At 41.2% G+C, this 273,991-nt stretch overlaps 5 protein-coding genes across 6 annotated transcripts; all 5 read left to right on the forward strand.

Moving 5' to 3' along the window:
* Positions 1-11,463: 11,463 nt before the first annotated feature.
* LOC139449895 (cyclic nucleotide-gated channel alpha-3-like) lies at positions 11,464-218,471 on the forward strand. 2 transcript variants are annotated; one of them, XM_071231484.1, is made up of 5 exons: positions 11,464-11,537; positions 180,069-180,325; positions 201,677-201,810; positions 212,475-212,686; positions 215,369-218,471. In XM_071231484.1, exons 2-5 carry the CDS (start codon positions 180,101-180,103, stop codon positions 216,763-216,765), a joined length of 1,968 nt encoding a protein of 655 aa, XP_071087585.1. In that variant the 5' UTR covers positions 11,464-11,537; positions 180,069-180,100; the 3' UTR covers positions 216,766-218,471. The 2 variants fall into 2 exon arrangements, with proteins under 2 accessions (XP_071087585.1, XP_071087586.1); XM_071231485.1 differs by lacking the exon at positions 11,464-11,537 and adding an exon at positions 146,063-146,276.
* Positions 218,472-236,322: 17,851 nt separating this feature from the next.
* On the forward strand, positions 236,323-239,850 carry LOC139450158 (uncharacterized). Its single transcript, XM_071231827.1, has 3 exons — positions 236,323-236,380; positions 238,080-238,208; positions 239,651-239,850. Exons 1-3 carry the CDS (start codon positions 236,323-236,325, stop codon positions 239,848-239,850), a joined length of 387 nt encoding a protein of 128 aa, XP_071087928.1.
* Positions 239,851-243,881: 4,031 nt separating this feature from the next.
* LOC139450210 (uncharacterized) lies at positions 243,882-247,285 on the forward strand. The gene is made up of 2 exons (XM_071231883.1): positions 243,882-243,946; positions 245,301-247,285. The coding sequence occupies exon 2, from the start codon at positions 245,326-245,328 to the stop codon at positions 246,349-246,351; it is 1,026 nt and encodes a 341-aa protein (XP_071087984.1). The 5' UTR covers positions 243,882-243,946; positions 245,301-245,325; the 3' UTR covers positions 246,352-247,285.
* A 12,191-nt stretch (positions 247,286-259,476) lies between these two features.
* LOC139450367 (zinc finger protein 121-like) lies at positions 259,477-261,031 on the forward strand. The gene has a single exon (XM_071232048.1). The coding sequence runs from the start codon at positions 259,477-259,479 to the stop codon at positions 260,488-260,490; it is 1,014 nt and encodes a 337-aa protein (XP_071088149.1). The 3' UTR covers positions 260,491-261,031.
* Positions 261,032-265,051: 4,020 nt separating this feature from the next.
* On the forward strand, positions 265,052-268,163 carry LOC139450951 (uncharacterized). The gene is made up of 4 exons (XM_071232774.1): positions 265,052-265,247; positions 265,421-265,623; positions 266,140-266,221; positions 268,003-268,163. Exons 1-4 carry the CDS (start codon positions 265,052-265,054, stop codon positions 268,161-268,163), a joined length of 642 nt encoding a protein of 213 aa, XP_071088875.1.
* Positions 268,164-273,991: the final 5,828 nt, after the last annotated feature.

The following is a 273,991-nucleotide window of genomic DNA, read 5'->3' on the forward strand; positions in this document are numbered from 1 at the left end:
TGGCAGCTGTTGTCGGAATGATGAATATACCCATGTTATGAATATGCCCATGGTTTCCATGTATAGTCGTGTATATGTTGTTACATAATTTACGGATCCGTCGACACAATCTTGCAATCTTGCAACGATCCACGTAATAGGGATATCATGCCATGCATCAATCAAGTCAGCGGGCCTGACCACCCGATCCCGTTAGTCGCCTCTTACGACAAGCATAGTCACCTTTTATGGAAAGCATGGGTTGCTGAAGACCTATTCTAACCCGGATCTTCACGGGTCAATAAACGACTAAGACACGCATCACTTCCGGCTTTCCACCAACACCAAGTCAACACGACGTAGAAATAACTGACATAATGTTGAAAGCGGCGTTAAGCCAACCTCTCTTTCTGACCAGTGGCCACTAAACTGGCTCTACTCCCGGCACATGATGAAATCCACAAGTTCTGATATTGATTGAACGTATCACATCGTGACATAAGCAAGCTTTCGGAGAGCCAAAAATAACCTCAAATATCAGAAGCCGAAAAGACAAACTACAATAAAATAAATGATTAAATTAGTCCACTCACGGAAATTAGATACTGAAAATACGAATCGAATTAATTCCCAGTCCATCAAAATGAAATTGTAGAAAATCAAATTGGACCTTGTGTTCGTGTCCAATCGGATAATTTAACGGTTAGCGGAAGTTGACTTGTCAAATTTTCAAGGCTGAAACGTATCACAGATGATTACTCAATATGAAAGGGAGAACGACTTGCGATGATGTCATTTATCACGACTGAGGACATTACTCATGTCAGAATAGCACAGAACACTTTAATCTTAATACATCCTCAAGCGGCTTCGTTTTCTGTGATAGACGAGTAACGGTACATTATCTAGAGTAGAAGGTACCACGAAATACATGGCGATAATGTTGTCAGTAGGTTTTAGCTGTCAGCATGGTATTCACGTGCAGCAGTCACGTGTAATGTACGCGCAGCGCATGAAGTACCGATGGTACATTTCACCCAATCAAATGAACTCTCATTGGTAAAACTTTGATATATACTACTCAATTTTGATGTCATAATATTTACATTATACACTTGACATATCCAAAAATTGAAAAAACAACCTGTCAAAAGTGAAATACTGTAATATGATCAAGATGACACACGGGACAGTTATGAACGAAGTTTGCGAGTGATTGTTAATTTATGTGTTTGTTATTTAACGCCGCACTCAAAAATATTCCAGCTATATGGCGGCGGTCTGTAAATAATTGAGTCTGGACCAGACAATCCAGTGATTGACGATGACATGCATCAATCAAGTCAGCGAGCCTGACCACCCGATCCTGTTACGACAAGCATATAGTCGCATGGGTTGCTGAAGACCTATTCTACCCCGGATCCTCACGGGTCATTTTGAACACAATAATCTAAAACCCAACGCACTCTCTCACTCACTTTTTTAAAACTCATGTACGAATCATTCTGAATAATGGTTGACTGAAATATAAAAAAGCATTCAATTATTCCCTTCCCTCTAAAATCGTTAATGGAAATGAAGGTATAAAAGACATATTGAACCAGGGCTGAGATAACTACCTTTTCAGATTTACCACACGCTCCGGTCTAGAAACTAAAACACTTATTCGGTCGTTGAAGATGTTTTACATTCTCGATGACTTCATCGGCGCCGCGAGGATTGTGTATTTCAAATTAATGTCAAAGTTTTTTCCAATAAATCACACAGTACCCAGGAAACACGTCCACGAAGAAACTACGCGAGCCTTGTTTGTGTAATGACACATTGATCTAAGCAGGAAGTTAATCTACAGTTGGAGAGTTTTTTCAGCAATATGCGTTTCGTAATATAATGTCCTTGAAATATACAGATGCAACACAATTAATCTGTATGCCTATTTCAACTGGTGTAAAGAACACAATGGAAACGTTGAGAAATCATAAAAAACAATATCTTCTTGGTTGTTAATATACTGCTCAACATTCGATATGGGTATTGAGAAATGGAACCTTTCTGGGACAATGGCTTCTAGATGAGTAATCGGTTTGTCTATCATAGGATTTTGTTTGTTTGTTTGTTTAATCTCGCACTCAGCAATATTCCATCTATATGACGGCGCCCATTTCACCTCACATCCATGTCTTGGTTGATTGTGTGTCATGGTACTCCAACGGCGTTCCTTAAATTACTTATTACTTATATTGACATATGCATGAATAACAATTACTAGGATGTATGGCATGTAAGCAATAGCAAGATGATATCTCATTTTATATGTTTTCAATACAAACATTATTTGAAATTCCAAATGAACAGTTTGCCAAAATCACAAGTGAATCGTGACTGATAGTAATTACAGGAATCGCACATAAAATCACTGCGGCGATAACACGTATACTTGTGTACCAAGTTCGCGTATGAAGGTTGTTTAAAATGGACACGTTTTTTGTCGGCTTCACATGTAACACATCATCTAAATGTTGACTTTTCACTTTATTTTGTCAATCCAAAAAATCTCAAAATCTTCTTAAAACACTAGAGGCTGAAAACCTTTCAACTTAAGTAACACGCCGTGCTCAGATGTCAAAACTAATCCACCGACTGACTCCACAGCGCCAATCAGCATCTGACCTGTGTGGCAAGTTGACAGAGATCAAGGGCAGATAATTGAAAATATGTACATTTGTCAATATTGACAGACCGCTAAAACCAAAATGACAAACTATGATTGGTAGTTTTTAAACGTCAATGACGGTGACTTCACAGCTACGGTAATTTCGATTTGGTTCGATGTAATTTTGACAAAAGTGAAAATTGGACTTCCAGTCAGCTGTCAAAACGGAAGAAGAATCGATTTAATGCATTAAGCCAATCACATGTCCACTCATTCAAAACAGCGTCTAAGAATGTCTAGCATTTTCTGAGAAAGTGAATTTAAATTCCACACGGCCACTATGCTATCGATTTAAGAACGCATTTTTTCTCTAGAAACATTTGTGGATAGGGAAGTATGCGCTTCGTTTGAGTCTGTCATAACTGTCCGAGGTATTGGAAAAGCCGAAATTAGAATACGACCTCAAATCCAAGTTGTCCCGAATGGCCCTTTCCGGCGCATAATGGCTGTATATACGAACATAATGGCTGTATATACGAACATGATGGCTGTAACCTTTGAACCGCGTGAGGAATATCTCGACAACAATATATTGATTTCATTGTTACAGATCAAATACTACTGCTAATGATTTGAAGTACGCAAGCCATTAATCACCTTAAATCTTATCACCATTCATTATGGTGATGAAGATGATGATCATGCTGATACTACTACTACTACTACTACTACTACTACTACTACTACTACTACTACTACTACTACTTCTACTACTAGGGACAAACTCCAGAATGTCCATATCAAGGAAACACTTTGGACAGAGTACAAATGTAGGCTTAAGAAAATCTGGAGTTCAGAGCTGAACACTCGCAATATAGTTAAAGCCACAAATACTTCTGCTGTACCCGTCCTTTCATATTCTTTTGGTGTTGTTGATTGGACGAAACAAGAGATTCAGGGTATTGACACCCTCACACGAAGAATCATGTCAGATGATAGATCCCACAACCCGCTCTCTTCCCTCAATCGCTAATATCTACCAATGGAAATGAGTTTGAATGATGAACAACGGACAATGAGTAACAATGTAGGACAACGAACAATGAGTATCAATGTAGGACAACGAACAATGAGTTTCAATGTAGGACAACAGACAATGAGTATCAATGTAGGACAACGGACAATGAGTATCAATGTAGGACAACGAAAAATGAGTATCAATGTGGGACAACAGACAATGAGTATCAATGTTGGACAACGAACAATAACTATCAATGTAGGACAACGAACAATGAGTATCAATGTGGGACAACGAACAATGAGTATCAATGTAGGACAACGAACAATGAGTATCAATGTAGGACAACAGACAATGAGTTTCAATGTAGGACAACAGACAATGAGTATCAATGTATGACAACGAACAATGAGTATCAATGTAGGACAACGAACAATGAGTATCAATGTAGGACAACGGACAATGAGTATCAATGTAGGACAACGAACAATGAGTATGAATGTGGGACAACGAACAATGAGTATCAATGTGGGACAACGAACAATGAGTTTCAATGTAGGACAACGAACAATGAGTATCAATGTGGGACAACGAACAATGAGTATCAATGTAGGACAACGGACAATGAGTATCAATGTAGGACAACAGACAATGAGTATCAATGTAGGACAGCGAACAATAACTATCAATGTAGGACAACGGACAATGAGTATCAATGTAGGACAACAGACAATGAGTTTCAATGTAGGACAACAGACAATGAGTATCAATGTATGACAACGAACAATGAGTATCAATGTAGGACAACAGACAATGAGTATCAATGTAGGACAACGGACAATGAGTATCAATGTAGGACAACGGACAATGAGTATCAATGTAGGACAACGAACAATGAGTTTCAATGTAGGACAACAGACAATGAGTATCAATGTAGGACAACGAACAATGAGTATCAATGTAGGACAACGAAAAATGAGTATCAATGTGGGACAACAGACAATGAGTATCAATGTAGGACAACGAACAATAACTATCAATGTAGGACAACGAACAATGAGTATCAATGTGGGACAACGAACAATGAGTATCAATGTAGGACAACGAACAATGAGTATCAGTGTAGGACAACAAACAATGAGTTTCAATGTAGGACAACGAACAATGAGTATCAATGTATGACAACGAACAATGAGTATCAATGTAGGACAACGGACAATGAGTATCAATGTAGGACAACGGACAATGAGTATCAATGTAGGACAACGAACAATGAGTATCAATGTGGGACAACGAACAATGAGTATCAATGTAGGACAACGGACAATGAGTATCAATGTAGGACAACAGACAATGAGTATCAATGTAGGACAGCGAACAATAACTATCAATGTAGGACAACGGACAATGAGTATCAATGTAGGACAACGGACAATGAGCTTTAATGTAGGACAACGGACAATGAGTATCAATGTAGGACAACGAACAATGAGTATCAATGTAGGACAACGGACAATGAGTATCAATGTAGGACAACAGACAATGAGTATCAAAGTAGGACAAGGAACAATTAGTATCAATGTAGGACAAAGGACAATGAGTATCAATGAAGGACAGATGACATAATGTATTGATAAAGGAACACGGAAAATAAGTGCAACAGAGTGGCTACAGAGCTCAAACTGATGCACAGAAGGCTGCCAAAAGGACTCCGACGCAGATCACTCTTTTTCCTGAACGTTCCAAGAAATGGCCCTCTTGAAGAACTCGTAAAAGCTATATAAACTTACCGCGCAGCTCTTGTAATCGATCATGATATTACCCTTTTTCATAAACTCATGTAAACCATGTCGGAAAAGCGCGAGGCGGTCAATGCAGAAGACAATTAGCAGCGGAGGTTTCTACTTTAAAGCAATCAGAGTTGTGTCCCCTGACAGTGATGAGAGCGCAGTATGGCGTAACGCCGTTCTTGTGACATTTACGCCATACTCCATACAACGTCATACTGAGGAAAACGTTTCGATTCATTTTTACGAAGCACATGTGCATTTCTGACACACCCATGTTTGAGAAACCCATTTAAGATAACTGGTACCAAACATATGTGTGAGATTGAATTCTATGTCCTCCATTGGCTTCTGGTAATGACCTAAGGTCAGAATAAGACGGACTACTTCCTGATGATAGTCAACTTTAACTTTCTCGTTCCTCGTTCGAATTTACCAACGTCTGTGTCAAAACTTGTGTTTAATAAATGTTCTTTGATAATATCTACTTTGCATTATAATCACCGCCTTGACAATTCACAGATATGGCTGAAACCTATTTTTTGTGGAGGGTCACACTTGATATGAGTAGTAAGCAGAAAGCCCAATGTCACTCATGACTGTTGTGTTATGTATTAATGCGCCACTGCGATCAGGATAATTGGCAAACTATGCATCGATTCGATGCTCAAATAGTCTGATTTATGGATGAGTAAGAAAAAGATTGCTGATGTTGTGATTGTCATTTAGCTTTTTACTTTATCTCGTGATATTCGTTTTGAAACAACTTAGTGAAAGATAAACTATATTAGTTGACAGTCTCTCGTGTAGTTTCCAAATTATCATCCGAAACTTGGAGCGATTAAACGATATATCCTTCGACATATGGTTACAACGAAAGTACATAACACTGTTTTGTGGTGTAGTCGTCATAAGGGCAGAATCAATGGGTGGTTCAACTGAGTTATAAACCTGTTTATGCACCAATATTATAAAGTGTATTAATAGATTCATCTTGCATCTTGCAGTATAGTCACATACGTTTTGGTATCAGCGTCTCTTGAATGATGTTCCCCGTATAAGCCGTGTACAGAGATTGAATATGTAGTATTAAACGCCATTCTAAATATGTAGCATTCGTCCGGTCACGCGGCGCGTGTGTTCGAGTCCGAAATTGGTTTGCCTGTACCCGTGACATCTAACGTTCCGAGAGATGTGTTTCGCTGATGTTTTTTAAAGTTATCGATAAGGTCGTTTTATGAATTTATAAGATAAGACTATTTTTATGTTTGGTTTAATTACATGGACAGCAAAGAATCCTATCTGCCATGTTTTATTTTGTTTTATCGAGACATCCCTTGCGATTCCATCTTGCATTTCGTTATAATTTCAAATCGCCTAAGAATCTAGCGCAAAAACAGCACGTCACCAAATTACATTTTCCTTCGCAGATTGCAATCGACTTGAAGAGTTTCTCTGGAAATTGCCATTTCGTTCACATTCTCTATAATTACCTGAAAACATCCCTCTCCGTTCTGATAATTCCCCCAACCCCAAGCTGTGATGTTTTGAATATCATCAAGTTTTATTTCTCTAATAATTGGCAAAGCACGCACCGCATCGGGCAAAAGTTCACGCTGAAAGACGTATCCAATATTTGAATTTTCTTTCAATTTCCTGAATTTTAAGGAAATTGCAAGGCCTATCGATTTTTCAACATTCGTAATCACCTTATGAAATTTAAACTACTAACCTAAGCTCGGGCCACAAGAAAAAAACGCGGTTTCTCGCGAGATAATGAGGTGATTGTGAAACTGAACTAGGTTTACTAAAACGAACCTTTGTATGAACACAGTTGTGACTGTCACCACTACCACTCCATTACATCTGTCAGATTTTTTTATTGATAAAAATCACATTTAACAATCACGAATCACGAAATCTATATCAAATCTGTAAAAAATAATCAGATTTCATTCTATTTCTTGCATAATCGGATGCTTAGGGCAAATGGTGTCTTGGCCGATCGTTATCAGCGCTTCGAATACTGCAATTCATTATTAATGTGTAATAATGTATTACAACTCAAGTATTAAATGATCGATTACTAGAGACACTGTCACTTGCTTTAAGCAACCTTTTCAACCAAACGGTATTATTGATACGAAGTGAGCAATTCTCTGATAATGAATAACCCCATGCCAAAAAATTTACGCTTGAATGAGTGAGTGAGTGAATGAAGGGTGGTTTAGTGAGTGAGTGAGTGAGTTGTGTTTAACGCCTCTTTTAACAGTATTCCAGTTATATCAAGGCGTGTCAGCTTAATGTGGGAGGAAAGCCCGCAGTGATGCAGGTCTCAGACGTTTACCACTTCGGTGAAACCCACGAGCACGGGTATGATGCTGACAAACCTAGAAACATAATCGGGGCGAACCGGGATTCGAACCCACAATCATAGGTTTCTGGCGTGCCCAAGGGATGCAACTCTGCGCCTTTGACGACTGGGCCACCCGTGCCCCCAGGGTGGTTTAGTGTTACGCTACAATTAAGATCTTACGACAATCTTAGTGCAGGGAAGGAGTGAGTAAGTATGACTTTTCGACGTTTTTTTTCAATATTACAGCAACATCACCGGAATTATTTTCACACATTGTACCTACGTAAGGAATCAAACCCGAGCCTTTGGCGGGACTGGCGAACGCCTTCACCACTGGGCTACGTCCCCTGTCCGCTTCGTGAAGGAAAGTGAACAACCATGACAATATGAACACCGATACCTGCGCGGATACGATGAGACACTACACCAGCCAGGAATCATGGTGTGAGTCAGTCAGTCAGTCAGTCAGTCACACAAAAATATTATTGTGGGAATAAAACCGGGGACTTCGATGTGCTAAACAAACCCATTAACCGCCACCCTTCCCGAAGAACATTGAGTTTTATATGATTTCACTACCACTGACTTATCTCAAGGGCGTTCGGGTAGCCTGGTGGTTAAAGCGTTTGCTCGTCACGCTGAAGACCCGGGTTCGATTCCCGACATGGGTACAACGTGTGAAGCCCATTTCTGGTGTCCCCCCGCCGTTATATTGCTGGAATATTGCTAAAAGCGGCGTAAAACCATACTCACTCACTTATTTCAAAGACACTTTAAATAATTACATATGTTAAGTGGGAATCGTTTCTTTAAGGTGTGCACAATTTTATAATTACTGTTTAAACACAGATTTTCTCAACTTGTAGTTTAACAACGTTTTTCATTGACTGTCCATCACATCCCAATGAAGGAGTTTTCTGTGGGTTACAAAAATATACTCCCCTAACCGTCCCCATACCCATCCACAGCCATCCTCTTCCTTAGTTTGGTAAGAATGTCATCTCAGATATAATTCCAAGTATTCTTTAGACAACCAGAGTCTTATGGAATATGGTGAGGTGAGGTGAAATGGGGTTTAACGTCTCGTCCAAGATTATTTATTGCACTTATATAGCGACTTATGGAGTATGAGGTGAGGTGAGGTGAAATGGGGTTTAACGTCGCGTCCAAGATTATTGCACTTACATAGCGACGTGCATGTACGTGTGTGTGTGTGTTTGTGTGGCTGCTTGTACTAGTCCGGACTGGTGCCGATTTATAGTGCATGCCGCAGTTTAACATGAATACCCCACTCAGACATAGTATACTGACTCCGAGCCGACCAGTCCTTGTTTTAGCCCCTTAATGCCAAGCGTTAGACAGGATAACAACACGTACCATCTTTTAACGTCTTTTGGTATGACGCGCCCGGGGATCGAACCCTGGACCTTCCGCTCTCAGGGCGGACGCTCTACCACCAGACCACGGAGGCGGTTCTTATGACGATAATTGAATAGTAGTGAGCAGCCACTTCATACAAATAAACAAAATATTTCCTAATAAGGGGGGCAGGAGGGGTAGTCGTCTAAGGAGTTGCGTGCCTTCTGGGTTTGAATCCAGGTTCGTCACATGTATGTTTCCGGGTTCGTCAGCACCATGCCGTGCGATGTGAGAGGAGAGTCCGACGCGATGAAAGTCTTAGTCGTTTTCCACTTTGATGAAACCCACGAACATGGATGCAATGTCGACTGATCAAGAAACACAATCAGCGCGAACCGGGATTCGAACCCATAATCATAGGTTTCTGGCACACCCAAGGGACGCAACTCTGCACAGCGGCCCGTGCCCCCACATGCAGTGCAGCACCTTCCAACATCTACACACACCTCTACATCGCCTAGCACAACATCCCAAGGCTCAATGTGTTAATTGAGGGAGTGTCTTATCTGATCATGAAAAGTGATTTCCCTTCTCAACACAGAATGCGACGGGGCTGCGCCAACCCAGCTCTCATGCAACTGGAGATCCCTCATTGGAGAGATAATATCCGTAACACATTACCTTGGAGCCAATATTTGTTCACCACCTCTCCTCTCCGTCCACGAGATGGGGTGATAGTTCCGCGAGGAGGGGAGGCTTGACGAAGTGACAAGGAGTCGATTTTGATGATGCAGCGTTGATGATGAAAGAGCAAGGCGAATTATTGAGGTATTAAGCAGCCAGGGTGATCCTTGTTCAAGGCTGTAGGGCCTTCTTACACCAAACATCTTCTCTGACGGTTGACTTCTTACACGTTGTAATGATTTCTTCAAACATTCCAGCATTAGGGAAAAGGTTGCATAAATTAACCCATCAACTAAAGAAGGAAACATATATTCAAATATATATATTCAAATTTTAAATTTATATCAAAGTACGCAATATGCCAATAGGCAATCTGCTGTTCTTTTATGAAAAACTATCCATCAAGCTACATATACATTAGTGACCGACCATTTTATACTCAGTGGGAAGAGGGGGAGGGGGGTTGGCAATGGATTTTATCGAAAAAACATAATTATGCTTCCGACTGCCCACACCATTGTCTGCCAACTTGTTGCAAGGCGTTTTCAAAATGGTTTTATTTAGGCTTACAGATTTATTTTTAAAATATCCGGTTTCGCAGCAATAGCTGAAAAATATCTTGTGTTTATACAAAATCACACCACCCTAGAATGTCAAATGGTAGGTCCCTTAGTGACTATTTACCTGTCGCCCTATCCACTTTTGGGGATGAACATAGATCACACCAATTTCCATTACCGTTATATGTATACCTCTTGACGCCCACCATCAGTTTATAGCCTTGAATTTGCATCGGTCTTGTCGATGGGCCACGCATGCGCAACAATGTGACTGAACTCCCTTTATATTGACAATTAAACCAACGCCAATATATCGATTCCTGACAGTGACAGTGACATCCGACAGCAATAACCGTGCCAGTGACACAGCTTAGCAGACGAAGTGATGAACGGCCTCCATGATACCACTACTCATGTACACCGATTGAAAATTGTTGCTACGAGTGCGAGCAATGTTGCCCCTAGCCGGTATCGTCCTTGTGATAATAAAAGAGTTCCAAAACCCGTCGTCCTACCACTGATCTCAAACATGAATTTGTATTAGTTTAACCATTCCTCGCCTTGCCAAAGTCGTTTGGGAGATAACTAACCGACCCTCCTGCTCCGTGATCTATCATCAGCTGCAGCCATGTATCTACTGCTAGCGACTGTCTTCACGCGCAGCGATTCTTTCCATTGGCTGAATGTGTCGTCTGCTTCGTAACAAGCTGGCAGGCCACGTGACCCGCTGTTGACGACCAGCAGACGACAGATTCTGTCAATCACGTTTTGATTCTGTGGTGTAATCACATTTCGTCTGAAGAACATCTTCACATGTTACCTATGGATTAACAGTGGATAGGCAATTCTCGCCTGTTTTCATAACATATCACCAGCTTGTTGGCTTTACTTATGAAAAATGGAATTGTGATATTTTTGGGGGATCACCATCCATCTGTTTTGTCTGGGATAAAACGGTTTCTTGCTTCCCAAAAGAGAGGAATTAACTTTATTCTGGCGCTGGAGTTTTGTGATCGATATCAGTTTTATCCACGTTTGTCCTGCCTGCATCAATTTAGTAATATTGTGGAATTTAACTAAACCTGGACAAAGGGACGAGAACGTTGAACTGCGATCCATATGACGCGATGGCAGTCTTTGGGTAAGTACCATATCATTGATTCCCATTGATTGACGTTATAATAATCGATAAACTAAACACAATCACACATAAACAATGTTCATCTTTCTCTCATTACAAAACAATATACATCTACTGCCTTATGGTGCCAGAAAATCAATAAAAGCATAATCACATTTTTTTCTAAAGCCTCCCCTTTTCGACAATATATCGTTATTACTCGATCTACATATTCGTAGATTATAACTAATCGTTGATTGACTGGACTTACACCATTCACTAATCAATATCCGCTACAAAACGACCTCGTATACGTTACATGACGTCATTTATCGAAATAAGTAATATATATCAAGCAACGTTCGCATATGCTGGGCATAAGCATGTCTTATAACTGTTTCAAATAAGTAAACAGAGCGCTGTTTGATTTGTTCTTCAGCTAGATGTTTTGCGTATGTTGTCTTCCGTGTGACCTTCTAAATCAATTGAATGCTGATACATCTACTGTGTCATTTGTTTGCTTTTCAATATATTCTGGCATCAAAGGGGATTTCACAATCACGAGCATTATAGAACAAAATAGATTAATGCTTGCCGATTTTCCTTTGTCTTTAATGCAAAAGGGTCGATCAAATAGTCTTTAGGTTGAGCTTAGTCTGATATATGTGTCTTTCAGCCATGCTGCTGAATATGTAAATGACGATGTATTATCACACACAGGGCCTGTGACAGTATGATATGTATACATATTCTTTTTCATAATGCCCTAAATAATCCTTTGTCAAATCCACTGGAGACTGCCGTTTGAGACAATGGGTAATAATACCAGATGGTTATTTAAAAGACATTTATTAATTTTTCCAACATCATACCAAGGAGAAAGATCTTCATTTCCAGACAGGTCACACAGACGCATATTGGCATATGTGATGTACGGTTTCATTATAACGTATTGATGTGAAGCATATGAAGATGCACCATTTTTCTGTATTCTGTGAATATTTATGGCATATACACTCGTACGTGTGAAGTTTCTGACGTTGCCAGGTGCTCGTTCTCACACTGTTTTGTGTAAGATGAAGACTGTTGCAACGATTTTGTGAAATGAAGTACTTTTGTGCAGCAGGCATACATTATGAAAAATGACTTAGTGTTAAATTCAAACTAGGTAGCTGTCTGTAGGAGGCTCCCATCGACATATGACATGCTAGTAAAGCACTGACACATTTAAGGTCACAGAGCACACTCGCTTGTCCAATCTATCTAGTTTAGATCAAACTTGTTTTAAAATGATGTATAGTTTTTGGATTAACGAAACATTGCGTTTTTAAGGGTGAATAAATCACTTTAAATTTATAGTTCACATCACCCGGGTGTTGAGTTTGTTGAACTTGTTTGAGGTCATTGCAATGGGCGTGAAGGGCCTGTGATATTCTTTTCTTACTTTCGATAGCATCTTTACTTCGTGAAGTTTTCAATCGACTTTGGTGCAGATAAACCACTGGTTTACAGAGCAACAATGAAACAACAGCTGGGTTTGATAAATTATTAAATAAATATGGTTACATTAAAAACAGCTGGGTTCACTTGCACACAGCGATGTTAGTGCTTCGACTAATGTCACCCTATATTTCTTTACATACGCTTACATACATAAACCGTTAAAGGCGACTATGCTTGTCGTAAAAGGCGACTAACGGGATCGGTGTTCAGGCTCGTTGACTTGGTTGATGCATGTCATCGTGTCCCAATTGCGTGGGTCGATGCTCATAAGGTCAATCACTGGATTGTCTGGTCCAAACACGATTATTTACAGACCGCCGCCATATAGCTGTAATATTGCTGAGTGCGGCAAACATACATACACCGCAGCTCCACGACTGGTGTAATTCCCATTCAGGGCGCATAAGAACTGTAGTTCCACGACTGGTGTAATTCCCATTCAGGGCGCACAAGAACTGTAGCACCACGACTGGTGTAATTCCCATTCAGGGCGCATAAGAACTGTAGTTCCACGACTGGTGTAATTCCCATTCAGGGCGCACAAGAACTGTAGTTCCACGACTGGTGTAATTCCCATTCAGGGCGCACAAGAACTGTAGCTCCACGACTGGTGTAATTCCTATTCAGGGCGCACAAGAACTGTAGCTCCACGACTGGTGTAATTCCCATTCAGGGCGCATAAGAACTGTAGCTCCACGACTGGTGTAATTCCCATTCAGGGCGCACAAGAACTGTAGCTCCACGACTGGTGTAATTCCCATTCAGGGCGCACAAGAACTGTAGCTCCACGACAGGTGTAATTCCCATTCAGGGCGCACAAGAACTGTAGCTCCACGACTGGTGCAATTCCCATTCAGGGCGCACAAGAACTGTAGCTCCACGACTGGTGTAATTCCTATTCAGGGCGCACAAGAACTGTAGCTCCACGACTGGTGTAATTCCCATTCAGGGCGCACAAGAACTGTAGCTCCACGACTGGTGTAATTCCCATTCAGGGCGCACAAGAACCCTAGCTCCACGACTGGTGTTATTCCCATTTAGGGCGTTGCTCAACGACGACTTTGTGTTTTATGGACTATAGTCTTTAAACACGTCATATATCCACAGACAGGGGGCATTGTGACTACACGATACACACTTTAGCCACCACTTTAACCTTCCAACAAGAACTCACATAAAAATGATAAATTGTTTACATGTATTCAAAGAAGAACCTGTGAAACAGGTGGCGGCCAAATGTAACGATATACCCCAAGGTCGCACACCAAAACATCTATTCTGAACCGCAAAAAAACGTCACCCCAAGTAATATTGCATGAAAAGTTGTCATTTAGATATCTGGGTAATTTTTGTCAAAGTTTCTAAAATTTAACATCAACTTGTCCGGAAAAATGACATCAGGTGATAAAAAAACAAAGCAGATGACAATAAAATCGATCTCCCAAATGCATCACGGCAACGGCCATGGTAACCCGATGCACGTGAGTACCGTGCAAATTGAAATGCACATGCTTCACCCATTTCTTGCCCTAAAAAATCCCCCCTGATCGGATAACATTCATTCGTTATTGAATTGCTACCACATGCCAAGATTGACAAGAAATCAGCGACACCAAGCCCTTGGGCGATTGCAAGCTAGACAAACCGCCCGACAAGTAGCCAATGCATTTCAAGTCCACGTAAGGACCATATGCAGGCTCTAGCCACGGTACCAGACCACCAACACTACAGATGACCGACCACGTAGTGGAAGACCAAGGGTCACCACCCGACGTCACGATCGTCAGATTGTGCGACAGCATCTTCAAAATCATTTTGTTACTGCTGCGGAAACTGCTCGATAGACCATTGGGACACGCCAGATACACATAAGTGCGGACACCGTGCGTCGACGATTGACACCTCCACTGTCACCGGCCACACCGAGGACCAATTCTGACACCACGTCATCGCCGGGACGGTCTTCAGTGGGCAACACAACACCAAAATTGGCTCCACCAGCAGTGGAGAAGAGTCCTCTTCTCAGACGAGAGCCGTTACTTTATCTCAACAACAGATGTCAGAGAGAGACAGAGAGAGTCTGGCGACGCCGTGGGGAACGTTATTCGGATGCTTGTGTTGTTAAGAGTGGGGTGGTCCGAGCATCATGGTATTGGATGGAATTGGTATTTCCCTGTGTTTTTCCAGTACATCGGTCCAGGGAGAGGCAATGGTGTCACAGCAGCTCGGTACATTAATCAAGACTTGAGACCACACGCCATACCTCATTTGGCACGTTGCCGCAACCACGAGTTTCAGCATGATAACTCCCGTGCCCACACTGCGAGAGCAACAAGAGACTCCCTTCAGCAGAATGGCATCAGAACCATGCAGTGGCCTGACTTCAGTCTCGATTTAAATCCCATTGAGCACCTGTGCGACGGGATTCAAAGACGGCAGAATGACGTCCGACCAAGGCCGACAACTGCAGCTGAACTGCGTCAGGCGTTCCTCAGAGTGTGGGCTCAAGTGCCTATGGCTTTCATCAACCGCCTTATTCATTCCATGTGTCGACGTTGCACGGCAGTCATCACTGCACATGGCGGACACACGAGATACTGACTTGTGATGCCATTTTCTCAGAGACTAGTGTTGTGTTTAAGAACATTTGACATTTTAATTTCAACCTTGATGATCAGTTTTGCCACGTTTCATCTTTTTAATATGTCTCAAAGTATGTTTACAGAGTTTGGACAATTAAGGTTTCTCATATATCTATCCATAGTGACGTTTCATTTTCGGTTCAGTATGTTTGTTTGTGCAGTTCTGGTGCTGGCAGCAATTATGATAATGGCGGGACACCGAGATCGATATGGGGCCATCCTAGGCCTTGTATATCTCGTAGTCGCATATGCTTATTGCTCGTGAAAACTAATAAATACTTACGCGCTATGCCAACACTATGCAGTGTCATTACTGCGGTATCACATGTGGTCAATACTTTACCATTACCATCTTTTGATTCGTGCTATACTTGTGATGGCAGCGTTTGTATCATCATCATCATCATCATATGATTCTGTGGATACATCGCAGAAATGACACATATGTTATAGGCCACCCAGAGCTTAACAAGAATTTATTGAAGGATTTTATTTCTATATCCGTATAAAAAGATCAGTATTCTTGAAGAGAAAAAATTATTCCGTATTTCCGTATATTATTTCATTTTTGTAAAAGATAAATATATACTCTGCAAAAATGAAACGGAAAAGTAGTAAAATAGACAGTGTGTAGCCAGGTTTTTCCACGTAGCACCAATCTCCATTACAGGACGGTGGGACCGTTATCAGACAAACGGGACAACACGTGACCTTCCAAGAACCGGTCGCAGAGGACAGATTCATACGGCTACGTAACTTACGTGAAAGAAGCACCACGGCCACCTCTATGACTACGGCAAAACCTTGAGGCCAGACAATGAGGAACCGTTTACGCGCTGAAGGTATTCGAGCTAGACGACCAGTTTGAGGTGTCTTTTTGACGGACCGGCATCGTCTATGTCAAGGTCACGGAGCATGGCCACAACTGCGATGGAGACAAGTTTGGATAAGTGTCACGTTATATGCTTTGCCGTGCGTATGGTAGACGTCGTGTTACGGGGAACGTTATGCATGAAACTGCCAACAGGAAGTGGACAGATTAAGTGTGATGATGAGAGCTGCCAGCCCCTACATTGGTAGAACAGACTTAGTGCAGACAAGGGAATTTAACGGCGCAACGTTACATGAATGAGATTCTTCGGCTACACGTCCTTCTCAATATGCAACAATATGCAACAGCCTTATTCTGGAAACACAACATCCAGGTCCTGTCAAGATTTAAACCCAATTTATGGGATGCACTGGAACAACGACTGCGAATACGTGAGCAACCATCACAGAACCTCCGACAGTTGGCGGGCGGTGGGTTAGCCTAATGGTTAAAGCGTTCGCTTGTCATGCTGAAGACCCTGGTTCGATTCTCAACATGAGTACATGGTGTGAAGACCATTTCTGGTGTCCCTCGCCGTGATATTACTGGAGTATTGGTGCAAAACCATACTCACTCACTCCGACATTTGGCACACGCACTGCAGGCAGAGTGGGTGATCATTCCCCAACCACAATTCGGCGATCTGTTTGATTCCATCGGACGACGATGCCAGTCAGTTTTGGACTCTAATGGTGGCCATACAAGATATTGAGAACAGATGACCTTCACCTTGAAAATTTACTGTTCCATGTATGCAATGTCGAACGGGGGTCCATGACAACGATGTGTGCCAATTTTGAACAATGGATTACCATCAGTTGATTATTTATATAATGCATAAAATATACGTACAAAAAAAAAATCACCTTTGCGTTTCTTTTTTTGCAGAGTATATATATTGTGTTCAGTTTAAATAAGCGGCCGGGCAAAAGAAAATATCCACTTGAAACGAACACTGCTACCGTAAAACGTCCAATAGCGCCTATGATATATAAAAATATCAAATACATGATCATCAAAATTAATTAATAAATAAATAAAAATAGATAAAACACATGACGATCGAAAACCATTTCTTGTTTGTTTCATTTATAGCCACTTTCTTTTGCCCGGCAGTTTAATTGCATTTGCGGGTCTCTAGAATAACAAGATTTATCGAATTATGAAACACACGTAAATCCAATATTACCTCTCTCGACAAAGATCTCTCCTAATTAAAGATGACACCCATTATACTACTAGTTGACCCCTCGACACCATGTGTCCCGTTGAAGCTACTACAACACAATAATGACCTTTCGACCTCAGTCACGTTCTGATTAAACCACCCACGACACAGTATGATTGTAAAGTGTGCCTCTACCCAATGCAAGGTCGACCCTTCGTTTTCCCATAAAACCGCCACGGTACGCTTATAAGATATACCCTTTTCTCGAATGTAACGCTACATCGAACTAATCAACGTCAATCAATCAATAAGTATACGTCGCACTAGGCCTAGGCCCCATGTACAAAACAGTTTGGGACATTTTGTATATATTTTATATAAAGAGCGTAATGACGATGCATCTCTAACATGGTTTGAACAAATTGTTTTGAATAGCATATTTTTTGCAAAGCTGTGTATTAATATAATAATGTCTGTCGATGTATAAAGGTAAGGTTTTGAAATATTTCTGGCGCAAGTAGTTCTACTACTACCACTACTACTACGACGACGACAACTATCACTAGGCCAACTACTATTATGACGACGACTTCTAATACTTCGACGACGATGACGGCGACTACCACTACGACCACTACTGCTACTACTACTACTTCTACTACTAAATTCACTAATATAGCGCCAACATTCACACAGTAAAGTATGGAGAGGACATTCAAACAGAAGGTGAAATTCAACATCCATATATTTTTTATCAGTTCTGTGCATAATCGACATTGAACACTCCATCACGTCGACCAGTATTTCTATGCAAGGGTAATGCACCAACCCTTAACAATGTTATTCTGCGCCTTGCATTTTTACATTTACTATTGATTAACAGTGTTTATACAAAGGGTATGCTCTATGACTGAATATACATCTGAAGAATTGTGAATATCTGAAAATATTGATTGTTTAAGGCAGTCCCTAAACCTGAGATTAAATTCATTTAAAAACATTTCTTTTGTGACCAACTCCTTGGGTTTCGTCGGAGAATCATTACTGGTTATTCTCTAGCGTTGTGGTTTTATATTCTCGTACAAAACCAAAGTGAACAAAATATTTTTCACCGAGTTCATCCATGTCTTTGAGCAACAAGGTATAGATTATTCAACATAATGTTTAATAACATAATTAACATCTCTCTCTTTTGGCATATACACACTTTTGAACATAACTATAGTTTCTACCACATTGTGCCAGCACAGCTACATTTGTATATCAGTACCTTATACCCAGGGGGCGCTGGTAGCCCTGTTGTTCGCTGTGCAGAGTTGCGTCCCTTGATCACGCCCGATACCTATGATTGTGGGTTTGAATCCTTGTTCAACCCGATAATGCTTTTAGGTTTGTTAGCACTATACCCAGTAAACGTCTAAGACCTGCATCACTTTCCTGCATCGATTTCTCCAACATCAAGCTGACACGCCGTGATATAACTGGAATACTGTTTAAAGAGGCGTTGAACCCAACTCACTCACTCACTCACTCTTTCTGTCCAAAACATATTTTCAGAATTTTGAATGAAATTGCTGTAACATAAATTGTCTCGAATATACTGACAAGTCGAAGTTACTTCATAGCAGTTCGAGACAAAGGTTAATTTTAACCTTGTCCGGGAATCTTATCCCCAAATCCTTAGAGTATTGGTAAAACAAGTGCCCACGTCCTGCTCTGGCGCTGTCTGCGTCTTGTACAGACAGAGAAAGCTAAAAAACCCTCTCAAGTATCGATCAGTACTCCCGGTAATTCAATTGTGGGTATTGGAGACTTGGCCTCCTCGATTTCATTTAATATATATCAACACTCCCAATAGCTATACCTACAGAGTGCTTTACCGCGAGACTTCAAATCATCGCGAGATTTAACCTCACCGCGAGATTTCGCTTCATCACGAGAATTCACTTCATCTCGAGATTTCACATTTTATCTTTGCATTCAACTTTTTGCACACCACGTGCGTCTAATCGAGATCCGAGGTCCAAAGTGGATAAACATTTCCATTTAGTAATAATGCATTACGAACAAGAGACACGTGTGTAAAATAATTGTATTACATCCCGAAAACACACGAGCTACTCTTCTGCTAACTTGCTAGGGGAAGTGGTACTTTAGAGCGATTTAGGGCTTGTCCTTTATCCATCTACAGTTTGTATCACCGACGCGATGAGATAAAACTAACCCCACTTTCTAGCTTTTGCTGAATGAAATCCATTTCGATGATTGCAAGTTTGTTTGGCCTTTCTTTGAAGTTCTGCTATCACTGGCCATTTTTGCATATCGCTCGTGATGTTATCATATATATTTGCATAAATAAAATTATGTTTCGGCAAATCATTTTTTTCATTATATATATATTTATATCCCAAACATAGCTCCCCGAAGAGTTTACGTGAGATAGTGCGGCCTTTAAACAAACGCATCATGCTGAATACCAGCCTCCAGGGATAAAATATTTTGGACATTTATAATAAAAAAAACCTTCATATCAGCAATTTGGTGCTCCTGAAGGGTATCCTATTTTTCACTTTTACCAAGATAAAACTGTCGACCCGAGCCAATATGTGATACGACTAATCACTGTCCCAAGAGACGGCCATTTAACTGAATTGATGCGAACTATATGAACTAAGGGAGGGAAAAGCCATTTGATTTTCAGGATGGGTTGGGGTGGTGTGAGGGGTTTGATTTTGGTTTGAGAACAACATTTGTTTTAATGTTAAATAGCTCAATTATGCTTTCAAACGTAAAATCTGCCCTCTTTCTCTAAAATAAATCAAAACAACGAACTATTTTCTTTGGACACCTCGGCAAGGAGAAGACATTACTTTGTCAGTAAAACAGGGAGTCTTTGAAAGGCATTTAGAAATTATGCACATAAGGAAGAGAATTTATGGATATATACTACGAAACGTTGTGTTATTCAAAATAAAGAAGTTGACATCCATAAATCTTCTTCCTCAGTAAAACAGGGGTTTTATTATTTTTTTAGAACCTGCAACAACTGTATAAGTGATCTCCAGATTAAACGTACTTACTCAATAACCTTGGATTATCTGAAATATTTCCGAACTGTGTATGTTTAAACCATGGTTAGTTTCTAAAAAGAGGGGCGGCAGGGTAGCCTAGTGGTTAAAGCGTTCGCTAGTCACACTCATGACGCGAGTGCGATTCCCACATGGGTACAATGTGTGAAGCCCATTTGTTGTGTCCCTCACCGTGATATTGCTGGAATATTGCTAAAAGCGGCGTAAAACTACATATTCACTCTATATGCTCAGAGAAATATTAGTTCAAAGGGTAAGTATTATCAAAACTATAAGATAAAATGATTTTTTGAAGAATACTTACATTCCAAAAAGTACTTATCTACTTATCTTTAAATTTAGACCATCAAATAACTTACCGATTGAAACTGGCAAATCAAGGTGAGGTGAGGTGAGGTGAGGTGAGGTGAAAATGGAGTTTATTACACTTATATAGCGACGTGTGTGTGTGTGTGTGTGTGTGTGTGTGTGTGTGCCTGTATTAGACCGGCCTGAGGGCGATTTTAAGTGCTAGCGATATATATATATATATATATATATATATATATATATATATATATATATATATATATATATATATATATATGCTAGTGATATAAGTTTAACATGACACAGTATACTGACAAGTCCTTGTTTGAGCCCCTTAATGCCGAGCGCCAGACAGGGTAACAACAAGTACAATCTTTTAACGTCTTTTGGTATGACGAGGCCGGGGATCGAACAGAAGATCTTCATCTCTCCGGGCGGACGGTCTACCACTAGACCACGGAGGCGGTCGAATATAACAAGGGAATATAGATCGTGTAAATTGTGCAGCTCAAATGCAGTTGGCGATGTGTATCTTTATTCTCAGGTTTGAAGTACCAACATCGACTTCTAACATCCCATAAATTCCATTCATGGTCACATTTATGACATTAATATAAACAAATATTAACAAAAAAAATTAATGTTTGAAACACTTATTACGATGTATTATACATATATTTGCCTTTACTGTCCGTGCTCCATAGTAGCCGCGGTCGGGTAGCCAAGTGGTTAAAGCGTTCGCTCGTCACGCCGAAGACCCGGGTTCCATTCTCAACATGGCTACAATGTGTGAAGCCCATTTCTGGTATCCCCCCGTCGTGATATTGCTGGAATATTGCTAAAAGCGGCGTAAAACCATACTCACTCACTCACTTCTTCAAAGTAATTGACCATCTTCCATTTTCAGGTACATTATTTTAAATAAATGTATAGTTTGTAATATGATGTTCTTGTACCGCCGTTGTGAATCCGACAGACACTGATGCGGCTGCTGAAGGTGACTCTGAGGCAGCAGTATCACATTGATTTAGTTTTCTGAAGGCGATGAGGCTAACCAGGTCACTTACCAGCTAAAATAATCGTTTTGTTTCTTTGTGTGGACTTTGAAAAACGCTTTGCACTCAGGGGTACTTAATGCCAAGGGAGAGAACTGTTACCCATAGTGCATCTAGTCAAGCTTCTTTAACTCGAAGTAGGAAAGTCGAGCTATCCGTGGTTTGAGTGGAGGTTTGTTTATGTACTGTGGGCAAAAGACAGTATACACTTGAAAATTTGATTTGGCAAAAAATTAAAAACGTTATCGAAACGCTACTAAACTGAAAACAGTCGCCACAACATTGCAGACTTAAGGTCCAAAACACAACGATTCGTGTATAATACATCACCATCTGATAACCATTTCTTGTTTGTTTCAATTCTAATCACCATCAAACATGGATGTGTACTTCGTGGCGGAACCGTGAAGACCCGGGCTAGAACAGGCCCTCAGCAACCCATGCTTGCCGTAAAAGGCGACTATGCTTGTCGTAAAAGGCGAAAAACGGGATCGTGTGCACGGCAGTTTAGTTGGAAAGTATGGTTACAGGACTAAAAAAACAAGTTTTCAGGGTAACAATAAGTACCACCTTTTAACGTATTTTGGTAGGACGCAGCTGGAGAGCGAATCCCCGACCTCCCGCTCTCTGTTCAGACGCTCTACCACTAGACCACGGAAGCAGAGGAAGTAAAGAGCATAAGCGTTAACTCAACGCTACGGGGACGGTAGGTTAGCCATGTGGTTAAAGCGTTCGCTGGTCAAGCCGAAGGCCCGGGTTCGATTGCCCACATGACTACAATGTGTGAAGCCTATTTCTGGTGTCCCCCGCCGTGATATTATTGGAATATTGCTAAAAGCGGCGTAAAACCATACTCACTCACTCAACGTTAAGGATTCCGGACACGTGCATCTGAATCAGTCCTCGTCCTCCATGTTGGTTTTCTCATTTCCAGATTTGCTACTACTTCCATACAACTGTTAATACTAACTCGAGCGTACCTCAAGGGGTCATTTTTATTGCAGATAAACGGATGTATTTACCCTGACGATGGAGAAGCTTCAAAGTCAAAATCCATGTAATTATTTCATTTCCATGGGATCTGGAGAACTAGCATGAAAATAATCTGTTTGACATTTGAACTTCTAAGACATTTCTTAAGCCGAGACATATGTGTTTGATAACTAGGGTTCCTAACGCTGAGGCTGCACGAGGCTTTTATCAAAGATTAGACATTTTCAACCATCAAAGAAGTTCTTGCTGCTAAAAGCACATGATTTCCTTAATAAAGGAGACAAAATTCGATCTAATTTCATCGATATTAGTTTGTGCGATACACCAAAGACGGCCCCAAGCCCAGCGACCATTGTGCTAAAACTGGTCACATCAGCACGAGACGGAGAATTTCATTTTCTCGTGCTGAGAGGTTGTGACCTGGCACAACTCCAGGTTAGTGATCATAGTTTTGGGTCTATATTGACAAATAGGTTACGGCTGAGTATACCTCGCCATGATAATCTCAAGGGTTATAATAAGTTTGAGGAAGATATGGAATTTTGAACACACGGAAATAAAATATCGTGAAATGTTCTTGTGTGATTTGGAGAACATGTTTTTATATATTTTTAATTATGCAGATAGACCAAGAAAAACTCTTTAAATAGGTTTATGTCAGTTTTAGAACTTGTGCTTTTGAACTAAGCACATGGCATTAGCGGTTGTGTCGTAAGATTACCAACGTAATAACAGTATTATATGGGTTTCACCGAAATTATCTGACAGTAAACGACCCGTGAAGATCCGGGGTAGAATAGGTCTTCAGCAACCCATGTTTGCCGTAAAAGACGACTATGCTTGTCGTAGGAGGCGGCTAACACAATCGGGTGGTCAGGCTCGCTGACTTGGTTGGTGCATGTCATCGTATCCCAAATGAGTTGATCGATGCTCATGATGTCAACCACTAGATTGTCTGGTCTAGACTCGATTATTTACAGACCGCCGTCATATAGCTGGAATATTGCTGAGTGCGGCGTTAAAGAACAAACAAGCACACAAACAAACACGCGCACAAACAAACTAACAGTTGTGAAAGCTTGTCGGTCAATATGGGAAAACGTTTTACGTATTTCACTCAATTTATTAGAAACATTGTTCGACCACCTCTGTGTTCCCGGGGAGCGGAAGGTCGGTGGTACGGTACCCTGGCGGCGTCACACCAAAGGACGTCACAAAATGGTACTTGTTGTTGCACTGCCTGGATCTCGGTTGGCTCGGAGTCAGTATGTGTCCGATTGGGGCATCCACTGCGGCATGGTATCTCAGTGGGCTAGCACAATAAACCGGCATTATTCTAGAGCAAGCACGCACGTTGCTGTATGTGTGCAATTATCTTGAAAGCAACATAAAACCGCATTTCCGCTTACCTCTCCGAGAGACAGTGTTGTATAATAGGATTAAGGAGGAATTTGAGAGGAGAGCGTATGTTTGTTGTGTGGCGCAGATACGTCTCTTGGGTGTGCCAAAAACCTATGATAGTGGGTCCGAATTCCAGATTTGCCACGATTATGTTTCATCGTGTCAGTACCATACCCGTGTTCGGCCTTCGAGATTTCAACCCACAAGTGGACGCCATGATATACTGTAAAAATCGCCGTCAACCCATAACTCGCTCAGTCTTTGCATAAAATATGGAGCAAGGGGGAGACAACCGTTGGTAGTCTGTATGCTGCAAGTTGATAGCGCGTGAGTGAATGGTGTGTTATCATGCCTGACGCAATAATATGGACCAGACAAACCAGTGTTTGAAAGTCTGCTCAGAAAAAGACATATATGTATATTGCTGATTTTCTGAAACAGATTTATTAAAGTGCAAGGTTTTAAAAGAAGCAGGGCTCTGAACTCTATTAAGTGATTCATAACAAGTTGCACAGCAAGCAGCACTTGCCCTCGGCTCCCCTTAGGGTCGACTCCTAATCCTTGTGTTTTGGACCTTAAGTTTGCAGATGATATATAACAGAGGATAGTGGATCTTGATATATACTGTTCAGATGTGTTCATGCGACTTTAGTTAATATTTCATGCCAAGCCAATATCGGGTGGTCTTTAACTTCTTTTGAGTAGCATATTATTGAAATTGGTTTACGGATTTTCATAGTGAAATATATACGGTCGGTAGGTCGAATAAAGAATGTTACAAAAACTATTTGTACATGCTTTTTCAAATCACCTTAAAGCGTAATTTGGATTTGGGAAACGGATTTCAGCGATATGGATAGTTTGGTTTGCCGCTGACTGGGGTTTAACAAGACAAGCATACAGTTTGCACTGAGGGGGAAAGGCGACAGCACCAGTAATGATATTTATCATTGGAAAAGAATTATGTTTTCGTCATATAATAAGCCCTTGAAGTATTTTTGTTTTCAAAGCGACCTTTACGGTCCATGGTATAAAATAACCTGTTATTCTCATTTTTTCTGATTTTTTATATTTTTAAGTTTGGCGGATCGTAAACCATGCATAACCGATGTAAGGCCTGTATTCGGTCCGGCTCAGGCCGTTGGAGAACACAGACATGGGCAGATGTTGAATTTGATTTTATCATATGATGGGGTTGGCTGCTGCTGCTGAAATAACCTGAAGAAAAGAACACATCCTTCTTCCTCAACAGCAGCACATAAAGTCATTAAAATATATATTTTGCAGAATTACAGGTATCTATGTTAACATAGCAGTATTAATCCATCTAATAACCATACTCAAAACTTAAAGTTATATAATTAAAATGTTAAAAATAATATGTTAAAAAGCACATGGGCCAAAATGGAGGTTAATTATTTTACAAGTTTTATAATATTAACATTTCATTTATTAATTTAATAATACTTTAAAAGATATTATATATATTATTAAATTTATTAAGCATCTTTATATAGATATTAATTACTGACTGAGACAAATGAAAACAGATTGAAAAGTGGCCATTCCATACCTGAAGAAACGAACACATCCTTCCTCCTCAACAGCAGCACATGAAGTGAGGAGGAAGTCAGGTTTGGGAGGAAGCTACCTGTAGAGGACTAGGGTGACCAATTAGAGGATAGATTGCATTAAGCATCAAAGGAAGTGCAAGATATAGATAGACGGAGGGAAGCCCTGCAGGTGTGAAAAAATGTCAAAAAAAGATAGAAAGAAGGTTGAAGATCTGGTGAGAGATTCCCAGAGACTGAAAATAAGGGTGTTGAGAACTTTAAAGAGTTATTTACTGATATGCAATTGTAGACAAGACAAACAATGAACACATAGATGATGATGATGATGATGATGATGATGATGAGGAGGAGGAGGAGGAGGAGGAGGAGGAGGATGGCTTCATACAGAACGTCTTCATATCTGAATTGCTTAGCGCCGGGTATTTTCGCTACTGACATTAAATCTTAGGAGCAGGCGACATATGTTTACGTCATTCTAACGCACGAAGGAAATAAGTTATACCTTACAATCCATCATTCATAACCTTCACTCTCAAGTCCTTGCTTGGAAGTTCGTTTAACCAGACGCTGCGTAGGACACTTGTGAGTCTACCTTCATCGTGACGTTGTTGCTTACCGTGGGAGGAGCATTCTAGTCTCGAGTTCCCGACTATGGTATTTCATCACGTGATTTTGACTAGGCGAGTCAAATGAAACATTGTCGTAGGCGTAATTAAATAGCACAATAACGCTCAGTTAATCTATAAAACGTTTACAATCTGGATATTGGTGATTACCACATAAGATGGTGATGTATTTGATACGGGTATCATTGTTGTATTGTGGACCATAGTTTTGCAGTGTTCCGGCGACTGTTTGTAATTTTCAATCAAATTTTCAAGTTTATACTTTCTGTTGTCCGGCAATTATAAATGTATACACGTATTGGCAATACTCGTATATGTTCGACATACTACGACTGTTTTGATATTATATCTTGAAACTACTGAATTAAATTTGAGAAGTATATAAGTAAGTGAGTATGGCTTTGCGCCATCTTCAATATATTTCGGCACTTGTCACAAGATAACGCTTTTTCCACTGAGATCCCCGTCCCCCATTCAGGAAAAGATCAAAATTACATACATTGTATTTAACAGACTTGGTTGATGCATGTCATCGTATCCCAATTGCATAGATCGATGGTCATGATGTCAATCACTGGATTGTCTGGTGCAGACTCGATTATCAACAGATCGCCGTCATACGGCTGAAATATTGCGGAGTAGGCCGTTAAACAACAAACAAACAAAAAACAAACAATATGATTCTTTGTTAGTGATCAAAATCGATTATACGAAATAATCGATGATCATATCTACTGACAACCGCTGATTATCCCGCCAACCAGTGATTTTAAAAGTCGTGTGTTCATGGTGAATTACCCATCTCAAAGATGAATTCCAGCGTGTATGATTGCATTAGGTACTTGCTTTGAGGCAGAAGGGAATTCGATTTTAATAAGTAAGAAAAACGCTGATGTGACAGAAGTGATAGAACCTGACACCGCGACCAGAGGGTACTGCAGCCAATGCAAGCACATTACCCCTATGAACAACCTTGTGATACTCAAGGAACATCAGATAAGATTGAATTACACACCTGACAGAATTTATTAAAGCGGTAAAAGTGTAACTGTAAGCTGAGGCCTCTTGTTGTGAGTCAGTAGTTCGACGTCGCCAACAGCAGCACAGTCTCAGATATATTTTCCCCGGCGTGTCAATTCAATGTAGGCGGAAGGCCCATGAGGTGAGGTGACGCGAAATTGGGTTTAGCGTCGCGTTCAAGATTATTGAATTTATGAAGGCAAGTGCAAGCTCGCGCGTGCGTGCGTGCGTGCGTGTGTGTGTGTCTGTGTGTGTATGTGTGTGTGTCTGTGTGTGTCTGTGCGCGAGTGTGTCTGTGTGTGTGCCTTTATTAGTCCTGTTTTATAGTACCTGCACACTGAGATACCAGGCCGCAGTTTAACATGAGTACCCCATTCAGACACAATATAAGGACTCCGAGCCGACCAGTCCTTGTTGATCCCATTCATGCCGAGCGCCAGGCGGGGTAACAACAAGTACCATCTTTGAACATCTATTGGCATGACGGAGCCGGGGATCGACGCTAAATCTGCTCTCCGAGCAGACGCTCTATCCACTACACCATGGAGACGATCGGAAAGCCCAGTCAAAGCTATGGCGACGAATGACAAAGAATCATTATTTAATATCGGAAGTACGACCAATGGATCCTTGTAAGGTAAAAGGACGTAACTCTACACAGTGAGTTTCAGCTGTTAGACCAACCGTGCATCTATAAACCTTTTGCATTTTAGACTGTGCTAATGAATCGGGAGTAGCATTGCACATCAAGCCAGTATTCCTTTCTCCCCGTGACCTTGTCTTTTCAATCAGTATGCATGTCACCGCCTCTGAAGTGACCTTGTCCATCAAGTCAATGTCACCGTCTCTGAAGTGACCTTGTCCATCAAGTCAGTGTCACCGTCTCTGAAGTGACCTTGTCCATCAAGTCAGTGTCACCGTCTCTGAAGTGACCTTGTCCATCAAGTCAGTGTCACCGTCTCTGAAGTGACCTTGTCCATCAAGTCAATGTCACCGTCTCTGAAGTGACCTTGTCCATCAAGTCAATGTCACCGTCTCTGAAGTGACCTTGTCCATCAAGTCAATGTCACCGTCTCTGAAGTGACCTTGTCCATCAAGTCAATGTCACCGTCTCTGAAGTGACCTTGTTCATCAAGTCAATGTCACCGTCTCTGAAGTGACCTTGTCCATCAAGTCAATGTCACCGTCTCTGAAGTGACCTGGTCTATTCAGCCTGAAATCACCTTGCTCTTTCAACCATTATAACTGTCTCCGAAGTGATCTTGTCCGTCCAGCCAGTTTAACTGCCTCTGAACTGATTCATTGTCCATTCAACCAACGCCACTCTCTGAAGTGAATGCGCCCTTTCAACCATCATACATGTCTCTGAAGTGACCATATCTATTCTCTGGTTAAACCATACCCGTCGTAAACTTTCACCTTTTCTCCCGCACTAAGCTGACACGCCGAGATACAACCGAAATAATTTTTTTTCAAATCGGCGCTAATCTCACCCACTCACTCCTTACAACCAAATAAGCACGGCAGCCTAATACCGGCCACGAGCCCCAATTCACACATCACTCTACACGGGTATTCACTAAACGCCTTGCATAATATTCAGCTGAAAAAGCGTTATAGCTAGGCAATCCAGATAAAGGCCTTTTAGCAAGGTCTTTACAGTGGGTAAAATGGTCGATACGAACTAAATGAAATATGGATAAAACGTTCCAGCCTTCTCTGTCGGTCGGTCGATTACGTTCCATATGGTGTGTTTAAGCTGGCACAGGTACGACCAAGGGACATACAGAACAAACAAGTCTTTAATACAGAACCTTTATCTTTGAGTGGATCTGAATTAGATACAGACGAGTGTGCACCTGAATAATGCACTCACATAAATGAGGATAAATCATACAAAGGGACGCAACCGCTACGGAAATGTCATTGCAACGCTATTCTTTAACGTTTATAATGATGATCTGGATGAATATTAGTAACCATGGTGACCAAACAACGTGGATGTCAATTGGCTAATTGTAGCCAGTATGCGAACGTTTTTAACGAACAAAACATATGTTATGTCCTTTAGTTGAAGCTGTTCGTGCATCATTAATTAGGGATTTGACATTGATAGATCAAACTCAGTCAAATCAGGGATGAAAGTGATTAGTGGTGATATGAACATTTATCAAGAAGAAATATAGACGATTCGAGATATTTATATTTCGAGTCGTGATAACGATCACAACTAATCTATTTTACAGCTTGCAACGCAGTACCAAGGGAAATGATTTTTTTTTAAATTTCACATTCCGCCTTTTTACACCTGTCATCGCGATCTGCTATTAATCTCACATCAAGATTTGTTCAACAAATAACACACCATGTCCAAACATTGACAGACAGAAATAGATCAACCGCCTCTGGCTGTTGAGATCTCCCCGAGCTTTCAAGTTAAAAGTTGTGCTGTCTCAACGTTAAACCGGCAGATGAATCAGCAAATCTCTTAGAATAGCTTTCAGAAAGTGTTATGGTACACATGAGGACGACATTACGAAATTTGACACATCAGTGACACAAATGATGTCCGATGCAATTCCCTATATAACTTGTACCATATGTTCCTGTGTATTATCAGGTGAACAATTGACCTGCCTCTGCATGTGTTTTGGCGCGTGCCACTGTTGGGGCAGGATACGCTCACCTTTTCGGGAACACATGGTAACATCCCTTTTTGATAGTGATTCAGAAACATTCTCGTCATATAGTCGGAATCGTAATGGCTTTCAGCAAATATCCCCAATGGTTATGGAAAGGGTTTTATCTCTTATATTTGATTCGATAATGTGCCAGTCAAAGAGGTTCCAAAAGCATTCGTCACCACTCGCCCCTTTCCGTAACCTGCAAGAAGACTCGTCCCCCTATCGATGAATGTTATGTGCGAAAATACGACAAACCAATCAGAATGCGCGTATGATTTCAAGTTCTTCGTCAAAGAATCCCTCAGCAATAATTTTTTATTTTACATATGTCTTGCATCTAAAAATATACCCAAGACACAGTTAATTGTGTTCAATCATACTGTATAAATCTGCATGTCCCGATGTGATTTAAATTGCATCTGAAATATATATAATATATGGGGAATTAAATGTGAACCATTACGCAACGAGTTGACAATTGTTTTAGGTATGCCCGTTTGCGCAAAGACGGAACCCGGTCGCAAAAATGGCCATGATAGGGCACGAGTCGCTATTCGGCTTGTCGCGGAATAACACGAGTTGGTCACGAATGGTTCCAAAAGGTGTTGCAGGGGGATATTTGTGCCAAAATAATCGACGAAATCACACCGACACTCTGGTTACTTACATATACATTGTATTCCGTGTCACAGACGTGAAAGCTGCTGGTTTCATTTAAATAACAGATACGTGTTTCACCATGTTGTTTGTTTGCTGTTTAGCGCTGCACTACATTCAGCCTATATGACAGCGGTCTGTAAATAATCGAGGACCAGTATGGATCATGAGCATCGATCTACGCAACTGGGACACGATGACATGCATCGACCATGTCAGCAAGCATGACCACCCGATCCCGTTAGTCGCATCTTACAACAAGCATGGTGGACGAAGAACAATGATAACCCGGATCTTCGCGAGGTTTTACCGCGTCACTGTGCAGAGTTGCCTCCCTTGGGCACGCCAGAAACCTATGATTGTAGGTTCGATTCCCGGTTCGCCCTATTTATGTTTCTAGGTTTGTCTGCACCATACCCGTGCTCGTAGGTTTCAGCGAAGTGGTAAAGGTCTGAAACCTGCTTTATGTCGGTCTTTCCTCCAACATTTAGCTGACACGCCGCGATATGACTCACTGACTCACTCACTGACTTTTACCATGTCAACGTGTTTCGTTGTCATGAACATGATCTTGTCTCGATTCTTAACACGGATACAAGATCTGAACCCCATTATCAAGTATTCTCGTTAGTTAAGTGAATAATAATCTCATTTATGCTTACGACGAGAGAAGACTTTAACTGGGTTACGGATCCGGCCCTCGGGCCTGCAGTACATGGTCACCTTGTGAGATGCTGCCATTCTGAGAGGTGCTCAGATGCACGAGGCGACACTGACATTAACGTGTTTTTACAGCCGGCCACGCAGTATAGATATGCATGGTATGTGCACACACAGATATGTTTATGATGTCCGTATAGTCATTTATAGTATTAATCGTTTTATTACTATTAATGTATTTAGATTGGAAAGAAAAAATATTTGGTTGGGGAATTTAAGAATTTGGAATTCTTCGAGAGGGGCACACGTCCTCATCGGCGCGAGTTAGCTACGCATTATATAGAACTAGAATATGACCACTGATAATAGTGTGGCATAACGGTGAGTGAATGAGTGAGTTAGTTAGTGAGAGACTGAGTGAGTGCTTTCAACACTATTTCAGTTATATCACGGCATGTCGGCTTAATGTGGGAGGAAAGCAGGTCTCAGACATTTACCACTTTGGTGAAAACCACGAACACGGGTATTGTGCTGACGAACCAAGAAACATGATCAAAGCAGGGATTTCGATCCCATAATCATAGGTTTCTGGTACACTTAAGGGACGAAACTCTGCATAGCGAATTGTGGTATCTTAGTACGACTGGGCCACCCGTGCCCCCCGGTCCAGTCACTCTCTACTAATCGTAGCCGATCTGTTTTACCTTAAGCAGAAGACGGTTTCACCCCAGTAGAAATGTCAATGATATAATTCATCTGAAGACGTCCGCCTACAGGCGCTTCACACCTGGGACACAATGGCAGCTCGCTACTGCGTCTTTCAATGGAAATGCCAATGCTTCACCGACACATACCGCCATACAATGCAATTTGAATTCATTCTGGGAAGGCCTCCCACAGCCATTCTCCAATAATACCAACACTTGACGCTCTCGGTGTAGGCGAAGCTCTCCTTCGGAAACATACGCGTGTTCTATTATGTAAATGTTTTGTTTTGTAAATGTTACATCTCAGCGCGTAGCATTTTTCCGAGGTGTCCTATTTAGCGCACGTAGGACTTGCATTACAGAAGCGTGAGTGAGAAGCATGCTGAACACTTTAGCAAGTGTTATCTAACAATCAATTACCATCATCTATACGTTTATAAAGACCCGTCTTGTCAACAGAAGATTTAGTTACCTGTCTCGTATTGCCTTGCACGGGAACAAGATACTGATTGATTTTAGTAGGCTTAACGTCGCTTCTAACTCTCAGCAATAATAAGGCTGGGGCCGCAAGGCCTGAGCTTCACATGTGGGAAATAAACCCAGTCATATGACGAGTTAATGCTTAAACCACGAAGCTACTCACCAAGGCATATATTGGACGCGTGAAGATTCGGTTAGAGAATAGGCCTTCAGCAACCCATGCTTGCCGTGAAGATTCGGGTAGAGAATATCTCTCCAGCAACCCATGCTCACCGTGAAGATCCGGGTAGAGAATAGGTCTCCAGCAACCCATGCTCACCGTGAAGATCCGGGTAGAGAATAGGTCTCCAGCAACCCATGCTTACCGTGAAGATCCGGGCAGGGAATAGGTCTTCAACAACCCATGCTTACCGTGAAGATCAGGGTAGAGAATAGGTCTTCAGCAACCCATGCTTACCGTTAGGATCCGGGTAGAGAATATGCCTTTAGCAACCCATGCTTACCGTGAAGATCCGGGTAGAGTATAGGTCTCCAGCAACCCATGCTTACCGTGAAGACCCGTGTAGAGAATAGGCCTTCAGCAACCCATGCTTACCGTGAAGATCCGGGTAGAGAATAGGCCTTCAGCAACCCATGCTTACCGTGAAGATCCGGGTAGAGATGCTTGTCGCAAGAGGCCACTGACAGGATCGAGTGGTCAGGCTCTAAATTGCGTAGATTGATGCTCATGATGTCTATCACTGGATTATCTGGTCCAGACGTTATTATTTACAGTCGCTGTGCAGAGTCGCGTCCCTTGGTCGCGCCAGAAACCTATGATTGTGGGTTCGAATCCAGGCCCCGATTATGTTTCTAGTTTTGGCAGCACCATACCCGTGCTCGTGGGTTTCACCGAAGTGGTAAACGTCTGAGACCTGAATCGCTTCGGGCTTTCCTCCCACATTAAGCTGACACGCCGTGATATAACTGGATTACTGTTAAAAGTGGCGTTAAACCCAACTCACTCACTCACTCACTCACTTCCCGCGAAAACCTGTTGTCATCACTGTTTTTCAATGATCCATTCATATCCATTCCATCCCTGGAATCTGTTTTGGCATTGATCGAGACGTTTGAATTTTCCAAATGATGCGCTTCATTTCTCCCCGCCTAGTAACGCTGGTAACACGAGTTAACGTCATCGGTTCAAAGGACCCTTGTTTATCAAAACAGATACTTAATGAGCAATGTTTTTTTGCAACTCGAGTTGGAATGGAACAACATGAAAAACACATATCATAATGATAACACTGTTCGGGGGAACATTTACAACGCCCCAACTAATAACATTGACGGGTAATGCGACCGACAATTCGCATTTTGCAACAGTTTTCACAACAACCGCAGTGTACAATTTTTATGTCCGGATATAGCTTCACGGGCAATAAATGAGCTTGCTTGCAAATGGCCTGATTATTGTGTACCTGGTGGTTGCATAAGGGCTTTCCCTGGTTGAGTGATTCCACCTCCTATTTTTGACAGTATTCTATGGATGTTGATAATGTCCTATATTTCACAGCGTCTGTTTATCTGACTATTCTATGGATGTTGATAATGTCCTATATTTCACAGCGTCTGTTTATCTGACAGCATTGTATTGATGTTGATAATGTCCTATATTTCACAGCGTCTGTTTATCTGACAGTATTCTATTGTTGTTGATAATGTCCTATATTTCACAGCGCCTGTTTATCTGACAGTATTCTATTGATGTTGATAATGTCCTATCTTTGAAAGCGCCTGTTTATCTGACAGTATTCTATTGATGTTGATAATGTCCTATCTTTGAAAGCGTCAGTTTATCTGACAGTATTCTATTGATGTTGATAATGTCCTATATTTCCCAGCGCTTTAACCACTTGGCCACCCCACCGTCCCCAACATGTTTATTTTGAAAGAATGTTAGCACTTTTAATCAATATTGTTGACCATATTATATTGATTGTAACGTCTATATATAGATATTGTTGACAATATTCAGTTTGTGACATCGAATCTACACGATTGATGGTATTATATATACGACATCGTTTATTCTTCTGGCAGGAATATATAGCTTGATGTTTTTGACAATATTTTTTTCTAAACATCAAAGGATGAAGCCAGTAATCTACATGATTGGTGACGTCCTATATACGACATCTTTGAATGTTCCGGTAGGAATTTATTGCTTGAAATGGGGGCACGGGTGGCCCAGTCGTCTAAGGCGCCGCGATTCGTTGTGCCAGAAACCTATGATTGTGGGTTCGAATCCCGGTTCGCCCCGATTATGTTTTTAGGTTTGTCAGCACCATACCCATGCTCGTGGGTTTCACCGAAGTGGTAAACGTCTGAGACCTGCATCACTTCGGGCTTTCCTCCCACATTAAGCTGACAGGCCGTAATTTAACTGGAATAATGTTAAAAGCGGCGTTAAACCCAACTCACTCACTCACTTTTGCTTGAAATAGTTGACACAATTCTGTTGACAATATATGTACCTAGGTATGATGTATTTTGCATTTTGGAAATGATCTACAGTTTTTACAGTCTGGTAGTTATGCTAATCAATAATGTCGGTATTCAATTGGATGACACCGTTATTATTCTGCTCGAGTTCAATGTTACCAAAGCTTCTATCATTCTGACATATTGATGACTATCCTACAATATCATCCTGGCAGTTGATGGTAAACATTTACAGGTGACAGCCGTTTATCAACCTGTCACGACTCTACTGATGAAGACTACATCCCTCAGGTGTCTAACCCCGTTATATTCTTGCAGTATTGTGATGTCGACATGCCCCTGTCTATTGCGTTCTAAGTTCCACTTCAATGCACATAGCGGCGGGTGCCGTTATTTCAGCCGAGGGAACTAATGCTATTTGAAGCGTTTAATGCCTTGTTGGGGTTTCTGCTCTTGAGTTACCAGTCCGCGTGGCTCGCCATTCGTCTCGCGATGATTCCCACACCCAGCGTACGTTGTGGCAGGGGATGTTTGTAGTGTAAACACGAGTTTAATAGGAGGATGGAACTATTCCACACAGCGTCCTGCTGACATAAACTGATCATTGTCTGTTATAACGGCGGGGTAGCCCAGTGGTGACAGCGTTCGCTCACCATGCCGAACACAGGGATTCTGGTGTTTATTGCGAACCCTATATAAATAAATAAATGAATAAGGGGCGATGGGGTAGCCTAGTGGTTAAAGCGTCCGCTAGTGACGACTCCCAACGAGTGCGACTCCCAACATGGGGACCAACTGTGAAGCCCATGTCTGCGTCCCTCACCGTGATATTGCTGCAATTACTAAAATCGGCGTAAAACCATACTTCCATTCAATGTTATGAACGATTCCATAACAGCGACTGATTTTTAAAACAGACAAATAGCCCGCATTATGAACATTCGTATCGCTGTTACATAAAATGAATGATATTATAAACCAAATGGAAACAAGAACTGAAAATCCGTTTTCGAAGTTATGCCACATGTTGACACCGGGTGTCTGGAAGGTGAGCATGGTGTCTCTGTTACCCCCTCTCTGTCCCCTCTCCTCTCCCTCTCTCACCTGCCTCTCTCCCTCTCTCTCGCAACCCATCTCTCTCACCCAGAGCCCCCCCCCCCCCCCCCCCCCCCCCCCCCCCCCCCCCCCCACCCTTCCACTTCGTCCTACACACCACATACCACCTCTGACACAATGAACACGTCAGTACAATATCCAACAATGGCAGACCGCATACAACAAACACGGGCCTTGGTTTGTGTTGGCCCAACTGTTTAAATCAATACGCCGCCCTTGCCCCACTCTTCTACTTATATGATAAACGATGGACCGCCGATCTGCGTGAAACCAGGACCAATGCGCCTTCTATACAGACTCTACGCAAATCACGCCAGGCACAATGCATTTAATCGATTAGATATGAACATGAGTTTTGTTAGGGATTGATTTGTCATATAGTATTAGTAAATTCAAAATTAATGATGACATTCGTTTTCAGAATGGTGGCATGGTGCCAGTTCGATTCAACCACTGCAGTCACAATAAACAATGTGCATATTTATAGTGCTCAAAATCTACACTTGGAATTAGGCTCAAAGCGCTATATTATTTTAACGGTGAATGGATCAGTGTGCTGATTTCGATTTTCATTCTCAGCTCCTTTGGGAGTATACAGCCCAAGCTACCCGTGAGACAGTCTACCTACTGGGTACCCATTTGAGCATTAACGAGACACCACATATGCAACATGTGCTTCAGTGTGGGGCAGGACCGAAGCCCTATAAATTCTCAGGAGTCAACATGCCGGAAACTGTCACCCATGCAACTACTCTCCGCGATCAACACTGCTTAAATTCACCTGATTTATGACGGTGCGCTGTACACAGGGTCATGTGCCACCACGGCTGAAAGTACTTCATCCCAGCCTCCCTGCCGTACTCAGGACTCCTGTGTGACTTCCGGTACTGTCCCGATCTATTCTGGAGTCCCGTAGCTTATTTTCAAAATAAATAGACTGATTGATATGAAAAACACTAGTCAAATGCACGTCGCGAAATTTCCACAAATGTTTACACTATGTCAGCATTTACAAACCACATGTAGTTTGGACACTCCAACAAGTGCACACAGTGTCAAGGCAAAGTGTTATAATTATTCCACACTTTATTACACGTGCGTACAGTATTTCATCAATACCCACTCAAAATTCTTCCGGCTTCAATATTTCAACAATACCCACTTCATATTTTCCAGACATACTACAAGTACGTACGCTATTTCAGCAATACCCACTGCATATACTCCAGACATGCAAGAACGTGTATTTCAGCAATAGCCACCAAACATTCTTCCGGCTTCAATATTTCAACAATACCCACTACATATAATCCAGACATTCCACAAATACGTACATTATTTAAGCAATACACACTACATATATTCCAGACATACTACAAAAACGTACATTATTTAAGCAATACACACTACATATATTCCAGACATACTACAAATACGTACATTATTTAAGCAATACACACTTCATATATTCAAAACATACTGCAAATACGTGCATTATTTAAACAATACACACTACATATATTCAAAACATACTGCAAATACGTACATTATTTAAACAATACACACTACATATATTCCAGACATACCACAAATACGTACATTATTTAAGCAATACACACTACATATATTCCAGACATATTACAAATACGTACACATTTAAGCAATACCCACTACATATATTCCAGACATACTACGAATACGTACACATTTAAGCAATACCCGCTACATATACCCCAATACCTATTTTACCTATTCCAGACACCCTGCAAATACATAATCTATTTTCCAATACTTATTGTACCTATTCCAGACACCTTGCGAATACACAATCTATTTCCCAATACTTATTGTACCTATTCCAGACACCCTGCGAATACACAATCTATTTCCCAATACCTATTGTAGCTATACCAGACACCCTGCGAATACACAATCAATACCTATTGTAGCTATTCCAGAAACCCTGCGAATACACAATCTATTTCCCAATACCTATTGTAGCTATACCAGACACCCTGCGAATACACAATCAATACCTATTGTACCTATTCCAGACACCCTATAAGTCCACACATATTTTGGGTGTATCTATTTTAGTAACATTATTCATCAAAATTTATTTTCACCAACAAACGTCAATAGAACCTTTTAGCAAATGAAAATTTGCTTTCTTTACCATCTTACCCAAAACCCTTGGCACCAAGGAAACAGAATCACGTCAGTTGAGATAACCAATCTGTCCAGTCGAGGCACCGCCACTTTCGTAATAACGTACCTTTATATCACTCTGGTGGAAAGCCACGACAGTGTGTGTCTGTGACTTATTTGCACAAGACGGACGTGTCTACACGATAATGTTCCCGAGCGATTCTGGCTCCGGCCCAGAAGCACATAGACCGATTCCAACATAGGTAGACATCTCTATTACAGTATTTGGTTATAAGAAACAAAAGATCGCGTTCCGTTGATTACATTTTGCACGTTAAGCTTCATGTAGTATGCGTGTCTAATCGCAGAACCCAGTCTTCCATGTGTTTCATGATCGGGTTAGGAAGACGTCCATTTCATGTTTTCATGAGAAATACTGCTGAGCAGAAACTAATTTTAGTCACGACTTTAGGAATTGGACATGACCGACCAACACGCAACAATCACGCTTCGACGAGATGTAGCTTTTGTCCCGGTCATAAGCGATCCGGACATTTGCTTTGCGGTAAGCGACAGTGACAATGATTGGGACGGCGGATCGAACGTTGCTAATACGTTTTGACGTTTTGTGGAGGCGGGGGTAATGTGATGGATGCATCTTTTTTCGAACAGATCACGCTCTTTCACAAAGGTCAGTTTTAAGGTTACGTCGACATAAAACTTAGAGGCAATTTAAAACCTCCTGAAAGTGCCTCTGTCTGAGATAAGCAAAGGTCAAACTTGGCGGTTGGAGTTAGAACAGATCCGCGGCCAATTGTAAATTAAAAGCGCATTAGAAATGTCCACTTTTTCAGATCATCAAATGGGGTTTCAGGGTGTGAGCTCAATATAACTATCACAACGTAAAAGAAAATCCAAAGATCTCTTTAAAGAATAATGAATCGCGACACAGTTGCAGGATGTCCTTTCGATGTCTCGTATCTTAAATGGAACTTCAATACCTGCTGCAATTATGGTTCAAATGATAAAAAACATGTACATCAATAACTTTTTAGCATATCGTATAATATGGTCAGGGAAAGCTTGTTAAATTCATAATTTAATTTAATATTGATTGCATTATACCACTGGTTGTCATTAAAACATGACAAACGTCTTCTGGTATAGGAGGGAATCGGGTGGCCAAGTCGCGTAAGGTGCGGCAATTCGCTGTACAGAGTTGCGTCCCTTAGGCACACCGATCGTGAGTTCGAATCCAGGTTCGATCCAGTTAGGTTTCTATGTTTGTCAGCACTATACACGATCTCGTGGTTTTCACCAAAGTGGTAAGGCCTGCACCATTTCGTATTTTCCAACACTGACATCATGACAGGTCGTTATATAACTGGAATAGTGTTCCAGGCGGCGTTAAACCAAACTCACTCACTTACTTCCGGTATATCACGGCGGGGGACACCCGAAATGGGCTTCACATATTGCTCCTGGTATAGAATGAGGAAGAGGGTTCGGTTTTACCCAATTTTGAGTAATATCCCAGCAACGTCAGGGCGTAACACTACGAGCGACGCTCTACCATCGCCGCTCTGACAACACCGCTCTACCAACGCCGCTCTACCAACGACCCTCTATCAACACCGCTCTACCAACGACCCTCTATCAAAGCCGCTCTACCAACGGCCATCTTCCAGCCCTACCCTACTAGCGCCCCTCTACCAAACGCCGCTGAACCAACGCCGCTCTACCAACCCCCCTCTTCTAGCGACCCTCTACCAACGTCACTGACAACGCCGCTCTTCCAACGCCGCTCTACCAGCCCCCCTCTTCTAGCGACCGTCTACCAACGTCACTGACAACGCCGCTCTTCCAACGCCGCTCTGCCAATGCCACTCTGCCAGCCCCAGTCCACAAGCGACCCCTACCTGTCAGAACTGTTCACAAAATACAAACCACTCAGGCCTCCACGAGCTGCAAAAATAAATAAATTTAAGCACGTTTAATCGAACCAGCTACAGCTGACGTCATCACTTGCAACTTTTCCATTCTCCTCCCGTTCTGTATCATGTGTAATTAGTCACTGACGAACAGCTTTCATCACACTGCACCAGCTTCTTCTGTCACGTCGTGTCATGTGCAGCTAGCCGGTGAACGATACCTGGTGCAGTACTAATGGCCTTTTTATCGTGCATATTATTTTCTAAAACAGCGACATGGAAGTGTGTGACACAGCTGGATCAAATGTAATTCGCATTTAATGTTTAAATAACGGGAAAATGGGGCGATCCATTACCATATCAACTTCAGGTTGAACAAGGCAGCGACAGAAACAAAAACATTTTCACTAAAATTTGCGTTTTTCATCGGTACTCGGGGTCGTCACAATGCTCATCCAAACCACTGACGAACGTTGTGGACTTCGAAGCATCATAATTAAGGTAAAGTTATGCATTATGAAGAAGCTGACACCCCGAGATGTAATATCCAAAATTACGAAACTCGTTTTGGAATTTAATATCTGATCATTCGTTCCGAGCAAATAGTGTGATATAGTGTGCTATACAGACACTTGTCAGTCAGACAGACAGACAGGCAGGCAGGCAGACGGAGAGACGGACGGACAGACATTTTATTCAATATAGACGCCACCGGCCCAAAATACAGACACATACATCTATAAGTTATATTTCTACGCGCTACAATTTATGGATACTAGGAGAAAGTACATAAGGGTGTATCGTCTTGTGTATCTCCAAGTAAATTTCTTGGAATGAGGTAGGCAAATACATGCACAGACATATACTCTCGTACAGAACAGGGGCGGCCGGGTAGCCTAGTGGTTAAAGCGTTCGCTCGTCACGCCGAAGAATCCCGAAATGGGTACATTGTGTGAAGCCCATTCCTGGTGTCCCCCGCCGTGAAGTTGCTGGATTATTGCAAAAGCGGCGTAAAACCATACTCACTCACTCATACAGAACAGATACGCGCCTTATTGCTCCATTTTCTTGAAAATTCAGCATATTAAGTTGTATTAAACTTATGACATATTTTTGGCTCATTAGATAGCTTCAAACATAGATAATCTATTCATAGTGTATCTTCAGCATTCATTATATTCTGCAATTTGTGAAGCCCATTTCTGGTGTCCCTAGCCGTGATATTGCCGGAATATTCCGAAAGCGGCTTAAAACCATACTCACTCACTCACTCACTCACTCACTCACTCACTCATTATATTCTGAATGTGGTCACTGCAATTTCTTTTCTGATATATTCACTAATATACTTTTTTTCTACTAGAGGTAATGATACAATATGAAATACAGTAAACTACGGTTATAACGAACTCAAAGGGACAACTTATTTTAGTTCGTAATAACCGTAGTTCGTTATAAGCATATTTACAGCATATATACAACAAATGGGCGGGACTAAAAAATAAGTTCGTCATATCCGTCAGTTCGTTATAAGCGTGTTCGTTATAAACGTAGTATACTGTACGCTCTCTCTGTATCTATATGCACCTGGCTAAACAACTAACGCTCACTTTGTAATACAAAAAACATTAAGAACATTCATTTAAATATCAGAATATGTACTGAGCTGAACCTGTGTTATAAAAAAACAAATCAAAGGGCTAGGAATAACGTACACACTAAAATATCTCTGTGGTCTTCTCTTTGGCTAATGTGTCCATGATAAGATCTCAATAACGCGGATAGACGTCTATCAATGCGATGGGATCTTTATTGCTGAATCTCACAGATTTATAGAGTCCGCTGTTCTGTTGTTGCTCTATAGTTTGCACCTGAGGCCGTCACCATTGTTTTTTCATCGACTGCAGCGGGCTAATGACGGGATCTTATTGATAGAAACACAAACTGGCTTCGCGCGAATGGGTTGCACGCTGTGCAGTTGTGATAAGGCGAGAGGCGTTACGGCGTCGTGATTTCTATCAATCTCGGCTGAGATGATGAGGGTTGGGAAATTACTGTTTTATCTGTTTAGGAGCATCAGCTTGGCGTTATTCTGGTGTCAATAATATGTGTTGATTACTCGCAGCATAGTTTATGTGCTTTACTGTAAACAACCTGTTCGGGACCAAATTGGATTCTTCCTGAAGTGACTGTTTTCATATATTTCCGGTTCTCGTATATTGTATCCGCTGTATTGTCACGAAGCGTTAAAGCGTAGATTCACGCATTGATTTTCTATCTCAGAGTAAACATTGCCTTATAGTATCCTTCCTCGGGGATGATAGCTATTTATCTATTGCCTTATAGTAGGCTTTTTGGAGATGATAGCTACTTATCTATAACCTTATAGTGGCCTTTTTCGTGGATGATAGCTACTTATCTATTGCATTATAGAATCTTTTTCGGAGATGATAGCTATTTATCTATTGCATTATAGAATCTTTTTCGGAGATGATAGCTATTTATCTGTTGCCTTATAGTAGCCTTTTTCGGCGATGATAGCTACCTATCTGTTGCCTTATAGTAGCCTTTTTCGGCGATGATAGCTACTTATCTGTTGCCTTTCAGTAGCCTTTTTCGGCGATGATAGCTACTTATCTATTGCATTATAGAATCTTTTTCGGAGATGATATCTACTTATCTATAGACTTACAGTATCCTTTCTCGGGGATGATAGCTACTTATCTATTGCATTATAGTAGTCTTTTTCAGATAATAATAGCTACCTATCTTCATACAGTAGCCGTTGTCGGAGTTTATAGTTTACTGTCTACATACAGATACCGAATGCCAGATATTCAAGTACAGTAGATAGTAGCTAGCGAACTTTGTGGTGATTATCGGATTGTCGGTATTGGTGTACCTGCGAAACTGGAGTCACGGGTAGTCACGGGTAGTCACGGGTAGCCACGTCTGGAGCGGTGAAAATCGTGGTTTCAATCCCTCATCGCCCTGATTATATTTCTTGATTTATCAGCAAATATGTTCAAAGCAACGGAAAAACTCACTCACTCATGTATGAAAGCCCTGACCTTCGACCCCATTGCACCATAGAACATCGCAGCAATAGTACATAACACCAATTATCACTCATTATGATGAAAAATGTTTGTTATCACGGAAGCCATGGTCCGATTTAACCCCTGTCTCTTACAAATTCTGCCTAAATGCTATAAAATCCGCAGAATAAATATTGACGTAACGTTTCCAGGGTATAAATCATCTAGGAGGCGCAAACAACTTTCGTCAAGTAGTCTCTGCACATACATCGCCTGACGGACGGGCATCGATTCTTTGTTTATTGAATCGTCCCTCATTACGTCATCTCCTTCTTGCCAGTTTATACCCTTCGATCTCCTCAGGAGCAAATATATATCGATTAAGCAATCTGGGAAACTTTCAAGGTGTAATTAAGGACCTGGTACGTTGCGAGATCCATTATTGGATAGTAATTCAACGAAATCAAAGCGTTTTCAGAAGCGACTGTCTATTTTATGGGTTATGTGTACTCAAAGACAGGAACTCCAAAGCGATAGATCACGTGATCGGAAATATCTATGCCGCACAAAACGGATAACTTCCGGCACAGAATGTGCAGTTGGTATATTGATTTGACGTAAGGTTGGGCCAGAATAGAAGCATAAAGAAATGGGATCGCAGTCACTATGTCAAGAAGTGCATGTGTCATGTAACTCAAGCAAGTGCTGTTTTTATTTTTTCCCCCGACATTTACGACATTCTACAAGCTCGCCAGCCATTTGGGATTCAGATTAATGCGCAGATTGTAAGAAACATGTCGATATCAATACACAAGTCATGAAACACGGATCATAGTGGTCGAAGAGGCAGAATAGCTAGCTTAGTTGCTTAGTTGTGCCAGGATTCGGTAGTCTTTGGTTCGAATCCCTGATTAACACCGACTATGATCTTTGCTCTGTCTCCACCATAACGCTATCCCTTGGACACGCCGGAAACTTATGATCGTTGGTTTGAATCCCGGTTAGACCCTTTTATGTTTTTGGTTTGTCAGCGCCATACCCGTGGGTTTCACCGAAGTGGTAAACGTCTGAGACCTGCATCACCTAAGGCTTACCTCCCACATTTAGCTGACACGCCGTGATATAACTGGAATACTGTCCAAAGCGGCCTTAAACCCAAATCACTCACTCACTCACAACATCATTCACTCATGTCAGCAGAGCGACAAGAGCATGCAGTTTCATTAGGTTTATTCATTGTTTGAAGAAAACATGCCACTCCACTTTGATAGGGATATTTTGAGTGTCCAGGCTGAATATGACTTATTAAAGGGGGAAGTTGTCAAACTAATAGCATGCAATATCGTCTTGGGACTGACCCGAAATAGACTCAAAATAGAAAGTAAACATTCACTTAAGCTGCTGTTTACAGATTTGTGACAGATGAAATATATAGAGAATCTCACCGAGTGTCTTTTGATATCAAATATATCAACACGAGTTGATAAAAGTGGAAACAACTCAGAGGCTTGCCGAGTCAACGAGTGTGGACATATGTGATATCAAAAGACACTCGGATGAGATTTTATTTATCATCAAACATCATCCTGCCAAATTTTTCAGTTTGTGGACAGTATTAAGCAGTGTCTTTAGTGTAAAATATACTGCTAACAGCTTCAGTAGCAGAACCATTAGTGATGTCATATGACTGTGACGTCATTGTAACCGAAGACACACGACACAATGGTCAGCAAAGCATTGTGATGCAATTTCATTGCAGCGATATCTACAAAATAGATATCGCTTGTTATTACCCACGTGGAGAAGATACAGGTGGTAAGATACTAAATCCGTACGTCACACGTGTGTCGTACAAGGTTGACCTTGTTTTATTCGTTTTGATTGGATAACCGTGACCTCTGTCACACCGGGACTACTTTTTTCATTCATAAAAAATCGCGAGACGTCATTCATTTTGCGATTACATGGCAGAACTGAAGAAATTCATGAGAACGAGAGATATTTACAAACACTTTATTAAACCAAACAAGATAGTCACACGCATCAAATTCGGTTTGCATTCTATATAAGTTATGCATAGAGCTCCTACAGACATATAATCGAGCTAGATCTATAAATCGATTTACAATGTACGACTGCCGATCGAGCGCGTCCCTTGAGCGTGACGCACCCGACCATTTTCGCAACTTTCAATTTGATTTAACGTAAAAGGATAAGCGTGGTGAAATGAAGTCTGTTTAAACTATCTGGACAGATATCTAGACTTACTTGGGATGATCCGGTTGTGCCATCGGTGTCCCCTTTGAAGCGTATTTTGTGGCGCTGTTTCAGTAGGTGTTGTTTATGAATGAACGAACACAACAGCACGACCAGATCACTTAAACTTCACAGTTCCGATAAAAATCATTCGAAAACTCCGTGGAAGTGTGCCTGACTTCTGATTTTGTGGCCCCAAACATCCCAAATGTGAACAGTAACATTCCCTATCTCTAGCGTAAAACGCTGTGAGTGGATCGCGGTTGTCTTTTCTTATTCCGGTGGCGACCTTGCCCTTCGAAGCTGTCACTACCATGCAAGCAGACTTGAGTTTGTTGATTTTCACGTCTTCAGTGAAGGGTGGTACAGTTAACATGAATGTCTTTGGCGAACAGTCTGATTTCCCTCTTCCAAAATGGTACGAACATGATATAAATTCACCTGATAGATCAAGGAAACCGAACCATTTTGATTGCACAGACAGCACCCCGGCAGTGTGACCGACTGTTGGTCCGATATTCAAAGCGCGGCGCTAATGTGACATTTCAAATTTTCTTATCGGTGTCCTGCGTACTTACAACATGGCGCTTGAATTACCATAAGTTGAAGACTTTCTTCCAAAAGGATCTTGAGCGTCGGTGCTGGTTTGTTTGCAAACAGAACAGCAGGCGCATGTTGTCAATGCGTATGCATAAACATGTCAACAATGCCCATATTTGGTCATATATCAATATTCATGCGCAACCAGATTTTGCAAACGGTTTCAGTTTGGTCTGTCAACGAACGAAAGTTGTTATGTATTTACACTTAAATATATATTTAACGTGGGTAATAAATAAAATACCACACTCATTCTCGTTAGATACCATTTTTACGAAACTCGTGAACTTTCTATGGTATCTGACCTCGCTTTCGCTCGGTCAGATACCATAGAAAGTCCACTCGTTTCGTAAAAATGGTATCTAACGAGAATGAGTGTAGTATTCTCTATATCTCACCCAAGCGATATCTCCTGTTGGAGCCAGTTTTGGATGATAAATCAATATCCCTGTCAAACGTTGTGTAGTATATTGTACATAGGCTTATCACGAGGGGAATACATCTCTGTGTCCCCGACCAGACAGAGGCTCCATCAAAGCGTATTCCCCGAGGGACAAGCCTGCTACGAATTTACCTAACCGCCCTGTTTATCATTTACTACCATTTCATAACAAACCCATGCGAAGCATCGTTCATCAATCAGAAATCAGTGTTAATGTACATTACGCGACGCCGCATTGCTGTAAAGAGCGTATAGACGGTGGAGTATATTTCCCAAGTTGTACGCGGTTTCAGCGGGGTACATGGAATGTTATCAAAGAAACACAACGATTTAAAAAGAGAATTACATCAACGTACCGTGGTTACTGATAAACGTGAAACGTTAACGCCAGAGAATAATCAGTCTCGATCAATAAAAATAAAAAGGAAAACAAATCAATCCATCATTAACACTTCAAAGCGTTTAAGAGTCTTTTAATGAAGGGTGATAAAGTTCCTGAATCTGAACATTCTTTAGTTTTTTGCTTATCTCGGAGCCCGTGAGCATGTAGACTAGATTCGTTTCCATTTAGTTATAATGAAAACTGTAACAAATGTCTGACGTAGCAGCGGTAACCGTGTCCCCTAATACGTTCTTCGTTCAAAAAAATATTTTTTTTTTTTAAATTTCATTTTCAGTCAGGAAGGTCTGCGGATGTGCGCTGTGGGATTTACAGCGCAATTTTACATCTTCGTTTGGCTACTGATCATAAAATATTTTTAACATTAATACTTTTTTTTATCGAAAGTGAAAGTAAAATGTGGATTTCAGATCGAAAAGAAAAATAACAGTAATGGCTTTAAAAACAAATTGGAGGCCTCCACCCAACCGCAACTAACGCCTGGTACAACTAAAAAATACAACTTCAAACATTGTATCTTAAATAAAAAAAATATCAATTCTAAGATTCACACAGTTCCCGAATGTTTGAATTCTTTCGGAATAACCAACTACGAGAACAAAATATGCCTCGAAAGCGTTTGTCGTATCGAAGTGGTGGGGTGGGGTACGCTGGGGAATGGAGTGTATTTTTGGAAACAGAAACTGATCACAGACACGTAGATCGCAATTTATCAGTCCATCTGTTCAATTTCAAGAGGCAATCCTTGTCGCTTCTATCAGTGGGATCAATATCAGCGTCTCTGATGCGAGGAAAGCAATGTTCAGGTTGTATAGGTGAACTGCGTTTTGTCTATATCACTCTATGACGGCTACAGGTTGTGTCTATATCTGTGGCAGCTACAGGTGGTGTCTATATCACACTGTGACAGCTACAGGTTGTGTCTATATCTGTGACAGCTACAGGTTGTGTCTATATTACTCTATGACAGCTACAGGTTGTGTCTATATCTGTGACAACTACAGGTTGTGTCTCTATCACTCTGTGGCAGCTACGGGTTGTGTCTATATCACTCTAGGACAGCTACAGGCTGTGTCTATATCTATGACAGCTACAGGTTGTGTCTATATTACTCTATGACAGCTACAGGTTGTGTTTATATCACTCTGTGCCAGCTACAGATGATGTCTATATCACTCTATGACAGCTACAGGTTGTGTCTATATCACTCTGTGGCAGCTACGGGTTGTGTCTATATCACTTTAGGACAGCTACAGATTGTTTCTATATCACTTTGTGACAGCTACAGGTTGTTTCTATATCTGTGACAGCTACAGGTTGTGTCTATATTACTCCAGGACAGCTACAGATTGTGTCTATATCACTCTAGGACAGCTACAGGTTGTGTCTATATCTGTGACAGCTACAGGTTGTTTCTATATTACTCTAGGACAGCTACAGGTTGTTTCTATATCACTCTGTGACAGCTACAGGTTGTGTTTATATCTGTGGCAGCTACAGGTTGTGTCTCTATCACTCGGTGACAGCTACAGGTGGTGTCTATATCACTCTGTCACAGCTACAGGTGGTGTCTATATCTGTGACAGCTACAGGTTGTGTCTCTATCACTCTATGACAGCTACAGGTTGTGTCTCTATCACTCCATGACAGCTACAGGTGGTGTCTATATCTGTGGCAGCTACAGATGATGTCTATATCACTCTATGGCAGCTACAGGTTGTGTCTCTATCACTCTATGGCAGCTACAGGTGGTGTCTATATCACTCTATGGCAGCTACAGGTGGTGTCTATATCACTCAATGACAGCTACAGGTTGTGTCTCTATCACTCTAACACAGCTACAGGTTGTGTCTCTATCAATCTTGGACAGCTACAGGTTGTGTCTATATTACTCTATGGCAGCTACAGGTTGTGTCTATATCTGTGACAGCTACAGGTGGTGTCTATATCAGTCTGTGACAGCTACAGGTGGTGTCTATATCTGTGACAGCTACAGGTGGTGTCTATATTACTCTGTGACAGCTACAGGTTGTGTCTATATCTGTGACAGCTAGAGGTGGTGTCTCTATCACTCCATGACAGCTACAGGTGGTGTTTATATCTGTGACAGCTACAGGTAGTGTCTATATTACTCTGTGGCAGCTACAGGTTGTGTCTCTATCACTCTATGACAGCTACAGGTTGTGTCTCTATCACTCTATGGCAGCTACAGGTGGTGTCTATATCACACTGTGACAGCTACAGGTGGTGTCTATATCACTCTACGGCAGCTACAGGTTGTGCCTATATCTGTAACATCTACAGGTTGTGTCTCTATCACTCTAGGACAGCTACAGGTTGTGTCTCTATCACTCTAGGACAACTACAGGTGGTGTCTATATCACTCTAGGGCAGCTTCAGGTTGTGTCTATATCACTCTATGACAGCTACAGGTTGTGTCTCTATCACTCTATGACAGCTACAGGTTGTGTCTATATCACTCTAGGACAGGTAAAGGTTGTGTCTTTTTCTGTGACAGCTACAGGTAGTGTTTCTATCACTCTATGACAGCTACAGGCTGTGTCTATATCACTCGAGGACAGCTACAGGTTGTGTCTATATCACTCGAGGACAGCTACAGGTTGTGTCTCTATCACTCTACGGCAGCTAGAGGTTGTGTCTATATTACTCTGTGGCAGCTACAGGTTGTGTCTATATTACTCTGTGGCAGCTACAGGTGGTGTTTATATCTGTGACAGCTAGAGGTTGTGTCTATATCACTCTATGACAGCTAGAGGTTGTGTCTATATCACTCTGTGACAGCTACAGGTTGTGTCTCTATCACACTAGCACAGCTACAGGTGGTGTCTATATTACTATGTGGCAGCTACAGGTGGTGTCTATATTACTCTGAGGCAGCTACAGGTTGTGTCTATATCACTCTATGACAGCTACAGGTTGTGTCTATATCTATGACAGCTACAGGTGGTGTCTATATTACTCTGAGGCAGCTACAGGTGGTGTCTATATCACTCTAGGACAGCAACAGGTTGTGTCTATATCTATGACAGCTACAGGTTGTGTCTCTATCACTCTATGACAGCTACAGGTTGTGTCTCTATCACTCCATGACAACAACGGGTGGTGCATAACCCTTGGCAACACTCGTTCATCACGTCAGAGGCTGTGTCGATAGCTGTCAATAAAACCTGCATGTCATATACCGTCTTAATTAATTAGGCGCTTGTCAAGTTGTCTTATTAACCTTGTGTTGATGAAATCTAATTGTCAAATATCTTGCTATGTGCTACAGCAATCAATCATCCTGCGCACACGAACTAAACACCACATCTGATGTCATTCGAGTAGTACACGTCCTACAATATTTATTGGTGTTTACTGTTTTCACGCCATTGTAAATTGGAATCCGTAAAGTAAAAGAAGTCCTACAAATTAGCCATGTTTGGCGAGAATGTTTATATTTGGACATTGACTTCTTTTTCGACGAAGATTCGTTGACAAACACATAATCAACTTTTATAAAGTGGAATTGTGTCCTGAACTTTTAACAAAGGCTTTTCACCAATGACTCAATGATACACAATTCAAATATGTTTAAAATGTCTATAATTACCCCAAATTACTTGATACAGAAGTATTTCTCAAGATAAAACATATTTAGATAATGTTCAAAAGCCAACTTTGAAATGAACAAGGCCGGTTGTTCAGAACACTGGGTCCGCCTGCACGAAGTGATTTTAGCGCTGAGCCCATCGTAACAGCCTAACCAGAATGTAAGCTTGTAATACTGTAAGTGCTTTGATTGCTTTGTGGAAGTGGACGCTGGTTTCATATAGTGTTACAGTCATTCGTGAGTTTAGTTGTTTGATCAAGGTTACAACATTCAAAGCCTCCGTAAAAATTTTTTATTGTAGACATGTGGAAGTCGTTTACACATTTGGCGCATCGGGGACTAAAATGATGTCAGATGCAATTCCTTATTTTGACTTGGACCATATTCCCGTTTTATTAAGGTGATCATTTGACTTGTTTTTGCATGTGTTTTTGGCGGATGCCACAGTTGTGGCAGGATACGGTCACTATTTCGCGAACACCTCGTATCACCGCTATCTGATAGTCATTCATAAACACATGCTCATGATATAGTCGGAATTGAACAATCGACTCATTTCGTATGAAACTGAAAGGGTTTTGTCGCGTGTGTTTAGGTTCTTGAAATTATTGCGTCATTTGTGTTTGGTATTTTTCTTGTGACAGAAATGTATATATGAACACCTCAAGACATTGACATTATTTTGTAAATTATATTAACCTCTGCTCCTGATGTAGCCATGACGTACTATCATTGTAGGTGAAAACAAAGACGGAACCTAACTGGTTCTGAGGCACTTGGTTCTACCCCTCAGACTTGATTTTATCGCCAGGGCGCACCCAATCGGTAAAAGGTCTGCAAGCAAATATTTATTCGAATTAATACATCGTAAAATCTCAAATTGACCCCATGTTGACCCCATGCTTTATAAGGAAGAGAATTTATGGATGTCAACTTCTTGATTATGAGGAACACAAAGTTTCGGAGTAATGCTTACACCTGATGATTTCACCTGATGAAGGAGTAAGTATATACAGTAAACTAAGTTTATAACGAACACGCTTATAACGAATTGACAGATAGAACGAACTCATTTTGAAGCCCCGGCTATTTGTTGTACATTGCCTTTCAAAGACTTGATGTGGTTAATGGCCGACACATTCGCTAACTATTAAATTACGGTATGTAAAATAGTACAATAGTCGAACCGACGAACATGAAATCATATTGTGGAGAATCTCAGATGACATATAAAGAATGTGTCTTCATTTAAAGCGCCTTTGTCTTGATAATGACCCTTGGCTTATCTGTACGATACCACGTGACCTCGATTATTTAAATTTAAGTGACCTGTGTCAACCGAAACAAGGATATCTTCGGGCACTACCCAAAATAAAACGCGAATATATACAATAATTTTTGAATATATTTGCCACCAGGAGACGGAGATAGACTACAGCAGTATGAGCGTTTAACAAGTACTTCATTGCTTGACAAAGGTGTCATTGTACCTTTTCTATTTTTGCATGTAAAACGACAAGAAAGTTCAAAATATCGCGTAGAACATCAAACTGAGATAAAAAAAAATCATCATCAACGTTGCATTATTTATTCTGAAGTATTTTACCAACAATCAAAACTTAAATTCTCTTACGCATATCTTAATACATCGTATGCTATCAATACCTAGTTATAGTCGCTCATATGATGTTACTCATGATTAAATCAATGACGAAACTAATTTTCCTTAACGCTGACTTTGAGCACCGCACCCCAGGCGTTCACTAGACATTGGCAATCAGGTTCACCGAAGTATATGGTAAACGAGTTAACATGTGACACTGGTAAACAAAGGTCATCATGGGCTATACTTGGTCAACGCGTGTTTACCTGGGTCGTCCACAGTTTGGAAATCGAACGCAAGCACTGGATTAAAAGTGTCAGCCTCATTCGCCTGTGAGGCTGGTTTACCAAACTGTGGGTTCATCTTTTCGCCTCAGACCAAATATTTAATTTGAAAATGGAGTTGGTTTTGCATTATTAGACATTGGTAGATAGAGTATACAAAACTACGTCACTCCCACCTGTCTGTAATAGTCAGTACAAAGATGTTGCTTTGGGGAGATGTATGCGTGTGTGTGTGTGTGTGTGTGTGTGTGTGTGTACACTTGCGTACGTGCGCGCGCGTGTGTCTGTGTGTTTATGCCTCTCTCGCTCTGCGTGTGTGTGCGTGTACTTTTGCGTACGTGTGTGCGCGTGTGTGTGTATGTCTGTGTGTTTGTGTCTCTCTCTCGCTCTGCATGTATGTGTGTGTATGTGCGTGGGCGTGTGTGTGTGTGTGGGCGTGCGTGTGTGTGTGTCTACCTGTGTCTTAGTCTCTGTGTGTGCGCGGAGTGGGTGGGGGTGTCTGTCTGTCTTTCTGTCTGTCTGTCTGTTTGTCTGTGTGTGTGCGTGTATGTGTGCGTGCGTGCTATATATCTCTGTGTGTGGAAGTCGTTCGATTGAAATATCGTTGCGCTAAGCAGTTCTCGCCTACTGTGTTATCATCAGTAACAAACAATTGAAATGTACTTAACAGGAAACATGAGCAGGCAGACAAAGGCCACATGTGACACATCGAACAAGGCGTATGTGAATAATAGAACTGTGAAAAACAATTGTAGCACGGCGTTGGAAAGTAATAGCTACAAACATTTCTACCTACACTTATTAGCCATCACGTCCATTTGTTGCTATGGAAACATTTAGTTATGGTTTATTTCGCTTCCCTCGGTCCAGTTGTCATTGAATGATTTTCAAATTAGCATTGTTTGTGCATTCGTGAGAAATCAGTCTCCATGTGTTATGCAGTTGTCGAGTGTATATGCCACTCCCAATCAACATTACAAAACTATCGTACAACACCTGTTGCACAGACCATATTTCACGATTCGGTCAGCGAGGGACAATCAGTGAGATCAGTCCATACAAAGCTATAACAAAAGAATACATAATATTCAATACGGAAAGGGACGCGTTGCGCTTTGCGAGGGATTATTGATATTGGTGAAATTTAGTGAAACAGGTACTGTTGGATTACCTTTGCCTTTTCCTATTGAGGAGTTATCCGTCATTGACAATACGCAGTTTCCATCTGGTGAAATGAGGACTGATACAAAGGAATATCATGATTGCGCGTTCAGTTGGACATAGCTGAATGTGGAACAGCAACAGGGAACAGGCGTAAACTGGTAAGTAATTGTGATTAGGTGTTTCAGCAGGGGGGGCCCAGTGGTTAAAGCGTTCGCTCGTCACGCCGAAGACCCGGGTTCGATTCCCGACATGGGTACAATGTGTGAAGCCCATTTCTGGTGTCCCCCCCCCCCCCCCCCCCCCCCCCCCGTGATATTGGTGAAATATTGCTAAAAGCGGCGTAAAACCATACTCACTCACTCACTTCAGCAGGGAGAGTTTGAATCCTGAACCGTCCTGATGATGGTGCATGGTTTGTCAGCACCATACCGAGCTTGTGGCTTTCGTCAAAGTGGTAAACGTGTAAGGCCTGTGTCACGTTTCTCCCACATTAAACTGACTCACCGTGATATAAATGTTTTACAAAGTCGTGTAAAACCCAATAGTCAGCAGTTATTGGATTATAGGAAAGTGTCCAAGACAAGTGTCCTGAATTGTATATTATTAGTTGTGGTGTCTTTAGTTGACGTATCTGCTGTCATATTAGGTAAGCAGAATATTATTGGGCGCCCAATATTTTTTCTGCTAACCTAACATGACATCGTATACGACAACTAAAGACACCATAACGACCTTATTATGCCGAAAAGAGAAAACAATTTGGCATCTTTATTCACATGTAATGTCAAAATGAAAACTTGACAGTTACAACCGGTATAAATGACTGGGCCTGTACATGTGTTTCCGATACAACACAAACGTTAACAATGGAATCTATAATGCACTAAATGCATTTAAATGAACGTTTAAATAAGTATTATAGCTGTAATGGATAAAATTATCATACAAATGCCCGCATGTTATCTGAAATCTCAGGGCCACTGCAACTTGATGGCAGTTCGCTTTGCCCTAGCGACGGGCTGCTGTTTATTATATACTTCAGTGTGAAAGTCTGAGTTTTCTGAAGGTGAGAAAAGTGATATTTTCATTGCAGTGAACATAACACCTGATAATTTACTGCTGTTAACATAACACTTTGATGGAACTATTGTCATACAAGAGTTAGCTCAATTGTATTTCACAGTATTAAAGAAGTTGTTATCCATAAAATTGTGTCTATCTTGTCAAGAGTTAGCTCCCCTTAAATTGTCTCCCTTTATCGTAAGTGCCTGTTGACGTCCTTTTTACGCTAGTTCCACATTGATAAGGCAAAATAATGCCATGGTCATTTATGGAGTTAATATCACTTCTTACCGTTTGTTATTCCTTCTCAAATATTTCGTTATAAACTGTAATTTCTCATTTAACTCGTCAATCGAGACTGTTCGTTTCGCAAAGCGCCATTTTTTTTACTTGAACAGCGTGTATTCTTTCGCTTCAAACAGCGGTCTCTTAGTTTTGAAGAATATATTTTGTTAAAGTTGATTTTGTATATAATCATACCTTAATGTATAATAACGAATTTTAGTGACTCTTCATATTTTTTCATACATTTGTTCATATTGTTTAGGATTATGCAAACACGAAACTACTTTTTATATCGCAAACACAATGGGTGGTGAACCGTCCCTGTGTGTTAGGTAGCGAGAATTTACGTATCAAGGTTTTACTTTTTAAATGAAATAATTTAATTTTCCGGTAGACACCTACACATAAAGTGTATAATAAATAGACCATGCCATGTGTCTCGGGAAATATCATGTTTACTGTCGACGCATTAAATATCCTCGATACATGCTATTGCCGTGTGACGTCATTGGCGTTACGTTTCTTGTTTGTGACATCATCCTATATTATGTTCTATGACGTTGCTATATGTAAATCAGTGACCACCGCTGTGAGCTTTTTTCTCCATAGATGTTATCAATAAAGTCAAAAACGTGGTTTCTTTAAAAAATAATGACTTTGCAAATCAAAATTAATTATATTAAAACACAAAACAGAGTCGAATAACGAATTTCTGTACAGAATTTCCATGTGATATATGTGGAGTGGGTGTTGGAAAGTCCAAAATGGCTGTTACAAACGGCTTACTGTCTCATATCAGGTCAGTAACAACCATCTTGGATTTTTACTGACGGTAAAGGGTTCATATGGTATTAGTAGTAGTGCTTTCTGATTGGTCGATCTCACTTTGAGGCGTAATAATGGCCTATATTTCTACCCCATGTCACATGACCCACGAGGGAATGTCGGGTTAGAATAGCAACACTCGCAACCTATGCTGTACCTAAAGGGCAACCAAGGATCGGGTGTCAGACTCCGTCACTTGGGTGATGGCGGTGTCAACGTTCCCCAACGGCGTGGATCATTGCTTACAACGTCTGGTCCAGCCTCGATTACATACAGGCCGCCGCCATGTACCTGGAATATTGATGCAAAACAACAACAAAACAACAACAGCAACCATGTCATACGAAACGAGTTACATTGACATGAACGTCCAATTACGAGAGCGATCAATTTTCATTTTATGTGGACCTCAGTCTGGAACAGTTTAGTTCTTGAAGTTTTTCTGAAGATCAATGGCAAGTTCCATCTCAAGAGCGCAACGCTCAGGAGACAAAATAAATTTGGGATCATCAAAGGCACTTTTTCATCGGCTTGATGTCACGTTCATTGCACAGAAAACAAAATTTACATAATACGTAATCAATAACAATATTACACAAATGCGAGCTGTGGGGCTTTTCGTAATGGTTTAAGCGCGGGCCTACTGCTTGTTATAAAATAATTAATTTCATGGATATCATCCTTTTTTTTACGTTATTTTGAAACGGCTCTGCCTAGAAATAGTGCACATCACGGATTAATATACTGAACAACAAAAGTTCCTGTGACATTGAATAAGATTTAATGCAAAGTTATGTTTTTACCAAATCTGAAACAATTTCGGTTTGCAACAGATAAAAGACTCCTGTAAGTGTTCAAATGGTTTAATTTGCCATACTGACTTCAGAAAATGCGTGATTTCATAAAAAAAAAACATGAACATGCCAAAATGTCAATTTACAAATTAATAGCGTGGGTGTCCACCCCTGGTTGCAATGCAAGCAACACATCTTGGAATGGAATGGACCAGGCGTCGCACAAAGTCCTGTGGGATATCTGTCCATATCTGCTGGAGCATGTTTCGAAGTTCCTGGAGTGTCTGTGGAACACGTGGTTGACGTCAAAGGGGCCGATCCATCTCATCCCACATGTACTCGATTGGTGAGAGATCAGGGGAGTGACCCAGCCACGGGATGACATTCACGTTGTTTTGTTGAAGAGAACCCTGAACAAGTCGAGCAATATGAGGCCGGGCGTTGTCATGTTGAAAGGTAATGCCTGGGCCATGACGACGCAAAAACGGTAGAACAACAGGGACGATGATCTCGTCGCGGTAGCGCTGTCCATTTCCCTCTACCACTATCAAACGGGTGCTCTGTCTTGCTGTAATCCAACCCTATACCATAACGCTGCCGCCCCCGAAACGATCTTCTTCCATGACACAATGATTGACGTAACGTTCAAATTGACGTCGGTACACTCGAATCCTACCATCGCTGTGGCTGAGGTAAAAACGAGACTCGTCAGTGAATAGAACTTGTCCCCACTGCATGGCCGTCCAGCGTAGACTGTAGACGTGCTTGACCGGTCTTCTGTCGACAATCCCTGCACATCGAAAGCCAGGGATGCTTCTTGCAGTTAGTTTTGCTGGCTGGAATCGATTTCGTAGGTGTGTTGTTCGAATCCAGTTGTCTTGTCGATTATTGGTTACGCGTGGCCCGCCACTCCGAGCATGGTCTCTGACTGCATTCGTCTGTTGCCAACGTTGCCATAAACACCTGTGGACGTTAAATTGTCTTGCAACATCACGTTGATTCGATCCTGCTTCAAGCATACCAATGGCTCGCAGACGTTCATTTTCGGACAGGCGTGGCACTACGTAATGTTGAATAGTTGCGTAATTTTATTGTTTTTCTGAGTGGTTGTTGTCAGCACGATGCTAAACCATGTATATGGAAACCCCGTTAACGCACATGTTTTTATACCCATTCTTGGGTAGTGAAATGCATGGGGCTTGCATAAAAGTCAACTTTTGCATGTAGCAGTTGCGTTTTTGTGACTTTATTCTATATATGTACTACAATATTGAAAACCAAATTTTACTTGTTTGAAAAATACGCTAAAATATTGGTGTCACAGGAACTTTTGTTGTGGAGTATGTATACTTTAGCGATACACATGTTCGGGGCCTGACGATTAACCTCACTTGTTAACGCAGATAAATCACGTGACCCGATAATTTAAAAGAAATACTATAACCCCAAACACTTGCCTCATGTGAATAATCTATCTAATAAATAATAGGATAAATCAAATGCTGTAACGAATGGCGATGATTGTTGTGGTGTTTTTAACGATGCCAGGTGAGATATCGGAGTTAGTGAGTATTTATGGGCAAATATAATAAAAAGATGATTGCAACAATGAATTTGATTTGTTTCTGATATAAGGAAACAAATTCAAAATATTGCACTTTTTCCTATAATTGTGTAGATATTGGTCACTCGTAAACATGCGACGTCAACACCAGAGTTCAATCAGTCTCGACCATCTGCCGTCAGACTCCATTGGGGGCAAAAGGAACATCAGTGATGACACCAGGCGTAGCAAGGGCAACATTGACAAAAGTTCAGAAATATCATTAATAAAAAATATCTTTGGTCATATTAAAACTTGTGAATATGACCCCACGCCTTAAAAGGGAAACATATAACGATTACAGCAGAAGCAATAATTTGTTTCTGTTTTATTTTTTAGTAAAACCGCTGCAGTGACAAAATACGAGTTTTATTCTTCAGAGGAAGAGGGGAAATGAGTAAGCTCACCCTTGCAATTATATTAAGTTCATGAAAACTGTGTGTTGGGATACTGGTTCGTAAGTTGCAGCGTAAGTCACATAATGACGCAATGCGTTTATCAGAAACCCTGCCTTGTCAGCGTCTGCCAATAACATATTCCCTGTGTCAGTGATGCGAGTGTTTATCGGTGCTTAAATATTGCATAGGTTTATAAATCACGTATACCTAAGTATTGTCATAGAATGCTGCAAGGGTTTATGGCCACTTGTACCAAATCGTGTCCTTTATACGATGACATGGGGATCAATGCAAGTAGTGCCATACCCCCTGCTGCTGTTTGATACCAGTCCCGTTAAGCTGATGGGATGACATCTGGACCTGCATCAGGTACTCAAACAGGCATAACCTCACACTGTCCACTTCAAATGCAGAACAAGTAGGCACCCCACGCAGCATCGTAATAACGGCAACCACCCCTTAGGCGTGACAGATGGCTGTATTGGGCATTGATTTGTTACTTAATCTCAGACGTAGTTTTTCCGTAACAGCTTTACCCATTAGCTTTACTTTATAACTACCAATAAAACCATCGCCATCAGTTTAACTTCCAGTACCCGTAAAACCATCATGTGTACTTTATCTGTGCCCGTGAAACCGTTGTCGACTTAATACCTACCAATTAAATACAAACTACGAAGTCATTTCCACCATTATAAGAAATATATGATATGCCATAAACTTGAATTTACCCATTAAACCATGGTCATTGTCTTCACTTTATATCTACCATTAAACCAACACATCATCTTCACTTTATATCTAGCATTAAACCATCGCTATCGTCTGCACTCTATATCTAGCATTAAACCATCGCCATCGTCTACACTCTATATCTAGCATTAAACCATAGCCTTTATCTTCACTAAATGTCTACCTTTAAACCATCACCACCATCGTAACTTTATAGCTACCATTAAACCATCACATCGTCTTCCCTTTATATTAAACCATCGCGTTCGTCTTTCGTTGATATCTACCATTAAACCATCACATCGTATTCCCTTTATTTCTACTATTAAACCATCACATCGTCTTCCCTTTATATCTACCTTTAAACCATCACATCGTCTTCCCTTTATATCTACCTTTAAACCATCACATCGTCTTCCCTTTATATCTACCATTAAACCATCACATCGTCTTCTCTTTATATTAAACCATCGCGTTCGTCTTTTATATCTACCATTAAACCATCACATCGTCTTCCCTTTATTTCTACCATTAAACCATCACATCGTCTTCCCTTTATATCTACCATTAAACCATCACATCGTCTTCCCTATTTATCTACCATTAAACTGCAATATTGACATTATTGGTCTCTATGTTGATTGCTGTAGAGTGGGCGGCTGTACCGTTAACCTTTTTCAATACGATCGATTTAGTTACTACACTTGTCATGTTTGGGATTAGAAAGCACATATACCGTTTGTGTACGTATTGATCATCACCGCTACATACACCACACATCAGCTGATTGGGACATGTCGATATCAGGGTAAGTAGTCATGCGACAGGTTGTAAGTCTGTCAATAGAACAACTGTACGTCAAGCAAATGGCAGGTAATAGATTAGTCTTGTACAGTTGGAGTCCGTTTGTGTGAACGGGACAACTTCGGATCCTCTTTCACAAAAATTCAGTTGTTTGTTAATTTCCAATACACCATTTGTATACACCATTCTCTTTGAATATTGTGGTTTTAATTGTTATCACATTTAAAATAAAGATGGTATATATCCATGTTGGGAAAAATCATTTAAAAAGTTGTATAGTTATTTTCCAAATCTTCTTTTGTGTCCATTCCCATAAGAGAGTTCAATAAAATATTCCTGTATTTAATGTTCCATATTATTTAGTTTTGTTGTTTTGTGTTGTGAAATGTCTGCTTACCTAACAAAATTCGCTTGGTTTTATTTAGCACGAAACCATTAGATACTTAAAACTGATCATTATCAATCTGATCACTGTAAGTTAATGCCTTGTTGACGATTCAAAACTGGCGCCGAAGTCGCCAAGGATGACGAGCAGCCAATTGATACTGATCCTTAATATCAATGTACACATCATATATGGGTATTAGGTTTCTCGGCAGGATAAAGGCAATGGATAAAACGGTATCCGTTTGGTTTATTTTGGGATAAATATGCAAATATGAAAGGTCTTGTACTTTCACTGTTTACAAACTAAAATGGTGTCGCCCTTGTCTATCGGAGATCGATTCAGAATTGACCACCGGGGATCTGGACAAACGAATAGGAGGCGGATACTTCTCGGTGTCTAGCAGGGGCGTACAAGTGTAGGTAAACAGATATACTAGCAATTTAGCGAGGACGCTAGCGGGATCAGTTTCCTCCGTCTGTGAAGGGAGACCTCTGCGACACGGTCCCATCTCCCCCTCCCCCCCGAATGTACAAAGTAGGATTTGGCCGAAATTTAACCTGTTACATTTTGTCGCTGTGTGGGACATTTGACTGCATTGATTTTCGCAACGTTATTATACGCCAGACAGACTCTGGCGACGCGTGACGACGCATATACAAGAGTTGCTTCCCTTTAAACAAGGGCAGTTACTCTAGCGGTCTGACTGAGGGATTGCCGCTAAAGGAGACAATTTTTAAAGTTCAAAAAATATGTAGTTGTTACGCCTCTGTCAAAAACGCTAATTGCAGTTGAAACTATTTTTAATTTTGTCAATGTCTGACTGACTTTATCACTGGCCTTGTGACGTAATACATTAATGCGCACGTTCCATGAAAACGTACAATGTTTAGGTACTGTTTGAGATGAGAATATAAAATCGAAGACAGAATTTAAGAATGACGATAATATTATATTATAAAGAAGTTTTCACGCTTGTGTGTTTTTACTGTGACACGCCTCAACCAAGTCAGCGTGTTACCAGAATCCGTCATTCGCCTCTTACGATAATCCTGGATTGCTGAAGATCAATTCTAAACCGGATCTTCACGAGTAACAAGATACAAATAACGGGTATTGTACCTTTCGCTGAAAAGTTGACTGGTCTGGAAATAACTTTGCAAATCAAATAACGGTCGCCAATAAGGCCTAATATAACCCAAGTCGTCATACAACAGCTGCTACTATTAATAATATCATTATTAATATGATATTACTAATGCGACATAAATAATTGATCCATAAATGCCCCCTGACCTGAAAAGGATTCTTTTACAACGCCCAAACAACAAACTTGGTTAAACACTACGCCCAAACCAAATTAAACAACACCGATCCCTCTGGTGCCTCCTTATACCACCAAACTAGTTACACTAGACAAGCAATGGCAGTATAATGAGGTGGTCATGTAGTTCCGTAAAGGTTATATTGAAACAATGGAAAACGCCTAACGATTTACTGTCCAATCAGAATTTCGCTTCACGAACTGTAGCCAATATCCAAAGAGATTTCAAACAATTGTTCAACGATTCGCCAGAGCAGGCCTATAGTGTAATTGGCGGTCGTGTGACAAATATCACACAACTGTAATCCTCTCAGTAGCGGGAACAACATATTTGAGAGACGCCCCGATTTATTTCGCCCCTGTTGCATTTAAACGCCGCTGTGTGGTAGGAATTGCGTTATTAATCTGTAACAAGTTTTCTACATGTTATCGATTACCACCTTCTTGAATCCCCTCGTTTATCTCACAGACATGTTTTACAGAGTTTCTTGCTTATTGCGGTTCGGTTTTCAATTAAAAGGAACGGGGTTTATTCTGCGAAATGGATAAATCTGCCATGAGTGCCGAGGTAATGTTACTAGGCAATCAAACCCGCCTTACGGGCTTTTGCTTAAGGTTGTCAAAGTTCCTACTGGCGATTTTATTTTTTTTTAAACCTGATGTATCTGAAATCATTACTTAGCGTGCTGTGGCTTAATTCTTTGTTAAAGTAGATGTACTTCCGTTTTTGCGTATTCCTTTCTCAACCAATTGTTACATGGACATCACGTTCATCTGGCGTACTGGTGGTAGCCGAGTGGTTAAAGCGTTCGCTCGTAACGTCATAGAGCCGGGGTCGATTCTACACATGGGTACATTGTGTGAAGGCAATTCTGATGTCCACCGCCATGGTGTTGCTGGAATATGGTTGAAGGGGTAAAAGATTACTCACTTATTCAGTAGTAGAAGTAGTAGTCGTAGTATTAATAGTAGTAGCAGCAGCACAAAGAAGCACCAGAAGTAGTAGTAGTAGCGGCAGCAGCACTAAGGAGCAGTAGTAGTAGTAGTAGTAGTAGTAGCAGCAGCAGTGGTAGCAGCAGCACTAAGGAGCAGTAGTAGCAGTAGTAGTAGTAGTAGCAGCAGCAGTGGTAGCAGCAGCACTAAGCAGCTGTAGTAGCAGTAGTAGTAGTAGCAACAGTGGTAATAGCAGCAGCAGTGATAGTAGTAGCAGTTGTAGTAACAGCAGCACTAGAAGTAGCAGCAGTAGTAGCAGCAACAATAGTAGCAGCAGTAGTAGTAGCTGTAGCAGCAGCAGTAGTACCAACAGTAGTAATAGCAGTAGCAGTGATAGTAGTAGCAGTAGTAGTAGCAGCAGCAGTAGTAGTAGTAGTAGTAGTAGTAGTAGTAGTAGCAGCAGCAGTTGTAGCAGCAGCAGTAGCAGTAGTAGCAACAGTAGTAATAGCAGCAGCAGTGATAGTATTAGCATTAGCAGCAGTAGCAGCAGTAGCAGTAGCAGTAGTAGTAGTAGTAGTAGTAGTTGTAGTAGTAGTAGTACTGGTAGTAGATATAAGCACGACTAGGGCCTTTTTTGCGCCAATTTGTGCGTTGTACCCAGCTGTTCAGATTTGCCCCCCTTAGCTGTCCAGAATACGCTACAGTTCTGACCCCAAATTCGTCTTATGGCCCTCAGCCTGTTAGCACCATATCGAAAATGAAACCGTCAACATCCTGCGTCATTGATTCTGAGTTTTGGTCTATCGGTACCGCTCACGTGATATAACTAAAGTACTGTTCATGGTGGCGTTAAACCCAACTCACCCACCCACTCATAATCACTCACATCTTGATCCCACATTCGTCTCGCATGATTTGAAGGCTCTTATGAAGTCTGTTGTCCTGATTACCAGTTGAGTATATCTCGTTATTCCTGAGCACAGAGGCTTCCTTAGTTTTACATCAATTTCCCTGTCCGTTGCCTGTATAAACACTTGGTGAATTTCAATGACCTCAAGTTGCCCTGACAAGTGTTCTGCCTATTTGCCCTACACTCTCTCAACCCACGAGGCCCCCGAAACCTCCACTCCATGAATTTGCTTAATTGATTATCTAGATATCATTGGCTTGTTACAAAGCCCGAGGTTCTTTTCCATTGTATCATTCAATCTGGCACACTCTTTCCGTTCGTGGAAGGGTCAGATGTCCTTGCTGTCCTACTTTAGCAAAAGTCTGGAATTTTAAAGGAGAGAATTGGAACGTAGGGCTTGTTGTTAAGCCCTAGTTGTTTAACAGGAGGTCGGGTGATCGTAGCGGCTGTTTGGACACAATGGAAAAGGTCCAATGAGTTCCTTCGTAAACCGACATCTTAGGTCTTTAATCACACCATTGGTATCCTGTCTGGCACACACAGATTGTTTGACCAGGCCGGATCCAAACAGGTCTGTGACAGGCACTGTAACATTCACTCAGTCACTGTAAATAAATTGGAAATGAAATACATCTAAACTAAACCTTGACATTTCACATTTCAGACATAAGTATTTTGACTATACGGTATAAAGTCTCTTTCCTGCATGTCAGCTTAACGTTCGAGGAAAGCCCAGAGTGATTTGACGTGTCGTCAAACAAGAGAACAGGTATGGTACTGACAAAACAAGGATCGTAGCAAGGGATTCGAACCCTCGATTTTCAGATCTAGTCACAACTAAGGTGCGCAACTCTGCATATGAAATGCGGTGCCCTTAACGATGAGTCACCTCCAAATATTACCTGGGTCATATTCCTTGACAACAACCAATGCAATCTCATAGTTACACAGGCCCCGTCATTACTCTCCCGTGTCTTAGTTAGGTGGTACTGTTATGTACCACGTACAGATAGTTTATGTAGGTGACAGGCCCTATTGTTTTCACACAAGCCATCTTGGAATTGTGTGCAAGGCATAACCTACCCGTGAAGATCCGGGTTAGAATAGGTCTTCATCAACCAATGCTTGTCGTAAAAGGCGACTAACGGAATCGGGTGGTCATGGTTGATACATGTCATCGTATCCCAATTGCATAGATCGATGCTTATGATGTCAATCACTGGATTGTCTGGCCCAGACTGGATTATTTACAGACCGCCGTCAAATGGCTGGAAAATTGCTGAGTGCGGCGTTAAACAACAAAGAAACAAACAAGGCATTATCATTTTAGGCTCGGATTCTCCGTATTTGAGATGAAGCTATCCAGTTGCAAGGACGTACGGGTCTTGTCTGGACATGGGCACGGCCTGAAGCTGTACCTAGAATCTTTTTTCTATATTAATTAGAATTGATATTACAACAATAAACTTAAAGTTTATGAAGCGCAATTTCTCCAGTGGCACCAAGGGTGTTCTGCATTTTCAAAAAATATGGTCTTGACGAATATTGCCATGATTACAAACCACTCCCCAGGGATTTCGGAGTTCAGACATAATTGCTGTTAAGGGTTAAAGTAGACCCTTTGCTGTGAACCACTCACGAAACCTTGAGGTGTTTTTGGAAGAGTGCCTTCATGTGTTTGTAAAAGTAGGTGAGGTCCCTGATGGTTCAATGGTCTTTGACACTACAGCTAGAGTTGCGTCCCTTGGCTGCGGGCTAGTGAAGATCCGTGTTCCCTGTTCCGCACACATCAGTTGTGTGGTAAGGTTCCAGTAGGGTATATGTCTCTACTGGTTTATCCGCCCTTCATTTTAAAATAGAGAGTCAACAAATGATTCATAATTAAAATGTTATTATACCTAACATGTTTAAAATTGATTTGCTTTTTAATCACCCCAGATAAGGAACATTAAGAAAACCATAAGATGGTTAAAACAATCGTGATAAAGTTCCAATTAGAAAAAAATATTCTTAAATGTACAAATATTCAGAGTTTCTGATTTTTACATTATCCGACAGGTCGGAAAAGGTGTTTATGAGATTGCAATATTGTTTTCATGTGTTGTTTTCATTTTTGTATAGTCAATACTTTATTGTATTTCTTATGTCGCTGCCAGCGACCGGAGTGAAAATATAGGTCAGTTCAGTAAATATAGGTGACCCTGTGTCTGGAGGTGACTCCCGTCCGGCGGAGAGCGTGGATACATCATGAAACAGCCTCAGTCTGTGACTCCTATAATAATCTTCCGAACAAGACTCAACATTTATTACAAAGCAATAAGGGGCGGTCGGGTAGCCTAGTGGTTAAAGCGTTCGCTCGTCACGCCGAAGACCCGGGTTCGATTCCCGACATGGGTACAATGTATGAAGCCCATTTCTGGTGTCCCCCGCCGTGATATTGCTGGAAAATAATCCCAAAAGCGGCGTTAAACCATACTTACTCACTGCTAAACAATACGACTCGAGAGTCTCTATGTTCCTGTGTATACTGTTTTCTTGATGTTGCGATTCAGGTGCGTGTTTCCTTGCTATAAGGAGCGGTGATATAGCCCAGTGGATAAAGCATTCACTCGCTTCGATTCCTCACACGGGTATGACGATGCCTAATTAAGGTTTTACCCTGACTGGAACATTGCTAAAAGCGTCATAAAACAATACGCACTCGCACAATTGCTCGTTATTAGATCGCTAGCTTAACATTGATATGTTTACATAGCTACATCAACAAATATTTTTGTCGAGTTCTGTATTGTTCATAATGATGACATCTCGCAGTGTGGACACTTCTATATCCTCAAAACTTCGTCGTTAAAAAAAAATCAACACAGGCGGACACAGTCTTAAGTAAGTCGCTATTTGCCCCATCGGCACCTCTCATGATCACGGAAGTATATTATCAATAGCATTGTCACCCCGTGAAGATCCGGGTTACAACTGGTCTTATGCAACCCATTCTCGTCGCACCAGGCGACTAACGGGATCTAGGTGGTCAGGCTCGCAGTGTTGTTTGATGCATGGCATTGCAATCCAGACTCGATTATTTACAGACCGCCGTCATAAAGCTAGAATATTATGAAGTGCGGCGTTAAACAACAAACAAATAAAACATGAAGGCAACTCGAACAATGAAATTATCTTTTTACTTTCACCTACATATAGATACGATCTAATGGATCCGGTGCGTTTTTTTAAGTTTTCGTCTTAGGCACCGCTATTCGATGTTCGGAGTGGTGCCCCTTTGGCGTGACAGAAACCTATGTTCGTTCGTTTGAATCCGGACCGCCTCCGTGATCTAATGGTAGAGCGTCCGCCTTGAGAGCGGAAGGTCCGGGGTTCGATCCCCAGCCGCGTCATAAGAAAAGACGTTAAAGGATGGTACTTGTTGTTACCCTGTCTGGCGCTCGGCATTAAGGGGCTAAAACAAGGACTGGTCGGCTCGGAGTCAGTATACTGTGTCTGAGTGGGGTATTCGTGTTACACTGCGGCATGGTATCTCGGTGTGCTAGCACTATAAATCGGCATCAGTCCGGACTAGTACAAGCAGCCACACACACACATACACGTCGCTATAAAAATGCAATAAACTTGGACGCGACGTTAAACCCCATTTCACCTCACCTCACCTCACCTCGTTTGAATCCAAGATTCGCCTAGATCATGTTTTAAGTCAACACCCGTGCTCGTGGTAATCTTCTGAGCCATAACTGAAAATACTGTTAAGAGCTCACTCACTCTGAACCCTATAATATGTATTGTGTACCAATCCTATGACAACGACTTGTTTGTAACTGTTTCGCAATCCCGTACTCGTGCGTTGATATTTCAGTCATACCAGTTAATGTAACAACAGACTTACAAATCGACAGGCAAATATTTGTAGAACGTACGATCGACCTTAAGAACATTTGCCTCAAAGACGAAATGCCAGAGGTGGCCTCAGGTACACTGTTATAGATTACCTACATCACGTCTCACTGTGCGCATGTGGATGGACGTCATTGTTGCATGCTGAAACAACGTTCGTGACGACTCGTTTCAATCCAAGACAACCCGAATGACACCTCTCGTCCTTCTCATGTCACGGTTGCATGACATTAGTTCCTCCATTGTGAATGTGTTAACCACCTCCGCCGTTCCTGTGTACATTTGGGGGCACGGGGCGTAGTCGTGTATGGCGCCGAAATGTGACGAGTTGAATCCGTTGCACACGCCAGAAACCAATCGATGGTAGGTTCGAAACTTCGAATCCCGGTTCGCCCCGATTATGTAGCTAGGTCTGTCCGCACCATACCCGTATCCCTTGGTTGTACCACATAAGGCTGTGATATAACTGGACTACTGTACTAAGCGGCATTAAACCCAACTCACTCACTCACTCATTTATGTAAGTTTATATGGATATTTTATTAATTAATTTTATTAATAAAGACGGTCTACATTTATTACCGCTTGGGACTTTAATTTGTATATTTGTGAATTATAATAATAATTTGTACATTATACCTATAAACAGCAATTAAAAAAAGTAATTATGTTACCAAAGTATACATAGCGTGTCTGTGAATATAACATTGACCGATATCGTGAGTCCTTTTCCAGTCGAAGGAGCGCGTATTGGCGGATGGTCAATATAAATGTACCAGTTCTATAATTATTATACTAAGGAGTCACGAATACCGTTGTCAGTCTTTATTAATTTACTTATTTAGTTGTAGGAAGTTCATTATCGTTGCTTGATTTTGGATTTTGATAACACGCCCCGTGTCAGTTTCATATGCATGTATCGATGTAGGATTTTGAGTAATAATTGTAATGTAAAAACGTAATGTGTCCCTAGAGGTAGTTCAATAGTGGAAACACTCTGTCAAGGAGACTCTTCAATTTATTGAATTGGAAGGAAAGAAGATTACCCTTTGGTGCATCATCTTGTGTTTTCTGACATGATGTGTTTTCAAGGTCATACACTGACAGGTGTTATTAATATTCATATCACATATTGTCTCTGACAGATCCCCTGAGTGATATGGGCGTATAAACAACCGACGTCTCGAATTTAAACAGATTAACCAATTTAGAAAATAACCATATTGATTTCGAAATTGAATTCGGCTTCAGGGCAGGCTCTTCCAGTGGTACACGAATTAAGATCAACAGCTCCTATTGAATGTACGCTTGAGTCTTTAAACTGTTTACGGTATTTCAACTTCTAACCTATCAAAGCATATATGTTAAGTTTTTTAGGTTATTGCCAGCAACACTCGCAACTAACGCAACCGGAAGTTAGTGCGAAAGGAACCGGAAGTAGTATTAGGATGTCTTTAGAATCACCAGGAAAATATGCCGGAAGGTCTTCATTGATTGACTTTCAAATAAAGTCCGTTTAACTTTATTACACAGTCCCAACGGAATTTTATAATTATCCAAATCAACAAAGGAAATACCATCGGATATACCGTGACCTGTTATCATAAATCGCTCGTACAATTGGGTGCTGACTTCTGGAACCATATTCGCTGTGCAGAGTTGTGTCCCCTTAACAAGCCAGACACCTATGATGGCGGTATCCAATCCGGTTCGCCGCGATTATATGTTTCTAGGTTTGGCAGCACCAGACTCGTGCTCGTTGGTTTCCCCGAAGGAGTAAACATCTGAAACATGCCTCATTTCAGGCTTTCCTCCCACATTAAGCTGACAGGCTTTAAGGTGAAACCATACCAAACGTTACAGACAGTTATCGAAGCCATTTCACATATAGCATTACGCTGAAGGTTGTTGATGATCATGATGATGATGATGATGATGATGATGATGATGTTAGAGATTTAACGAGTGCCAATTTCGCACTCGGGCCATACCAAGAAACAAATGAAGGAATGATTAAAAATTGTTAATTTGCAAATGTATGCCCAAATTCCCACGACGGAAGTAAGTGATTACACAAGAGTAAAGGCGTTATTTTGGAACAGGGTCCTGAAAAATAGCTGACGGAATTTATGTGTGTTATTTTGGGTTGCTTTTTGTTTGTTTTATGGGTCGGGCTTTTAGATCCTACCGTTTAAACTGGTTTTGATTCGGTAATTGCCGAGGTGGTAATAGGTGGAAGAATTAGAGAGGAGTTGTTTTTATTTTGTGCTTATGGCTGCTTAGGTTTGTGTGAACAGTGTGGAGTCTTGTTGAAGCAGAGAGTTCATCTTCTTTTTTTAAAAAAAGAGCACTTTATGCCTCAAATTAACATTAACAAAACAAGAAAATATATAATTTGAAAAATGTCAATAATAATGCTTAACGGTATTCCTATTGTTCTTTAAAGCCTCTTTCAATATGAAAAGTCGAATTGATACATTTATTTGAAGAAGCACGTTCAAGTGTCATTCAATGTCATACTGGACAACTTTCAGAAAAAGCACACATCACTACAACCGTATTGTGTCTATATGAACGTATTGGGGTGACATTAGTCTTACCGCTAAAATTGCTTTGTGCAGACAGCGATTGGCGTTATATATTTATTAAATGCAAGCTGGCACTTACAATACAACCAACGTGGTTATAACTGATCACGTTTCTGTTTAAACAGTTCGTACTCAGTGGGAACGTTTAATCAACAATGAAATCGTATACACAAAGCCACAGTGAAGAACATATTAGAATACGTCAAAGTCCGATCAATACTTTGAATAAAACACTCTGTCGTTGTTTGCAACACAGCAGATTTTAAATAATATCATGAATGTCTGTCATTTCGTGAGAACACAATCATAGAGGACATGCACCATCGCTCCGCGTGCGTAACCAGCCCAGCTAGCGCGGTCAGGTTCACAACGTACGAGGCATTTACTGAAACCGTCCTCGTGTAGTCCTGCTGCTATGTGTTAATCCGATAGCATGTTCCCCTCTACCCACCACAGTGTAAAGTAAAGCATGGACCAATAATTACACCTCATAACCATCTCGTTTGCATGTAAACAGCTCTTTGTCACGCCTTCGGAGCCATTTGTAAGAGTTCGTACTACTTCGTGAAAAGCCGTTTACTTAATTACGGAGACTGACGAAGTGATTGATTTTTAAAGTTCAATGTTATTGTGTTTCTATAATTTTACAGCTGTAAGGCTACGATGTCGGGCACAAAACATCTTGTTCGTAAAAAAAAAACTTGCGTTAATACTTAGCAGCCATACATTTTCTTGGTCTGGTGATGGGATTCGAACCAGTGACAGTCCGATCTGAGGTTTGGCGCCTTGTCCACATGACTGGATAAGGGTTGTCATCTGTGGGATGACCGACTCCACGGCCTGCTACACTTGCACTGACAAACCCGCAAGTGTCAGCGTTTATTACTAACCAGTATTGACGAACAGCTGTTTACGTGAAGTAGCTTAATTTCAAAGCAGTTCCCAATTACAAAAAAACCTGTATCAGATTTCAAACACAATACTAAGCTAAAATGCCATTTTCATTCTTGGTTTAAAATGTCAACATTTTCCTTTTTGAATGCACATTGCCGAGAGTTGGATTACATTGAAAGAGCATGGTTCTGATTCTCATGCTGAGGAGCTTGCCTCTGGCTGTTATTCAAATTCAATTTCTGGAACCTGCTGCTTCAATGTCATTCCTTCGATCGCTGACTAAGCAGTATTGGTGGCGGTGTTCGCGGGCCCTCCAGCTTATGGTCTTAAGGCCAGGATAAAGCAGGTGACGCATAATAACTCACTTTGAATAGGAAATAGTACAAAAAACACCCTAAACTAACAATTTTCCGTGTCTGTGAAAGAGGCTCTCATGAAATGGGTATTACTGCTTGCAATCATTCTTGAACTCCTTGGAATGTCAATTGGGAGTTTCTGTGTACCTAGACAGCGGGTAACACGTTCCGGATATTTCACTCTACTGTACACAGTGACGCTTGTATTTATTGTATTGATATACAGTTCTTTCATCTATGTTTCAGGTTCGTTTCAGCAGTTGTGATAACTTAAAATCAGGTGTAACCACATGGCCTTTATTGACCTGTAAGGACGGGTTGGTCCCTTCTCGGTTGTATGGCAGGTTGTCCCTTCTCGGTTGTATGAGCAGGTTTGTACCGTCTCGGTTGGAAGGACAGAATGGTCCCTTCTCGGTTGTATTGGCAGGTTGTCCCTTCTCGGTTGTATGGGCAGGTTGTCCCTTCTCGGTTGTATGAGCAGGTTGTCCCTTCTCGGTATAATGGGCAGGTTTGTACCTTCTCGGTTGTATGAGCAGGTTGGTACCTTCTCGGTTGTATGGACAGGTTGGCCCCTTTTTGGTTGTATGGGCAGAATGGTCCTTTCTCAGTTGTATGGGCAGGTTTGTACCTCCTCGGTTGTATGGACAGGTTGTCCCTTCTCGGTTGTATGAGCAGGTTTGTACCTTCTCGGTTGTATTAGCAGGTTTGTACTTTCTCGGTTTTCTGAGCAGGTTTGTACTTTCTCGGTTGTATGAGCAGGTTGGAACCTTCCAGGTTGTATGAGCAGGTTGGTCCCTTCTCGGTTGTATGGGCAGATTGGTACTTTCTCGGTTGTACGGGCAGACTGGCACCTTCTCGGTTGTATGGCCAGATTGGTACTTTCTCGGTTGTCTGAGCAGGTTGGCACCTTCTCGGTTGTATGAGCAGGTTTGTACCTTCTTGGTTGTATGAGCAGGTTTGTACTTTCTCGGTTGTATGAACAGGTTTGTACCTTCTTGGTTGTATGGGCAGGTTTGTACTTTCTCGGTTGTCTGAGCAGGTTGGTACATGTACCTTCTCGGTTGTATGAGCAGGTTTGTACCTTCTCGGTTGTATGAGCAGGTTTGTACCTTCTCGGTTGTATGAGCAGGTTTGTACTTTCTCGGTTGTCTGAGCAGGTTGGTACATGTACCTTCTCGGTTGTATGAGCAGGTTTGTACCTTCTCGGTTGTATGAGCAGGTTGGTACCTTCTCGGTTGTATGAGCAGGTTGGTACATGTACCTTCTCGGTTGTATGAGCAGGTTTGTACCTTCTCGGTTGTATGGACAGAAAGGTTCCTACTAGACTGTATGAACGGGTTCTGATTTCTCTACTGTATATCAAAGAGTCGGCCAATAAACAGATTAATGCACCACAAACATGACTGTCATTTTACAAATATCTTTTATTTACAGTCTTAAATATAATTGACAACCATTTCCTCACATTTCTAATTTATGTGACGACAGATTATTGACGTTTGATATAATTGTACCACAAATTTGTCTCAACACTGACAATCAAGCGCATTTGTCAGTATTCAATAAATGTGACTGTTTACCGACAGACCAGACAATCATGCTTGGATGTATTTATCGGGAGAACGACCACCTTTCGAGAGACAATTTCGAAATTACTGAGGAAAATCGTTCCAATCTTTCTACTTTTTTCCAAAATCACGTGTCTCACTTTAACCTTAATAGAAAATACAGATATATGGGAATCGATTTTCTTTCGTAAACATCCCTGCTAAAAATTAGGTCATACGAGTCGATTACGTATTGACAAGTAGTCAGTCGGATGAAATAGCTTATTCGCCGCCAATGGAATTGGAGAGAAAGATATTTCTAAAGACTCTTAGAGTGTCACGTTAGTTGCAGACGGTGCCACGATCGGTCAGCCTGCATTTCATGAAAAAGTTTGATAAATTGATTGGATTTTCGTGTGAATAGTACGCGAGCAAGCAAACGCGACTTTATGTCGTTGAGGCGCCTTCGGTTTGGTGAAGGCGTTGGATACTTTCTATAACATCTGCCCCAAAGGTGGTATGAGATTGTCAAAGCTGAGAATAGTGACGGTTTATCGAGTACAGGTCGAACTATGCTATGCCGTCATATCGTTTCATATATATTGAATTATATTAAACGTTCGTAATCCAAATGCAAAATGCTCTCAGATGATTAAATGTAATTTTCGGTATGACTTTAAATGTCGATAGATTGTATCCAGCCTCAACAATAAACGTCGTTTTCTTGACAGCAATTATTAATTTTGATCGCCAGTGTCTAATCGATACTGTAACCAATTAAACCCGACTGTTTATTGTTGTGAGTTCAGGTATAAATTGAATTAGCATTTCGCTTGGTGATTCACCTCTGAGAAGATTAATGCATTGATGTTTTTTCAATGGCTCTCGGAATACGTGATGCTGCAAAACAGTCATGTCACGATGGAAATTCAACACTCTTAAGAGTGTGTGTGTGTGATAGAGAGGGAGGGAGAGAGAGAGAGAGAGAGAGAGAGAGAGAGAGAGAGAGAGAGAGAGGGTATAAATATAGAGAGACAGGGAAGGTGGAGAGAGTGAGATAGGACGAGAGAAAGAGGGAAGGAGAGAGAGGGAGGGTGCAGAGAGGGGGAGAGAGAGGGAAGGTGGAGAGAGATAGGGCGAGAGAAGGAGTTAGAGGGAGAGATGGCGGAGAGAGGGAGAGAAAAGTTGGAGAGAGAGTGAGATAGGGCGAGAGAAAGAGTTAGAGAGGGAGAGAGAGAAGGTGAGAGAGCGTGAGATAAGGAGAGAGAGATGTGGAGAGAGAGAGAGAGAAAGAGGGAGGGAGAGAGGGTGGTGGAGAGAGAGAGGGGAGATATATATAGAGAGACGGGGAAGGTGGAGAGAGTGAGATAGGGCGAGAGAAAGAATTAGAGAGGGAGAGAGAGAGAAGGTGAGAGAGCGTCAGATAAGGAGAGAGAGACGTGGAGAGAAAGAGGGAGAGAGAGATGGTTGTGGAGAGAGAGAGAGAGAGAGAGAGATGGTTGATGATGATGCACCCCTCCCCATCCATGGTTGATGATAACGCACCGCACCCCCTCCATGGTTGATGATAACGCACCCCTACCCCTCCATGGTTGATGATAACGCACCCGTCCCCCTCCATGGTTGATGATAAGGCACCCCTCCTCCCTCCATGGTTGATGATAACGCACCCCTCCTCCTCCATCGTTGATGATAACGCACCCCTCCCCCTCCATGGTTGATGATAACGCACCCGTCCCCCTCCATGGTTGATGATAACGCACCCCTCCTCCTCCATCGTTGATGATAACGCACCCCTCCCCCTCGATGTTGATGATAACTCACCCCTCCCCCTCCATGGTTGATGATAACGCACCCCTCCTCCTCCATCGTTGATGATAACGCACCCCTCCCCCTCGATGTTGATGATAACGCACCCCTCCCCCTCCATGGTTGATGATAACGCACCCCTCCTCCTCCACCGTTGATGATAACGCACCCCTCCCCCCTCCATGGTTGATGATAACGCACCCCTCCTCCTCCACCGTTGATGATAACGCACCCCTCCCCCTCCATCGTTGATGATAACGCACCCCTCCCCATCCATGCTACCTGAACCCATGCCCATACACGCTTTAACCATTAAGGCAAGCCTCCATATTCCCCATCACATGTTATGATCAAGAGTTATTAAGATACGAACGCATAAAAACTGCAACCATGAACCCTGGACTAACATACAATTTGATTGTCGGTATCAATCAGGGAACGAAGCTTACGATTACGTTCATATGATATCGGGTTTCCACTTCATAAAGCTTCCTTCGACTTTCCTATCTCGGCGGTGATACCCCCGTCTCCACTGCTGTAGATTAATATTTCTCCGCATGATAACCGGTGGCCATCAGTCGCCCGAATCAATGCCATATAGTGGTCAAAGCCACGTGATTACAACAGATCGCTGGCTGCCGTGATAGTTTCCTCCAGCATTCCTGTTAAACGAATTGGATAGCGAAATTGATCCATATCTACTAACCACAAGGGCTGACCGGTGTCAATTAATGTCAAAAGTCACCTTGTTGCCTCGTGATAAACTGACCTCTGAACAGAAGACGCTCTCAAGGGAGACAACTCAACCACAATAAATGAAAGGGTGACAACTCGCCGATATTGTTTGCGTGGGCCTTTTGTTGGGTGAGAGCATCAGCCCTCAATACCACGTGTCATTACCGTGAATATTGCCCAGGAAGTGTTTTCCCGCCATAGTGTTGCCCGACAAGTATAGCCTCTGATTCCTTAGAGGCAAGCAACCATCAATTCCCACCACTAGAGGTTCAGCAGCGTCATTTGATATGATGCGAGGTATAACGTTACAATAATGATGGTGTCGTCTTTACAGGGAAGCTGAGTGTCATCACGTTTGAACCTCATCACTGTATACCTGCTGCCCTTCAACCTCCGGCGGGGCGGTCGGGTAGCCTAGTGGTTAAAGCGTTCGCTCGTCACGACGAAGACCCGGGTTCGATTCCCGACATGGGTACAATGTGTGAAGCCCATTCCTGGTATCCCCCGCCTTGATATTGCTGGAATATTGCTAAAAGCGGCGTAAAACCATACTCACTCACTTCAACCTCCGGCGTAGAAAAGCTCCTCAGCAACCCATACTTGTAAGAGGCGATTAACGGGATCGGGTGGTCGCTGACTTAGTTGATGCATGCCATCGTATCCCAATTGCGTGGATCGATGCTCATGATGTCAATCACTGGCTGGTGCAGACGCGTTTATATACAGACCGGAATAGCTGGAATACTTCTGAGTTCGTCATTTAACAACAGGCATAGTTCAGAAAGGAATCTATTTCAGATTTATTTTAAATGCGTTTCAGAAAATGATGAAGGAAACGATTGACCAAAGGTTTAACAAAACATCTATGCGCCGGATATGCTGGAGTTGTCATAAAAGGTTTTTGAGAAGAAGCAGTAACCGAAGACATATTTGACAGTCTGTCCCCAATATAGACATCTCTTATTGTCGAAGACAAGATTCTTCTGGTCCTATTGGTATCTGCTAAAGCGTTAATCTTATTTTGAAGTCCAAAATTAGTGGATGCTGAACCATGGGTTGTTGTTAAACATGTATGAACTATAGTATATAATATATAAAACGCCAACTTCAGAGAATAATCAGTCACAGTCATCTCTCCATTGGATTTCATTGGGCGTAAAAAGCAAAATAGTGGTGAAAATTATATGAATGGATCACTGAAAATCAGTGATGACACCAGGTGTTCGCGAAAAGGGTAAGCACTGTCCTGCCCTACATGTCCTGCGCCTAGTTACCATGTTGCCAATGAAAGCACAATGTGATGTAGACGATAACACTTTTAGGGAAATCCACGATGTCGAGTAAGGTGCTGTAAATATAAAACGTCAACGACAGAGAATAACCAGTCTCGATTATCCGACGAAACAGATTCCAGTTGGCGTAAAAGGCAAAATAGCGGTGAAAAATATATTAAAACATCACGAATGTTGGAGTCTAGATCTATGGAACGACCATTCGCACGGATCTGTGTCATATAATCTTCTGAGCCATACCATCAGATCTGTGTGGCTTAATTTTAATCAGACAAAGGTCCCTAGTGTCAGGCTGTGAAGTGGAATCTATCAAATGTTCCCGGCGCATCATATGTTCCCGACGCACAATGTCCCACCGGGACATGAGACACGAATCTGAACAAATATATTAGCCAACAAACTCTAGATCACCAGACTCATCTGAATCAGGGGAAAAAATGGGACAAAATACCAATCCTTCAGTATCACTAACATCAGCAATTACAGCTTCTCTCTCTCTCTCTCTCTCTCTCTCTCTCTCTCTCTCTCTCTCTCTCTCTCTCTCTCTCTCTCCCTCTCTCTCTCTCCCTCTCCCTCTCTCTCTCTCTCTCTCTCTCTCAAGCTGTGTACAGGCCAGAAGGCAAGAGAGAGACATCCAGATTTTCTGATTATGTTCGTTCCAACAAATGGAGGTGAAGGATTGATCGCTGGCCCAGGGTTTCAAATCTCAAAGGGAAGCGGTCCGTCAGTATTAAATTGTTACGCTACATTTGACTCATTACTTACGACAGCGTCAACTAGACTCACAGGCACTGCACTGTTAATGTAGGACCCGCACTGCTCTGTAATGACTTTGGTGCAGAAATTATCGATCTCATTTCACAGAAGAGTGGCGTTACCCTCTGTCCATACTTCTGGCCCTGTTGGTCAGTGGCCCTCTTTATTGCAGCACGTAATGGAGTTTCTAGCTTTCAATCTTTTCATTATGAGGCCTGTGCCAAATCCTGTATTAAGATTCAGACGGTTCCTGGTGCCAACGTGGCCGTGCTGATGTTGCAGTTCGGGGAATGATGACGAGTATACGATAGCCTCCTAGGGACATATCGCTAATTAAACAGGTAACATATTCCTTCCAACTGGCGACTGTGTGTATCAAATGTTCGGTCAAAGCTTACAGAAAGTAGTTCCTGTCACAGAATCACTTTCAAGGTCAGTGGTAACAATACAATCTGTATTCAAGGTCGTGCCCATCAAGCGTGCATGTCCCTCAGCCCAGCGGGATGCACTTTTCGGTTGGTGTGTCTCCTCCTGATCATCCGCTGCGATCAGTCTACAGCACAAGTTCCTGGGTTTTGATACTCCTTATTAACACCAAAGGGCCAATGATTCAATTGCTACCTCCGAGTCGGTTGTACTGTGTGAACAAGCTGATGACACGCCCCTTTTACCAAGCATTCAGAAATAAAATGGTGGGGAACACCAGAAATGAGTTTTATTCTATTCATTATGTGAAGGACATTTCCAAATTTGACGAATCAGTGACACAAAAATTGTCCTTTGCAGTTCCCTATTTTGACTAGCACCATATGTTCACGTGTTTTTTAAGTGAAATATTGACTTGACCTGCATGTGTTTGTGACGGGCAAGATACGCTAGACTTCCTGCGAACATCTGGTATCATCACTTTTTGACAGTGATACTTGTGATATAGTCGGAATCGTACGTACTATGGACTCTTTAAGAAAAAATATTATTTTGGTTCTTAGTTTTCATTTAGAAAACATCCGGTATTGCATATCAAATGGTCGCTCCCTTATCGACAACTTAGCACAGAACTCTTCTCGTCATAAGCTTGAAATCAACAACCAACCAGTGAGTCTTCTGAACGCCAGTTCGGCATTGCTCTATTCTCAAAATAGGGATCTGTTACGAGGAAACTATCGATATATTGAATCAAATCAGAATATAATTGTGACTAAATTATGAATTGCAAGACATGTTTCCTGGGGATTAATTCGGAAGGTGGGGGGAGTCTATAAGCTGCAAGACGTTTCCAGCTGTATTTGAGAAAACAAAGCGAGTCGAGAACTGGTAGCATCGTATCGCCCCGTGAATTAATCGTGAAAGAACCACGTCATTTGATTGGACGGCTATTTTTAGTTTCATGTAAATCGGATGTATGGGTCTATGGTATAATATGTTTATCAGAACAGAATGGAGATATTATGATCGAGGATGGACATCTGCAAAAGACTTTCAAAAATGTACAAGTCTTCAAGCAATTGTTTATCAAATTTGTTCACCAGATGTACAGACACAGCAAACCAACTGTAGTCAAGTCCCTACGAGCTCGCCCTCATCTGAGAAACGTCAAGCAAAATTGGTTCCATAAATGTTCCTCAACCAAGTTTATTATTATTCATGTCGACCTCTCGATGATGTCGTAGATGTTCATTACAACTCTTGGTCCTGTTGAGCCCCGGTTGTCGATAAAGAATACCACAGCTTTTGTCCTAACAACGCGTTGACCCACTTGAGGACGCTCGTTATGAAGGAACTTTGTTAAGGGTTCCACAACGACATTTGTATTTGGTATTAGCGTGACCAGGAAGCACTGGCAGAAGGACGATGTCCATTGATCCTCTGGGGTCACTGAGATTCATCCACAACATCTCATGATGAATCTTAATACCGCAGCATCTAACATATCTTTGAATATTGGGTTTTCAAATTACTGGCATAAGTGCATCTTTCCCTGCAATGTAAATTAGTTCTCGGGAGAATACAATGTAGTAAAGATTATCAAGATACATGCCCTCTGGGAACAGACCTTGTATTAGCTATATTGATTTCCCTTTGTGCGTTTTAAGGGAAACCAAATCGTGAGAACTTGTTTTCAAATTTGGTTAGTTTAATCCCACCGTACTGGATACTGTTTAAGAAACTATTTAAAACTAGTTTCCAGTTGCCACTAATGCCTTCTGACTGGCATCTTTAGGTAACCTTCAGCGAAAAATGTAATTTTTATACCAATAATGTAGGTTGCAGTCCCGATAAGCATTCGTTGCATGACTAGTTCCTATTTTGTCCAATCAACTTCAACTATTATTGTCTTACAACTACAAGTGTGCCTGGACACGCATGTCAAGCAGCACTAAGCCTAAGCCGGGCAAGAGGATGACCTAGTACTAAAACATGCATTAAGTTAGAAATCCAATAAATCAGCTGTATGATAGTTTGACTTGAAACATAATTTTATCATTTTACATGAAAGTATTGATTTTACAGTTTTATCTAAGACCGTAATCCAGATTTATGGCACGTGTCAGTGTCTGACCCTGATGTATTTGTTAGAAGCATGGCCACAGTAATTGCTGGAAGTATGAACAACGATAGCTAGTGTGAGTGAGTGAGTTGGGTTTAACGCCGCTTTGAACATTACTCTAATTATATCACGGCGTGTCAGCTTAATGTCGGAAGAAAGCCTGAAGTGATGCAGGCCCCAGACGTTTACCACTTTGGTGAAACCCACGAGCACTGCTAGCTGGAGGTATGACTGTATAATGTACATACTGTACTGGAAATATGCTCACTCAGTACTCGCTAGATGTATTCACAACAAATGGTAAATGCACGACACATTCCGATGTAAAATGTAGTATTTGGATGACTACAGTCTGCACACAAACTTTTACATTTCAAAGTAGGCCATTCACATCCCACGATCGTCAACTCAGTCAGAAAGGAAACACACTCAGTCTTTCCGTACTACATAATGCTGGAATGGTACTTGACATTTATCTAACACCATATTTCCCGGAGCACAGTTGTCAAACAATTGTAGCAAGCATATACGCTCTCGAGCCTTGTCCTCGGAGAGACATTGAATGGTGATTCCAACATGACATCTCATTTAATCACCCCATACTCTTGAGAGAAGCTATCTCTTATATACATATATTCATACTGGACCATCCTTCCCTTTGATGCTTAAATCCTTCAAAGGCGCGCAAGACGATTCTAGTGGAAAATAACAAGTTTGCGGAACCATATTGACCACTGTGACGTCACGGAGACAGACATTTCGCTCCAGGACAGATCTCTGCAGGAAATGTAAAGGCGCGGCAATTGATCAGCGAAGCCTTCTCATTAGTGCGTGATGTGGAGTTCTTATCTTGTATATAGCAATGTGGTGGCTGTTTGTTGTCCGCTAAACACTGGAACTACTTATCATTGATTTTACATGAACAAAGAGTACATCCTTGCATTAGGCCAATTTCATGGCTTTCTCCGACAAATGTACAACGATGTTCGTCGCGTGTGCTCTCCCAACATATACAATTACCCCAACGATCTCGCTGTTCAGCTACCTTAGATCAAATCTATGTTGAATTAGCCCCCAGTGTTTCATGTGCCGATGTATTGGTAACACGAGATTACTCACAACTTCACATGTTTTGTTTTTTCACCATCGGTAAATAGGTCACAGGAAAGGAAAAACATCTTGGGCACTTAACGTTTTTGTTTCTTTGTTTGTTGTTTAACGCTGCACTCAGCAATATTCCAGCTGTATGACGGCGGTCTTCAATAATGGTACAGACAATCCAGTGATTGACATCATGAGCATCGATACATCAGCGAACCTGAGCACCCGATCCCGTTTGTTGCCTCTTACGACAAGCATAGTCACCTTTTACAGCAAGCATGGGTTGCTGAAGACCTAGTCTACACCGGATCTTTACGGGTCGGGCACATAACGGTACATAATGATGGTTCTGATTTCAATACATATGTCATACAATCCCTAAAATGTGTTAAACAGTAAATACATAGTGTTATGATTTTTGTTTGTTTTATTTTGTTGTTAACCACCACACTCATCAATATTCTAGATATATGATGACGTTTTTTTAATAATCTAGGTTTTTAAACAACCTAGGCAATCCAGTGATTTATATCATGAGCAATGATCCACGCATTTGGGATACGACAACATGCATCAACCAAGTCAGCAAGCCAGACCACCCGATCCCAATAGTCCATTGATTACGAAGTAAATTAAATATGTCATTCGGTACATAGAATATAAACAACTATATAAGTATAAGAGTATTTACGGGCATTTAGAAGACGGATGAAATCAGTCTGTTAGTCCATATTTCTTAACACGGAGAATGTCATAGGCTTATAGTGTATGTTTACAGAGAAGATCAGGGTACATATATACAGTAGAACATTCATCGATAACCATGACAACCGGTGATTTAAATCAAGTCGGTGAGTAAGTGAATGTTTTCTAAGATTCTTAGCATGGGACATGAACATTGACATTTTTTTAATTGCGGCAGTAATTATAGTCTTCATTTGTAAGTAAAATGTATACTAGTGAAGATGCTTTACAAATAATCATTAATAATTGTTGTCTTGACGTAAAATGGACAAACAAGTATATTTATCATATAATTAGAAGAAGGAGTATGGTGGATAAGAACTTCTTTATTACCTTGTAATCCGCCCCATCAACACCAGAATCAAAGAGCACAAAACTCCAACCATCAAATCAGTCAGTAAATCTCGTACCATAGCAGCGACTGCCCTAATCATAATATCAACTGGGAAAAAGTCCAAATCCTCTCCAACAACCTCTTTCACTAAACAAAAACTAAGAGCAGTCCACATTCCCCGCCACAAGCCATCAATCTACACAGATCAAGGCTATTTCATCCCATCTGCAGGGGCACGGGTGGCCCAGTGTAAGGCGCCGCGATTCGCTGTGCAGAGTTGCGTCCCTTGGGCACGCCAGAAACCTATGATTGTGGGTTCGAATCCCGGTTCGCCCCGATTATGTTCCTAGGTTTGTCAGCACCATACCCGTGCTCGTGGGTTTCACCGAAGTGGTAACCGTCTGAGACCTGCATCACTTCGGGCTTTCCTCCCAAATTAAGCTGAGACGCCGTGATATAACTGGAATACTGTTAAACCCAACTCCCTCACTCACTCACTCACTCATCCCATCAGCCTGCTATGAACACATTCACTTCATTGCTTCATCATCATGTGTTCTCTGTCTATCATGTAGTTACAGTATTGTCCTTCTGTTGTGATTATTTTACCTACCCATGTTTATCTTTCTGATGTATGCAATTGTTGTTGCTAATCCTCCACCTACTATTTATATTCTGTAGCATGTTCATCAATCAGCCTTGCTTCACAACGGTATAAGGACCTATACCGAAACGTCGCTTTCACAGTAATTAAAGAAGTTGTTATCCATAAAGTGTGTCTACTTTGTCATCGATAATACTGGGCGGTCGGGTAGCCTTCTGGTTTAAGCTTTGCTCGTCACGCCGAAGACAAGGGTTCGATTCCGATATGGGTACAATTTGTGAAGCCCATTTCTGGTGTCCCCCGCCGTGATATTGCTGGAATATTGCTAAAAGTGGCGTAACACCATACTTACTCTCATCCATAATACTCCTTGTCATAATTATAAAAGTATAAAACATGTGTTATACTGTACATGAAATAGGTTATACAGAAAATGCAATGTCTAATTTGCTAAATAAAATGAATATCACATTAGAGTTGTATAACGTTAAATAAAATGTGTATAAGTATAACACATGGGTCACACAGGAGGTAAAATGGGTTACCCGATAAATGAAATGTATTGCTGAGAAAATACAGTACGAGTTAAACTAAATATTTTCATAACAAAGGATGAAATTATTAGGCAGATAGCTATAGGTTTACTGGTCACGGTTCATGGCTGGCTGGTGTCTCCTGATGTCAATGGCTTCTTGTAGTTTCCTTTGTTGCAAGTTGTTGTTGTTGGTAGACAGGACTTTGGTGGCTTCCCGCATGATGTTATGGTTTACGTTCTTCAGGATGTGTTCGGAAATAGCGGATTTCTGGTCGAGTTTGTTAACAGTGGTCCAATGTTCTTTGAGTCTTGTGTTGAGGGGTCTAAGGGTTTCTCCAATGTATTGGTGGCCACAGTTGCAGGGTATCTGGTATATACACCCTCGGGGGTTGGGACTCGCGCTGCTTGAGCCTCTGCTTGTAGATGGGTCTTGATAGACTTGCCCCTAAAGAAGGTCCATGCAATGTCCATTCTTTCACCTATCAGTGCTAATAAGTGTTATCCCAAATATAACATTTGTTATAAATAGTCATGAGGTTTACAAACTTTACTTCAACCTCATCCTAAAAAAACATATATATGTTTTATCGTGGCTTCCACAGAACACACCTGAGTTGTTTATTATCTCGTTACGCTAACAACAGCTCATTTGCGAGATGAACTGAATGTCATCGAATTGTGGATAAGGGATTTACAGGGTACTTGTGTCGAGTGAAGATTAACACTTTCAATCGTTTGGTAATGATTCAATTGAGAAGGGGCGGCTTAGTCAGTAGTGTGTTTACAACCACACCGACTGCTATTCTACTGTATCTGGATAACAGGTTTTCTGACTTAAAGGGTTCGGCATATCAGATGTATATACTAGGTGGGTTTAACGTCGCGTCCAAGATTATTGCACTTATATAGCGACGTGCATGTACGTGTGTGTGTGTGTGGCTTCTTGTACTAGTCCGGACTGAGGCCGATTTATAGTGCTAGCCCACTGAGATACCATGGCGCAGTTTAACATGAATACCCTACTCGGACACGTATACCGACTCCGAGCCGACCAGTCCTTGTTTTAGCCCCTTAATGCCGAGCGCCAGACAGGGTAACAACAAGTACCAACTATTAACGTCGTAGAGGGGAATGTCCAAGTAACTCTCCATTCCTGAAAAATAATGGAGCGTTCAAACAATAGAATGACGTCACAGATGTGTTTTAATTTTTGGTAAGTCGCCCCCCGGACCTTCGAACCCCGGACCCTTGACCTTCCGCTCTCTGGGCGGACGCTCTACCACAAGACCACGGAGGAGATCCAGACATATGATAATGATAATCATATAGTGAGCCTCGCCGGGACCAAAGTAAAATATCTTTATACTTTTTTCCTATGAAAAGGTTTCTACGCAGCGACAATTCACTACTCTGTTTAATACGTGTGCAATAAATGTATTCAACCATAAGTTTGCAGTGTTCGGCAACTGTGTTCAGCCTCGTAACGTTCGGATAACGTTTGTAAATACTGTCAAATCCAGTTTTCTAGAGTATACATTCTCTTGTCAGGAAGTTTATAAATCAAATTCTTCTCTTTGATTATTACAGTGAGTGTGAGTGAGTGAGTATGGTTTTACGCCGCTTTTAGCAATATTCCAGCAATGTCACGGCGGGGGACACCAGAAATGGGCTTCACACATTGTGCCCATGTCGGTAATAGAACCCGGGTCTTTGGCGTGACGAACTAACGCTTTAACCACTAGGCTACCCGACCGCCCCTTTTGATTATTACAAATAATTTACAACATGAAATGGTGTTTCCCCTCCCAGCTATGGCTTCTTAGGTTCTAGATACCCTAAGCTTCAGATGGATGACAAAGGTGAAAAACTTCACACTCCAATTTGCCACTGTAGCCTCTTAATACACCAAGACACCACACCGGAGCAGTAACAACCTTCCATAAATCATTATCAACCTCATTTATGGCGGAGATTACCTAGGCTCTGAGAATCCCACTGCAAGGTCAAACTAATAAGTGAGCTGAACTTTTAAGAATGGTTTTTCGGTTGTGATGTTTTTTTCTTCTTTTAATGGGCATTCCTGGAGCCGGGGCTGTGTAACATGGTTATATAGAACCCAGAAACTGTTACTTTAATAGATTCATTTACTCGGGAAGCTGCGGGAGTAAGATTGGAGTAGATCTATTGTCATCCATACTGATTTGTAGTTTACTGGAGTCTGAAATCCAGTGGAATTACGGATCTGGTCAATTACACTGCCTACTCTACATTCTGTGCTCCAGTTGCACGATGTCGTCTCTCTCTCTCTCTCTCTCTCTCTCTCTCTCTCTCTCTCTCTCTCTCTCTCTCTCTCTCTCTCTCTCTCCCACACACTTACACTCTCTCTATCGCTCTCACACTCTCACTCGCTCTCTCTCTCTCTCTCTCTCTCTCTCTCTCTCTCTCTCTCTCTCTCTCTCTCTCTCTCTCTCTCTCTATCTCTCTCCCTCCCTCCCTCTCTCTCACAGACAAAGCTACGTGGCACTTCTCCCCGAGGCCACAGTTTAACATGGATACCACCAACAAAATAAGTGTTTTGGTATTAGATAATGTATGAAAGGTTTTAATACTGACCCTATTTTTTTAAAACGACATTTCCAAAGTACACATGCAGCATCTGTAACAATGTTGTGATGCAAAAAACTGCGTCTAAAATATATAAAGACATAACGTCAACGCCAAAGAATAACCAGTCTCGATTATCCGCCGAAACAGATTGATTACGCGTAAAAAGTAGCAGTGAAAAGTTCATGAATGATCACTGAGTGTTGGTTCTCAATGTCAGTATGACATATAAATATATTATTGAATATATATTACTATAATCCTTTACGGGATCATTCTTTGAGGCAAATCGTCGATTCACATTGAATTCAGACATTGATGTGCTTAAAAGCATATCTACAAAGTATTGATTTGTGTGCAACACATATATACCCTCCAGGCTGATAAGATCCTTTGCGAACACAACATCTGGTGCAACCCATCCTCCACATTTCGACTATGACTGTAGCTGTATTTAGCATGATACATCAATGTAGGTGGTTTCAATGGTCGGCCATTATTGGCCGCCAGACGACGCTCGTGGCCCTTGTTCATTCTGGAAATTGGACAAGGTCTTTTGAATATAGTCTCTTCTCATTTATTTCTGTTATTCTTCAGTTAATATGGCAATGACGTTTTGTCTTTATATATAATCTGCTATAATTACGCGGATTTATACTGCCGATAAGTTCCGACAATTGCTTGCGCTATGAGCTCCTCACAGCGATACCGATAACGCTTTAATGGTTGTGAGTGTGCGGAGTTTGTGTGCGTAGTCAAATACTTGGAGTTTGTGAGTGAGTGTTAATTTATGCCGTTTTAGCAGTGTATCACGGCGGGGGATACCAGAAATGGGCTTCACACATTCTAACCATCTGGGGAATCGAACCCAGACCTTCAGCGTGACGCGTGAACACTTCAGAAACTAGAATACAAACCCATCCACCCCGTCCCGTCATGCGCCGGGATAAAGAAGAAATGCGTTGAAGTATGCAATGCTTTAAAGGATATGTACCCACAAACTGTCTATAATTTATGGAAACGTGTCCTTGTAATCAACTAGGTTTTCATTAAGTTGCAATATGTACACTGATTTGTGAATTACGTATATAGAAAAATGGAACTTGAGCGTATACCCCCCAGGAGACCTAGGTTTTGCAGAAACAGTAAGTAGTTGCTTCGTTTTGCGACTTTTATCTGTTTACCCCTTGAAATCTGTGACCCTATATGTGTATGGAAGGTGGGTGGGGCAATAACGAAATTGCCATCGTTGAACCAGATATGCACATCATCAAGTGGTTGCTTACCCATGGAAGTTGCCAATTTTATGTTGCTCCAGAGAAGAAAATCTTTTTATTGCCTTATCCGAAAATATGATTACTTGGAAGTTGCATATAAATCAAACTATCTTTCCATCACTTAACTCTCCTCTCCAATCGATCTTCTCAGTCAACATTAACTCGTTTACTGCAGCACATTCGCCAGAGCAAAGGATGCTGCCCAATTCGATTTGCCAGTAGACATCTCATGAGCTCCTCCAAGAAATGAAATCTTTTATTCAAATGCGTCTACCCCAAGCATGACGCTATTACAAGTTCAAAGAATACGAAACCACAAATAATTCCAAACACTCGACCTTTAAGTTGTCATATGACCCAAATGATATTTTCTCTATAACATTTGCTCCAGACATCTTCATTTCGCCTACGACCTTTACGCAATGACGCCAATATATTTCAACGTGCCTCTCTTTTGAAAACCGTCCGTTGAAACCTCTAGTCTACATAACAACCTAAATCGGGTTTCGTCTGACCCTGGACCTCCTCATCCTGGTCGACTGAAAGGGCAGGTTGTCCATCTTGACCCACTCCCTCCGTACAACCTTGTCTGTTCTACAGTCGATAGTGTTCAAGTGTAGTTGGTCCTGATCGCCGAGCCAGGCTATCGGGAACTCTGCTTCTCAGAAGCATCCTTGTCTAAACTGACTGTGACAGCTGATGAAGCTTGGGAAATTTTTAGGCGGATTTGTGCTCCAGTCGAAATAGGGGATGTGCTGTAAAATGCATCTGAAAATGTGTCTTGTACTTCAGTGTTATTTAGTGAATATGATGATGTAGTATCTCACGGAATGTTTATGCCTTTCTTGAGATAATTGTATTTTCTTTTTCTGATTAATGCTATTTCTGAAGTTGATGTAGAGTGTGTCAAGTTTTCTTTAAATTGTAACGTCGCTTATGGAAGCTAAGATGGATGTAGTTTTAAACTGTAACGGTTTGTGTCCATACCAGGAAATATTGGTTACATAAAGCAACTGCACTGAAATACGTTAGTACGGCCCCAGTAAGTCCGAAATCTCGCTTTACCGATCAGTATGGTTGAGAGCAGCTATGTGTGTCTGTCTCTGTGTATGTGTGTATGTGTGTGTCTGTCTGTGTCTGCGTGGGTGTCTATCATATACACAGATAGTCAGACACACACACATACATACACACACAAACAAACAAACAAACAAACAAACACACACACACACACACACACACACACACACACACACACACACACACACACACACACATAGATACACGAATACACACATCGAAGGAACTTTGATTCATTTATCCCCGTGAAACTGCAGCTCAAAATTTGTAAATCCATGTTAGGTGTCAGCAAAACAACACACAACTGGGCAAGCCGAGCAGAACTTGGACTCTGCCCTCTTATCTACACAGTATTATAGCAATAGAAATTTTTTATTACCATGTTTGTTCTTCCAAAATCATAATACCTCAGAACGTTTTTACAGAAAGTACATATTTGGTGAATAAACGATTAGGATGGGTTTACCAGCTCAATCTAATCTTAGGAAAACACAATTTGAGCACTTCAGCTTTCCTATCACCAATATTCAAAGAGACAATCAAATCTAAATTCAACTCCCTCTTCAAGGAATCTCTTCAAGATGTAAATGCAACTAGAGGCACAGGAAACAAACTTAGGACATGCATGATAGTTTAAAATGAAATAAAATTAGAACCCTATGTCAGTCACAGTAAAGTAAGAAAATATCGAGTGCATTTTTCTAACCTAAGATTTAGAAACCATAAATTCAATGTTGAACTTGGAAGACATACAAAGCCACCAACCCCACTACATCAGAGGCTATGCTCTACATGTTCAACCATTGATGACGAAAAACACTACTTACTTCACTGTATCAAATACACCCAAGAAAGAAATATGCTATTTGGAAAATTTTCCAAACAAAATGTAAATGTAAATATCCACAGTCACTACATCATGTCAAATAATGAAGCCGTCAATATCAACTGCATAAAATTATGTTTCCATGTCTATCATTTCAAACAATAAATACACCGTCATCCTAGTCAACCGTTGACATTTTATGTGTAATAATATCATCAAATTTGTAATGTTGATTTTTTTTTTGGTCTACAGGAATATAAATTATGTATGTCTGTATATATGTATATATGAATCATAATGTTTTGTCTTTTAAAATTGTACCTGTCCCGTAATGGAACGTTTCGGCAATAAATATTATCTTACCTTACACACACATATACACAGACACTCACATACACCGATACAGACACACAGAGTTACATGCCCCCCCCCCCCCCCCCCCCCCCCCACACACACACACACATTGACACCTTAACACAGATACACACATACAGAAACACACACGCACGCACAGAAGACACACACATGCAGACACACACATACAGGAGACACACACACACACACATACATACAGACACGCGCACAGACATATACACATACAGACAAACACAGAGAGAGACGCACACAAATACACACACATACACACACACACGCAATGTGACCTTGACGTTAGCCTTCGGGGAGCCATCAATAACGTGAAGTCCGTCCAAAATCTAGGACATCACATACCAGATAGAACGATCTAATCAGGCAGTGAGGAAGGAGCGCAAATTACTCCACACTGTCATTTTCCAAGTAGGTATGATTAATCGGGCTACGCTACTGGTGTTGTGATTAGTCGAACTAAACCACCACCAGTGTGCACACTACGTCTACTGCATACATCGTTAGTGACTTCATTCTAATTTGACATGTTTTACGTAAGAATAAAATCAGGTATGACACTTTCGTATGTGTTCATCTTGATTCATCGTGTGGTACCCTGCCGTGTAATTCTCGGCTGACATTTGATGCGATAAGCGTTAAAAGTGCTCATTATAAAGAGTATGTGCTTGGGGGGTTGTCAGAAATTGTTCCCCGTTGGGATCTGGGTCCAAAGTCTAGTTCATGGAAAAGTCATTGAGGGCAAAAGTATATATACCTGATATTGACTGTAACACGTCAACGCTAGAGAATAACCAGTCTCGATGTTCCAACGAAATAGATTCAGCTGGGCATGAAAGACAAAATAACGGTGAAAATGACATGAATGGACCTCTAAAAATCAATGATGACGCCATGTTTGGAAAAGGCTATATTATTTTTGCGTGTTATAATTTAATGTGATATGACTGTTTTCATTTTGTACGTTGTGCATTTATGTCTAATTGCAAGCATTATATTTGTCTTTTATCAATACAAAAATCACATGATGATCATAATCAGCATCGACCCTTAAACAAGAGGGCACGAGCTAAACCGTTTTACTTACAATAACCTCGTTAATGCAAACTTGAGACATTGTTTAAGAATAGAAGAGCGCAAGGGTTTGATGTGGACTACCTATCGGATGACTCCACATATCGATTGCCCCAGGAAGTCGTGTTGGTCATGTCATTGGTAACACCGCGTATTTCACTGTAACGCTGTATGGCATAACGCCTCTTATAACAATGGAGCTCAGAAATCTGTACTAAAAGCAGAGTCCATTGTAAGTGTCCTACTATATCATGAGCATGTATTTATACACCACTACCAAATAAGTCTTTGAAAGGCATTTAAAAGGATACACATAAGGAAGAGAATTTATGGATGTCAGCTTCTTTATTATGAGGAACACAACGTTTCGGAGTATATACTTACTCCTTCCTCCGGTGATCAACTTCTTTATTATGAGGAACACAACTTTTCGGAGTATATACTTACTCCTTCCTCCGGTGATCAACTTCTTTATTATGAGGAACACAACGTTTCGGAGTATATACTTACTACTTCCTCAGGTGATCAACTTCTTTATTATGAGGAACACAACGTTTCGGAGTATATACTTACTCCTTCCTCCGGTGATCAACTTCTTTATTATGAGGAACACAACGTTTTGGAGTATATACTTACTCCTTCCTCCGGTGATCAACTTCTTTATTATGAGGAACACAACTTTTCGGAGTATATACTTACTCCTTCCTCCGGTGATCAACTTCTTTATTATGAGGAACACAACGTTTCGGAGTATATGCTTACTACTTCCTCAGGTGATCAACTTCTTTATTATGAGGAACGCAACGTTTCGGAGTATATACTTACTCCTTCCTCCGGTGATCAACTCCTTTATTATGAGGAACATAACGTTTCGGAGTATATACTCCTTCCTCAGGTAAGTATAAACTCCGTAACGTTGTGTTCCTAATAATAAAGAGGTTGATATCCATAAATTCTCTTCCTCACTATCAAAGTGGTGATACTAGGCGTTCGCGAATAGGATGAATAAAACAACATCACGTGACCGAAGCTGCTGAATTTGTATGATAAGTAACCTCTCAACTTCGACCGCTTCTAACAATTGTGACGTGGTAGACATGACGTCACCGTACGCGAAAGAGTACGCCGCGTTGATGTTACTTAATTTTACAGTGCACTCCAAGTATTATGAATTTTGAAAAATGTACATTTTATTATAATATTATGAATTTTGAATAATATCGTAATCGTAATTAAATGTTTATCTCAATCTATTCGTGTTTATTGGGTTGTTCCATTGTATGAAATAGGTAACAGACTAGGGATTAGCAGTGCCATGGACCGTGAACTTTGTTGTCTTAAGCTGTAGGGGAAATGGGATGTAGGGGTTTTGGGAGGTTACCTGTTCGCCAGGTTTTCGCCTGAAATATATTGCCACCTTGGCGTAAACAATGTAGGAACCACAACACGTTATTCATCAACGTTGATGAAGCAAGATCAGTATTGGAAATTGCTAAAGGAGCAGGTATGCGAAAATAGTGCTTCTGATTATACATTTTTCTTCTCGGTAATGCGGTCACCAGCAAATCCATGACTCGATACCCCTTGCGGACCAATCACAATGCATGATTCCAAAATGTCACAGCAGAATGAACTTTCACTTGTATAAGACAAGCGCAAAGAGACACATTGTCATTTGCAAGATTACTGTCTCCGACGTGATATAAACGTTGGCAATAGCTGATGTATATTTATTATATCACTGCATCCTACGTCAAGGTTACATTTCTTCATAGAGGACAGGAAATATTTACCATTTAATCCCTTAAGTAGACGGCGGGGTGGTCATTAAATGAAAGTATTGAGACGTGACAATAACTGGGCTCTTTAAGAATATTTATGCAAAACATCAATTATCAAAGAGGTCTGAAAGTCGATGGAAGCACATGAAGAGGCTAGGCACCCATTAGTTCACGTCCTTAACTCGTTCCATAACCTTTAATAAGTTCATGCGGACAATCTAGTAGCTGACCACTATTGAAGAAGCCCCCTATCTCCCTGTGAACATCTTTCAGTATGGCCGTAAGCCCTATCTATAATTTGTCCGCTGGCAGCGTGGTCAAGCAGATCCTTGAGGTCAGTCCCAGCGGTCCTGCCTCCAGTATCCCTGACCATCAACTGGTTGCTCATTTTGGGGATGTTCTTCCACAATAATGGCGCTGAACCCCCACGGGACGCTGATCAATACAGCCCGGTGATGAACTGACCCCTCTCTTTTACAGCTGATGGGGCGGTCATCGCTGTCATTTTATCAAGTGCGGAATTAGTTGAGTTATCGCCATACAACACGAGTGTCCGGTTACAGGGTGTTTTCAGTCGGAACTTGAGTTCAAGATGGAGTCCTATGTTGAAATTTTGGAGAGTTATTTCTTCTCTCAAATAAGTTTGTAGTGAAACTAGGACAACGTACCTCGTGATATTAAACATAAAACGCAACATGCGTTCATTTATTTTTCTGGAGCTGTAGAGCTGATATTGTGTGGTGGCACCAATGCCAAAACAAGATTTGTTTCCAGATTGGGAACTTGAACCAAGTCCAGATTAAATGTAAGATACGAAAAACAGACGAAGATCCAGTATAGGATAAAAAAGACTAACCCTGTGGTAGACTAAGTAATAAATCATCAAACAAGATGAGGATTTATAAAGATTTATTTAGAGAACAACCAACGAGCTACGTGGACTACGGATTATCTGCCCTAAGCGAATCAATGGTGTTAATCCCGAGCCTTTTGCGAGGCACTTACAGCATTCGTTGACAAGGGAAGTTAATCCGTAATTTCGAGTTTCGAGTGGGCTATTATGTATATTACTAACAGAGAAATTGAAGACAAAATGTTTGGAATGTCAACTCGACAGAAAAACTTCACTGTTGGCAGTCTATTGTTCAGAGGAAGTAATGTGATCAATTTGTGACGTCATTAACAATGAATGACGTCGTGTCGTGTTTTCTCAAAAATGAAGCACTGTGACGTCACATGACTTCAACTGACCAATCATCACTGAGAATTACTAGAATGCACATGTGCAAATATTGACAGCTAACATAACACTCAATCATTCTTCACTTATAAGGTGTGAACCGTTAAAAAATTAGATCATAGCTACCTTTATAAGAAAGTTCACAATATATCCAGTTTTAATATAATAACCACCTGGGATACTGAATGTGATTTTCCTTGTCTACGAGCGTACATTGACAACAATTAAAAAAGATTTCTGGTATACCTCATTTGTGATTCTCCATTTCTAATCTGAATAAAGTGTTGAAAAGGTCAACTAACCAAATATACTGCCTCATCACGACCTTACAGAATACTGAACAAAAACAGCTAGGGAGCATGCATAGTTTTGGAGATGTATTTATGATTGTGTGCTCAGGCTTAACTACAAAAAATATCCTTCAAAATATTCATGAACCCTATTACAATTTGTCTAGTACAGGTCATTCATTTATCTTAAAATGACTTCCCATTATATATATACATGTAGTTCTAAAAAGCTAATAGATTAAGTTTTCCTTAACTTTAAACACGCCTCATTACATTGATATGACATCATACTTATTAACGTTGTGACGTAACCTTCCCTTTGATCAATATGAGGTATGTCGTAAAATGACGTCATAACCCACCACTGCTCGAGCACAGACAAAGTGCTATTAAATATTTCTAGCATGGAGGTCAGGAAATTGAGATTTATACTGAGTTTGTTAAGTCGTTCCAGTGTGCTGGTACACATATGTTTGATTAATCCAATTGTCGAAGTCTAACACTGTCGCCCTTGATCTAGAATTCATTCTCGTTGTCCCGTCCATGTCTTCAGCGAGCTTCATGACCTGCGTGATGTATTCTAAAATGCACAGAACTATTTGGGTAGAGACCAAGATCTCATTGAAAAGTCCCTCGAGATTTGGGTGTTTTTCTTACTATTGAGGGAGTCATCCTCTGGCTTATGGCCAAGTGATTCTTGCAATAAAAGACGTTTCTATGCCTATGGATCCGAGGTCAACTTTAATTGACTGAAGTGTGAATCTTTTGGGGACTGTTTCCATTATTTCTGTAAATGAGATGGGGTGCTTACTTGCCCCGTAGACAGTTATGTATTGTACACCAGGGTCGCCTTAAGATGTTTGTGAGGCAGAGCACTCTAACAGATATCAAGGAAACAAACTATGTCTTCATCTGCAATGTACTTCTTATCTAGATGGGAGGTTATTACTTGGCCATTTGTATAACAACTGATAACAGTTTCGCTAAGTTGTTACAATATCTTAGAAATTGTGAGGAAAATCTAATTGCTCTTTTTTTCGCAAAGATTTCTCATTTGTCTGAGACACATCTCGTGATTTCAGACAAATAAAAATCCCATTTGCATTGAAATAACGTTTTAGCCGTATCGTCGGTCACAGCGGCACCTTTTAACGTCATGGGCATTGAGGTCAAGGACACCCTGACCCCCGTTCATAAACACAGGATCTGTCTTTGTAAACTCTTTTTTGAAATGATGAAACGTTGACGTTTATGTAAAAAAATGGAAAGTTCCAAACTTCTGTCTTACGTGGTATGATCCCTTGGGTTAAAGAACTTCAAGGGGCCGTGAATCATTTTAACATATCTGAAAAATCAAGTTGAATAACAATTGACAGAAGAGATTTATTGATATACAATATTGTGGGAGCTGCGATATATACTGTCTCCATTTACCACGGAAAAGATTAACTTTATGTTTGTGGGGGTATCGGTGAACAGTGAGAAGGGATGTCATTCATGTATAATAGAATACATACCATGTCCTTGTGAGAGTCACTGACAACAGACATAACACTGGGTGTACATATCATGTGCTTGTGTGAGTCACCGACGAAACCGACATGACACTGCGTGTACATATCACGTCCTTGTAAGAGTCACTGACGAAACCGACGTGACACTGGGTGTACATATCATGTGCTTGTGAGAGTTACTGACGAAACAGACACGTAACTGGGTGTACATATCATGTGCTTGTGTGAGTCACCGACGAAACAGACATGACACTGGGTGTACATAGCATGTGCTTGTGAGAGTCACCGACGAAACAGACATGACACTGGGTGTACAAATCATGAGCTTGTGTGAGTCACCGACGAAACAGACATGACACTGGGTGTACATAGCATGTGCTTGTGAGAGTCACTGACGAAACAGACACGACACAGGGTGTACATACGACGTCCTTGTGAGAGTCACTGACGAAACAGACACGACACTGGGTGTACATATCATGTGCTTGTGAGAGTCACTGACGAAACAGACATGACACTCGGTGTACATACCACGTCCTTGTGTGAGTTACTGACGAAACAGACATGACACTGGGTGTACATACCACGTCCTTGTGTGAGTCACTGACGAAACAGACATGACACTGGGTGTACATAGCATGTGCTTGTGAGAGTCACTGACGAAACAGACACGACACTGGATGTACATACTACGTCCTTGTGAGAGTCACTAACGAAACCGACATGACACTGGGTGTACATAACACGTCCTTGTGGTTTTAACATAGCATGCCAGGGTAACAAAATAATTGTTGTAAACAGTTAGAAATATTTGGGGATTGAATTTTGAACACCATCAAAATGAATAAGTGCATTTTCTTTTTAAAAAGGGGACACTTACAGGAATAGTTAAGAATTTTGTGAAAAGTTGATCCAACAGATGGTGCTCAAATTTGAGGATTCCAGAGATTTAAAACCAGAGCCAATTCTTTTGTTAGCACTAAGAAATTTTATATACTACCCAAAAGAAGATAAGGATCACGCGATTCTTTCATATCATGACAAGTTCAACTATAATGATATGAAAGATCGGTCCTTAACTTCTTTTGAGTAGTATTTGTTGGTGTAAAACCTCACATGTCGTGGTATAGGGTGGATGTGAAAGGAAAGCGTATTATTATGGATCTGAATAATTGTGCTTGTAAAGCATTGGCAGCTTACTGTTGTCCCGTGGGTTTGGTTTTGTCAAGATATGGAAATATGTAGGTGATATCTGCTGTGAGTGAGTGAGTGAATGAGTGAGTGAGTGAGTGAGTGAGTACGGTTTTACGCCGCTTTTAGCAATATTCCAGCAGTATCACGGACACCAGATGATCGACGTGAGGATTGTGAAAAAAAACAAATTACCCACATGTTCGTACAATGGATTTTTCCGACATTTTTTAGGTCGGATTCTGTTCAGGCATTTATCATTATTTTGATTTGGGTAAATACTTTTAAAGCTTGTACATGTTTGTCTTAATCCTGTACATAATGTTGATATCTCGTATAACAATCAACATCGCGTGGTCGTTGTTTATCGTACAATAAAACACTGCAGGGAGAATAAATGGTATATTTTCCCTGCAGTGTTTTATTGTACAATAACAACACCCACTAGTCTTTTATTTTTTAAATAAACCACAACAGAAGTGAGTATATATTCAAAAGAAGTTAAAGAACACCCGATTCTCTCATGTTTCTACAGTTAATCTGTTATGGCATGACAGATTACCGTTATTAAAATGAAAGTATTGTGTTCTTAACTTCTTTTGAGTATTATACATACCATGTCCTAGAGATGCTGTGGGGTCTCTGTGTTGGGAGTTTCTCGTGTGTCACCGCACACGCCAAGGACAACAGTGTCTAATCAATACCCGGTAGTTGTATGGCCAATCCGACGTTAAACAAAGTGGAGTGGCTTCCCTGCATCCACGCACGTCCTCATACAGCATCGGGAGGCTGCCCTGGTCACGAACCTCTGTGGACCCTGAACTAACGCTAGCATCCATGGGAACCAGCAAGGGATTATTTAATAGACCACTCGTACCTGGAGGACGTTAAAGTTTGGGAAACAAACAAAATCCAACGCCTTTATACGCGTCCCCTATGGATCTTGTTTAAGTGAACGAGCGCTGGTCAAAAAGTTCTAAGCCTAACAAACAAAACCAACAATTGTGAAGAAGTTTCAATTTTATTTTTCAGCATTATTTCCCTGCTTTTCAATATACTTCTCATATCGATAGTGAAGCATTTCAATTCTAGTCATGAAGAGGTTTTCTGAAGCCACCCTGAAAAACCCATTCACGGCGGCTTTGGGGTCACCGTTGTCGTCATAGCGCTTTCCACCAAGGTGTTCTTTCAATTTAAGAGGCAGGTGGAAATCACTTGGTGCCAGGTCCGGCAAGTATGGAGGATGGGGAAGCTCTTCGAACCCACATTGTCTCACAGCAGCCTTTGCAAGTCAAGAGGTGTTTGAAGAGACATTGTCATGAATAGACCTCCAGCAGTCAGCATTCCTTGACGGTTTTCTTTGATAGAATCTTTCGGGCGATGAAGCAAATCAGCATTGTAGGCCCCGGTATTTGGTCTTTCCATTTCTGTGTCCAGTTGGACCCTTTCACGTTCAACTGGCTGTCACTTATATACAAACAGCCTCAACAGACCAAATACACTTGCAATGAAATACTCAAACAATGAACTACAATGACTACTTCACTTATGTTATGACCATAGCTGAAGGTTAGTCAGGCTTAAAACCTTTTGACCAGACCTCGTAAAACTGTTTTCCGTAAATCCTGGTAAATACCCAAACACATACACCCCTCCCCACAACCGCAAAAAAATATTTTGAAAAGCTTTATCACATATAACGTCTTTGGAACAGTGTATCATATTTTACAAATCAACCATCGTTCCAACAACACAAGCCATGCACACTGAAAGCGATTATTAGACATTGACGTACATGTGAGCATGCATGCTACATTCACAGAGCATGTAAAGAATCATTCAGTCACGCTGAAACCGCCATTGAAACCGATAGGTGATATAAATGTACATTTGCTCGTGCTGGAGATAATGCAAATGAATGTTAGCATGGCGATCACCAATCACATCTTGAATACATTATCCTACATATCGTCCCACGTACCCTGTAACCTGTCAATAGTGAGGGATGGCCGGTTATCAGTATGGAGATTGGCGCTTGAAAAAAAAAGATCGTAAATTATAACAACACACTGATACATTACAAATATGTATGTCCTCCCGGGTACCCGGTATACAACTATATAACCATGTCGTCCATATTGAGAGATGGTCAGTTACCAACACAGACATTGGCGCGTGCATGAAGGTAATGGAAAATTTACTAAACGTGACAACTCATCGATGCATAATAAACTTGCATGGTCCCTCCGGGTATCCTGTATACAACCATAAAAACCATGTCGCGTATTGAGATTGGTCAGTTTTCATTGCAAGGAAAGGAGCGTGCATTAACACAATTGAGAGATAGTCAAACGTCATCGATGAAACGATTCTTCATGCAAATGAATCCAGTTAGCATTAACTATTGCTCACGAAGGGTTAAACCAGCTAAGTGGCACTTGGTATTCCCCGACACTAGCCAGACCCAACCTTACTGGAGATTCTAACACTTACATGTTCCTACAAGAAACACTGTCAGCATAATCGATCGCATAGCTGGACTCTTTTTTATTCCTTGTCACGTGGTCTTCGCCACGGTTGTCGCATCCCTGTTGGCTCCCGTGTGATGCGGGCCTCTGCGGGCCTTTTTGTGGCAAGAGACGGCCCCATTGGACTCAAAAAACGCTAGATCTGTGACAGTAATGAAACTAGGGGCCCGGTGTCTGGCGGTGTGGACAAAAAGTGCACTTTATCACGACTTCTGGTATTGTTTGCGATATACGTCGTGCTGTGTTATGGAGAATACGTGAAAGTGATTTATAAGGAATCGTTTACGGTTTGGGGAAATTGCGGTATTATTATCATTGTCTTCCTATATTTCTGTCTTAAAGAATGTTATAATTTGGACTAGTAGAATTTCCTTTAAGAATATTCCGTTCGTGAAATTGGGCTAACCCTGTTTTTCGTTTTTTTTGCTTGAACATTGGGGGCTTGAGTAGTTTAAGGAAGAAAATACAAAATATTCATATTTTAAAATATATCTATTCCATTTTGTAAGGGCACAACATACACATATTCTTACATGAACATTGTAATACATATGCAATGGTACATATTGAATTAAATATATGAAATAAATATGAATTATTACTATTGATTATCACCATCATCGGATGTTGTGCTGCAAGTTACACGTGTGATCATTATTCCGCAGCGATGGAGTAACACAATGGTCAGTGATGGTGTTTATGTGATGATAAAAAGATAAAATGCCATGATACACATCACAAAGAGACAACGTTATTTTCCGCTTCTAACTTTAGAATGACCACTGTCCAAGAACACCTTTTCCTGTACCTAGACTGTACTGCCCCCGTCGTGCACAGCAGCCATTACTCCGTCGCTGCAGACCAACGTCATCCTCATCCTCATCGCGACTGTTTACATTACAAACTTTGTCTGGTATTTGCTGAATTTGACCATTTTCCAGTCAAACTCAGACATCGACCTAGTCTGGGGCATGTATATTTAGAAGCATTTCATTTGTCAAACACCGACTGAGAACCTACCCTGAGAGTGGCATAGTTGTTCCGGAAATAGTCTATATCAATGATGGTGGATATTTAAAACTCACAAAGACTCTGTACCTTTGATGTGTGGGACGTGTTCTTGGTAATAGTTGCACGGGGATGTCTCGCTCGGATCAGTTGGTCTCCGATCACATCAGAGAAGATTGAGTGCACATGTTGCTACAGGCGTTTAACGAATGCGGCCGATATATTCACTTATATTGCCTTTATATTCTTGTGTCTTAATTAAATCAGCAAGACTGAATGTATCAATGCACATTTGACCACGTTCCACATATAGCAGTGTATCTGTTTGTATTTTATCTGAGTGTGTTGCTTTTCATCGGCGCCCTGTTAATCCGGACAAATCCGGTCCCAGATTAACAATTTATCCGACTTAACTATTGCTAAAAGTTTATGCATTTGACCCAAGTGTGTGTGTGTGTGTGTGTGTGTGTGTGTGTGTGTGTGTGTGTGTGTGTGTGTGCGCGTCTGTGTGCGTGTGTGTGTGCGTGCGTGCGTGTGTGCGTGTGCGTGCGTGTGGCTGCTTGTACTAGTCCGGACAAATACCGGCTTTACTGTGCGTGACCACTGAGATACCATGCATCAGTTTAACATGAATGCCACACTCAGACAGTATACTGACTCCGAGCCGAGCATTCATTGTAAGTTCCGAGCGCCAGTCAGGGTAACAACAAGTACCATCTTTTAGCGTCTTTGGTATGACGCGGCCGGTGATTAAACCACGACCCCTGCTCTCCGGGAATACGCTCTATTCACAAGAAGAATGGTCTATCTCGCCTTATCTGTATGGACTCACATGTCTAAATTTCCTCAATATTTATGCATTGTGAATTAAAAAAATAACACGTGGCAATATTAATTTTATTTTTTAATCCAGGACTCTTATATTGAATTGGGTCGTGCGAATCAGACACGCTGAGAGAATGGCTTTCTTGCTTTGGAAGCGTCCAGCAATGAAAGTCACTTCATGGTCGACGTGTGCCTAGCAGATTAAAGCCTGCAAAATGAACAAATGTTCCATTGTCACATCTCGTCGCCAAACGAGATTCTCGTGTAAATATTTACAGTTAGTGTGATTGACAGATCAAAGAGTTCCGCCCTAGCAGACATTAATCAATTTTTCGGCTAATACTGCAATAAAACATTAAAACAACAATGGACACGTGGTTTGGGCTTACGGCTGTTTATTTTCCCTTGGTTGAACCACCTTGCCATTGGTTTATTTAGGCCACCCTATTTACTCACTAGAAGAGTTCATCAATTTTAAACATCCGGTATTTTTATGAATGTGTTTCATTTTCAGAAACAACTTCCTTGTCATAAAGATATTAATAGCCACAACATAATTCTAATTCTTGTATAACAAAATGATCCACGCCCATCGCCTTCGATCGACTAATGACGTCAATCAGAAGACTTTTTACTAGATCCGGAAGATCTCTCATTTGAAAGACATTTAGTTTTTTACTACTGGAAAAAAATGTCATTTCTCATTTTATGTAGATAGATTGTGTTGGAAGTTGACGTTTTCAACAAGTTTAAAAGATTCGAACATGCTTCTTAAATATTATTGGATCCTATTTCAAAACTACACAGCAAAAGTCTATAATTAGTCTTCTAAAATATATTTTGGTCGATTTCTGATTTAACTTGCTCGCATAGTTGACGCATCGAGCCTCAATATGATTTTGTTTGTTTGTTGTTTTATGCCGCACAGAGATAGGCCAGCTTCGTGACGACGATGCCTCGTTGTGAGAGTTATAGCACACCTGTGCAGTAGAACCTCGCTAACTGGGACTATGTTTATGCAGAAACCTCGCCATTCATATCAATTTCACGCCGTGATAAAACTGGAATACTGTTAAAGGGGCGTGAAACCGAACTCACTCACTCACTCACTCACTCATATCAATTTCGGAATAATAATCTTCAATTGTTTTTCGTTCGTGAATTTGTGTTGTAATTTTTCCACGCGTGTTTCAACGACCAGAAAATGCATAAAAACTGTATTTGACGTCACTTATTCATTAAGAATCTCCTTTTTAATATATATGTGACGTAGTCCATTCGTCGCGTTTCGTTTCCGGAGAATAACTCGTGTCAAGTATTTCTCATAAGTCTCTGTATGCATATAAGACATACATTTTGTTTTTTCTGCACATCCAGGAAAGGTTGAACGCTTCCTACAAGAAAACAAACATCACGCTTCAAGTCAGGAATTGTTTAATTGTTTTGCTATTTGGTATGGAATCATATTTTTGTAAATATATATTTTATATTTTCCATTGTTATCAAACGAAAAGCTATTGAAAAGTACCGTTATTACTTCTCGTCATGAGACGTTTAGGAAACATTAATCAGTGGCCTAGTCATCAATCATAGTGTCGGATGTACTCACAAGATTATAGACTAAGTCTTACATTTTTTATGTAATGAGGTATATGACATCTTTTTTGTGATATTATGCAAATATTAAAAAGGGCGGGAATATCGATGACTTTGTCATCTTGTCTGTTATCAAACGCAAATCTCACAAAATAGTTTTTGTGGGTGTATAAAATTACAGAACCTCTCGATTGAAAGCTAGCATACAACATCAATCGTGTGTGTGTACTGAGAAAGGGCCTAAGTATGCTGTCCAAATCATCTCCTTATCTTCTATAGAAAGAAACAGCCTTTGATCAATGTTTAACAATTTGCTGAATTTCACTTTAACCAATTCCAGTTCCTGTACTGCATTGATAAAGCCCACTATTTTCCTGCTACCTGCGTCACTTCCGGTTAAAGGTTCGGTAAGGTCAAGGTGACCCCGGATCGTCCTCTATCTTTTGAAATCTGCAGTGAAATTAATTCAGTTTACAAAAGAAACTCTTAGCCTGTTTCTCGTCCATGTGGATCACCAATCGCAATCATTGTTAATACATCAAGAATCTATTTGATCCAACTTCAAAGTATTTCAGTAGAGCTTAAACGTGTCTAATGACTCGTCGTGAGACATCTATTTGCGGATGGCAAACCTGGACTGCGTGAAATGACGAAATGGTTGTTGGAAAAATCCAATTTAACGAATAATTATTTTGATGAGTTCGTATATGAAACGTGACGAGTATTGCAATGCCTTCTTTTAATACTGCACTAAGTGTGATTTCCCAGGGAAAATTAAAATTTCGCAAGAGCCGACTGAAATGACGATTTGTGACCAGGTTCAATTTCTCACCTTGTTATCTACAATTCCGTGCCCAACTCCCAATGGTGGTTCTCTGTTGGGTTCCAAGGCAAATAGGCCCCTATACCCAATAGTTGTATGCCTGGTTCGAAGGGGGAAGGGGGGGGGGGAGGCCCTGCAACCACGTGCTTGCCTCCCTATTGGGTTTCCCCATCCTCATCACTTGGGCACGCCAGAAACATATGATTGTGGGTTCGAATCCCAGTTCGATTATCGTACTATACCAGTGCTCGTGGGTTTCACCGAAGTGGTTATCGTCTGAAACCTGCATCACTTCGGGCTGTCCTCCCACTTCAAGCTGACACGCCGTGATATAACTGGAATACTGTTAAGATCGGCGTTAAACCAAACTCACTCACTCACTCCAGGTCCTCTAACCATGTGTATCTCTCTGTTGGTGCCAACGCCTCATCATTGTATGGTGGATCGTCACTCACGCTGTCAACCTTCCGTTTGCCTAACGCAGACCCCATTGATATAGCTGGAACATTGCTAAAGACAGTCATGCTCTCACTTAACTACTTCCTTTGCATGAGTGTAGAAGGTTTATAGTCGGGGATGGTCATCGGTTGCAGTTCCAGATTTTTTTTTAGTCTTGATCTGTTGGCGCTGACGCCGAAGTCCCGGGTTCAAGTGCCCACATGGGTACAATTTGTGAAGCCCATTTCTTGTGGCCCCGCCTTGATAGAGCTAGAATATTGTTTAAAGCGACGTAAAGCTCACTCACTCACTCACTCACTCACTCGCTGAGACCGTGCTCGCGGGGTGTCTCAAAACGTCATCGAGCTGAGTGGCTTTGGGTGTTCATCCAAAAATACCCCCACGCCGTGGTATAACTGCAATACGTTCACACTGGACATTCTCGATGACATTGGGCGTAATAGGCTAAATAGTGATGAAAATGATATACATGGATGGAAATTAGTGATAACAATTCGCGAAAAGTGTAAGCTCCCGCCACTCACTCAATTTACATAAAAAAGTAACTTAAGTGTTTGTTGCCGTTACTGAGTGTCTGTTTGTTGCCGTTACTGAGTGTTTGTTTGTTGCTGTTAACCTTTTTCTGTTCCAACCTAAAGAACCTCGGTTCCTGGCTTCAAAGATAACCAAGTACTGAAACCGAGACAGGAAAACAATCTGTTTCTAACGAAAATCACAGGTCAAGACTTGTAAACTAATTAGCCTTCGCGTTATGCGGCTGGAGTAACAAAACCATTTCATTTCCAGTTTTTTGTTACGTACCTTCATATCTGTTCCGTTTGTTTAAACGAACGTCTCAACGACTTCCATTACCTCGTGATACACTATCAGTCCCTTGACAAATAAATGTGATTGATCGTTTGACTTCCGAACCAAAGCAAAGCGTTGTAAATAGTCTTTTTCTGCCTTTCCGAATTTTTTATCGACTGTTTCTTTCTTTTGTTGCTCAATGCATTATAAAGTATTTAGGACACTCAATCCAGTTAGTCCGAAAGAAACGTGGGTGTGCTAGGCTTGACACCGCTTCAGTAATATTACAGTTATATTGTGGGGAACGGGGGAATTAGCTGCACATGTTTTGCGTCTGTGGGGAATAGAAGGACCCCTGGGAATGACGAGCCTACACCTTAACCACTTGGTTATCCTGGCACCCTAAGAAAGAAAATAGACACGGACGCCTTCTTCATTGTATAAGATTGGTAGCCATAGAATATGTGGCATGAATCGCTTGATACCACATCCCTTGAATTTTATAAGTCTCATAAGCTGAATTTAACTTGTGAACATTATCTGTTAAATGCTAATATTTGTGAGTATAAACGACTGCTGACTAAATATAGAAGTGGTCATAACACCCTTGGTATCCAGTTGCTTCATGTGATGACCAAAATGCTTTGTGCAAGCATTGTAATGTAATTGGCGACAAAATACATGTTATATACCACTGTGTGCTCCACGATAGTGAGCGGAAATACTAGTATTTAACCCCCAAAATGTAAGTGATAACTATTATTCATTACAAAGAATATGTCAGTCAACAGATGTTAATGTCATGTTAAACTTTCCAGGTTCCTGAATTGTATCTTCACAGAAAGAAAAAGCACCTGTTTATCTTCCTTAAGAAATAACTCTCTGTAAAATTGTACTTGTAAACCTTTTTGTACAATGGGTCTGATGGTCTTCATGCAAATAAAACTGTCTGTCTGTCCGTCCGTCCGTCGTCTGTCTGTCTGTCTGTCTGTCTGTCTGAATATGTAGCAATAGACGAAGCTGTTTTGATATATCGCCATTTGACTCAGAAAAGAAGTGAATTGAGTTTATACATCGGAAAGCCGATAGGGGATTGGGTGAGAGATTGGGTGTTACGCTGCATGTGAAGTTATTCTGGCCTCGTAGTGAAGCGAACCAAAATTGGGGTTCGAGCATTGCACAAATGAGGAAACCGAACCCGGATGTTCAGGCATGACGTGACGGAGTGCAAAAGGTCGGAGGTTCGATCTCCGGCCGCGTCATGCCATTGTTATACTACACTCTCTATATAAACGGGACGTAAACCCCATCTCACCTCACCTCATCTCAAGTCGTTGGTTATTGTAGATCGCATTGTTTTAACCATCACGCTATTGTTCTTGCCGTTGATTATGATTCACTGGTCATTCTAAACATTTTAAACAAGTAAAACTGACGCAAGTATAGGTCATTATGCATCACCCATAACACGCTTTAAGTCACGATTTCTCCATTACATAACCGATATAGAAGATGACATCAATTATCCAACATCCTATCACAAAGCACACAGACAACCCCCTTTTTAATGTCAACATTGTTCAGGTATGTACCATGGTGGCACTATGATTCTTCAAGTTCTACATGTAGGTCATTGCCTTTAGCCCATGCCGATCTGGTCGCTGTGGATGACGTACATTACTTTGAAGGATCGTTACATATGTTTTATGTTGCAGCTCGTTCCCGTCCTACTGTCTGTAAAATCTATATTTTTTATCTTTATGTGACGTAAGCGGATTTCTTGAGTCAGTCCATGTGTTCAGAACATCGGCGAGATGCGCTGAAGACGATTGAATGGTCTGTCGATAAAATATTGTCACCGCAACATATGTGAATTTAGTAATCACAGAAACAGTTTATTTTTTTTAGCATCACACCCGTGCTCGTGGGTTTCACCGAAGTGGTAAACGTCTGCATCACTTCGGGCTTTCCTCCCACATTAAGCTGACACGCCGTGATATAGCTTGAATACTGTTAAAATAATAATACAACGTCACCAGAAAGATATATAATCAAAAGAAATAGAAGAAAATGCACCAACAGGAAGTGACGTCAGCAGAAAAAACGTATTTCTTCTGCTGATGATTATTATTTTGTGGTGTGTACTACTGTTAAACACAATTCACTCACTCGTTCTCTTGACCTCAATTACATCGATATATAGAATATGACGATATTTCTCATGAAGAACTCTTCGAGACATTATGGTCAAATATCGGCAGATCGCGTGTCTCGAAGTGCGGGTATATCGATAGCATTCCCAGGACTTCGAGTTGATGAGGACTGAATGTACAAAGAAGGTCGACGTGAACATCATCGTACAAACGGAACTGGGTCCTTTGACGCCAGTTTCAATGATAGGCCTGTCGTTTAAGGTCGCCTTCCGCCGCATAGCTGTAAACACCTTGACAGCTATGCTTTTGAAGCAAGCCCTGCATATGTAAAACAGTCTTTGAACCATCACAAGCCACATTGCAAATTCAACAGCCGGGGGGACATGCGGTCGTTTTTGTTGACAAGATGAAGAATTAGGAAAATCGATTTGAATCCCTGAAATTTATAAATGCAGTTGTTGTCGGAGTTCATCACTATTTGATTGTAATAATCATTTATAAAAATACATGATATAGTCGGAATCGTAATATCGACTCTGCTTTTGGCTAAAAGGTTCTTATGAATATGGAAAGGGTTTTGTGGCTTTTGTTTACGGAGTCAGTATTTCTTATACAAACTCTTCGGTTTCGTGTACTGAATTTTGAACAGCGACAGGTTTTTCTCAGTCGACTTGTTCCACACGAGACGAGACAAAACATACCCGAAGACAATCGATACTAGAAGGCATCTTGGGCTCAGCCCAGTCAACAAATCCTGGTCTCTCGGTAGGCCTGCAGACGGGGATAATTTGGTCAGCAAACCTAATTCTGGCACATTCAGCATGACAGATGTTTATATTCACTTGCCACTGTACGCGTTGATACTATTACAGTGTTACAGTGTTGTGAGTTAAAAAGTTTCGAAATCTTTCAAGTCTATTTTGATTATATTTATTTGTTTGCATTTTATTAGTAATTAAGCGCTATGTTGATAGAAACAAGTGAGTTTTTCCTGGAAAAGTAAGTTTGCAACTGACACAGAAAACAAAACGTATGAAAGAACATTTAACTAAATTAAGCGTTTTAAATTTATGGAGAATCTCACTCCAGTGTCATTTGATATCAAATATATCAACATGAGTTAACAAGAGTTTCAAAATCCAACTTTTCAATAATAATAACCAGTGTCTTGTGGCAAAAGTTCAGCTAACCAGCTTCTTTCACGGAGAGATTCGAGATGTTTTTGCTGTTTCATTATTTGATCTCGCCCAAGTGATATATCCTGTGGAAGCCTGTTTTGGATGATAAATGGCATTGTATCGCTGTTTTACGAATCATGAAGACGAATTAGTCATTGTTGTCTTAGCTTCAGAGTCCACCGACCGTGAAAGAAGTTCTATACTATATAAGTATTTGATAGTGATTCATAAACACATGCTCATGATATAGTCGGAATTGTACAATCCCTGTTTGGACAGGGACTTCTTACGAATATGGTCCCGTGAAGATTCCGGGTTAGAATTGGTCTTTACCAACCAAGGCTTGTCATAAGATGCGTCTAACGGGATCGGGTGGTCAGGTTCGCTGACTTGGTTGATGCATGTCATCGTATCCCAATTCCGTAGACTGATGCTCATGTCAACCACTGGGTTGCCTGGTCCAGATTCGATTGTTTATACAAACCGCTGTCATATAGCTGGAATATTGCTGAGTGTGGCATTAAACAACAAATAACAAACAAATCTTATGAATATGGAAATGGGTTTTATTTGTATGTTATTGTATCTGTAACACTGAAAAGGGGAAAAGAAGCAGTACTTAAAACCGTACACCCACGATGTTCATTAAAGGTGACGACACCAGGTTGATGTTGTCGAGGAACTGGTGAGCATGTCAAATCCTTTCAGTTGAAACCGCCGTTGTCAAGGTCAAGGACGCGGTACAATTGGTCCGGTCAAAAGGACAAAATAAGGATGACGACAAATTCTCTATCAAATCAAACGAACAGTAGTGTAGTCTGGGTTCGTCAGCAATAAAGGGAGTTCTTGATGAAGGATATAGAAATAGAACATGGCATAAGCATACCTTGTCCATGTTCGGTGATGAATGAAGCCTTGGTACGTCACGCCAACGACCGGGATTCAATTCTCTACATTGTACAATATGTAAAGCCTGATCGTTATATAGTTGGGATGTTTAGGTGTCAACGTCTCCTGACATCCTTCATACCACTTAGTTTGTTTTGGCAACCGATTTAAGCACTCATATCAGTGTTTGTAACTCAGTCTACTACAAGTAAATTAGACCGGGTTTTCCACATAAAATCCATGTCCATTAGCTTCGGCTAAATATTGTATTGATTTGTGACTCTCTGCAAGAAAAGAAGACGAAAAATAATTTCCAATTGCAACCTTGAGAAACTGGTATCCGTGTACCAGATAAACGTTTCATGGCATCCCTCGTTCTGCACTGTGGCATCCGCGTACCTAAAGAGGTTGGCACCTTAATTATGCTAAACGTAGTTGAACCCCAAACTCTCCCACCCGAGACAAATATCTGTAGTAAGGCTTCAGATAGGACTTCCGGTTAATATTTCGGATGTTGCAGACGGATGTGATATATAGGTCCACGTACACTGATCGCGTAACACTTCAAGTAGTGCCAGATTCGTTGTCGTGTATGAGAGTTCGATCCGCCAAAACGGTACACTATGTGAAGTGAGTGAGTATGGTTTTACGCCGCTTTTAGCAATATTCCAGCAATATCACGGCGGGGGACACCGGAAATGGCTTTACACATTGTACCCATGTCGGGAATCGAACCCGGGTCTTCGGCGTGACGAGCGAACGCTTTAACCACTAGGCTACCCGACCGCCCCACTCTATGTGAAGAACTCTCCTGTTATCACCGCTATGGCCCGCGCTCGTTGTTTTCACCAAAGTGATAAACGCCTAAGACCTACATCACTTCGGGCTTTCCTCTAACATCAACCTGACATGCCGAGATATAACTGGAATACTTGAACTAGAATACTGTTCAAAGCGGCGTCAAACATGACTCACTCACTCACTCACCGCTATGAAGTATTGCAAAACAATCCTCACTCACTCGCTACAAATACCGGTACAGGAGAACACATTTTAATGTTGAACACAATACCAATCATCCCGTTAACACAGAAGCTTAACGCCATACAACGTTGTCTTTAAAGCGTCCAAACCGAATGTCCGCTCTTGCCAGTCAGGGGTGATGTAGGTGCGAGTTAGACGTTTCAGTCTAGACACGGAGGGGGTAGCCATTGAGTGCAGACGCTCTGTCCACATGAAAGACCAGGTAATCTTGGAGGTCTTCCTTGTAGACACTGTTGCGATGCATCATTAGACACACTGAGACAGTCAAGGAGGGAGGTGGGCCATATTGGGCTGGGCTGGAAGAACGGTTTTGTAGAACTGCAGACACAGCTGATCCAAGGTAGCAGTTGCTTATCTATTTACAGGGCTTGGATCGACAGGGGAAAGGGGGGGGGGGGGGGCGATGGAGGAACTTAATGGAAGTTGTCCCTAGTGGAGATGGCATCATGATTCATCACTTTAGAATTGAGGCTGTGGATGAAGGTTGACGTCGGGAAGGCAGCGTGTTTTACGGTTCGGTGGCGGAGATAAAACGATTACCACTTTGATGGATGTACTTGGGATGCCAGTGCCGGAGTCCTCCAATTTCTCATTCTTGACTATTTTCTTCTTGGGCCACGGTTTAATTTTGTTGCCCTTTCAAACTTGCTCTCGCTTAGACTCTCATAATTACCTCAACCTGTCTGTTCCTCACACACTCACCATTACCCCACACTGTCTGTCCCTCACTCACTAACCATTACCCCACACTGTCTGTCCCTCACTCACTAACCATTACCCCACACTGTCTGTTCCTCACACACTCACCATTACCCCACACTGTCTGCTCCTCACACACTCACCATTACCCCACACTGTCTGTTCCTCACTCACTCACCATTACCCCAACCTGTCTGTTCCTCACTCACTCACCATTACCTAACACTGTCTGTCCCTCACTCACTAACCATTACCCCAACCTGTCTGTTCCTCACACACTCACCATTACCTAACACTGTCTGTCCCTCACACACTCACCATTACCCCAACCTGTCTGTTCCTCACTCACTCACCATTACCCCAACCTGTCTGTTCCTCACACACTCACCATTACCCCACACTGTCTGTTCCTCACTCACTCACCATTACCTAAATCTGTCTGTTCCTCACACACTCACCATTACCTCAACCTGTCTGTTCCTCACTCACTCACCATTACCCCAACCTGTCTGTTCCTCACACACTCACCATTACCTAACACTGTCTGTCCCTCACTCACTCACCATTACCCCAACCTGTCTGTTCCTCACACACTCACCATTACCTAACACTGTCTGTTCCTCACTCACTCACCATTACCTAAATCTGTCTGTTCCTCACACACTCACCATTACCTCAACCTGTCTGTTCCTCACTCACTCACCATTACCCCAACCTGTCTGTTCCTCACACACTCACCATTACCCCAACCTGTCTGTTCCTCACACACTCACCATTACCTCAACCTGTCTGTTCCTCACTCACTCACCATTACCCCAACCTGTCTGTTCCTCACACACTCACCATTACCTCAATCTGCCTGTTCCTCACACACTCACCATTACCTAAATCTGTCTGTTCCTCACACACTCACCATTACCTCAACCTGTCTGTTCCTCACTCACTCACCATTACCCCAATCTGTCTGTTCCTCACACACTCACCATTACCTCAATCTGTCTGTTCCTCACACACTCACCATTACCCCAACCTGTCTGTTCCTCACACACTCACCATTACCCCAACCTGTCTGTTCCTCACACACTCACCATTACCTCAATCTGTCTGTTCCTCACACACTCACCATTACCTCAATCTGTCTGTTCCTCACACACTCACCATTACTCCAATCTGTCTGTTCCTCACACACTCACCATTACCTAAATCTGTCTGTCCCTCACACACTCACCATTACCTAAATCTGTCTGTCCCTCACTCACTCACCATTACCCCAACCTGTCTGTTCCTCACACACTCACCATTACCTAAATCTGTCTGTTCCTCACACACTCACCATTACCTAAATCTGTCTGTTCCTCACTCACTCACCATTACCCCAACCTGTCTGTTCCTCACACACTCACCATTACCTCAACCTGTCTGTTCCTCACTCACTCACCATTACCTCAATCTGTCTGTTCCTCACACACTCACCATTACCTCAATATGTCTGTTCCTCACTCACTCACCATTACCTCAATCTGTCTGTTCCTCACTCACTCACCATTGCCTAAATCTGTCTGTCCCTCACTAACTCACCATTACCCCACACTGTCTGCTCCTCACACACTCACCATTACCCCACACTGTCTGCTTCTCACACACTCACCATTACCCCACACTGTCTGCTCCTCACACACTCACCATTACCCCACACTGTCTGCTTCTCACACACTCACCATTACCCCACACTGTCTGTTCCTCACACACTCACCATTACCCCACACTGTCTGCTCCTCACACACTCACCATTACCCCACACTGTCTGCTTCTCACACACTCACCATTACCCCACACTGTCTGCTCCTCACACACTCACCATTACCCCACACTGTCTGTTCCTCACTCACTCACCATTACCCCACACTGTCTGCTCCTCACACACTCACCATTACCCCACACTGTCTGTTCCTCACTCACTCACCATTACCTCAATCTGTCTGTTCCTCACACACTCACCATTACCTCCATGTCTCTCCCATTGGATCACCAGGGGCCCAGGCCCACTATTGTCAAGGAATGGAGAGGCCGTCTTAAAACACATCTCTACTCTTACATTTTGACAACACATTCTAAAGAGCCATAAAAAATGCAGTTTGAAGACCTGCTGGCGGCGAAGCACGTGCAACAGCGGCAGAGAACACCAATCCCAAACATGATGGAGCGCTCACGATAGAATGATGTCAAAGATGTGTTTTACGTTCCCCTCAACCTAATCTCATCTCTTCACATTCTGTTTGGTTATTGGAATCCTGGTAGTTACGTCGATATGAGTCGAAAACCCGTTTTTCTAACGTTTTTCAAACATCCTCAAAAAATAGCGTCAGTTTTTTTCATAACATGTTTAATGCTTGTATGACTGTTATCTACTCGCTTTGCTTTCGTTACCTTAGACCTTGGCAACCGAGTTTTTATCATACCCGCTACCTAAACTCATGCAAGTTGTCAGTCAATCAGTTGGATGGTAATATATTCGCCCGTGTCATCCGTGGATATAAACTATATACAAGTCCGTGTCATCCGTGGATATAAACTATATACAAGTCCGTGTCATCCGTGGATATAAACTATACAAGACTGTGTCATCCTAGGATATAAACTATATTCAAGTCTGTGTCATCCGTGGATATAAACTATATACAAGTCTGTGTCATCCATGGATATAAGCTATATACAAGGTCGTGTCATCCATGGATATAAACGATATACAAGTTCGTATCATTCCTGGATATAAACTATACAAGTCTGTGTCATCCTAGGATATAAACTATATACAAGGTCGTATCATCTGTGGATATAAACGATATACAAGGTCGTATCATCAGTGGATATAAACTATTAACAAATCCGTGTCATCCATGGATTAAACTATACACAAGGTCATGTCATTCGTGGATATAAATCATATACAAGGTCGTGTCATCCATGGATATAGACTATATACAAATCCGTGTCATCCGTGGATATGAACTATGTACAAGTCCGTGTCATCCGTGGATTAAACTGTTCACTAGTCCGTGTCATCCATGGATATAAACTATATACAAGTCCGTGTCATCCGTGGATATAAACTATACAAGTCTGTGTCATCCTAGGATATAAACTATATTCAAGTCTGTGTCATCCGTGGATATAAACTATATACAAGTCTGTGTCATCCATGGATATAAGCTATATACAAGGTCGTGTCATCCATGGATATAAACGATATACAAGTTCGTATCATTCCTGGATATAAACTATACAAGTCTGTGTCATCCTAGGATATAAACTATATACAAGGTCGTATCATCCGTGGATATAAACGATATACAAGGTCGTATCATCAGTGGATATAAACTATTAACAAATCCGTGTCATCCATGGATTAAACTATACACAAGGTCATGTCATTCGTGGATATAAATCATATACAAGGTCGTGTCATCCATGGATATAGACTATATACAAATCCGTGTCATCCGTGGATATGAACTATGTACAAGTCCGTGTCATCCGTGGATTAAACTGTTCACTAGTCAGTGTCATCCGTGGATATGAACTGTAAACAAGTCCGTGACATCAGTGGCTATATAAACTATATTCAAGATCGTGTCATATGTGGATATAAACTATTCACAAGGCCGTGTCATCCGTGGATATAAACGACATACAAGTCCGTGTCATCCTTGGATATAAACTATATACAAGTCCGTGTCATCTGTGGATATAAACTACATACAAGTCCGTGTCATCCTTGGATATAAACTATATACAAGATCGTGTCATCTGTGGATATAAACTACATACAAGATCGTGTCATCTGTGGATATAAACTACATACATTGTACAAGATCGTGTCATCTGTGGATATAAACTATATACAAGTCCGTGTCATCTGTGGATATAAACTACATACAAGTCCGTGTCATCCTTGGATATAAACTATATACAAGATCGTGTCATCTGTGGATGTAAACTATATACAAGTCCGTGTCATCTGTGGATATAAACTATATACAAGTCCGTGTCATCCTTGGATATAAACTATATACAAGTCCGTGTCATCTGTGGATATAAACTACATACAAGTCCGTGTCATCTGTGGATATAAACTATATACAAGTCCATGTCATCTGTGGATATAAACTATATACAAGTCCGTGTCATCCTTGGATATAAACTATATAAAAGTCCGTGTCATCTGTGGATATAAACTATATACAAGTCCGTGGCATCTGTGGATATGAACTATATACAAATCTGTGTCATCTGTGGATATAAACTACATACAAGTCCGTGTCATCCTTGGATATAAACTATATACAAGTCTGTGTCATCCGTGAATATAAACTATATACAAGTCCATGTCATCCTTGGATATAAACTATATACAAATCCGTGTCATCTGTGGATATAAACTATATACAAGATCGTGTCATCTGTGGATATAAACTACATACAAGTCCGTGTCATCTGTGGATATAAACTATATACAAGTCCGTGTCATCCTTGGATATAAACTACATACAAGTCCGTGGCCTCTGTGGATATAAACTATATACAAGTCCGTGGCATCTGTGGTTATAAACTATATACAAGTCCGTGTCATCTGTGGATATAGACCATACATCAGGTCATGACACTGAACCACAGGACCACACGTTAGTAAACTCATCAGATATTCTTCACACACTAAACGATTACAATTAATCTTTTCCGGAGGATCGTTTACCTCATGATAAAATACCTATGAATAAAATGCCCTTTAAATAGGTTACACAGACTGAGTCACCGCGGCATCCGCCAACGACATTCCCAGAAAGCATCCCAGACCGCTCTTTAGGGTGAACTCAAAAAGTAGGAATCAGCCTATATAAGTAGCAAGTCCTTCCCAACAGAGGCTAAAAACTCCCCATACAGAAGTAATTATCGTTTTTTCAAATCCATGTGTCATCCGGTGCGGAAGATTCGGGGGCTTATCCGTCACGCAATTTGCATTAAAAAATCTCATCATCTTTCCTGACCGCCCGGAGATTGCGAGTGGGGCAGGGTTTAGCCCCATGGTAGGCAATGAGAAATTGTCTGTGAGATTATTAGTCGAATACCCGCTGGAGGCGTGAGATTCCTACGCGTCATCGCGGAGGATTACAGTGGTGTAACGAGGACGAAAATGCGTTATCTTAAAACATTGAGTTGTGAGTGAATCCGCAAGAAAATTAGTGCGGCTTGGAGCACTTCCCTTCCACTGTCGCCAAGGGAGCCATTCCGTTACCAACGCAACGGGAATATGCAGGAAGGTTTAATTTACAAATAAATTACTATCGAACGTAGTGAATCGCTCTACGAAGCCGAGGCCGTTGATTTACGTAAACGTCACGACTCGAGGTTCCCGCGCTTTAATTGATTACTTACTCTAATTTGTGTTCATCCGCCAAGTCATTGAAATAGGGCCATAGATTTGTGTTGAGGGCAAATATCTTTGAGAGCACTGAAAATAAATCCTGATCTTTGTAAGTAGAGGGTTGAGGAGCAGATCGGCGTTGGGAAGCAAATCACAGATCCTCTGTAGCCAATATGGAACAGAGTCGACGGAGGGGGATGTGGCGGCTGACCTTTGACCTAGAGGAACGTGATTCTGCGAGATCTCACCCAGACCGGAAGAATGCGACAGACGTTAACCGAGTTCCACCATTTAGCGTAATATCCGGGGATTAAGGCGATTAATCGTGGTGCAGATTGAGACATCGATCCAATGACAAAAACCCATGCCCCTGACACAAAGACATCAGCTGAAAGAACTCATTTCTCTGCCTGGCGTGAGATGAAAACTTGAGATTTATGTTTTTGATAGATTTGTAGTTAAGAATGTCTTCAAACGAAGGAAATAAAATTGAACCATTTGCCTTTTAAAGCTGCCTTTAATCAGTGCAACTTCGTAGTTTTCTGTTTTAGTTATTCAAGCTTTAAGAAAAAACATCTCATTATGCATTCCCCTGAGACTTCCCTCATCAAACCGATTCTATCATTTCGTTGTAACATGTGATGGATTTGCTGCATTCTGAAAATAAATAGAGACAGGGGTTCAAATTACACGGGCATACTTCTGACCAGTGACAAACTAGTGCTGCGGTTTACTGCTTGTAGTAAATCGTTCAGTACTACACATTCAAATCTACTAGTTATCTCCGAAACAAAACGATCTCTTCCGAATGTTTCCCATGGTCAGATCATTAACATACTACAGTCTGACGCACTGTGACTCTCCGAAATATTACGATCTGCTCTAATGTTTCCAATTGTCACATCGTTACCATACCACAGAATGACGCACTACGAATCTCCGAAACAATACGATATTATCCGAATGTTTCCCAATGTAAGGTGAGGTGAAATTGGGTTTAACGTCGCGTCCAAAACTATTGCAGTTATACGTGCATACACGTGTGTGTGTGTGTGGCTGCTTGTACAAGTCCGGACTGATGCCGATTTATAGTGCTAGCTCACTGAGATACCAAGACGCAGTTTAACATGAATACCCCGAATACTGACTCCGATCCGACAATTCCTTGTTTTAGCCCCTTAATCGCAGCGCCAGACAGGGTAACAACAAGTACCATCTTTTAACGTCTTTTGGTATGACGCTGTGTGGACGGACGCTCTACCTCTAGACCACGGAGGCGGTTTTCCCAAGTGTAACACTTACCGGATATGCAGTTCAAAGCAACACGATGTTTTCCGAATGCCCCCCATAGGTCCAGAACTCCAATTACGCAAAGGTAGAAGGAGAAACGTGAGACGTACCCAAGCGTGGCAGCAGCGCGGGATATTAGGATTATATGACACGCAAATGACAGCTCCGTGGCTCTAAACGACATTCTTGTCAGGCTTGATTGGCAGCGTGAGAAATAAACGACATCGTTCTGCGTTATCTCAGACAGAAATCGCTGGAAACAAGTTACCCTGCGTCCGACACCAGTCCACCATTACATCGGAGGTGTACATGTAATGGCGTCGAATCTTACGTCAACGCGTTCTTATAGAAGTCTATCTGAGGATAGTCTTACAGTCGAGTACCGAATACCGTAGATATTCCAAAAACGATATATATGGGGAATATCATACAGAACTCCATTAGTGCAATATTCCAAACCACAAAGGGTAGATGTTTGTTTGTTTGTTTGTTTGTTTGTTTCAGACCTACAGCGGCTGTACAGCTATTTTACGTCATAGGCTCTATTGCTGAGTCGGTGTCTGTGGCCACCACCCAACTCGCTGATTGCAACAGAAATTAATCCCTGAAGTTGCAGCCTTTAATATATCAATATTAAGAATATTTTACATGAATGTGATCCCAACTATTTATATTCCTTTTGTGTTGCAACAGCGACATGTAAATTTTTCAAAAGTGACATTTGCGTGGTGTGTTGTCTATACAGATTGAACAGTGATACCTCGTTATTACGGGCCGTGTTAATCCGGCACTCATTTTTCCCGGCGGTGGCTATTAAAGTGACGTTAGCTGAGGTGAGGTGAGGTGAGGTGTGTGTGTGTGTGTGTGTGTGAGAGAGAGAGAGAGAGAGAGAGAGAGAGAGAGAGAGAGAGAGAGACTGAGATACCATGCCGCAGTATTATGCATATCCCACTCAGACAAAGTATACTGACTCCGAATCAACCGGTCCTTGTTGCCCTTAGTACCGAGCGCCAGGCAGGGTAACAACAAATACCATATTTTAGCGTCTTTTGGTATGACACGGTCGCCTATCTTCCTCTCCCCGGGCAGACGCTCTACCCACAAAAAGAATGGTCTATCTTGCCTTATCTGTATGGACTCAAGGGTCTATATTTCCTCACTATTAATGTATTGTGAATTAAAAAGTAAACACGTGGCAATATTAAATACTTTTTTTAATCCAGTCCATATATATTGAATTGGGTCGTGCGAATCAGACACGCTGGGAGATGTTAACGTCTTTAGGTATGACGAGGCCGGGGAATAGGACCACTGACCTTCAACCCACCTTGAAATTACCATTTATTTCATTCATACAAGCGTTTAATGAAACACATCAACATACATTGTATGTACTCTCAATCGGATCGTTCATATGGAACCTTTCCGTTGTTCACGCTTTGACATACTACCATCTCCATGCTTGTGCAGTCCGCCTGGCACAACACATTGCATTAATATTATTCAGTTGCAACAGGTTGCAAATAGTTTTTTTCATTCTCATTTCTATAACATATGATGCGTAAAGTTAACGATATTAAAAAGTCGATATGAAATTACCGAAACAGGCCGTGATACCAATTGAGTTGTGTTTCTTTATCCATGACCGGCAGTTAAAAAATATTTAAGAAGCCCGTTCAGCCTTATCATACTCTGTTTTGGCATGGGGGGAATATTTTCTCAGAAAGCCATACCCACCAGAGGACAAATATTTGTTCTTCTATTAAATAATCGATTACCAATATCAGTTTTAATCTCCTGTTTAGTGGCACTTAGAGATCATTAGTTGGGAGAAACATATTATCCAAGTAATCATCGTTTGATCGATGCGTATGATGAACCATGACCTATTTGAACCAAAATCGATGAAAATGAAGAGCGTCCACCAGAATTATGTCATCTCAATTTGACAGCAATAATTTCAATCAACAGTTAGTAGTTTCCAACCCAGCGTGCGGAAGCCCTGGTTCGAATTGCGGGTTTATTCACATGCCAGACGCGGATGGATATGCATTAACACCAACAATTAAAGAGTGCGTTAGGGTCAACAGTCATCCAAACAGTCGGCAGCGTCGGATTGTCATCTTATAGAAAACCAAGCTTTATTGATCATTTTTCGAGTTATTCATGTTCAACAGTTCTTCGGAGCTGATGTCCTTTCCGCCTGAACAAAACGTGTTGCATTCACATAGGGAAAATGAGATCATGTGAATGATACAAAGGGAGTTAACTGAGGCGGGTCGGTATATTTTCTATTTGATTATCTTCTCGTAGGCCAAACGGTGCCTGCAGTATCCCCTTGCAAAAGCAGTGTCTGTGATGAATTATCATGCAACACCTATGGCCTATTTAGTTCAGATCTGATCTAAACAGTTACTGTTCATAATCCCAAATCCTGATAATAGTATAATAATAAAAGAAACGTGATTATAAAATCCAGAGTATTTTATCTCGAATGGCGGGTCAGTTAAAGGTAAAAAAATATTTGAAAAGAGTTGAATGATTGCACTGGCGGATCCATTGGGTTGTCTTGTCCAGACTCGATTATTTACAGACCGTCTTCTGAAGCCGGAGTAATGCTGAGTCCGGCGTTAAACAACAAACAAACAAAACAACTTAATAAATAAATGCATTATTTATGTCCTGGTGAAACTGTTCCCGTCGCATCCAAAATCCACGCTAGTCCGCTAGACCGAGACTACACAATTAAGGACAAGTAAATATTTTTGGTGTTCAAAAAATGACTAACAGCATTTGAGGTCTATAATTCTTAACCAGGGCCCATGAAGATCCGGAGTAGAATAGGTCTCCAGAAACTCATGCTCGTCGTGAATGGCGACTATGTTTGTCGTAAGAGGCGACTAACGGGGTCGGGTGGTCAGGCTCGCAGACTTGGTTGATTCATGTCATCGATCCCAATTGTGTGGATTGATGCTCGTGATGTCAATCGCTGGATTACTTAAAGACAACCGTCATATAGCTGAAATATTTCTGAGCGCGGCGTTAAACAACAAACAAACAAACAACGATTCAATTCTTCTTCAAATTGGAACTGAATAAAACTGACAGAAAATGTTAGCAGGACTAGCTACAAACTCTGAGGACTAGTCAAATGTTAACACTAGTTCTTTGGGCTAGTCATGAAAAAATGTTTTTAACTGAGACTATTCCAGTGTTCTTACGCGGTCCTCAAATTATAGAGAATGAGCAAGAAATTCCGGTATCACGTGACAGTCTTTATCTGTGTATCCATGACAATAGGTGCGTACGGTTGCCGATATCGTGGGAATATCCCTACCCCCAATTTAGTTATTTGTCCTTATTTGCTACTGGTATTGATCCGTGAAGGAAAACGCATTTCAAAACTCATTTCGCTAAAGGATGTGCAATTACCCCATACATCTTACGGCCCTTGTCATGTTTTTTTTCAGTAAACTATTCCATACATGTAACTCTGCCCTCAGAGCAATCTCTTGAAGTGTCCATGATAGCTTCACAAAAATCTCGGCTTGGCAACAATTGAAAATCTTGTTTCAAATCTCTGTTGACTAATACAATTTGAATAGTTGTAATCCAATCGTGAAGCTCTTCATATTTGTTGTTGAAAACATGTAATTCATTCCACCTCGCAGTTGAATTCGATAATCAGTGCAGTTTGTGAGATAGCAGTGTCGGCAAAGAAAGTGAAGTGAGTGAGTGTTGTTATATGCCACAAGAGCCTATGCTTGTCTTACAGGCGACTAACGGGATCGGGTTGTCAGGGTCGCTTGGTTGATGCATGTCATCGTATCCCATGTGTCTGGATCGATGCTCATGATGTCAGTCACTGGATTGTCTGGTCCAGACATACAGTGGGAATATAGCTGAGTGCGACGTTAAACAACCAACAAACAAAATATACTAAGCTCCATTTATGTATCATTCTTGTATATTAATTATTAATTATTGTATTAATTATTGTCGTCTGTAAATATCAATGTATTAAAGTCCTTAACAGCTTATATATTTCATGCAATAAAGTTAGGAAATGATACGACACGTGATAAACTAAACATGATTTCTGTAAATCAACCACCTCTGAGATCGCCGGGTAGAAATTGGTGTTCCGCGACCGATGCTTGTCGTAAGAGGCGACTAACGGGATCGGGTGGTCAGGCTCGCTGACTGGGTTGATGCATGCCATCGTATCCCAATTGTGTGGAGCGATGCTCATGATTTTAGTCACTGGTATGTCTGGTCCAGGCTCGATAATTTACAGCCAGCCACGATTTGCTGAAATATGTATGCGGCGTTAAACATCAAACAAACAAACAATCCACACAGATTTTTAAAACATCGGCTTGTGGCCTGTAAGTATCCCTGCAAGAAACAGAACAGTTCACAATGGACTTTCCCTTTCACGTAATTCTCGTGCAACAAGTCGCGCCTACACGTGACAATTTCGTCGCGTCACATGTCACTTCTCTTATTTACGCTTGCTTTGCACGTGATAATCGTGTAATAGAAGGAAATGTGTATCGTGGCGTCATGTAGCTCGCGAAAAATCACTAAGACACACTGGAGAGGGTTAAAGGAGAACCGTTACATTTAGCTTCAACATAAACCCAATTAGACATTGATTTTCATGCACAAAAACGTACACACTTACTACGAAAAAATCATCCTGTAAAACACGACGGAACTAGAGACAAAACACACCCATTATAAGGCCGGCTACCCCTAGATATGTTCTTTGTCTGAAAGGCATCCTGCGAAATGTAGTGCACATCCTGTGGATGGCTTTCTACCTTTCATTAGGTGGTCTACAGCCGTCCCCTTGCCTGGCGGCACGAATAATTAGATCGGGCCGCGCAAAGAATCCCGCTTAACCAAGAAAACCAGCTTATATTTCTTTCTCTGATTTTTTCCCCACGAAATCTGCCGATGGAAAACGGCCATTTTCTGGGTTGCAGCGTTATTGGATTTAGGCGAAACTCGTGCACGACGATGAGCGAATAATCTCTGTCTGCCTGTCGATGATTTCACATACAGAGTTTTACTCGAATATTTAAATTCCATCAATGTCGTATTATGAATATCAGTTTATTGTCGAAATGGGTAAATTCTAATAGTTTAATACTCATACTGGCGTATATATTTTATAATCTTGTAAATAGAAATGTTTGAGGGAAAACAATGAAAAAGGCATTTTTTACAATTCTGTTTCAGTGAGATGAAACTAAACGTTGTATCAACAATATGTCTTTTAGCTCTGAATGTTTTAGCAGCTGGTCAATCGCCAAATGGCGTCTCTGTTTATGTTCGAGCCTCTCACATAATGTGAAAGTTATTCATTCCCAGTCTAATGAAGGAGCTCGGGGGTGGTATCTGCTATCGACAAGCGTCTATCAAAAACTTGAAAGACTCGGACTGGAGGGGTTGTGTCAAGGTGTATAAATCACGTTGCACAATAGTGAAATACGGGTTGTACATTGCCATCACTCAGGCTGATGGGCAGGTCACGTGATCAATTGCCGGATCTATTACAAAATATGCCTCCCTGATTAAGGAGATTGCCTACTGGTTTGTTTTCAAAATTTGACATCTGAAATCGGCATCTTTGCTGGAGTTGTTTCACAGCACCCTGCCTGCATGATGCATTAGGTCTCAAGCCATGTCAAGTTGTCAATTTGAAATTGATGACCGCTGTTTTCATTGAATGACTACACAAATCTACTCCGTCTCAAGTCCCCGGCCGAAGCAACGTAGAAGGACATATGGACATATGATATGTATAATTATTTATTTCTCTACTTGCATGTTTTATTACAAGACCTTGTAATGTGAAACTGACAATTGAAATATGCTTCTGTAATGCGCTATGGGGGAAATGGGGTTTAACGTCGCGTTCAAGATTATTGCACTTATACTTATCGAGTGCCGGGCAGGGTAACAACATATACCGGTTTTTGACGTTTTTTCGAACCACCGACAAACCTCGGTTTAATGTTCATTAAAGTGTAATTAATATGAACATGGTTATCTAGAAAGTACTATATTCAATTTTTGTTTGAAGTTTGAAATCAAAGTTTTTTTTTAAAAAAACACACGCGGACGGACGCGCACGCACACACACACACACATACACACACACACACACTCACAAAACAGTATTGTAGGTCAGAGGTTGCTCTTGCAATGTGCTACGTTCAAGGTCAGAAAATATTTTTCCTGTTGAGTTGAGATAAATATCTGGCTGATTGGTAACGCGCCAGGGTGACTTTGTTTCAAATGAAGACCATGACAAAATAAGGTTTCTCCTCCGACGCTTGGTTTCACAATGACGAGGTCACCAGAATGTTTTTATCAGTGGAGGAAAACTAATTCAAACAATAAGGAAAGATAACTCTTACGTTAAATCCGGATATATCATTATCCAGGTAAAGAATATCAAAGTCGAGATTTCTTAACCAGAGAAAACAGATATTGATTGCCTTGAAGAAACCGCAAAAATCATAAAATTGACAACGACGAAACTGGTCAAAAGAGATTTGACACATTGCATGATAAAAAATTCAAAACTATTTGAACTGTGACGCGATGTATATTATCTGTCTCGATGTTTTTACTCCCGCTTATCAACGTCAAACATTTTCTTGCACAAATATTTTCCAGTTTCCATGACAACCATTTGTTTCTGAAATTTAGCAAGGAGGCCCTACTGGCAATGACGCTAAGCCTGTTGTAGCTTTCAAGATGCAATGATCCAGGGTATGTACTTTTGGATACTTTCTAGAAATCCTTTTTCCCTTTTTAAGCTTCAATGTTTTTTGATGTTAAAGATGTTAAACCGCCCTTATTGCCGGGTGTTGTCAGTATTTATGGCCGTTCATGGTGTTTATTACTTTTGACAGTGAATGGAGAATTGCTTTATGGCTAAGATTTACCCACATTACGTGGGGCTGCCTGTTCCCAGGTTATATTGACCTACTAACGGTTTTACGATTCCATCAATGCAGCTTTGATGGAGTCAAGTCTCACCACCACCACCAAGTTGACTTTTTTCTCATATCGAGTTTATTCCAGTAATCATGAAGACACGATGTAATTACAGCTCGTATATCAATCGACATTAAAACCAACTTCCTTTAAAACGGAATTTGGGGTAAGCTCGGTCGTGCGTCACAGCGAAGGCCCCGTTCAATGGCTGCTTGTACCAGTCAGGACTTTTAAAGTGCTAGCCCACTGAGATACAATGGCTTAGTTTTGATATGAATACCCCTCTCAGGCACAGTTTACAGACTCCTAGTCGACTATTCCTTCTTTATCCCTTTAATGCCGAGCACAAGGCAGGCTAACAACAAGTACCGTCTTTTAACGTCTGTTTGTTTGTTTGTTTAACGCCGCACTCACCAATATTCCAGCAGTATGACCTAGTGCCTCTTACGACAAGCACAGTCGCTTTTTACGGCAAGCATGGGCTGCTGAAGACCTATTCTGACCCGGATCTTCACGGGTGTCTGTTGGAATGACGCGCCAGGGGATCGAACCCTCTCTCCGGACGGACACTCTATCCACTAGACCACGGGGGCGGCCTAGTCACTGACGATAGCTGAGTCAATAGTTTACCAACTGTGCTTGTCACACTACTTGAAGGATAGTTTTTGCCGAAACTGTTGAATTCGGCTTTTATATCTGCTTTGAATATATCTGTATTGTGCTTGATGCTACTGGCAGTGTGACGTCATCACAAAGGTTATGACGACACGTCATCACCCTAGGCATACTCATAAATGGCGGTGGTGATGGTAGGGATAGCAGGGATTAGAAACTTAGTGCGAGTGAACGAGTATGGTTTAACGCCACTTTCAGCAACGTTCCAACAATATCCCGGCGGGGGACGCCAGAAATGTGGGGAATAGAACTCGGATCTTCGGCGTGACTGGCGAACGCTTTAACCACTAGGCTACCCCACCGCTCCAATAACAGCAGTGGAATAGCATTGGTAGTGGCAGGAGTGGATAGAGCAGTGGTAGTGATAGCAGCAGACATAGCAGTAGTATTGATAGTAGTAGTAACATTGCGAGTGATAGTTTTAGTAGTTGTAGAGACGGTAGCCGTGACAGGGGCATCTACAGTTATACCGTTGAAATTGCTTTTAAATCAATACTGTGAGTGGAGGTAGCGGATTAGATGTAATGACAAGATTCAGAATTTTAAGATGTTTCCTCTCTTATACCAGTGGTAAATTGATTTTTCAATTGTTCCACCAAAGGCAAAATGTGGCTATCGTGCAGGTCTTATGCGAGCTCAGTGTTACAACTCACTGTCATTTTTTGGATTAAATTGAGCAAACTCTATTGACCCTTTTCCATTTCATAGAAGCACAACATAATCAATACAAGAAGCCCGGGGATAGCCAGGCGCTCTCCAATCTCCTACAACTGTAAGGGGAGGCAGGGGATACAATGGCACTATAGATGTAGGGAACAGTGGCACTATAGATGCAGGGATACAGTGGCACTATAGATGTAGGGATACTGTTGCACTATAGATGCAGGGAACAGTGGCACTATAGATGCAGGGATACAGTTGCACTATAGATGTAGGGATACGGTGGCAGTATAGATGCAGGGAACAGTGGCACTATAGATGCAGGGAACAGTGGCACTACAGATGTAGGGATACAGTTGCACTATAGATGTAGGGCTACAGTGACACTATAGATGCAGGGCTACAGTGGCACTATAGATGCAGGGCTACAGTGACACTATAGATGTAGGGATACAGTGGCACTATAGATGCAGGGAACAGTGGCACTATAGATGTAGGGATACAGTGGCACTATAGATGCAGGGAACAGTGGCACTATAGATGCAGGGCTACAGTGGCACTATAGATGTAGGGATACAGTGGCACTAAAGATGCAGGGGATACAATGGCACTACAGATATAGGGATAAAGTGGCACTATAGATGTAGGGATACAGTGGCACTATAGATGCAGGGAACAGTGGCACTATAGATGCAGGGATACAGTGGCACTATAGATGCAGGGGATACAGTGGCACTATAGATGCAGGGGCTACAGTGGCACTATAGATGCAGTGAACACTGGCACTATAGATGCAGGGAACACTGGCACTATAGATGCAGGGGCTACAGTGGCACTATAGATGCAGGAATACAGTTGCACTATAGTTGCAGGATTACAGTGGCACTATAGATGCAGGGAACAGTGGCACTATAGATGCAGGGGATACAGTGGCACTATAGATGCAGGGGCTATAGTTGCACTATAGATGCAGAGGCTACAGTGGCACTATAGATGCAAGGGATACAATTGCACTATAGATGCAAGGAATACAGTGGCACTATAGATGCAGAGGCTACAGTGGCACTATAGATGCAAGGGATACAGTGGCACTATAGATGCAGAGGCTACAGTGGCACTATAGATGCACCATGGGGTCGTGAGATCTACCTTAAGACCCGTGCTCTCAAAGGCCCCCTGTCTGCCTGTGAGCCTGATGCTATTACTCTGACTCCAAGTCTATATTTTACCAGTGGGTCTCATTGGACACCTACTCGTTAGTTACTGTATGAAAGTGACATATTCGAAGCCCGTCCAGATCAAACCATGACTTATGACTCATTTATTTTGAGGCCATTTATTTCATTACAGTACCCACTAACCATGACTCGATGCGGGCATTTATTTCATTACAGTATGTCCTAATTCCAGTGTCCACACCCTTATTGGCTTACTTTCTTGCTTCTGTCACCGGAACATATCCCCTATTAGGATATTAAGTACTGGGTCGTCGGGAAGTGGCATACTGGAATTAACACAAACATGGGATGGCGACTCCTTCTGAAGCAGGAGTGCGGATGAACTATAGCCTGAAAGCTTGGATGGCTTCTCGGAACACTTTCCATTTCCCCTGATCAAAGTATTCAAATGAACGCGAGGGAATCAATTCCTGTTTTGTCTTGTGACGGGAGGCTCTGATCGCAAGGGAGTCACATGTGTCTAAAATGTCGCAACTCGTTGTGCAGAGTTGCCTCCAATCGGTACCTAGATCCGCTGATCGTGTGTTCGAATCTCAGATTCGCACCGATTAAGATCCTTGGTTTGTTTACGCTTGGCTAATGCTTGTGGGTTTCCTCAATTGGTTAAGATGGAATATCGCTCATGTCGGGGGCACAGGTGGCCCAGTCGTCTAAGGCGCCGCGATTCCCTAAGCAGAGTTGCGTCCCTTGGGCACGCCAGAAACCTATGATTGTGGGTTCGAATCCCGGTTCGCCCCGATTAGGTTTCTAGGTTTGTCGGCACCATACCCGTGCTCGTGGGTTTCACCGAGGTGGCAAACGTCTGAGACCTGCATCACTTTGAACTGTAGAATTAACACGGTTAAACAATCACCAACACTATCAATGCAGGGGACAGCAATGACGTTTTGCACCGACCACAGAACTCAAACCTGAATCTTTAGCAGAAGCAAACGCTTTAACCTATGTGCTACCACACATTCCCTTAAACACACGATGACAAATATCAGACGCTTGGTATTGATGCGTCTGCAAGACACCTATTTAGTTAACGAATACGATCAATCTATAAAGACACAGCTATACTTAGACAGTAATTGCGGTCACAAACCAAGACTCATGAATATGTATGAATGGACAGGTTTAGCGTTTTCATTGATAGGATGTAACTTCATTAGTTCTTGATGAGGTCGATTATGTGCAAGGAAATTCATATGTCACAGTTTAGTTTCCCGAATACAGGTCTGGCTGCGCTGAGTGTATGTTCGAGTGGGTAGTTCAGACAATTTGCTATCAAGCTTGTCAGAAGCTAAGTTGGTTTAGGAATATCTTTGTGGCGAAAGGTGCTATGGACATTTCAAATAAGGAATAGGATGAGGAACAACCATCAGCGAATTATTTTTAAATTCAGAACTTCAACGCCAGAAAATTATCAGTCTGGATGATCTGTCAAATTAATTCGATTGGGCACAAAAGGCCACATATCACTGAAAATCAGTGATGACACCAGGTGTTCGCGATAAGGGTAAGCATGTCCTGTTCTACCGGTAACACCCGCCACACACAACCTGCATAAATAGTAAATGTTTGTTTATTGCCAAACGCACATACATGTACCTGTCCTAAGTGCTGTTTCATTAACTAGAGTTAATGCATAGAACGACAGTTTGAACAAGCAAATGTTGCATAACTATTTAGTGAAATATGAATACATTACAATAAAATCGGCCACATTTCCTCAGCTCGGTCCAAGGGAAATTGAAATTATTTTTTTTCGGGAATCTGAATAAAAGCTGCCTCAATCGACTTTAGAACGTGAATTCATTGCATAAACATAAAAACATTTTCAATATCCCCTCAGGGTGTTTATAACAACAGGCAGTTTGTACTGAATACAAACAGTCAGCTGTTAGTCATTTGGAACAATATTCCAAAAGCAACAGCTTTGTAAATGGAACAAATTCAATTAGTACCAAGCCAGTCCCCACGGACCCTGCTCCTCGCAGACTGTGCAAATCACCCCGTCTTCAAATTTAACAGCTTAAGAATAAAAAGATTCAGTTCAAAACGATAGGTCGACCCTTGTGACATGTATACAAACGTCTGCTTCCAACCATTGCCTTTTGAAAACCTGTTTTCAAGGATCCGGTATCACAATACTCTTTTTCTTGAGAACTATTACTGAGGAAAATATTGGGTTAAAGACACTCTCTTAGGATCTCGCTAGGCCAATACAATTACCGCTCAACTCAAATTATATTAGGAGAGAACGTCTCGGAGGACACTAAAGCTGCTGGAAGGAAAGCAAAGCCAGTAGAAGAGACATTTCTCGGAGTTGATGAATCGAAGCAAGCTGTTCTTTTCGCAGTGGACGCTTTCTAAGCTTAAGTCGCTGATGTTATTTTCTAATTTCTTCTGCTTCATCGTTTGATTTTCTGAAACAAAGAATTCGAATTTTCTAAGATGTGTTTTAGGGGTGATCGTATTCCGCCATTCAGGTCTTCCAGTCTGAATTAGGGGAGACGGATACTTGATTAAGAGATGTGCAGACTCTGGTTAGATCCAGTGTTGTTTTCCTGCAAAGACATTTTATGAAAGAAATAGGAGCGTTATTTGATTTATGCATGCGCCATTGATTTCTGTACAGATGAGAAGACTTTGTTGATTGACAAGTGGACCACAGGAGCTTGCACGAGCAGCGCTTTCTAGCTTCACTGTGAAACACCTCCACTGCAGTCGGTCATTTAATGTCACTTTAAACTCTTCTTTTAAATAGAACTGCTTCTATTTGCGTGGAACATACTGGAACAGAACCTAGGGTGGTTGGTTGATGTATCTAATACATAAAATGGATATTATATCTTACTCACAGGAAATCGAAAGAAATCATATTTAAGGTTGGTTGAAACTTACCATCAATATCACCTTGAACACATCATGCGATCATCTTCACCGATACCAACTACTCTTCATTGGAAACAACATGGAAATCTTACATAATGGACCGATATATGGCAAGGAATAATTAAACAGAATGTTCACAGCCAGAATTCACCACCAGATTGTAGCATGTTACATATCAGAATGTTCACACCTTGAAGTCACTACCAGATTGTAGCATGTGTCATATCAGAATGTTCACAAGCAGAATTCACGGCCAGATTGTAGCATGTGTCATATCAGAATGTTCACAGACAGAATTCACCACCAGTTTGTAGCATGTTACATATCAGAATGTAACAACCAGAATTCACCACCAGATTGTAGCATGTTACATATCAGAATGTTCACAACCAGAATTCACCACCAGTTTGTAGTAGGTGTCATATCAGAATGTTCACAAACAGAATTCACCGCCAGATTGAAGCATGTGTCATATCAGAATGTTCACACCTAGAAGTCACCACCAAACTGTATCATGTGACATATCAAAATGTTCACACCTAGAAGTAACCACCAGAATGTTGCATGTTACATATCAGAATGTTCACAGACAGAATTCACCACCAGATTGTAGCATGTGTCACATCAGAATGTTCACAGACAGAATTCACCACCAGATTGTAGCATGTGTCACATCAGAATGTTCACAGACAGAATTCACCACCAGATTGTAGCATGTGTCAAATCAGTATGTTCACAGCCAGAATTCACCACCAGATTGTAGCATGTGTCAAATCAGTATGTTCACAGCCAGAATTCACCATCAGATTGTAGCATGTGTCATATCAGAATGTCCACAGACAAAATTCACCGCCAGATTGAAGTATGTGTCATATCAGAATGTTCACAGACAGAATCACCACCAGATTGTAGCATGTGTCATATCAGTATGTTCACAGCCAGAATTCACCACCAGCTTGTAGCATATGTCATATCAGAATGTTTACAGCCAAAATTCACCACCATATTGCAGCATGTGTCGTATCAGAATGTTCACACACAGAATTCACCACCAGATTGTAGCATGTGTCATATCAGAATGTTCACATTCAGAATTCACCACCATATTGTAGCTATTGTCATATCAGAATGTTCACAGCCAGAATCACCACCAGATTGTAGCATGTGTCATATCAGAATGTTCACAGACAGAAGTCACCACCAGATTGTACGTAGCATGTTACATATCAGAATGTTCTCAACCAGAAGTCACCACCAGATTGTAGAATGTGTCATATCAGAATGTTCACAGACAGAATTCATCACCCGATTGTAGCATGTTACATATCAGAATGTTCACATTCAGAATTCACCACCAGATTGTAGCATATGTTATATCAGAATGTTCACACACAGAAGTCACCACCAGATTGTAGCATGTGTCATATCAGAATGTTCACAACCAGAAGTCACCTCCAGACTGTAGAATGTGTCATATCAGAATGTTCACAACCAGAATTCACCACCAGATTGTGGCATAATTCATATCAGAATGTTCACAGACAGAATTCATCACCAGATTGTAGCATGTGTCATATCAGAATGTTCACAACCAGAAGTCACACCAGGTTGTAGAATGTGTCACATCAGAATGTTCACAGCCAGAATTCACCACCAGATTGTAGCTATTGTCATATCAGAATGTTTACAGCCAGAAGTCACCACCAGATTGTACGTAGCATGTTACATATCAGAATGTTCACAACCAGAAGTCACCACCAGATTGTAGAATGTGTCATATCAGAATGTTCACAACTAGAAGTCACCACCAGATTGTAGCATGTGTCATATCAGAATGTTCACAGCCAGAATTCACCACCAGATTGTAGCATGTGTCATATCAGAATGTTCACAACCAGAATTCACCACCAGATTGTAGCATGTGTCATATCAGAATGTTCACAACTAGAAGTCACCACCAGATTGTAGCATGTGTCATATCAGAATGTTCACAGCCAGAATTCACCACCAGATTGTAGCATGTGTCATATCAGAATGTTCACAACCAGAATTAACCACCAGATTGTAGCTATTGTCATATCGGAATGTTCACAGCCAGAATTCACCACCACATTGTAGCATGTGTTATGTTTGACTAAACGAGATTATAACACGACAGCGTGAACGACATTATACACACTTTATTTTTTAACAGTTTTGCTGAAACCGAGCAATATAACTTAGAGAAAATGCAATACCTTCTTGAACCATTTGTACTCCAACCAGTCAGAAGACGGTCAACCGAAGTCCGACACTTGTCAATAACTGAAATGGCTAGTTAGTGCTGCTGCTGAAATGAGCTTGACCAGTCGTGTTCCGCTAAATTTGTTTTCTGAAACAGCATCTGTGTGTACAGTGTTACGCTACCTTACACCACCTAAGGGTCACACTCCCAGTCGTTTCATTCGTGTCATAACCTAATGAGGAGTGGTTATTCCTCCAAATGGAGTTGTTCATTGGTTCACAGCCAACATATTTGACGGAGCTCGTGTGGCACGCGCAGCTTATTTGATCTGATTAATGTGCTTCAGCTGGTTGATTGGAAAACATCACTGCGGTGATGCCAGGGTCTGGTACCTGCCTCTTGATTAGTGTTAGCGTTAGGCGACAGGTTTTATTCCTGCAACCCTTGATGAGAGATGATGTCAGTCATCTGTAGCAATGATGGAGGAGACTCGGAACACAAGTCAGTTGTCGTAATTCAGATTGGCCTCTTGCGTCTGTTGATACTTGATTCATTAGCTTCTTAAAACATTGGGGGTTGTTTAATGCTGATGCACCAAGGCCCAAGGTCTGAAAGGGGAAATGATCTTGTGGGTTCATGTTTGTGATGTTGGATGATTGTTTTTGGTGTTTATGGCTTGGAGTGATTTACATACAGAATAGCGACGCCCCATGGAAGAAATCATGTTTTGTTTTTCTCTATATTGAAATTGTGAGTTGAGGTGTACTGGCGATTCGCCGGGTGACATAAATGTCTGGCACTTTGTTGAGAAAGTGTTTTTGCTGGTTTCTCCTGATTGTAGAGATTGTTTACAGTGAGTGTGTGAGCGTGTGCTGGGAGCATGGGAGCTTTTGGCTGTGGCTGACACTGTGGGTGGTTAAATCAGACACCAGTGCTTGGGTGATGGATAAAAAAGGGTGGCGGATAAAAGAGGCAATGTGGTGGATAAAATTAGCGTCTCGTGGTGGATACAAAAACGCGCTGGGTGGTGGAAAAAATATGCTTGTGATAAACGGGCGCTGGGTATTGATAAAATCGACATTTGGTCATGGGTAAAACAGACACAAGGTCGTGGGTAAAACTAACACTGGTCAAAATAAATAAGACAGGCTCTGTATAATTGATAACAAATGCATTGCACGTGGATATAACTTGGTGGTTTTAAATGTTTGTCAGTTGTTAAACGCCACACTCAGCAATATTCCAGCTATATGAGGGAGGCTTGTAAATAATCGAGTCTTGATCTGATAATCCAATGACTGACATCATGAGCAATGATCCACGCAGCCAGGATACGATGACACGCAAGGAACCAAGTCACCGAGCCTGGCCATCCGATCCATTAAGTCGCCTCTGACGACTAGGATATCTTCAAACCCGGAAACGGGGCGGTCGAGTAGCCTAGTGGTTAAAGCTTTCGCTCGTCACTCCGAAGACCCAGGTTCGATTCCCGATAATGGTACAATGTATGAAGCCCATGCCTGGTGTTCCCCGCCGTGATATTGCTGGAATATACCTAAAAGCGGCGTAAAACCATACTCACTCACTCAAACCCGGAAACCCTGGGCGACAGGTGGGGTGGGTGGGTGGGTGTGTATTGGTGGGAATGGGGCGTATACACATGTAACAGGCACAAGGTAGCACGTTGTAGACGAGGCTACATTGTTGGAAAAGGAAACTGACATATATTAGCGAAGGGGTCGATACACCTGACACTTGTCCACATGTTTTACCTTGTCGATATGAACTTTAGCGAACCCAGCGTTACTGATGTTCATACGTTGTCTCTTTGACATTCACAATTCTCAGTTTTCTCCACATTGTAGAACCAGTTGTATAATCCTTCAAACAAAGAATTTTTATAGAGCATGCGCAGCTCAATCCTTCATTCTGACACACATGTTTACTTCCGCCCCAAGAGACGGTTTTTCTTTCAGCCGGTGAATATTGTCAAAGGTCTCTAATAGGATGTTCTTTGACTGATATTGCTGTTGCATCCTTGTCTTGTGCCAATCAAAGACCTCTTATCTCCTCTAAACTTGACTCGACCGCCATAATCTCTCGCCTAGCACCGCCTTAGCAGTGGTAAGAGCTGTAACTGACGTGAAATGGCCGCAGGGGAGTGCTCATTTTACAAGAGCTTGTGATGCGAGACAATTATCGGCTTGGTAATGTTGATTGACGCTCTAAGACAATGAAACCTCCCTCGTCGTGTGTCTTTACCGCCGTTCAGTCGACACAATTGTGTGTCATGTCTGAACTTCCGTTAATCATACTGCTTCTATGAGCAAGCTTGCATGTTTAGCAATACAGATTTGAAGAGACTTGAGATTTTGAATAAGTTAAACGACAATTCAGTGCCGAAACCATTTTCCTCTTTTCCCAACCACTTAGCATTGCTACTGTTCATTCATCGCAGTACTGACTCAAGTGTATATTTATAGAATAGCCAAGGAGCTACGAGCTACGATGATTGCGGGTTAATCCCAAGACGTTGTCATTCGTTCAGGAGGGTAAAATACTCCGTAATATCTAGTAGGTTTTTCTACATATTATTAAGAAAATACATGTTAAATGTCAACCCCACAGAGGAACCTCACAGAAAGCAGCCTATGTTTCAGATGCCGTAAAGCAATCAATGTATGACATCATCAATAATGGATGACGTCATATCGTATTTCTTTCATCAATGAAGCACTATGACGTCATATGGCTCTATCTGGAATCCCCGAGGAGGTTTTTAGGATGAGTTAATAACTGTGCTGTGAGTGGAATCGTTGGTATATCTAAACGACATGCGACCCGTGTATGTTTGGAAACATCTGGTAACGTTAACGAAACACATCTGGATTTTAACACACTTCAGAATGAGAATTTTCTTTAATGAAGTAATTTCAAATCACAATAATCTTCTAATATCGAGAAAAACTTATTAATAAATACATATCAAGTAAAATGCTATTTGACAATTTATAACATTTATTACTGACATGAATGGGGGATTGAGGCATATCGAGTTCGTGCTTCAATATGAATGAGATGACGATTTGTGGACGACAGACGATATAGAGGAAGACCTCGTTAATTCAAACATGAGTGAGACAATGCTGAGAGTGAGTGAGTGAGTTTGAGTTAACGCTGCTTTGGATACTTGTATAGTTATTTCACGACTTGCTAATTTGATGTGGGAGGAAAGCCCAAAGAGATGCAGTTTTTAAACGTTTACCACCTTGGTGAAACCAGCGAGCAAAGTTATGGTACTGACAAACCTAGAATCATATCAACCCACGGTCGTAGGATCTTGACACGCCCAAAAGCCGCAACTCTGTACAGCGAGGTGAGGTGAGGTGAAATTGGGTTTAACGTCGCGTCCAAGATTATTGCGCTTATGTATGTGTGTGTGCGGCTGCTTGTACTAGTCCGGACTGATGCCGATTTATAGTGCTAGCTCACTGAGATACCATGCCGCAGTTTAACATGAATACCCCACTCAGACACAGTATACTGACTCTGAGCCGACCAGTCCTTGTTTTAGCCCCTTAATGCCGAGCGCCAGACAGGGTAACAACAAGTACAATCTTTTAACGTCTTTTTGTATGACGCGGCCCGGGATCGAACCCATGACCTTCCGCTCTCCGGGCGGACGCTCTACCACAAGACCACGGAGGCGGTCTCTGTACAGCGAACAGACTGGGGCACTGATACCTTCATATCACGCTTCGTGTATATATGGTTCATTTAAAATACTGTTATGCCATGTGGTAAATTCTTGTTTTAATATTCATAATGAGGAGAAATATATTCCTTCCGGGTACTGAACGAGCTTTGTTTATCCCTTAAACAAAGTATTATGCATAAGTCACTACACAGATGGTCTCCCCTGCAAACTACAACAGATACTTCAAAAGTTAATTCCAATTCATTCTGCATGTCTTAAACATCGGTCATGGAACACAGAAACATGTAAACTTTGTATGAAACATGTAAACTTTGTATGTATAGCTGTTACGTAGGTGTCCCACGGTTTGTCTGGCATTTGACATTGACGTCAGAGAATGACGTCATCGCTTGCGTTCCTTAGCGCAGTATCGACAATGATCTAACTGGGATTTGAAAAGAACCAGGCTCGCGTGTGTGTTTCGTATGCTTCCGAGGCCTCTCAAGATAAGGCAATTTGGTGTCATTACCTGGTCATGTTTGAAGTGACGGTCGTGGTGAACGTTTGGCTTCAAGAGTGCGAGCCAGCGTGAGACGATGGTACTTCGATACTTGACTGATAATACAATCTGCAGTATGCCAGTGTTTGGCCGTGAAATATGGGGTTAGATATGAGTAGACCATTCGAAATTCCCTTACCAGATATTTCATAACCAAGAGACAAGAGACTCAAGAGACAAGGTTTTTTCTGTGAGTGAGTGAGTGAGTGAGTGAGTGAGTTTGGTTTATCGCCGCTTTTTCTGTGAGAAGGCCTTATAGCCAAGAACACACTCCATGCTTGTACATTACCGTATTCGACGTAATAAGCGCCCCGCTCTAATAAGCGCCTACGGCGATATTTGTTAATATATTGGCAAGTGAACAATCCAAATTAGCACCCCTTCCGACTGATCAATGTACACAAGACATATTTATTCGTGTATAATACGCATTCGTGTGTTATATGCACCCTTAATAATGGGCAATTAAATTCTGGAAAATATATCTGTCGCGCATAATACACACATACTCTTCATTTGTATCATTTCAGGCTGTCAGCATAAACCACGAAATTTACAATCTTTCAACTCTGTTTTTTCTCACTAAAATTGTATTTTAATAAGAGCCCCCTATTTCTAATTTTGAAAGCGCCTGGGCGCTTATTAGGTCGAATACGGTATGTTGTTTTTCCGCACAAACTGACAAAAACAAATAAATAGATAGCTTACCATTCAAATCGGCTAGTTTCTTTTCAAGAACAAAGCAAAACTTTTAATGTTTTTGTTATTAGTTGGTATAAAATATTCTTAGTAAATTTTAGTATACATGTAGAAGTAAGGGGAGATAAGTTGCTGGACAAACTAACACCGGGTGAAACTCATCTTCTACAACGTCCATATTACACTTTAAGCATAAAAGTTGGCCAGTTTCAATATCGTTATCAAATATTAATTTACTTACCTCTACTTTATGTGACTGAAAACGAAATTTACAAAATTACGCACGAGATCTTCATGGTTAAATAACCATGTAAAACATATTTTTCTGTATCCAACAAAGATTTCAAACTAGAATAAAGTGGGAAATCACTTCTTCCTGACAGTCTGCTGTGACTTTCAGGGAATTGTAAATCTTTACATCTTTGAGAAAACATCCTAATAGCTATATCATAATTACGGAAATGCTCAGAAATCTGAACGTAAGAAAAGCCTGTTGCAAATAATAACATACACACTCCCGTGACCCAGATTACCTTTCCATTACTATCAAAACTCTTTAATATTTCATACTATAACCTTCATCGTGGGAAATATGGTCTTATATTGCTCACGAGTTATGAAGCGGCCCCGTGGTGCAGTGGATATAACGTCTGCCCGGAGAGCGGAAGGCCGGTGGTTCGATACCCTGGCCGCGTCGTACCAAAACATGTTTAAAGATGGTACTTGTTTCTTTGCCGCTAGGCATTAAGACTGAGAGTCAGAATACTGTGGCAGAGTGGGGTATTCATGTTAAACTGTGGCATAGGATTACACACACACACACACACACACACACACACTACAATCTTGAACGCGAAGCTAAATATATTTTCACTTCAAGTTGCCCAGTGGCCAAACAATGATATTGCCCATCGAACTTGTTAACATGAATATAGAAGTTCAGGGAAAGTTATATATATACTTTTCGCTCTTTTGCACAGTAAATACCATTTTGTATTCCCCCATATATGCCTATATTTAGCTCTGTCGCCATACCCGGTTACCAAATAGTTATTTGACAGGACCCTGCCAAATTTGTGGTAACATTCAGGTTTGAACTTTAGAATGTGTTCGATGAATAGAGCTCAACAAATTCCGTGTGTTTTTGTCCAAAATCCGAGCCGGGAAGGTTCGTCGATGAAATTAAATACGAAATGTGTTACACAGAGAAATCCACGACATGTTAACCCTGTGTCTACGAATTATCCCCGACCAAAGCCATTTTGTTTTCATCACGCATGCTAACAGTGTCAGACAGTCAGGTCATATCTGCTCAATATGAAATGCAGTGACGGAAACTGCTAGCGACTTCCACACTGGACTGGCATATGTCCCACTGTTCGGTGACGTCATCTTTCATCTTCATTTCCTCTTTACAGACAGGAAATGGGAGCAGCGAGCACGACATAACAGAGTCCCGGCTCAACATGGCGGCATCATGCCGTTTTAGATCATTAATATTCGCAATGGACCGGAAACATTATTGTGTCTCCATTGTGATGGGAGCCTGATGTGATGTCTTGTCTTCATTTGTTGTCACATGTTGTTGAAAAGTATGGTTTAGAAATGAAAAATGTGATTATTTTCAACTACTTGATAGTGTAATGGTTGATCTCACAGGCATCGAAGCACTTTAGGCCTTTACAGCAGAAATCAGACAGTGGTGGGCGTCAAAGCACTTTAGGCCTTGATAGCAGACATCAGACAGTCGTGGGCGTCGAGGCACTTTAGGCCTTGATAGCAGAAATCAAATAGTCGTGAGCGTCGAAGCAGTTTAGGCCTTGATAGCAGAAATCAGACAGTCGTGGGCGTCGAGGCGTTTTAGGCCTTTAAAGCACAAATCAGACAGTGGTGGGCGACAATACACTTTAGGCCTTGATGGCAGAAATCAGACAGTGGTGGTCATCGATGCACTTTAGGCCTTGATAGCAGACATCAGACAGTCGTGGGCGTCGAGGCACTTTAGGCCTTGATAGCAGAAATCAAATAGTCGTGAGCGTCGAAGCAGTTTAGGCCTTGATAGCAGACATCAGACAGTCGTGGGCGTCGAGGCACTTTAGGCCTTGATAGCAGAAATCAAATAGTGGTGAGCGTCGAAGCAGTTTAGGCCTTGATAGCAGAAATCAGACAGTCGTGGGCGTCGAGGCGTTTTAGGCCTTTACAACACAAATCAGACAGTGGTGGGTGTCAATACACTTTAGGCCTTCATAGCAGAAATCAGACAGTGGTGAGCGTCAATACACTTTAGGCCTTGATAGCAGAAATCACACAGTGGTGGTCATCGATGCACTTTAGGCCTTGATGGCAGAACTCAGACAGTGGTGGGCGTCGAGGCACTTTAGGCCTTGATAGCAGAAATCAGACAGTGGTGGGCGTCAATACACTTAAAGACTTTACAGCAGAAATCAGACAATGGTGCAGCAAATTACATGACGCTATACATGATACACTTGGTGTGCTAAGTGCATTCTGTAATTGATATGTTTGATTTGTAAGGTTCCACTATTTCTGTGGTGAGTTGTAATTGTTTTCAGTATGCGTGCTACTAGTTTCATTTTACTGTTCTACAGGCGGATTATTAGTGAACAGATATATGAATTACGATGAAAAGGTTTGCGGTTTATGTAAAAAGGTCCTACTATCAAAAATCGTATTGATGAATGTGGGTATGATTCACTTTTTTAAATTTTTATTTGCATGTATGTAATAAGAAAATGAAAATATAAGTGAAAATGTATCTAAAAAGAAAACAAAAATATGAACGAAAATTAACTGTGTTAATAGTAATAATAAACAAAAATGAAATAACTATATTGATGACAACAAATATGTGTCGCACCATACCGAATTATAAATGTGTGTTTGTTTGTTTGTTTGTTCGTTTCAAAGCTATTCATTCAAACGGACATTTTGGTATATCTCTAAAATTGGTTTGAGACATGCGATTCCAAAGCATACAAATTCGCTTTAGCCTTCTGATCAAGGTAAGCTGACTGTTATTCAACTCCAAACGTGATTCAGCTTCTCACGTTCTTCAAAATACAGATTAGTTAAAAAAAAACAAATTCGTTTCACTTTGAAGACTGGTCATCTTTTTTGATTGAAACGTGCCAGCACAGCTGAATCCAACTTGATCAAAGGTATAAGAATCAGGAAGTCATTGTACAACGTCTTTCTCGAGCCGGACTGCTCTTGGTGCAAACATTTCCACAATGAAAAATCACAGGATCCCGAGATCGCAAAAGAAAATCTCTGTCTTGGAATTGCAATTTTCTCTTGTCCATTAAGTGTTCAATTTAATGGGATAAAAGACTATTTTCCTGTCGCTAGGATCGAAAACTAATTTCCAAACGATGGCTATAATTCCTATAGTCAATATTAGGGCTTATCTGTCTTGCCCGCTCCCGGGTAGTGCTCGGCGTTAGCTTGTTGAACAGGGGGAATGAGGAAGTGACAAATACCAGCCAACATCCAAGACAAGTTGGAATTACTGATACCAGTGTCGTGATCCTGGCTGACTGTCTTGGGAAAATAAGGTTCGTTAATGTAATTATTTACAGTGAAAGTGTACGAGTCAGCAAATATGATAGTGGCATGTTATTTGTTTTGAGGCAGAGTATTTTACAGAAGGTTAACTTTTGTTCAGTACGTGTATTAATGCCTCGTGAAGATCCTTACGGTTAGAACTAGTCTTCGACAATCCATGCTTGTGGTAAGAGGCTACAAAGGGGATCGGGTGGTCAGGCTCGCTCACTTATGCATGTCATCATAACCCAATTGCGTAGACATGATGTCAATCACTGGATAGTCTTGTCCAGACGTTATTATTTACAGACAGTTGTTATATATGAGGATCGGGTACTTGTAATGTTTGTTTGTTGTTTAACGCCGAACTCAGAAATATTCTAGCTAGAAGACGGCGGTCTGTAAATAATCTAGTCTGGACCAGACAATCCAGAGATTGACATCATGACCATCGATCCACACAAATGGGATACGATGACATGCATCAACCAAGTCAGCGAGCCTGACCACCCGATCCCATTAGTCGTCTCTTACGACAAGCATAGTCGCCTTTTCCGGCCAACATGGGTTGCTGAAGAGCTATTCTAACCCGGATCTTCACGGGTACTTGTAATGTGTGACCAGGTAGGATGCTTGCCGTACCCCGTAAGTGCTCATGCTATCGTCCACTGGATTGCATCGTTCCGGGCTTGACTACTTATTCATTGAGCTGGAATGCTGCGGAGTAAAACATCATTCACTGACAGTTTTACATATGATTTAAACATTAATGTTAAACTTTAAAAAGTTGTATGTCCTAATTAAGTCGACGTGTTTGATCATCAGTTAGAATATATATTATATCTATTTCTCTGTATTTGAAATCATTTTTCTTTACATTACGCATCCATTATTTAACACTAATCACCCCACGGCTTCCGTCAAACTGTCAAAATGTTTCTTTGGAACCGAAAACACACATTCAAAGCAAGATGTCACGAAGGCAAAAGCATATTTGAATGCACAACAAAAGGTTGAAATGTTGTTGCATGTCACAAACAACCACTTTTCTCAAAGACAAATCAAATTCAATTTCAATTGCACAAATTCAGAATCAAAATGTCCTAATACGTGTGATGGGTCACCAAACTGACGTCGTTTGTAGAAGTCGGGACATTGTTACGCAAGACTTTAAGGCAACGCTATTGATCAACGAGACTGCTGTCAGGGCGAGGGGGCACATTGCGAGATAGGGCCTCACCCAATACCGATATTACATCCGGGGATTTGTGCGAAGATTTCGTCAATATTCGGAACTCTTCGGTCATTGGAAATATGTCCCGGCTTCATACAAAACTGTCATTGTGCGGGGATGAGCAAACAACTCCTTTGTGTCTGGACAGGGATGATCCATTTTCAATTTGCTGAAACATCTAATTTCTATTGCGAGTTGGTTGTTACGTTATTCCATTATCAAGGAGCACTACGCTTAAATACACCTTGTCGTCGGTAACGAGGCCAATGCTCTGTTTTAATCGGGTGTTCAATCAGCACACACGGTACCAGCTGCAGACTATGCAGGCGTCCTCGGTAAAGCAAGCCATCTTTTTTTGTGGGGACTATCATCACTGTATCGACAGTGGCATGTTGATAGAAGAGTGGAAGTGCAGTAGAAGTGGTGCTGCATTAGTGAAAGGCTATTAATGCAAAAACGGTAGTATTGTAACGATGGCATTACGTAGTGTGTTTCGAGGGTAATGTTGTTCTTCATGACGAGATGGGGTTCGAATCTTAACTTCCCCGTGGTTACTACGTGTGGTGTCCATTGAGGAGTTTGTGTGTGTGTGCGTGCGTGCGAGCGTGCGAGCGTGCGTGTGTGTCTGTGTGTGTCTGTGTGTGTCTGTGGGTGTTATTATAATTAGTGGTGATGTCGTAAAAGTGGTATCAGAATAAGTAGCAGTAATTGTACTGGTGGTAGTGTAAGGGGCAGTTGTTGTTGTATTAGTAGTGGTAGTAGGATGAATAATAATAATAACAATAATAATAATAATAATAATACACTGCATCGAGTTTACGTGCAGTGTGTTGAGAGGGTCAGCAATCCTGCAGAGTCCTTCGCTTGGATGAAGTCGTCTGGCTTGAAAAGTGAAACAGAAGGCTCCCTGTTTGCTGCTCAGGACCAGTCACTTCACACTCGAAACCGTCAATGTGTGATTATGCATCAAAATGTAAATATGAAATGTAGATATGTAATGAATTTAATGAGACTGTCCAACACATTGTGAGTGGATGCCCAGCTTTGATACAAACGCAGTATCTTAAACGACATGATGGTGTATCGCGATCATTTTATTACCGTCTTCGCCATACTTGTGGTTTTGACACAGCGGTCCACCCATGGTACGACCCGGAATATTTAGGGGGCGTCATGGAAAGTGATAAATACAAAATCCTTTGGAATAGGCCCATTTACAGCCTCAGGCGTATCCAGGTCAATAAAAGTGATCTTGTCCTTTTTGATAAATCCAATGAAATCATTTATGTCATTGAATTTTCTGTCCCCTTTGACACTAATGTGATTGACAAGATTGAGGAAAAACATGGCAAATATGCGGACCTCGCTTTCGAAATGTCACGCTTGCATCCCAAGTACCATGTTGTCCGACTCCCCATTGTTCTCGTTGCCTTAGGTTTGGTACCTCCCAATCTGTTGACTGACATCGGGAGAGTACCCTGGTTTGCTACCAGGAATACAGCCCTTCTGACAATCTGGGTAATGTAGAAGGCTGCAGTGTTGGGAAATCTTCACATTCTCTGTTCTGGGACTTCCTGGGAGAAGTCCCTGATGATGAGCCTAACCAGCCTGACTGTGCCAGGATCACCCAAACCCTCTTTGCTGCATTTTTTATTTTAATCTGTAAATAGTAGTAGTAGTAGTAGTAGTAGTAGTAGTAGTAGTAGTAGTAGTAGTAGTTGCTGTTACATTAATGGTAGTAAAAGCGGTTGTAGTAGCAAGAGACCATTCCTTTTTCGGAGACATTTTATTATGTCAGTAGTTGCAGTAGCAGCAGTTGTAGTAGCAACAGTTGTAGTAGCAGCAGTTGTAGTAGCAACAGTTGTAGTCGCAGCAGTTGTAGTAGCAACAATTGTAGTAGCAGTAGTTGCAGTAGCAGCAGTTGTAGTAGCAACAGTTGTAGTAGCAGCAGTTGTAGAATAGCCAGTTCTCTATAGGTCACCCAGTTTGGCCTCAGGGCCGTTGCTGACATTCACTGTCCAGTCAGTCTCGGCCTCTTTTTCCAGAGAAACCATAAAGATCAATTCTTTCATTAAACCTGGTCAGGTTTGACGAGTCACTGTTGGTTGATAAAACGGACATCACTGACTGAGCGTTTGCTTACTAGCGGCCACCATTTTTTATAGGTCACCTGTCAGTCGCCATTCCTTCAGCATCCATCCATCTCAACCCCTTTAAACCTCTTCTTAATCCTTTTAAACATCTCCTGAACCACTTTAAACCTCAATATGAACATCACATGTCACGTTCTGTTTCTAGGTATAACATGTTTCCACTCCGCGTTGCTATTCATCATCAAATACTTTAATTTGTTAACGCCCAATCATATTGTTTACCGCCTGCTATTGTTAACCCCATCTCGCATCTCCGTACAGGTGTACGACCAATAATGGCGCCTAATTCTTCGACCCTTTCTTCTCGTTCAAGGGCCGGTAAACCAAAGGTAGAGTGATAATGGTTCCTGGTGCGATCTCGTCATTCTATGTACAACGATCAATACTGCTAAATGACAGGTGAAGCCCTGGCTTATACACCGCGGCTGTCATGTCAATTGCATTATCGCATATGTCTATTGCAATAGTCCGTGTGAACACAGCCCTTAACAGGGTGCATCGCTTAACGAACAAACGTTAGTGAAATAAGTCAACATTTAAATTACTTCACATCATGGGACCCTAGTAGGAAATGTTATGCTAAGTAGATATATTCAACGTAAAACTAACACATTTATTCAGTGCTTGAGTTTCGATCAGTGTTGGGTTCATTTGGGTTAAATTCGTGTCGCGATACGGCAATGTTACAATCACCCAGCCCTGACTCGGAAAATAATATTAAACACAGATGATTGAATATTGATAGTTATTTTTAAAATGTTGATATGTATTGATAAACATAGCTAAAAGCCATGTTATTCCAGATATAAAATTCGTTTTATTTGCTACATGACATCGGTACAATTGATGATGGTCGTTTCTGACAGTATTATGATCGTTATTGTGACAAGGATGATGAGGATGAGGATGACGACGACGACGGTGTTGATCATGATTATGATGATGACGACGATGAGGATGCGGATGACAATGGTGATGTTGACGATGATGACGACGATTTCAAATATATTACATATTGCCGAGGCAACGCTCCTTCTACCAATGACTACATTATGGACACCGTAGATGCTGTAAACATTAACTTTCCTCTTATATAAATTATATATGCATAAGTTTATCATCGAATTTGAAAACAACACCAGCCACTGGAGCCAAATGTCCTATTTACGACCATAAACCGCCGGAAAATCATCCACAGTAAGTGCCCAGTGGTCAAACTATTAGTATGACTAGTAATATCTACCGCTGAACCTCATACATATTAATAAGGGTTCCGTTAAACAGGGGTCACTCACCCAAGATATACATATCATGAACGAAAGCAGCTTGCCTTTGTCAGAGGCTCAAGAAGGACATGGATACCCAATAGAATAATTATAAGCTATTGTCACATATTCTTATCTGATTATTCAAAGCATCTGTCCTTCACGGGTCACAGAAGTCAACTTCAGTCTTGACGTGTTCGGCAATTTCCGGAATCCGCGGAGATTACCGAGGGGGCGGAATCAATATAATAGTGGCGCTAGCCATCAGTTGGAGTCCGACTTAGATACGTTTGTTTACAAGAGCCATCTTCCAACGATGTCATCGATCCGAGCACGGTTATACAGCGAAAAGGACGGACTCATTAGAGAGAGAAAGCGCGGAGGCACACAGGCGTAGTTTGGTCATAGAGTCGCGGGTGATAGCAGACGACATCGGGACGGGATTCATATCGCCAATATGTTTCTTCAGGACAACTCAATATTATAACGGATGCGAGTTCTACTTCTATCGGATTATTGTGGATTATATGGATAACTTCATGCTGAAATCAAACTTTAGGAAATTTACATAGAGGATACTTTGCCAGGAGAATGTGTTCGAACCAAGGTAAATATTAACTTATATGTTGTTTTTTTATAAAGATATGTAGATTGAATACAGAGTATTACGTTTTCTTGTATACACACAGGGTTGTTGGTTAGTGATGTGTTTATAATCAATGTTTAAATGAAGACGGTATCAGATATGTTGAGAATCAACAGGTTGTCAATGTTTATCCCAGGAACGATTCTTGTGAAATCTGTTGCATTATATAAGCGTTTCGAGCACATATGTATTATGTTTGTAAGAAAATGATGGAGTGTTTATCACCCTTAATACTAGCCGCTCTTTATGTTAATACATTTAGATACAACCTGTTATAATCTAAAGCTCCGTTTCTGAAAAATCGTTACCAATCGTTGAATATCGTTCATAAAACGAAATGTTCATGCGTTCAATCATTTCGTGGGACTTCCCTTTAACCACAACAAGGCTGGTAATGTCAAGACGATTATTGGCGCTGTTATCGCCCTATGGCCATACTAGACAACGCTCATTCGAGCAAAAAGTCTCCTTCTAATGTCACAGAATCTTTGGTCAAATTCACTCCAAGCTCATGTACCCAGTGTTGTTTGGTTACCTAGTAACGATTTTCTGTTTTCCTCCATGTAATCAATGTTTATGTCTACAAGCTCCATCCCGCATATGCACTGTCCTTATGATAAAAGGTTATAAGCAGAAATCGAATGTAGTTATTTTCATGCTAATCAAGTGAAGAAAAGTACATCCTACACGTACTTTGGTAAATACATCATACATGTATTCAAAAGCTTTTGTTAGAAATAATATGAATGTAGGGCAATTTCTGGCTACAACGACCCAAATCTAATTGCACATTTTCATTACAGTTCATTCATATTTCAACAATTGTTTATTAAGTTTATCTGCGTACAACCATACTTAATAACATTAATGAGGGATGTACCTCATTTTAAAGATGAGTTTTATGTAAAATAACAAAAAGCACAAGCAAGATATCGACTACAAAATGACTAATATTCGCTTAAACAAAATAACGGTCGTTCTTTTGAAATATAACAGAAACACGGAATTATTTCTCTTGTTCGCTCATTTATTAATTTCTACGTTGTCAGAAGGCGTTATGATGAAATTGACAGTTTCTAAATCTTGCACTGAATCAGGAGATACTTTGATAACTATACGAATCAAATATACTGGTATTGAAAGTTGCTACGAAACTGCAAACCGCCGTAAGACCGTATTTGCATAATGCACACATCAAAGGCTCCATCATAATGAACAACAAATGAACATACCTGACAAATATCCGTGTATCACTTATTATATTGTATACTTAAATATATAAATATTTTCAATAAACAGAGCATCACTAACATTAATCCGCAACCCATCACCCTCTTTGTTGGTGTATAAAGATAAATGCTTTCGAAGAATACTTTCCAAATAACTATGCGGATACTCAACAAATAAACATGCAACTTAATACCGTTATGATGCAAACTGTCTTGATGAAATAACTATTTTAACTGACTCCCAATTGTTTGTTGGCGGGAAATTGCAACATGTTGATGCCGGATGTGATGTCAAAATGACGTCATTGCAACTCATAAGCATGTATTATTTCTCCATCTAAACATGGACAGTAACTTGGCGCTTTTGATGCATCGTTTCTATTGGCATGTTTATATAGCACCAACGTTGACGTTTGTTCATAGCATATACTGTTTACACATGTATCTTAACTGTAAACATTGAATTATTTACAATATCCACAAAAAGTATTAAAAGCTTTAGTATCTGAAAATACGATACGTATCTCATTTGATATACACTCAACCATCTGTTTTCATATATACACTCTGTATACCAATATCACATATTTTTAAAATATTGTTTTGCGTATTTCACAGTTCCATACAAGTATGAGAAAGGCGATATAATGTTGTTCGAAAAGACAGCAACAATTTTGATTTTGACAAGTTAAATTACCTTCAAACTCATTACAATTCGCTATTTGCTGTGCGGTGTCACTTGTTTTCCCCGTGGATTTTTTTTCAGAAAATGTCGGAAACCGTTGTTTCTCCTCTTTTTCAACCATTTCCATCTCAATGTAGCTGGATTAGAAAGCAATCCCAATACTGTGTAGGTTAAATACATCCCCCAGCTGTCTCCATGGATATTTTCTGTCACACGTTTCTATATATGTATTACGCTATACCGTGTCTCACTTCATATAAACTCCAAGTCGTGGCTGTTCGTATGGGTTAAGAGCACAAGGAGACATGACATTCAAAAATGACGTAGCCTTAATGACGTCATATGTAGTGTTGACATTTGAGGTTGTGAAAAAGTATTGGCTGGGCCCTGCAACAGGTGATGTCGCCAAATTAACAGTTAATTTCCGCATATCGGTTTCTGAATCAAATTCGACATATTACTATCGTCAGAGGGACTGGATGTTGGTGTTATATTTCGCCTTATTTCATTGCCAACATAATGAACATATTAGTGTCAGCGCAGTGTTAAATACAGAAAAATCTAGAGTAGATAGGTAATATAATGGAATATAAATTCCGGAAATAGTCGTGTACTCACCGTGTCGTTTCCATTATATGAGGGGCGGTCGGGTAGCCTAGTGGTTAAAGCGTTCGCTCGTCACGCCGAAGACCCGGGTTCGATTCCCGACATGGGTACAATGTGTGAAGCCCATTTCTGGTGTCCCCCGACGTGATATTGCTGTAATATTGCTAAAAGAGGCGTAAAACCATACTCACTCACTCCTTATATGTACAGTTAAGGCCCCCTCAATGAGTTCAGCCACTTGTGTTTTATGCTAAATGTTTCTCCTAAATTGTCTTTAAAAAAAACTGTATCAAAAAGGTTATGTTTTGACTACAAGTATCTCGGTGGCTTCGATATTACGAGAACAGAAAATGAAAATAAAGACAATATATCAAATTTATACAATTACTTTTTTATGCTAATTGGGGCTGGTGCTACCTGTAGGATAGGGCATGATTACCTTTTTTGCGAACACCTGGTGTCTTCACTGATTTTCAGTGATCCATTCATATCATTTTCAACACTATGTTTGCCTTTTACGCTCTATGGAATCTGTTTCGGTAGATAATCGAGACTGGTTATTCTCTGGCGTTGACGTTATATGTGTATTTATGGACTGTAGGCATTCTGTGTCATGTGATTCATATTTCTGACCACCAGCTGGTCAACATAAATAACTGTCACACATATCTGTAAGTCCAGTGCTTATCTGTATGTTGGTTTGACTCTTCCATGTTGGTATGGTCCCTTAAGTATGGTGGTACCATTCATTACAAACAACCTTTGAAGCAACACATTCATGAACGCAATTTCATCAATACATTTATAAACAGATACATTATTAAACCCAATGGTCGCGTTGGAAATAATAGGGCAATACGTCAAAAATGTAACTTAACATTCAAAGAATTAAACTCCTGGGCAAAATAAACTATACACTTGAAAATTGGATTTAACCAAAAAATAACAAACGTTATCAAACGTTGCTGTGGTGAAAATAGTCGCCTGAGTACTGCAGAATACAAAACACAACTGTGGTACCGGTATCGAATGCATCACCATCGAATAACCATTTTTTATTTGTTTCATCATTGGCCACCATCAAACATGGGTGTATACTCTTTTTTTGCCCGAGAGATTATTCTGATTGCTAGGGCTATCCCAGAAGGTTGTTTGTATGGAAAAGTGATTATTTCAATTAAAGTCAGCTTAAAGTTTCATCAGATATCTGAATATAAATGTGTATTTAGGTCTGTCTAATAAATCCTGTTCACCTGGCAACTTAATCGACATTCATTAACAACTAAACCTTCCACCTAATGCACTTAAACAAGGCTTTAGCATCCTTTGTAAATTTCGTGCACTAAATATATTCTAGTTCGTGCCATACGCTATCCCAATCACGACGCATGAATTGGTATAGTTAGTTCTGAGGCATGGAATCCATTTAACACTCATGAAATGAATTACTCTGTGTATCCGTCTATACCTATAGACATCGCTCTAACACGTGGTATTGACAACTATTGTCCGTGATCCATTTCTTCGCTACACTGTCTCTTAGATCAATAGCCTCTCATTACATGCTACTGTTGTGACTAACTAAAGTCGCCTTCACCGCCATTTTGTTTGAATCGCCATGGCAACCGTTTAGAAATTTCCATCTATGTGACGTAATTGGCTTATCGGGACAAATTATCAGATTTCGTGACTCGCCTATGTGATAACATTACAGCGCATGTCGTGTCTCCGGTTCATCCGATGGGATCGTAATTAGCGAACCATGAGATAATAACGACAATGTTGATAGCTGTATTATTAATACTCTTTGTTGTTAGTAACGGTCATGGGTTTATGACGGTTGTTAGGTGATACTCGAGATACATAATTTCAATAAAGGAGTGTTTTTCACAGGTATTACCATATGCTCTGAAATAAACAATATTTTTTCACAACTAATTGTCTGCCATTCGAGGTTACATATTTACGTTCTATAAAGATTGCGGAGTACTTATTACGTGTATTTCGTTAAACATGAAAAATAGAACGTCAACGTCCTAGAATAATAAGTCCGTGGGGCGTTAAAGCAAGACAGGTGTGAACATTATATGAATGGATCTCTGAAAATCAGTGTGACACCAGGTGTTCGCGAAATCAATGAGTGTTGCTCTGTGTATTGCAGAGGCTCCCTGATCAATGTCTACGTATAACTGATCTCATGACAATGGACGGATATTCACGTAACTTCATGTTTAATTTACGAAACAATTATTTAGGGAATAACCCACGGGCTGCGAGGAGATACGCATTAGCTGTCCCGAGTGAATTCAGGTGCTCACGAACTCACGAGGGACAATTAATCCGTTTTGCGAGTTGGTTACACTTAATATTGCCCATAGTTTTAATTTCTGAGAAATTGTAGAAACCTATGGGTTTTCCGATCTCATGCGGCGACATCAGCCCCGTTGGCCTATTTTGAAACGACTTTACATAAACATCGTTTCCGACGTCATGAACAATAGATGACGTCATCTCCAATGCTTTCATATGGTGTCACGTTGCTATAGGCCTCTTCGCAAACAATGAAAACAATGTTACAACATTCATGAACTAGTCGATCAACGTGAAGCAAGAACGATTCTCAGTAAGAATTACTGAAAATATTTTTACCTTTTTCCATGCTACTATTGGTAATATTTCATTACGATAAATGACATATTTGATATTGATTCGTAGTTATTTGCAGAACTAAAGCAGTACTTGTTTTCCAAAATGGAAGGTAATATGAAATATCCGAGGTTGGTTTTCCTATTCCCGGGTGTGTTCCGAATGCATGGAAATCTCTATTTCATAACTTCAGGGGAACAATGTTTCAGTTCATTTTTGTTTTTTGTTTGCTTGTTTGTTTAAGGTAATTTGCTTTTTTGACTTGTACCTTTTGTTCTTATGTTTGTTCAAGTAAACGCTTGACTTGCCTTAATGTGTGTTTTGTTTTTGGGTGTGTGGGTTTGTTTACCTAGTATCATTACTAACTGATATGGATTTATGAACACATGCTTATGATACAGTCGGAATTGTACAATGGACTATATTATGATTATTATATTTGATTTTTATTACTTCATGTTTTCTATTATTGTCCCTCCTAGATTTCTGTATTTGGTTATTGTTATCTTTCTGATGATGGTAAGCAACCATTTGATATATCATTATTCAATCATAACTTTATTATGTATTTGATTTATGTTTTCATGATGATAATAACATATTACATTGTCATGTATAGTGTCATCCATAGTTAATCTATTGGTAATAGATTCATTCATATGATAAACATGTACGTTAATTCATAATAAACGAATAGCAAGACTGTGTACCCCAGACAGTAAGTACTCATATGAATAGCTTCAAAACAGTTTTCAATTTATCTGTTTTGGTTTTGGTTTGTTGTTTTACGCCGCACTGAGCAATATTGCAGCTATATGACAGCGGTCTGTAAATAATCGAGACTGTACCAGACAATCTAGTGATTTACATCATGATTATTGATCCACGCAATTGGGAGATGATGACATGCATCAACCAAGTCAGCAAGCCTGACCACCCGATCCCGTTAGTCGCCTTTACGACAAGCATGGTCGCCTTTTACGGCAAGCATGGGTTGCTGAAGACCTATTCTTTCCCGGATCTTCACGGGTCTATTTATCGGTTATAACAGGCGACCAACCATTGGGTGTGGATTGTTCGTACGAGCAACCTGTTAATCCGAACTATCACGTCTCCATTGTCAATGTTTCAGTGATTTGATGTGATCCAAGGACAAATCAGGGAAATTGCAAATCGATCTGGCCGTGAAACTGACGATCCATGACACAGGCACTGCCTACGCCTACGTGTGAGGGCGGGGGTGGGGCAGGGGATGGGGTTAGTTCCTGTTCCCTTCCATATGTAAAAGATGTGAAACAAACATTGTTGCTTGTGTTATTGACGTCTACCTGTCGTTCCGCGTCCTGGTGTCTGATGGATGAAGACACACGGGACAAATGTATTGTTGGAGGACAAAGCGCCACATGATCTGTCGTTGTAATATTCTCGGGGTAGTTCAGTTTATGTACACTGTTGGTATCGGATTTTCTTGCTGTATAGAGCTGGTCGGGAGGAGACTTCCTAATGGAACAGGATGTTTGAAACGAACCGTAGTCGGGTATAATTCAATGAAAGTAAGGATTGGTACATACATGAAGGTTTTGTTCTGCTTGTTGGAAAATAGATGAAGGAACTCACCAATGATCTTACAGTTTCCGGCATATAAACATGCTGTAATGAGTTAGGCAGTAAAGGTAAATAAGTATAAGACGTCAGCACCAGAGATTAGCCAGATTCGAGCATCCCACGGAACAAGTTTCATTGGGCATAAAAGGCAAAATAGTGATGGCAAGTACATGAATGAAACACTGAAAATCAATAATGGCACCAGGTGTACGCAAAGACAGGCTGGCATGGTTGTGATATATAATACCCGCCACAGTTGAGGGAGTGATGCTTTGCTGGTGATGTGTGGGGCGGTCGGGTAGCCTAGTGGTTAAAGCGTTCGCTCGTCACGCCGAAGACCCGGGTTCGATCCCCGACATGGGTACAATGTGTGAAGCCCATTTTTGGTGTCCCCCGCCGTGATATTGCTGGAATATTGCTAAAAGCGGCGTAAAACCATATTCACTCACTCACTCACTCACTCACTGATGATGTGTGACAACATGTGTGATATGTTCCTCAATTATTGTCGACATATTTTTAGAAAAACACCGTTTCAGTAACCTTGGTAGTGGTATCCCGCCAGACTGAGTCTCACAATCAACATACACAAACTCATTCCCCTTGTTCGCGTTTCGTCTTCCCCCAAGTTGTTTCTATCATTGTAGGTTGGCGCGACAGCCTAATGTTTTTGAGGAAGCCCTTGTTTTAAAGCCCAAAATGCATATTACAGTAAACTACGGATTTAACGAACACGCTTATAACGAACTGACGGACATAACGAACTTACCTTTTGGTCTCGACTACTTGCTGTAGTCATGCTGTATATGTACTTATAACGAACTACGGTTATAACGAACTAAAATTAGTAGTCCCTTTGAGTTCGTTATAACCGTAGTTTACTGTATATAAATCCCACATTGAAATATTGCTGAAAGTTTAAAGCCTTACAACGTGTACCTTCTTCATGTTGATAAAGGGGCGTTGACACAAATCACACTTCTAATAATTATTGGTGTCCATAACTTTTTAATTGGTGTCCATAAATAATATGGATTCAATTATATTTATACCCCAGTTGGCGTTAATAACGACATAAAAATAACCTCCTACAACTATTACGTGTAGCATTGTCTCAGGTAGCATGATCCAATTATATAATTATCCATCGGATTACTTGCTACAAAGGGATGGAGGAAAGCAAGAATACACTTGAAAATTCCCACTTCGCTCTGTCACTTACTGTGACATTGCGCAGTGTGCACTACGATGACGCACATCAGTCAGTTCAGATATCAAGACCATCCGATCACCATCCTAGGAACGAACATGTCCTGAATCCACAGAATCTACGGAATCCACTCACGGGACAAACTATGCTTGAAACAGGCAGACAGACATTCGTATTTCAGTATCCGAGGCCAACGACCCATATACCAATATGTTATGTTATATATTTAAATATACATGGGGTTCATACAACTAGTGGAAAGTTCCATGTTTTTAGAACTTTATTTTTTTAAAACCGACCAATAACATTAGAATCTTCGTGTCGGCTTGAAGAATGTGCAGCTTGATGTGCTGTACATTTATCATCCAAAACTGGCTCCCACTGTAGATATCGCTGCAATGAAATTGCATCACAATGCTTTGCAGAACATTGTGACGTCATTGGTTACCATGACGTCACAATCATATGACGTCACTAATGGCTCTGCTACTGAAGCTGTAAGCAGTACTTTTCACAATTAAGACACTGCTTATTACTGTCTACAAACTGAAAAAGTTGGAAGTATGATGTTGGATGATAAATAAAATCTCACCCTCGTGTCTTTTGATATGAAATATATCAACACTCGTTGATAAAAGTGGGAAAATCCTCGGCGAGCCACTTTTATCAACTCGTGTTGATATATTTCATATCAAAAGACACTCGGGTGAGATTCTCTATATCCCGTCCATATTAGAGTCATAGGGTTCAGACATTCATTATTGATGACAGTATACACGGTTTTTGTATGACACATAGTCTCTCTTTTTCAAGTGGAAGAGGGGGGCACGAAAGGCCCAGTCGTCTAAGGCGCCGCGATTCGCTGTGCAGAGTTGCGTCCCTTGGGCACGCCAGAAACCTATGATTGTGGGTTCGAATCCCGGTTCGCCCCGATTAGATTTCTAGGTTTGTCAGCACCATACCCGTGCTCATGGGTTTCACCGAAGTTGTAAACGTCTGAGACCTGCATCACTTCGGGCTTTCCTCCCACATTAAGCTGACACGCCGTGAAATAACTGGAATAATGTTGAAAGCGGCGTTAAACCCAACTCACTCACTCACACAAGTGGAAGAGTGAGGTTTTTTCTGGTTTGTCCACAGAAGACATATAATGATGTATTATTCCATACCGTTTGCATGTACACTCTTCATGTTATCCTGACATTAAGAAACTATCTATGGGTACCATGCCGTTCAACATACAGAGTGAGTGAGTGAGTGAGTGGGATTTAACGCCGCTCTGAACAGTATTCCAGTTATATCACGCTGTGTCAGCTCAGTGTGGGAGAAAGCGAAGTGATTCATATCTCAGACGTTTAACACTTTGGTGAAACCCACAAGCACGAGTATAGTCGTGATACGTAATCGCGGTGAACCGGGATTCGATCCCACGATCATAGGTTTCTGGCGTGCCCAAGGGATGCAACTCTGCACAGCGAATAGCGGCGTCTTTTGTCGACTTGGCCACCCGTGCCCCCTCAAAATATAGATCTCTGTACCGCAGTGTGTGTTCATGCCTTCATTACAATATATAATTTACTATTTGTCCGAGTTTGATGTTTTTGTCTAAAATTAAATATAACGAGATCCATTCGTAGGAAGTGGTGTAAATAACAAAACGACAAAACCCTTCCCATAATCATAAGGATTCGCTGTCAAAAGTAAGGTCCATTGCACGATTCAGACTTTATCATGAGCATGTGTTCATGAATCACTTATCAAATAGTGATAATATTAGTAGGTGTTCGCGAAAAGGTGAGCGTATCCTGCCCCACCGGTGGCACCCGTCAAAAAAAATATTGCACATCTTCTGAGGCTACTGTACACTTGGACGTTAGGACGTTGGTAAGATCAGATTCACAGGCATACAATGATTGCTTTCCAGCTTCGGTATTGTATGTACACGCGAGTGAGTGAGTGAATTGGTGCTGGCACGAGTCCGTGTGTCCTGTGTGTGTTGGGGGCGGAGAGGAGTTGGATGGGTAACCCCCACACGGAACCACATGTAGCATATATGGTATCTCCTTCAAGTAACTTTGTTTGAAATATGCCTCTGTTCTCCAGCAATGAATTGGTCCCCATGGGATGTTACCGTTTACCCACTAGTGCCTATATTTACACCACTTCCTAACAGGCACCTCTTGTTAAAAAACCTTGTATTTTCCCAAGGAAGCCGAGAGCAGGAATCGAGTGCGCATTGCTCCATTGACTGGGGTAATAAATATGATACATCATGGTCTGAGCGCTTTTAAGGCAGTTATAGATTTCAAGCGCTCTATACAAATTCATAACTTAATTAAACGTTAATAGCCTAGATCTTGCCCCTTCATAGGATGAAGGTTACAAATAGAGTAGTGATTTATATATACAGGTAGTGAAACCAAATAAGGATGTTTGTTTGTTTGTTTGTTTGTTTGTTTGTTTGTTTGTTTGTTTGTTGTTTAACGCACTCAGCAATATTCAAGCTATATGACGGCGGTTTGTAAACAATCTTGTCTGGACCAGACAATCCAGTAATTAATCTCATGAGCATCGATCCACGCAATTGTGATACGATGACATGCATCAACCAAGTCAGCGAGCCTGACCACCCGATCCCGTTAGTCGCCTCTTACGACAAGCATAGTTGCCTTTTACGACAAGCATGGGTTGCTGAAGACCTATTTTACCCCGGGGCGTCACGGGTCCAAATAAGGATTCCGAAGTACAGAGTAACCTGCTTGCATCTAAGTTAAACAATAACCGTAGTAGGTATGACAGGTGCTGCAGGTAACGTGTCATGACGTATATTGTGTTCATTGTATGGAAATGCTCGCCACCACAAGCGAAGGTGACACTTTTTGAATGACTCTGTGGTAATGACGTATTATTCCGTAATCACCATTCAGTAACAGAGTGACCCCCCTTCGATTGATTGACCAGCCGCCAGATGGCGCTGTAAACAGTCGGACAACCACTGTTTCTTTCAACGTGATTGACAAGTATATGCGCACTGATGACAATGCTATTCATCAGTGTGTTTAATTACAAACATGTGTTTCCACAGTTTGAGATTTAGGCGTCATATTTGCGTTTTTTTGTTTTAACAACTACCAACATGTGTTTATTATCCAAGCAATATATTTGTTATATAATGAACACTTGACCTAGAAATGTTCACTCGAGCTTAAATGCACTTAACTGTGTAAACATGAATTAGTGATCTATACACATAAATATTTTAGCAGCTACAGAACACCACATTAAAGTATCCACGTTGGTGGCTTCCCTCCATTGTTTAAGATTTAATTCCATAAGTATTGGTTTTTAAAAAAAATATATTATGTGGACTTAAAAAGAACTTATTTTCCAATACTGTCTTACTATTTTTAGGCGAATTGTGTGAGTGGCGACTGTTACCGGTAGGACAGGACATGTTTACCATGCAAACATCTGGTGTCCATTCTGGTTTTTCAGTGATCCATTCATATATTTTTTACCTCTATTTTGCCTTTTACGCCCAGTGAAATCTGTTTCGTTCGATAATTGAGACTTTTTATTCTCTGGCGTTGACGTTTCATGTAATGTTGTATACTGTTAAACCCCACTAGTCCTGATGAAAACGTCCCCAGTTAAATCACAGGATTAACCTCCTTCTGAAGCATGTGTTCGGAATGATGATTATGTGTGAACAGTATATTTAAGCAGTATGCTTCTGTGAGACGACTTTCCGGATTCACGGGTCTGGACTAGGTTCATCGTTTTTTATATATAAAACTGTGACGCATGGGGTTCATTGTTTGTCTTCTTTCCCTGAATAAGGAGTTATGTTAGTTCCAAGAAGTTTTTTATGATTGACTCGCGTATGACATTTGAAAGTGCATTACCCCGCCATGCATGTGTGTGTGCGTGTGTGTGCCTGTGTGCGCGTGCGTGCGTGCGTGCGTGCGTGTGTGTGCGTCCGGATGAGAATAGACCGAGTAATGCGTGTCTCTCTGTGGGAATTCCGGATCCTAATAGGTCCCCAGTACCTCGTGCTTGTCTCTCTGTGGGGATCCCGGATCCTAATAGGTCCCCAGTACCTCATGCATGTCTCTCTGTGGGGGTCCCGGATCCTAATAGGTCCCCAGTACCTCGTGCTTGTCTCTCTGATGGGATCCCGGATCCTAAGAGGTCCCCAGTACCTGGTGCTTGTCTCCCTGTGGGGATCCCGGATCCTAATAGGTCCCCAGTACCTCGTGCTTGTCTCTCTTGTGGGGATCCCGGATCCTAATAGATCCCCAGTAACTCACGTTTGTCTCTGTGGGGGTCCCGGATCAGAATAGGTCCCCAGTACCTCGAGCTTGTCTCTCTGTGGGGATCCCAGATCAGAATAGGTCCCCAGTACCTGGTGCTTGACTCGGTTGTTCAATTGACGGCGCGACATGTCGTGGATCTTCGTTCATGCTTTCAGTCAGCGGTTTGCCTAGTTCAGACTCTATTATTCACAGATAGGCGTGATTTAGCAGCGGTCCTGGTATCAAAGGCGTTAAACAACAGTGACCCACTAGCTCACTTACGATGCATCTAGGGATTTGATTGAAATATTCTACGTTTCTTTAATGAAATCCCACATTGAGTACATCAGTCGAACAAGCTATTATATGAGCCCTATACACGGAAACATCCATTCCATTTCATCTGCCGTAGATACCACCACGATTTTAAACACCTATATCCCGATAAGCAAACAAATCATGACGAGGAACCAGACATTCTGCGTAGACATTATTGTTGGTGATATCCGGGCCAGAACGAGGGGGCTCCGTGCATTCCGGAACAAACACTCTCCTCATTACTATAGGAGAAACATTATCTTTCTAGTTTTCTCCAAACGTGTTGTAAACTAGAGATGAATTTGATAGGTTTTTGGGAGCACCGAGTCAGTATCTTAATCATACTGACGAGCAGCTACAATCAGGACTGGTTGAACCATTTGGCATTTAGGTCTGTTGGTATCGTGCTCTCATCATGACCTTCAGTCGAGACTGCAGTACTATGCGGAAGTACAGTTTGTTTAACAATGGAATGCAAAACATACATTTTGGATCATGTTGGTGTGAAACCTTCAAAAGAAATTACGAACATTTTTTTTCATACTTTCAAAATTTTTTTACAATTTTCATTTCTGTACAGTTTTTGTTGTGCCGTAATATTTCATTTTCCATTATTTAGAACAGGACGTGTTGGTTTTGTAAGATGTTCATGCAAATTCAGAATTTATTAATTCCAGTACGATATAACAATTCAGAAGAGATTGGTATTATTATAAAATATGTCCTCAGCTCTTTATTATTTGTCCCAAAAAGGCCATTAAAACTGATAGGGTGATTAGGGGCTGTGACTCAGAACAAAGCTGTTTGGGTGTTCCAATTGGACGGAGCAGTGACAAACAAATTGTACGATGCAATTCCTTATTTTGACTTGTACCATAAAAATATTGTGTTCCGTGTTTTTCCAGGCTGACAATTGACTTTGCTTTGCATGTGTTTGTTACGGCAGGATACACGAACACCTAGTATCATCACTCATTCTCATTGATTCATAAACACAAGCTCATGATATAGTCGGAATCGTAGAATGACCTCTGCTTTCAGAAGAGATTTCTTATGACTATGGAAAGGGCTTTCGTCGCTTTTTGTTTGTACCTCGCCTGCGTGGAACGTTGTCCAGAGTATCAACAGCTGGTTTGTCCGGCCCAGATTATTTACACACCGGGGCGTTCGGGTAGCCTAGTGGTTAAGAGTTCGCTCGTCACGCCGAGGACCCGGGTTCGATTCCCGACCTGGGTATAACGTGTGAAACCCATTTCTGGTGTCCCCGCCGTGATATTGGTGGAATATTACTAAAAGCGGCGTAAAACCTAATTCACTCACTCACTATTTACAGACCGCCGAGATCATGGTGTAACGTTTTGTACAACCCGTCCTCAAATTGCCTCAATGCTGCAACGGGTGTGGTAAAACTGCATCAGGCCCCTCACAGACAACATAAGCTACTGTGCTCTTCAAATGGACAATATTGTATTCAGTACGGTAACATACGTCAAAATCCCTGAAAGTCTACAATATAACAGATATAAAACAATACATTATAAACGCAGAAATACACATACAGGTCTTTTAATCCTCAAATAATTATATTTTAGTGTGTACCATTATCCAGGTAAGTAATATTTACCTGAAATCACAATCCGCGAAAATCCGGATTAGAAGTGGTTTTCTGTAACCCATCTTTGCCAAGAGGCGACTAACGGGATAGGGTGGTCATGCTCGCTGACTTGGTTGATGCATGTCTTCGTATCCCAATCGCGTAAATCAATGCTCATGATGTTAATCGCTGGACTGTCTGGTCCTGACTTGATTACAGACTGCCGTCATATAGCTGTAATATTTGCTGTGTGCGGCGTTAAACAACAAACAAACAAAACATTCATATCGCACCCTTTACAAATTAACGACAGTGCTAGACATGTTTTCATTCGGGCTTTTTTTACATTTTTTACCCGAACATAAAGGAAGGACCTGACTCTGCCAGACATGATTCAAATTCAACGCTTTTGACCGCATTCCCGTTGTAGCAAATGCGATTGCCATCCAATTTAAGCAGCGTCAAAGTTATCAAGTTGTTGGCTGTAACTTGACTGGGTCAGCAGGTTTTATGAACCCCGAGAAAGATTCGTTGATTGTATGAATAATGTATGGGATAATTCACCATCACGCCATCAATGAAACCATTGCTATCTTCCCATAGAGGGAAAGATCAAGTAATAGAAATGTTAGATTGCTTATGTGATTGTCAACTCATGACTACAAGGAAAGGTGCTATTGATTTTCCTGTACAATATTTAGAAAGATAATAAGACATGTTTCTTTGATTTACAAGTGATGTTTTAACGAGTTCAATGACGATTTGCATTCATGTGCCTCCTGTAAGCTGAAATGGTCCTGGGTGCCGTTGTACAAAACAACCTTTACTAAGGTTGAACTTAGTTAGTAAGGTTAATCTTAAGGTAACCTTATCAAAAGGTTACGCCCGTTGCACAAAACTCCCTTAGGACAACCTTAACATGGACAGGACACTTAGCGGCAACCTTAACTTGACTCCAGGGAAAAATAATATTGTCAAAGACCCTGCATATTGCATTTACCGAATGAAAACCTCTCGACACACTTGATTTATCCAAACCATGGAAATCTCCAATTTCAGAAAGAAATACCCCTTTTCCTAAATATCTCAGGGTAAACAAAACTTGAGATTCCACTGTCATAGCGTACGAACGCCGTGTTGGTCTTTCGACCAAAGGACGAACTTTGTCTACGAGACAGAAAATGGCTTCGCGAGTGAGTCGATAACGCGATATCAGGTCCAAGTCTGTCAGTGTCTCAAGCTGCATGGTGCGATGTCGGAAAACACTCTGTTTCCTCAAACTTCTCTCAGTTTCCTGACACATCAACACGAAAGTAGCCATGTTGAAATTCAATGAAGTATCAACCTTACCGTGGCTAAGGTTGGGTCTGACCAACCTTAAAAATTTCACCTTAACTAAGGCTACCTTAGCGTAAGGTAGTTTCATGCAACAGGGGTTCAATCTTAGTAAAGGCCTAGGGTTAAAACTTAATGAGATAAGGTAACCTTAGCGCTAAGGTTGTTTTGTACAACGGCACCCAGGAACATAATTATCATGTCCATTAAATCACACGAGAGGGGAATACTATTTTGTTAACCAAATACATATTTATCAAGTACATACTTTCAGCTGTATAATAATACATATAAGGTAAATTTACCTTTCCATAAATTCTCATTAACTGCACAACTGCCTTTGTCCCACACATGTTTCATAATTGTTCGTTGTACAGTTCCGACTATGTCAAATAAAAGCGACAAAACCCTTTCCATAATCATGAGAAATATCTGCTAAAAGCAGAGTCAATTGTACGATTCTATCTATAGCACAAGCATGTGTTTATAAATCAATATATAATAATGTTGACACCAAAAAGTGTTCGCGAAAAGGTGGGCGTGTCCTACCCCACCGATGGATCATATGGTACAAATCTAAATAGGGAGCTGTATCAGACATTATCTTTGTCACTGATGCGACAATTTTGGAAATGCTCCCCACATGCCTAGCATTAAAAGGTTTGAAAACTTTACTAAGGCCGTGAATTTTGTGACCCCGAATAAATAACTTTTGAGCAAGAGTCGTATGCCGCACTTTGAAATCTTCGCGTCATCACCCCAGAACAAAATATAAACAGATGATCCCCTGTTTTCATATTTGCTCAATACTTTGTTAAAATAGAAACGTTCTTCCTTTATTGTATTTAAAAAAAGGGTTAATCTTTGAAACAGGGTTTGATTTGGTTGTAGATTTGTTGGGCCCAGTAATATATCACTCTTTGTAGCTTGGGAATCCAGTACCTGGAGGAACGTGCATGTTTTCAGGTTTTAGAGTCCAGCCAAAAGTTGATAGTACTTATGCTTATTTTTGGCAGATTTTAAAATACTGGCCTCATATGTGACGTTATTTGATCAGTTTCTTTGATCAAACTATAAATGTAGTGATGCTTACATATAATGGTTATGGTTTTTGAAGCCTTGTCAGTAAGAACAACTACAAGCTTTCATGTAGGGCAGCCTGACTTTGGGTGACAGCTGGCTGGGACAGAATGGATTTATTCCAATTCTGTTTCCTCTTATTCAGTTTGTGCAATCTACCAATGACAACATCACGCACTCAGATAGACATTCAGCAGGTTCATCTACCCTCCTGGCCTATCTATTCTCTGTTGATGTTTAAGCAAACCCATCATTGTCATCACCAACTATTTTAAACATCAATATGATAGTTGGTGCAATATCTGAAGTTTGTTGTCCGCCGTGATGTTGTTGAAATATTGCTAAGACTGTCGTTAAACAATACTCACTCATACATCATTAGTTTCCAAATGAAGCAAACAACCAGGAAGAAATCCAATCAACGATACACAAACCACACTTCTAATACCAGTCATTCCATTAAAATTGTCCTAATCAAGTCCCTGTTATTGACCTTGGTCTTTTAGCACCATATCATGTATTGCTGGCGGGTTCCTCTAAGTTTCTGAAAGCCTAGGATCTGCGTCACTATGGGAATGACTCATAACACTGACACGCCAAGATATGACTGCAACACTTTTAAAAGTGACGTCCATAATTCTCTATTTCCATCCTTACAGAAATAACCAATATCAAGTTCAGCTGGTGTTGCCATACTCGCCACAAGAAATAGATGCGATACAAGTATGTATCATGTTGCAATGATAACATTTCAACGACCAATCGATTTTTCACAACTTTTCTCAAGCTGTAATAATGGTGTAGAGCGCCATGATAAGTATGCTCATGCTGTTAACATGTGTTTACTTTGCCAAGAACTGGATGTTTGCGGCAACTATAACAAGCACCTGTCAAGCGTCCCCGAAAGATAAAGTATGCAGCGACTTTCACGTCAAAAATCCCATCAACGTCAAAGCTCTTGCAAGAACAGAAAACAAAACTGATAATCTTTTTTGCACAACGTTGTTCAGTAGTCAAGGCTGTTTCGCGTTTCTTTCGTTGCCTGTTCGCCATTGAAATATGCGTGAGCTGTCCTATTGTTTGTGTAAATTCGACTTAAGTACAGTTAAGGGCTCCACTTGCAAGTGTGAGCTACCATTTATTGGCTTTATAAGTACGAACTTCATCCGCAAGTGAGCTGCCTCTTGGCTTTATATGTATTAACTTTGTATAATATAGACCTCCATCTACAAGTGAGCTGCCTCTTGGCTTTATAGGTATGAACTTTGTGCAATATAGACCCCCATCTACATGTGAGCTACCTCTTGGCTTTACAGGTATGAACATTGTGCAATATAGACCTCCATCTACAAGTGAGCTGCCTCTTGGCTTTATATGTGTGAACTTTGTGCAATATAGACCCCCATCTACATGTGAACTACCCCTTGGTTTTATAGGTATGAACATTGTGCAATATAGACCTCCATCTACAAGTGAGCTACCTCTTGGCTTTACAGGTATGAACATTGTGCAATATAGACCTCCATCTACAAGTGAGCTGCCTCTTGGCTTTATATGTGTGAACTTTGTGCAATATAGACCCCCATCTACAAGTGAGCTGCCTCTTGGCTTTATAGGTATGAGCTTTGTGCAATATAGACCTCCATCTACATGTGAACTACCCCTTGGTTTTATAGGTATGAACATTGTGCAATATAGACCTCCATCTACAAGTGAGGTGCCTCTTGGCTTTATAGGTATGAACTTTGTGCAATATAGACCTCCATCTACAAGTGAGGTGCCTCTTGGCTTTATAGGTATGAATTTTGTGCAATATAGACCCCCATCTACATGTGAGCTACCTCTTGGCTTTACAGGTATGAACATTGTGCAATATAGACCTCCATCTACAAGTGAGCTGCCTCTTGGCTTTATATGTGTGAACTTTGTGCAATATAGACCCCCATCTACATGTGAACTACCCCTTGGTTTTATAGGTATGAACATTGTGCAATATAGACCTCCATCTACAAGTGAGCTACCTCTTGGCTTTACAGGTATGAACATTGTGCAATATAGACCTCCATCTACAAGTGAGCTGCCTCTTGGCTTTATAGGTATGAGCTTTGTGCAATATAGACCTCCATCTACATGTGAACTACCCCTTGGTTTTATAGGTATGAACATTGTGCAATATAGACCTCCATCTACAAGTGAGGTGCCTCTTGGCTTTATAGGTATGAACTTTGTGCAATATAGACCTCCATCTACAAGTGAGGTGCCTCTTGGCTTTATAGGTATGAATTTTGTGCAATATAGACCTCCATCCACAAGTGAGCTGCCTCTTGGTTTTATAGGTATGAACTTTGTGCAATATAGACCCCCATCTACAAGTGAGCTGCCTCTTGGCTTTATAGGTATGAACTTTGTGCAATATAGACCTCCATCTACAAGTGAGGTGCCTCTTGGCTTTATAGGTATGAACATTGTGCAATATAGACCCCCATCTACAAGTGAGCTGCCTCTTGGCTTTATAGGTATGAACATTGCGCAATATAGACCTCCATCTACAAGTGAGGTGCCTCTTGGCTTTATAGGTATGAACATTGTGCAATATAGACCCCCATCTACAAGTGAGGTGCCTCTTGGCTTTATAGGTATGAACTTTGTGCAATATAGACCCCCATCTACAAGTGAGCTGCCTCTTGGCTTTATAGGTATGAACTTTGTGCAATATAGACCTCCATCTACAAGTGAGGTGCCTCTTGGCTTTATAGGTATGAACATTGTGCAATATAGACCCCCATCTACAAGTGAGCTGCCTCTTGGCTTTATAGGTATGAACTTTGTGCAATATAGACCCCCATCTACAAGTGATCTGCCTCTTGGCTTTATAGGTATGAACTTTGTGCAATATAGACCTCCATCTACAAGTGAGGTGCCTCTTGGCTTTATATGTATGAACATTGTGCAATATAGACCTCCATCTACAAGTGAGGTGCCTCTTGGCTTTATAGGTATGAGCTTTGTGCAATATAGACCTCCATCTACAAGTGAGCTGCCTCTTGGCTTTATATGTGTGAACATTGTGCAATATAGACCTCCATCTACATGTGAACTACCCCTTGGTTTTATAGGTATGAACATTGTGCCATGTAGACCTCCATCTACAAGTGAGCTACCTCTTGGCTTTATAGGTATGAACTTTGTGCAATATAGACCTCCATCTACAAGTGAGCTACCTCTTGGCTTTATATGTGTGAACTTTGTGCAATATAGACCCCCATCTACATGTGAACTACCCCTTTGTTTTATAGGTATGAACATTGTGCAATGTAGACCTCCATCTACAAGTGAGCTACCTCTTGGCTTTATAGGTATGAACTTTGTGCAATATAGACCTGCATCTACAAGTGAGCTGCCTCTTGGCTTTATAGGGATGAATTGTGTGCAATATAGACCTCCATCTACAAGTGAGCTACCTCTTGGCTTTATAGTAGTCGAGACTGATTGTTCTTCGACGTTGACGTTTTATATTTTATAAGCATGATCTCAGTAAATATATAACTTTATCTACATTTTTGTTTATATAAGTAAGACCTAAGTACAGAGCTCCGTCAGAACAGCATGTGGCAATATTCTTACAATGGCGACACCCTACAGGGTAAAAGCTTCGACATCTTACTGAAATTGACCCTAAGCCAAGAACCTAAAGCACTATGATCATGCAATTAGTAAAAGTCCATCACGGTATGTAATCAAAGGCAGTATAGACAGGTCAATACTTAATCACAAACAGGCCTTAAATTTGTGTACATGTCATTACTTTCGGTTTCTATGGCAACGCAAAATGATATGTCCTGGTTTTGAAAGCAAATTAGTGGAAAGCGTGACACTCCAATCGAGACAGGATTGGATACATGGTGTTCTATATGACGCAGGAGAACATCGCGCGACATTGATTCCTCTGCGTTATGGCTGGTGTTTGCGGGATCGGGACAACGCGGGAGCTTTATGCTCGTTAGTAGTATAATCATCTATCTTCAGTGTCAAATCTTGGGTGACATTAGATGAGAAAATTGATGAATTTTCCGTCCACATTTATTGAAACTCATACGTATTGACTTCGGTCCCACCAACGTCTGGTACTCAGTTTGGTTCTGGTGAGATGTAGTTATCTCTTAATGTTTAATCCCAGTTAGGTAGACACTACTGAGTCGTCAAATGCCAGGTGATGTATGTTGATGTCGAGTGGAATGGCACTATTGAGAGCTGCGATTTGCGGTTGCTAACTGGTTGCAGGGTATGGTGCAAGATAGGCAGTCCCCTGTGGCCTTAGATTCAAGTGTAGTCCCATTGTTAGCTGGATGAGTTATGAATTCGTTGCTGATCGTAGAAGGATAAGGTGACATATTTGTTCCCAGGAAAAGAAATTAAATTAATGTACGAGTTCGTTCCCGATGTTAGCAGGATGATGTACAAGTTAGTTTACTGTGTCACAGCAGGTCTGGATCATGCACAAGGTGGTTACCGGTGTTAGCAGGATGATGTACAAGTTAGTTTACTGTGTCAGAGCAGGTCTGGATCATGCACAAGTTGGTTCCCGATGTTAGCAGGATGATGTACAAGTTAGTTTACTGTGTCACAGCAGGTCTGGATCATGTACAAGTTGGTTACCGGTGTTAGCAGGATGATGTACAAGTTAGTTTACTGTGTCAGAGCAGGTCTTGATCATGACAAAGTTGGTTACCGGTGTTAGCAGGATGATGTACAAGTTAGTTTACTGTGTCACAGCAGGTCTGGATCATGTACAAGTTGGTTACCGGTGTTAGCAGGATGATGTACAAGTTAGTTTACTGTGTCACAGCAGGTCTGGATCATGCACAAGTTGGTTCCCGATGTTATCAGGATGATGTACAAGTTAGTTTACTGTGTCAGAGCAGGTCTTGATCATGACAAAGTTGGTTCCCGGTGTTAGCAGGATGATGTACAAGTTAGTTTACTGTGTCACAGCAGGTCTGGATCATGTACATGTTGGTTCCCGATGCAAGCAGGATTGTCGATAAGTCTATTGTTTCAGATATTAGCAGGATCAGCTATTTATCAGTAACGCTAATCTCACCTAATGTCGACAGCCACACAAATTCCCTGATGCTTTGATTGTTCAAATATTTCCATTTATTAATGGTCACCCTCTTTTCCTGCACTTTGTACATTTTGTCATGTGATGATCTTTTGAAAATATTTGTATCATAGTTTCGAGAAGTATTGTGTGTATATTGTAATTACTATTTGTATTTCATCGCTTATGTCATCATATACACTTCTTTCTCACAACCTCTCAGGGCCCCGTAAAATTTTCAAAATGTGTGTGAGGGAAAGTTCCACATATGACGCATCAGTTTTTTAGGTGAAAATTGACTTAACTTTGCATGTGTTTGTGACGGGCAGGATACTGTTGCACGATACACCTATTCAAGACACCTGGTATCATCACTATTTGATAGCGATTCATAAACACATGCTTATGATACAGTCAGAATCGCCCAATGGACTCTTGCTTATAAAAGAGATTAAGATATAAAAGAGGCTATAATTATTTTGATAATTAATATATCGTTGTAATGTAAGTAGTATTTGCATCCGTTTAAATATATTAGGTCCACGTTACGATACAAGGAATACAGGAATATCTGTGTTGCTTTTCAAGACATCAAGTCTAGCTATGAGCGCCTTTTCTCTTATGTAGTAGTTTCTATTTTTAAAACAGTAAGATTCTGGCAGACATAATGGGCCCTTGTTTGGCACTGCGGTGGAATGTGAGGGCTGGACTCCGGCTCTCGTAATGGCACATGTCTGGGATAGAAGATCGGGGTTATTGTCATCTTTTAGATATTTATTCAAAGTAGAAAATATCCCAAGTATTCTCGACCTACCGAAACAAGTGGGTGAAGAGAACATGAAAGGAAAAACTCGTCAGGTCTTCTTTGATATATATGAAGCATCTTTTGTTGCGTCTTCATCATTAACGAACAACCGTATGGTCAATCAAAGTGGTCAGCACCATTGTGGCATTTATGTCATCTGTTTGTGGCAGTGGGTATTTTAGCGGTTAAAGCATTAGCTCGTCGCTCCGAAGACAAGGATTTCATCTCTTGAGCACCATATATGTAAAGTCCCTTCTCTGTTCGCAACATTGTATGGCTGGACTACGGCTAATAGAGACGTGAAACAACACAAATTACACAAAGGGCAGGGATATAGATGAAACTATTTTCAGTAATCATTATAACAACTATTCCAATGTTTTCATTGTTTTCCAAGAGGCCCATGGCCATGTGACGTCGTATGAAGGTATTGTCACAAGTAATTGAAGATGACATTACCCATTGTTCACAGCGCCATGACGATTTTATGTGACGTAGTTCAAACAATAGAATCACTGAGCCGATGTATCTATTGATATCAGGAAAGTAATACATCTTCTCTCAAATATGAAGACAATTGGTGAAAAACTGTCGGGCAAAAGAAAATGTACACCCGTGTTTGATGGCGGCTAACAATGAAAACATAAGGACCGGTTATTCGACGCTGATGTATTTGATACGGACATCATAGTTGTGTTTTGGATCTTACATTTGCAGTGTTTCGGCGACTATTTTCAACCTAGTAACGTTTTCGTAATGTTTAAAAAGGGTAATATCCTAGTTTCAAGTGAGTGAGTATGGTTTTACGCCACTTTATGCAGTATTCCCACAATATCACGGCGGGCGACATCAGAAATGAGCTTCACATATTGTACCCTTGTCGGGAATCGAACCCGGCCAACGCTTTAACCACAAGGCTACCCGACCGCCCCTAGTTTCAAGTACATACTTTCTTTAACGTTTCTTGAAAGTTCCCAAGGGTTGTAATTCAGAAAACTGCTCGAGAAATATAACCCGTAATTTTTCGTTGACCATAGGGTAATCTCTGACTATTCACTAATTGTAGGAAGGTATCACCGGTAAAGGAAAACGGTATCTCTAGTCACGTATAGTGTTATATAGCCCATGTACATGTAACACCCATTCTACCGTGGTATCTGTGACTGCTTGCGAATGTTAAGCACATATCAACAATACATATACTGTTGATCAAATAACCTAATTTGCGGCATGGAGCCAAGTGGTTGTCCGGCTAATTATCGGTTTCCCCCGCTGTGATATTGCTAGAGTTTAGTAAAACACGGTGCAAAACATTACTCACCAATCTATCATTATCATTCTGTATTCATCATGATTGAATGAGTGAGTTTGGTTTAACGCCGCTTTTAAAAGTATTTCTAGTATTCCATATCACGGCATGAGAGCTTAATGTGGGAGGAAAGCCCGAAGTGATGCGGGTCTTAGACATTTACCACCTCGGTGAAACCCACGAGCACGGGTATGGTGCTAACAAACCTAGAAACATAATCGGGGCAAACCGGGATTCGAAACCACAATCATAGGTTTCTGGCGTGCCAAAGGGACGCAACTCTGCACAGCGAATCGCGGCGCCTTAGACGACTGGGCCACCCGTGCCCCCGGTTGTGCAAAGGTCGAACAATACTACTCCCAAAGAAAGGTGATTTGACTGATCCCAAAAACTTCCGCCCTATAATTTGTCCGAATACACAGTACAAAATATTTACAGGGTGTCTTACAGATCTTGTGCCACCCTACTCCAATGACGTTATTTACATGGAGTAGAGGGAATTCAGAAAGAGATTAAAAATTTAAAAATTCAAATCCTGAACAAGAAACAACGATGGTCAATGGTATTAACGTGATCACAAATACATTTCTGACTCAGCAGCGGAAACTGTCCTACTTGATCCTATGACATATTGGCACAGTTCTATAGTACCACTTTAATATTAGATTCTTGACGTCATTATCTATGGTTAAATTAATCCCACAAAGGTTAATCACCACGTCTGAAATTACTAGGAAGCTAGGATAGTATTCTACTTTACTTACTTTGGTAACGCGCTCTGTCACGCAGCCCTTTGCTTTACTGAAAGCCTTGCTGTCTATCAATACATACAGACTGACATACCGTTATCAGTTAGGTCGCCAATACTTCATGCCCCCCCAAGAGATCAGACCTAAATGGGGATTCGATGACCGGGCTATGATACGTAGTTGATTACCTGTCGCAGATCGCTGCTCGTGCATTTAGTCACTGGTTTGCCTCATAAATCCTTTTTCAGAGATCAGCTGCGACATTGCATATCATGCACTTAGTCATGGTCTATAAGGTTAAACGTAGCCTTGGTTAAAACAGGTACATAACATTAAACAAACAGTTCATCGAAACATACTGACATATTTATCACTGTACTGTATATGAAATTCCGTATGATTTGATTACTCTGTTCCATAAAGCGATCGTAGCGCTTAGATGATCGTAACTCTCATACTTTAACATAGGCTTACGACAGTTGTAGCGCGACGATCGCTTTGTGGAATGGGTCCCTAAACTGAGCCTACTGGTTGAGGTGACCCTGCCGGACACTGAGTTGGATTCCCTGCATTCATGTTCACACATCTTTTAATATCGGATATTGGTAAAAGCGGCGTAAAACATCACTCACCAACCATGTGATTTGGACAGGCCGCGTTTCTTCAACGGGTTCCAATGGGTTCAAAATCATGAGTGAGTATGGATTTACGCCGCTTTTAGCAATATTCCAGCAATATCACGGCGGGAGACACCAGAAATGGGCTTCACATATTATACCCATGTCGGGAGTCGAACCCGGGTCTTCGGCTACCCGACCGCCCTACAAAATCAGAACAGTTATTTGTCCGTAAAGATTACACAATTTGACATTTTCATGTGGATATTTACAACATATTATGACATTTGTCGACGTTGCATTTCATCCTGGGTTTTGCTCTTGAGGAAGTAAAGATTCCTGTCATGAACCTCCCATTTAACCGTCAAGGCTATGTGGATACTCACACTCCTGCCTGTCTTAACGACGTTTAAACTTTCACCACATCTTGGGCATGAAAGTGATTGAGAGTGGTGACACCTAAATGCATCGCATACTCCAAACATTGCGACATTTCTTTATCATGTCGGTTATCTTAGATGGAGAGGATGCACAATAACGGTGACCCGAGTTCTAAACAATGTATCCATGGGGATTCCGGGGCAGAACGGGTTCTAAGAACTCAATGGTTGTCTCCCCTTGGAGATTCCGGGACAGTATAGGTAAGCAGACATGTGGGGATTCCAGGGTAGACTAGGTGCCCGGTACCCAAGCTTGTCTCCCTGTGGGGATTCCAGGGCATACTAGGTGCCCAGTACCCATGCTTGTCTCCCATGGGGATTACAGGGCAAACAAGGTGCCTAGTACCCATGCTTGTCTCCCGTGGGGATTCCAGGGCAGACTAGGTGCCCAGTACCCATGGCTTGTCTCCCGTGGGGATTCCAGGGCAGACAAGGTGCCCAGTACCCATGCTTGTCTCCCTGTGGTGTTTCCAGGGCAGACTAGGTGCCCAGTACCCATGCTTGTCTCCCATGGGGATTCCAGGGCAGACTAGGTGCCCAGTACCCATGGCTTGTCTCCCGTGGGGATTCCAGGGCAGACAAGGTGCCCAGTACCCATGCTTGTCTCCCTGTGGTGTTTCCAGGGCAGACTAGGTGCCCAGTACCCATGCTTGTCTCCCATGGGGATTCCAGGGCAGACTAGGTGCCCAGTACCCATGCTTGTCTCGCCGTGGTGTTTCCAGGGCAGACTAGGTGCCCAGTACCCATGCTTGTCTCCCATAGGGATTACAGGGCAAACAAGGTGCCTAGTACCCATGCTTGTCTCCCGTGGGGATTCCAGGGCAGACTAGGTGCCCAGTACCCGTGCTTGTCTCCCGTGGGGTTTCCAGTGCAAACATGGTGCCCAGTACCCATGCTTGTCTCCCCGTGGGGATTCCGGGGCATACATGGTGCCCAGTACCCATGGATTGTCTCCCATGGGGATTCCAGTGCAGACTAGGTGACCAGTACCCATGCTTGTCTTCCATGGGGATTCCAGTGCAGACTAGGTGCCCAGTACCCATGGCTTGTCTCCCGTGGGGATTCCAGGGCAGACTAGGTGCCCAGTACCCATGCTTGTCTCCCTGTGGTGTTTCCAGGGCAGACTAGGTGCCCGGTACCCATGCTTGTCTCGCCGTGGTGTTTCCAGGGCAGACTAGGTGCCCAGTACCCATGCTTGTCTCGCCGTGGTGTTTCCAGGGCAGACTATGTGCCCAGTACCCATGCTTGTCTCCCTTGGGGATTCCAGGGCAGACTATGTGCCCAGTACCCATGCTTGTCTCCCATGGGGATTCCAGGGCAGACAAGGTGCCCAGTACCCATGCTTGTCTCGCCGTGGTGTTTCCAGGGCAGACTAGGTGCCCAGTACCCATGCTTGTCTCGCATAGGGATTACAGGGCAAACAAGGTGCCTAGTACCCATGCTTGTCTCCCGTGGGGATTCCAGGGCAGACTAGGTGCCCAGTACCCGTGCTTGTCTCCCGTGGGGTTTCCAGTGCAAACATGGTGCCCAGTACCCATGCTTGTCTCCCCGTGGGGATTCCAGGGCAGACTAGGTGCCCAGTACCCATGCTTGTCTTCCATGGGGATTCCAGTGCAGACTAGGTGCCCAGTACCCATGGCTTGTCTCCCGTGGGGATTCCAGGGCAGACAAGGTGCCCAGTACCCATGCTTGTCTCCCTGTGGTGTTTCCAGGGCAGACTAGGTGCCCAGTACCCATGCTTGTCTCGCCGTGGTGTTTCCAGGGCAGACTAGGTGCCCAGTACTCATGCTTGTCTCCCTTGGGGATTCCAGGGCAGACTATGTGCCCAGTACCCATGCTTGTCTCCCATGGGGTATTCCAAGGCAGACTAGGCTTGTCTCCCCTTGGGGATTTCAGGGCATACTAGGTGCCCAGTACCCATGCTTGTCTTCCATGGGGATTCCAGGGCAAACAAGGTGCCCAGTACCCATGCTTGTCTCCCGTGGAGATTCCAGGGCAGACTAGGTGCCCAGTACCCATGCTTGTCTCCCATGGGGATTCCAGGGCAGACTAGGTGCCCAGTACCCATGCTTGTCTCCCCGTGGGGATTCCAGGGCAGACTAGGTGCCCAGTACCCATGCTTGTCTCCCCGTGGGGATTCCAGGGCAGACTAGGTGCCCAGTACCCATGCTTGTCTCCCTGTGGGGATTCCAGGGCAGACTAGGTGCCCAGTACCCATGCTTGTCTCCCCGTGGGGATTCCAAGGCGGACTAGGTGCCCAGTGCCCATGCTTGTCTCCCCGTGGGGATTCCAAGGAAGAGTGGGTCCCAAATACCCCATGCTTGTCTCCCCTTGGGGATTACCAGACAAGAATAGATCCCAACTACCATACGATTGTCTCCATGTGGAGTATCCATGTCAGAACAGGTCACAATCACCCCATGCTTGTCTCCCCTTGGGGATTCCAAGAAAGAATTTGTTCCAACTTACCCATACTTGTCATCATAGCAACGTGTAATCTAGATAATTGCTCATGCTGTCAATCACTAGTTTGAATATTTCTGACTCAGTCATATGTTCCCCTTGATTTTCTATAATAGCTACACCTGTAAATTGAACGACTATGCCAAATATATACATATTCGAGAACGTGTATGTCTACTTGGCTGAGGGACACCGCTTATGTATACGTAAAATTGTCTCCAAATCAAGTGCACTGTAATTCTATTATGTGTCTCATCTTACTTACATGTGTTTGTCAATGATGTTTTCATAGATGTGCTATGTACAACAGGAAATAATATACCCGCCGTCATGGCAACTGACATCCTAGTGATCTCTCCTTACTGCGAAACGGCGTCGCTTAATGTATATTAACATTGACTTTGATGTACGTGTCGTCTGGAGCTCACATGGCAATATGGCGACAAACGCTTCGCATCTGAATCTCCGTTTGTTGTCTCCTCAGGGTACACGGCCATTCCCCCCGTGCCTACATCTTAAACAATAGACGGGTCGTTTATAATACTATAATATTTACAATGGTAGTTAAATGATGATTGGTCCATAATGCAGGTGCTCTTATGTTGTAAATATAGCTGACCCGCCTACACAGACTCTGTGACGTCAAGCCTGTCGGATGTTTCAACTGTCTTAACATCAGTGGTTTCCTGTCGTAAATGGCTCAAACCATTTTCAACGAGGCTCTGCATCAATGCTGATCCATTTACATATCAGATCATAATAAATCTCTACTAAAAGTGGAGCCATGTGTATGATTCCGACTTCATCATGAGCATCTAATCATCTCCATAATCATCATAAACGTATGCTAAAAGCAGTCCATTATGTGATCCCGACCTTATTAAGATCACATGTTTATGAATCACCTTCAAATAGTGATGATACCAGGTGTTTGCGAAAAGTAACCGTAGCCCGTCCCACAGGTAGCACCCGTCACATACAAATGCAGAGGCAAGTCAATTGTCCACCTGAAAAAAACAACGGGAACATATGGTACAATTCAAAAGACATGTTTAAGCAGAGATTTAATGCGATTATGGCAATATTTTTTAATCGCTTTTAATTCATGTATCACTGTCATTGAGTTATAAGTGATACTAGGATATGTTTAAAGGTCAATCAGCATACGATCCAAGAAGCTTCACCTGTGTTCAGTAAAAAATACTCATCATGAATATGATTCTGTATTTCTGTTTTTTTAAATGATGATAACATTGAGTATATCGTTGTGTCCATGGCGACGATTTCAGTGTTTCGGCCATGCGGCTTGCCAAATGGTTTCAAGCTCCGCAACTCAGATGCCAATGGTAAGTGGATTTGATTCCCACATAATCATCTTTGGTTTGTCAGCATCATATCCGTTCTCACTGGTTCCGCCAAAGTGTAAACGTCTACGATCTGCATCACATAGAGCCCCTTCCAACATTGAGCTGACACGCCGTTTCATAACTGACATATCCTTCAAAAGGGTGTTAAATCCAACTCTATCAGTCAGTCTTGCCGGTTTTCTCTCTCCACTTCCTATATCTTCTGATTACAGACACCAATATATTTATTTATTCAGTAAAAGGAAAATCAGTGTGCATGTACAAATTTTCACAGAGCATAAAAAAATCATATATATGCAGGTGCTTGTCTAATTCCCGATTGTTGATTGAGAAGCAGGCACTTGTCTAATTCCTGTCTATAGATCGAAAAGCAGGTACTAGTCTAAACAAGAGACATGCAGGCCTTCCACCCACATTAAGTTGACACGCCGTGATATATCAGAATCTTGATAAAAAGGCTTAAATATGTTGGAATGTTGTTTGTACAAATACCTATCGGTATTTAACAATGTATAGTCATAACTCTCTGTAAAATATACTTAAGGTATCAAACCAATTCTGCTGAAGATTACCGCATAGTCTTTGTTGGACTAGGGAAAGGATTATCTTTCCCCTCACCCTGACTGACACATACAAATACTAATCCCACTTAACACAAAATAGTCGTCATTTTTTACCCATATTAATCTTCCAGTATCATAAAGTGTTGTTAATATCGTATTCTAGTTCGCCTCCTGGACGGACTGTCGGCATTGTAATCTCTTGCAAACAGGAAGAGAACATCGAATGAAACAAGGCGAGACTATGCGAGACAAGCGATGCTCTGATTCTCGAAGCAACAAATGGTTTAAAGTAATCTTGAAACCAAAGCTCAGTGAAACCGATACATATTTGATATCTACGTACCACTGTGATATTTCTCAAGGGAGTAAATCTAACACTCAGCCCAATATCGTTTCTACTTCACGTATGTCAATGTCAAGTTCATTTCCAACATGTCAATCTCACCAGGCACCATGTCCTTGCCTGCACTTTGTACAAGGTTAGTACAAAATAATGTCAGTGTCGTTTTACGAAGTAACAAATGTTTCATCTATATCACGGAAGAATGAAACCAGTGGTTGATAGTATGAGCAGCGACCCGATCATAGCGTACGATGGATGGCTCCCCTTCCCCCGAACTCCAATTAGTCCTCACTACGACAAACATGATACACGGGTGATCAACTCTGTACCGGAACCTCCCCGAGGGAAACGTGTCGGGAAGGCCCCAGTTGACACAGCCCACAAACCAAAAATCATCCTTTATGCGAATATGGGATTCGCACCTGCTATTAGCAGATCCTTGCATGGCTAAGGGATGGAATTCTGGCCATAAAAATCAGGCGCCTTAGGGCGCGTGCATTGGGCTACAATTAAATGGGAACAGCTGTTTTTCATTGGTGTTTCAGTCTCATTCGTCGATGGCATTGTGTACATTTACCAGGCGGATTTGTCTCCAGCACTGCCATCCATATTTGTCGAGATATTCTAACTTAAAAAAATGATTGTTTGCTTCGTGGATTAAATAAAGTGGTGGTCTAGGTCAAGGTGGTCTGGTTGAAGGACGCTTCTTAGTGCAAATTTCGATCCATAAAGTGACGTTGACGCTACGATTGTCGATGGTTTGAGAGTTCAGGTTTCTATGACTTTGTTGTGCCCAATGCTGTTGTGACTCATATCACGATTAGATTATACGATTAGAAAACAGCATTTTTTATTTAAATGTAGACTTACTCTTGTCACAGCATTTGTTACCCATCTTCCTCCTTTAATCATTCGATGTGTCTGCGTAAATCTATCCTACTCAAAATAAGTTAAACAACACCGACAGTTGGAAGGTTGAGATGCAATACCCACAAGCCGTGACAGATTCATCGTAGTCATATGGAAAAATGGGTGTTCTTTAACTTCTTTCGAGTAGTATAAAAATATTATCACGTGTGCATTGAATGGTTTAAACAGTGGATTGGCTCATTGAACCCAATGGGTATGGGTTATGTTCCCATTTTGTATTATTCATGGTCATCCTTAGTTCAGTGCGTTCGGCAAGGGAAGATGTATTATATATGTCTGGTGCCCATTCTACAGACTCAGAGCGTCATATTCCTCAAAGCAGTATTAAAACCAACATACTCACTCATGCAAAGCTTGAAACTGAAGTTCAGCTAAAGATGAACACTTCTGTATGAATATGCAGTAGACTACGGTTATAACGAACTCAATGGGACCACTAATTTCAGTTCATCATAACCATTGTTCGTTAAAGGCATATATATATATATATATATATATATATATATATATATATATATATATATGGATATATACATACAGTATATACAAAGTAAATGACAGAGAGAGAAATATCAGTTCGTTATATCCGTCAGTTCGTTACATCCGTCAGTTCGTTATAAGCGTGTTCGTTATAAACGTAGTTTACTGTAACATCTTTTCGTTCTGAACTGCCGGGCAATTGAGGTATACACTTAAAAATTGGATTTAACCCAACAATTACAAACGTTATCCAGACGTTACTAGGCTGAAAACAGTCGTCGAAACACTGCAAACTTAACGTCCATAACATAACTATGATACTCGTATCAAATACATCACCATCGAATAAACATGTCTTGTGTTTCAGTTTTAGCCACCATCAATCATGGGTGTATACTACGGTGTATTCGGATACTTTGAATTATTTTATCCATGACAATATGGGTGAGGTGAAATGGTTTAACGTCGCGTTTAAATTATTTCACTTATATGGCGACGTGTGTGCACCTTTGTGTGCGTGTGTGTCAGCTTGTACTAGTTCGGAGTAATGCCGATTATATTATGCTAGCCCACTGAGATACCATGCCTCTGTTTAACATGAATACCCCACTCAGACAGAGTACGAGTATACTACCCCTAAGCCGACCTGTCCTAGTTTCAGCCCCTTAATGCCGAGCGCCAGGCAGGGTAACAACAAGTACCATCTTTTAACGTCTGCTGGTATGACGCTGCCGGGGATCGAACCCAGGACCGTCCGCTCCTCGGGGTGACGCTCTACCACTGGGCGATTGAGGCGGTCCAATACAACTTAAACAAAAAGGAAATTACATATCACACAAGTTTTCAATGAGAATTTAGTCATGGCATTTCAGTTGGGTATACATTTCCGATCTGGATTCTTTTGATGCGAGTTAAGACAAGGGATTTAAAACAACAGTTGACCCCCAAGTTAAATGTCAAACGATGAATGTGGGTGGCGTGTTTAAGTGCAAAACCACAGCGAGGGTCTGTCAAAAACTGCTGGTGGGCGGTACGGGGCAGAAATCTCAAATAGAAGAGCAAATCACAATACGTAGATTTTAGGGATGTGAGACAATTACCATATCATGTTTTCAATCTTACGTAAGCAGACTCATTATCTTAAATATAAATGCATTTGTGGGCTGTTTGTTTTGTTTTTAAAAAAGAAAAAAAAGTTTAAACATTTTCTAAATTATTAAATTGTTTATCTTATATTTAAAAATTGACCACAATATTGTTTGCTTTTATGGAGGCATGAACGTAAAAACCTGTTTGCATACTGTGTTGCACAGAACCAAAACAAACATAAGACAGCGTCATCGTTCAGCGCTATAATACAACACCATCCCCGCCTGTTCTATTAGCTAATCAGGAAACTGTAGTCCGTTAGTGGGCGTGGTCTAATTTTCGGTTAAACATAAACGCAAAAACAGGTGTTTTGTCAGCCGATCAAATGCAGCGGAATTTAATTATAAGATTTTACCTGTGTCTTAAAGCAACACGCTTGCGGTGGTTGTAATCACTGATACATGGGACACCCATCCCTTCTTAAGTATAAGTAGATGCTGATGCTGGAGCAGACTAAAACAACCAAGGATCAGACTCACAGTGGATCAGAGTCATCCCATATTTGTCGATATATATGTATTTAGCCTAACTTAAAAAAATATTGTTTGCTTTGTGGATTAAAAAAAGTGGTTAAGATATGCCAAAAAACGACAAAAAGTCAATAATGGAAGGAAAACAAAAACCACTTTTTATTTTATTTCATAAAAAAACTGTTAAAATGGTTTAAAAGTCACTGCATAATATATGAACATATTGGTCTTATATATCATATCATTTTTTTCCAAATGCAGACACGAACTTTAATATAATCTGCTGTAAGGAACCATGAAATACATTGGGACTTTTCAATGCAATATGCATTATTTATTTCTAACAGTTACCTCCCTTTTTCAGATGACCAATCGTAGCCTGAAGGCCACGTCAAGATGGCGTCCACGAGCCGCTCCCAGGATAAGCTCACAGGGAAGAGGTCGTTTGAGGAAGAACTGGAGGTGATAGAGAATGGCGGTCTCAGCCCTCAGCCCTCCGTCCGGACTGAGGACGACGCCTGTTCCGAGATCCTCCGCATCGAGCAGAAAGCGGCGGCGGAGGAAAAATACCGGAACTCCGCCATGGGGAGGATCGTCCGCACGCTACAGGTGAGATGCAACGTAAGTTGGAATGCCGCTTTACCTACTTCACTTCCGGTAGAATAGACTCCAGGGGACGGATTGTTTGGAGGAGATCCTTGATAAGGGCCTACACAGAGCCCTAATCGAGTGTTACTTCATACAATTCGAGTCACCCTGGAACGAGTAAAATACATGTATGAAGTGATTGAACTGAGGTATAATAATAATAATAATAATAATAATAATAACAACAACAACAACAACAACAACAACAGCAGCAGCAGCAGCAACAACAACAACAACAACAATAATAATAATCATAATCATAATAATGTGCACTTATAATGCGCTAGCCTCCATGTAGAGTTCATGCTCAAAGCGCTACATTCAAATGTCACTCTGGAACTCTGGAAAGGTTTTTTTTTAACAAATGTGTCTTTAGTTTTGCTTTGAATATCTGAAATGTTGAGGAAAGTCTAATCTCAAGTGGAAGATCATTCCATAAGTTTGGAGCAGCCACACTGAAAGTCTTTAGTCCATAGCTGCAAAGTCTATACTGAGGAACAGATAGCATGTGTGGATTTGCTGATCGAAGAGTTCTTGGTGAATTATGAAGCTGAAAGTGTTATTCGAGAATATATTTATTTTCAAAGAAAATCACTTTTCTTGTTTTTTTAAACAGTTTCCATCTTTGATTTGAATGTTCAGACCCTTTATGTTTATGTTTATCAACTATCTAGGTATTTATTTTCGCACTTAGTATGCTAATATATTGAATATCAATCGTAGTGTTTAAAAACGAAAACATTGGATTTGGGAATTCAACCTATATATAAACCTCAGTCATCAATTCATATCATGCAACAAACTCATGCTATTGTGATGGAAAGTAAGATACTGTTAATGGTTCATTTATCAATTTGCCTGCGTCTTAATATTTGCGCTGCAAGCTAATATTAGCATACGTAGATACTTCCAGTAAGCATCTCTTTCCAGGTCGATTACCTTGTGAAGTGTTCCATAAATTCGTGATTCTGCAGAAATGATTTCAAAAGCTCACAGGTATTCATTCTGTGCCCATTCATTTCATAGACACTAGCTCGTGCGGATGTTTATGAATATTTAATGAATTTGCCATCATTAGCAGTCTAGCTTTCCATCACTTGTCGTTTCATGAAACTGATTGGCTATCGACAAACTTAATGTATAGTGCCTTGAATTTTGATTATCACTGACAAACAAATACATGAAAATATATACATTTCACACTAATGTTATATCAAAACTGTTATAACAAATACGGTCGTGAAAGACTGAAAAAAGATTCCTGACATTTGTTTTTATCGAATAACAACAAAAGACGATGTATTCTGATTTCTCATTGAAGAAAATGTTAAGTTTACGTGAAGCCAAAATGTTTCGAAACGCAACAGTTTTATTTGCACTGATTCCATGCATGTGTCCAACTGAAGCCTTGGGCGTAGCCCTTACAGTGTTCGTTCTTGGTGGGTTTGATGGACATGAAGAGTTAAATTTGAAACTGTTTCTTCAATAAGACATTGTTATACCTCCGCGTCCTTAGCAGAGTCCTATTTTCACTAGACAACAGTCATTTACCAATGCGAACATCTGCACATACCCTCCTCGATTGCCAGTGTATTATATCACCATTCCATTAGGATAATACCAGGACCCATTCGACACCAAAACTTTGTATCGGAAATATATTACAGCAACGCCAGGGAATAGCCAGTCTACGAAACAGGCCACTGGGTTTGAAAGACGAAATTGCGGTGACAACTGTATCAATTGATCAAATCAATTATGACACCTTCCTGTGAAGACCGGGGTTAGAATTGGTCTTTAGTTACCCATGCTTGTCGTAAAAGTCGACTAACGGGATCAGGTGGTTAGGCTCGCTGACTTGATTGATGCATGTCATCGTATACTAAATGCCTAGATCGAAGCTCATGATATCAATCATTGGATTGCCTGGTCCAGACTTGATATTACGGACCGCCGTCATTTAGCTGGAATATTGCTGAGTGAGGCCTTAAACAACAAACAAACAGTGATGACACCAGTGAAGTCATCATCTTCATCTATGCTGTCACTAACTCAGTGCGCCGCAGCATTCAAATCTGGCTTAAAACATGCATTGTACCATTGAATGGACACATTATACACTCTATAATCAATAGTGAACATACAACTCGGGTAAGTTCCCCTCTGTGTACAGTCCGCCATCTGTAGTTTTAAGTATATTTTGTGATTAACAATTTTCACAGATAAAACTAATGGAAAGGGATTTTGATCATATGCGTAATCATGTTTGGAAGGAACACAGGCCTTGCTAGATCGGGGAGGGTAATAAATTTATGTGCATTTGGTGATGGGACCGGATCTAGGGTGAACTGTGGATGTATTTATGATGAACGACTAGCGCAACCTTCCGAACATTCTCGTTGTATTGTGGGGGAAACAGTTTTTCTTATAATTCATCTTCGAATGTGAACACACGCCACAGCAAACTCCGACCACCCCCACAGCAAGCCCACTGTGATATCCCAAAAGCAATCTCCACTCATCCCACACAAAAACTCTTTCTACCCAAAACAGCACACCCCGACCTCCCTCACAGCAAACTCAGATCATCCCCACAACAAACTTCGACCACCCTCACACGAAATTATTACCACCCAAACAGCACACACTCCAACCACAAATCCCGACAACCCCTCACAGCAAACCCCGACAACCCCTCACAGCAAACTCTCACCCCCGAGCATGGCTCAATTGGATCACATATCCAATGTCGCTGTGACCTGTTTCGACCCGTGAAGATCCGGGTTAGAATAGGTCTTCAGCAACCCATGCTTGCCGTAATAGGCGACAATGCTTGTCGTAAGAGGCGACTAACAGGATCGGGTGGTCAGACTCGCTGACTTGCATGTCATGTCATCGCATTCCAATTGCCTAGATCGATGCTCATAATCACCGGATTGTCTGGTCCAGACTTGATTATTTACAGACCGCCGTCATATAGCTGGACTATTGCTGAGTACGGCGTAAAACAACAAACTAACAAACAAACTGTAACCCATTCCAGCCACGTTTATCAAACGTGTTCTACAATTGTAACCACTTCAATTTCAAGTTTCAAGTTTCACAGTTTTCCATTTACTATCTTTCTTATATTTAACAATGAAAATACGTTCGTCAGTTTCTAAAAGTATTAATAGTTATACTATACAATTTACCAACGCAATGTATGCAATAGAACTGTTTATATCAGAGAAGCAGTGTTGCGCTTCCAATATGTTTGAGCCAACACATGCAAACCATGCTGTGTGTGCCCTGGCCTGATGGTGTTAGATTGCTCACGCACTAGCTCACTTATATAAAATGTGGGCAAAAGAAGGTATACACTTGGAATTTGGATTTGAGCAAGCAATTGCAAACGTTATCGTAGCGTTACTAGGCTGAAAACAGTCGCCGAAACACTGCAAACTTAAGGTCCAAAACACAACAATGATACCCGTATCAAATACATCACCGTCAAGAAAACATTTCTTGTTTGTTTCATGTTTAGCCACCATCAAACACGGGTGTATTTTTCTTTTTTTACCCCAGGGTTAACTTGGTGTGTAAGTCAATAAAGCAACCGTCTTTCAATCTCCAAATGATTACGGTTTATATCAAGTGAAATAAAATACAGAGATCTGATTGTATTGGGCAAGCCCATTTGAAACATGTTTTGTCGTTCAGTGAGGTCTTCCACTGATTTCCAAACACCTCAGCTAGAAATATGAGACTAGTGAGACTCTGTTTCATATTGAGATCTTTGCATTAAGACTCAGAGAGACATAAATTATCCACAAGACTGTGTGACAAGTGGGGTGAAATCAACTTTCGTACTCGTTGGTTCCACATGTACGAAGATTTCAATTAGTATCCTACGGCTCTTGTTCAAAGTGGTTTGATCAGGGTTGGTTGAATTGTTTTACTCAAGACATTGGTACAGCTTTCACAAAGTATTATGGTAGACATACACTAGGATGAAAGTCCCAATTTTGACTTGAACAATGTGAACATTTGACTTGCCTTTGCATGTGTTTGTGTTGCGTGCCACCAGTGGGACAGGATACACTCACCTTTTTGCGAACACCTGGTATCATCACTATTTGAACACGTCGCTATATAAGTGCAATAATCTTGGACGCGGTGTTAAATCCCATTTCACCTCACCTCACTATTTGAAGGTAATTCATTAACACATGCTCATGATATGGTCGGGATCACACAATGGACATAACATAATAAACTTTTAACATAAGTTTATTATGATTATTGAGATGGTTTTGTTTATACATGTGATCTAATCAGAACCTACAATTCACAGTTGTTAAATATGCGTCACTGACAATAAAAGGACATTTGTGAGTGGTAATATAAAGCAGTGTGCGTACGTCCATTTACTGTCTTTTGTTGAAAAGTAAATTAAATCTAGTTTAAGTAAATCACACCTTAAGCGGTTGTGCGTACGTCCATTTACTGTCATTTGTGGAAAAGTAAATTAAATCTAGTTTAAATAAATCAAATCTTAAGCGGTTGTGCCTACGTCCATTTACTGTCATTTGTGGAAAAGTAAATTAAATCTAGTTTAAATAAATCAAATCTTAAGCGGTTGTGCCTACGTCCATTTACTGTCATTTGTGGAAAAGTAAATTAAATCTAGATTAAGTAAATCACATCTTAAGTGGCTGTGTGTACGTCCATTTACTGTCATATGTGAAAAGTAAATTAAATCTAGATTAAGTAAATCACATCTTTAGCGATTGTGCGTACGTCCATTTACTGTCATTTGTGGAAAAGAAAATTAAATCTAGTTGAAGTAAATCAAATCTTAAGCGGTTGTGCCTACGTCTATTTACTGTCATTTGTGGGAAAGTAAATTAAATCTAGTTTAAGTAGATCACATCTTAAGCGGTTGTACATACGTCCATTGACTGTCATTTGTGGAAAAGTAAATTAAATCTAGTTTAAGTAGATCACATCTTAAGCGGTTGTACATACGTCCATTGACTGTCATTTGTGGAAAAGTAAATTAAATCTAATTTAAGTAAATCAAATCTTAAGCGGTTGTGCGTACGACCATTTACTATCATTTGCGGAAAAGTAAATTAAATCTAGATTAAGTAAATCACACTTTAAGCGGTTGTGCGTACGTCCATTTACTGTCATTTGTGGAAAGTATATTTAGTTCAATAATTAACATGTAAAGCAGAACATCCGGGGAGTTGTAAAGACATTTACAGTTATGTCCATCACTGTAAGAGTATGAGCCTGTGTGTACCGCGGTTGATGGTAGTACGAGCTAGTGTCTCCAAACAGAGGGTGACCTTGAACTCATGACCTCCCTGCTCGCTTCAAGGAACCAGACATGCACATTATTCAGAGAAACCCAAGAAGTCTTATATCAATACGTGTACTCTGAGAAAGCAGTGTCGTTCATCTGTCGTGTCCCTAATTATGAGCTAAGGTTGTTCGAAAAAATATTGAAACAATTGCGTTTAGTTAACGCGGTCCTAACAATAAAGTATATAGTTGAATATGTATCTCCCAACATGCTCAGACATTAACGGTAAATATAAAAAAATAAAGAACTAGTTTTTAATCAAAGGACAGTTTCGTTATCTCATCAAACCTGTCAGGATTAAGGTCAAGTTCGTCAAAGTCGTCGCCTAAACATCCGATAATGTTCCGATACAAACGTATAGTTTCTGATGGGTTTTCGGCAGCCATTTTATGGATCGGTATTGGGATCATCGATGTATTCATTCGCGCGGTTTTTGTGTGAAAAGGCTTAATTATTTAGAGGTATCAAATGGAAATTTGATATCTTATTTTAACCGATGAAAAGGAATTATTCTTCAATGTCATGGTAGAATTATCAAGGAAAAGTTTTATTCATTGTCAAAATGTATTTCAAGCAACTGATCAAAATGAAATGGAATATGCTATTCTTGATTGATCCTTCTGGAAATCTTAAATCCACTTTCTGTATACGTTATTTTTAATTCAAATATCAAAGAATAAACTTTAACAAAAAACAAACCACATTCAAATTCACACAAACACTGACCTTTAACATGCAGCTGCCTTCATTCAAATTCTAATCAGAAATTTCTTCTCAGAAACTGTAATTTGGCACACAGCATAATTACCCGAGCCTAAAAAACAAACTTTCATCTTCGGTTACATTTAAACCGTACCAACAAAAAAATCCAATTTGGCAGCGTCACTATTTATTGCGGAGACTATTCCTCATCGTCACATCGTGATGCCTGTGACCCAACCGCAGACTCTGGGTCGGCTCTGCGAGATCACCTCTAATAGAAAGTACCTCAATCATGGACGGATCTGCACTGATCCCTGGTGATCGCCCTCAAATCCACGACTGAGCAAGCTGCGGTAAAATAGGAGAGGAAGCAGAATATTGGGTTGTCGTTATGTTGATGGGGTACTGGTCGTCAGTGTTTGTGCTTGTCTAATACTGGAGTGACGAGGTAGGCTTTGGCTTTTGTCAGTTCAGCCAAGGAGTCGGGAACTTGGAGCCAGTTTGTGTGGAATATTTAGGTCAATTCATTCTCTTGTAAAATCAGGAACCTTCGGTTGAGTTCGGTGATACACATGATGCGAATAATAATTTATTTGTTTCATTAATTTTTATTTCCTTATTTTGTTAAGCGGTTCATAGTTTTGAATTAACGAAAGAACAAATTATGTATATGGAGATATCAAAGGTATGTTTTTTTCAATATTATTCGTTATATACTGATAAATATGTAGGTGTATATATTCATATTTATGCACAGAACTCATTGATTTTGGTACAATGACTTCATTATAATACAATGTGAAGCAGTTCCAAATGCAGTACTAATCATTATATGGACATGAACCGTATGATGTTACTCCACAGAGTTTGAGAAACAAATGACACGTAAAATACGTTTTATGTCTACATCAAAGCGCCTTCCTTCTAGATCCAGTATTATTTATAATGTACATAATGAGCTAAAGGCACGGAGTTCCACGTGTAATGTCATTAATGACTCTACCAATGCATCCTATACACTGATTAGAATAATACTTCTTTCAATAATTATTCAAATCGTCTTTGATTTCGCTGATCCGAAAGTTATGTCCCCTCCCTAGCTAAATTTGCTATTTTGCCATAACACGTATGCATTAAATCTCGTTGAAGCTATCACTGCGCGGAACTGGACTCGAACAACCCTCCATATTTTCAAAACTTGGTATTGATTTTGAAATAAATTAAATTTCACGCCTACTCTATCATGAAGATGAAAGCCCACGAGGACTAATATTTCTTCTTCTTAAGTGGCATCGTTATACAAGCACAACTGATCTATAAAGCAAGTTGAAGTCTTTAACTTTGGTACCGCGATGTGCTTTGCAGGACCGGAAGACAAAGCAGACTTTGCTAGTGTCACAGTGAACTCATTGTGGAATGAAACCTCCAAGAGCTTCAATTGAGATAATCATTCCTTTGACATTTCCACTGCCATTATTCTTCCACCAAATCAATCCTAAAATCAGGAGGGTTTTTTGTCCTCTTTGACACTAGTTCTTTTAGCTTGAGGGGACAGACGCCTTAAACAAGACGTTTCTGAGAGGAGGGAAGGTTCACTCGCATATTGATCATTGCAAACGGCCGCCATACCTTCCACCTAAGGGAATAGCGATAGGAAACATGGCATGCAAGTGCACATATTTATTGTGTCAAGAAACACATGCAAGCAGATGATAATAATGATGATGTTGGTTGTTATAATGAAGAAATTACTAGGAGGGTAATTACCATTATTTGTGTCTTTTGCTGCTAACTCTAAAATAAAACTCAAACCGCTGTTTTAAAAAAATGCATTTGCCTCGCATTGCAAGAACAAGTATGCGCCCTTTTCGTGCAGACAATTTTCCAAAGCATATAGTTCGTTAATTTGATTTATTAATCAAATTAATTGAGAACCTTCTTATGACGAACAAATATATTTGTGCTCTGTGAATTTAAAAAGAAAATAATGTCAAACCATACCCTCCCCCCATCCAAAAACACAGACTTAGTAATTATGTTTGAAAAAATACACCACCACCCTACCACCCCTGAAAATCAAATGGTCGCTCCCATACCATAATGCAATGGAAAGTCTCAATAAGTCTGAGATTCTAAGTGTGATTTTAGGTGTATAGAAATAACGACAAGCTACATTAATATCTGTAGAAGGTATCATGATCAAAATAGGTCACGGGGTCAGTGGACTGGTTTGGCTGAGATAATAGTATTCTTTACCCAAGTAGAGTGGACTAATGACCACATGTCAGGTACTGACACATCTTTCTTGACATGTATGTTATTCAGTGTAGAGGCCACAGACCCATACTTCATACACAATGCAGTTATAATGACAGTACAGGGTGATGAGACATGAGTGGATAGCGGTTCTCAGTTTCTGAGCATTGCAGAGACACAAAGAGATTTTACCATTAGACCATTTCACAGAATTGATTTTTGTTTTCATCTTTCAAATAGCACTTTTGGGAGTATGTCGCTCACATGTAAGTAAATAGAACACAGAAGATATAGGATACGTCAAGGTCACGGAATATTTAGTCTCGATTATCTTCTGAAACAGTTTTCAGTTGGCATATAAGACAAAAAAATATGCAAATTATATGAATGGATCACTGTCAACGTCAACGCCAGAGAACAATCAGTGTCGACCTTCTGCCAAAACAGACCCTAAAATGGTAGCTTACATGTGCAAAAACACGCCTACACTGTACATGGGTCGTACTTATAAAGCCAAAATTGCTGCTCGCACTTGCAAATGGAGCCCTAAAACTGTACTTAAGTACACCAACAATGTGACCACCGAAGACATGTAATTCATCCTCAATAAACATTTCCTTTGGTGATACAATAAGTAAAAAGTCATTCAGTATAAGGTACATATTTATATATTCCAACAGTAGCAGCTAGACCTAATTTACAAAGTTTAGTTTGAATCAGACCCCGTGAAGATCCGGGCTAGAAATGCTTGTCTCCCGTGAAGATCCCTGTTAAAACTGGTCTTCAACAAGCCATGCTTGTCCCCCGTGAAGATCCTGATGAAAATTGGTCTTCAACAACCCATGCTTGTCTAAAGAGGAGACTAAAGGCGTCGGGTGGTCCGACTCGCTGATTTGGTTGATGTATGTCATCGTTTTTCATTTGCGTAGATCGATGCTCATGTTGTCAATCACTGGATTGTTTGGTCCAGAATCTGTGATGTACAGACCGCCGTCATATAGCTGAAATATTGCGGGTTTAACGCCGCTTTTAACAGTATTCCAGTTATATCACGGCGTGTCAGCTCCATGTGGGAGGAAAGCCCGAAGTGATGCAGGTCACAGACGTTGACCACTTCGGTGAAACCCATGGTGCTGACAAATCTAGAAACAATCGGGGCGAACCGGGATTCAAACCCACAATCATAAGATTCTGGCGTGCCCAAGGAACGCAACTCTGCACAGCGATTCGTGGTGCCTTAGACGACTGGCCCACCCGTGCCCCCAGTAAATTTTGAAACGGTTATAACTGATCTGAAGGAAGCCGTTTTTCACATAGAAATGAGCTCGGTCTCCATCAGTTCGCGGGGGCAATGACTGCAGTCAGTCAAATGGTGTTCATTTAGGGCGAACTATAGTAGAGCTCTTTGAGTGACAGGCCTGGGCCATCATGGTGACCGACTAGAAACGGAATTGTGTTTGTGTACAGGAAGGTGCTTGTGTTGGTAGCTGTGAGTCAAGTGATGAGGCGTCACGAATAAACATGTCTATGTCATTTCAATACTAGCTATTTCAATTCTTATTCGTGTTTTCATTCAAAGTCAAAGTCTTTGTTTTCATTCACTACCACTCCATTTCGCCATATTGACTTAGAGGATAACGGGTCCTATGTGGGTGATTAGCAATCTGGTTGGTGGTGATCTTGGAATAAAAGCCGGCTGCAAATTACAAAATTATGCGTGACGCCATTTGGTCCTTCCAGTGTTGGTCTCTCGGTATCTTGAAGATATAAACAAAGCAGCTGGTAAATGTTTATAAATTTACCTGCTAAATATAAACAAACTAACCTTGTAAATATCAACAGAGCATCTAGTAAATATTAACAAAGTTGCCTTGTAAATATCAACAAGGCATGTGGTATTAACAAATTTACATTGTAAATATTAACAATGCAGCTGGTAAATATTAACAAATTTACATTGTACATATCAACAGGACAGCAGGTAAATATTAACAAAGTTGCTTTGTAAATATAAACAAGGCAGCTGGTATTAACAAATTTACATTGTAAATATTAACAGAGGAGCTGGTAAATATTAACATATTTACCTTGTATATATCAATAGGACAGCAGGTAAATATCAACAAAGTTGCTTTGTAAATATAAACAAGGCAGCTGGTATTAACAAATTTATATTGTAAATATTAATAGGAGAGCAGGTAGATATTAACAAATTTACCTTGTAAATAATATAAATCGCAGATGGTTAATGTTAACATATTTTACCTTGGAAATATCAAGAGAGCATTGGGTAAATATTAACAGATATACCTTGTTATCAAAATATCAACAGGGCAAATTGTTATTATTACCATATTTACCTTGTAAATATTAACAGAGCAGCTAGTAAATATTAACAAAGTTACTTTGTAAATATCAACAGGGCGACTGGTATTAACACATTTACATTGAAATGTTAACATATTTTACCTTGGAAATATCAACAGAGCATTTAGTAAATATTAACAGATATACCTTGTTATTAAAATATCAACAGGGCAGCTGGTAAATATTAACTGATTTATTTTGTAAATATCAACAGAGCAAATATTTACAGATCAGCTTGTAAATATTAACAGAGCACTGGTAAATATGAACAGATTTACCTTGTAATATTAACAGAGCAGCTTGTAAATATTAACAGATCACCATGTAAATACCAATAACGCAGTTATAACATACCAGGTTGAAGTTATGACATACACCTTTGTGAACATGATGTGTACACCTAACCATTATTTCATACATGTGCAAGTATAAGGTTCTGGCTGCAAAGGGGTACAACTCTTCACAACACAGACTGTCTACTATTAGGACAAAATATTAGTTTATTGAGCATGAAAGATCACGTGATATGATGCAATCATTTCCACAGAATCTATTCAATAAATTAAATGACATTATTTTTGTTACTCTCAATGCGGACTGCTCTTTGCATGACATTAACTGTTGCGTCTATGGTGCTGCTCGAAAACTGGAGGAACTCCATACAGTTCCCAAAGACATTGAACCACAAAAGGGTAATAAACAAAATCATGAAAAGAGAAACCAATTTCAAATTAAAGTAAATCAAACAAGAAAAGATATATCCTGGATAGAACTTTGCTTAAAATTAGGTTCCTCAGGGCAATCAATGTCAAAACGCCAAACATCAGTTTTGAAAAGATTAAAAACAAAATAAAAGACAACAAAAGAGAAATTCTAAATCAAATTCTTGATTCTCTAAAGGCAAAGTTGAAGTTTTGGACAGAAAGAAAAAGAAAGTGGCACAAGCAAAATAATTTCATAAAACAAAATCTCAAATCTAATGAAAAACAATTGGACGAAACAAGAAACTCGGGGTAGTGATACCCTCACATGAAGAACCATATCAGATCGTGGATCGAACCGCCCTTGCTCTTCCCTCATCCGCTTATATTAACCAATCATAATGAGAGGGCGTGGTTTGATTAACGTGGAGGCTCTTCGTTATAGAATTGTATTGATGATCCTCTTTTGAAGCATGACAAGACTCGTGATGAGTTTTCTTAATGACGAAAATAAGGCATTCCACTGTTTTCTTAAACGAGCCAAGTGTGTGGGACATAATCTCAATGTCAGTGTTTATTTTGTTGATGATTATGTACTCCTGGACGGTACAGAAATGAGTGTCGACGAGCGAAGTGACATATCAAATCGGCCCAGACTCAAGGAGAGACTATCTTAACGACCACTGCATCCTATTTATGTGCAGTGTGTTGAGAAGATAAGTAACCTAGCATAGTCCTTCGTTTGGATGAAGTCGGCTTCCTGTTTGCTGCCCAGGACCAGTCACTTCCCACTCGAAACCGTCAGTGTGTGATTTTGCATCCAGTGTAAATATGAAATGTAGAATATGCAACGAATTTAATGAGACTGCCCAACACATTGTCAGTGTTTGCCCAGCTTTGGCACAGACACAGTATCTTAAACGACATGATGGAGCTCGGTCATGTTATTACCGTCTCCGCCATGTTTGTGGTTTTGACACAGAGGTCCATCCATTGTACGATCAAGAATATGTAGAGGGTGTCATGGAAAATGATAACTACTAAATTCTTTGGAACAGGCCCATATACAGCCTCAAGCCCATTCAGACCAACAAACCTGAAATCATTTATATCATTGAATTATCTGTCCCTTTTGTCACAAATGAATACAATGGTGGCGTTAGAATTCCCAGATATGATTTTCAAGATTCATGAAAAACGTTGCAAATATGCGCTTTCGACATTGACAGTAATGTGATTGACAAGATTGAGGGAAAAAATGGCAAATATGCGGAACTCGCTTTCGAAATGTCACGCTTGCATCCCATGTACCACGTTGTCCGACTCCCCATTGTTCTTGGTGCCTAAGGTTTGGTACTTCTCAATCTGTTGACTGACATTGGGAGAGTTATCTGGTTTGCTGACATATAGCCCTTCTGACAATGTGGGTAATGCAGAAGGTTGCAGTGTTGGGGAGTCTTCACATTCTCCGAAAAGTTTGAATAGGCAGAGCTTCCTAGGAGAAGTCCAATAATAATAACGGCGGTGGTGATGAAAGGGGTGGCATGTGGATTCTGCGTGTACTTGGCCAAAACCTGCCAAAGCCAAAACGAACTTGAACATTCCAAATCCAATCATCACGTAGGTGTCACAGAAACTGCACAAATGATACACGGTGAGTGGGCTGCTTGTTGGTGAATTGCCATTTCGACGCCATTGCAATCCGAGACAGATGATTCCCGAGTATTAAATCAATAAACAATATGCATTGCACACCAACATCTTCCTAGAAACCAGTCTATACATTAATTGTTTGAAAGCGCCCCCGAGGTTTACGTATTTCGACACCAGAAATGTGCATATCTGTGTTCATGATAAACTCGGATCCTTGTGGAAATATGAATACAATGGTGGCGTTAGAATTCCCAGATCCACAACCGAGGAAGTGGAAGCTGTGTGAGCTGTGCCTTCCCTGAATTATGAATCCTTTGGGGAAACAAACTGAAGAGTTTTTTGTCTCTAGCATGTGTCGGCGTCTCCGTTAGGTCTGTCAACACGTGGTCTCAAGACCCCGCAGAGATATCTTATAATATTCGAACCATCTGTCCGCAAGGGGTAGCCATTGAAGAACCTCTGTTCAACATTTGTTGCATAAGTCATGAGACTGTCAGTTTTTAGTGTTATAGATTAAATGTTATTTTCTCGTTGGGGTTGCACGTTTCGTTCATGGTTTCCCTTCCATAAATTGGTTACATGTTTATTGATATTGGCGTTACTTTTTTATAATAAAAGCCTAAAAAAATTCCATAGCCATAAAAAAAATCTTTTTTTAAAAAGCAGAGGTCGTGGTACAGATCCGACTTTATCATAGTCATGTCTTTATGAAGGTGACCGTATCCTGCTCCACGGGTGGTATCCGTCACAAAAACATGCATGAACAAAAACACGGCATCATATGGTACACGTCAAAATAGGGGATTCATAGGACATCATAGTTACATTAGAAGAGTTTTGCATGGCATATTATTATGTACAGATTAAAATTGAAAATGCAGCAGAGATGGTTTGAGTGATCCTGGCACAGTCAGACTGGCTAGGCTCATCGTCAGCTTAGGGTCCTTGCCCACTCTTTATGTAGCCCATACAACGAATGGGACTTCTCCCAGATAGCGCTGCCTTTTTGGAGAATGTGAAAAATGCAAAGCCGGGTACTCTCCCTAAGGTACCGAGAACAATGGTGTGTCGGATAACATGGTACTTGGGATGCAAGCGTGACATTTCGAAAGCGAAGTCCGCATATTTGCAATGTTTTTCATGAATCTTGTCAATCACAGTGTCAAAAGGGACAGAAAATTCAATGACATAAATGATTTCACTGGATTTATCCAAAAGGACAAGATCAGGTTTGATGGCCTGAATAGGTTTGAGGTTGTATATGGGCCTGTTCCAAAGAATTTAATATTCATCATTTTGCTTGACACCCTCTACATATTCTGGGTCGTGCTATTGATGGATGGGCCCCTGTGTCAAAACCACAAACATGGCGAAGACGGTAATAAAATGATCGAGCCACGCCACAATGTTGCTTAAGATACTGTGTTTGTGCCAAAGCTGGGCATACAATGACAATGTGTTGGACAGTCTCATAAATTTTGATGCAAAATCTCACATTGACGGTTTCGAGTTGGAAGTGACTCGTTTTGAACAGCAAACAGAAAGCCATGTGTTTCACATTTCAGGCCAGCTGACTTCATCCAAGCTAAGGACCCCACAGGGTTGCTGATCTTCTCTACACACTGCACATAAAATCGATGCAGTAGTAGTAGTGGGTTCTGGGTTGGAACAGCTGCCCGGAAACAAAGAGCCGATTAAAATGATGATCAGGTTGTCATAATGTATATCCTGGCCAATTGTGTCATTGCGCCGCGATGTTGCTCGTAGTATCAACCACCGGTTTGCCTGAACCTGACTCGACTACTTTCAGGCTGCCGTGGCATAGGTCAAACAACATTCACTCTCTCACAAACCAGCAATAGCAGTTTTTGTATTAAATCAATAAATCAGTTCACTGTTGTCGGATTCTCAACCATGCCCGGTGTATTATTTGCACTCGGGAAACCATGGTATCAGAGAGCGATAATTAAATCACATTTGATCTGGGCATGATAGGGTGGTATCCTTCCTGAACCATTCAGACAGTTGTTATCCTAAACCTCTTGATACATTTTTAATTTACCTCAACTGGATGTCAATTTCACCAAATGATGTATGTTCGATGTATGAAATGTGCACGTCGAAGGACACGGTAATATCATAACGGATGCCAATGACAAGCGACATTACGTAGATAGCATCCGTACGTCTATTCAATAGCTGAAGTTTCCACCTAATAAACAAACGTGTTTAAAAATACATGGACATCCTTCTGTGAAATCTGTCGAAGCACTGTGGTCATTATCAAAATTACCCCTAATGGGTAATAACTAATATCAATTATCTTTTATCCGAGTAGCGGTGTCATGTCTTGGCTTCCGGCTGTTTACCAGTATCCGGGCAACTGAATATCAATCCATTATATACGTGCTTGTGACAAAATTCAAGGAACAAAGCAATAATGTCTCTCCACATTTCCCTGCAAATCAAACCCATTTGTGATTATTTCCGTACATATCAATTTTCGCTCTTCGATAAATAAGATATTCAGGCATTGGCAGTAGATTGGCTTTGTATTGACAGCCAAAAGAGAGTCCTTTCAAAGCCATAGAAACAAAATGGCTGCGGGAGTACTTCCGGTGATCGGCATTTACACTGCATCGGTGGTGTGATCCAGCCGTTCAACTTTCATATTAGCAGTAATCGAACATCACGAATGTGACATGTCGAGAGTCCCCTCGCTTTGCCCAGGCTACAAATGGAAAAACAGCTCGCAAACTGAAGAAATCACTCAAATCGAGGCTAAATCTTAATGGTCACGGACGCGTTTCCGGTTTAGCGACATGGGCCGTGATTAAACTGTTATATGAGAGAAAGCATTATCTGAGTTGACGGGTGTCTGTCAGAGAGGATAGTGTATCAGGTACTCGGAGGGTCTGAAACTCTGACGTGAGTCAACGAGAATGGAGGCATCGAGACCATTCATGACTAACTCGTGTTATTCAGGGACAAGCTGTATAGCGACACGTGCCCCTCTCACAGCCATTTTTGCGACCGGGTTCCGTCTTAGCGCAAACGGGCATACCTAAAACAGTTGTCAACTCGTTGCGTAATGGTTCACATATATTTCCCCATATATAATATGTATCAGATGCAATTTAAAGCACATCTGGGCATGCGGAATTATGCAGTATGATTGAACACATTTAACTGTGTCTTGGGAATATTTGTAGATGCAAGACATATGTAAAATCAAAAATTATTTCTGATTTATCTTTTATGAACAACTTGAAATCATACGCGCATTCTGATTGGTTTGTCGTATTTTCGCACAAAACATTCATCGATAGGGGGACGAGTCTTCTTGCAGGTTACGGAAAGGGGCGAGTGGTGACGAATGCATCGATACAACTCAACTCTGAACACCTATATACATTACAGTGCAGTCGTCCTTCTCAACAGCATTTGTGAAATACTGGACAATGTTTCTTCAGATGAAGCAGACCATATATATCGTACATTTCACATAGCAGAATATTGTTCTTTTTATTTAAAACATTATGATGACTCTATTGATGTTGCAGTTGATGATGAGCCAGAAATTCCCTGCTGTTTTTAAACGTGCAATTTAACTAGTAAAACTGATGCCACTATAGGTCATTAAGCAATATTATGGAAATAATTATGTGTATCAACCATAACATAGTTTAAAAGATACCACTCGAGTCTGTTGATTCTGGGAGAAGAATCATAAACCTCATGATTTTTCCATTACCAAAATTTGCTACTTACAGCTTAGTATCTTGTCTTCAAGTATTGTGCAATCTACTCATCTTGTGTTCGAATCCCAGATTGTCCCCGTTTATGATCCCCAGTCAAGACAACATATACCACCTTCGTCATTTCGATATTTCCTAACACATTAATCTGACACGCCGCGGTACACCGGAAAACCCCGACCTTCTACGAGCTAGATAGAGCGTGCCCGCAGGGCGGAAGGTCGGTGTGCGATCCCCGACTGCACCATACCACACCTAAACAAAACGGTGCTTGTTGTTACCCTGCCTGGCTCACGACATTAAGGGGATAAACCAAACGCTTGTCGGCTCGGAGTCAATACACTGGTTCCGAGTAGGGTATCAATGTTAAATTGCGGTATGGTATCTCAATGGGTTTGACCCGTGATCCGGGGTAGAATAGGTCTTCAGCAACCCATGCTTGCCGTAAAAGGCGACTATGCTTGTCGTAAGAGGCGACTAACGGAATCTGGTGGTCAGGCTCGCTGACTTGATGCAGTAGATCGATGCTCATGATGTCACTCAGTGGATTGTCTGGTCCAGACTCGAAAATTTACTAACCGCCGTCATATACCTGGAATATTGCTGAGTGCGGCTTTAAACAAACAAACAAACAAACAAACCGGCATTAGTCCGTACTAGTGCAAGCAGCAACATACACGCTGTATGAGTGCAATAATCTTTTACGCGACGGTAAAACCCCTCTTCACCTCACATCACCGCCGTCATATAGTTGGAATATTGCTGAGTGCGGCTTTAACAACAAACAAACAAACAAAACCTGAAAAACTGTTCATAGCGAACTCAAGCAGAACAATTAATGACAGAGCATAACGTCCTCATATTCACTGATGCCATCGTCGGTGAGACCTTTTCCGATATATCAAGTTTCTGTATTATCAGGTCAGCGGGTCACTGAGACATATATGTATATTCTACAAAGTGTCATTGCAGGAATTCTGCAGAACCGATTAAAGCTGTCGCTCGGGAATCCGTGACATTTCCTTCGCAGATTCACATGGACTTTAAGAACATTGGTCGTGATGCGTGCAATGTGACACGAGTCTCTCACACGTGCTTGCTGGGTACAAGAGTCAAGATGCCTTTTTTTCAATATTGGAAGCCTCGTAGCCCAGAGTACAATACATTTATATCTCGTTTATTTGTGGGACTTACACAATTGATGTAATTCCATAATATGTGACGTATTGCATAATGCATATGTTGTTGTTTGGGTTTTTTAGTTTAATTTGTTAAGTTTAAGATCTTTGATTGTTGAATGTGTTGTAGAGGACATTAGTTCTAATTTCTGACGAGAAGGATGTTTATGGTAATATTTTGGAATGAATGTTTTTCTTCTACTATTTCTACTATTTTTATAATATGAGTGAGTGAGTTGTGTTCAACGCCGCTTTTAACAGTATTCCAGTTATATCACAGCGTGTCAGCTTAATGTGGGAGGAAAGCCCGAAGTGATGCAGGTCTCAGACGTTTACCACTTCGGTGAAACCAGCGAGCACGGGTATGGTGCTGACAAACCTAGAAACATAATCAGGGCGAACCTGTATTCGAACCCACAATCATAGGTGTCTGGCGTGCCCAAGGGACGCAACTCTGCTCAGGGAATCGCGGCGCCTTAGACGACTGGGCCACCCATGACCCCTTTAAAAATATGAACAGACTAGTACAAAATGGTACCCATCCTCAATAACCAATTCACCACAATGGTCACAGTATAGCAGCAGCTGGCCAACATTAGTTTTTTGCATTATTTTACGATAACGCAGTTATTGTATTGTTAAACTCTGAGAAAAAGTGCAGAACCAACCTGTTTGAAATCATAACATTCTGACATATGAAACCAACCTGTTTGAAATCATAACATTCTGACATATGAAACCAACCTGTTTGAAATCATAACATTCTGACACATGAAACCAACCTGTTTGAAATCATAACATTCTGACATATGAAACCAAACTGTTTGAAATCATAACATTCTGACTCATGAAACCAACCCGTTTGACATCATAACATTCTGACATATGAAACCAAACTGTTTGAAATCATAACATTCTGACTCATGAAACCAACCCGTTTGACATCATAACATTCTGACATATGAAACCAAACTGTTTGAAATCATAACATTCTGACACATGAAACCAACCTGTTTGAAATCATAACATTCTGACATAGGAAACCAACCTGTTTGAAATCATAACATTCTGACACAGAAAAAGGCGATTAACGGGATCGGATGGTCAGGCTCGCTGACTTGATTGATGCATGTCATCGATCCCAATTGCGTGGATCGATGCTCATGATACTAATCACTGGATTGTCTGGTCCAGACTCGATTATTTACAGACCGCCGCCATATAGCTGGAATTGGAGTGCGGCGTTAAACAACAAACAAACAAACTAACAAACAAAGTAACAAAGTATGTCATCATAGTCTTGAGTGGACTTGAGATCATTAATGTCCTAGTTTGGGTATACTGTGATGACTGGCTTGATTACTGTGTACGTCGGTGTTGTCTCTGACGTGTATAATTGTGTTGATTTTCCTCCGAAGGCAAATTATTGGTTGGGGCGTAGGTCCTTGCAGTGTAGGACTGTAGCTCAGTATTACTCTTCATCGGGTGATAATTGCGTGGATCGATGCTCATGATGTCAGTAACTGGATTGTCTTGTCCAGACTCGATTATTTACAGACCGCCGTCATATAGCTGGAATATTGCTGCATGAACATTGTGATCATACGATCCCCGATTTAGTTGACTGCAGCCACAAGAACGTGCTGGTGGGAAACATGTCTGACCCAGCATGTCTATGACATGAGAAACTTGAGATACAGCACACACCGAACATTAGTGTAACCAACTAATCGACACATAGCTGGAATGTTGCCGAGTGCGACGCTCAACAACAAACAACTTAACTAAACCAATAACAACAAAAGAAATTAGGGCGATGGCACCTACTATTGCTTAAGGTAAGCTTCAGTACCTAATTGTAGGAAGTAATTATCACAGCAATACCCACACCCCTGGTGATGTTTCTTGGCCAAGGTTTCACCTCCAGTCGTAACAGAGTCTGCATGGTGTTCTTGTACACGCGGCAGGCGATGATAGGCGCCAGACTCAACCGTTTGTAAGCTTCTCCTTCTACTAATTAGGTTAGTCGGTTCTGGTTGTCGTTACTTTCGACTGATTATTGACATGCTCACAACTGTTTAAAGAGGAAGAATACCAGGGGCAAAGTTTGTCTGCCCGTCCAGTTGATTAAGAAATGAAACACGGACTGACTGGCCTGGGGTTACTGTCATGGCTGATGTCTGTCAGCTGTTCTACCGGGCACTTTGGTTGGGTCTGCGAGAGTACGTTTAGGTTTTGGGGAGGAGGGTGTGTACCTTGTTTGGAATAATTTAGAAAGATTGAACCAGATTCTCGGCACAGGAACTAGTTACGTTCTCCATGCTTACAATAGTTGGTAAGGATAATAGTATCTTCAAGAACTGTCCTTCAAATCGTCAAAGTTTGTGGGATTTATCAGCCAAGGGTATATGTTTATTGGTTTGATGAATTCCTACGGGTGTTTTGGTTCAGATTCAAAAGGAAAATAAAACCAAATGTTGTAAAAATGCAATCAATACCTTCCAACGGACGCTTAAACAAACACTCGTGAAAGGGGTTCAACTTTATCTGATTATTTTAACCCCGCAGTGCTGGTGTTAGTCTCACACAGATGTCACTTCAATGGATCTGGATACGCCCAATGAGGAAGAATAAGTAAGGTCCACAGTTTATCCGATCTGACAATTCAGGGATTGGGTGGCATGATGGTTGGTGATTAAGAATATTTAATGAACGGAATCAGATGCGAGTGTAACGGTAAACGACTGATTGTATGGTTTGAGTAATAACAGCCTCAGGTTGCAGTTGGGTAGGCGTTACATAGGCATTGTATTACGCCATGTATATGAACATGTTTTCAAAATGTATGAAAATGGAACCGTCTTTGAATGTATATTGCACTGAGAATTTTGTAATGTATTGTCTGACGAATGCCTTGGCCTCGCAGTGGTGTAGGTAGCCAGATAATGCTTCACGAACAAGAAAAGAATATTCGAGAATTAACTCTGTATGGAACTGAAAGCACTTAAGGTTGAACTGAGGACACTGCCTCACACACCATATCTAGAAGGCTTAGGCACAGAGAAGTGAAAATACCTTGTGTCATCAATGATTTTCGGTGATCCATCCATATCATTTTCACCGCTTGTTTGCCTTACCACCAACTGAATCTGTTTAGACGAATAATCAAGATTGGTTATTCTCTGACGTTTACGTTATATATTTATAATTTCATAGTCGGGCGATCGAGTATCTTAGTGGATTCAAAGCAGGAAAACCCGTTTCCGCGAAGTATTAACACCCTCCTCACTTCCGGGTCGCAAGACATCGCACAAATGCAATGTTACTTATCTAATACATCATCTTGTTTCTGGCAGGTCATCAAGGCATGGGCACAAGGGGGCCGCCGCCCTGCCCGGAGGCCCGATTCCTTTCTGGAGCGGTTCGCCATGGGGGGCAAGGACATGCACCACCACCCCGGGGTTCGACAGAGGAAGATCTCAGACATACGGTAAGTTCGATGGACCTTCAGAATGAATGTTTAAAGAAGCAATAATAAGTTACCTTTTACCAGCTACGATACGTTATAACTACCAATGGAGAAGGACATGCTTGCCCCCTTCGTTAACACCTGGTGCCATCACTGGTTTACAGTTATCTGACCGCCTCCGTGGTCTAATGGTAGAGCGTCCGCCTTGAGAGCGGAAGGGCTGGGGTTCGATCCCCAGCCGCGTCATACCAAAAGACGTTAAAAGATGGTACTTGTTGTTACCCTGTCTGGGGCTCGGCATTAAGGGGCTAAAACAAGGACTGGTCGGCTCGGAGTCAGTATACTGTGTCTGAGTAGGGTATTCATACTAAACTGCGGCATGGTATCTCAGTGTGCTAGCACTATAAATCGGTATTAGTCCGGACTAGTACAAGCAGCCATACACACACACACACACACACACACACACACACACACACACACACACACACACACGTGCATGCACGTCGTTATGTAAGTGCAATAATCTTGGACGCGACGTTAAACCCCATTTCACTAGGAATACAGCTTAACTAGGTCAGGCGAGTTTGTGGTTGTCAAAACTTGGTATTGGAACTGGCTGCAGGGCAAGAAGTAATCAATGATTTTGTTGTAAAGGTTTTTAGAATGTCAGGTGTGTTAACTACCATTTATCATTCGTTTGTCCTGTATAGAAGGATATATTGTAGTCAATAGATATTCTTCGCAAGTTTCTTCACTGGGATGTTATATGCATCAGGGAAAGTCACAATATATAAGCTTCTAGAACTGCCTTTCAAAGTTCATGGCATGTGACATTTTAAAAAAATAAGGTTACCGTATCAGACATCATGTAATACAATGTAATTTTATATGATGAAATGGCTTTTGACCTCACAAAATATGTTATAACTTTTGCATTTTGCTAAATCCATTATATTTTTTTAAATGATGTTTTCAATGTAATGTGAATTAAATCCACAATATTTATATATCCCAAGCAAGCATTAACAACGTGACTAAAAGGGACGTTCATTACACGTGTACGTCATAATTAGCATAAACAACACCGATTATTCGCGATGGGAAAAGTTTCGTGCACCAGTTTGTTAGGCATTACGCATGCATTCATTCTTAACCGTTCCAAAGTGGTAAACGTCTGAGACCTGCATCACTTCGTGCTTTCCTCCCACTGAGACACGCCAGATATAACTGGGATATTATTCTAAGTGGCGGTAAACCCAAATCACTCACTCAGAATGTTTATTAAAAACAGTGCCCACTCAGTGTTTAGCTTGAATGTTTGACAATCAGGAAGAGAATTTGTGGATGTCAACGGCTTTATTACGAGGAACACAACGTTTCGGAGTATATACTTACTCCTTCATCAGGCGAAAAAAGAATTATCTTCCCTATTCTCTTCTAAATGCCTTTCAAAGATTTGACAACAAGACTCGGATAATCCTATTCACATCTGTAGTACATATTGACCTCTGCTGGGAAGCCGAAATATATGGACTAGAAGCAAATGTCTGGAGAAACGCCTACCTTCAACAGGGATAGAACATACAAATTACAAAGACACATCACAAGAGGAGATAATGTGTTTAAAGTCTGCATATGCATATATCGTTGACATTTGGAATCCCTAGTCGACACATTATACCTACCAAAGGAAATGGTGGCCCTTAACTCAAGACACCGACACCGAATAAATCGATCAAAAACTGTTGCTATGAAGACCTGGGGCGTATAACCTTTCGCCATACTTAATGGCAGGTTTGTAGAGGCTTTTAAATAAATCTCTCCTCACCCATGAAAGCGCACAAGGTCTACTTGCTAACCAAGACTCTGCCTCGTGCAATCTCTTGATCAAAATGGCGTCGTCTAGCAAGAGGCCATCATTTGATTGGTTGAAATCGGATCGCCAAGAGTCTCCAAACACTGGCGTAAGTTTCGTCAATAGTATTTCTCAGCTGGATTGTCTCTTAAGGTTTAAATATATTCTGAAAACAGCCTGCGCTATCACCGATGGAAGGAATTGTTGAGATCTGATATATTGCACACACAGCCCCTCAATTGCACCAAAGACACGAAATAAGGACATGCGGAGATGAAGGAGACGATAATTGGCGCCTAAAAGAATGGGAGTGCATGAAAATGGTTTATATTAAAAGCTTTGGAAAATTCCAACGTCTCGCTGCAGATATTACGTGCGCGATCTCCGTATGTGATAATGTAATCCTTCCCAGCACAAATACAATCAACCATTGTTGCTCTGCTTTCAGCGAGTGGATAATTACTCCAGCATAAAGTGTGTCTTCACCCAATTGCTGCAACAAAACTAAAAACTCGCGGACTAGAACACGAAACTATATTAGCGTCCAGTGAAATAAAATTAGAGTTAATCGCCATGGTTTATCTTCCCTCATCCGCTCATTCCTGTACACACCTTAGATTGTGATAGTTGCTCAAATGCAGGGGCGATCGATGACGAGAACCTGATCTCGCGAGAAACGAGATGTCTGCGCTGCCAACATTAAATTACTCTCGAGCCCAGTTGCTTTAGAAGCTTCATTACCACAAATTCGGGATCAATCTTCAAAAGAATTGGCACCAAATTCCTTCAAGATGTCTCTCTGTAGCTGGGACAGGATTACAGACAGTCGGTCCATACTGTCTTCAGTTCCCTTAGTCGCTCATGATCGCTTGCCCACTGAAGTCGAGTGAAGTTTAAATATTTTGGTTGGAGGTTATTTCAATGACGTAAGCACGTTGCGATTTCAAGTGCAGAGGAGAGCAGTGTCCGCCATGGGAGAGGTTCCTTGGCGACAGACGAAAATTGGCTCTGGCAGACGTCTCGGACCATGAGATTCTTCATGCGTTTGTTCAAACTGCACGTGATCAAGTTGAGAAAATGGTTCTTATGATTAAGTTATTCACTGATAATAGGTAATAGTGGGACATGAAAACTGCCAAAATATCACCAAAATCGAGGGTTATCTTTGCCCAGACTATAAGAGGTCAAGAACATTGTCTGCAAAATTGTATGGTCGATTAAATGGTTTGTTGTATTTACAATAAACTCTGTTGTTTATGTCATAGACACACCAGAAACCTATGATTGTGGGTTCGAATACCGGTTCGCCCCGATTATGTTTCTAGGTTTGTCAGCACCATACCCGTGCTCGTGGGTTTCAACCGAACTGGTAAACGTCTTAGACCTGCACCACTTCGGGCTTTCCTCCACATTAAGCTGACACGCCGTGATATAACTGGAATACTGTTAAAAGCGGCGTTAAATCCAACTCATTCACTTGTAATATCAGCAATATGTAATCGGACCACAAGCCGAAATTCTATTTTTTATGAAGTATTGTTGAGTAAGTGAGAATATTTTTACGGCGCTTTTAGCAATATTCCAGTATTATGTGTCACCAGAAATGGGCTTCACACATTGGAAATACTGTTAAATAGGTTAAACGAGAGTATGTTGAGGTTAACCCCGTTATCAACAAAACTACAGGTATGTCATAGTGGCCAGGGACCCGCTCCACAAAGCGACCATTAGCTTCAAGACGAACCTTGCTTTAACATAGTCTTACGATAGCCGAGGCGCTGACATCACTTTGTGGAAGGGAACATGAACTGTTTACGGATGTAGTCCATGCGAACTAATACAACTCATTTGTTTACAGAACGCGATTTGCCAAATCACAAAAAGCCCACTTCTTTTCAATATGTTGTATACTATCCTGACACCTTGACATACAAATCAGTATCATCTTTACGAGAACTGTTCTCTCCTTGTGGCCGGACAGGTATACTATAATTCATATACAGCAGCCATTGTGTCCACGCAGGCCCAAGTTCGGCCATCCAATACACAATGACATACTGGAGACATATTCTATCCCAAACTCCCATCATAGCAAACGTAAGGTAGTGCATGAGTGAGTGAGTATGGTTTTACGCCGCTTTTACCAATATTCCAGCAATATCACGGCGCGGGACACCACAAATGGGCTTCACTCATTGTACCCATGTCGGGAATCGAGCCCGGGTCTTCGGCGTGATGAGCGAACGCTTTAACCACTAGGCTACCCGACCGCCCCGCAAACGTAAGGTAGAGAAACGTACGAATATATGAAGACACCCATGGAAACTAAACCTTTTTAATATCATTGCCGGTTGTAGATATTCATGCGATCTCATAGTTGTGCATAAAATAGAAATATATAGATATCCATAATCACTTCATATCAGAATTTATTTAGATTAGACCCCCTAAAATACTGATAGAAAGTCAAATGTGTGTCTATATTCTGACAAAAAGGCCCATCCAATCCAGTTAGCTGTGGTTACTCCGGATATTGTTGGCGGGCGTACGTCCGATGCTGTAATCAAACTGAAAACCTTCTCTAAGACGATTGCACTGTATATGACTTCTATCGAGGTCTATCTACCAAATGCGACAAACATGTATAATTCATAAGTCTTCATAAGCCATTCATATTATACAGTCTAATAAATCGTTTTTTTCCCACCATCAGTTCTTGTGGCAGTCGCTGACTGAAATCGTATATACAATTCCCGATCGTGATCCGTCTAATGTGTTTATCAGCGCTCTGGCTCTGAGCACGCTTATGAGAAACGATTGCATCTATATGCGCTTACTATATGTCATATAAACGCTTTCTATTATGAAAATATTATAAGTCATATGTTCCAATACTTATTTATGTTGACAAGTAGAAAAGACAACAGTTGGGGTCATTTAACTATTGGAATAGACTTGCGATACTTTACACTTCGGGGCTGTGCAAAAGTGAGGTGGTGAAATGGGGTTTAACGTCGCGTCCAAGATTATTTGTGTGTGTGTGTGTGTGTGTGTGTGTGTGTGTGTGTGTGTGTGTGTGTGTGTGTGTGTGTGTGTGTGTGTGTGTGTGTGTGTGTGTGTGTGTGTGTGGCTGCTTGTACTAGTCCGGATTTATAGTGCTAGCTCACTGAGATACCATGCCGCAGTGTAACATGAATACCCCACTCAGACACAGTATACTGACTACGAGCCGACCAGTCCTTGTTTTATCCCGCCAATGCCGAGTGCCAGACAGGGTAACAACAAGTACCATCTTTTAACGTCTTTTGGCATGATGCGGCCGGGGATCGAACCCTTGTGCAATAGTAATGCAGTGACTTTATCTCCCCGCACTGCAAATTCACTGGCATTACATTGCGAGGTTATATGTCCTTTTGTGGCATTTAATACTTTGCGAGTGAGTTGAAAATATAGGTGAAATGGGGTCACATTCATGCGTGCGCTGCTTCTTCTTCTCCCTCTCATAATTATTAGTAGTATGTACAGATTAAAATAAGAAATGCAGCAAAAAGGGAGGGGTGATCCTGGCACAGTCAGGCTGGTTAGGCCCATCATCAACTCAGGGCTCTTGTCCCCTCTACACGCAGCCCAGACAGCGAATGGAACTTCTCCCAGGAAGCGCTGCCTTGTCGAACCCACCCAGAACATTTCGGAGAATGTGAATACTGCAGCCTTCTGCATTACCCAGGGCTGCATTCCTGGCAGCAAACCCGGGTACTCTCCCATTATTATTATTATTAGTATTAGTATTATTATTATTGTTGTTGTTGTTGTTGTTGTTGTACCTACGTATACTTTGGATCGGCATGCACCCAATTCATTAGCTAAGATTTCTTCATTAATATAGTTACGGCTTCAGCTCTATGAATAGAACTTAATCGATCAGTTTAAAGTATTGCAGAGTATTTCAAGTTAATCAAGTTATGAAAATCTAAATAAGGAGCGTTTCCCTCTGAAAGTCCACATTTGCTCTCTGCAGCCAGATTAAGCCATGCAGTGTTCCCAGCATGGAAGGTCACCGGTTTGATAGGCTCCTTTTCTGTAGTGCTCTTACACTTCGCTCTCCTCGGGCCCGTCTCAGGGTACAAGTTCCACTGGCGCTCCATGTCGTGATTCGTTTTTGTTTTCAATTGCGGCAGAAAGTCTAAAACTTGGAATGGGTTATCAAGAAAGGAAAACGGAATGGCATTCGATAGCTTGCAAAAACTCTCAGAACGTGAGGATTTGGACGTTCATCCAGTCACTGATTAATACTGTGTTTTTTGGAATTTTCTAGATTTGGGCGTTCATTCGGTCACTGATTAATATTGTTTTTGGAATTTTCGAGATTATTTTCTTGTGTAAACTGCTAACAGGATTACTCGGCCGCCTGAAACCTGACTTAGGATAAACTCACAAGGATGTCTTTACACAGTGCCAGGCTTCTTCACGTGGCCATGACATGAAAGTTTGATATCACGGCGTGTCACCATAGTTACGATCGTATAAAAACTTTCAAGTCAGTGCATATGCGTAACTTAACAAATGTAATAATAATGAAATGACATATAAAAAATTGGGGCATTTCAAACTGTGACTGTTCATAACTAAAAGCCAAAAACTCTTTCTATAGCATCGATTTTACAATTTCAACCATGGATTGGTTTGTCTTGCTTGACAACGGTATAAGGATCTATACCGAAACGTCGCTTTTACAGTAGTTAAAGAAGTTGTTATCCATAAATTGTGTCTACTTTGTAATTCCGACCACAACAGGAGCATGTGTTCATAAACTACCAACAAATAGTGATGGAACCGGGTGTTCGCGAAAAGGTGGCACCCGTCACAAACACATGCAAAGGCAAACCAATAAACATTTTTCAGAAGGTGATGCGCGGATCATTTCATAAAGTTTTTGACATAACAACAATACTTGAATCTTGATACACTCTGTACGCTGAGTGCACAAGTATACGATCATGTTATGTAGACTCGAGAATAGCCTGATTGAACCAGCAAAAAACACTCGACTTGGGTTCAGCTGAAGATTGAATGCATGTCTACTTAAGTAAATTACTGCACAGAAAGCAAAGGGCATTAGAAGACATGAAGAGTTCCATCGGTGCTACATCTTCAAGCTTTAATCAAGCCTCGGTTTGACCGAGTCTGTATGTCCAATGATTGCTGCACATCGGAAGTTAGAAGGGAGCTATTCTAAACCCCGAACACTTGCGCTAATCTTATTCTGGTTAGATGATAAGTGACCAATTATTCTCCCAGACGGGACTAAGCTTGATATAAGCTCAGCCAGCAGGACGCCATGCGCAATAGGGGGCTAGTCAAGTCGTAACCCTGTTGAAAAATATCTTTCCCTTATCACAACCATAGCGATGTTTCTCAATGGCCAGATTCGTCCTGGGCGGTTGATTGAATCATATGATTTGCGTTGTTTACTTATCATTTCCTTCATCTAGTATCGACGAAGTTTAACCATAGCGTAGACTCCTTGTTTGTCTAAAGCCAAGGATAGCAAGGATATTGTTTCGCGCTGGTTTGTGGTCACGATCCTTTTCCGCTCCGCCTTCCTCTATCTAACTGAAGTGTCATGGCCGTTCGGAAGGTCTAACCTTACTATTGACTTTCGCTTGCTCAAGTGAGAAAATTAGTTTCAGTTTGTTATTCCACTGGATCTAGCCGGCCTTTCAGTGACAGTGGCACTCGTTAATAGCGCCAGCGGTTCAATGGTCGACCATTGCTCAGATGAACCTTTCCACTTAAAATAATTTGTAATACTTTTGGTTAGGCTATATGAGCTCCTATGCATCTATATACCTCTTGAAGGGAGGAATGTTTTGTGAATTGCTTCAGTCAATAAGAGGAAAGGATCCTGTCATGCAAATATTTATTGGCATAACATTGTCATAACGCCGACCTATCAGTGTATCATGCTTTCAACTGCGATTTGTAGTCACAATATTGTCAGTGAAGGTTAAACACTCTCCAGATAAATGTGGCACGGGCCAGCGCGATAACTACATCGGAAGCAAACTAAATATTATTCCTGGCTTCTGTCGCCACAGTTGGAAGATCAATGGGCATTTGACTCCGGCTCTGCGCAAGGCTAGGGTATATATGCAGGCTAGGTGTCAATAAGAAACTGACCACCAATACAACCCCGTAACACTCCCGTAACATCCCCGTATCGCCCACGTGACACCAGCGAGGTACCATCAATCGCATCTTCAAAAACCTGTTCATTTCAGAACTGTGCAATGCATTTTCTCTGTTTTAGAAAAATAACTAATTTCATATATATACTCCACCCAGACACAGTATACTGACTCCGAGCCGACCAGTCCTTGTTTTAGCCCCTTAATGCCGAGCGCCAGACAGGATAACAACAAGTACCATCTTTTAACGTCTTTTGGTATGACGCGTAATTACTGAAGGGTCATCTTGGTATGGTGGGTGTCACATAAAATATATGCCCACAAGCGTCAATAGGTCTGAGTATGTTGACAATGTGAGTAACAGTTACTCAGCATGTTCTTTATGCCTATATGACACTGATTGGATGCTTTTCTGAATCTGGAAGAATGGGCAACTGTTAAAAACATTGAAAGAGTGAAAGTTAAAGGTGATGAAAAAGGTTACCCAACACGCGACCAGAGGTTTAGCCCATGCACGTGCAAAACATGACAAGTATAATGCGACGTTATTTGAATACGTTTATATCAAATTTTATCTGTGTGTGTGTGTGTGTGTGTGTGTGTGTGTGTGTGTGTGTGTGTGTGTGTGTGTGTGTGTGTGTGTGTGTGTGTGTGTGTGTGTGTGTGTGTGCGTGCGTGTGTGTGCGTGTGTGTGTGTGGTTACTTAAACCCATCCCATTAAATATAGAACAGAGGCACATAATTGTGATTTGAAACCTATGATTGACCAATCAGAATGTTATAAACTGCCTGCATAAGAAAGCATACACTTCATAATTGTATTTGACCAAACAATTACGAACCTTATCCAACGTTACTAGGTTGAAAACGGTCGCCCAAGCACTCTAAACGTAAGGTAAAAAACGCAACTGTGATACCTGTATCATATCAATCACCATCGAATATGCTCATGATATCAATCACTGGATTGGCTGGTCCAGACTCGATTATTTACAGACCGCCGTCATATAGCTGGAATATTGCTGAGTGCGGCGTTAAACAACAAACAAACAAACAAACCGTCGAATAAACATGGCTTGTTTGTTTCATCCTCGCCACCATTAAGTATAGACGAGTACTTTCTTTTTTCCGGCAGTTTATTCCAAAGTCATGGTGAATTTGTAAATGTAATAAAGTAAATGCGTGCTCTCTGTGCATGAAGCACTGTATATCAGTGAGTACATAGTGTACGGCCATCATCATCAGCATAGAAGAGCGCACAGCACGTCATCAACAAACATAGGAATGGCAACATATGCATAAAAATCAGACGCGTCGTGTTGTTAAATTAGAAAGTCATTTATCGGTTATACAGTTGGTAGCAGTATATTCATAGTTCAGGTATATCAAATAACATATGATATTCGATACATGGCTATGAAATTAGTTTTGGTGACAATCCAATTGTATGAATATGAATATTTATAACCCCCTACAAAGAAACAAATTACTGTTTTGTGGGATGGAGCGATGCTTTCTTGCTCCCACTACAGGACGGACCGGGGAAAGGGTTACCACTTTTAGTTATTTTATTCAACACTATTATGTACACAACAGATGACGTTATTATTGTGTAAGTTAGGGAAATAACATGCATCTATATTTCCCAAAAGAAGTTAAGGATCACCTGATTCTTTCATATTACAATAGTTAATCTCTCCTGCCATGACAGATTAACATTACCAATATGAAAGAATCGGGTGATCCTTAACTTCTTTTGAGTAGTATATATGAAGTGGCACAAACGAAATTCAACACGTCAACGCCAGATATCAGTTTGGAATATCCGACGAAACAGATTTCACAGGGTGTAAAAGACAAAATATTGATGAAAATTATAAGAAGTGAAAGTTAGTGATGACATCAAGTGTTCACGATGAATTCAGTTTTTCAAACATACCCAAATATTGATTGAAACCATGGACATTTTGAGCATGGCTTGAGAGAAGAGAAATTAGAGTAAGATTTAACTGGATATTGAGAGTAGAAGGCATTTAGCCAGAAGGCATGTCCAAGGTCTGTCTGTCACGTGTTTACCTTTTCGCGAACACCTGGTGTCATCACTGATTTTCAGTGATTCATTCATATAATGTCCACTGCTATTTTGCCTTTCACGCCAAATGGAATCTGTTTCATCGGATAATCGAGAATATTCTCGGATGTTAACAACGTTAATGTTTTAGCTTTACCCGTCCTGACAAGCAGGACACTCAGATAGCCTAGCTATGTAAAGAGCCAGCTATTTGAAGTTTGTAATAGTACCAGTATATTGTTTTCAGTTACCCTTTAAGCAATTTGGTTTCTTTGGAAATGGAAACCAAAACATTTTCTAGGACCCAAAGCGTGTTAGTTTTCAGCATGTCCATTGATCGGTTTAGTTTTTTAGGTAAAACCTAAGCCCAAAGTATACTTTACAAGCATTTTCAGGAAAGGATAATTGTAATCCGCCAAAGTGGTAAGCTTTAAAGACCTTTATGACATCGGGCGCTCCTACGGTGGCAAACTGCCACGCCGTGATGTAACTGATATTGTTTAGAGCGGGGTTAAACCCATCTCACTCACTCACTCACTCGTGATGATGTGGCTGGTTTGTTTTGCAGATACTGGAAGCACTTCTACGTGGACCCGTCCGAGGGGTTCTACTATCGCTGGTTGTTCTTCATCTCCCTGGCAGTCACATACAACGTCGTCTTCATCATCGCCAGGGCGGTGTTCTGGGAGCTCCAGGAACAGTTCCTCTCGCTATGGCTGACGCTCGACTATCTCAGTGACTTCTTCTATCTCCTGGACATGTGGGTCCAGTTCAGAACAGGTGAGGTGGACCAACCGAGTGCAGGAAATTTCCCCACACTGACATTTCCCCACACGGACATTACCCCACATGGAATTTTCCCCACACGGACATTTCCCCACACAGACATTTCCCCACATGGTCATTTCCCCACACAGACATTTCCCCACGCAGACATTTCCCCACATGGACATTTCCCCACACAGACATTACCCCACACGGACATTTCCCCACATGGACATTTCCCCACACAGACATTTCCCCACGCAGACATTTCCCCACATGGACATGTCCCCACAAGGACATTTCCCCACATGGACATTACCCCACACAGACATTTCCCCACATTGACATTTCCCCACACGGACATTTCCCCACACAGACATTTCCCCACGCAGACATTTCCCCACATGGACATTTCCCAACATAGATATTTCCCCACACGGACATTTCCCCACACGGACATTTCCCCACACAGACATTTCCCCACATGGACATTTCCCCACAAGGATATTTCCCCACATGGACACTTCCCCACATGGACATTTCCCCACATAGACATTTCCCAACATAGATATTTCCCCACATAGACATTTCCCACAAGGACATTACCCCCACAAGGACATTTCCCAACACAGACATTTCTCCACACGGACATTTCCCCACATGGCCATTTCCCCAAACGGACATTACCCCACATGGACATTTCCCAACACAGACATTTCCCAACACAAACATTTCCCCACATGGACATTTCCCCACGCAGACATTTCCCCACATAGACATTTCCCAACGCAGACATTTCCCCACATAGACATTTCCCAACACAGACATTTCCCCACATAGACATTTCCCAACACAGACATTTCCCCACATAGACATTTCCCAACGCAGACATTTCCCCACAGTCTGACATTTTTTTGACATTGAATGTATGAATGAATACCTTGATGGAGTACTGTGGAACAGCATCGTTAGGTATTTTCCTCCAGGTACTTCTATACTTTATACCAACACAAAGGTAAGAACATCTTGGAGATGATGAAAGAAATAATGTTTGTCCATGTGGAGAAATGTCGGGCCCCATACCGACCCAAAGACGCGATTTCCACATTCAGTGAAATCTTTCCCCGAACTTCAACGTTAAATACTAAAATTACGTTAAACACATAAACGTGTCTGAGTGGGATAAAAATATAAAGTGACGTCGACTGTATGTCAGCCCTTAATTAAGCCACCCGGTATTTGGAAGAACGAGTTTTGTCTCTGTAATGTTTCTATTGGGTGAATGTAATGCAGCTGACCGTATTAGTAATTAGTATCTTTCTACATGGAAATGCTGATCATTTAGCAGTGCTTATAAACATTGAGATATCATCTTCCCGAAGCAAGCAAATTAACTGACTACCCAAGTCTAGTTTCCCCCCTTGCCGAACTAGGCTGCAATTATGGAGTTATATTTTGGCTGGACTAACGAGTCTATGCATAGTCCAATCAAAATGACGAAACAAAATCGACATCCGGTTCGTAGAACTTTCCTGCAGATTTCGGCGATTGCAAGATTTGCAGAGCATGTGTACCGTCAACTGGGCGTCAACAGATATTTTCCAAATCTTTTCATGTTTTTAGTCAAGGTGCTCAAGTGATTTGATGCACTTCGCGAGGAAAGACCCGTTTTATTACAATATAGAGGTTGATTATCGATCAGACATTTGTTTGAAGCAAAAGCAAGTGATATGAGAGGTGGAATTTGATTGTGTAACAGGAGGGGCATAGAAGGGACATAACTCGTAATAGCCACTAGTGGCGCTAAGATCGAGCCAAGAAATTCGAGCCTAGTTCGGCAAGGATGGAAACTTGACTTTTACAATCAGTTAACTCCTTTGCCTCGGGAGGATGTTTAGATATTTGCAGTTAACACATTGTAACATTTAGATTCACCTGTGGCTTTCTATTTCATTTTGACGGATTATTTAGATAACTCATTTATTACGATATTAATCCTTTACTGTAAAAACCTATAATATTCTTCCTATTCTTGTCTTTATTGGTATAAAATTGAGGGAGGGGTTTAGGGAGCACGGGTGACCAGACGGTATAATACACTGATCCGCTAATCGTGGGTTTCGAACCCAGAATCGCCCTGAGTGTGATTTGTCTTTCAGAAACTTTTGTATTCATTTTCCTGGGGGGCGTCGGGTAGCCTAGTGGTTAAAGCGTTCGCTCGACACGCCGAAGACCCGGGTTATAGTCCCGACATGGGTGCAATGTATGAAACCCATTTCTGGTGTCCCCCCGTCGTGATATTGCTGGAATATTGCTAAAAGCGGCGTAAAACCATACTCACTGTATTCACCTTTCTGATAACGTTTTACATTTCAATGCATTTGTATGAAAATGGGTACAATGAAACTGCAGATCATAGATGGATAGATAGATAGACAGATAGAGATATGATAGACAGACAGTGACACATACAGACAGACACACGGACAGACAGACAGACAGACAGGCGCAAATCTTAGACATTTATTCCTCTGGTAAACCCAACGAACGCAGGTAGGTGCTGAGATAGGCGTTAGCTAGGGGACGCTACTGTGTGAGGGGAACTGTAGCGCATTTGAACATTGGGCCACCAGTGTCCCAATCATTCACTTTAACAATATATGACAAGAAGCTGATATTTATTGTGTGTCATTTCAGGTTACTTGGAACAAGGCTTAATGGTCACCGACCCTGCCAAACTCAGGAAAAACTACATGAAAACTCGAACCTTTATTCTGGACGTCGTGAGTGTCCTACCCACTGACCTATTCTATTTCCTCACTGGACTGAACACACCAGAGATCAGATTTAATCGCCTCCTCAGATTGAAAAGGCTCCTGGAGTTTTTTGACCGAACTGAGACGCGAACAAGCTTTACCAATATGTTCCGAATTTTTCATCTTGTGTTGTATATATTGATAATTATCCATTGGAATGCATGTATATATTTTGCAATAAGTGGACTTATCGGTTATGGCTCGGACGGTTGGGTCTATGGAAACGTGACGGACCCGAAGTTCAAGCCCCTCAGTCGGAAATATATATACAGTTTCTACTGGTCAACCTTGACCTTGACAACAATAGGAGAAACTCCCCAGCCAGAGAGAGATGGAGAGTATCTCTTTGTGGTGGTGGACTTCTTAATCGGTGTGTTAATCTTTGCCACCATTGTGGGAAATGTTGGAAGTATGATCACAAACATGAACGCAGCTCGTTCAGAGTTCCAGCAAAAAATGGACGGTGTCAAACAGTACATGGAGTTCCGTAAAGTCAGCAAGGAACTCGAGGAAAGAGTCATCAAGTGGTTTGATTATTTGTGGACAAACAAGCAATCATTAAATGAGGAGGAGGTACTAGCAGCATTGCCAGACAAACTGAAAGCCGAGATGGCAATTCATGTGCATTTGGAAACACTAAAACGTGTCAGCATTTTTCAGGACTGTGAGCCAGGACTCCTGGTGGAGCTTGTGTTGAAGCTCAAACTTCAGGTGTTTAGTCCCGGGGATTACATCTGTCGAAAGGGAGACATTGGTCGGGAAATGTACATTGTCAAAAGGGGTAAGCTAAGTGTTGTGGGGGACGATGGCCACACGGTGTTTGCTACACTTAGCGAAGGAAGTGTCTTTGGTGAGGTCAGTATATTGAACATTGCTGGAAACAAAACGGGCAACAGAAGGACAGCAAATGTACGTAGTCTAGGATACAGTGACCTCTTCTGTCTCTCAAAGGACGACTTGTGGGATGCTTTGGCGGAGTACCCGGAAGCAAAGAGGAAGTTGATAGAATGTGGACGACAGATCCTGAAGAAGGATAACCTTCTGGATGAGGATGCTATGAGGAAGGAGGAAGAAAAACAGGAAACAGCGGAACAGAAGATGGATAGGATCGACTCTGGGTTTGATACTTTACAGACGCGGTTCGCCCGCTTACTAGCAGATTTCAACAGCACTCAGCAAAGACTTAAACAACGACTTACTAAAGTGGAGAAGGTTCTGACGCGAGACGGAGACGCCCTGTCCAACGTTTCAGCGCTAGAGCTGGATCAGAAGTTATGAGATACAGTCTGTTTCTCTTTGACATACTCTATTCTGTGATTTATATAAATGTCTTCGTGTAAAACCCTTGTTATCAGAGTATAGATCTGTTGACAGTGTTTCAGATTGCATTTTGGAGAATATTTTGAACTGCATCAGATATATATGACCAAATTTGAATGTTACCAGAAAGCACCAACCTCGAACAATGTCATGAAGGATATATTTTCTCAGAAACGGTAATAGGATGACTACAATCTGTGGATGAGCTCCTGCTGTTCAAACGGATGTATCTAGGTCTCCAGGAATGTTCGGAGGGCTCCATCTTAAAATACTCATTTTGAGAGCTGTAAATATGTTACAAATAGAATAATTGTGTGGGTTGGTCAAGGTTAAATTGGATGTTTGTATTAAGAAAATAGTTTCGACTGATGTAGTTCGTGTGCCAGGATGAATGAGAATCTGTGGGACCTTAGCCTAATGGTGAGTCATTGAACATTTTTTATTTGTTAAGTTGTTAAATAACAACTCGGAACAGAACTGAAACTTTGGTATTATAATCAGCTTTGGAATAACTAATGACGTTTGATGTTAAGAAATTAGTTCTGTGATAAGAGCTGTTAGATATTGTTGTATTTTTTATTTTGTTTGATGGTTTGGTTTTCTTGACGTTTGAGTGCTGGTTCATTTCAAACATTGCGCTGGACGCTATTGCAGTAGTAGGACACAGAGATCTGGCTAGTTCCCCTCAGCTTGAATACAAACATGAAATCCATGCACTACAAGACGACATCAATTCTGAAAAGCTAGAGCAGAATAGGCAGGATAACACATAATCATTTGCTGGATGAGAGATCAAAGGAAAGTGTTTTCAAATTCACTTCACTCATATGTTTCTATGAATTTCACTTTCATTATTTCAGACTGCATTGAAATGATTTACTGTGTTTCCAATCAAAGTTAATTTCTATGCCACCTGTTTCACACAATAGCATTAATGACTGCTGTTACTTTGACAACGTCAAACTCGTCATTACTGTTTGAAGGCATTTTCTGTAACTGTTTAAAGACGATTGGCATGCTGTAAGTTGTCATCAATGAGTGATTGGTTGTAACACTTTACCATTAGCCCAGAAATACCACGGCGCATCTTCTCGAGGCAAGGGAGTTAACTGACTATAAATTCCTGTCTCCACCCTTGCCGAACTGGGCTGGAATTATGTTATATTTTGGCTGAACAAACGAGTGTATGTCCAGTCCAATCAAATCGCGTCACGAAATCGATATCCGGTTCGTAAACTGCCGTGCAGATTTCGGTCGATTGTAAGATTTGCAAAGCATGTGTACCGCCAACGCGGCAACAGATATTTTCCAAATCTTTTCATCTTTTTATTCAAGGTGCTCACGTGATTTGATGCACTTCGCGAAGTAAGACCCGTTATGTCACAATTTAGATTTTGAATATCGATCAGATCGTCTTGACTTGGCACCGCCATTTTGTTTGAAACAAATGCAAGTGATATGAGAGGTGGAATCTGATTGGACAATAGGAGGGACGGAGAAATGACATAACTCGTAATTGCTCCTGGTGGTGGTACGATCGAACCCAGTCTAGTTCGGCAAGGGTGGACAATTGGACTTTTGCAGTCATCTAAGTCCCTTGTCTCTGTAAGATGACTGCGGCGAAGGACATCTAGATTCTGCTCCATACACTGTCACTACTTGGGGGGTCGAACCTAATGTGTGGCTGACGAGCTCGAGCTTTAACCACAAGGCCACCCCACCGCCCCCTACTACTGTGGTCATGGGGTGTGGGGGTATTTAAACTGTCGCAGCAATACTTATGTTAGAGAAATTGTTTATCGTATATTCAAATCCTGACAGTACAATTGCAAGTGGGTGAGTGTGGTTAGTTTGAATAGTATTTCGGTTACATCGCGGCGTGTCAGCTTAATTTTGGTAACTGTGTAGAGTTGCGTCCCTTGGGCACGACAGAAACTTATATCGTGGGTTCGTGCCCCGATTATGTTTCTAGGTTTGTTATGGCCGTGTTCGTGAGGTGAAATGGGGTTTAACGTTCAAGATTATTGCACTTATATAGCGACGTGCGTGCGTGCGTGTGTGTGTGTGTGTCAGTGTGTGTGTCTCTGTGTGTGTCTGTGTGTGTGTGGCTGTTGGTACTAGTCTAGACTAATGCCGATTAGTGCTAGCCCAATGAGATACCATGCCGCAGCTTACCATGAATACCCCACTCAGACACAGTAAACTGACTCCGAGCCAACCAGTCCTTGTTTCTACCCCTTAATGCCGAACGCTAGGCAGGGTAACAACAAGTACCATTTTTCACGTCTTTTGGTATGACGCGTCCGGGGATCGACCCAACAACCTTCGGGGGGATGCTCTACCACTAGGCCACGGAGGCGGTCGACCGTATTCGTGGGTTTCACCAAAGTGGTCAACGTCTAAAACATGCATGCTTTCGTCCCAAATGGAGTTGCCACATCGTGATATAACTGGAATACTGTTCAAAAGTGGCGTCACACCTAACTCACACACGCACTCAATATCTAGTATTTGGTAGGAATCTCGAAGTAACGCAGTCGTAGACATATATCATTTTCGTAATTTTCGAATTCTGACAGACCAATTATCACAATCGGGCGATTGTCATATTCGGCGGTTCCCGGCAGCTATCGTATGTTAAGATAAACATCCCAAAACCATTATGTTTTTATGCCAACCAATTCCATCACAAAACACGTTTCTGTCGTAATGTTTATTTTTCTGGTGATTATCTTTGTTTGTTATATAATATTCCTGTCATGCCATTTTTCAGAACCAGCCGTTGCACCAGTAGGCAATTAACTCCTCAGTGTCATATTGTAGAACGCAAGGTGTCGCGCAGTTTCTGGCAGCTCCGTGTACACTGTTCACACCAACGTGTGTCACATCTGTAAAAGGATTTATCAAATAAACCCCAGATTCAAATTTCGTAATAAATACAGTATGTTGTGTCCCTACTACGCTTCCATAACTAGGTGACGGTGAGCTCTGTTTAATACTATTTCTCATAACACCATGTATGCGTTATTTACCCTTGACCCACAAAATGATCATATGTAGTGAACCATATGACGACGTGGCCCAATGCATATGCATACGAGCCCCAATCGAGCTTATACTTGAAACTGATCACCTAAGCATGTGCATACGCAATGTATACATTCTTGTGTTTTCCTATATATGTTAGATTTTGACTTTATTTTATGCCCGTTTCCTTTTTCACAACCATAATCACCTTTAGATACAATTCCTTAAGAAAACCACCCACTGTTCCTAATTTTGTATTCGTGCTCTTACGTTGTAGTTTGAGAAAGGTGCATGTATTTATTCTTGATAGTTTTAGATGAACAAAATGTGATATAATCTTTACGTGTAAATGTACATTTCTTGTATATAGGTGTTATGTCCATTGCAATATACAGTGTAATTTACAAGCGGTTGACAATGGGACAGTGCAAGTCAGAGCGTGTGTGTATGTGTATGTGTGTGAGAGGGGGAGAGAGAGAAGAGACGAGGAGGGAGAGAGAGAAGAGACGAGGAGGGAGAGAGAGAAGAGACGAGGAGGGAGAGAGACTACAGGATAAATGAACGTGTAGAAATATAAATGATTTATCCTTTCTGTCGTTTTCGATGCTTGGCATTCAAGAGCAAGCATTTAGCTAATATCTGTGATGTTTGTGGAATAATAATATACTTAAATATAAACATTGTTTACGTTAATTAAATTTGTCACAGAACTTACATCAGTTAAAGCATAAATTTGTTTTTCGTACACGTGTATTCACTTGACCTCAATTATATTTATTTTGGTAAATTCAAATATTTTTTTTGCCATCTAGATTTCTAGATTTCTAACTCAGACATATGAAATGTCAGGCTAAAGAACACTCTTTATCGTATATGATTTCTTTACCTTAGGCTATATTTTCCTTGTACCTGACAATATCCAGCTCCCTTTTTCAGCATGGAAAGTACAACAGTGCTATAGGACCATATCGTGTTGATAGAATTCAATCAAAAGTTTAAAAAAATAATCACAAAACAGATGCAATCAAAAATACCCATAATTACTCGAAATATTTTTCTTATTTGAAGGTGCATGTAGCCTGTTCAAAACTGAAACCCCCAGATATTTTTTAGAAGTTAATGTTTGGGCATTAAAGGGATATTTTATCACAAACGATATTAAGTAAATGTTAGTCGTGAAGATTCCCAAACATCTGCAAACGTGCAAACGTGATTATCTCTGACATATAAAAAGATACAATAGAAGACGTTATTTATATTTCTTGACAATGTAAAAGCCATCCGATTTAACGAAAGGGAATACTAACACCAAATTGAATTTGTAGAACTGTTATTGGGCCAAACATATTTACTATCCAAAGTAATGATATTTTTAAATATAGCTTCCCAATTCATGAAAAGCAATGTTTTTACATGATCAACAGTGAGGACACAGTTGAATATATTTAGGTCGAATACTTGACGTCATCACAGAGACTAACCCATGTTATCATCAGGAGAGGCCCCGTGTTTTTTGCTGAAAAGGAAATTAATCCATTTGTCGAGGTGCAGTTTGTTTACCCGAAAATTTTATATCATTTAAAACAATTAGGTATTTTTTAATGACGCCTAAATGTTGATCTTGTTTATATTGTTCCACTAAAGAAACTTAAGGGGTCCCTTATTTATATAAGCCTTGCTATTCCATGTCTCTTAAGTCGAAAACCAAGATAATGAGTACATATGTTTTAAAATCGAACACTCCAAGTTGATAAGGTCCCACTTCTTATCAATAGTCGTGTACTTCGAGTGAAACATTGTGTAATATCATACTAATTGGACAATAGTACATCAAGTTTACAGTTAATGAGTAAAAAAGTAATGAGTGAAAATAATGAATACGTTAATAAAACACATATATATAATTATAACCTGGAATAGGAATAGAAATTAGCACTGTTGGATTGGGTTAGGGAAGGATGCGTTGTCGCGATGTGTTATTTCAACTGGGGTGGTATCAATATTCTCACGGGTCTTGTCTGACCAGCGTCTGTACGGTTCCCTGATGCTTGTATATGAATTCAAAGTGTTTGTTATGTCAGTGAAACTTGTTTTTTCACGTACTTGTTACCCTCTGAGACCGCAGAGACTGTAGACTATAGCAAACTATGTATGTAGGGCCCGTCCATATAAATCTATATCAGCGTGAGTGACAGGATGATTGACGTGTGACATTGGTTAGGAGTCGATATAGTCTGTATCATTCACAGGATATTCATCATATAAATCCTCGTTGCGGGGCGTTTTGTTTCTTCTCAGCAGCCCGAAACCAGGATATATATCGTTCATGTCTTTATCTGAAGAGCTTCATAATGTCTATTGCACCGGCTGCTACCCGGTGGTTGACTCGTCCGAAACCGTTTTTCCAACTTCCGTCGGGATATTTATTGAAATTCCAAATTCATTCAGAAATATATATATTTTTAATTCTAAGCATCCCTAAATTTAGATTATATTACTTCTAGCCCCGAAAAAGGATATGGTATCAAGCATTTATTGTATGTTACTACGCAGACCCTAACATGATACGCGTGCCGAAAAAGGCTTTTCGGAAATAAGATTTATTAAATTATTAAGCCAGCCCCGAACCAGGACATTCTTCTATTTTCTGGCCCTAAACGAGGATATGATCCCAACAAATAACAGAGCATTAACGAGATCATATGACACTAGCGTCACACGTTCTCAAGGGTATTTATTTCCTAATGTCATTCAAAAAGAACCTTCAATTATATCCAAACCAACCTGAAGAATGGTTTATCTGGCCCCGAACGAGGATATGTATTACTGTTTTTTTCTGCTCGGCGTTCTATTGATTCTTTCATACTTCATTACGGTTTTTAAACCTTTAACTCTCTTACAGTCGCTGTTAACGAGACATGCCTATTGGTTTAATTACAGAAAAATAGTCATGCTTTTGAGAAAACCTAAATACTATGAAAGTTGAAGAACGTGCGTGCATCTACATTTGCGGGTAATGTACTGTTTGCTGAGTGGTGTGTAAGTGAAGAGTTTTATTCTTGTTAGTTTTTTCTTATTCAGATACTTGTTGTTTGACTATTTTAAGCTTCGATTGTACAGAAAACGAGAACTGAAGCCATAGTTTCCGAGGTTCGAGTTTTCATTCTGTCATGTTATCTTGGCGTACACGGAGTCGATCATGAAAGTGTTCATGACACACTTCATGAAGTCTGTCACTTTTGCCAAATTCCAGGATATAGGTAACTATAGAAGTTATTGAATTCCATAGCTATTGCTCATGAAGATCTACAATACTCATAGTTGTGTATAAAGACCTCCATATCACCTTCTTTTATCTTTTTATTTCAAGCGCCATTGTTAAAACATTTTAAAGGTATTTTCAAACTCATGCATCACGCGATCCAACGCGTATTGTGTATCATTTCAATCTGAAATAAACTTTTCATTCACATCCAGTGTCAGATTTGTTTTTAGATCGAGGTCCATGTTCGAGACAACACCCCGGACACCATGCTCACCGACTTCAGTGTTTGTTTGTTTGTTTGTTTGTTTGTTTGTGGTTTAACGACACATTCAGCAATATTCCAGCTATATGAAGGCGGTCTGTAATTAATCAAGTCTGGATCGGACAATCCAGTGATTGACATCATGAGCATCGACCTTCGCAATTGGGATACGATTACATGCATCAACTAAGTCAGCCAGCCTGACCACCTGATCACTTTAGGCGCTTTTAGCGACAAACAGCATGGAGTAGCTGAAGACCTATTCTAACCCGGATCTTCACGGGTTCATTTTCCGATAGTGCAAGATCAGTGGAAGCATAGACGCATTGTCTGGAGCAGACAATCCAGTGATTAACACCATGAACGCCTAATTAATTGAGAAACGTGCGGTCACACTGTGTGACCAAGTTGTGTGTCATCTTCATTGGCGTGGTCATGATATCAATCACTGGTTTGTCTGCTCTAAACTCGATTATTTCAGATCGCTGATATTTAGTTTGATAACAGTGACGCTGCTCTATTTGGGACATAGGAGGGGACTTAGCAAGCCAGTCCAATGTGCTTGGGCCTTCTTGTCGGAGATACTCGGTGACGACCCGAGCAGGTTGTGGTCTGGCATTGTCTTCCCGCAGTTCAAAATTTCTGCGATAATTCTAGCGAATGAAACAAGAGGACGCCAACTTCTGTCAACATATCGCTAGCTTGAATGTGCATTCACAATAACCAAAGCTGTTCGGGTGACACTTTTCACAGGACGCCTTGCTTTCCGGCGGGCTGCATAGAGCCGTGTTTTGACGGTAGATGTTGAAATTCGCCTTCCTGTTATTGTACGGATACTGGATTGATAGATTAACAAGAGCAAATTTGAATCTATTGCCTGGTGCAATTAATATAATGAGACGATCTTGTCCAGGCAGGCCTGAAAGTTATTTTTTTTACCAAGTAGCCATATGGCTACATGTATTTTTGTTCCAGGTATATTTCTGTATAAATTACCACCAAAGGCAATAGATAGATCTTAATTGTCGAGAAATTACAGGTTTTGATTTGCCAAACATTTAGGCAACTTGGGATATTAGACGCCCCCGTCTATATCGTATCCACAATTCGCCATTTTGTCTGGTCATTGAGATACTGTATAGGAGGTATTTCAATCGTGTGCTTGGCCTAGTCGCATTTGTGATGGGGAGTTCACGTATGGGGCGCATATACTTTGGCTTCTGTATCCATGTGCACCACGTGCTTGATGTGAAATTCCATTGTGATTACATATTGCGTTCAGACGCAACGCCACCGTTCACACCTCGACTATTCGTCACCACTCGGCCCTTTCCGTAACCTGCAAGAAGACTCGTGCCCCTATCGATGAATGTTATTTGTGAAAATACGCCAAACCAATCAGAAAGCGCTTATGACTTCAAGTACTTCGGTCAAAGAATACTTCAGGAATAATTTTAAATTTTACATATGACTTGCATTTAAAAATATAACCCAGATACAGTATGTTCAATCACACCGTATAATACTGTAAGTCTTGTGTGTTTTCAGTAGTATCTGGAATACATATGATATATGGGGGAATACTTGAATCATTACGCAACGAGTTGACAATACTTTTAGCTATGCCCGTTTGCGCTTAGAAGGAACCCAGTCGCAAAAATTGCCAGAGGAGGGACACGAATCGCTTTTCGGCTTGTCCCGGGATAACACGAGTTGTTCGTGAATGACACATCAACGACAGCTGCATTCAAATCATTAGTTCCCTTATTTTTTGACGGTAGTTTTTTGGGAACGTATCCTTCCCTATGTGCAATCACGTGACTAACGTTCCAATCATAAACATTTCTTGATTGGTCCAGACTCTATTATTTACAGACCGACGATGTGGAATACTGCTGATTGCGGCGTTCAACAACATACACTGACTCATAAATCTTCTTGTCCATAAGCTACTTACCTAACTTGTCATCAACAACATTTTATGTCTTGTTAGCACCAGCACTAATTAGAATCATACCAGACATAAAAATACATGAAAATAAAAGTACGCCATCAGCTTTCCCACGTCTCGTGCTCTGCTACGTGACTTGTAATTGACGCGCAATAGACACTCTTCAGATCTCGTCAATACTGGCTAGCGAGCAGTGCCCAGCTCTGACTGACGGCGATGGACAACTCTCCGGCTGCAATGGCTACCAACAGATGATCAGGTGCTTCAGAACCGCAGCATTAATTAGCATCGCCTTTCAATGCGAGCCTAATGGATATTTCAGTTTCCATGGCAACAGGTAAACAGCTTGGAATCTTGATCTTGTGTACTGGGTTATTACAAGCGTATATACCGGTTTAACGCCAAAGTCATGTTGATTAAAAAGGCTTACAAGTGCGTGGGTTGAAGTCACAATTGGATAGAGGGGAGGGCACTGGATAGCCAGTATAAAGTGCCGGGGAAAAGAAAGTATACGCCCATGTTTGATGAGGGCAAAAATGACAGAAACAAGAAATGGTTATTCGAAGGTGATGGATTTGATATGGGTATCATAGTTGTGTTTTGGACCTTGCGGTTGCAGTTTTTCGGTGACTGTTTTCTGACTTATAACGTTTTGAAAACGTTTGTAATTTTTTCGTTAAGCACAATTTTCAAGAGTACTTTCTTTTGTACGGCAGTTTATTCGAGGGTGTAGTGTATTCAGAAGTGAAGAAAAGTGAGTGAGTGGGTTGTTTTTAACACCTTCGACGCCATTTGAAATATGTCACTGCCTTCCCAGCTTTTACGTGGTTATATGTGTAAATACTTTCAGTAGCGGTGAAACTGATGTAAATATATTTGTAGTATTTTTAGTGACAGCAAATGATTGCACTAACAACCACAAAACATAAACTGATGTCCTGGCCAGATTTGAACAGCAATCAGCAACCCGCTTTCCAGAAAGGTTTTGTCCCAGAACCCTGGGGTACGTGAACATGACAGGCTTGCTCGTTCTGGCCGTTTCTGGATGGGACAGTTGCTAAAAAGCAAGCAGTATCTATGTAAGAGGGATAAGGGTGATTCAAGACCTTGTCGGCCCGACTGGTTTCTAATATTTGGAAAACACCGAATTCCTACCAGCTTCCAACACTATTCTGGTATCAAGAACCGCCCTGAAAGCTTAGACAAATCATGGGCATTACTTCTAGGGTATATTCCTGCGGCTGCCATTGACCCATCGTGTTGCCTTTTTATTGAAATCTGAAATTGTCTCTTTGAATGTAATGTATTTATTGATTTTGTGTGATTTCACAATTTAGTTGCGTGCGGGCCGATTTCTGGGTTCGACCTTTCGTTTCAATTTGTCAATCACCTCGTAGAAGGGGAGTAAGTCAAGTGATACCAGTATCAGACGGTTACCGTTTATGAAACCCATGAGCACGGTAACCAAGGCAACGGCAACCAAGAGTAATCAGGACGAAGCGGGATTCAAACCCACGACCATGTGGTTATGGCAGGGTGATTTACCAAGGACGACGACCCGATCTTCACGAATAAGTATAACTACACTGTGAACACACTATCTGTTACTGGAATGGGTTTGTTTGTTCGTGAAAACAATGTAAGGAATGCCTTCATTTTCCTATTGTTTATGTATTTGTATTTTAACGCTGCACTCAGCAATATTTCAGCAATATGACGGCGGACTGTGACTAATCGAGTCTTGACCAGTCAATCCAGTGATTGATATTATGAGCATCGACTTTCGCAATTGGGATACGATGAAATGCATCAAACCAAGTCAGTGAGCCTTACCACCCGATCACTTTAGTCGACTTTTTCGACAAGCATAGTCGTCTTTTACGGCAAGCATGGGTTGCTGAAGACCTATTCAAACCCGGATCTTCATGGGTTTATTTTGCGATTGCGCAAGATCGGGAGAGGCATTTTAGTCGCTGTGGATGAAGCCGCCTTCAATGAGAAAATCAAAGGGCAAATATATTACAATGATGACTCAGTAGATACAGGGTGACCAACTGGTAACAATACAACACATGAGTATATATATATATCCACTGACACCGAGAGGCAACCAATCATTGCAATGTTCTCTATACTAGACGGTAATTCCATCAGTGCTCACAAGAATACTGTTGGAACCAAGGAACAGGATCAGACCAACAAAACAATGGCGTCACGGGATTTACACTTTCACGTTTGCTTGTTCAAAGGTTAAAGGGGGTATTTGTCCGAGAAAACACAGTGTGGTATTAATTCTATCTTTACAGTTTATAAGTGACGTAATTTCGTTATGCGCCCACAATAGAGTGCGAATCACCGTTGTATCAGTAGTTATGTTACTTTACCCTTAGCTGGAATAAAAAATATAAACCGCAAGGCAAGACATTCATAATTGTGTCTGTAGTTGTTTTTTATCGAATATATTTACTACCTTAACACACACACACGCGCGCACGCTTGCAGACAGTCTCCTCTCTGTCTGTCTGTTGGGCTGTCAGTGCCCGCAGCAAGGGTAAACGTTATTGTTTGTGTAAATTTGGAATTAAGGAACGTTAGACAACGTAGTGTCAACTGATACATAATCGTTGAAGTTGAAGCCGAGTTGACGAGTGTCCAAAGGGAAGTAACTCCTATTTCTCAACCTTTCCAGGCCGGATACTTTCTCACTTCAAAGTATATCAGCCGTGATTGCGTCGACGTACCACAGCATGGAACTCTTGGTGACAGTAGGAACACATTATATTCTTGTGTAGTTTATTAAATCTGTATCTAAATAGGACGGTTACTCAGTGACTGATGTGTTTAGCTGAAGGATCGTTATATGTTGTGTTCCCTATTGCAATGTGGTAGAGGCTTACAAACAATTTCACATTGGACGTGCACTCACTAAATCGCTCGCTTCCACTTACACAATCGCCCGCTCTCACTCACTCACACACTTACACACACAGACACACTTACATACACACAGACACACACTTACACAATCGCCCGCTCCCCCCCCCCCCCCCCCCCCCCCCCCACACACACACCTACCCACTCACTCTCTCGCACACACACACACACTCTCTCACTCACTCTCTCGCACCCACTCACTCACACTCTCTCTCTCTCTCTCTCTCTCTCTCTCTCTCTCTCTCTCTCTCTCTCTCTCTCTCTCTCTCTCGCACTCACACTCACCCACTCACTCACCAACTCTCCCACCCTCACTAACTCCCTCACACTCACTCACTCACTCTTCCACCCACTCACTCACTGATTAATCACTTAACCTGGTTTGTGCAGAGCTGACTGTTGGTACTATGTCAGTTTCTGTAGCCTGTATAAACAAAAGTACAGTTCGGATTTGTTTGGACGGCAAAAGAACGGCGTGTTCCGATATCAGGAGAAGTGGCTGTTTGTCTTCTATGACCGCCTTGGCCTAGTGGCAGAGTGTCTTCCCGGAGAGCGGAAGGTCTGGTCATATCAAATATTTATTTTAATATTTATAACACATTTATCACACACACACACACACACAAACACACACTTGCAGCCAATCCACACTGTCTGTGCCCGACGCAAGGATAAACGTTATTGTTGCTTTAAATTGGGAATTCGGGTACGTTAGACAACGTAGTGTCATCTGATACAGAATCGTTGAAGCTGAGTTGACGAGTGTCCAAAGGGAAGTAACTCCTATTTCTCAACCTTTCCAGGCCGGATACTTTCTCAAGTCAAAGTTTATCAGCCGTGATTGCGTCGACTTACCAGACCACGGAACTCTTGTTTGCAGTAGAAACACATTATATTCTTCCTTAGCCTGGTTTAAATTTGTATCTAAATACGATGGTTACTCAGTGGCAGATGTGTTTTAGCTGAATAGATCGTTGTATGTTGTGTTCACTGTTGCAATGCGGCAGAGGCTGACAAACAATTTCACCCTGAACGTGCATACTCACTCATTTTGTCACTCAATCGCCAGTTTCCACACACACACACTCACTCAGCCAATCACCCGCTCCCACTCACTCACACACTCAGTCGCCCGTTCCAACTCACTCACTCACTCCCCCACTCCCACTCACTCACTCACTCAATCGCCCGTTCCCACTCACTCGCTCACTCAATCGCCCGCTCCTACTCACTCACTCAATCGCCCGTTCCCACTCACTCACTCAATCGCCCACTCCCACTCACTCACTCAATCGCCCTCTCCCACTCACTCAATCGCCCACTCCCACTCACTCACTCAATCGCCCTCTCCCACTCACTCAATCGCCCACTCCCACTCACTCACTCAATCGCCCTCTCCCACTCACTCAATCGCCGGTTCCCACTCTCACTCAATCGCCCACTCCCACTCACTCACTCACTCAATCGCCCTCTCCCACTCACTCACTCAATCGCCCTCTCCCACTCACTCAATCATCCGCTCCCACTCACTCACTCAATCGCCCACTCCCACTCACTCACTCACTCACTCACTCGCCCGCTCCCGCTCACTCACTCACTCAATCGCCCACTCCCACTCACTCACTCACTCACTCGCCCGCTCCCGCTCACTCACTCACTCAATCGCCCGCTCCCACTCACTCAATCACCCGCTCCCACTCACTCACTCAATCGCCCTCTCCCACTCACACACTCAATCGCCCGTTCCCACCCACTCACTCACTCAATCGCCCGTTCCCAACACTCACTCACTCACTCAATCGCCCGTTCCCACTCACTCAATCGCCCTCTCCCACTCACACACTCAATCGCCCGTTCCCAACACTCACTCACTCAATCGCCCTCTCCCACTCACTCACTCAATCGCCCGTTCCCACTCACTCACTCAATCGCCCTCTCCCACTCACTCACTCAATCGCCCGTTCCCAACACTCACTCACTCAATCGCCCTCTCCCACTCACTCACTCAATCGCCCTCTCCCACTCACTCACTCAATCGCCCTCTCCCACTCACACACTCAATCGCCCTCTCCCACTCACTCACTCAATCGCCCACTCCCACTCACTCACTCACTCAATCGCCCTCTCCCACTCACTCACTCAATCGCCCTCTCCCACTCACTCAATCATCCGCTCCCACTCACTCACTCAATCGCCCACTCCCACTCACTCACTCACTCACTCGCCCGCTCCCGCTCACTCACTCACTCAATCGCCCACTCCCACTCACTCACTCACTCACTCGCCCGCTCCCGCTCACTCACTCACTCAATCGCCCGCTCCCACTCACTCAATCACCCGCTCCCACTCACTCACTCAATCGCCCTCTCCCACTCACACACTCAATCGCCCTCTCCCACTCACACACTCAATCGCCCGTTCCCACCCACTCACTCACTCAATCGCCCTCTCCCACTCACTCACTCAATCGCCCGTTCCCAACACTCACTCAATCGCTCGTTACCACTCACTCAGTCGCCCGTTCCCACTCACTCACTCACTCAATCGCCCGCTCCCACTCACTCACTCAGTCGCCCGTTCCCACTCACTCACTCACTCAATCGCCCTCTCCCACTCACTCACTCACTCAATCGCCCTCTCCCACTCACTCACTCAATCGCCCGTTCCCACTCACTCAATCACCCGCTCCCACTCACTCACTCACTCAATCGCCCTCTCCCACTCACACACTCAATCGCCCGTTCCCAACACTCACTCAATCGCCCTCTCCCACTCACTCACTCAATCGCCCGTTCCCAACACTCACTCAATCGCTCGTTACCACTCACTCAGTCGCCCGTTCCCACTCACTCACTCACTCAATCGCCCTCTCCCACTCACTCACTCACTCAATCGCCCTCTCCCACTCACTCACTCACTCAATCGCCCTCTCCCACTCACTCACTCAATCGCCCGTTCCCACTCACTCAATCACCCGCTCCCACTCACTCACTCACTCAATCGCCCTCTCCCACTCACACACTCAATCGCCCGTTCCCACCCACTCACTCACTCAATCGCCCGTTCCCAACACTCACTCAATCGCTCGTTACCACTCACTCAGTCGCCCGTTCCCACTCACTCACTCAATCACCCGCTCCCACTCACCCACTCGGCCACCCACGCCCCCTCACGGTCCCATCTACTATCAATGGGTATGGACCGGTGTGGACAATCTAACATGTAAAATACGACACACTCTATGGCTTCAGCTTCTCTAAGTCCCCAAACCTTACAGCCATAGCATAAAATAGGAGCAATGATGCAATTAAACAACTGTAGTAGATCAAGACAGATAAAGGAATTCCTACTGAATATGCGATATATAGAAGCTTGATCTGCTAATGCTAGGCAAAATCCCCCGAAGGAGGAGCATATTATAGTTTTAATCCTTTATCCAGGGCAAAATTAACTGTTCCGTGAAAGACCCTCCCGAGGCAAGGGAGTTAACTGACCAAAAAAGTCCAGTTTCCAGTTTTACAGTCAGTTAACTCCCTTGAGGCGGGAAGATGGCGGTCAAACATACAGTCGGTAGTGCTATAATTTCCTCAGAACCCTGCGTTTTCCGCTATTTATACAACATACATAGAAATAACACTAACTAGAAATTCTTGAATTTAAGTTACTTGTGAACAACCTTCCCAAAAACCTTGAAGATCCGCGATAGAATAGGTCTTCAGCAACCCATGCTTGTCGTAAAAGGTGATTATGCTTGTCGTAAGAGGCGACTGACGGGATCAGGTGGTCAGACTCGCTGACTTTGTTGATACATGTCATTGTATCCCAATTACATAGATCGATGCTCATGATATCAATCACTAGATTGTGTGACCCAGACTCGATTAATTACAGACCGCCGTCATATAGCTGAAATATTGCTTAGTGCTGCGGTACACAACAAACCAACCAACAACCACAACTGCTCAACATCACTTTTATATATTTGTGACAACTCATCGGCGTCTTTGATCTTTTTCTTTTTTTTGTCTTAATTGTCAACACTTCCTTTATGCAGACCTATATGTAACCATAATACGACGGTCACAGTCATTATCTGAACACCAAAATCAAGTTTCAGCCCTCTTGAAATCTGCCCTCAACATTTGACAATCCTTAACAAAGCAGCCCATTCGTGACCAACTCGTGTTATTCCGGGACAAGCCGAATAGCGACTCGTGCCCCTCTCGTTGCCATTTTGGCGACCAGGTTCCGTCTTTGCGCAAACGGGCATACCTAAAACAATTGTCAACTCGTTGCGAAATGGTTCACACATTTTCCCCATATATTATATATATTTCAGAAGCAATTTAAAGCACATCGGGACGTGCGGAATTATACAGTATGATTGAACACATTTAACTGTGCTTAGGGTATATTTTTAGATACAAGACATATGTAAAATCAAAAATTATTTCTGAGGGATTCTTTGACAAAGAACTTGAAATCATACGCGCATCCTGATTGGTTTGTCGTATTTTCGCACATAACATTCATCGATAGGGGGACGAGTCTTCTTGCAGGTGACGGAAAGGGGCGAGTGGTGACGAATGAAAGCAGCCCTGATCCTGGCGTCGATTAGCACGTGCACCATGCTCAAAACATGTTCATTTCCCGCACGCTTCAATATCTCCGTGATGGACATGACACAATTATCGATATTGCTACAGTTTACATCTTTCCCATCAAGCAGGCCATTGATTGTTGCGGAAGCCTCTCTTGTATAAGTGAGTGAGTATGGTTTTACGCCGCTTTTAGCAATATTCCAGCAATATCACGGCGGGGAACACCAGAAATGGGCTTCACACATTGTACCCATGTCGGGAATCGAACCCGGGTCTTCGGCGTGACGAGCGAACGCTTTAACCACTAGGCTACCTGATCGCCCCTCCATTGTATAAGCATTTGTCATACGTTCCATAAAACTTTCAATCCTCTTTTCTTTCCACTTACACGGCTACTTTGTTGACCTTTCAATACATGACTTAAACTGGGTGTGCACATATTTATGGTTTGAGAATTCGGAATTGAAACGAACCCGTGCTTGCCGTAAAAGGCGACTAACGGAATCAGGTAGTCAGGCTCGCTGACTTGGTTGATGCATATTATCATGTCCCAATTGCGTGGATCGATGGTCATGATGTCAATCACTGATTTGTCTGGTCCAGACTCGATTTTTTACAGACCGCTGTCATATAGCTGTAATATGGCGGCGTTAAACAACAAACCAACCAACCAATAGAAAAGACACAGTGGTGCTAAACATAATCAATTACACTCTGGCCGCTATGACTACAGCAAGTATACTCGCCAATATCTCGACCAAGACCACCGCGTCCCGTGGACTCTTCACAAAGCAATCTTCGCCCCGATTATGTTTCTAGGTTTGTCAGCACCATACTCGTGCTCGTGGGTTTCACCGAAGTGGTAAACGTCTAAGACCTGGATCACTTTGGGCTCTCCTCCCACATTAAGCTGACAAACTGTAATATAACTGGAATACTGTTAAACTCAACTCACTCACTCAAAATGTACTGTATACCTGGCTCGTTTTAGATGTAGTTCCAACCAATTAAACATAGAAACAGGAAGATACGACGACCAAGAGAACTGCGAGTGTGTGAATTTTGTAACTGTAACCCAGATGAGGATGAGTTTCACTTTGTAATGATTTGTAATATAAAAATGGTTATAAATGGTTATAATCTATATTTATCATATGTTTAAGTTTACCTATCTCGTACATAAAACAAGCTGATGTCTCCCCCTGACCCATGTACAGTTAGAAATCTTATAAGTTAGCTAAATCATGTATATTTTCAATGAAAATTGAATTAAAATCACAAGTATTACCCTCTCTCTTCAATATGACATGTTTTCAACACAAAGATAACATTCGAATTATGAATTACAGTAACTTTCCCTGATAAGCATAAACACACCCATCAAACTACAGAATCAATAGTGGAGCCTGCTTAAGCCACTATTAACAAATGCAGATAGTTTTTATTGTTTTGAAGAAGAAAATATATGACATCTTATAGTTCACTCGTGTTCTCAATGTATCAGGATTAGCAATCGTTGGAAGCGTAGTAAAATCTTCTTCCTTTCAGTTCCCCCAGCGGAACGGAGGCTGCAGTTGTGGTCGGATCTGGGAGCTTCTGTTTAACCTCGTTTATCCGGGGAAAACGAAGAGTGTCCAGAAAAACGACTAAACAACATATTCCAAACTATTTCCATCTGACACATGGACCGTCATCTGGGCAAACATCCACAGCATCGAGACACTGTATTACAATTTTCTACAATTTACGGTCTGTAACCTCAAAGATCGGGACGTGATTTCAAATGGCAGCATAGTTGAGTCACAAGAGAGAAATTTGAATTACCAGACTTATACACATTCTTGACAATTCTTCAAATAGTTTGTGGTTTCGTAGGAACGTAAGCCCTCGAGCAGCCTCGATCTCATGTCTTCTGAAGTCCCTTCGGGTGTGATTAAACTCTTCCTGTATTCTAATTAATAAGCGAAGTGAACAATGACTTAAAACGACTTGTTAATTAAATATTAGGGAGGGAGGGAGGGAGCTGTGTTTAACGCCGTTTCAAATTAACTGTATTCCGGTTACGTTTCCCCGTGTCGCCGTGAAGTAACCGTTATTATCAAATAACCTGATAGGCGTGATTTAAGTATTTTTGTCGTCAATATAGCCAGACTTCCTTGTGTTACCTAACCGACAACTGAAGTCGCTACTTCTCACTGATTACAAAGATGACTGTTTATACCCCATGGTGCTTCAAAATATATATTTTGCCATTTGAAAACAACAGTGATGGAAAAGAAGCATGGGAAAAGGTAGTATCAGATGAACGTTAATTAACCATTTCAGATTTTTTTCACATCAATAAAATCAAGTGCAGAGTGAAATGTGAGAACCTTCTGTGTGTTCCCGTGCATATCAGGGTAGAATTGGATTTCAGCAACCTATGCTTGTCGTAATAGGCGACTGTGCTTGTCGTAATAGGCGACTGTGCTTGTCGTAAGAGACGACTAAAGGGATGGGTGGTCAGGCTCGCTGACTTGGCTGATGTATGTTATCCTATCCTAATTACATCGATCGATGCTCATGATGTCACTCACTAGACAGCTGTCATAAAGGCCGCTGTCGGATAATGCGGAGTGCGGCGTTAAACAACAAGCAACTAGAAGCAAAACGTGTGTGTTACTAAATCAATGTCTGGGTATCTGATAGTACACACGGGATGAAATAACACCTCAAGGCAATTCATCCCAATATTGCAGTTCTAATTATCGTCCAGGGGGGTCGGGTCGCCTAGTGGTTAAAGCGTTCGCTCGTCACGCGGAAGACCCGAGTTCGAATCCCGACATGGGTACAATGTGTGGAGCCCATTTCTGGTGTCCCCCGCCGTGACATTGCTAGAATATTGCTAAAAGCGGCGTAAAACCAAACTCACTCACTCATTATCGTCCAATCATACTGACGAAAGTTTGCGTCATTTCTTTCATTAAACATGCACTATTTCGTTACACCCGCGGTAAATATACATTGTTCAAAGACTCACACCTGCCGTAGAGCATTAATAAATGCATTGTATGTAATTAATGTTGGTGCATGTATTCCACAAAATCCCAAGCATTGCAAAACATTACCCGCATGTTTTTTGCAATTCTTTCCCGTGCAACATCCAATGGTTAATTGATAAGTCATTTCAAAAATCCGCATGCCTGTAATATGACAGACTGGTCCGTCCCCTCGTCACCGCAAGCGACAGTTATCCGAAGTCTCATTACCAAATAATCCAACATTAATCAAACGATGTGCCTCTGGCGTGACGACTTTGGTCAGGTACGTGTTAATTAATTACATACGTTGATGATGTAGTGTCGCACGCTTCCGTGATGGGGCAGGGGTGTAGTCATGCAGAACCAGGCCTGGTATGTGTATAAATACTGCCCACCTGGAGAATGTGGACACAACCACACCACGGGGAACTGACACACTGACAGAGATACTAATCATGGCTGTACCACAAGTGTTTATTTTGGCTGTACTGGGTCTCCTTTACTTACACCAAGGTAAGTGTGAATATAGTGTTGATTATCACTTAAAGAGCCTCGGGTGTGTAATACACTACTGGGCAAAAGAAAGTATACACTCATGGTGGATAAAAATGAAACAAACAAAAAGTGTTCACCAAATTTAAAAATTCCAAAAATTCAATATAATTAAGCAACCCCTAAAAGCCCCCTCTTGGGTTGCACACACCACTTTCACCCTTTTCGGAATACACTAAATGGTCTGGCCAGGCCCGTGTGCGAAATACGCTACAGTCGAAAAGCGCACGTTAAATCTTCTATATCAGTCAGTCAGTCAGTGTTCATCACTTGCTTGAAAACGGCGTTGGAACCTACACCGAAACGTCGCTCCTAATAGTAATAAAGAAGTTGTTCATCCATACATCTTATCCTTACCTAAACACGAAATGTATTCGATAGTGATGTATTTGATATGGGTGTCATAGATGAGTTTTTAACTTCAGTTTACAGTGTTTCGTTAACTGTTTTTAGCCTAGTAACGTCTTGATAAGGTTTGTAATTTTTTGGTCAAATCCAATTTGCAAGTAAAGGAGAACATATTTTAGGAGACGTTTTGTTTGTCTCAACTGAACTGCTAAATAACAAATTTGGTGAAGAAATGAAAAATAGTAAGCCATTTGTATTTTATAACGTTTTTCTTTTATTTACGATTAGTGGGATAAAAAGTCTTTTTGACCTGTTTATTCCTTAGCAAACTCTCCATATGATTACTTTACAATGCTCTTCAGACTACGGGGCCGTGCGAAAGGAAGTACACATCCATGGTTGATGGTGGCTAAAATAAAACAAAAAAGAAATAGTTATGTGGATGTATTTGATACGGGTATTATATATGTGTTTTAGATCTAAGGTTGCAGTGTTTCGGATCCTGTTTTCAACCTAGTAACGTATCGATAACGTTTGCAATTTTTTGTTCAAGTCCAATTTTCAAGTATATTCTCTTTTGCCCGTCAGTGTATATTGATGTCTGTATACTGTTTGACATTCCTCAAACGTTCGTTATTTAAAACATGTAGAATGTACCAGGGGATTTCATTTATTTTATAAATTATGAATAATTTTAACATAGAAACCATGCTCAATGAAATTAAGACTCCATTTATTTCGTCTAATCAGATACATTTATAATTATACAACAGTGATGAGTACGTAGGGATGTTCACCACTTCAAGTAATACTATGGGGGTGGGGTTGGGGGCGCTGTAATTGTCTTCATGCATTGGGCTCCTGTTGGGAATCGAACCAGGTCATGAGCGGTGCAAGTTATCGCTTAAACCACTGGGCTACCCCACCGCCACCAACAATTTAGGAAGAAGCATTACAAGAAGTTTATCTTTCATATTTCTGTTCTTTGAGAACTAAGAAGGTTTGTTCGATACTTATCAATTCGCTGTGCAGAGTTGCGTCCCTTGGGCACGCCAGTAACCTATGATTGTTGGTTCGAATCCCGGTTCGCCCCGATTATCTTTCTGGGTTTGTCAGCACCTTATCCGTGCTCGCGAGTTTCAACATCGGTAAAAGTCTCAGACCTGCATTACTTCAGGCTTTCCTCCAACATCAAGATGACATGCCGTGATATAACTGGAATACTGTTTAAAGCGGCGTTAAACCCAACTCACTGACTCAATCACTGAAAGCCGATTTCAATGTTTTGTAATTATGAATTGGTACCTTTCAGGAGAAGCCATTCAGTGTTATGCTTGTTCAAGTATGCATGACTTCCGGTGCGCTGATGACTTCCGTGTGACGCGAGCGGCCGCACAGCAATGTACCGGAAGCTGCGTCAAGTACCGTGGTGTGCGTCCAAGTAAGTACATTTTACAGTAGAACATGGATTTAACGAACTACAAGGGACCAGAAAAATCAGTTCGTTATATCCATTGTTCGTTATATACGTTTTCGCCCGGAAACGTCCGCCATCTTGGATGAAACAAAACACAACACACGTAATTGCAGCATTGACTTGTATTAGCAGGGATCACTTCATAGCATTCAATTGATAACATTTCATAACATTCATTTAAGTTGAACAAGGATGATCCGTCATCGCTGATTGTGTTGATTCGCTGCTGACTGCACACAGCCAATTGTTTGTGACACTTGACACTGAGTAAGATTTCTTAGTTCCTATACACGTCACTAACTAGTGGTAGATGGGCTTGTTGGTCTTCAGATATCAGTTCGCTGTATCCGTGTAGAGAGTTCGTTATATACGTAAATTTTATATGATATTATATGGGAGATAAATCGGGGATTCTTTAACAGTTTGTTCGCTATGTCCGTGTTCTACTGAAATTATAATTATTTGTTTGACTGGTTATATGAATATTATCGTTGCAACTTTCTATTCAACACATTTTACATGAGCAGTTAAGCGCTGCATCGGAATCTTAAAACACGCTCGAAGACGTACATCAAACAAAACAAATATACGTAAAATATACGTTCAAATATGGACATGTCGTCAATTAAATGGAGCTAATCCAAAAAAAGGCTGTATGTATTTTGAGGGAGGGACAATACTGTCAGAAAAGGGGAACCAGACGTTGACTAATCGTAGTCGGTTGGTTGATCTGGCTACATATAAAATACGCCCTTGAAGATCAGGTAAGATTTGATGTTCAGCTACGCATGCTTGCCGTAAGAGGCGACTAGAGGGGTCAGGTTGTCAGACTCGCTGATATGTGTCATCGTATCCCAATTGTGTAGATCGATGCTACGATGTTATTCACTGTATTTTCTTGTCCAGACTCGATTATTTATAGTCCATCGTGATTTAAATGAAATTTTGTTGAGTGCAGCGTTAAACAATAAACAAACTAATTACCGAAATCGCTCTGCAGCGTATCTCAGCTGTGCCAGGATCCGCTGATCGTGGGTTCGATTCCGAAATTTGCTCGAAACTTACTCACTCACTCGTGAGATCACAATAATTACTTTTTAGGAAAAGCTATATCGTTCAGGTAGCATGGGTGGCACAATCGTCTAATGCGCCGCAATTCGCTGTGCAGAGTTGCGTCCCTTGGTCACGCCAGAAACTTACAATTACAGGTTCGAATCCCGGTTCGCTCCGATTTTTGTTTCATGTTTGTCAGCACCCGTGCACATAGGTTTCGCTGAAGTGGTAAACGTCTGAGACCTGCATCACTTCAGGCATTCCTCTCACATTAAGCTGACACGCCGTGATATAACAGGAACTCTGTTCAAACCCCACTCACTGACACTCAACGAACTATTCTCAACTTTCAGCTCACGTTGGCGAAATGGTAGAGATCACACGAGGCTGTATGCCGCAACAGTCGTCCGTGGAGTGCCGCGACACTCAACACAACGGCCTTGACGTCTACGGCTGCACGTGCAACACCGACTACTGTAACAACAGTCTGCGCATGTCTGCGTCTATATCTGGTGTTTTTGTCACCGCTCTCCTTGCCCTTCTTCACATATAAATTCATATAATTGCTTCTGCCCTGATTGTGTATAGTTATCAACTATTGTATAATTGTGTATATATGTTGTGTGCTCGGAACGTAATTCCATGTGTATCTAAAGGTAGAGAAAGTTGTAAATATAACACCTTTTGTACATACATTGCAGAATAGACATTGGCGCATTTTGTATTTTATGAAAATACGACACGTACTGTGGAAAAATACATATTTCACAGTAATTTCATTTATATTTGTTGGATAATGTTTTTGTTTTGTCAATTTATTTCTTTTTTTAATCTTTTGTAAATCCCAGTTTGTCTGTGATAATAAATTCCTGTACTTTCCTTCCCGTGTTTTTACTTCTAATTAGGGACCTACCAATTGATCTGGGATTTTATCGAAAAGTAATTGTACCAGAAAATGCTTGAAAAAAAACATTCTTCAGAATGTTTTTTTTTAAAGAATATTTAGGCTCATAGTTTTAACTGAAACACATCTTGTTTTACAGCTGCAGTTGAAAACATCCAGTCTCGATACAAAATCCCATTCCTCGTGACTACATATAGCCTGGTTGTCACGCGTTCGCCAACACCGAAGGCCTGGGTTCGATTCCCCACGTGGGTCATCTTCCCGAGGCAAGGGGCTGTAGTGGAAACTGGAATTTTGTAGTCGGTAAACTCCCTTGCTTTGAGATGATGCACATGGGTACAATGTCCCAATCCCATTTCTGGTGCACCCCGTCGTGACGTTGCTGAAATAATGCTAGATGCGGCGTTAACTCATAGTGACTCACTCACTCGTGGCTACATTTAATTCTTTGAGCTAATATATACGTATCATTGAACATGTAACACGTGTATCTACAATTCGTGACCTAAATTTTATTATCAGGCTGTAATAAGAACAAGCTTGAAATTGAATCATTTTGTTTTCCATGTTCCTAATATTAAGGGTCGTCGGGTCAACTAGCCTAAGTAACATAATTAAAAAAAACGTATGATATTTTACTCCATCTAGGGTTTCATCCTGATAGGATCAAAAGAACTACCCGCAATGTTCAAATATCAGCCAATGTTCGGTTTGGCACAGTTTGTTGTTATAACACGTGTTTGACACAGTTTGTTGTTATAACACGTGTTTGACACAGTTTGTTGTTATAACACGTGTTTGACATAGTTTGTTGTTATGACACGTGTTTGGCACAGTTTGTTGTTATGACACGTGTTTGGCACAGTTTGTTGTTATGACACGTGTTTGGCACAGTTTGTTGGTATGACACGTGTTTGACATAGTTTGTTGTTATGACACGTGTTTGGCACAGTTTGTTAGTATGACACGTGTTTGACATAGTTTGTTGTTATGACACGTGTTTGGCACAGTTTGTTAGTATGACACGTGTTTGACATAGTTTGTTGTTATGACACGTGTTTGGCACAGTTTGTTGTTATGACACGTGTTTGGCACAGTTTGTTGGTATGACACGTGTTTGACATAGTTTGTTGTTATGACACGTGTTTGGCACAGTTTGTTAGTATGACACGTGTTTGACATAGTTTGTTGTTATGACACGTGTTTGGCACAGTTTGTTAGTATGACACGTGTTTGACATAGTTTGTTGTTATGACACGTGTTTGGCACAGTTTGTTGTTATGACACGTGTTTGGCACAGTTTGTTGTTATGACACGTGACTGACATAGTTTGTTGATGTACTTTTTATGTGCTTGCACATGGGTCACAAAACACAATTGTACCATCCGAACCACTGTGTCGCCTATTACGACCAGAAGTGATTTCTGGGGATTATTTCTAACCAGGAATGTTATACAAAAAGTTGTGAGTTTGACAAATTGAAAACATATAAACTCTTCAACAAAAAAAGAAACGCACAAGTGGATTTTTAGTAAATGTATTGTACTTAATAAAGTCGATATATTTAATTTAATATCATAGATACAAATATGAAAATTCTGGAGCTCGATAGTCACATGTTGTCGATGTACAAAGGCATTGAAAACTGTTCATTGTCATGTCACATAAGGCCAAAAGGTTGCGCTGTACTCAGTATCTCGTGTGAGCGCCCCGGGCAGCAATCACGGCTCTGCATCTCTTCGGCACTGACTGGATACGTGCTCGAATTCTATCCTGCGGAATTATGCGCCATTCTGCTTGTAACACGTTGGCCAGTTGTGAGAGTGTCATCGGCGTTTTGACGTACACGTCGATCGAATACATCCCAGAGGTGTTTGATTGGGTTGAGATCTGTAGATGTCCCCCCCCCCCCCCCCCCCCCCTTTTCGAAAAAAATCTTTATTTCTGCATAAATTACCACAAAAGACAATAAATAGATCTTAATTGTGCAACCCCCCCACCCCCCCTTTTCAAAAAAGCTGTATCCGCCTCTGCTTGTAGTAAGAGGCGACTAACGGGATCGGGTGGTCGGGCTCGCTGACTTGGTTGATGTAAGTCATCGTATCCCAATTGCGTGGATCGATGTTCATGTCATATTGCTTGAATATTACTGAGTGTGGCGTTAAAAACAAACAGACAGACATTCAGTGTAGCTTAATTATTCAGCTGTTGTTGGGTGAAATGAGGTTTAACGTTGCGCTCAAGGTTATTGCACTTTTATAGCGACGTAAATGCCCGTCTGTGTGTGTGCGTGTGTGCGTGCGTGCGTGCGTGCATATGTCTGTTAACCTCCCTCCTGGATTCGCCACTGCTAGCTATCAAGACGACGTCTTGTTTAATCATTTCAACTTCTGGGGAGAGTCTGACGCCAGCCGTCCGTGGGCTGGCAACATAGCGTTATAGGGAGAGAATGCGGAATTCATCAGACAGACATATCAATTGTGTACTAGTCCTTATAGTGCTAACCACTAAGATTCCATGCAGCAGTTTAGAATCGAAACCCGACTCAGACACATTATACTTACTTCGAGCTGACCAGTTAAGCGCCAAACAGGGTAACGACGAGTACCATCTTTTAACACGGATCGAACCACTGGCTTTCTGCTGTCCGGAAAACGCTCTGTCCACTAGACCGTTGAAGCTGTCTATTTTTGACACTTCAGTTCCTAAATACTAATACATGTTTGAACCATATTACTCACTTGACAAATATGTGGGCGTTGGCAGGTATAGTCTATAGATTGGATATGTAGAAACGGGCCGTATGTAATTGTAATACAACATAGTAAGAAATCCTTAGGAATATAATGAAAATATTCGCTAAATGCCCTTGATTATTATATTCACGAAAATGCGCTGTGTGTGTGTTTCAAATGTTCAGTATTTTGTGAGAACCTCTTTCTACTGAAGAGAAACAAAGAGTCAATTTTCAATCTCACCCACGTAACTTGAACATGAACAAACACATCGTATATTACTTTGGTGTCTTGGGATGGTTCTTGTTTAGGTATGCATTTATTAAAAGCATCATCTGTGGGGCAAACCCCAAGTGCACGTCCCTCCCTTGGCTCTTGACAGAGACGCCAGAGAGGTAGGTCTTGCTTTATATAAACTGGCATCTACTCTCTCTCTCTCTCTCTCTCTCTCTCTCTCTCTCTCTCTCTCTCTCTCTCTCTCTCTCTCTCTCTCTCTCTCTCTCTCTCTCTCTCTCTCTCTCTTTTCTCTCTCTCTCTACATATATATAGAGAGAGAGAGGAGAAAGAGAGAGAGAGAGAAACAGATGGCAAATATTTGCGGATCAGGCTAAATATCAACATATGATCGTTACCATTACTTTATATCATCCTTCAGATTAATGGGTTATGCATATGCATATTATACACATATGTAACACCAGTTATATACCGATCTATATACACAAAGCAGATGCGTTGGAAAGACCACTGTTATTTTAAAAAGTTAAACAAACCATGACATAGCTCTCTTACGTTACAGCAACAATGCACGATAAACAGCATGCCAATGTTTTTTGCAGGGAAATGTTTAGAAATCACATTCCGTTTTCTTCTTCACAGCCACGTTTTAGGACTACCCACAGTCGAAAATTAGAGTTACTTCCCCTTTTATGCAGTGTCAAACGAACCTGTCAACCTGCCAGCCAGCCAACCCTGGCTTGTCACCTGATGTAAGGTACCTTGTGCAATGGTAAGCATAATACTAACATTGTTTGCTGACTTTTGATGAAAGTAAATGTTTTGTAGGAGTTTCATTCAAACCGTTGAACTGTGTGCAGCCATATTTCAAGCAGACATACTGTAGAAGGTGACTTTAATATTCATGTTTGTCCATTTTGGTCACGACATACCGCAAATAGTACGCTAGCACGTAAGCAATGTGCACGGTGACTATCTATCGCGAAGTCTATCCCTAATTAATGCAGTGTCAGTGGTATTGCCGTGGCCGTAGACGCCTCCATGACTTACAGATGCATACACCACCGACTAGTTGTTACTAACACAAGGTGTCTTAATTGGATTGATTCTTACTTAGGTAGCCATTTATTAAAAGCAACATCTGTGTGCGCGTGTGTGGTGGTGGGGGGGTGGGGGGGGGTTGTGTGTGTGTGTGTCACATGCGGGGTTAGCTTTTGACAATGACACCATACAATACAGCTATTTATTACCCTTAGGGTAAGACATAGTTAGCTTTAAGAAATCGCACGTACACTAGGGCAAATATATATTCTCAGGTACCAGGTTATTTTTTCTGTCATTCGGAGCGCATTGTTGACGTAATATGTGACGTAAAGTCGAATGACATCATGCTGGAAACCACATTATGTAGTATGTGCACATGTGCCCCCTTTCAAAATCCTGGATCCACCTGAAACAGATGACAAATGTGTGCTTTAGGCAATATGCACAGAGCTCACATGCATCCTCAAGTTATCAGTTTTAACGCATGTAAGACTTGCTGCTAGAATGACTAACATCATCACATTACTTTGAACTTATTCATTTCATATTTACCCATAAGGATATATTACCTTAGTGTCTATGTATGATGAACATAGTGTGAACATATCACTGCTACTGTCGCAGATGACATAAAAAATGGTGGCTTGAGATTTACATCATCCCTATTCCTCCTGAATGAAAGGTAGTTCAAGCGTGAGAAAAATATGAAGTACACTAACATAATCACAAAAACAAAAAGTTCTACGGTAAATAAGAATATACTGACACTGATCTTCAACAAATGATAACATGCCAAGTTTTCGTACTGATACATTTATTGTGCTTTTGGTATTTACTATTTCACATCCACATACAAAAAACAACTGTTTTCATGATTGCAGCTTATAAAAAATTGTTTCTAAAAATTAATGTGGACTTTGACAAAAAACCAACCTAAACACTTGAAACTACTTAAGTAAATCAGTGTGAAAATTAAGAAAAATAATTAAGGGAGTCAATACTGGACCAAACTGACACAATGAACATTGGAATTTCACTTAGCATGCTTAGTGATCTAAAACTTAAGTTATTTTTCTTCACAGACCCGTTGAAAGAGACTGACTTGCAATGCCTCGACTCTCCAAAGAACAGAGGGAGGAGGTGAAGAAAATGCTGGACAAAGGCCTCTCCCAGTATGAGATTTCCAAAGTAATGAAAACGTCTCGGAGTACAATCCACCGTTTGGTCCGCAGGTTGAAGTCAACAGGGTCAACTGATGACCTCCCACGCCCTGGGCGACCTCGAATCATCCCGAGCCAAGATCAATCCTGGCTAGAATGTGCTGGCGAGGAAAGACCATTTGTATGCACAGAGTGTGGAAAAACATTCAAACACTTCCACAATCTCAAGAACCATATGAAGACTCATGGGGACGAACGGCAATACCAGTGTGATCAGTGTGGCCGCGGTTTTATTAGTTCTGCTAATTTCAAACGACACATGCGTATTCATACCGGAGAGAAACCTTATATTTGTGAATACTGTGCTAGAGGTTTTGCTGACTTGTGCACTATGAAGACACACATTCGTATTCACACAGGGGAACGTCCTCACAAGTGCCACCTGTGTGGCAAGGCCTGTACAACAGCTGGCAATCTCCATGCTCATATGAAAGTACACCGGGATAAGATAGGAGGTGAGGTACCCAGGCCCTTATTCGTTAATCCCCCAAGATACAAATCAATTCCTATCTTTCCACAGATGGAATTGTTGAAAGCTAAAAACCAACAAGCGTTGAAAGAAGATTCCAAGGGTAGTGAAGCATTTGATGAGGATAAGATTGCCAAAGAAGAGGACGAATCTAATGAGGAAGGGCCTGAGGAAGGGCTTGAGGACCACCAACAAGAGGACAATCCCCAGATGCTCAGTGTTGATGTGTCTTCCAGCTCTGTATCCAAATTTCAAGAGGACCTGCCAGCTAAAATTGAGGTAAATCCTGATGGTTTTGAGGAGAATCCCTGCCCAAATAAACCTGATGACATGGACTTTCAAAAGAGGTTCCGTGAAACAATAGCAGCACCTTCGGAAGGGGAACCACCTATTCCTGTAATTCATATCAAGAAAGAACCAGACTTTGAGGAAGAGAGAAACTGACCTGCCTGTTCCATGGAGTGCCCAACATAGCTGGGGTCATACGGGTCCAAGTCCAAGTCGCTAATATTCTGTGCAGCCTTGTAATTTCATACTTGTGGGTTTCCAAGTGAGACATGACCTGCGTTACTGAGGATGTCCTCCACAGTTAAGCTCCATGGTCTAGTGGATAGAGCATCTGCCCAGAAAGCTGAAGGTCGGTGGTTCGCTCCACAGCTACAGCATGCCAAAAGACATTAAAAGATGGTTCTTGTTGCCCAGCCCATCGCAGTGGGCTTGCATTATTAATCCTTTATTAGTCCTGACTACCAAGTACAAGCAGCCACTCACCCACGTGCGTGCAATTCACTTTATAACAGCAATATTATTAAATGTGAGGCTTGATAAAAGTGAAACCAAACTTGCCAACTGCGAACATTCTATGATCATTCAAAGCTGAACTTCCAGACCAGTCAGGCTAGTCAGCAGGCTCTGACAGCAACTAGTCCACGTGTCAAATCTAGTGAAAAGTTATAAGGGCTGGTAGTTTATTAAAAAATGACATGTCATGAACAACTAGTCAAATATATATTGTGGACCAGTGTTTGAAAGTTTAGCATGAAAGTCAAGGGGGTCAATGTAATGGCTGATGGAGATTCTAATGGCTGAACTTCTGAGAAGTGGATGTCAGATCTCCATGCTGTGATATTGTATGAGAGAATAATCTGCCTTTCATGAGATTGAGGAATCCTTGTCATAATCTTGATGTTAAAGGTTGAAATTAAGGGTGTTCCAGATTAAAATTCTCCTGCATCTGCCCGAAAAAATGTCAAACACTTCTTGTGGTGTCTACCCTTGGTCTGTTCCAAGGGACCTACCTTCCAGTGAATAGACTTCGTCACTTCATACAGTAGCTCATATTCTGGTCTGCTTGATTTCTGATAATAAATTAACTTGTTTGTGGTTTCGATAAGGGCCCCCTTTGTCAGTTGTGCTCAGATTGCTATATACAGCGGGGGGCGGTCGGGTAGCCTAGTGGTTAGTGCGTTCGCTCATCACGCCGATGACCCGGGTTCGATTCCAGACATGGGTACAATGTGTGAAGTCCATTTCTGGTGTCCCCCACCGTGATATTGCTGGAATATCTCATACTCACTCACTATTCACAGCAAAAACAGTACTTTAACATGGGGAGTGAGTGAGTATGGTTTTACGCCACTTTTAGTAATATTCCAGCAATATCACAGCGGGGGACACCAGAAAAGGGCTTCACATATTGTACCCATGTGGGGAATCGAACTCGGGTCTTCAGCGTGAAAAGCTAACACTTAAACCACTAGGCTACCCGACCGCCCCACTTTAACATGGACCCAAAGGTCGAAGGTAATGCAATTTGCTTACCAGAGTTGCATCCCTTAGCAGGGTCAGGATGTGATGCCAGTGTCACCCTAGTAGTGATAAGGATCAAAGCAAGACATTCACTGAACTTTAAACTGAAGACGAGGCATCCACTGTTGCATCAGATGTTGTATAAATCTGGAGGGAATATGCATATATTGATTACGTTGTACGACAAGGAATCTAAAGAGGCTAAATGTCCATATTCAAGTCCATAAAGTCTCCAGGAATTCTAACTTGCTAATCATGTGACATGCTTCCCGGCTAGGTCCATCACTATCCGCTTGACTTGTCAAGATGTCACTTGGATATACAGAACTTCGGGTACATCTAGATCTCTGGATTTTGCGCGACAGAAACTGTAACAATTGTGTGTTCTTTGTCACATGATCACCAGACAGGGAGGAATATCCAGTATTTAGCCATGTGAGGAATGGAACAGGTACACAGTGTAAGCAGTGTTCACACGGCGTGTTTCACAACTTCATTCAATAATGCTGATCATGCTATTTGGTCAATGGATGAGAACAACCCATGTTGTGGCTGTAATCAGAGACTTGGAGGTGGTGGATTTCATATGATCTTCTCTTTGTGTCATGTTGTGATTACTGATTTTGATATCATGTTTATTACAGATACATATTGTAACAAGGGCAACAAAAGTGATGTGGATGTTATTCAAGTCTATGTGCTCGAGGATTATCATGATTGTTTTCGTTATGTGAGTGTGTTTCATTTAACACCACTGACTGGGAGGAAAGCCTGAAGTGATACAGGTCTCGACGTTTACCACTTTGGTGAAACCCATGAGCACGGGTATGGTTTTGTTAAGGATTTAGTACTGTGTTTTGTTGGTTGCATTTTGCAGCAGTAGAGGATATTCCATCTGTTTGGATATGATGACATGCAGCCTCATCACTGACCTGGGCGTCATTCCACAAAGCAAACTAAGCGCTAAGATGATCATTACTCCCATACTTTAACATAGACTAATGACAGTCAAAGAGCTAAGTTTGCTTTGAGGCCCTGATCACAGAATTACTATTTTAGTTGGCTCTTACAACCAGCATTGAGCAATGGAAACCAATTCTAACTTGTAATTATGATTTATTGTTTGCCCAACAAATATTTAGGGGAAGGGGTTGCCGAGTTACAGATAAGCAGCATATTTATGTAAAATACCAAAAACCTTAAAAACACAATTACTTTCTATTAACCTGCTTATAGAAATGCATGCATTAAATGAAAAACTCAAATGTATATAAACAGCTCACATAATTCCCAATGAATCTTTTTCAGCATTAGTATAAAGGAGCTAATTTCTGAAACACAATTACGAGCTAATATATTTTTCTGGGTCAAGCCTATATATTTAGAACAGTTATATACATCTAAAACATTATTTCATATATTTTTTAATCTTAAACTGCACACTAATTTTGGGAAAACCTCAATAGATTCATGAATAGATGGCTAAAAGAATATTGGTAAAAACTCAATTGCTCAAAAAGTTATGTGGAGCTCTGGGGTTGGTAGGAATAGTCCAGAGTACTGGTGCAAACCTTATTTCATTAGTCCTCAGTTTGTAGCTCGTCCAGGTTAAACAAGAGAAAAATGTTTGTTCTGTTTACATTTTCAGTTTTATTCATTTCCAATTTGTAGACAAATTGATGGGTTGCGAACTGGTCCAGAATTTTAGCCCTCAAATGGTACTCATCTTTGAGGACTGCCCATCATTGAAGTTTGACTTGTCCTCACCACAAGGTATTATTTAGGAGACTAGAGTGAATTTCGAAGGCTTTTGTTGGTTAATTGTGGTAAAGAAATGTCCACAGGAGATTTCTTTGCATTTTGACCATGTTGACGATGTTCTTAATTGCTTGATGTGTTTACTACCATTGATTATTATGAGTCAAGAAACATCCACAAGAGATTTCTGTCTCTTTTGACAAAGTTTAGGTAATTGTTTCATTATTTTTACAGTATTTGGCTTGATGTGAACTATTGTATATAGATTTAGTTTTGGGGCTGGGATATTCCTATCACTAAACAGATTACATATGATTCAGAGAGGAGGGCAGGAGTGTTAAACACGCTTTCTTTTATAAATATAATGAGCATTTATACTAGCTTGAGAGGTGATCGAGCATATTGAGAGTAAAAGTGAAAAACTGTCTGCCTCCAGGGATTTGTCGTGACCAGCTCAGCTCTGGTGATCAGGCGAGGTGTATTGCATGCCATCTACCCGACAGCATGGACATCGAAACTAGTTCCTGTAGTACATAGCTTGAACAGTGCTGACTGTGGTGTTAGAAAACAAACAAACAGACAAACAAGAGTCACAGGGCTGATAAGGTCTACTCACATCAATGTTCAGGTTAGTATTAGTATCAACGTCACAATGTCAATCACTGGATTCGCCTGGTCCAGACTTGTTATTTACAGACTGCCATCATATAGCTAGAATCTTGCTGAGTGCAGCATTAAACAACAAAGAAAGAAAACAAAAAGACGTAAGGTCCAATTGATGTGAAGTCATGGAGTTTGTCCATCATATGATATACAAAGCCCATTATACCCTTCATCTTGAACTTCTTACCCGTGAAGATCCGGGGTAGAATAGGTTTTCACCAACACATGCTTGCCGTAAAAGGCAACTGTGCTTGTCGTAAGAGGCGACTAACAGGGTCAGGAGTTAAGGCTCACTGATTTGGTTGATGCATATCCTCGTATCCAAATTATCTGTATAGATCAATGCTCATGATGTCAATCACTGGCTTGTTTGGTCCAGACTCGATTATTTGCAGACCAGTCATATAACTGGAATATTTTGTACGGCATTAAACAACAAACAAAGAAATCTTGAACTGCCATGCAGAATGTGGTTTGTCAGGAAGTCTTGTTAATGTTGCATGGATACCGAATAATTTTATTTCAGTCACCATGGTGATTGACTACCCTGACTGTTTCACTGAATAACATGCATCATGTACCATGTATCATGTACCGTGTGCCAAATCATGACTTGACTGTTGTCATATGTTGTATCAAAGTGTATGATCACATGTATGACTCTATGATATAAATGAAATTGTGTGGTTTTGATTATAGGTTACATGTAACATAGTATGAAAATTTATTGTAGAATATTGTTTTCTGCCTCAGTACAAGTTTCAAGTTATTTTTTTAATTCAATTCTATAAATAAGGTTAGGTTAGGTTTCATTTCATGATGTCAAGTTTTCATGTAGCATGTCGTGTCACCACCGGTTGAGATATGTATCTTATCACCCTAAAGTCAGTGTAAGCTGTAATGTAAGCTGTAATGTAACATTAACACTGTTTAAAGGTTGTAGATGTGTCATCTGTCTTCCACACTTCCTGGTCCACCAAGGCAACTCTGGACCAGACAATCCAGTGATTGATATTGTGAACAATCCACGTTGTCAGGGTACGATGACACGTAATCAACCAAGTCAGTGAGCCTATCCGATCCGCTTGGACACCTCTAGCGACCAGCATAGTTTGCTGGGGACCAACTGCCTACTGCTGGGGACCTATTCTAACCATAAATGCCCATGGCAGGACTGGCATATTTTCTAGGGACCTTCTCTAACCCTGATTCCCCATGGTACGACCAGCACAGGTTGCTATTCTGACCTGGAATCCCAACTAGGGTCTATGTGTGTTACAGAGCCCTGGTATCCATGTGTGGGGTTGACTGAAGGACTGTGTCCACCAAGGGGATACTTCCAGGTGATGTACAGAGCCCAGGATCCCCTCCCTGGTCTAGTGAAAAGAGCTTCTGCCTGGAGAGCAGAAAGTCAGTAGTCTGATCCCTGGCAGTGTCATATTTAAAGATTTAAAAGATGGTACTTGTTGTTACCCTGTCTTGCGCTTGGCTTTATGGGATGCAACAAGGATTGGTCGGCTCGAGTCAGTATCCTGAGTGGGGTATCTATGTTAGAACTGTGGCATGGTAACTCCGTGGGTAAGCACTATAAACTGGCATAAGTCTGGACCAGTACAAGCAGCCACACACACACACACACACACACACACACACACACACACACACACACACACATATGCATGCACACACGTATGCATGCACATCGCTATATATGTGCAATAACCTTGAACTTGATATTAGCCCCATTTCACCCCCTCCCCTACACAGCCCAGGCCTGACTGAATGGTGGTAGACGGGTCGTGACTTTGTCCACCAAGGTGATGCTGCAAGAGGTTGTCCATTCATCATCCTAATTGTAATCAGACAATCATTTGACCCGTTTCTTATGCTTGGAATGCCATATTTTTTTATTCTTATCCCTGTTTTTCTGTTTTGTTTTGTATGCACTTAAGTATTGATCATGTTGATGAGATTTGCAAATTGCAAAAATAAATCACTAATTGTTTAGTGTTTCATCATCAGTTGGTGCCCCACCGTTTATGGGGATGACTGAGTTCCTGTTTCATGAGCATTATCAGGCACTGGTGTCCGTGCTGACTTTCTAGTTGGTGGTTATTTGTGATCCGAGTTTTGTTTTTGTACATGTTATATGAGCTGTGGTGTTTTTGCGACTGATATTGTGTATGTACATTGTTTTCATTGTGCAGTAAAGTGAATCTGTAAATTGTTCGTTTGTTGATTATTTCCGTGGAGGTGAGTACCATTTGGATTTTCCAAGTAGAGTTGGTCCCAATTTATGCAGCTGGTCCCCATTTAGTGAAAAAAAGGAAGTGTGCTTCAGATATAGTTTATTCTGATATTAAATAATACATCTTTCAATACATATTCATGAAGACGTCACTGCAACTTCAAGCTCAGGATTCACAATTTGCAGATGCATGTCAATGCTTGTTGCACAATTTCGATGTTTGCGCATTTGTTGGGAGTAGGATACTCATATAAGGGTAACGCTATTTTTCAGGGCATTATCATTTACAGAAGCCCAAAGTCTTCTATAACTGCCCGATGAAGGAGGCCAGTTGAAAAGAACGAGGGCTTCTCCAAATGATAATGCCCTGAAAAATAGTGTTACTGTTTTTATAGCTAAATGGATGGAATTTTTTATCAAATAAAAAGTAACAACAATATCGGGTTTGAAACATTTACTGCAATCAACACGAAGGTCACTGACCCACTTTTACCAATATGGAAACGTCTTAGAACAAACCAGATGACGTCACCGATCCTATCAAATGACGTCAGCTATCAACGGGCGTGATAATGGCCCGTCGTCAAGCAATATGAGGGCATTATCAAGTTACAGTGGCCCGCTCATTTCTGATAACATGCGGGCGTTTTTATGATAATTCTATCCATTTTAGCTATAATACACGTTATTGTATAATGTGGACAGAACACAATACATTGATTTGCTACAAGGCGCTCATTTAAAAAAACACTTGTTTAACCAGAAATGCCTACACGCAGTGGCTATGATGCAAACAGGAATGGCGCAAAACGAGGTTGCAAAACGTTTTAAGGTTCATCGAAACACAATATCATCTCTCTTGTAGCCGTTATGTACAGCATGGCAACACTCGTAACTCGTCCACGTGTGACGTCACGTTAACAAGACCCATACTCGGTGGGTGCATCTAAAGAATAGATAGCAAACTGACACATCAACAGCTCTGACAATTTTGGGGTTAAGACTAATTAGTGGCCGAACGGGACGCAACCGGTTGAGGGAGCACAACATCCGGCCCGCCGTCCAGCGATACGTCCAATTTTGCTTTCAGGTCACCGTCAGGCACGCCTTGCTTGATGTTGACAGCATTTACAGAAGACAAGACAGGGACAGCACAGGCCTACCTGGTTATAATGTTATGTTTTTTATCAGAAGGGATTTCAGCAGAGCAAACTTTCTGAAGCATTTGTTTCTAAATTTTGATAAAACACTGGCAGTGTAGTTAATCTTTTGGAGATTGTTTTCAGAGCTATTCCCATAGGAACTCATTATTGGTCAGTAAAAGTCTACACATTTAGATAAACATGTAAAAAGACAGTAAGCGGTGCACCTACAGATTACAGTATCACCATATCTCGTGAGGACGATCTATACCGTAGGCTCAAGACAAGCATTCAGTTATAAGTGAAAATCCGTCGGACTCGAACCCGTAACCTTTGGATTGTTAGCCTGACAGATAACCGACTGAGCCACGTCCACACTGTTACGCTCAGTACAAATTTACCTAGTCATGCCTATGACGTTACGGAACTGAACGAAAAGGGTCGGTCGGACGGACGGACACTTACGAAGGTTACGGGTAGGAATGGTGTCTCGTGACTTTAGTATACGGACACTTACGAATGATCCCGATGCCATTTGGCACACTCGTCCTATTCCGTAATCTACAAGATACCGGGTGGTGAGGAATGAGCCGATATGCCGCGAACTGAAAACGGCTCCAGGCGTCAGGCGTCAGACGTCGAACTCGCGAGTGCGCATGAATGATATGGTTATATTTGTGACAGAAAAGTGTGGTAGGAAACACTGTAAGGATGATGTGGATATTAGTAAGGAACGATGGAGGAATAAGCATGACTAGTGACGACACAACGGTGAGTTCGCTTTTGAATCAGTACTGAAAATTTGTAGCCGGTGAAAGTGGCTTGTGTGAATGTTCCAGGACAGTTTCCGGTAGCCAAAATATTCGACACAAAACCACTTCATCCTTTTTACTCGACGTTTTTGTGGGAAGAATATTAGGAGCCGCTATATAATCTATGATAGCCACTAAACGAGTACCTAACCATAATGATCGTAAAGGGGTGATTGATCGTAAAGGGAATCCAAGGGTTAAGGATAGACTTAGGGTAATCTTATATAGCCACTAAACGGGTTCCTAACCCTAATGATCGTAAAGGGGTTGATTTATCGTAAAGGGGATCGAAGGCCTAAGGATAGAGTTCGGGGTAACCTACCCTAACACTACCGACATTTGGATGTGTTCAGCACCAATATAATATCCCTAATAAACTACATTCTTGTGCATAATAATGAAAATTAATGCTCCGAAAAAATAATATATGTATATTAGTTCCCCATTTATAACCCTTTTAGCCACTTGAATTACGAGAAAAACGAAATAAAAAATATATAAAAAATAAAAGTGCTTTCGTAAACTAGCGCTTGCTATAAAATGCACCGCCGCAGGCTATATTCAGTAAACAAATATTCAAAACTCTCCACAGCGCTTGGTGTATTCAATGACATTTCGTGTAGAGATGATAGATCACTGGGAGGAGCTTATGCACACTCGATGACCCCTGACGTCACAGGGCATTGTTTCGCCGGTGTGACTGGCAACAAAATACTACAAATTACGTCATAGGGTATGATCACGTGTTTGAAAAGTTTGTGGTACTGTATTCTAAAGGTAGGCCAGATCTATATATTGTCATGCACCTCACTGTTGCAGGTGTAGTACCATAACTATATGATTATGAAAATCAATATTCAAAACGCGATGAAAGGCTTTCATTTGTCCAGCCTGCTCTGATTTCAGAATATAAACCCGTGTGTTTACAAACACGACAAATGTCCGATCACGTGATATGCAAATTAGCCTGTGTGTAGACTCGTTAAAAATTAAACAGACGAAAAACATATGCAATATCATGAATGGACTGTGTGATATGTGACGAGTGGTCACATGTGGCTGGCCTGTGACAGGGGTAGGCCTACCAGGCTTGCTGGCGCATGGAACTCATGGAGATGCCAAGTCAGCCCCGTGCCGGAATAATGCACATTATTGAGCAAATCATTTTTTAATTTGAATTCAAAAGAGTGAGGGCAAAACATTGTATGAACGTCGTCGCAAGCTCCGAGGTTCATACAGTTTGGCCCTCACTCTATGAAGGTTCACTCTCTGAAACACATCTTCAATTTTCGCCATTAAAACTATAAAGTGTTAAGGACAAAATAATGAGTGTATGCAGCACGAGAAGAAAAAGCAATGTGTTGAGAACAACTCGCCCGTAACGTCATTCGTCACCACTCGCCCCTTTCCGTAACCTGTAAGAAGACTCGTGCCCCTCTCATGGTCATTTTTGCGACCGGGTTCCGTTTTAGAGCAAACGGGCATACCTAATATAATTGTCAACTCGTTGAGCAATGGTTCACATATTATTTCCCCATGTATTATATATATTTCAGATGCAATTTAAAGCACATTGGGACGTGCAGAATTATATAGTATGATTGAACACATTTAAAAAGAAAATATATACATTGCTTGAGTATATTTTTAGATGCAAGATATATTAGAATCAAAAATTATTTCTGATGGATTCTTTGACGAACAACTTGAAATCATTCTGATTGGTTTGTCGTATTTTCGCACATTACATTCATCGATATGGGTACGAGTCGCTATTCGGCTTGTCCCGGAATAACACGAGTTGGTCACGAATGTATCAGGAGATGGTCACGAATGCCGAAACGTAAAACATACAGCTGACCCTTCCACACTCCTGCGCACTCAGCAAAACACCACTGCCACGGGCTAATTTGCATATCACGTGACCGGACTCTCCTCTTGTTTGTAAACAGACGCGCTTTTTCAGAAATCAGTATAGAACGGACGGACTAATGCAAGTATTTGGGGGCGCTTTACATATATAAATATGCCACTACAACTGCGACAGTGAGTTGCATGACAATATATATTTATACATCAAAGTGACCGTATCGCTAGGTCTCCGTAGGGCTTCGATGACAGCACGTGGAGTCGTACAACCAATGTAAACAAAGGATAACTACGCAAAAACAAGTAGATTTTCACGTACACATGTATTAGGATACTTTCTTAATGAACCGTAAACATTCTTTGACATTTGTTAATGAAAATGTGTAGACTTGGCAAACATGAAACAGGTGAAAAGCATATGCAATATCTTGAATGGACTGTGGAAGATGTGACAAATCGTTACATGGCGCTGACCTGTGGCGGGGTACTATGCTGGCTGGCTGCCGGCCGCATGGAACTCTGGGTAGGAGAGTGAGACCATTAGTGACCAAGTCTTCTTGCAGGTTACGGAAGGGGGCGAGTTGTGACGAATGACAGCAGACGTCGAGTTGTGACGAATGACAGCAGAAGTCGAGGCGTGATCTAAAAATAGCAACCAATAAAAACGCACATAACATAGCCATTATCAAGCTCCTTCCCAGCGCATGACACCTCGCTGTGTGGAGCTTGAGCTATTATGTAAATCGTTCACAGCCATTGTGTCTGTACCGGCTCTAATTTTACGATAGAAGAGACGGAGCCCAGCTTATGCAGTTCGTTGATAGTGGATGCATGACTTCTTGGCCTCATCACTCATTTTTCTGCTTCTCACAACTTTCTGAAAGCCGCCCGCGGAGTTTGCTGGGTATGTTTATTTAATGTATATCTCATAAGTGATGTATGCTTTGTGTTATTGTTTGTATTTTAAAGGGGCTCTGACCTCTGACGATTCTTGAGCGCTTCGGGTCGAGATGGTGCCTTGGCAGGGCGTATTGTCACATTGATCAACAAAAACGAGATACAGTTTTGTGTTGGAATTGATAATGAAATTTAGCCATCTTTGTGAGTTGCATGGGTAATTTTGATAAATCATTTGCTTGGTATTCGGCGATTAACGTTTATACTATTTGACGTATATGGTGTGTATAAAGTAAGGATAGATCTACATGTATATGAATGAACAACTTCTTTTTTTGCAATTTCGAGTGACGTTTGGGTGTAGGTTCTGACACTGTTATCAAGCAAGTGATGTGCATAGTCTTGATGAGAGTCATGCACACAAATATGAGGTATTGTGTGACTTGGGCGTGGTTACATTGAACTGGACAAGCCTTCTTATACCACACCCCAATCAATTCAAATTACAAACAGTCAAACACTAGCCCATACTTGTAAGTATAGGATAATACCTCTCATCCAGACTCTTAACATCACTTGCTTGACAAGATAACTTTGATCCAGAGGATCAACATGATGCAAAGACATTTTGTAGCACACCTACCTATTGATACAAATACCTATATACTGTCATAAAGCTGAATCTATAACCCAGATGATAAAACAAATTGTAATTTGCATTTGGTACCTTTAGAATCAGGAAGGAGAATATGGTACATTTCAGTTTCAATATGTATGTAATAGACATGATAGAAAAGTAGAAAACAATCATATTATGAAAACAAGTACCATATTTGACGTAATAAGCGCCCAGGGCGCTCTCAAAATTAGAAATAGGGGGCTCTTATATGAATATTATTTTGGCGGAAAAATACATAGTTGAAAGATAAATTTCGTGGTTTATGCTGACAGCCTGAAATGTTTATATACAACAGATATATTTGTCAAGAATTTAATTGCCCATAATTAAGGGTTCATATAGCACACAAGTGCGTATTATACGCGAATAAATAAGTCTTGTGTATATTGATCAATCGGAAGGGGTGCTAATTGGGATTGTTCACTAGCCAAAATATTAGCAAATATCGCTGTGGGCGCTTATTAGAGCCAGGCGCTTATTACGTCGAATACAGTAATGTATGTCAAAGGCCAATATTTGGCCCTAAGTCTGCAGCAAATGTCAGAAAGAATTCCCAAATTTGAATTAAAAATTTTCCATTTCATGTCAGTATAGTTATACATGTAACCATGGTAACTAATGTTATGGCTTTGTAGAGGTAACTTGTATATCACTGACAACAGGGCCAATGAGGTGGGAGAGGCATTAATGCTCATTTTACATTATCATACTAAACATGCTAAATGCAATGTTAAAATATCTTGAACTCAGGAAAATAAAAACTTTACAGAAAATCCCAATTTTAAACCAAATAATGTTTTTTTCCCTATTTGGCTGCTATGGTTAGTTTAGAATCCTTTTGGGGGGGTCACGACTTACCGCAACTAGTCTGCTTGTAAAGCTTGTAGACTACCGGTATGTGAACAAGGTGGCTATATTTTGGCATTTGAATCAGTGACACAGTCTGACCCTAAAAAGGCTTACAACAGTGTCAGTGATGTAGTGGTGACACCTTGATTACTTATGTCAGGGACACAATTACGCAACCCACAAGTTCAGAGGTTATTGTGGTGTCTTTACATGGATAGATATGCATTATTAAAAGCAACATCCGTGGCATCTGTCCGAGGAAAGAGCATCAGTTTCCTTACATATCGAAGTCTAGTTTCCAGCCTTGCCACATCAAGCCCACTTTCAGAAAAGATTTCATAAAATCAACATCTGGGTTCCAAAAACATGTCCGTGCTATATAGCATTAAACCTCTTCTCCTTTATTGGCCCGGTTTATATCTGTGAAATACAGGTTACCTCTGCAATGCCCTAAACCTTGTTATCAGTTATGACATGAATTGGACATTTTTATATTCCAGTTTGGGAATTTTTGATGACATTAGCTGAATATCGGCATCCAGGCAGGTCTCGATAAATCCCTGTACTAATCCTCAACTTTATGATGCATGTGAAAGTGTCAGAGTTACATTCTTAATGTACTGCTGAGATTGAACTTTCTACATTCACATACTGAAGTCAGTTAACGTGAAAATTAGGACCCAAAAAAATAGCCGAATGAGTCAATACTGGACCAAATTGACTTGTCTTTGCACTCTGAACATAGTTTATCATGAGTTCTTAATGTAAGACAACAGTGACATTTTGATTTTGAATCAAAATCAACTTTTTCTTCACAGACCCGTAGAAAGAGACTGACTTGCAATGCCTCGACTCTCCAAAGAACAGAGGGAGGAAGTGAAGAAAATGCTGGACAAAGGTCTCTCCCAGTATGAGATTTCCAAAGTAATGAAAACGTCTCGGAATACAATCCACCATTTGGCCCGCAGGTTGAAATCAACAGGGTCAACTGATGACCTCCCACGCTCTGGGCGACCTCGGATCACCCCAAGCCGAGATCAGTCCTGGCTAGAATGTGCTGGCGAGGAAAGACCATTTGTATGCACAGAGTGTGGAAAAACATTCAAACACTTCCACAATCTCAAGAACCATATGAAGACTCATGGGGACGAACGGCAATACCAGTGTGATCAGTGTGGCCGCGGTTTTATTAGTTCTGCTAATTTCAAACGACACATGCGTATTCATACCGGAGAGAAACCTTATATTTGTGAATACTGTGCCAGAGGTTTTGCTGACTTGTGTTCTATGAAGACACACATTCGTATTCACACAGGGGAACGTCCTCACAAGTGCCACCTGTGTGGCAAGGCTTGTACAACAGCTGGCAATCTCCATGCTCATATGAAAGTACACCGGGATAAGAAAGGCGGGGAGGTACCCCGGCCCTTATTTGTTAATCCCCCAAGATACAAATCTATCCCTGTCTTTCCACAGATGGAAATGTTGAAAGCTAAAAACCAACAAGCATTGAAAGAAGACTCCAAGGGTAGTGAAGCATTTGATGAGGATAAGATTGCCAAAGAGGAGGATGAATCTAATGAGGAAGGGCTTGGGGACCACCAACAAGAGGACAATCCCCAGATGCTCAGTGTTGATGTGTCTTCCAGGGCTGTATCCGAATTTCAAGAGGACTTGCCAGCTAAAATTGAGGTAAATCCTGATGGTTTTGAGGAGAATCTCTGCCCAAATAAACCTGTTGACATGGACTTTCAAAAGAGGTTCCGTGACACAATAGCAGCACCTTCGGAAGGGGAACCACCTATTCCTGTAATTCATATCAAGAAAGAACCTGATTTTGAGGAAGAGAGAAACTGACCTGCCATACGGGTCCAAGTCGCTAATATTCTGTGCAGCCTTGTAATTTCATACTTGTGGGTTTCCAAGTGAGACATGACCTGCGTTACTGGGGATGTCCTCCACAGTTAAGCTGCTACAGCTTGGTATTGCTGAGACTGCTCCCGATGAGCAGAAACTCACTGGTTTGATGCCGGCTGCATTAAGCAGGAAGACTGTAACAGATTGTATTTATTGTTACTGTGGCTGGTGCAACATGTTTGTCTATTCTTCATTCTATTAGAGTAGCACTAGGAATTCAGATGTTGATAAATTATTCATAGAATTTATCTGTTTTGTTTTGTATGCATTTAAGTTATGATCATGGAGATGAGATTTGCAAATTGCCAAAATAAGTATTTTATGATTTTTTTATCATTAGTTGGTGCCCACCGTTTATGGGGATGACAGAGTTCCTGTTTAATGAGCATTATCAGGCACTGGTGTCCATGCTGACTTCCTAGTTGGTGGTTATTTGTGATCAGAGTTTTGTTTTTGTACATGTTATATGAGCTGTGGTGTTTTTGCGACTGATATTGTGTACGTACATTGTTTTCATTGTGCAGTAAAGTGAATCTGTAAATTGTTCGTTTGTTGATTATTTCCGTAGAGGCGAGTACCATTTGGATTTCCGAGTAGAGTTGGTCCCAATCAGCTGGTCCCCATTTATGAATTGCCACAATGTTCTTGTATTTTTTGTTTTGTCAGTTTAATGCTGCAATCAAATATGTCAGCTGTGTCACTGCTTTCTGTAAAATATCATGTCTCTGGCAGGGTAAACCAGGGGTTAATGACATGATGAATGTCCCACACTGTCACACAAACCAGGGGTTAATGACACGATGAATGTCCCACACTGTCACACACAAACCAGGGGTTAATGGCATGATGAATGTCCCACACTGTCACACACTGTCACACTAACCAGTGCTTAATGACATGATGGATGTCACACACTGTCACACTAACCAGTGCTTAATGACACGATGAATGTCCCACACTGTCACACACAAACCAGGGGTTAATGGCATGATGAATGTCCCACACTGACACACAAACCAGGGGTTAATGACATGATGAATGTCCCACACTGTCACACAAACCAGGGGTTAATGACACGATGAATGTCCTACACTGTCACACAAACCAGGGGTTAATGACACGATGAATGTCCCACACTGTCACACACTGTCACACTAACCAGTGCTTAATGACATGATGGATGTCACACACTGTCACACTAACCAGTGCTTAATGACATGATGGATGTCACACACTGTCACACTAACCAGTGGTTAATGACATGATGGATGTCACACACTGTCACACTAACCAGTGGTTAATGGCATGATGAATGTCCCTCACTGTCACACAAACCAGGGGTTAATGACATGATGAATGTCACACACTGTCACACAAACCAGGGGTTAATGGCATGATGAATGTCCCTCACTGTCACACAAACCAGGGGCTAATGGCATAATGAATGTCCTACACCATCACACAAACCAGGGGTTAATGGCATGATGAATGTCCCTCACTGTCACACAAACCAGGGGTTAATGACATGATGAATGTCCCACACTGTCACACAAACCAGGGGTTAAGGGCATGATGAATGTCCTACACTGTCACACAAACCAGGGGTTAATGAGATAATGAATGTCCCACACTGTCACACAAACCATGGGTTAATGGCATGATGAATGTCACACAAACCAGGGGTTAATGAAATGATGAATGTCCTACACTGTCACACACTGTCACACACTGTCACACAACATGCACAAACCAGGGGTTTATGACATGATGAATGTCCTACACTGTCATACAAAACAAGGGTTAATGACACGATGAATGTCCTACACTGTCACACAAACCAGGGGTTAATGAGATGATGAATGTCCCACACTGTCACACAAACCAGGGGTTAATGGCATGATGAATGTCACACACTGTCACACAAACCAGGGATTAATGGCATGATGAATGTCCCTCACTGTCACACAAACCAGGGGTTAATGGCATGATGAATGTCCCTCACTGTCACACAAACCAGGGGTTAATGGCATGATGAATGTCCCTCACTTTTTAACAAACCAGGGGTTAATGAGATGATGAATGTCACACACTGTCACACAAACCAGGGGTTAATGGCATGATGAATGTCCCTCACTGTCACACAAACCAGGGGTTTATGGCATGATGAATGTCCCTCACTGTCACACAAACCAGGGGTTAATGGCATGATGAATGTCACACACTGTCACACAAACCAGGGGTTAATGGCATGATGAATGTCCCTCACTGTCACACAAACCATTGGTTAATGACATGATGAATGTCCCACACTGCCACACAAACCAGGGGTTAATGACATGATGAATGTCCCACACTGCCACACAAAACAAGCGTTAATGACACGATGAATGTCACACACTGTCACACAAACCAGGGGTTAATTAATGACATGATGAATGTCACACATCGTCACACAAACCAGTGGTTAATGACATGAATGTCACACACTGTCACACAAATTAGTGGTTTATGACAATGAATGTCTTACACTGTCGCACACTGTCACACAAACCAGTGCTTAATGACCTGATGAATGTCCCACACTGACACACAAACCAGGGGTTAATGACATGATGAATGTCACACACTGTCACACAAACCAGGGGTTAATGACATGATGAATGTCACACACTGTCACACAAACCAGGGGTTAATGACCTGATGAATGACCTACAGAATGGACCATGGTCACCCCCCTTTTCCCTATATATTATGACTTCGTGTACGTATCACTCTGTGTGTTGTCATGGGTTTGTGAATGTCAGACCCCTGCCTGATGGCCGTAGCGTTAGGGACTTGATATAACGCATCTGTTTTCATGATAACGAACTTGTTTCCGTAAGCCGGAAATATTTCTGTAATCACAACATTATTTTCTTCATGTTTTCTTTAAAACATATTTTTTAGCCATAATTACGAATCGTGTTTGTGTTTTCCATCATAGCGGATATATTTTCGTAATAACGAATTTATTTTCGTTATTGCAAATAATATTTTCTGTAATAACAGAATTCTTTTCGTGTCTTGTTCATATTTCAATAGGCTTTCGTAAGAACGTCTATATGTCTTGTAGAGCTGACTAAATAGATGTTCTGTTTCAAACGCGCCCACGGTTCATAAGGCTGAACACTCTGTTATTAACATCTTCGAGAAATGCTTAAAAGACGCTTCTTTCACATATATTAGTCTTATTTTATGCTTTTATTTGACAGTGTTTTGATAAGAATAATCAGAAGGTTTGAAAACACACCTCAGACAAGAGAGCAATGTGCTGTGCACTTTTGTCAACAAGTAAACTGATGATCACGTTCTCGCAATGCCTCAGAAAAAATATCAGTTGAAAACGTATAAAATATGAATAATTCCGTTAATATCTGTAAAATATTGTTTCCAGAAAAAATACTCAAAATGCGGCCACCTTACTAACCATCAAAGTAAAAATTAGATTTCATTAACTACATATCGTTGAAGGGGAATAGTATTTTGATTGTGTATGACGTCATAATGTATCATAGCGACGTCGTCATTGTTTTAGCAAGACATGTCAGAGCGGCGCGTGTTTTAAAAACTCATCATCATTTAGACCGTGACGAACATTGTTGCAGCAAAGGTAGGTTTTTGATGCTCTCAACCCGACAATGCATCTCTAATGGTGAACACAGAAGTGTTTTACCTGCACTCGAGTCGAGTATAAACTCACTGGGGTAAGCTCACTGAATAACGTTGAGTTGGTTGGAACATACACGGATATCACGAGCTACGTGTGACCACGTGACAGCCCCGATCAACTTCTGACCAAGAAAGTGAAAGTAACTCTAACAGAGAATATCCTAAAATTTTAATGAACATCGAAGTAATCAGTGCCTATCATATTGATTACTGTACTTTGTGATACTGGTGCTGGGCAGGTGAGGTGGTGAGGTGAAATGGGGTCCAAGATTATTGCACTTATATAGCGACGTGCATGTACGTGTGTGTGTGTGTGTGTGTATGTGGCTGCTTGTACTAGTCCGGACTGATGCCGATTTATAGTGCTAGCTCACTGAGATACCATGCCGCAGTTTAACATGAATACTCCACTCAGACACAGTATACTGACTCCGAACAGACCAGTCCTTGTTTTAGCCCCTTAATGCCGAGCGCCAGACAGGGTAACAACAAGTACCATCTCTTAACGTCTTTTGGTATGACGCGCTCGGGGATCGAACCCGGGCGGACACTCGGTGCTGGGCAGGGTTATAGTATATATACATAAAGCCACCTTGTCCCACATTTCGCAATAACGAAAATACATAATCAAGCGAAACCGCAATGCCACAAACATAACACCAATTTTGTTTCTTTAATTCGCAGATCTTGTTTCATTGTTCTGAAAGTTTATCTATGACATTTAGTTTTGTTGTTAACATATTAAACCGTACACACGAAAATCACATAAGTTTTTCTCCTCTTTCTAGGGAAAATGTCCCTGGTATTAATCGACCTTGAAATGGAAAGCGACCCTCCTGATATTGGAAGAACCAGTAAGAAGTCACAAGAGTCACCTTTAGGCTTCAAGGCCATGTCTGATTACCTTGAAATAGTCAGCCTTGGGGGTCACAATGACCTTGATACAGCCAAGGCTGAGAAAAAAGACCAAACTGGAGACCAAGTATATGGTAATTTGTATTAATTGTTCTAACCATTGTTCCTCAGTTGTAGCTATGTAATCTCAAGGATTTAAGGAAATAGTCACCACAACATATATTTCTGTGTGATATTATTATTCGCATGATCGTTTTACGTCAAACCACACGAAAGAAATGGTTGTAAACGCTGAATTTTCCTTTAGGAGTTGGCAACGCTGAACTGACAGAAAATACTCGGAAGGAGCAGCATAAAAGCAAGAAGGCAAAGGATGCAAAGAAGAAAGGGACCGCCCAGAAAAGATTCAAACAAAACCAGGAGAACTTCAACACCAAGAAGACAAATGAGCGAGACCCGGAGAAGGTGGTGAAGAACGCCAAGTGGGACACACTCCGCCGCATTGTGCATGTAAGGCCACAACAGACTATAATTACATGTTTGTGTTTTCACAATCACCGCTTCCTTTCTGAGAAAAAAAAACATTGTTCGGGTGGTGAATGTATTATCAGACTGAAATGTACATATTTCGCTACAAATATATCCCCTGTTAAGGCCACACAACCATACGGACCTCAAGTGTCGGTTACTAGGTAACTCATTGTTCAACAGTACATACACAAGGTGGATATATAACCCATATAGTAATGTTTATTTGTGTTTTTATTTATACTTCCGCCGTCACAAGTTATTGTTTGTTAAATGATATTGGCGTTTGTTCCCCATTGATGAGAGAGGTTCAAGTAATATTGAAATATAACTTATTTTATAGCATAATTTCTGTTCTAAGATTTGTCATTGCTAAGTCCCCGTGTCTGTAATTCCATTATTTCAGGTAAATGATTACAGACTTGTATGTGTGAGATTCCTGGTAAGAGTTGTAATTATTCCAAGGAACACACTGTCTATAACGTCATTTCTGCGCAGGCGTTACGACTGCGGAGATCCCGGACGTCCTCATCTCAACTCAACTGGGACGACTTCGATTACGACGATATCAGTTTTAATGGTAAGTTTTCCCGATATCAGGGCATTATATTCTTTGATGTGTAGTTTTACTTGAAGGCCTTGGTCGTAAAGTCAGCTGCTCCCTGAACCATGATACGTCAGTCTTCTTCACTCACAGTTTTTGTATTTCTCTATGGCGTCTGGGTCCAAGATGAATATTCTAAGCCATCGTCTGTTGAGGTCAAATGTTCCAGTATACGTCCCTCAATATACAACCTCTTCTGTTCAGTCCACATGTTCGAGAGCACACCTCAATATACGATCTCTTCTGTTCAGGCCAACCGTCCGAGTACGCCCCTCAATTTACCACCTCTACTGTTCAGTCCACCTGTTCCAGTACTCCCCTCAATATACCACCTCCTCTGTTCAGTCTACATGTTCAAGTACGCCCCTCAATATACCACCTCCTCTGTTCAGTCTACATGTTCAAGTACTCCCCTCAATATACCACCTCCTCTGTTCAGTCTACATGTTCAAGTACGCCCCTCAATATTCCAACTCTACTGTTCAGGTCACCTGTTCGAGTACGCTCCTCAATATACCACCTCTTCTGTTCAGGCCACATGTTCGGGTACGCCCCTCAATACACCACATCTTCTGTTCAGGTCACCTGTTCGAGTATGCCCCTCAATATACCACCTCTTCTGTTCAAGTCACATGTTCGAGTACGTCCCTCAATATACCACATCTTCTGTTCAGGTCACCTGTTCGAGTAAGACCCTCAATATACCACCTCTACTGTTCAAGTCACATGTTCGAGTACGCTCCTCAATATACCACATCTTCTGTTCAGGTTACCTGTTCGAGTACGACCCTCAATATACCACCTCTTCTGTTCAAGTCGCATGTTCAAGTACGCCCCTCAATATACCACCTCTTCTGTTCTGTCCACATGTTCGAGTACGCCCCTCAATATACCACCTCTACTGTTCAGTCCACCTGTTCCGAGTACACCCCTCAATATACCACCTCTTCTGTTCAAGTCACATGTTCGAGTACGTCCCTCAATATACCACCTCTTCTGTTCTGTCCACATGTTCGAGTACGCCCCTCAAAATACCACCTCTTCTGTTCAGGTCACATGTTCGAGTACGTCCCTCAATATACCACCTCTTCTGTTCTGTCCACATGTTCGAGTACGCCCCTCAATATACCACATCTTCTGTTCAGGTCACCTGTTCGAGTAAGACCCTCAATATACCACCTCTACTGTTCAAGTCACATGTTCGAGTACGCTCCTCAATATACCACATCTTCTGTTCAGGTTACCTGTTCGAGTACGACCCTCAATATACCACCTCTTCTGTTCAAGTCACATGTTGAAGTACGCCCCTCAATATACCACCTCTTCTGTTCTGTCCACATGTTCGAGTACGCCCCTCAATATACCACCTCTACTGTTCAGTCCACCTGTTCCGAGTACACCCCTCAATATACCACCTCTTCTGTTCAAGTCACATGTTCGAGTACGTCCCTCAATATACCACCTCTTCTGTTCTGTCCACATGTTCGAGTACGCCCCTCAAAATACCACCTCTTCTGTTCAGGTCACATGTTCAAGTACGCCCCTCAATATACCACCTCTTCTGTTCTGTCCACATGTTGGAGTACGCCCCTCAAAATACCACCTCTTCTGTTCAGGTCACATGTTCGAGTACGCCCCTCAAAATACCACCTCTTCTGTTCAGGTCACCTGTTCGAGTGCACACCTCAATATACCAGCTCTACTGTTCAGGCCACATGTTCGAGTACGCCCCTCAATATATCACCTCTTCTGTTCAGGTCACCTGTTCGAGTACGCCCCTCATCCCCCGATCGTCCCCCAGGTTGACGTTCCCCGTCTCCGTCTTGGACCTACACTGAAAGAGAGACTCTACAACATCGCCGACCGCCTCTTCCGATGTGGATCAGTCAGACACCACAATCAATACACGTTGGAGTAGATTCGCTCTACTTCTTCTACTTGTTGCCCCGAGTACCACGTGCATGTCGTAAGAGGCGACTAACATGAGGATTGAGTGGTCACAATGTGTGATCTGGTTGATTGAATGTCACCGTGCCCCAGTAGCGTGGAGCCATGTTCATGCTATCAACCACTGGTTTACCTGACCCAGACTTAATGTTTGCAGGCAGCCGCGATACAACTGGAATATGTCCAACTGCGGCGTGAAACAGCATTCACTCACCCACATTGTCACTGTATCGCTACGTATTATGATAAAAATGTTGTGTGGGAGAGAATGAATTATAAAAGTCTAGGCATCAGTGTCATGTGAAATATGGAAGAAACGGTAACTGTAGTTCATTATAACGTCAGTCACATGTGTCAGTGAAAGTTAGAGACGCTATCTGATATATATGGACCCGTGAAGATTCCGGGGTAGAATAGGTCTTCAGCAACCCTTGCTTGTCGTAAAAGGCGACTAACGGGATCGGGTGGTCAGGCTCGCTGACTTGGTTGATGCATTACATCGATCCCAATTGCGTGGATCGATGCCCATGATATCAATCACTTGATTGTCTGGTCCAGACTCGATTATTTACAGACCGCCGTCATATAGCTGGAATATTGCTGAGTGTGGCGTTAAGCAACCAACCAACCAATATGATATAAATGGCTCTGTGTGAACGTTGCTATTGAACTATATATGACCTATCCATGACTGGTGGGGTACGTCATAGTTGTTGTGTAAAAGGAATTCTAAGTAATCAACACATACAGTCATCAGTCCGTGTCTCAGTCAACCATGAAAGATGAAAAATGTACTTTTTAAAATATTACATCGTATCTCACGTGCAAATTGGGTGGGAAAACTGTTATACGTGGCTCTATGCACGTTGCTGTAAAGGAATTGTCCATTTTTATGGCAGTTTTGTTTTATAAAAAAAGCATTTCAAATCAACATAACCATGAATTGATAGATACTGTGATCGTTAACATGATCATATAACGTGAAAAAGTAATGTATATCACAAAACAGCGCACAAAAATATGTTTTTAATGTATTCACTATTGTGTTTATTTCCATCAATAAAAAATTAGTTCTTTATTCTTCTGTATGAAAGATATATCTCTCACCTCGTAGGGTGGATATGAAGGACATCAAAGGACAACACTGAACGACATTCAGCATTCAGAACCTAGAAGCTCTGAACCAACTCAAGTACCCAGTGTGATAGAGTCTTCTTACTTATTTTGGCGTTTCTCATCTCCCGCCGACTGTAAATTTACCTCCGCAGATTGATGGGTTTTTTTTAAATCCTGAATTATCCGCCGTCAAGTTGTATTTGCATGCCGCTTCTTGAAAAAAGGTATCAGATTTAACAGTGGTTTGAAAACCACAGTCCTATATATAAATGACAGTATGCGTTCTTAAGGGGAACTGTTGAAACTTGGAGTGAGTGAGTATGGTTTTACGCCGCTTTTAGCAATATTCCAGCAATATCACGGCGGGGGACACCAGAAATCTGCTTCACACATTGTACCCTTGTCGGGAATCGAACCCGGGTCTTCGGTGTGACGAGCGAACGCTTTAACCACTAGGCTACCCGACCGCCCCGTTGAAACTTGGAATGGAAGCAACTCTTTGCTAGTTATATTTCTATGTTGCGATATAGGATTCTCCTCCACTGTAGTTCATATCTAAAGCGGGGAGTTTTGTCCGTGTTTGAGAAAGTACATAGCACGAAAACCTTCGACAATTGCAATCACAATCAGTCTCTCAGAGGTACTGGGTTGGTACAACCTTGGTCGTTAAAGTAGACATAAGTTACTACCACACCTTCTGACTACTACCTTCTGTGATTCTCTTTGCGGTAAGAGAGTCAAAGTGACTTTGCACCACAAACAGTTTGACTCAAACCGACGCAGCCCGTTCAAGCTTCTTTTCATCACCCAACACGCCTGGCTGTGGTGACATTTACAGTGATGCCATCTATTTGTACGTATATTTTGTCATTTCATACTTCATATAAATATATAAGAAGCGTCAAGGGTAGCCAGAATGTACTGGGCTTATATATACAAATTATACACCAGTGTGTGCTTCGATCTACTGTCTTATTTTAAAAGAATTCAAGACATTCATACTTTTTTTGCAGAAATCTCTAGTTTAATCAATGCATAGATCGCTTTTCTATGTGTTTAAAATTCGGGTTTCAGATTCAGCTTGCTTTCAAAATGTCAACTATTTTGTATAGATTTTGTATTTTGTCAAAGTCCGTGAATAGATAATCTGCGCCCAACTGCCGATGAACTACGCACAGCTGCTCTGGATGTGTGCAGGAGGATCACAAGGCCTTCACAAATCGTCTGATCCACTCAATGTACAGGAGATGTGTGGCAGTGATCAATGCTAATGGTGGTCACACCAGGTATTGACTGACATTTTTGGTATTGACCCGAAACTGTGTATAAGCCCTTAACATTTGGAAAAAAACAATTGTCATCTGCCTTTTAATCCATTAAATTGTCTTCAGTCGATTTTTTGTCAATCTTGCCCTATTAGTATTTCTTGTCTTTACTGTTGAAAATAAATAACATGTATACTGCATACTCGACTTGCGTTTCTTTTGCGTGTGAGTATATTCATACTCATTATGCCACAGTGATATTCTGAAAGATTAATTATACATATTTTAAACAAGGCGTCAGACGCTAGGGATATTTCCGGTAGATCTGTTTGTGTGGCATAAAATGTCGTCACATGATCCCAATAGACGTACATAAATATCGAACAATTAATCAAAATAACTGACACGAGACGTTTGTATAAACGTTGTTCAAAAGGCGGGGTCTTCCGAAGGCAGCGAGCAGTCCCGCGCCACCAATGTAAATGGTCAAAGGGAAATAATCGTGTTAAGATAAGCCAAAACAGAGTAAGGTCCCTTGTATGAACTCCGTACAGTGTGTTAATTTAAACTTTCCACATCGAGTGGATTTTTCGAGTTCTATTGGGAAATTCAAGATCCTCACTGCGATAGCCTATTCACACACTAAGAAAGAACTTAGGAATTACTGGTTATCTCTCTTGTTACAAGGTCGAATGACGTCATAACTTAGTTCGTACATCGCAATGTCTGAAGTTTACTTTGTAGACCCTGAAGGGAGTTTGAACAAGGGGCGAAACTCCGTTTGACATTACCAAGTAAACTGGTTCTACTGTTTGTATGCCCTGCAAGTTGAGAGGTTTTATCCAGACAGGAACACAGTGAAATTACCAAGATTAATTACTTGAGAATTGACTTTCACTTTGTGAGTTCATAGGAGTATGAACCTTCATAGAGTGAGGGCCAAACTGTATGAACGTCGGAGTTTGCGACCTCACGTCGGAGCTTGCCCTCACACAAAGTGAAAGTCAATTCTTATAATTTTATATCACAATTTCTTACTTCAAAGGATGTAAGCCAAGATCTAAACACAATTATATTTAGAACGTGTGACTTCATATTTACACTGACACCCATACAACAACCAGCTATATCGCGGAGTAAAATAGTTCCTACAAAAGAGAGGTCTCATGGGCGTATGGATGCACAACTTGCTCTTCAGAAACATCTTACGCAGCACATGTGTTCAAATCATATCCTCATTAGATGAGAAAGGTCTGTAAAGAACCACCTCAGTAAGTCAGTGACAATGACAGCGCGTCGTAATACATTTATATCAAGTACAAGACGTCAAAATGGCCGACACGATAAACGTGACGGGAGAGATTTTAAATAAATAAAGACATTGAAAAGTAAGAAATAAAACTTAAATTTACTATAAATGCTGAAAAAAAACTTGCCTACCTGTTTTACAGATCGTTCATCGGAGACGAGAAAAATATCCGTAGACTGGATTACTATTCCGGTTTGTGAGTTGGCCGACCTTCTCCGTGCATTCTACGCCGAGACGCGGCGGCACATGAGGAAGGATGGCAAGGGTCAGTGTCCGATGAGTACCATAGCAACACGACGAAGAATATGAGAGCTGTTGGGTCGCCACATAGACATAGTAAAGGACAAAGGATTCCAACGTGCCAATGACGGAAAATTAAAATCCATTGTCCGTAACGGTCAATCTATGCCAACACAACATAAGCCAATTAATAGCCGATGTAAATGTTGAATTGCGTCACATCATGTAGGCCTACTTGTCAGGGCATAGAAATGAAGCTAGCATCAGGTCATACAGTAGATCCATCTCAGGTGACAAGAAACACCAGCTGAGCAAAGCATTACAGGAGATCGCACAGGACAAATCCCAAACACCAAACAGTTGAAACACAAAACACAGTTTCCAGGCACTCCGTTGAATCTCCACCAGTCCAATCCACATCGTCCATATTTGCTTGTGATTATCCAAACACAAGCAACACCTTCACAAATCAGTCATATTCCCAATTTGCTAGTGCCATGGGAGGGTTCATGCCTCGGGGTGTTTTCCATAACTGTTCCATCAACTTCACATTAAACAGCAGTAAGTAAATTCCGTCCTCGTGCTCCCTTTCCAATTGAAATACACCTCTTCACAAACTTCTATGACGTAATGTATAAAGGTTGACCTCGCCTCAGGGCATCGGGTCATGTTTATATTTATATTTACTCTCCTGTTACCTTTTTGAAGATAAGATTAATTCCAAACATTATTTGTCCATTTGTTCTGAGAATAAAATTATGTTGATATTGACATATTTTCGGCTTATGTTGTATATAGTCAAAGAACTATTTTTCTGTACGTAACTGAGTATGAGTGGGGAAAAGCATGTGACCGAGAGCCGAGAACCGATCAAGTAATATTGTTGCAATGTTCTTCGGCAAAACTAGAGAACTAGAGAAACCAGAAGTAAGCAATCACTGTGTTGCAATATTATTTAGCGAGACCAGTAAACTACAAAGTATGAAATTATAAGAATTGAACGTCAGTTTGGATGGGTTCATTGAAGTGTGAACGATTGAAAAGCGCTGGTTAAACTTGCGTGTGAACCTCCTGGCAAGCTCGTTTAACCAGTGCTTTTAAATCGTTCACACTTTAATGTACCCATCCAAACTGACGTTAAATTCTTAAATGAACGTCAATTTCGCGGTCATGTGACCGACCTCTCGTCCAATGGAAAAGCCGTATATCGTGTAAACTTCAAATTAAAAAACTATTTCCCTTTGACCACACAGTTTCAAGCTCCATCCCAGCGCGTGACACCTTCGTTATACTCTCTGTAACATCGCTGCCACCAGCCATGTTCCCTGGCTACACTGACCCAGGCAGTGACTGCACAATGGCGGCCTCCACTGGACAAACATGGCGGACACGACATGTATTTACTATAGAAAAACGCTGGAACGTGTGGTTTAAAACATTTCTTAGCATTTTCATAAATGCTCTTGCAATGTATACGTCACGAGAGTCCGTTGCTACTTTGAGTGAAGGAAACATTATTAAAGCTGTTTCGAGTCTTTAAAGTGGTCGTCACATCAGTGAAATGTTAACAATGACACATACCTCATTTTCAACAGTGATATGTGCGTTAATATTTCGTGTCAACTCAACGCAAATGTCGCCGATTCTCCGCGAACGGGCTATCGCTGTGAGGAGCTTGATAAACTTTACCATTGGGAATAAAAATGAGTGAGTTGTCTCCCTTTGACCATGACAAAAACTTTGTAACGTCACAGATTGTAACCATGTCAGAGAGGTGCGTGTTTTAAAAACTCATCATCATTCAGACCATTGCCTTCTATAGGCAGTCTGAAATAAGGAACCAGTTTTTCCGTCTGCCCCGCCCCCTCT

This window comes from Haliotis cracherodii, unplaced genomic scaffold (genome assembly GCF_022045235.1).
Source record: "Haliotis cracherodii isolate W230 unplaced genomic scaffold, xgHalCrac1.p SCAF_8, whole genome shotgun sequence".
In the NCBI taxonomy this organism is placed as follows: domain Eukaryota; kingdom Metazoa; phylum Mollusca; class Gastropoda; order Lepetellida; family Haliotidae; genus Haliotis; species Haliotis cracherodii.

Coding starts and splice junctions, on each gene's coding strand:
- LOC139449895 (XM_071231484.1), top strand. CDS start 180,101: ATGGCGTCCACGAGCCGCTCCCAGGATAAGCTCACAGGGAAGAGGTCG. Junction 180,326..201,676: donor CGCTACAGGTGAGATGCAAC/GTAAGTTGGAAT, acceptor TGTTTCTGGCAG/GTCATCAAGGCATGGGCACA. Junction 212,687..215,368: donor GTGGGTCCAGTTCAGAACAG/GTGAGGTGGACC, acceptor GTGTCATTTCAG/GTTACTTGGAACAAGGCTTA.
- LOC139450158 (XM_071231827.1), top strand. CDS start 236,323: ATGGCTGTACCACAAGTGTTTATTTTGGCTGTACTGGGTCTCCTTTAC. Junction 236,381..238,079: donor TCTCCTTTACTTACACCAAG/GTAAGTGTGAAT, acceptor GGTACCTTTCAG/GAGAAGCCATTCAGTGTTAT. Junction 238,209..239,650: donor GTACCGTGGTGTGCGTCCAA/GTAAGTACATTT, acceptor CTCAACTTTCAG/CTCACGTTGGCGAAATGGTA.
- LOC139450367 (XM_071232048.1), top strand. CDS start 259,477: ATGCCTCGACTCTCCAAAGAACAGAGGGAGGAAGTGAAGAAAATGCTG.
- LOC139450210 (XM_071231883.1), top strand. CDS start 245,326: ATGCCTCGACTCTCCAAAGAACAGAGGGAGGAGGTGAAGAAAATGCTG.
- LOC139450951 (XM_071232774.1), top strand. CDS start 265,052: ATGTCCCTGGTATTAATCGACCTTGAAATGGAAAGCGACCCTCCTGAT. Junction 265,248..265,420: donor AACTGGAGACCAAGTATATG/GTAATTTGTATT, acceptor ATTTTCCTTTAG/GAGTTGGCAACGCTGAACTG. Junction 266,222..268,002: donor CGACGATATCAGTTTTAATG/GTAAGTTTTCCC, acceptor TCTTCTGTTCAG/GTCACCTGTTCGAGTACGCC.